This window comes from Sceloporus occidentalis, unplaced genomic scaffold (assembly GCF_023333645.1).
Source record: "Sceloporus occidentalis isolate IW3139 unplaced genomic scaffold, rSceOcc1.0.p SCAF_7, whole genome shotgun sequence".
In the NCBI taxonomy this organism is placed as follows: Eukaryota; Metazoa; Chordata; class Lepidosauria; order Squamata; family Phrynosomatidae; genus Sceloporus; species Sceloporus occidentalis.
The window spans coordinates 82,713,236-83,001,593 of NW_028316987.1; the positions used below are offsets into that span (position 1 = coordinate 82,713,236).

The 288,358-nt window shown below is 41.3% G+C and overlaps 3 protein-coding genes across 7 annotated transcripts; 1 reads left to right on the forward strand and 2 right to left on the reverse strand.

The window, feature by feature from the left end:
- The first annotated feature begins 107,184 nt into the window (after window positions 1-107,184).
- Window positions 107,185-151,974, forward strand: PITRM1 (pitrilysin metallopeptidase 1). Of its 5 annotated transcripts, none has more exons than XM_089533507.1 (27): window positions 107,185-107,341; window positions 110,025-110,136; window positions 112,107-112,213; window positions 113,419-113,570; window positions 114,536-114,650; window positions 114,743-114,839; window positions 117,017-117,177; window positions 118,342-118,468; window positions 119,083-119,171; window positions 119,784-119,912; window positions 120,842-120,955; window positions 122,390-122,486; window positions 123,620-123,754; window positions 126,024-126,162; window positions 126,862-126,978; window positions 127,763-127,895; window positions 130,085-130,205; window positions 134,442-134,518; window positions 135,052-135,217; window positions 136,773-136,873; window positions 139,565-139,685; window positions 140,038-140,109; window positions 143,434-143,546; window positions 145,002-145,127; window positions 146,533-146,678; window positions 147,807-147,909; window positions 149,809-151,974. In XM_089533507.1, exons 1-27 carry the CDS (start codon window positions 107,304-107,306, stop codon window positions 149,900-149,902), a joined length of 3,102 nt encoding a protein of 1,033 aa, XP_089389633.1. In that variant the 5' UTR covers window positions 107,185-107,303; the 3' UTR covers window positions 149,903-151,974. The 5 variants fall into 5 exon arrangements, with proteins under 5 accessions (XP_089389633.1, XP_089389636.1, XP_089389635.1 ...); XM_089533510.1 differs by having other exon boundaries at window positions 127,766-127,895; XM_089533509.1 differs by having other exon boundaries at window positions 110,028-110,136.
- On the reverse strand, window positions 151,379-235,568 carry LOC149310025 (ATP-dependent 6-phosphofructokinase, platelet type-like). Its single transcript, XM_089533513.1, has 24 exons — window positions 235,413-235,568; window positions 226,907-227,290; window positions 208,935-209,008; window positions 198,498-198,575; window positions 196,000-196,189; window positions 194,021-194,186; window positions 192,190-192,234; window positions 191,994-192,102; window positions 191,205-191,300; window positions 185,893-185,985; window positions 184,396-184,521; window positions 183,515-183,579; window positions 183,083-183,152; window positions 181,502-181,519; window positions 174,109-174,255; window positions 171,148-171,218; window positions 169,239-169,326; window positions 167,552-167,704; window positions 159,615-159,779; window positions 158,448-158,509; window positions 156,763-156,874; window positions 154,915-155,014; window positions 152,986-153,091; window positions 151,379-151,974 (listed from the first exon to the last, which is right to left on the reverse strand). The coding sequence occupies exons 1-24, from the start codon at window positions 235,420-235,422 to the stop codon at window positions 151,836-151,838; spliced, it is 2,667 nt and encodes an 888-aa protein (XP_089389639.1). The 5' UTR covers window positions 235,423-235,568; the 3' UTR covers window positions 151,379-151,835.
- A 21,650-nt stretch (window positions 235,569-257,218) lies between these two features.
- On the reverse strand, window positions 257,219-262,849 carry LOC149310026 (interferon upsilon-like). The gene is made up of 5 exons (XM_089531442.1): window positions 262,706-262,849; window positions 261,543-261,620; window positions 260,479-260,619; window positions 258,733-258,810; window positions 257,219-257,314 (listed from the first exon to the last, which is right to left on the reverse strand). The coding sequence occupies exons 1-5, from the start codon at window positions 262,847-262,849 to the stop codon at window positions 257,219-257,221; spliced, it is 537 nt and encodes a 178-aa protein (XP_089387568.1).
- Between the last annotated feature and the right edge of the window lie 25,509 nt (window positions 262,850-288,358).

Consider the following 288,358-nt stretch of genomic DNA (forward strand, 5'->3'; position numbering starts at 1 on the left):
GACAAGAGGTTGATAATTAGAAAAAGCAATGCTGATTTGGATTGTTATGTAGATAGTTCATTTGCTTCGGAATCAGGGGACAAAAAGTCAGTGACTGGAATGATTATAAGATACAGCGAAAGTCCCATTGTGTGGAGAAGTAGAAAACAGACAAACGTAGCATTGAGCACTAGTGAGGCTGAGTTCGCAGCTTTGAATGAAGTCACAAATGAGGTACAGTGGATAGAACAATTATTGATTGATTTGAATGAAAGCTTTAAAATTCCTGTAGAAATTCATGAAGATTCGCAGTCCTGTATAGCAATGGCAGAAACAGAAAGTCTGAAAAACAGAACAAAGTACGTAGGTGTAAGATACCAGAACGTAAGAGAAATGGTCCAGAAAGGAGAAATAGAGTTAAAGTACATAGAGACACAACACAACATAGCAGACATTTTTACAAAGGCTTTGACGGTTGAAAAACACGAGAGATTGTCTCAGTTGATTGGAATGACAATATAATTCACATACAATATTCTATTTCGGAGGGGATTGTCAGGAAAAAGCCACATGGGATATATAGTCACAAGAAATATAATATGTATATGAATGTATTTGAAAGTAACATGACACAGCAAAAGTTATTGAATTGTCACACAGGTGTTGTAAGTAATGTAATTAGAAGGTCCTGAAAGCCAAGGACATATGAGGCAATGACAAAGTGAAAAGGTGCAAATTGATATCACCTGAGAGTCATTGAGTGGACAGTAATGTATGATGCAATGTGAGGTCTAGATTGAGCCAAGTATGGTATGTCAATCATAATGTATGTACACGCCCAGGAGGTGGCAACTGTATAATGAATAGAGAGACAAATGTCTATATAAACAATAATGTATGGCAATACTTTTTGTGGGTATTGAGGAGTATAGTAGTGTGGGTATTGAGGAGTATAGTAGTGAGAGTTTTGTGAGTAGTGAATTGTTTTGTGCATAGTGTATATAGTAGAATAAAAGTAGATCTTTTTAAGAAGACTACTGTGTTGACTGGTGTCTTGAGAGCTGAACAAGAACCAGCAGACTCCAGAGAAGATTGGAAGACATCTTCAGCCAATTCTCAGAGCTACTGGTCAAACTGGTTGTTCTTCCGCTGACCAAGGGGGTGAGAGTGAAAGCCAGGAGAAGAGCTGCAACTCCCATCATCCCTAACAAATTTTAGGGATCCGGAGGGCTGGGCATCTGTAGGCACCCAGTCCTTCTTGTGGAGTCCATGCACCATCTTGCTGGCACCCTGCCCACACAGGGTGCGTGACGATGACGATGACATGTGGGCATCTGTGGGCCCAAACAGAAGTGGCGGTGTCAGTGCACACAAGTACCATTATGGCACTTCTAAGGTGGCTTCTTTTTAGGGCGTGTGTCGATGCCACGCTGAGGGGTTGGTGTGGTGCCAATGAGGGGCAAAAATGGGCACCATGGAGGTGCCCGTCTGTATCGCCCCTTTGACACCATTTTAACTGCCATGGCTCCATCCAATGGAATCCTGGGATTTGTAGTTTGCTGTGGTATCAGAGCTCTCTGACAGAGAAGGCTAAATATCTCACAAAACCCAGAATTCCATAGCACTGAGCTATGAAAGTTAAAGCAATGTCAATCTGCATTTATTCAGCAGTGTAGACGTAGCCGGGAAGGGGAAAGCTGATACAAAATTTGGACCAGTGCCCCAGAAAAGGCCTTGCAACCCTACTGTGCCACACATGTTTTTATCTTTCTCTGCAGGATCAATATTCATCTGTTGTTTATGACATGTCTTGTAAACTGGTAGATTTCAAAGACAATGATAATGAGAGATAAAATGCTGTATTACAAAACGCAAATGATTTTCAGCCATTCTGCCATTACTGCAAGAGAGAGTGGGGCTGAGTCCCAAGAGGGGGAAAGAAAGCCACAGACGAGCAAAAGAGATGCAGGAGCAACAGTAGGTAAAGAAAGGGAATGAGAGGGTCAGGCATGTGGGTGGCACAAGCTAAACATAAGTAATACACAATTACGGTGGCAGTGGAGATGCCTCATCTATACGGTTGCCAGTTAACAACAGCTAAAAACAGCAATCTGGGATATGTTTTTGGATTCATAATTAAGCCTTTCGACCTTGCTACAAATCTGGTTCCTGGGCCACTAGTGGCCTGTGTACCTCATTCTACCACTCGGACAGCTCTTCCACACTGCAGAAATAAATCAGTTTGACACTACTTTAACTGTTAGAGCTCTGTCCTGTGAAATCCTGGGATTTCTGGTTTGATGAAATATCCAGCCTGATCTGTCAGAGAGCTCTGGTGTTTCACAAAACTACAAACCCAGGATTCATTAGGATAGAGTCATAGCAGTTTAAGTGGTGTCAAGCTGCTTTATTTCTGTAGTGTGGATGCACCCTGAGATTTGGCGGGCTGCTAACTTGTATCATGTCTCTTTGATACCCTGGACCAAAATCTCTGCACTACTTTCAAAAATTGTGTACTTATACTGTTAGTCATTTTTGGTCTCAATCTGGGAGATATGTAGGATAAAGGAATATAGTTGGTGGATATGTGAGTCTTTCACATCTTGATTCTTGTATGATTCATTTATGAACTCTAAAAACATCAGAGTTTAAGGTTGCAAGGGTGGAAACTATAGACAACTCATGTACCTTTAATAGTCATATAGAAAGGGAATTTCAGCAGGTGTCACTTCTTGCTTTATTGTACAGCATTTCTACACAACCATTAAAGGTAAAAGAATCCTCTTTTGTTTTCACTCTGGAAGCCCTGCTAGAGATACAATATATTTATTATTGCTAGGAAAATAATATTATGTTTAGTTGGGAAAATACAAAGCTGCTATTTCTGGATCATTTCCAGGGCAAACCACCACTGCCATCCATATTTAATGCAGCATGGATTAGGGATGTGTGTAAATTTCATGCAGCTTGTTGTTTATTAAGAACTTTCCAACATTTTCAAATTTCTTTGTAAACTTGATGGGGGGAATGGGACTAAAAAAATCAAACATGAGAAAAAGTGAAATAGACAGATTTTCCCATCTAGGCAGAGAGGTGGTCCTTGAATGCTTTACTCTTAAAATCTATCTTTGAAGTCATGTGCATTCAGCCACATTTGAGGGATGAATTTGGATTGCCATCTCTTTCTCCTTTTTTTCTGGCAATTTTGTATGGAATAGCTGTACAGAATACTGAATACAAGCTGGTTATTTCCTTGCTGGGCATAGAAGTGTCTACTGAATTTAGCCAGTGCAGGTAGTTCAGAACAGTGGTAGGGGAGATTAAATTTTTTGGACCGTTTCTTCTGGAATCTTACAACTTTTTGTTCAATTGAGGGCTATCAAGTCTTCAAAGTTACATTTAGTTCATTTTTTATATGAAATTTTAATTTTTCTTCGTACAGTGAAGCTCTTGATATCCATGGATGCTTTAGTCCCATTAAATACGATGGTGTAGGAAAATCATTGACTTATAGATATCATAGCATGGGAAGAGACCAGAAGGACCATCCAGTCCAACTCCCTGCCATGCAGGAAATCACAATTAAAGCACCCCCTACAGATGGCCATCTAGCCTTTGTTTAAAGACCTCCATGGTGTCCCTTATATAAAATGGCAAATCCAAGGTTTTGTTTTGGAATTTACAATTTTAAAAAATATTTTCAAGTTGTAGATGGTTGAATCCATGGATAAAGAATCCATGAATACAGAGGACCTTCTGAATAAGGAAGGAGAGAAAGAACTTATGATTAAAAAGAAATTCAAACATGAGGAAAGGCAACACTGAGAGATTCACTATTTGTAGCATGGACACTGCACACTGTACAAGGTTATCTCAACTCATTAGTCTTCAAATGCAGAATTAACCTCTGGTGTTCGTGCAACTACCTATGGCAGTACATATTCTGCCTCAGATGATGCTTTCTAGCTCCAATTCAGTTGCTTCCATAGCCCATTTGAGCTTCAGATGAACATTGAAAGGATGAGAAGAGAAAACATGAGTGGTGTGATGTTATTACACTTCAGCTGTTAGAAGGTAGCATTGTTTCCGTATGGATCCTGGCGCAAGCAGACATAATGGAAGTATTGTGCTCATAATGACCCCATTTTGTCCTCTAGTGGCATGAAACAGTGAATTTTGGCTGGTCCTAATTCATAAAATCATGGCAGGAAATGGCCCTAGTGTCGGCTGAATTGCCATATGTCCTACACGACGGCAGCAACTCCAGCACTCTCAGTCAGCGTTGTAGCAAAGTCATTACTGTAGCTATTGTTTTATGTGTTTCCTTTTGCAGAAGCAGTGCCGCCTTCCTCAGGTGAGGATCTCTCACTCGTCTCTTTTTTTCTCCAAAGAATCTGAGTAGAACAGTGGCAGCAAAGGAGATTTTAAGGTATGTTTCTAAGCCAGACTATTATATTGTCAATGGCTGGGGCTCACTATGGCAGTTAACAAATGTGTAAGCTAGAGTTGCACATTCATTATTACTTCACACTCATCATCTGTACATATTCCCCAGTTTAGGGAATGCATAGGGACCATGAAAGTCCCCGGTCCCAGCTTACTGGGCAGCAACCATGGTGACTGACAAAGTCTGGTCTCCTGTCAATTGGGATGAAGCAGACTAATGTTTCCATCCTGCATCCATAAGTGATCTTTGGTGGGATGGGGAATTGCAACAGGCACCCTGGGGGCAATAATAATAATAATAATAATAATAATAATAATATATTTATTTATATCCTGCTTCTCCCTTTTGAGGATCTAGCTGCTTACTGACTGAAAAGGGAACCTTGTTGTGGTTGCTGCTGGTAAATGGGGCTGGGTTGGGCTGGGAGACACTCCATAGCTACTTAAGGTGGTTACATAGCTGAGTGGAGTATATACAGTTGCAGCCAATATACCTTGCTTGTTTGATGAAGTGAATGTAAAGAGGACTGAATAGAGCTTTTCCAGCCCTAGTTATTGTGGTGTCCTGTGTCGCTGATGTGGAACTGATAAGCTCAAATAATAGCTTATTTTTATTTTTATTGTTTAAAAGGGGTTTTTAATTACTGTACATAACAGTGATTGAACCATAAAGATTAGCAACTCTTTGTCACTAGATAATTAAAGCACTTTGAGCCCACTTTAAATGTCATGGCTCCAGCCTATAGAATCTTGAGATGGATATTTTCATGTGTTGCTTAGCATTTCCCAGCAAAGAACTCAAGTGCTTCACTACACTACAAATCTCAGGATTCCAAAGCAAATTGCCATAGCAGTTGAAGTGGCATCAAAGTGCTATAACTGTGTACATTGGTTGTTGAGAGGGAGCTGCAGGCAATGACCTGGAAGCAGGTCTTTGAAAATGGGGAGAAATGGCATTTGAAAGACCATCAGAATTAGACTCAAGAAACAGCAGGGCTGCTTTTTTTCTTGAAGGTGATGGCTTTCTCCTTTGGCCCCACCACCACTATATCCCTGGGTGTATCCTGACCTTTATGCCAGCTTAACTGACCCTTACTCTTTTGTAAGCTACTGTGTACTGTTGTTGTGAACTGCCCTCGAGTTGGTCCTAACTCATGGCAACCCTGTGGATGAGTCATTGACAAGCCCCCTGTTCTCCACGACTCTGCCTATATCCTGTAGTTTCAGGTCTGGAACCTCCCTGAATGAATCTATCAATCTCACATATGGTTTTCCTCTCTTTCTGCTGCCTTCTACCTTCCTAGTATTATCATCTTTTCTAGTGAGCCATGCTTTCTCACAATGTGGCCAAAGTGCGACAACCTCAATTTCATCATCTTTGCTTCCAGGGAGAGTTCAGGGTTGATCTAGTCAAGGACCCATCTGTTTGTATTTTTGACTGTCCACAGTATCTTCTGCATGCTTCTCCAGTACCACATCTCAAATGTGTGTTTTTTCTTTTTATTCACTTTCTTCACTATCCAGCTCTCACATCCATACAAGGTGATGGGGAATACAATGGTTTGGATGATTCTGGCTTTAGTGTTCAGTTGTATGTCTTTATACTTTAGGATCTTGTCTAGTTCCTTTGTGGCTGCGCTTCCTAGTCCTAGACTTTTTCTGATTTCTTGACAGCAAACTCTGTTCTTATCAATGTTTGATCCATACTCCATACCCTTCAACTGTCCCAGTTTGGCAGGACACTAAGGTCCTCGGGAAGAAATCTACTACTACAGCCAAAAAGATCTAGGCTAACATCAGTTTCCCAGAGGGCCTTTTCTACTTCTGCTCCAAAACTATGGAATGATCTGCCAGACGAGATCCTTCACATTCCCACTCTGACAGCTTTTAAGAAAGCACTGAAGACGGATCTCTTCTGGCAGGCCTTTCCAACTTAGTTACCCTGCCCAGATATAGAGATATTTGTCCACTCATTTGTCTATTCTTTCCCGCCTATGTTTCTGCCCTTTTTTAAATGTCTTTAATGTTTTTAATGTTTTTAATGTTTTTATACTATTATACTGTTTAATTCTGTTTTAGTACTAGGAATGGGGTATAGGTCTAGGGTTTGATTTTATTTTATTTTATTAACTCCATTGTAATGTGATGTATTTTATTGTTGTAACCCGCCCAGATTCTTCATGATTGGACGGGCTAGAAATAAATCTTTATTATTATTATTATTATTATTATTATTAATCCTCTATCATCCTTCTTTTTCAGCTGCTTTTAAAATTTCCTGGTTTCTCTCTCCTCCTCCCATTTTCCCCCTTTGTCTTCACCTTATTTCAATTGCTAAAAAATGAACTCAAAGTGCAAATGTAGTTTGAGCTCAATCATTTGGAAGAGGGAGAAGAGAGGAAGGGGCAGAATCCTTCCTTTCCCAGTAGACTCAGGGAAAAGCAAACTGCTGCAGCTGTTCTTACCTTGTCCACATTTCCTCATCAGTAATTTTGACCTTCTTGACCACACTCCAATATTGCTTGGCTACATATGTCCTGGTTTCCATCTGTGAAATGTTGGAGGGTATGATATGCCAGATACTGAAAAAGAAACAAAGTGTGGAATTCCATTCAAACACACACACACACACACACATGCATCCCACATGAGCTTTCTTGGCTTCTACTTCCTCCCTTGTCCCTAAAATCCCTGTCAAGCTTGACAGCGCTTGAAAACAACTGAAATGTGTAATGCAGCAGGCAGTTCCATATAAGGAATAACCTTCAAAATGCTCAGCCAAATTCTTTAGGTCAAGGCAACCCAGAGGTTCCATTCCATTGCTATGATGTAGCCAAAAAGTGCAGTTTGGCATTTTCTAGGCTGGAATGTACTCAAAGTGTCTGTGTAAGACACACTCCTTTGCAGTTCTACATTCCAAAGAATAAAAGCATGTTCTTCCTGCCATGAGCAATTATGAAAAGTAAAGAGAGTTTGCTTTGAGAGGTTCTCCCCTCCCTCTCCCTCCCTTCCTATCTTCTTTTCTTTTATTTTCTTCCCTTTTCTTGGTTCAAAAAGTCTTTTTGGTTTTGAACAAATTCCTCTCCAAATGGACTTCTTGAGAAGAAGCTGTACCCTAAATTCATCTGTTCATCCCAAATGGAGCAAACGCATTAAATAAATGGAAACTTGATAAGCCAACACTTAATGTGAATTTTACAGCTGCTGTGGGTCTGCTATAATTGGGCACTAACAATCATAGGGCTCGGTAATTACAATGATCCAGGGGCCAATATTGGGCCACCAGGGATTTCCAAATCCAACCAAACCAAACCAGGAGTGGCTGTGAAAGTGGACTTTTCAGCAGGAGGAGACAACAGGCATGTATTAATGTTAATATGGGCACCAAAAGCTATTTAAAATGGGACTGACCTCTCTTGAAGACATCCATGAGAGACAATTCACCTATTTGGGAGGAGAGGAAAAGGAAAAACCTGAGCGTCTGGGAGGGTTTGAGGGCCACATAACCCATCTTGGAGGGCCACATGTGGCCCAGAGTTTCCCTGTGCACATCCGAGAACAATTTAGGGTCGTGTGAATAGAAGTCACTACAGTGAATGCATAAAAACAATTTGATGCACTTTGGATCCAAAGGTAGCTTCAGATACTTCACAAGAACACTATTTCTAATAAGTCTTTGTGCATGTAGATACACACACACACACACACACACACACACTTGTGGTTATTACAAATTGTTCACCAAAAAAAATAGAAAACAATCTATCCTTCTATTATTATTATATTTTTAAAGATATTTAGTCTTTTCTGTCAGAGAGGTCTGGTGCTATACCAAACTACACATTTCATACCAAACTACAAATTCCCTAGCATTGAGTCATGGTAGTTAAAGCGGGATCAAACTGCATTATTTCTGCATTGAAGATGCAGCCTTTGTGATTACCATGTGAAAACCTCTCTGTTGATTATAATTATGATGAAGATTCTTAATTATCTTTATTAATACTCCAGTGTTCCCTCCAATACTTGCATCTCCAACCATTAAAGGATTTCTGTGGATGGGCCTGTGGGTAGAGCCTGTTGCTCAAAAGATGTGTGTCTTTGGACTTCTTAAAAGGCTAAATACTGAAGAAAGACATCTTCAGTTTTCATTTTCTGGCGGAAAAAAATAAAGGACAACCAATAAATCCTGCTGCAAGGTTTATGGGGACTTTGTACTGCTAGCAAAATCAAAGCTAGGGAATAAAATTTGCTTCAGGGATTAAGACTCTAATCTCAGATTCTCATTTGACCAATAAAGTGTCTGATGGATACTGTGCTCATGCTATTAAATCCTGTGTCTCAGTATCGCCTTCTGAATTTCCCTCGAGTCACAAAAAGCAGAACATTTAGCCTGGGTCAAAGGAGCTTTACTAGAAAACACATGTCGACCCAATCGTGACTTCAAAAATTAAGTGCAGTTTTCAAATCCCACTTATTTTGGGCTCTGGGCGGCATATATTCTGTGACTTGCCAGAATATATACTCTCACCAGTTATAAGTTTTATGTGTTGACAGTTTTGATCTGTCTTTTCTTTAACACATACACACACACTATTATTATTATTATTATTATTATTATTATTATTATTATTTATTGGTTGTAGATTTGCACAGTGCTGTACATACAAACAATAAATACATAATAGTAAACCTGCCTATAGTGTACAATCTAGGAAATAATAGGATAATACGTATAAAATACATAGCAATACAAGAAAGGGTTCAATAAAACAGGCAACAAAAAGAACATCAAATAGCAAATGATAATCACACAATGCCTGGGAATGCTTCTCACACAACACACACACTTCACTTTGTGTGTAAAATTATTTCAATGAGATTGAATAGGGCTCAATCCACAAAAGTTTGCGTCAATGAGGGATTCGTTGTTGCTTTGCTCTTGCTCTGTGCCTTCACATTGTCTCCAGTTTATGGCAATCCTATCTTAGGGTTCTCTTGGCAAAATGTATTCAGAGTAGGTTAACCATTGCCTTCCTCTAAAACCCAGAGATGTGACTTCCCCAATTTCACCAAGTGGGTTTCCATGGCTGAGTGGAGTTTTGACCCCTGGTCTTCCAGTGACCTAGTCTGCTATGCCAGTGATACTCAAAGTGGTGGTCCCAGGACTAGGGCTGGTTCCTGAGGCATTGGTTTCTGGTCCCTGGCAAGTTTCAAAGGAAGAAAGAAACGGTTGTAGACAATGAGCACAAATGTGATTTTGGTCCTGGCATACTGAGGGGGGTGGCGGAATAATTGTCGGTCCTGTACATCAGATAGCCTGAGATGCTCTGCACTACACCACTCTGGCTTTCTTGCCATTACCTGAAATATATCAGTATTTAGGTAAGTTTTTAATGATGTTACTACTTCTCAAAATAACATAAAAATTGCCAATTTTTATGTGGCCAGAATCTTGTTGGTTAGTCCAAACTAAACCCATTGAAACAACTGTTGAATAGTAGTTAACACACAGGTAAATCCAATTGATTCACTGGGTCTACTGTTTAAGAACAGGATTTAGGCCATGAGTTTTAGTGTTATAAGTAGCATTCAGTCATGTCTCCTAAAACAATGCTTCCTGAGGGCTGTTGCCATCAATTTTGAAATGTGTTTGATGTGTGTGTATTCGGTATATTTTTGACTAAAAATTAACTACACATACACCTTGGTTAAAGAAGTTGATGTGTTTGTGGGCTTTGCTTCTTTAACAGATACTTTGATACCAGAGGTAAAAATAAAAATCGTACACCAAAAAAAAAAAAAGAAAAGAAAAAGAAAAAGAAAAGAAAAGTAGTTGAACACATTTCAGCAAACTAACATTACGTATGTGGAATGAAACAATCACACCAGGTAAGCCTTGCATAAGTAAACAAAAGTATTTTATTATTATTATTCTTTATTTATATAGTGCTGTAGATTTGCGCAGCGCTGTACATAAAAACAACAAATATAAAAGAGTAAAACTGCCTATGGCGTACAATCTAAGAAATGATAGGATAATACAAATAAAACACATAGCAATACAGGTAATGGTTCAATAAAACAGGCAACAAAAAGAACATCAGATAGCAAGTGACAGTCATGCAATGCCTGGGAACGCTTCTCTGAACAGGATGGTCTTCAACTCCGTTTTGAAACTGGTTAATGAAGTGATGGCCCTTGCTCGAGAGGGAAGAAGGTTCCAGGAGTGAGGGGCAGCAAGTGAAAAGGGGCGAATCCTAGATGGGGCAGAGGAAATCCTGGGCTGAGACAGCCGACTTTGACTACCAGAACGGAGGGCCCGAGTGGGAAGGTGAGGAGAAAGAAGGTCTGATAAATAAGGGGGGGCCAGCCCATGGAGGGCTTTAAACATCAACAGCAGGAGCTTGTACTGAATATGGAAAGGGAGGGGGAGCCAGTGAAGGGATGCCAACAAAGGAGAGATATGGTCAGAGCAGTGGGCGGATGTGATAATGTGTGCAGCTGAATGCTGGACAGAAATTAAAGGGTGGGGGTGAGAAAGAGGAAGCCCAGCCAGGAGGATGTTACAGTAATCAAGTCGTGAGACCACTAGGGCATGGACCAGGATCTTGGCAGTAGAGGCAGAGAGATATGGTCGGATTTTGGCAATATTGTATAAAAAGAATCTACAAGCCTTGACTGTGGTCTGGATCTGAGGGGTACACAACAGAGAAGAGTCAAAGATGAAACCAAGACTGCGGGCTTGTTGGACTGGTTGAATAGAAATGTTGTCCACAGAGACAGAAAAGACAGGGTTGAAGGGTGGGCTTAGGAGGAAAGACAAGAAGCTCCGTCTTGGACATGTTGAGCTTCAAACGCCGATGGCGCATCCACTGCGAGACAGCTGTGAGACAAGACGAGACTTGCTGTTCAAGCCTTGGAGAAAGGTCAGGGGTGGAAAGATACAACTGGGTGTCATCGGCGTACAGATGGTAGGAAAACCAAAAGAGCTAATGAGTTTACCTAAGGACAGTGTGTAGAGAGAAAACAGAAGGGGACCCAGAACAGAGCCCTGGGGAACTCCAACAGATAAGGGAACAGAGGACAAAGTCTGACCACCTGTGACCACTGCAAAAGATCTGTCTGACAAATAAGATCTAAACCAGTCGAGAACAGAGTCTGAGAACCTAAGGTCAGAGAGTATATTAACTAGAAGGCTGTGATTAAGTGTGTCAAAGGCTGCAGACAAATCAAGGAGGATGAGAACAGAGTAAAGGCCATTAGCCTTGGCCCGTAAAAGGTCATTGGAGATCTTAGTGAGAGCTGTCCCTGTAGAATGCCGTGGGTGGAAACCAGACTGAAAGGGATCAAGAATGGAGTTGGCTTCAAGAAACTCAAGACAGTGAGAATAAACAACCCGTTCCAAGACCTTAGAAAGAAAGGGGAGAAGAGAAATCGGACGATAGCTAGACAAAGAAGAGGGGGGTCAAGAGAAGGTTTTTTCAGAATGTTCTAAAGCTACTTAAAGTCTTCTTCCAAAATGCATCCTGGGATGATTTTTTTTCTTTCCACAACCTCTGCTTTTTTATGATTTCCATTGTGGTGGTGGAACATATAAATCCATGTTTTTCAGCGTCAGGGTAGCTTGGTGAGGCAAAGTAGTCTCCTCTACCTTTTATTTCTGTCTTGCTCTTCATACATGCTCAGAAAGTAATTCTGGAGACATCTGTTTAACTTGCCTGTTGATCACAAGCACACAGAGCTACAATAAGATCACCTAGAGTAGAATCCCATTCTTGCCAAGGTCAAGCTTTATTGCACTGTTTACTGCAGGCATACTGCTGCAAGCCAACAATGAAAATCTCTCTTTCTCCAGGCCTCCTTTATCAACCTCTCAATGCCAATGTGGAAAAAAGCTTCCAACTAGGCAGAAGGCAAGAAGGAGAGTACAGCGAACCCTTGATATCTGCTGGGGTTTGGTTTAAGGCCCCCTCATGGATACCAAAATCTGCAGATGCTTAAATATAATGGTCCTGTAAAATGGTGACCCTTATATAAAATGGGGAAATCAAGATTTGCTTTTTAGAATTTATATATTTTTAAAATATTTTCAAGCCATGGATAATTGACTCTGTGGATAAAGAATCTGTGGATATAGAGGGCTAACTATACTTGGCTGTGCTCCTGTAAAAAGACTTTGTAAAAAAGAGCTTTTTTGTCAGAGGTTTTGTTAATGGAGGTATGCCTGTAATAAGTAATGCATAATGGAAACTGTCACTCTTTAGATAGCACTATTAACATGTTGAACTTTTTTGTTTTAGAAGAGTAACAATTAACATCTAACTAATTTCTTTTAAAATTAATTTGCAAGCTCTGGCAGGGGCCTAACAAACTTGTACTTCATACTGATGCTCATCTGCTAACAGTATGGATTTCATTGGCATACTTGTGTCACTGTCTTATTTTAGGAACAGATTTGTGCTTTGCTAAACCAAAAATTGGAAATTACTGGGCTGTTTGCCCTTACCATCGTGTGAAGCAAGTTGATATCTGACTCTTCACCTTTGTTGGTGTGTGCCTTCAGTGTGCCTTCAGTGGTGACTAATGGTGATCCTAAGGTGGACCTATCACAGGGTTTTCTTGGCAAGATTTGTTCAAAGGGGAGTTGCCAATACTTTCCTCTGAGGTGCAGAGATTATGATTTGCCCAAAGTCATCCAGTGGGCTTCCATGGCTGACCTGGGATTCAAACCCAGGCCTCCAGAGTCATAGTCTGGTGCTCAAGCAACTACACCACACTGGTACCACTCCTGAAAAAGTCAAGAAGTTACTTTTTAATGTCTCAGATAACTACAAGTACATCTTGTCTGGAAGTATTATCTCAGTCTGCCAATACATCTCAAAGATCATAAGCATCTCATATTCCCAGGCTGTCTGAGATCCTTTTCCCTGGAAATGCCATAGGTACAGCATGTAAACCATGTGCTCAGCTACACCATTGGGCTATAGTCCCTCAGGATATGTCCTGGCACAAAGAAAGCATTATATTCATTTAACATAGTTCTTGTAAATGGCAGCACATGATAGGATTCTGATGCCTGTTTTGCATCCTGGTCTATCTTATGCTCAGACCAACAATTCTACTGGTCCATCCTACACACTCATGTTGAAAAAAGGCATGAGAGGTCAGAAGCTACATGGGCTACACCTTGTCCCCATAAAGGCAACATGGGCATGACTGAAAGGCATGTCAGCAGTGGGTGGGACAACTTGTTTGACCCCACAATCTACCTCACACAATCTTCCATGCAGGAGACCCAAGTGAACCAGACAAATGTGCATGCACACACAAACACACACACTATTTACAGCTTTCTTCACGTCTGCTGCTGAGCAGCCATCTTCTTGTTGGCATCCAAAGATTTGTTTCAGACAATTCTTCAAAATCTAGCAGCATTTGACACATTCAAACTCTCTGGCTACTGTAGATCTCTGTGTTTTTCCTTCTTGCCCACTGATACCTTTTCTTGCTCTGGCAACATTTTTCAGTGCTCATTAAATGCTCAGGAGTCCACTGCAAAAAGAGGAGTAATTGTGTATTCTAATGGAAGCCTTAATTTACAGTAATTCAGTCAAAAGACAAAATGCATAATGTAAACACTGCAGACCCTTGGGGACTGATGCTAAATATCTGTGGTTTGCCACTTCCCTTCTTTCCATTACTAAGTGAGGCAAGCCATGAGCTTGCCCTTTTTCCTTCAGCAGGGCTATCTTCCATTGCCTTTACAGACATACCAGTGACATATTCAAGTCTTTTACTCCCTGTCTTAAGTCAAGTCTCAAGTCTTTGCAAGATACTTTCAAGTCAAGTCTCGAGTTTGCATGACACAGCGCCAAAGGAGTGTCTTAAAGCTGTGGCGCCACGGCTATTGCGCCCTGGAAAAACCAGATCAGGGCTGTGATGTGTGGTTGTCATGGCCCCGATCCTCTAAGTCTGCTGCCACAGTGCATAAATAAAGCTGTTTGACACCATTTTAACTTCCATGACTCAATGCTGTGAAATTCTGGAATTAGTAGTTTGGTGGGACACCAAAGTTCTTTGATAGGGAAGGCTAACTATCACAACACTACAAATCCAAGAATACATTAGAATTGAATCATGGCAGTTAAAGTGGTATCAAACTGCTTTATTTCTGCAGTGTAAGTGCAAACTACTTTTGCACTTTGGATCTCATTTTGCAACAGTGACAGTCAGCTGCAGTTTTTCCTTCTAAATGAAAAGCAAGCTGCAGTTGCATTGGGTTCTCACTTGAACTGAATCAGTTTCATTTTGATCAAGGCAGCCTGTGCCCTGCTTGCTGTCAGAAGAAACCTAGGGTACAGATTGTCCTTTCCATTCAGGAGGGAAATGTGATGAACCAGCTATACATAAAACTCTGTTGCTACAAATGAGACATACCCACACTGTTGAAGAGAAGACTGTTGGCAGTCTTTTGCATTGTTTATGTTATCCAAGACATTTTATTAATTCCCTCTGAAGTTCAGAACTGCACAGATCTTTTTTCCCAGGATCACACTTAAGAAGCTCTGTTTGATCTGGCCAAACATCCTGTGTTTTTCTTGCTTCTTGCACCTCTTTCTTTTTTAAATCATTCAAATGGTTCAAGGGTTCCCATAGCCTTGAAAGAATATGGATGGGCACTGCTGAGCTTGAAGATGAATTGGTAAACCGGGTGACCAACGATGGCAGTGCTTCCAGTGGCTAGTGGTGTGAAGATCCTAAATGTTTCTCCTTTTAAAAAATGAATTAATTAAAGTATAATTATGAAGGGGAGAAGGAGGAGGGGAGAAAAAATGAAAATGAGGGAAAGGAAGGGGGAGTTGCATAGGACATGGACATGGGATAGTCATATATATTAATATAAGATGACCATATTTCTAAGAATATATTTTCTTGAAGTTAGCTTCGATAAAATACATGTCCATATGTAACTACAGAAATAAAATCTTCTGATCACTGAACAATATATGCTGATCTTTCCAACTTTGGGGTCTTTTGCAACAGGAAAAGCAGAAATCTATAAGCTCATGTTCAGTGAGGTTCTCTGATATCCAGCTCAAAGCTCTGTCTCATTTGTATATCAGTTGTCTACACTCAACATGTACAGATATTAATACAGGTTGATTATTCATTATCTGGAATTCCAAAATCCAAACTACTCCAAAGTGCAGAATGTTTTGAGCTACGTATCTCTACTGTATTTGCAAGGCTTCAGAGAAACATGGTTGGACAGAGATGTGAGGATCTCTGAAGTGGTGGGAGGAATGGATTCATGCCAAACTTTACACTTGGATACCTGCCATATCACAGATCCTCAGTCTCTCTCTGGCCATATTATGTCTCATTACACATAAGAAAATACAGGTATTCCAAAATTCCCCCAATTTTTTTTAAAAAAATGTCAAAATACAGAAACTCATCACAAGCATTTCGGCATCACTAGCTCTTCATCGGGATCAACAGATTTGGTTAACAATGGAGGTCCAGCTGACAAAAGATGCCAACCTAAGGGGATGGGAAGCCACCTGCAGACCCTACTACACCCAAGGGAAGTGGGGTCATAAAGAACAAGCATACACCCTCAACTGGTTGGAATTGAGAGCAATTCTCCTTGCCCTCTGCACCTTCCCAAATCTAGGCAGAAAGAAAACAGTTTTCATCAGAACCGACAACATAACTGCAAAGTCCCATGTCAAGAGACAAGGGGGCCCCAGGTCAAGGTCTCTGATGAAGGAAGCAAGCCTGGTCCTGGGATGGGCAGAAAGACATCTACTTCATCTCCAAGCAGAACACATAAAAGGGGAGATGAACTAAAGGGCCGACTGGCTCAGCTGGGAGTCCAACATTGCTCCTGGACTCCAGCACAGAATGTTTCAATTTCTTGAAAAGGATATCATAGAGATGAGAAATGTGAAAAAGAAGGCAACCAAAAATATCAAGCAGTAGTGTTATCCTGGAGGTGTGAGTATTATCTCCTTCTTCCTGAGTTAAAATCCCATGTCTAGAAAATCTAACATTAAACTTCAGTACAGAAGGTGCTGAACTTTAATAGCTACCACACCACAACATATAACATTGAAAGAGGGTCAACTGTTTTTATGCAGAGTAGTCATTTTCTCTGTTCCCAGCAGCATTCTTAGATCTTCAACAGCTGTGTGACTGGCACAAATTTTTACTTCACATCATCTTGATCTTGGGAAAGGGTTGTTTTTTTCTGATAAATTTCCACCTATCCCATTCAGTTGTTTCACCAAAGGAAAAACAGAGGTGGGCATATTTCTAAAATGGTTTAATCTGGGGTTAAGATGCTGGGGCAGGGGAATGATGAGATGCCCACATAAATTTCTAGTGTTTCTCGTGCTATTTGCCTGTTGTGCATTTTCCATGTGTTTACAGGAGAATGCACACAGAGCTGATTGAGATTTGCTGACATGGATGGGGGAAATGTATTGTGTGAATCTGCCTTGCAGTTCCCTTTAGGGACAAAAGACTGCCGTGTTAAAATGAGACAAATATTGGGTTTTATCACTTAATCTGATCCTATTCTTCTTCTTGTGAGCCTGAAGAATAAATCAATGAGAATTTACCCGAGCCTGAATCCTGAACAAGGAGTTGACAAGAAAATGTGTTTCATTCTTCCTGTTTAAATCACTGTGGTGTATTACAGTAGTATTTTAAACAGTGCCTTTGACTGACCTAGCAGAGCCTTTCAGCTCAATTCCCTTGTCAGATTCTGTCGTAATGAGCTTTTATAGAATCATTTCTCCACTACTACTGCTACTTTTTTTTACTCCTTCTTCTTCCTTTTGTCCCCCCAGCCCCCTGCCAAAGAAGAATCTCTCCCTGGATTGTGGGCATGTTGCTAAGCAACTGCAATACCTTTCTTGCAATCTTATCGAGCTCTTTATACCTTTCCATCGCTTTGGGTCAATTTGACTTCCCACAAAGCAGACCCAGATGCATTATTTATCATGGTGGGAGGAGACACACTCAACTTCGCCAATGTTGGAACAGCTCATGAAGATGGCTAAGCATGGTTGGGGACATCACTGGGGGGATGAACAGTGTCTGTGTTGGGGGGAAGAATTGCACAAGGCAAATTCAGCAAGTTGGATGAGAATGAAAATGGGAGGTGAAGAAGGTCAAGCAAACAATGACAGGCTTTGGGACCCCAAGGAAGCACATGTTCTTCATCACACCTTGCAGACAGAAGTGACTCTAGTTAACTGTTTAAGATTTGGTGGAAGATATGATATGGCAGGTAGAAGGTGACGAAAGCTTGTTAGATGAAGGAAAGATTAAGGCTTACAGAATTGCTTCTTCCAGCTGAAAGCAAAATTATTGGGCTTGGCCATTTTATTTAGTTAAAATGTTTATATCCCACCCTATACCATGAGATCTCAGGGAGGCATGTAGGTAAGATTGATTTGAATAGCTTAAAACAGCAAAAATCGTTTTAACAGACTACAAACATGTTTCACAGGAGTTGAGAAACCCTGATGACAAAAATCCAGGACTGATGAGATTCTTCACAGCTCAAGAGTTGTGCAAATGTGGAGGGTGTGTGTGTGTGTGTGTGTGTGTGTGTGTGTGTGTGTAGAAAGCAGCATTTTTGAACAATATTTTTGCAGTCTATTCCGCATGGAAAATGTAGCCTATTTCTGTACACAAAATTCTGTTTTCTGTACATAAAATGTTGTTTTCTGCACAAAATAACCATGTGGGGTGTGTGTGGGTGTGGGTGTGTGTGTGTGCGTGCAGAATGAGACATGAACTGTGAATAGTATTTGAAAACTGTACAGTTTTGAAGACTTTCTCACAGGGAGAAGAAAATTGCTAAAATTACTCATTGCTTCCTTTGAGAATTTAACAAGTTAAAGAGTTTCAGGTGGTCCTGATAAAAATCACTTAACCCCACCAAAGTTACCATTTTGCATCAGAAGAGAAGCCTTCACTGACACATTCCATATACAATTAGCAGTAGATGGAGGTGATGTTCATCTCCACAAAATAGGAAAAAGATAAAACTCACACACACCCACCTCAGTTGTCTTCTCACTGGCAGGCAGATCTTTGGATTCAGAAGGGCTTTTAGTAACTACTACAGAAGAGGCATTTAATCAGTGGGCATTGCTCTTTTGTATTGTTTTAACATTATCCTTTTTTATTGTTGCATTTGAACACTGTCATGGGGTTTTTCTTTTTTTTTTAACTTATTTTTTGTTATGAGCTGCCTTGAGACCCAGTCTTGGGGGAAACATTGAATGTGCATCAAAGAAAGATAGAAATGAAATTAATGTCCCATCTAGTTTAGCTTCCCTTGTCTGTATGTAATAAGGCAGCTGAAACTATCGCTCCAGCATTCTTGTAACCTGTCCTTTTTCATGCAATGCTACATAACCTTTAAACATAAGTGATGATTGAAGGTAGAAATGAATTGTTCCAATGAATCCAGTAATCCCTATAAACCAGAGATGGGCAAATGCTGCAGTTGGCTACCACATCTCCTCTGCCCCAAGAGACCTTGGATGGGCACATCCCTCCACACTTCTGTGCAAACAAACAAAAACTAGTTTGTGTTCCCAAGTGCCCAATATGAGCCATGGTGGGAATTTTCACCGTGTTTTTGGCCTCCCTGGTCATTTTAGGTCATTTGTTTTTACAACATGAAGTCACTTCCAGTTCAATTCCCGTTTTTCTTTGTCCTTTCTTTTTAAAAAATCCTCTTTAAAAAAGAATTTTGTCCCAGGGGCCTCTGGGTGCAACAAAAATAGCCCCAGCGGGGCACATACAGGTGATGGGCTAGACTTCGCCCACCTTTGTTATAAGCAAAGTTAAATAATGGTTAAGCCCTCACTGGCCCATTACTACAGTACCAAAATTGCTCCAATACAGCTGTCTCATCATTCCAATAAATAAACAAAGATGAAATTCTTCTGTACCACATTGTTCTGTTGTCCTTTTTCAGTGAACACCTCCCATAAATTCAGTGTAACACTTAACAACTAACTGGAGGCATGCAAATATCTGCTCTCTGCTTTCAGCTTGTTACAGCCAAGCATGTGGAGAAGTTAACTATCAGCATACATGGAGACCATATAAGATTCTCTGCATCTGTCCTCCAGGCATCATCCTACCCTTACATGCCAACAAAATATTACAAAGGCAAGAGATGGTTTCTGGAACAATAAAGTTGGCCATTTAATTAAAAACAGAAATGAAATGAAAGAAATGACTTGCTCAAATTATTTCCAAGATCAAACTTTTTTTATTTCATTTGTATTGGTGGAAAGCAGCAGAAAGCAACACTGGCTAAATACTGACTGTTGGAGCAGTGAAATATGAGGAACTATAGAGGAGACAGTAGACCTGGAATCTGTCTTCTGTATTATTATCATTTATCATTCTCACAGTAAACTTCGCCATACAAGGTTCTTGCAACTCATGCATCATTTATCTTGACCAAAAGTCTATAAAGTAGATTAAGCTGATGGCTAAACTAGATGGTCACCAACAGATCAGATTCGGAAAATGCAACTTCAGCTTAACATCCAAAAAAAAACAAAGAAACTTCAACCTACTATTCCCTCCGGCCTCCAACTCTCACCACATTGCCCTGGTAAGAGATTGTTTGAGTTGTAATTCAAAACATCTAGAAGGTCAAAGTTTCCACCCCATGATCAATTTTTCCAGCTCAGACCTTTCCAGTCATGGGGAATGATGGCAGTTGTATTCCAATTTATCTGAGTTGGGGACCACTGATCTAAAAGGTGGTAGAGATGTGTCAATTGGGAGATAAAGAAGAGGATAAGTTGGACTGCTTCTCTCTAAATATTTTCCCTACCTTTGGCTTCACCTCTCATATCTCCCTCATCTCCCTCCACTGAGCAGTTTTTTAAGAAATACTTGGAGCATACTTCCTTAGCCTCAAGGAGAGCCCTTTTGCATATAAGAACATAAAAGGAGATGAGAAGAATTCACAACCAACATTAGAAACTGATATATTGCGACAATGTGTGAGGGAGATTTACCAATATTGAATCAGCTGGATATACTTTTGTGTTGAAACACCCTTCAACAATTAATTGGATTGACTGGACAACTTTCAAGTCAAAATGGGTGGAAAACCTATGACTGAGAACCTTGATAAGGTTAGGTCAACCAAACATTGATACAGAGTCTTCTTCAGATCTTCATGCTCAAAACATGAAGGTCTAACTTGATTCCAGATGCTCAGAAGGATGAAGGAGGGAGCTTACATATGAGCCCATCTGCACACCCCCAGTTTTAATCATATGTGTGTTCAGGTGAACATCTGAACTGGGCTACTAAATAAAGGGAGAAACTGATTTCAAAGCAGGGGAAAGCCAGCTTGTTATTTCCGATCTACATGAATAAAGTAAACTGTGAGGGCATAAAATGGACTTTGTTATGTTGTTTTTGTGTGCTTTCGAGTTGTTTCTGACTTATGGTTACCCTAAGGTGAACCTATCATGGGGGTTTCTGGGTTTGAGAGTGTGTGACTTGCCCAAGGGTTTCCATGGCAGAGCAGGCAATCGAACCCTAGGAGATTATCACACAGTATAATAAAGCTTCTTACCACTGCCAGATTCAGTTTCCATTCGGGCTGCACCCTGGTGTTATCTCATGGCTTTTGTGCTCAAAACCACCATCTGGGTACGGCCCGGCTCCAATGCTGGTCCCTGAACTCGCTTCAGCAATCACTTTTCAAAGTTGGGAACTTTCTGGCTTTCAAAAATGACTGCTGAAGTGAGTTCAGGGACCAGCATTGGAGCCATGCTGTACCTGGATGGTGGTTTTGAGGAGAAAAGCCATGCAATAACACCAGCATGCAACCCGAATGAAGATTTAATTAGGCAGTGGTAAGAAGCTTTATTTAGCTGTGTGACAATCTCCATAATTTTCAGAGTCATAGTCTGATGCTCAAACCACTACACCACATTGACTGTGAGAATTAGAACTTGGTATTTTTGCAGCTTTGAACTCAGTGAGGACACTGCAAAAATTTACAGCCACTTCCATAGGGAAACTTACACACACCTAAAACACTTAACAAGATTCCAATGTTGTTTTTCTCAATTTACCCAGTGGGCATGTTTATGAACTTTATCGCACAGGCCCTAGAACGGGCCCATTGGGTTCCAAAAAGGGGGCGTGATGAGAATGAGATGGGGGTAAGAACGGATCTTACGACACAGAGGAATGCCTCCACTGCTGCCGGAAGTTCCCATCATGTTCTTTTTTTTTAATAAAATTTTTATTAATGCTTTAAACTCACACAAGCAAACATAAACAAACGTACAACATTCTAATATACAATGTACAGCTTAAATACATACAAATCTTCCGCAATACATCAACAACAAATGAGCAACCAGTTCTTCATGAACTTCCTTTACATCCTTCTTATCTACAAAACCTTCCCTTCTTCTCTCTAAATCTTCTAAAATATTCTATTTCTCCTTTCATTATCCTAGTTTCCGTCCTAAATCTCCCTTTCCTACCTTAAACTCACTGGTCCACCCTCCTGCTCCCCTAACTTACTCTGATAAACCTAACTCTCTATCACTCGTCTCCCTCCGTCACTTACTCACACCTTCTTCAACATACTAAGACTTCCTTTCTTCTAACCTTTCACTCAGCTTCCCTCCCTCTTCAATGCTGGTTGCTTTATTCCTCTTATCTGTGACTTTCATATAAAATTTTGTTGCACCTCCACTTGCATTTTTCAAACTTACAACAAAACATGTTAACTTGTGTAAATTGAGTAATCATGGTACTGCAATTCAAAACTTATTTGCTGCTGTCATCTCGATTCAGCTTTAGTATATCGGGATCGATTATATTCAATAGAAAGAGTTCCGGTGAGAAGGGCACATGTTTTTGCATATAATTTGTAATATTCTTAAATATATTTTTCCAAAATTTCCTTACTACCTTGCATTGCCACCACATCTGAAAAAATGAGCCCGGGTTTTTTTTGCATTTCCAACAATTGATATTATTAGATTTTTTAATTTTTGCCAATTGAATGGGTGTTAAATAACTCCTAAAGAACATTTTAAAATAATTTTCCTTTAAATTGTTACACTTTGAAAATTTATGAGTGTTTAACCATGATCTTTCCCAACAATCCATTGATATATTGTTTCCAATATTTTGCATCCACTTCAACATATTAATTTTCACAACTTCATTTTCCATCTCAATCCTTAGGAGAATCTTATAAAATTTGGAAATCATATGTTTTTCCCCTCCTGTCAATATTTTATCTACGATCATAGAATCATAGAATCATAGAATCGTAGAGTTGGAAGAGACCACTAGGGCCATCCAGTCCAACCCCCTGCCATGCAGGAAATCCAGATCAAAGCATCCCTGACAGATGGCCATCCAGCCTCTGTTTAAAGACCTCCAAGGAAGGAGACTCTATCACCTTCCGAGGAAGTGCATTCCACTGCCGAACAGCCCTTACTGTCAGGAAGTTCCTCCTAATGTTCAGGTGGAATCTCTTTTCCTGTAGCTTGCATCCATTGTTCCGGGTCCTGTTCTCTGGAGCAGCAGAAAACAAGCTTGCTCCCTCCTCAATATGACATCCTTTCAAATATTTAAACAGGGCTATCATATCACCTCTTAACCTTCTTTTCTCCAGGCTAAACATCCCCAGCTCCCTAAGTCGTTCCTCATAGGGCATGGTCTCCAGACCCTTCACCATTTTTGTCGCCCTCCTTTGGACACGCTCCAGTTTCTCAATGTCCTTTCTGAATTGTGGCGCCCAGAACTGGACACTATATTCTAGGTGGGGCCTGACCAAAGCAGAATACAGTGGCACTATTACTTCTCTTGATCTAGACACTATACTTCTATTGATGCAGCCTAAAATAGCATTGGCCTTTTTAGCTGCCGCATCACACTGTTCACTCATGTTCAACTTGTGGTCTACTTGGACTCCTAGATCCCTTTCACACGTAGTTTCATTCAGCCAGGTGTCACCCATCCTACGATATTCCCTTCATTTTCAAAACCATAGTTTTTTTTTATCCTTTTTAAATTCCTCTGCAATTTGTTTATAGCTAAACCAGTGAATTGCAATTCCTTCATTCTCTAATTCCTCTCTTGTTTTGATTCTTACCCCTCCTGGTGTTTTAATTAGTACATCGTTATAACAAATCCAATGCTTTCTTTTTATATTCTGGTGTTTGTGAAGTGCTTCTTGGGTGGAGTGCCACCCTGGGAGTTTTGTATAGAAAGCTTATTTATATGATAACGGCAGCTAGAAATGTGTATGCCAAATATTGGAAGAAACCTTACGGTCCCCCAATTAAAGAATAGGAAGCAAAAATACATGAGTATGCAATAATGGACAACCTATCAATGTTATCACTTGGCAGAACAGTGCAACAGTGTAAACGCAAATGGAAATGTCTGTTAGAAAATTAAGAAAAAGTATATATTATTTATTTATTCATTTATTATTATTATTATTATTATTATTATTATTATTTCTCTTTGTAAAATTTAAGATATGTGTGCAAAGGGAAAACATCTCTTTTCTTACTTTTTTTTTATGGAATATTCGAATATGGAAAATATGATTTGCTGGATTATTTCAATGTAATATCAATATTTTCTGCTTTGTATGAACAGAAAACTCAATAAAAATTATATATTTTAAAAAAAACTTATTTGAATCCATTGTCTCTCCCTCGATACCAGTTATTCACTTCAGATAACATACAGATATGAAAGTATAAGTATATGAATTATTAGATCTATCGTATGTCCCAGGCTTTCTCCGAATATAACAGTACTTTTTCCCATGTTTGATCAATCTCGTTCATTGCTTCTCCCCTCAATATACATGTCAGTTTGTCCATCTCCATGGCTTCATACAAACTCAACAACCATTCTCTCCTATCAGGAATTTCATCTGATTTCCATTTTCTGGCTAATGAGATTCTTGCTAAAGTAATTGCATAGTACAAGATTTTACCATACTTCCTCTCAATGTCTCCACTCATCATATTCAATAAATACATCTCTGGTGATTTTTGTAGTGTAATATTTAGTATATCTGATAATGTCTTATTTATCATATCCCAGTACTTCTGAATTTCTTTGCAAGACCACCAGCAATGAAAAAAGGTGCCCTGTTCCTTTTTACACTTCCAACATATAGGAGAGTTACCTTTGTAAATTTTTGAAATGTTGTCAGGTGTTAGATACCAACGGAAATACATTTTATAGAAATTTTCTTTCATCCTTTGTGAAGCCGAGTATTTAGAGGTGTTACGCCATGCTCTCTCCCATTTTGCCAATTCTAAATTATGTCCAATGTTTCTTGCCCAGTTTATCATCATGTCTTTGACCACCTCTGTTTCCATTCTTTCTTGTAGTAGTAATTTATATATTTTCCCAATTGTCCCTTTCGTGTATGATGTAATAATCTTAAAAATTGCATGTTCACTATCTTTTCTGAGAAATCCAATTGTCTTTTTATCCACCCTCCATCTCTCCAAAATTTGTCTGTATGGGAACCAATTAATTTCGTATCCTTCTCTAATTCATTCATCTTGGGATTTTAATTTGACCTCATCTCCATGTGTTTTCAGTAGAGTTTTATATGTGAGCCAATTCTCTTCTTGTATCATTTCCCTTCTTTGAAATGCCTCTTGTGGTGAGATCCAATTTGGTAATTTTGACACAAATCTTTTTTTATATCTTTTCCATACATCCAATAAAGCTTTTCTAATACAGTGATTATTAAAGATTTTATTTATTTTATCTTTTCTGTATGCCAGGTAAGTGTGCCAACTGTAACATAACCCTTCACCTTCTACCGCTAATAACCTACTATCTTTCAACGTAATCCACTCCCTCATCCAGGCTAGGCAACAGGAATCGTAATATAGTTCCAAATTCGGGACCCCTAAACCCCCTCTCTGTTTTAGGTCTTGCAAAAATTTTAAACGAACTCGGGGTCCCCCCCCCCACAAGAAAAGCGTTAACTCTTTATTCCAGTTCTTGAATGTCTTTCTAGATATTGGAATGGGAATCGTTTGAAAATAAAAAATTAATTTGGGGAGCACCGTCATTTTGATTGCCAAATTTTTCCCTAGAAAAGATGTTTAATCTGCTCCACCTCCTTAGGTCTTTTTTTATTTCATCCCAGATGGGTTTATAATTATTGTCAAACAGGTTTATGTTTTTATTGGTTAAACATATTCCCAAATATTTCACTACTTTTTGAGTATTTATTCCAGTGAGTGAGTTCAGTTCTTCCTCCTCTATTTTAGATAAGTTTTTAGTTAAAAATTGAGATTTTTCTTTATTCAATTTGCAGCCTGTTATACAGCCAAATTCCTCTATCTTTTTTGTCAGCAAATCTACACTGGAGATGGGATTATCTAGAATTATTGCAAGGTCATCAGCATAAGCTCTGACCTTATATTTATGATTTTTAATACACAAACCTTTAATATTGGTTTCTCCTTTGATAGTTTTTAACAGTATTTCTATTACTAAAACAAACAATAAAGGGGATGGGGGCAGCCTTGTCCGGTGCCTCTTTCAATTTGAAAATTTTGAGTCCTTGATCCATTTACATATAACCACACTGATTGACTTTTGTAAATTTCTTTTATCCATGTCTCAAATTTATTTCCTAATTTCATTTTATCTAAAATTTCGTATATAATTTCCCAACTTACTGTGTCGAATGCTTTTTCAAAATCTGCAAATAAGATAGCTAGTTTCTTGTCCTCATGTTGCTGATAATATTCCAAGATATCCAATATGATTCTTACATTATCTCCCATAACCCTACCAGGTAAAAAGCCTCTCTGGTCAGCATCTATCCATTCCTGCATACAATTTTTCAGTCTCTTGGCCAAAATATTTGAAAAAAAAATTATAATCTAAATTAAGAAGGGAGATAGGTCTAAAATTTTTAGGGTTCAATAAGTCTTTACCTTCTTTTGGTATCACCACGTTTGTTTCTGTCCATGATGAGGGAATCCCTTCCTTTAATACAGCGTTCATGGTCATTCTCAGGGGATAAACCAGTTCGTCTAAAAAGGTTTTATAAAATTTTGCAGTAAACCCGTCCGGGCCCGGAGCCTTCCCGTCTTTACAGTTTTTAATAGCCTCCACAATCTCTTCATTAGTGATATCTTCATTTAATTTCTTTAATTGATGTTCCATTGGTTTACAAAATTCAATTTTGCTCAAATATTCCCTAATATTTATTAATTGTGTGGGTTGTTTCTTATAAAGCTCTTTGTAATATTCTTGGAAGACCTCCTGAATCTCATCTCCTTGGGCCGTAGTTCCTTCCTTAGTCCTGATTTCCGTTATTGTAGCTTTGTGTTTCTTTTCTTTCAGTTTTGTGGCCAGCCATCTTCCAATTTTATTCAAATGTCCAAATGTATTTTGTCTTACTTTTTTTAAGTTCATTCCTCTTACCCTTTCCCTCCACCACTCCCTTCTCCTTCTGTGTCATGTCTTTTTAGATTTTAAGTCCGAGGGCAGGGAACCGTCTAACTAAAAAGATTGTATGTACAGCGCTGTGTACATTTACAGCGATTCATAAATAAAGGTTAATAATAATAATAATAATAATAATAATAATTTCTGCAGTGTTTTCAAAATCAATTTGTTTTTTGTAATATTTTAATTTCCTCACTTATTTTTTTATTGGCTGGATTCTTTTGCAAGATTTTCTCCTTTTCTTCTAGCTTCTTTGTTAATTGTGACAGATTTTCATATTTTTTTCCCATTCATTCTAGAATTCTGTTGTATTAAGTGGCCCCTGAAGACTGCCTTACCTGCCTCCCATACCATTATAGTTTTCGTTTCATCTTGAATATTTTCCTTAAAATAATGGGAAATAACTTTCTTGATACTGGCAACTATCCCTTTGTCTAGTATTAATTCATCTTTAAGCTTCCAGGTATAACATTTCCCACCACCCTTCAAATCTATGATTACTGTGTTGTGGTCGGAAATTGTCCTTGGTAACATCGCTGTTTTAGATATGTAATTAACCAGAGGTTTTGAAAATAAACACGTCTATTCTGGAGAGTGAGTGGTGTCTCTCAGAGTAAAAGGTATATTCTTGTTTGTTCTTATACAAGTATCTCCAGCCATCAAATAAATTCATATTTTTTACCATATTAAAGAAAGATCTAGGTAATTTCCCTTGATTTTCATCAATTTTTAAACCGATTTCCGATCGATTTTTGGTTCCATCACCCCATTAAAATCTCCCATAACTATCACATTCATATACTCATATGCTGAGATTAGATTATTTAATTTTTTATAAAACCTGCTTTTGTTTGTTTGGGGACCATATATTCCTATAACTAGAATTGTTTCTTTGTTGAAGTCAATGGATATCCCCCATCATGTTCTACATTCATCCCAGGGGGGTGATTTTTGAGAACACTTTTGAACAGTTCTCAAAAATTGCCCCCTCTGGGACGGATGTAGAACGTGATGGGAACGTCTGGCAGCAGCAGCGGCGTTCCTCTGTGCAGTAGCCCCATCCTGTTCTCGTCATGCCCCCTTTTTGGAACACAATGGGCCTGTTCTATGGCCCGTGTGATAAAGTTCTATATGTTACCTTATTTATCCATCCTCCCTAAAGTCAGTTTCTGTGTATTTGTCAATTGTATGCATTTTAGCCATTCACTTTTTAAAATGTGTGCATAGTTTTGTGTGGACTTTATTTCTCTGAAACACCTTTTAACCTTCACAAATGTGTGAGTGCTCAGAGTGAAGTACATTTCTGTTCACAATGCCTCTTGGGACATGCAAAAATGCTATTTTCATCAAAGCTGTCAAATCCAACAAAGTTCTTTTCCTCCTTACCTATAATCCATCTTTACTACTTACAGGAGAACCGAAGAAATATTACACTAAACCTCAAGATTCTTGGGAGTCCTTCAAGCACATCACAGATCTACAGAGAAATGAATGCTTCAGAGAAAAACTACTATAATTAAAGCTATAGAATACCTGCACTATGACATTAGTGTTGAAAGAAATTTATCAAGAAAATGACAGTCTTGGCTTGATGGTGAAAGTCTGTGAAATTTAGATATTCTGTGACATTCAATAATCCGAGTATACTGCAACCAAGCAGAATATTGTTACTGTTGTTATTTTGATGACTGACTTCCCAAAAATTTCACTTGGGATTACAACAAAAGCAGAAAATACAGACTTTCTCCCCTAAAATTATAGACACACAACCCTGACTGTTACTTGGAATCTCATCAAGAGATTAGTGGGAAAAGAAATGTATCACAAAACCCATCTGGATGTTATTTGTCAATGTCTTGAATCCAAGGCTGGTATTCAGTATCATGGTTCAGGATTATAACCTAGAATTATGGATCCGTGACTGCTCCATATTCAGTCAGACTACATAGTCATACTATAAGATTGTGGAAATGCCCTTCAGACCTACTTTAATAGCCAGACACCAGATCAGATAAAGGGAGTCTGTTCAGCTGCTGATCAAGCCAAAGGGGTGGGGGTGACATTTCCAGCCCCATTCAACCAGTGAATGTTATGACTCCTGTCACAATTCCTTCTTGCATAGCAGATCACTGGTGGGAGAGGGTTGAAAACATTCTCCTCCTTGCACACCTATTGACAACTTAAGAGATCTAGCTGCTGGCTGTTAAGGTAGGTTTTGGGGAGTCAGGCCTGAGACATTACATAGTTATGAATACATATATAGGTAGGTGATGTGGAATATCAGTGCAGTTATAAAGTGGTGACCTTGGACTTTATCACAGCGGCTAGAAAAGCATAATTTTAAAAGGATAAAGGTGTCTTTGGCTGCTACTTTTCACACAATGTCATGTCCATCCTGTTGCTGGTTTGCACTCCATTCATTACAATAGTGTACCTTTCCATTAATAGGCAAAACCTGTCAATAAACTCTCAATCTCACTGCTACTCCATTACTGCCTTCTTGTGATAGGTTCCTTCTGCTTCAGTTCCACATCTCATGCTTCTGCTACTCTCTGCCTCTCCCATCTCCCCCTTGCGACAATCATGATATCCAACACCTTCCCAAAGTTGGCTGCTGTGTGCATTCAGCAGGCGTCTTCAGAATGCAGTTAGGATTGCTTTTCTTCCCCTTCCTCCTGAAGCACAAGACTGCTGTGTGAATGGGCACATAACAGCCCCATGCTTTAGGAAGGGGGTAGAGCAACAACTGTGATAGCCAATGCCTTCCCAAATCCAGCTGCTGCATGTACATGCACACAATAGCTGACTACTGGAAGTGGTTGCCCTCCCAAATCATGTGGCTGTTGTGTGAATGTGGACAAAGCAGCCCCACATTTTGGGAGCAGCAACCTTGGTGGCCAACACTTTCCCAAAGCCTGTTCTTGTGTGTCCATTCAAATAGCAGCTGGCTTTAAGAGGCATTTGTCAGCCAGGAAGGTGGCATTTGGCAGTGCAGAAAACAGTTCATACAACCACGGATTCCCAAAGCACTATTGTGAGGGAAAGTGTGATACAAAATGATGCCAAATCAGTATGTTTCCATTCCTAAACTAGTGCAACTGTGGCAGGACAACAGGCTGGTGCGGTGAAGTCCCTTGAATCTTATTCAAATCTTGCCCAACTGTGAATTGGGGGAGCTGAAGTCTCATATTTAAGCAGGTTCTTTAATAAATATGCCAGTCCATCCTGAAACTAGTGCACACTCTCTCTGTTTCCCTCCATGAGACAGGGAGAGAATATCAGTGAATTTAATCCACCTGTTTTAATATTTAGTGAACAGTTTGATTCCAGAAAACTCTTCCTCTAAATCCCCAAGACTAAAGATAAAGACAGAAGGAGTGAAAGAAGATCCACTTCATAAGCCACCTTATGAACAGCCTCAAGGTAGGGGGGAGCTTCTGTTTAGACTTAGCTGTTCTTTTAAAAGAATGATACTTTCACTTGATACCCAGCAGGAGCGAAATATATGCATGCCTGAGGAATGGCTGGTACTTGTGCAGTTATAGGCAGCTTATTTAACTAGAAATGAAAAGGGAGCCACTATAGATTATAATGGTATTGTTACTTGAGTGACTGATTGAAAATCACATTTGAGAAGGAGTATTTGTACCAGAAAAGGAAGATTTTCCAGAACTGCAAATCAAGTGGGGGCCTTTTGTCATGATAGAACTGCAGTGCAGACTTCCACTGATGCTGAGGTAAAGTTTCAAAGCCCAGAAACACTGAAATTCTTTATCCTACCTAAACAGCGAAATTTACATTTATCTCTGTTGAAATCTTTCTGTTCCTTTCGGCCCAGTTCTCTCTTCTGACAAGATCATCTTGAACCTTTTCTTCCTGCTTTATAAAGGAATGGCTGCCCTAATACAGTTTGCTGTCATCTGCAAATTTGATGTGTATATCTTCTACACCATCACCCAAGTCATTTATAAAGATGTTGAACTACTCTGGGACAAAGACAGAAGCCATTTGTCACATTTCTCCACTTTGACAAAGTACCATTGATGATCATTTTCAAGGCATTAACCAGCCACAAATCCAACTAACCAAAGCATCATCTTGCTCTCATTGTATCAGCTTACCAACTAGGATATCATCAGCCAACTTTCCTGCAGTCATATACAGTATTATGTAAATATTATTACTTGATGAAGAGAGCCATAATGATGTTTGAGCATTGAGCTAGGACTCTGAAAACCAGGGTTCATATCCACACTAAGCTATGGAAACCCACTGGGTGACCTTGGGCAAGTCAAGCTCTATCAGCCTCAGAGAAAGGCAAAGGCAAAAACCCTCTGAGTAAATCTTGCCAAGAAACCCCCTGATAGGTTCACCCTAGTCTTATCATAAGTGGGAAAAGACTTGAAGGGACACAACACAACTCTCATCATGGCAGGTTGCCTTTTCATCTTAAAACATTGTGGTCATAAAATGTACATGAATAGGTAAGTATAGAGTTCTTGTAGCATCTTTGAGACTAACTGAAAGAAAGAAATTGGCAGCATGGGACCTTATCACACGTGGGGGGAGGGTTGCAGCTCAGATCCGCAGTCACTCCTGTTCTAGCAATGCAAGCATGATGTTTTTTCACACCAGATCCAGAGTCACTCCTGTCTATCAATGCAAATTAAGGTTAAAACATGATGCTTTACCACACCTGGTTGCCTTTCTGTTGCCTTTCCGAACTGAGGGAGAAGCGAAGTCAGTTCTATTCCAAGCAAGTCACGTGATGTGGATTCAAGCAAAGCAGAGTGAGTGCACATTGTATTACCACACCGGAGGGTTCAACGATTCAAATTGGCACCCTTGCACATGCTCAGTGGGGCTCTGGATTATGTCCTCCTTCCCTGCCCCCTCCTTAGCTGTCATCCTTCATCGGGGTGAAGAAGCAGTCAGGGGATGATGGGATAGGTGGCAGATTGACAGAGAGGAGGAGATGGGGATGCAGGAGCAGCAGGGGATGATGGGATGAATGGCAGGGAGTCACTGGGGCCAAGATTGGGATGCAGGAGAAGGCAGAGGATGATGGGATAGGTCACTGGGGGTCGCTGGGGCGTGGATTGGGATGCAGGAGAAGGCAGGGGATGATGGGATAGGTCGCTGGGAGTCGATGGGGGTCACTGGGGCCAGGATTGGGATGCAGGAGAAGGCAGGGGATGATGGGATGGGTGGCAGGGTGGCAGAGGGGCGTGAATGGGTGAAGGAGGATGGGAATGATGAAGCAGGATGCAGGGGGCCAAGGGGAGTGACATCGGCGTGATTTTCCACACCAGACCAGTTCGAAGTGAAATCGAAGTGATCTTGAATGCGAATTCTGTGAATTCACTTTTTTCCCGATTTCACCAAAATGAGGGGTCACTTTGGAATCACTGTGGAAGTGCCCTGGAAGGAGCGCCCATAGAAAGGAATCTTGTCTGATAACACATTCACGTTATGACATGAATCCGCATCGTTGGAAGCACAGTCACGTCGGAACTGACCTGCAAAAGTTCTAAAAATCTCCCTGTGATAAACCTCATGGACTTCAGTCTACTTCCTCATCTGAGGAAGTAGACTGAAGTGTACGAAAGCTCATGCTGCCAATTTCTTTCTTTCAGTCTCAAAGGTGCTATAAGATCTCTCTACATACTGATTCTACAGACTAACATGGCTATATCTTTAAATTCTATGAATAGGTAGTTTGATTGGGTAGGACCTCTTGAGAAGATCTTAATGGTAGATTCACACAGGACAGAGACAGCCTGGAATTCAAGGGAAGTTACTTTTCTATTGCTAATGGAGATGAAATTATATTACCTGTCTTTTATTGCCCTTTGTACCTAATCTCCACATGGCCAAGAAAGGGAGTGCCTTCTACCTGGATTGAGCTCTCTTTAGACCAGTGGTTCCCAAACTTTGGTCCTCCAGATGTTTTGGAAATCAACTCCGAGAAGCCACAGCCGGCTTGGCCAACTGTTAGGAATTCCGGGAGCTGAAGTCCAAAACATCTGAGTGACCAAAATTTTGGAATCCCTGCTCTAGACCATTTTAATTGACACCAGAAGTAACATATGAAACAAAATGCAGGCCTGTGACTCTCATATAATCACTTTTCTTTTGTGTGATTTTTAACAGCTTTGCCTAATGAAGAAACCAGTGAAGCTCAGCAACTTGCATCATATATTTTGTGCATCACTGTTTTGTTGTATTTTCCATCTATGTGTTAATATTTTATTCTAGTCTGGCCTCTTTCTTTTTATGCCTTCTGAAGAATAACAAGGCTCTGCCACTGACATAGATACTTTGAAATTTTTTGTACTGTACTGTATTCATAAAATCTCACAGCCTACCTCCCCCCCCCCATTTAAATTCTGATTTAATATTTCTGTTTCAATCAGATTGTTATGTTAAAACTTTAGAGAACAGTGGAAGGGTTGGGTTCCGAACACTACAGCCACACTGTCAGGCCTTCTCATTCTTTCCGATCCTTTCCCTGGCTATTCTCAGACAAACAGAACATGAGAAGTTCAAGCCACACAACATGTCATTATGAATCACATCCTGACTCTAAGCTTCTTTCCTCCCTTGAAAGTAAAAAGAAAAAAAGACCACAAATCTTTGTAAATGACATTAATTACAGACTTGCAGCAAACCTATGGAGACATCAGAGGTAGAGAGAGTCAACAGCTAATTCAAAACCAGCTAAGCCAGAATGCTGGCATTTAAGATTGCACAGGGCTGCATGATTGGCAATCCAGTTCAAATGAAAATGTCAGATTTCAGGAAACTGTAGGATGCATCTGTTCTAGACTTCTCCAGTATTTGACCAGGGTTACATGAGGTGCTCGTGGAAAAATCTGACACTTCATCCAGAGCAGGAAGCCAGTTTGCAGATTACATAGCCCTGAAATGGGAGAATGTTTGGCCCTCATATATTGTTGGCCTGCAGATAGCACATTACCTCCTCATGGGCTATGTGTCTAGGTTTGACAGGTGCATTGGTTCAGTACCATCTGGCGAATCATACATTCCCAACTTCAGACGTACCCAGTACTGTTCTTGCATTGTCATCAGCTCCTTGGGAGGAATGGCTGGAATGCTTTGCCATGTATATCCACAGTACTAAGTACGTGGAATATAGTTGGAATAGATTTCAAAGTAATCATTGGTAAGATTTGAATGCTTAATACAAACAGGAATTCAACTTCAACCCAACATCCCCTGTTTTGTTGACTGGTCCAACTCAAAGGTTCTCTAGTATAACAAATGTTGTCAAGATGTGGTAGATCAAGATATTCATACATGTCTTCTGAGCAACAGTTTAATAGTTGTGTGACTTGTAATGGCCTACAAGGAAGACTGTATAACTTTTTGGCCAAGATTAGTGGTCAAGTAACTTTTTGTTCAAGGGTTGGTCCAAACCAACCCCTGCAAATAGGTGGTTTAAAGCAGTGCATTGATGAATTAGAAGTAAAATGAGATTATAAAGTTCTAATAAAATCATCATTGCCATCATCATGGTTGTTGTTGTCATCCATTTCGTGGAAGTCTTTTTCCTAAAAGGACTGGACATCTCACAGATAAAATGCACAAAAAAATGCTGTTAATTACCATCAAGTCAACTTTGGCTTATGGTGACCCAAAGAATAAGAGACCTCAAAGCCTCTTTTTTATCAACAGCCTTGCTCAGATCATGCAAATTTAGGACTGTAGTTTCCTTGATTGGGTCTATTGCTGTTGCCTTTTACTTTCCCAAGTATTATTGACTTTTCTATTTTGTTGTTGTTGTTGTTGTGTGCTTTCAAGTTGCTTCCAACTTATCACAGGGTTCTCTTGGCAAGCTTTGTTCAGAAGAGGATTGCTTTTGCCTCCCTCTGAGGTAGAAATGATAAAAACAATAGGTAATGGCGGATTTGGCCATGATGAGCTATGCCTTAACTACCTCTCAATTAGAATATTGCAGTGTGCTCTATATGGGGCTGCCCTTAAAGAGCATTGCTTGGTGGGTTCTTCACTGGTCCTAAATGAACTGCAGTGGCTTCCAGTTGGTTTCTGAGCTCAATTCAAGATGTTCATTTCAACATGCAAAGCTCTAAACAGCTTGAGACCCAAATATCTAAAAGATCACTGCCCTCTTGAGAAAAGAAAAAGAAATCTGCAGGGGCATGGTTGTGTGTTCCACAACCTCAATGTATTAGTTTGGTGAGTACATGGGGAGGGGCTTCATCTGTAGGAACATCTTGGCTGTGGAACTGTCCCAACCCAATGGACATCAGACTGGCTCCATCCATGTAATTCCAACAGTTGGTCAAATCTGTACTGTTCAATATTGCTTTTGGTTTTTAATTTGTTTGTTTGTTTGCTTGCTTGCTTGCTTGTATTACCTAAGCATTCCTAGGTGTGCATCCAAACTCTTTCTCAAAATAGTCTGGATTTCCCTCCCTTGTGCTTTCCCTCCTTCCTATTCCACTGATCATGTGTCACATCCAGACTCAAGCAACATTTCCGAAATTGATTTTTACCCATTTCCACTGAGCCTCAGGGGGTGTTGTCATAGCACTGAAGTGATTTAACAATATAACTCTAGTTAAGCATTAGGATTATCTTTGTTTTCATAGAATCATAGAGTTGTAAGAGACCACAAGGGCCACCCAGTCCTACCTCCTACAATGCAGAAACTTACAATCAAAGTACCCCTGACAGAAGGCCATCCAGCCTCTGCTTGAAGACAACCATTCTTCTTTCCCCCACTTGATCTGTGTGCTGCAAACAACAGTGATGTTTACTGGTGGTAGACATTTTGGATAGTTCTGGGATGATGATGATGATGATGATGATGATGATCATCATCATCATCATCATCATCATCATCATCCAGTAGAGATACAATTCATTTCAGAAAATACTGGGTTAATTTAAATTCACCTGGGAAGTAGGAATGAAAAGTTATTCGTAATGCTAGGAGTTCCCAGGAAATAGTTTGGGATGAATGTAATGACATGTGAATCTCCAAAATAAAATAAACTTATACAGAAACAAAACCTGGGACTTTTTGAGTTTTGTTTTTTTTTCTCATCTGGAGGGGCTCATACAAGTCAAGGAACACTACCTAAAGACATAACAAAATGAAAGCAGTCTCCATGTATGTTTAGTCAGAGGTACTCCTGGTAATTCATAAGGCAGATCAGGGAATAAGAACTGTGTGCTAGATAGCATGGATTACATTCCCCCTGAAATCTCAGGTGTGCAGCTTTGGTGTTCTCCTGGACTTAGCTCTGAGCATGGATACTGTGGTTTCAGCAGTGGATAGGAGTGCATTTGCACAGCTAAAACTGGTGCACCAGTTCATTGAGATTATTCATGTAGCGATGGTAACACATGACTTGATTACATCCCATTTGGACTACTGTAACACATTCTACATGGAGCTGCATTTGGAACCTGTTGGAAAACGTCAGTGGGCCCAAAATGCTGTGGCCAGAAAACTGACCAGGGCCAGTTATAAAGAGTATATAAAAGCTTCCCTGGCTGCCAATTCATGGCACAATTCAGAATGTTGGTCAAGACCTATAAAGCCCAATATGGCTTAGGCCCAGACTATCTGAAAGACCATATCTCCATATGAACCTACCAGTTTTAATATCTACTAAGAAGCCTTCCTTTCAGTCCCACCCCCATCACAGACTGTCTTGGTGAGGACACAAGGGAAAGTCTTCTCTCTCCCACCTTTTGGAACTCCCTTCTACAGAAAACTAGGCTGCCCTCCTCTCTGCTTTCTTTTCACTGGCAGACAAAGACCTTTTTGTTTAATCAGGCTTTTAATATATAAGCATGGAAGCTTGAATGTTTTATCTATCTTTTAAACTTTGTATGTCCTTTTAATAATTTTACATTTTTGTGTGATGATTTTGTTTAAAAAAAATGTCATTGTTCTAGTTTTCTAGTGATTCTTTCTGGAAGCCAGCTTGGTCTCACTTTGAGAGAAAGGTGGCATACAAATGAAAATAAATAAATAAATGCATTTTGTCTTCAGTTTGATATTTTTAAAGATTGTTTTTTCCTCAAGAGGTCAGAGATTTGTCCCCAGCAATTAATGGTTATTAAAGATTTTCCAGTCACAAAACAATGCATTCTCACAGAAGCTTGCCAACAATTTGAGATTGTTTGTTATAAGAAGCAAGAAATTCCATCTTGGATTTCTGCAGACTGATAGAGATTACATTTATTCTGAGCTTACTTTCTCCCTCAAAGAATCACTGGAAAACAGAAGCATTTTTCAACTCTATTGGGGGGGGAATATGAACAAACATGAGTTGCTTCAGCTGTGTCCTAGATACAATGTGGGTGTATTATTTATTGAATAGAGGTACAATGTTTATATTTCAAGATACTAGATATGGAACATAAAAACAAATTGGGCCATTGCTCTGGAAATAAAGCACCAGAAGTGAAGAATAGCTGAAACGTTTGCTTTCAATGTTCTTAAACCAATACAGTGGACCCTTGTCCTTTTTCCACCTTAATCAAACACAAATCTAAATAAATGAGGCAGAAACTTCTTGCCTGAGATGTCATTTTGTCTAGGACAGACAATGAGTGCATCTTCTACACTGTAGAACAAATGTAGTTTGACATCACTTTAACTGCCATGGCTCCATCCTATAGAATCCTGGAATATGTAGCTTTGTCAGGCACCAGCACTCTTTGGCAGAGAAGGCCAAAGACCTTGTAAAACTGCAAATCCCAGGATTCCATAGGATGAAGTTACAGCTCTTAAACTGGTGTCGAACTGTATTATTTCTACAATGTAAATTTACCCCCAGGCTCTTAACTTGAGGTCAATGGATCCCTAGGAAGTCCATGGATGGACTTCAGAGGGTCTGCAAAGGAGATGCAAAAACATGGGCTGGCAATCTTTTATGGAGTTATGTCTTTGTAAATGGCTTTAGATGCAGAAAAGATAATTGAGCAGTTCTATATCTGTATTCATCTAGGGGCTCCTGTGACAACATCTGAGCATCCACTGTGCAATGGAAGCCAGTGAAGTGACTGATGATACATGGTCCGATGCACAGTGGGCACCAATGTACATCAGAAGTGCCTGACAACCTCAGAAGTGCCTACTGTGCATTGAAACACTCTTGCTGGTGTCCAGATAGGGATCTTTGCAATCCACTAACAGGGTATCACTGGATTTTTGCAACTTAATTACAGGTGCATAGTTATACACAATTGACCTCCATGTAGAATCTTTTCTTTTCCTTTGATTTCCTTCCTGTTACTTTAAAAATTGTCCTCAAAGAAAGGAGGAATCGTTTGTTTGTTTGTTTGTTTGTTTGGTGGGTTTTTCGGGCTATGTGGACATATTCTAGAAGAGTTTATTCCCGACATTTCGCCGGCATCTGTGGCTGGCATCTTCAGAGAATGCTGACCTGGAAGAGAGTGGGTATATATATGTATATATACTGTGTGAACCTCAGTAAGGAGAAGTGATTCCCATGTTAATCTGTGTATTGTTCTGTTGTTGATGGCCAGGCTTCACTTTAGGGGGATATGCAAAAGAGGATTAGTTTCTGCTAATTGGTGATCATTGTTTTCTGGGAAAGCCTCTGACCCTGAGTGGTTTTTTGGTTGCATTTGCTGAGTCCTGGTTTTGGTATCCTTCAGGACTGGTAGCCAAACTTTATTTACTTTAAGTGTTTCTTTTTTCCTGTTGGAGGAGGAGGAATTGTTTTTTAAAAAGTCAAATTGTGTTATTAAGGTATGTTTCACTCTGAATAGGTAGCATGGGATTCCTATTGAACACAGACAGGTACTGTACCATCCTCATCAGTTCCACATCATTGGGAGAGAAGCCATAGTTTACTTTATATTTTCAAAGTGATCTATGAGCCCATCACCCCCCCCCCCAAAAAAAAGTTAAGAATGACTGTTCAAGGGCCAACTCTAGCACTACAGCTACAGTATAGAGAAAGCAGCATGTAAATGCCATGCTGTTGTTGTTTTGTGCCTTCTAGTCATATCCAATTCTAAGGTGAACCTATATATATATATATATATTGGCAAGGGAGGGAGGCTGAGGGAGTATGACTTACCTAAGGTCACCCAGTGATTTTCCATGGACAAGTAGGCATTTGGACCCTGGTTTCAAGAGCCACAATCCAATGCTCAAACCGCTACACCATACTGGCTTTCACTTATAAATTTAACATTTTAAATTTCTAACGAGCCATTCAGGCAGTAAGAATGTGCATAGTTATTTACAATAGGCATGAACAGAACAGGACACAATGGCCCAATTGGTAATGACTTGACACAAACAAACACACTGCATTGGGAGAGTAGAAGACTATCCTGGCCTTTCTGGAGAGGGGATGAGCAACAAACGGCATGTGGGCCACATTCTGTTTTTGCAACCCCCGTTTCCCTCTACCTACCACTCCTTACTACTCACATTGCTGAAAAATAGTTCTGCCAATGCAGAAAACAGAAGGGGAGGTCTTCTTCCTTCCTCTTCCTTCATGAAGGGGACATTCTGTCCTGCGTATGGCACACAACGGTGTCCTGGTGGCAGGAGACAGCCTCTGTGGATTCCAATTCGATAAAGCCACCAAGTAGTATTTTGTTGTTTACTTCACATTACATAAAACTCTGACTGGAGGCCTATTGGTTTCTCCCAAAGAGAATTGCTGTTGTGGTTGTTGTGCACTTTCAAGTTGTGTCCAGTTTATGGTGACCCTATGGTGAACCTATCATGGGTAGATCCATTGGATTAATTGTAGAATAGTGAATCGATCTGTAGGTAAATCTTGTTGTTTCCGTAGCTCTACTCTAATCAGGGCTCACAACAGAGTTAAGATGCACAGTTGCCTCAGTGGTTGAGTCTGACTCTTGCCTGGAGCTTCTTCTCCATTTCTAAGTTGGAGGGGGAGAAATCTCAGGGTGAGAGCACTACACTGAAAGAGGCATGTATATATATTTTCATTTGTTAGACTTGGTGATTTTAAATAGCCTACTACGTGCAACAACGGTTGATGTATCATGCTTAATTGTATCACCAGAACCTGCCCTTTGTAACATCATCTTTGTAACAACACCAGGGCACACTTCTTGTGACAACACAGGAATGACACTAGGGCTCAGGTTTTGGTCCTAAAATCTTATGCTCTACTATGGTCCTGAACTGGCAAATCTATTTAGGTCTCTGTGGCATTGGATAGACGAGCGTTTGACTTACCTTTCTGCCCTGCACTAAAATTTCATGCTATCTGTGTCCCTGTGTATGTAGCATCACCTTCTTGTCTATGCTTAACATAACATATAACATTATAGCATAATATATGTTATGTGTTTTGGTAGTACTACCAGTAGGGTTGACATATTACAGAGTACAAGAGGACAGGTCCATGCCCCAAGGTTATTGCAATCATAAAAGTTCAACATAGGGAAAAGACAGAGAAGGGAAAGAATGAGAGAGCAAACAAAGAAGTCATTAGGACCAAGGAACTGAGACAAAAGCTTTACAGAACAGGGGGGCTTTGACAAGGGATGTGAAGTAGCAAGTGGAGTTCCATCACACAAGTGTGTTATGGAGAAGCAGTTCCACGTGTGTGGGGCTTGTTGTTGTTGTTGTTAACTGCTTTCAAGTCGTCCCTGACTCATGGTGACCCTGTGGATGAAAAATCTCCAACACTCCCTGTCCTCTTCTATTCTGCATAGGTCCTATAAATTCAAACGCATGACCTCCCTAATTGAGTCTATCCATCTAGCATGCGGTTTTCCTGTCTTTCTACTTTCCTCCACCTTTCCTAGCATAATTGTCTTTTCTAATGAGCCATGCCTTCTCATGATCTGACAAATGTATGATAGCCTCAGTTTGATAACCTTGGCTTCCAGGAAGATTTCAGTCTTGGTCTGTTCAAGGATCCATTTGTTTGTTTTTTTCAGCTGTCTGTGGTATTCTCAGCAATCGTCTCCATCATCACATTTCAAATGAATTGATTTTCTTCTTACTTGTCTTCTTTACAGTCCAGCTCTCACATCCATAAATAATAATGAGGCATACAATGGCTTAGACTATTCTAACTATAGTGCTCAGATGTATATCTTTACTTTTTTGGATTTTTTCTAGTTATTTCATAGCAGCCCTTCCCATTCCTAATCTTCTTCTGATTTCTTGATTTCTTGCGTGGGGCAGGAGGGGAGAAATAACATAATATTCTAAGGGACCTTTCAGATGAATAGAATATTTCCCTAAAGTTTTCGAACACCACTTGCCATATATTGCTACATGACATCTGCTAATTACTTTTTTATATACATAATACACTGCCTATTATTAGCCATGTTACCCAGCTGTAGGTGTTCAGATAAATTAATTCACCAGCTGGTGAATCTCTGAATACTGTATTTCTTGGAAACAACCCAAGTTTGGAATAATGTGTGTACGTGTGTCTATAACCACCGCATGGAAAAGTTTCTTTTTGGACTACAACTTCCAGAATGTCCAAACTAGGGGGTTCACTGGCCAGGCTGGCTTGTGTATAGCTAGATGCATACATAGATAAAGTCAGTTTGAATTGCTGTTGAAGAAACCTAAGAAGCCAAGGATTTTGCAAAGAAACAAAGGCCTGTTACAGACTGCCAAAATAAAGCTGCTTCGGGTCTCTTTGGAGGTATGCTGTTTAAATGATGCATGCATCCTAAGAATCCGGAAGCTGCACCAAAGCTGCACTCCAGTGCTTAGGAATGGAGTGTGGCTTTGGTGTGACCTCCGGACTCTTAGGACCCATGCATCATTTAAATAGCATACCTCCAAAGAGACCCGAAGCAGCTTTATTTTGGCAGTCTGTAACAGGCCAAAGAAACTACTGTAGTTCTATAGAAAGAAACTGATCTATCCATTTTCTTGCCATAACCATCTTTTTCAGACTATCACTAAGCACAAAAGTCACAGGAAATACTTTAACATAGAAATATATCCATTCCAAAGTAATGGCAGAACAAATCCTATCACCATCACAGATATAACTTTTATATGCTGTTACCTGCCTTGATCCAACACAGGGAGAGGTGGGTTTTAAATAAATACTATTATTATTATTATTATTATTATTATTGGTGTGGACATGGAACAGAGCCTTTTCAGTGGCTGCCCCCAGAGAACAGAAATCCCTTCCATAGGCAGTTCCCATCTCTCTTTCTTAAAAGCAGAACTTGGATACATGAATCATGTTATAGAAGGACGTTTGAATGTGGTATGCTCTGCTGTTATCTTTGCTCTTTTCTGCTATGCTTGAAATGTGTTTTTAACCTTGTGCTTTTTTAAACACACACACACACACACAATTTGTTTATTTATTTATTTTAGTAAAATAAGATTTTAATTGAATTTTGTTTTAAATCATTGTAAGCCACTTGGGGTTTTGTGCGGGAAGAAAGGCAATGTATAAACTAAATATAAGTTAAAAAGCAAATAAATAAATTTAAACTTTTTGTAAAAGAGTTGTAGCGTAATTTGATTGCCACCAAGTTGTACTTGAAGTTGAGGTCTAACAAAGATAGAATTTGCAAAGGAATCTTGTAGCACCTTCTAGACTGTGCGAAAGATAAGTTTTTGTAGACAAGGGTCTAAACTGCACTGCAGAATTAATGCAGTTTGAGACAGCTTTAAGTACCATGGTTCCATCCTATTGAATCCTGGGATTTGTAGGTCAGGGTGGGAGGATGACCATATGAATCATGGAATTGTTAAATTTTTATTGTATTTTACTACAGTTTTGTATATTTATTATGTTGTAATCCCACTTCGATCCACCTGAGAGAGGAGGGAAGATATAAAATTATTATTATTATTATTATTATTATTATTATTATTATTATTGAATGTGGTGTGTGCAGGCAGGGGTAGACCTAGCCTATGGAAGCTTTTACTACAACTTCTTTCATACAGTCTGAAAGGTGCTACAAGATCCCTTTGCATACTGATATTCCAGACTAACATGGCTATGTCTCTGAAAGATGCAACTTTAACATGACAGTCTCTCCAACATTCTGTTTAAGTGCAAATTGACAACCCCTCCAGATGGCATTGAATTGCAACTCCCAGCATTCCTTCCCATCGGATATGCCCACTAGGGCTTCTGGGAATTGCAGCTGAACAATATCTGGAATGCTGTACAAGCCCCACCTTTGTTATACACTAATAGAAAACTTGTTCTCCAAGTGCCAATTTTCAGACAGCCGAAAGAGCCCCATCTATACATGAGAGAAAGGGGTCAGTAAGCTTCAAGAGATTCTGGAGGTTTGCTGATGTTAACAAAAACCCTAAGGGAAAATTCTAAGGAGGGACCACTACCTATAACCAGACTATTGATCCTGAGCTGCTCAGTGGATGCAAACATTTTAGGGACAGAGATGAAAATCTGGGGGAAAGGAATGCAATAATGCATCTGAGGAAATAGACTGAAATCTACAGAAGATCATCCTGTCAACTTCTTTCTTTCAGTTAGTCTCAGAGGTGCTACAAGATCTCTGTACATACTGATTTTAGAGATTAACATGGCCATATCTTTGAATGCAATAGACTTTCCTTTAAAAGGGCATGACGTGAACCCTGACCATGATCATCTGCATTGTAATCTTTGTTGGTTCCCACAACTTATAGCTTGTTTGTGTGTCTAATATATCTATTTTTGTGACAAACATTTCATTTTGAGAAGGGGAGTTGTTTAGCTTTGACTTTTATACCTGTACTTCTGTTGCTTGTGACCAAATGTTGACAATAACACAAAACAGAGGACTGATGTCCTGATTAGTGATTCTCAAAAACCCCTCATCTGTTAAGGTTGTGGAGAGTTATGCTGTAGCCAAGCTGATTCCTTGCAATGTATTTTTTTAAAGCAATTATTTATGTGAAATGCACAGGCTTCTCTGATGTTAGATTTCTTTGGGATTGTCTGGTGCACCCAAGGCTTGGTATTGTTTCAATTCTGCAGAGAATACAAGTGAACAAATGTCATTAACCAATATATTTTGGTGGCATAACTGGGCAAGAACAAACCAACCCAAATGTATTTGAAGTTGAAATAGTGTGACATCTGTCTTAGGGTTTACATGGAGGTTGCACTAACTCTTACAGAAAGACCTGATGTAATCTATATGATTTTCTATAGGCAATCAAGTCTGGATATATGGTTTCATTGTATCATAGAGACAATGATAATTTTGCCATACAATGCAGACAGTCAGTTTGCTGTTAGTTCAGAACCACTTTTCATTTTACACACACACACACACAGGGGGTGGGGAGAGGAAGATGCTTACAAATGGACAGCTAGGATGCCATCTGTTGGCTGATGTGATGGAGAATAATTGCATTAGTGATGAAAAATGTAATAGCTGGAGAGAAGTGTGTTGCAGCAGAGTAACTGCATCAGGCATTTTTAAAGAGTAGCATTCTACAAAGGTCACAGAGACTCAATGAAAGAAGGCAATGGAGGCACAACTTAGAGGACAATGGATTCAAGCATATGCCCTCAAAATATAGGAATGTGAAGCTTCTGGCTCCATTTCTGCATGTGCCAAACATTCAGTTGAAAAAGCAGAGATATAGTGTTTCCCATGCAAACCCCTGTTAGCATGATGTGTGTGTTGTTATGCATCCTTGGCTTCATGGCATGTAATGTTCCCTGTTAAAGGATGGGAAAATTACCATTTCAACTACAAATCCTATAATTCCCCCATACAGAATGGTCCATGGCTATGTTGGCTGGGTATTCTGGGAGTTGTAGACAAAAGAAAACTTTTCCAAAGTCTGTTAGGTGCCTGAAAACTTGAGTAATGTTCATTTATCTTGTACTATACAACTGGCTTGATTACACATCAGTATGTGCATCCAGTTTCTGTTTTTGTTATGTACCTTCAAACTGATAGCCACTCATGGAGAGAAAACTGAAGCAGTTTTCTTTGCAAGATTTATTCAGCGGAAGTTTGCTATTGCCTTCCTCTAAAGCTGAGAGAAGGTGGTTTGTTCAAGGTCACACAGTGGGTTTCTGTGGCTGAGCAGGGTCTCCTGGCATTCTAGTTCCACATTCAAAACACTACACCATGCTGGATCTTTATCTAATATTGAGACACAGTATCATCCATACATAAATTGCTGTAACAATTTTGGATTGGAGGTGATTTTGGTACAAACTCAATAGAAAGGTGGAGTGTGGGGCACCACCATAATGAGTGACAAACTAGTTGTTAAAAGGTAATATGATTTAATCCTCAGCACAATTGGTGTTGGTGGCTAAATATGAAGTTATGCCTGGCTAATTTCTTTCCGTAGGGCCCTGAACTATCTTGAGCAGATCATCCTGGAGACACAGGGAGTGAAACAATAATCCAGTTTGTCTTCACAAAATAGAAAGATGAAACAGCAAATAAACTGGTGAAAGAAAGAGAGGATTGCAAAGGAACAGCTGACTGAATATTTAATTTTTTGTTTTGGACTCATTTGGAGTTCCTGAGACTTATTTAATAACATACACGGTGGTGGTTAAATTGAAAGCAATGTATATGATTAAACAAGACACTTTATTATGTAAGAGACTAGTAGAAGTTATTTGCCTTTGCCTAGATCCCTTTGATGTAAATCCCACTAGAGAGACTTGCATTCAAATCGGTGGTTTATAATACATTAAAAGCAGCTTGAAAACAGAGCAATTACAACAGCTTTTATCTTTCATGGATCTAGTGACATGATTCTCAAACTTACAGCCTGTTTGGCTGGGCTGGGTCAAAATGTTGTGGTGAACAAATGACAAAATAACCACACACACATACATTTCCAGTTCCACATTAAAAAAAAATCTGATCTCATACGGAATCTCATTTCAATAGAGTTGACAAGTCAATGTCCTCCAGGACACTTGAAGGCCAGCAAACTAACTTGAATGGTGCTGACTAATTCATGTGGCATATACAACTCTACATCTTCTGTATCTGTCAATATCTGCCGCCAGATGCAGTTGCCTCGTTCTGCCTAAAGGTAGGACAAGCCCTGCTATTTGGAACATTTATTTGGAACCACAATAATGCACTTTCTTTTTTATAATGGACATCCATGTAACCATCCCCAATGAAGTTTGTGGTTAATGCCAGAACAGAATGTGATTTCACCTAGTAAAACAAATTGACATAACATGATGTCACCTAATGGTTCCAGTCACAATAGCAAACAAAGATGCTTCATTTCATGATCCTTAACTAGTTGGGGGTGGGGTGGGGTGTAAATCTAAGTTGATTTCATTCTTGCATGGAAGAATTTCAGAAATGTTCTTACAATGGGGAAGATTACTAGAGATTACATTGCATTGTGGGGGTTCTGCACTGCAAAACTTCTTTTTGAAAAAAGAAATTGTGCACAAAGTAGTCCATTTTGCACAAAAGACACAGCTTTATGTGAAAAAAATGATGAAATAAAAAAACCAAGAGGTTTTTGCACAAATAGTTTTTTTCATAAATGTCCTAAAATGTATGGCCGCATTCCCACTTACAGATAAATAGGTGTGCAATCCAAATTGATGGATTGATTCGACATCAGATCGTGGTTTACATGACATTTGCCCTGACTGCATTTTCTGTCATCAAAATAACCCACTTGTTGTTCCCATTCGTGAATGAATTGATTCAAAATGATTCGGTTCCAGCCGGCCAAAGGGGAAATTTGAATCGATTCGGATCTGCTTGTGGTTCATACTTCCACGGAATTTATTTATCAAAGAAGAAGCAGAAAAAAATCAGCATCAAAAAGATGAGGGTTAAATGGGCCTGGAGCATGGCCGCCTTTTCAGCGATTCAGATTAAGTGGAAACCAGGGTCGTTTGAACTGGTTCAAACCAATTTGTGATCCAGTTTAGAAGGTAGTGGGAATGAGGTCTATGAAAATTCTTGTAGTTGTTGATCATTTCCTCAGCAGACTGTCAAGGTACTGTGAAGTCGAAGGCTTTCATCTCTGAAGCTGCCAGCCACAGATGCTGGCGAAACGTCAGGAAGAAACTCTTCTAGAACATGGCCACATAGCCTGAAAAACCCATAAAAAACTATGTCAAGGTACTCTTTCTTATCAAGGTTATACATGTAAACATGCACATGAGATTCCTCAGTCTAATCTAATAAACATAATGGCATGCCTATAGCCCTGTCAAAAAACCCACAATTCCATCAGCCAGTTACACATAAGGAAGGACACAGAGCTGCATTTAGACTCATCCTTCCCTGCTTAATACAGTATCCGATAGGCAAAACTGCAGATTGTTTTATAGAGTTGTAAACACAGTTCTGTGGTTGCACGATTGGATCATGGCCAACCAAATTTCTTATTGGCTAATGCAGCATAAAACTTTTTAAGATTGCCAGAAGAGATATTAGATATTTTTTGCTAGACCAAGAAAATATATTCAGTCTGCAAAACTTGTTCCCCCCCCCCCCCGACTACCCTTTAAAAAAAAAGATGCCTTGAGGAAACAGGATGAAAATGTAACATTCTCTCTTTGAAAATCCACCGCCTGTTGGTGCAGAATGAGGCTATTTTCTTCTTGGATGGACTCCATCTCTGTTGGGTTTTTTGGCCTCCAAACCCTTGAGGTTAACGGTTGAGGTTGGAAAAACTTGGAAATGTCATGAATACAAAAAAATAAAATAAAATAAAGTGCATGTGTGTAAAATCAGGAGGGAGGAAATTGTACATGTGTGCTTTTTTGCTTTTTTTACAGCTCATTAATTATATCTCCCTTACTATCTTTTATATGCTTAACCCTTCCAGGTAGAAACTGCCACACTGAGGTGCAGGCAAAATGCAACATTCGTAATAAGTCCTGTCTAATATTCTAGCCCTGTTAGGTCGCACCAGTAAATTGGGCACTTGCTGAGACCTTGATGCTCCAAGTAACACTGAGGCCGGGCTAACATGACATAATATGGTTGCCATAGAAACAGGGAAGTTCACAAGCAGCATCATGAATGTGGATCATCCATTTGGCACTCTGCAAAACAGAACATAGTCCTTCTTCTTAATTATGCTGTTGGTGGCTGCGATTTGTAAGAAGGTGGTGCCACCTTTAGCTGAAGGCAAATTGGGTGACATTGCAGGAGAAAGAGCCAGTAGTGCCTATTGCAGTCTACAGTACACAAGAAAGAAAGGCTGGAGGAGAAGGGAACATAGGAGAGTATTGCACATCTATTTTCGCCTGGTCAGGACATGGGTAGAGCACAGGCATGAACGGGTGAAAACAGATCTTACTGCATTCCTTTTTGCCCAACTCAGCTGCATCATGTACCTGATCCAGACTCCTGGCATACTTTTCAAACCTACGATACTTTCCCTTCCTTCAAATAGTACACCAGGAGTCTGGATCGGGTATGCGATCCGGCTGAGTTGGGCAGAAAGGCGTGCGATAAGACCCATTTTCACCCATTCAAGCCCATGCCTGGCCCGTGCCCGGATCAGGCAAAAATAGACATGCAATAATCTCCAGAGAGAGAAAGAGAGAGTGTGAGTCCATGGGTTCTCCAGGTTCTTATGATCCTGGCAAGAAAATGGCCAAATGTGGCAAGATATTTTTGTAATGCCTGATTTTCTTGGGAAAAATTCACCCTCCCCTCAAATTTTGCATAGAAAAGAGTGCTTTTCCCACAAATCACAAGCATACAGGCATAACTACATGACTGCATGCCACCTGGTATCACCTGTCTCTAGACCCACCCTGGGCTTTGAAGTAGTAAACACTACCAAACCCCCTGAAATATTTCTTTGGTTTAGAAGTGCTGCTGGATGCTTTGATGAAGCAGACTCAGTGTCAACAGCTATTCCAATGGGCATGCAGACCCAAAGAGAAAGACAGAGAGAGGAGGAGGAAGAAACTGTGCATGACCAGAAACATGGTACTCAAAATGGCTACCTCATGTTGAGTTCACCTTCTCTGGTTCATATAAGTCAGGGGACCATGCACAGCCCTGGGACAGCAGGAGGCCCCAAGTTGTTTCTGTCTAGACTTCAATGGCCTAAATATAAAGGGGGAGGAGAGGTGGAGTGTCTCTCATGGAAACCAAACACAGCTATTTAATGGTCAATGGACAGTGGGGTGTGTGGCAGTAGAGAGGTGTCCAGGCTATGTCCATACAGTTGTTACACAGCAATGACATCTTCCTCCAGAACCTCTGATGGACTCCTGGGAGTTCTGGAAGAAGACTATCACTGTGAGTCTAACTGTATTAGGAACATATAGATGCCTCTCCATTGCCTCCCAAACCATGTTTTCCAATACATGGCCATGTTGTAAGAGGGCTGAGGAAGGTAGGAGGTGGGGTTTTGTGGGGATGTGGTGGAGATGTGTGGCAGTTCTAACTGTACAGAACCTTACAAAACATCTCTCAATGCAAGATTTTGGTCATCATTCTCTTTTTTAAAAACTTTTCAAATAATTTATTTGATTTACTATTTTACGAGCTACAAAAAATAATTATCTGAGAATTCTAACACAAAGGAGCAAACTAGAAATCCACACAAACATATTAGATTTGTCATAGTGATAGGAATTATGCTTCAAGTGTACTATGTACAGTGGACCCTTCAGAACCATGGGCTCCAGATCTGCAATTTCAAGCAATCACAGATCATCACACATTATGTTATTAAATGGCGGTAATGTGATCACACACATGTCAGTATATCCGTGTTCACTTCACTACTATTTAATATTATGGGCACAATCATCTGTGAGGACCACTGGAACAGAATCCCTGTAGATGCAAGGGGCCCACTGTATTTGAAGAGAGATTCTCCCATACTCATTCAAAAATGTGATTTCCATCCTCCTTGGCCTCAGAGATTGATGTAAGACACTCTGTTCTATCATCTTACAGACTTCATTCCTGCTTAGTCCCACTCCCTATGTCAGAGTCAGGCCTTAGAATAACATTGGCTTGTGGACTACCACAACCCTGCTTGATGGAGAAAATCCAATGCTAGGATTCTTCAACAAGTAGCTATCCAACCTCTGTTTCATGAGCTATAATAAAGATGAACTCTTTCATCCACTGCTCCTTTATGTAGGGATATACATACTTGCAATTTTTTCTCATCCTCCCCAAGAAATGGTGTCACAGCACATGGAGACACCAAGTCAATAAAATGGCCAAATGTGGCAAAAAATTTTTTTGTAATGCCTCATTTTCTTGTGAAAAATTCACTCTCCCCTCAAATTTTGAAGAACAGGTATGTTTGCATCGAAAAGGGTGCACTTCCCACAAATCGCACAGCTTTCTGAAGAAAATGGGTTTTGCACAAAAACATGGGCTTTACATGAAGAAATGTTTTGCACAGTTTTCCTGAAGTGTGAAAAATTGTCCAAAAGGAGCAGAAATGATCATATTATAGCCCAGTGGGAAGAAATATTTTGAATTTATTCATTCTTGGGGAAATAAAATACATGAAAATATACACTCCTATTGTTGGGCAATTGGTTGTATTGTCAAGCTGCTATTATTGCCAAGAAGTTTGTGTTAAGATTCTTCTAATGTCTATTCTCTTGTAAAGTATACCTGTGAAATCAAGTCCTGACCTCTGAGGCAGCAGACCACAAATCTTTTGTCCTCTTCCATGTCTTCTTGAGGTATCTGAAAGATGCTAGCATATCATTCCCCAGACTTCCCTTCTCCACACTAAAAACACCAAGTTGCTACAAACCTTTCCGCACAGGACTTGTTTTCCATACTGCTGATCTTGTTTCTTTGTCCTACTCGGAATCCATCCCAGTTTATCTAGTGTGCATTCTCAAAGTCAAAATACACAATGCATCTTTATGCCATTTTTTAAATTTGTTTTTTGGATTATTTTGGCAGAAGTTCTTCCAAAGGCCATGAAAGATATCTCTTTGTCACAGCACAAAATTTTTCTCACTTAAGTATCTTGCACTGAGCATGATTTATTTTGTGATTCATTATGGAAAAGTAAACACAGACTTACGCTGCAGTTCTGATTGCTGAAGGACATCTCTTTGAGGATATTTCCATTGTGAGAGCGTAAATAGCTTAATCATATAGAATTCACATTCGCAATATTCAGTGTGACCTTTAGATTCAAAACAGAATCATTTCCCAAAAAACTAAACACAAGATGTCTATTATTTGTTGGTGCATGCCTCCAAGTCATTTCTGATTTATGATGACCCTAAGGCAAAACTATCCTGGGGTTTTCTTGGCAAGTTTCTTCAGAAAGCATTTTCTATCTTCCATTGCTATCCTCGGAGGCTGAGAGACTGTGACGTGCTTAAGGTCACCCATCAGGATTCAAACCCTGCTCTCCAGGGTCACTGCCCTCTGCTCAAACCACTACTTCAGTTCTATGCCATCTTAAAAATGGATGGATTTTAATATGACACAAAATTTTGTGGACTGTAGCTCATGTCATCAGATGCATAAAGTATTGTGCTCAATTAATAGTATGGTGTAGTGGTTTGGGCATTGGACTAAGGCTCTGGAGACCAGGGTTTGAATTCTGGTTTGGCCATGGAAAACCCACTGGGTGACCTTGAGCAACTCACACTCTCTCAGCCTCACAGGCTGGCAATGGCAATCCCCCTCTGAAGAAACTTGCCAAGAAAACCCTATGATAGGTTTGCCTTGGGGTCACCATAAGTCGGAAACGATGTGAAAGTACAGAACAACAAGTATCTACAAATAGCTGCAAACAGTGAGGTCAACATGAAATAAAACACATTTAATACAGACAATGATAATAATGTTATTAACAGTGGCCAGTCACAAACAGTTGTTGGATAATAACACCAACATTCTGGTGTTTGCCAGAGGTTAATGTTTAAATCATAGAGCATTTTATGTCTAGTTTTCCCCCAGGATTGCCAACGTAATTTGGTATGCATTTTTAAAATGTTCTTTGTAAACTATTATTCTTAGGGACATTATTTCTCTAAAGGGTTATCACAGTCCTAACAAGGTTCAGAGACAAATTTGTTATCTTTTATTTGCTATTGCTTGAATTCCAAAGAATATACTGCCACCTAGTGGACAATGGTGGTATGAAGGTTGCAATGCCTTGCTGTGATCTTTAATTAAAAGGCAGCTGGGTCATTTATTTAATACAAAAAAGGAGAGTTTTCTGGCACCTTTTAGACTAGCAGATTTATTTTAACAACATGTTTCAGGGATTACAATCCACTTCCACAGAATGTATGGAGTGCATTTGAGGCAATGGGTTGTAAACAACAAAAGGTGTGGGTTATTTGTGGATGATAATCCACAAAATCTCATGCAAGAAGTCCATCTGAGAAAGTGGATTATAGCTCACCAGAAATATGGTAAAACATATCTGTCAGTCATCAGATTCCCATAAGATATTTTTCTTGTCCTTGTTGTTGTGTGCTTTCAACTTAGTTCTGAAGTAGGGTGATCCTAAAGCATACCTGTCATGGGGTTTTCTGGGCTGAAAGAGTATGATTTGACCAAGGTTACCCAGTGGGTTTACACGGCTGACCAAGGAACTAAACCCTGGTTTTCAGAGTCATAGTCCAATATTCAAACTAGTATGCCTTGTTGGCTCTCTTTGTTGTCCTACCTGATATAATATCCAACAACACTTTAAATGCCCCCCAAAGTGGGCAATCCAAGGACTGCTCCTCTCTTGGTCATGAGCATGGGGTGATGCGGAGGTCACAGGACGTTCACCAGTGGACACCTCATTCAAATATGAATTTTGTTTGTTGCTAGCTGCTTTTGAGTCAATCTCGACTCAAGGCAACCCTGTGAATGAGACATCTCCAAGCCCCCCACCTCCCTGCTCAGGTCCTGCAGGCTCAGGCCTATGGCCTCTCTGACTAAATCTTCCTTTCTTTCCACTTCCCTCCACCTTCTCCAGCATCATTTTCTTTTCTAATGAGTTATGCCTTCTCATGATGTGGCTGAAGTATAACAGCCGCAATTTTGTCAACTTGGCTTCCAAGTAAAATATGATACAACTGTGAAAGACTTTATTTTAAAAAAAAAAAAAATTGCAGAGCTGCAGATCTCATGGAACACCATTTCCACTGAAGCAGAATATGGGAAGAGTCTGCAAAATCACAGTGGCTAAATTCCTACATCACATTCTAACTACGTTAACATAGCTACAAAGACCAAGGAATCAATGGCTAAGATCCACCATAAACTTTAGGAAAATGCCCCAAGAAATGGAGATCTATGGTGCTTTCAACTGGTAGATGATGTGGACAGCCCCTTCCTTCTATGAGGGATAGGAAGTGGCTGGCCACATCATATTGAACCCCTCCCCCCATTCAGTAGAGCAACATACTGTACCTCTATAGTTCAGTGTAGTTCCCTGGAGTTTAAGATGGGTTTCAGGAGACACTTATAATTGTGTCAATAGTGCAACAATCATTAATATGTAGTAGAGGTAAATATGGAGCAGCTGCAGATTCAAAACTCTAGGTTACAGATCCATGACTGCAATGCAGAATCTTAGCTAGAATCTGAATACAGAATGCACCACCATTATCCTCCAGAATTTCTCATTCAGTGATTCAAGATAGCATGGCTGAGGAAGTTTCATGCATGGGACCTTAGAAGAGAGCTCAAAAAAGTTGCTTTTTTAAATAGGGATTTGAACAAAACTTGCAGTTTCTGAAATTATAGGCCTGGTACAGATGCCCCCAAAAGGGTGGTCTGCTGGTGCCTAGTTTTCCACCGGGGAGAAAACACAGCGGACAAACCATACGGTTTCCCGCTGGTGGAAAAAGAACCCGCAAAAAGCGGGTTCTTTTTCTGCTGCAGTAGCAATGTAACGAGTGCACCAGTGTCATACTCATTATGTAAGTGTCGGGCAGTGCCAGGCAGATGCCATGCGGCACTTACGTAATGATGGTAGTGCCCATCTGTACAGAGCACTGCCATTTTGGTGCCCTCGTCACGTGTGAGGGGCGAAGGGCGTCTCGGAGCGCCACCCCTCACATGTGATGAGGGCGTCCTTTGGGGCCCGTCTGGACCGGGCCATAGTTAGGACCCGTCACCATATAATTGGGATAAGGTCATTTTGAGGATTCTCCACAAGAAATCCCATCACCAGGCCAAGATTAAAATACCAAATGGAAGGGTCACACTTTCTGCAATTTACTCAAAATATATACAGTTGCCCCTCCTTTTTCATGGGATCTGTTCCAGGCCCCTTTGTGAAAACAGATTTTCACTTATATTCAAGCCCCATTGGCTTGGATATCGGTGCGGGGGTGCAGGGGGTGCCACAGGCATGTGCACCATTCATTCCCCCTCCATTCGTCCCTTGTGCATAAGCAAGGGACATGAGTCTGAAGACCGTGAGAAAGGAGGGAGAACTGTGAGGCACAAAAACCCTGTCTTAGCACTCTTTTCCTTTGTGAAGCTAAGCATACATACACAGAGAAAGAATAAATATAATGACAACCTATCCAGTACAGTGTACCCTTGCTTTACGTGGGGGGATGCGTTCCGGACTCCCCCTCATAAAGCAAATTATGTGTATGCTTGAGCCTCATTTAAATGAATGGGGCTCGTGCACGTGGCAGTGTGCGCGCGCCACAGGCACGTAGCCCATTAGCCCCTATGGTACGCACCGCCCCTTCCTCCCTGCGCGGCTTTCAGCATATGCTGAAAGCCGCATATGACACGGGTGCACTGTACTACTAACAAGACAACCATTAGCTTATGTTCCCATCATGGATTTTTTTTTCATAAATGCACAAAAACCACACATGAAATTTGAGTTTTACTTTCTGAGACCAATGGGAGGAAAGTGTTGTCCCACAGCAACTTGCATTTAGGGGAAACATTTTAAAGTTGTGGTTGTTTTATTTTGTTTTTTTATTGTTGACAGTTGAAGAGGAAAGAAGGAAGGTTTTTATGTCCCCATTTTGGATTACATTCCCTAGAATCCCCAAACAGCATGGCTGGTGGGCATCCTGGGTAGTGGATATGGGAGCTAAGCCTTAGAGATCCCAATTGACAGCTAGAATAAGTTATAACTGCATGCTCTGACTTGGAATGAAGGGAGTATGGAAATGATAGAATATAATTTGTGTCCCCCCCCCCCAAAAAAAAAAGCATGTCAGATTTCAGAATGGCCAGCAAAATTTCCTGATCTTTGAAAGCCAAAGGAGCTGTCCTTTCTTGAATATTTTCAGCAACAAACTGAAGCAGAACTGACTGTGGGATACTTTCATGTTGTTCTCCGTGGTTTCTTAATGTATCACCCAGTTGTGGATGCTGACTTTGCATAAATGATTTCCACTCTTTCTATGACACTGAAGCAGCCTGTAGGAAGGCACTGCATCATGCTCCGCTTAATTCCATTTCACGTTTGATTACACCAACTTTTACCATTACTTACATGTAGCAGGTACCTGATTTATCATGTTCCATTGAGAGGCAAGTTCCACCTCCTTTCAGTTTTAAGTAGCACTTACTGCTACAAGTCCCTTGCCTCTTACAGATGGCAGCACCCTGTCAGATCTAAGATTACATGATGGATTTGCCTCGAGTAACCTTTGCCTTAGCAAATCCTTGGCAACCATAAGATACGTGCTGTATTCTAAACCAAATCTTTGCAAGCTGAGTGACACAATCTCATTGAAGCCACTGGAGAAAAGGCAGGTCTACTTTTGCCGAAGACTCAGCGATGGATGGCAAGGACATTATTACTCAAGCTTTTCTCCTGTCTCCTGAGAGCGGGGTAAAAAAAAAAAAGACAGATTAAAAACAGGGCATAGGAAAAGTTACTTTTGTGGATCTGCAATGTAGGGTCCAAAAAAGTAATTCCTTGAAGAAAAACTGATGCAGAAAATATAGAGAGCCAACAATTGTATATATAAGTAAACAATGGCTATTATTGGGTTAATTCATTGCCTGCATTTGCTGCTAAGCTTGAAAGAGGTTAAGTATAGAGAACTTGTAGCACCATTAAGACTAACTGAAAGAAAGAAGTTGGCAGCATGAGCTTTTGTAGACTTCAGTTTACTTCCACAGATGCATTTCCACTCTACCAAATACATTTGAGGAAGTAGATTTATGTTTACAAAAGCTCATGCTGTCAACTTCTTTCTTTCAGTTAGCCTCAAAGGTGCTACAAGATCTCTCTGCATACTGATTCTACAGATTATTGCACACGTTTTTCTCCAGAGCTGGGCACGGGCTGAGTATGGGTGTAAACTGCTTAAAAACAGATGTTTTTACTCACCTCTGTGCCCAGCTCAGAGGCATTGCAAACCCAATCCAGACTTTGCAAAGAATGGGACTTTCCCATTCTTTGCAAAGTTTGGGAAAAGTATGGATTGGGTATATGATGCCTCCAAGCTGGGCATGGAGATGTGCAAAAAGATTCATTTTTCAGTGGTTTATGCCCATACCCAGCCTATGCCCAGCTCGGGAGAAAAGCATGTGCGATAATTTCATAACATGGCTATATCTTCAAATTAGTAAATTATAATTAACTACATAACCTCTCCTGGCCCAACCTGACAGAAACATAATTTACCTTCCAAATGTCAACAGAACAGACCTCTTTCTGTCCATGCAGTTGATGTCTGATAAAGCAGATTGTGGGGAAGTTATGATCTTGGTACTAGTGTCATAATTGTGACTAAGTAGTGACTGTAAATACAGAACAGTTATGGATAAGTAAATATAGATAACTGTTCCATATTCACAATCACTGCTTAGTCATTATTGAGGATCTATTGCCATTCTTATAACTCTTTCCACAGCCTATTTTACTGGGCATCACCTGCATAGGAAGAAGGAGGCCCATTCTGTTGGCAACTGGAGATCAGGTGAAGGATGTTTCCATCAGGTTGCAGAGCAGGGGGAGTTGACCAGGAGAAGTTACATAGAGCTTATACAGACCGTCCTGAAAGGATGGCCTGTGGGCAGAGTCGGGGCATTGACTCTGCCCACAGGGCACCATGATGCTATGCACCACTCCACATGGTGCACGGCATCATGGAGCTCTTCCAGCGCTGTGTCCAAATGACGCAGTGCCAAAGGAGTGCCATATAGACATGCCTCCATGGCTATGGCACCGTTTCGAGGGTGCAAAAAGAAGCCACTTTTTGCAGTTCCTATTTGTGCCCTCAAAAGGCCGGATCTGGGCCGCAGCATGAGGCTGCCATGGCCCCAATCCATCTAGGAAAGGGGTGGCATCCTATCAGCCCTCCGTATCCACAAATTCAGTAACAACAGATTCCACCATCCACTGCTTGAACATATTTTTCAAAAATCCAAAAAGCGAACCTTGATTTTGCCATTTTATTTAAGAGACACCATTTTACTACCACACTGTATATAATGGGACTTGAGCATCCACATACTTTTGTATCCACAGAGGCTCTTGGAACCAAACCCCAAAAGATACCAAGGGCTCACTGTACTTAGCTAAGTAGCTGAAACACAATATTGATCAGTGTTCTTCTATTTGATAGCCCTTCCTTAGTCTGTGCTTTCTACCTTAAGACTTGCACCATAAGGACAATGTCACTTCTTTTTTCTTCACCTGTCAATGCATTTCCAGTTAAAGAGATACTTGTAATTTGTTTTGCATCCAGCAGTCTTTGGCATCAACTCAAGTTTTCTACCAAATTGGCAAAACCCAAACTGTATCAGGAAGCATTTTTTTTTTGTTCTGCCTTTAAAAGCAATATAGTTATATAGAAAGGTCAATCTAATTATAGAAACAAATTCAGTTTAGTCAGCTATCTGTAATATAATAACCTACAGGAAAACATACAGTGAAATCCAGGTAAAACTCTTTCAAGTCGATAGGAAAGTATCAAATGCAGCCTGTTTTAGGAGCAAGAGATTTCCAATCAATCATACAGTGGGAAGCCAGTTCAGTTCAATGAAGCTGGCTGCAAATTAGCAAGTGTGCCTATACCAGTGTAACCAAAGCAAACATGACATCTACACAAATTGTGGAGTTGATCTCAGTTGATGCACAGAAAGCGATGAGAGTCCTTTTACAATATGCACTTCATGGGCCTACAGTTAACTGCCATGGCTGCATCCTACAGAATTCTGGGAAAACACACTGGGAAAGTTGGGAGATTGCAGGGGGGAGGGGCATAGGCCTGTTCACACTACATAAGTGTAGCACTATGATTCCACTTTAACTGTTGATGCAAACATGAGCGCGCAGAGTAAACTTGGAAGCCTTGTGTTGAAGATAAACAACTGATAGCTGCTGGAGCATGCCAGGAAAACAGCTGCTAGAAGAAAGGCAAACCGACGCCTGGCTTATCTCTGTAGAGGCACTTTGTTTATTTGTTGCCAAAGACACACGTGAGAACAATCACCAACACCATCCACCAACTATAAACCCACAAAATGTACAAATGGACATCTGAGCTTATATACACATTTGCCATGATGTGGCAATCTAGCTCAACCCCTTCCTGTACAATTTCCTGTGCATCTTGGAATATCTTCCCCTTGCAAAGATGACACAGTATATTTACATATAGCTACGTGCTTCTGGCACACACTGTGACCTTGGACATCACCTGCTGGTTTGAGTCCCAGCTGCAGCCAATTCCAGGCTTCTGCAAAGTGAATAACCATTTCCAAAATGTTACATCTGAACATTTTCATACACTCTATACATTAACATTAACTGCCATGCTACCTTACTGCATTAAAAACAAATACAGAAGGCAAATGGAGAGAAGCACATTAATCTTTCTGTCTCCACAGGACATTGAAGCACTTTCATTCTCTTCCACTTGTAAAAGTGTGGAAAAGGGTAGTAAAAACATCCCTTTTGCCAAACGGATCTTTCCAACTTGGCAAAAGGGACACTTTTACAACCCTCTGCTGACCACCATCTTGAGGGGGAGAGAAGCAGGCCAGCAACAACAGGCCTTTGCCTACTAAGAAGACAAGCCTCCTCCCGACCACCATCTTGCTTGGCTTTATTGCCTGTTGTTTGATTTTTATTGGTTTTTGTGAGGTTGTTTTTATGGTGTGTAAGTTTTAAATGATTCTGTGAACCGCTTTGATCACCTCGGAAAAGCGGTATAAAAATAAAGCTTATTATCATTATTATTATTATTATTATTATTATTATTATTATTTTACAACTGGAAGAGAATGAAAGTGCTTTGATGTCATGTGGAGACAGAAAGATAAATGGTCTTCTCTCCATTTGTCTCCTGGTTTTGTTTTTAATGCGATAAGGCTCATGGTTTCATGCTATCACATAGGATTCACATTTTAGAGAGGAGCATTTAGAATTCCCAAGCTGAGAGCTTTCATGCCTCACCAAAATATCAAGATTCCACCGGATGCATCCACAGCAGTTAAAATGGAATCCAAGTGTTGGATAGGTTTCAAGTTGTGCAGCATGAGGATGTGGACAGGATCCTTGGAGACATGAGGGCCACCACATGCATACTGGATCTTTGCCCTTCTTGGCTTCTGAAAGCAGCCAGAGAGGGACTGGCCAAGTGGGTAAGGGGGTGACAAATGCCTCACTGCAGCAAGGCAGATTTCCATCTTGTCTAAAGGACGCTGTGGTGGGGCCATTACTCAAAAAGACTACCCTAGATCCCACTATTTTGGATAACTATAGGCCAGTCTCTAAATTCCTTTCTAGGGCAAGGTTCTGGAGCAGCTGGTGACCTCTCAGTTTCAGGGGTTTCTGGACAAAACACATTATCTAGATTCATTTCAATCTGGCTTCAGACATGGCTATGGGATGGAGACAGATTTGGTTGCCTTGGTGGATGACCTACACAGAGAACTGGACAGGGTGAGTGTGTCTCTGTTGGTCCTGCTGAATCTCTTAGCAGTGTTCATTATCATTGAGCATGGTATTCTTCTGGGCTGACTTTCTGGGATGGGACTTGGGTACACTGTTATGCAGTGGTTCTGGTCTTTTTTGGAGGATCGGACTCAGAAGTTGGTGTTGGGGGACTCCTGTTTGACTCCTTGGTCGCTGGCCTGTGGGGTCCCTCAGGGTTCTGTTCTGTCCCTCACATTATTCAACATCTACATGAAACCATTGGGAGAGGTCATCTGGAGTTTTGGAGTGAGGTGTCACCAGTATATAACAGTGAACAGTGACCAAATTATCAATGGGGAATTTAATTAGCTCAAGGTCACAAGAGGAGGCCTGTTACCACACCTCAGGGATTGCCCCTTCGATCTGTATACCAGGAACTAGAAATCCAGAAATGAGGCAGAGGCTCTAAGTACAATCAATGTCTCTTTTATTGGAAACAAGGATTCAAACATACAGGCACATACCCTCACACATTCATACAAGACTCAAGAAGTAACATAGTAAATGTGGGATAGATATTAGGCTTTCTAATGGAGATACTCACCTAACGTAGAAGTTGGTGGGTCCAATTTGTGTGTGTGGGTTTGCAGGTCTGGTTCAGCAGACAAGTCAGAGAGAGAGAGACTGACTAATCAGAATCAAAATCATATTCAATTGCATTTGCATTAGAAGTGGGCAAATTAGCCATTATTTTATGTTACATTTGCTTTTAAATTTCAGGTAAACGCCTTTGGTAAAAGCCTTACCAGAATGAAGTAGGAAAATGTTTGATTTTACTTCCCTTGCTGTCACAGGGCTCCCTGAGCATGGGAGGAAAGAATATCGTAGCATAAATATTTCCAAACTTCATTTCTCATCCACTCCATCAAAAAAAACCTTCTCTTTCATTCCCTTTCTCACTTCCTTATAATCACATTTCCTTGCACTCCATCCTGGTCTTATTTTTAACCTTACAGTTACCCCACAGATCTCAGGAAAAAAATTCAGGGTTAAGAGTCTCAAAATTCGGGTTCATGGGACAGATGAAATGCAGCATCCAATACAAAACACATTCCAAAATGAAATATAACTGTATTTGCCAGTATGCTTTACAGGACATGGATTCAACAGAGTACAAGTGAAGGAAAGGAATGTAAGCAATGAAATGAAATGATCCCAATGCTTAACTAGTGTAATATTGCTAAAGCACTTTATGACTCAGTGGAAAATGGTAGAAATCAGTTTCTGAAATGGTGCATGAGACTGGATGTGGCATGTGATGAGTGAAAAGGAAAAGGAGAAGAAGGAGAAAAAGAGAGAGAAACAAACCTAAGATATTTCGAGAAAGAGACAGAATGCAAAGTCAAGAATATGCAAAATACAATAACATTCAAAGTCCACAAAATAATGATATCTTTATGTGACCAACCAAAATGCACAAAATACAGATGTAAGGTTTCGAAGCTCCACTAGCTTCTTCATCAGGCAAAAGTGTTTAAAAATCATACAGGAGGGAGAAAAATTAAATTATGATGTTAGTGACAGACCTGCATTTTCACAAAGTGTTGCTGTTGTATTGTTCTGTGCTGGAATATCTGTGCAAGTGGATCCCTCACCCTTTCTGGCCATGTGACATGGGAAACAAAGCATTCCAAAGTCCAGGAGATCAAATTTTAATTCTATTAACAATACAAAAATGTACTCCTCCTGAGATCCAAGATGGCTCCATCCTTTGTGAGATCACAGCCCCATTGGTTAGGCAGTGAACACTGAATCGCTCAAGAGAAGCCTCCATGCTTTTTACATTAGGAAAATTTTAGGTGCTGTTTTGATAAAAGATATATGACAAATGTAGTCCCAATTATATATATTGCCTTTGTTGCAGGTAGAAACCTCAAATAGTAAAGTCCCAGTCCATTGGCTCTCTCTTTAAGATTCTCTGTAGTGGCTAAAATATGGTACAGTGCACTCTCGCCTTACAGGGGGGATCTGTTTTGGACCCCCTCCCCTGCATAAGGCAAATCCCGCATGTGAGCAAGTCCCATTCATTTGAATGGTGTGTGCCCCTGCAGCACGCACCATGGGTGCATATCCCATTCATCAGATTAGGGCTCACCATCCATGGGACCTCAAGTCCACTTATTATGGGCACGCTGTATCTTCACATCCAGCATTTTGGTTGGCTGAATAAGATACTACTATTTTGTGGATTTTGTATGTTATCGTACTTTGCTGTATGGCCAACACTGCTACCCATGAATATGTTTTCAAGAATATACAAGTACTAAAAGAATTGGAAACTCTCAATACTTTCTCAGACTTCCCTCCCATCTGAAGGCACCCTAAGTTAACATTAAATTCCAGCTCAAGTCTTCAGGTAAAATAAATAAATAAATAAATTGAAGTTGTTCTTTATTGTTAGAATGCTTGCAACTTAATTTATGATTTAATTGATTTTGACTAGTTATTTGCTATCTCTGGAAAAGGCTACTTTCTTTGGCTCTGTTAAAATCACTGATTCCCCTCCCATTCCTAATAATGACACTGGACCTGGACCAACCTTCTGCTATTTGCAACCCTGAGCGGACAAGAAGACAGGAGATTCTTTTGAGGGCTTAATGGGCCACTTTACCAGGCTGATGTGAGGCATTAATCTTTCTGAGGGGGTCAAGCCTTTCTGCAGGCCTGAACGACCCTGTTTCAATTTTGGACAGCTTCATCTCAATGAATGAGCTGATTTATTTATTTTTAATGTGTTGCACACCTGTCTCATTTTTTTTGCTCAGCCTATGCAGGTGGCAATAATCAATCCACCCCTTTCAGCAAGGATTACCAGAGCCTGATTCCCCAAACAGTTGAGCTAGCATACTTGAACTGAAGATGAATGAGCCCCATTGATGTCAACAGGATTCATTTGTCTTCATTCTAAGCATTCAGTGTTCACTGGCTAATGGATCATAGCCCTGGGTTCTTTTGAAAATACTAGATCACAAGAGAAAACAATACAGAATGATTCCTGTGACCTTAGATAAGGACAAGAAAAGCGTCAAATTTGTAACTTGTTTCAGTCCATCCGCAGCCATTACTTATCTGAAAACTTTGATTGGACATATTCCAAATGATGCAGGTTTGCATCCAAGGTTTTTTCTGGGACCATGCTCATTTCTGAGATTCCTGCTGAGAGACAGGCTGTTCGCAGCATCCAGAGAATTATGTCAACCTGCTCAGATATTTTGCCGGTCCGGGTGTGAACTTGTCTAAAAATGCAACGCTCGATCTTGACTGAAGCTGAGATTTAAATGAAGTAATCCCATCCACCATCCACCTCCAACTGAGAGAAGAGGGGAGGATGGCTTCTGTTTGTTGAACTAAACAAAAGCTTTCTTCTCCCAAGGCATTTTGACAGAGAATGCTTCTATGCTTGAAAGGATCCCATTCCCTTCTCCCAACTGAAGGTGGCCAAACTAGAAGGATATTCAGGGGACAGCTATAGCCAAGGGGCAAATAGGTGGGTCAATGTGGCAGTGATGAAAGCGGCCACATTTATTTCCCCATAGTTCCAGTGGGAAGAATACTGCCCACCACAGAGACAGAAGAGGAAGAAACTGAAAGATTCTACATGAGTGTCGAATCTTTTGTTTCAATTACACACCAAAATAGGACATGCTGAAAGTAATAGGTGACTGGAATTCAAAAACAGGAAACAGAACAGAACCAAATTTTGTAAGAGAATCTGGAGTAGATCAAGAAATGAAGCAGGAGAGCAACTTGCAGAATTTTATGAGGTCAGCAGTTTATTCATTGTAAACACATTATTCAGGCAACCAAAGAGATCACCGTGTATGTGGACTTCACCTGATCGTCATTATAGAAATCTATCTCTCTTACTCTTGTCTCTGTGAGAAAACATATACAGATAGAAAACACAGAGAAAACCTTTTTGGCACCTGCACATAGCAGTCATTTTGTAATGAGCAACTCTACATGCATCAACCATTTTGTGGTTGTACTTCAAACCCTTCTGAAATGTCCATCCCCCCTCATTCTCAGAAGACATCAAGAATTTTTTGTTTGTTTGTTTTTAAAAAATATATTGATATACAGAAGAGTTTAATAGGAAGAAGAGAAGTTAATTTTTACTATTTTCATTCTTCCATGCAAGCATGAGTAATTTCAACAGTATTCTCCCTATGCATGAGAATACAAGGGAGAGATAGGTTGAGGGAGGCTTCTGTTTTAGTCTCTAATAAACTGAAGGTGGGACCCAGTGCATCAATAAAATATTATTGTTCCTTAAAAAGCAGTTAAGTGTCTCCCCTCTGCCAACACATACACACTATTTCAGCTTGTCTTCTTATATTAGAATGGCAGTACAGCAAATGTGATTGACTGAAGACACCTGTAAGATGAGTGTATATTTCAGCTATTTCAAACAAGTTGTAGACTCCAATATACTTGCTAACATTAGACCAGCCAAATCCTTGAGTGAATTACTTTGTTTTCAGTCCAATCACATGTCAGTCTCATTTTATATATAAGCTATCTGTGCAAACAGCAAGCGGCAACCAGGAAATTAGAGGTGACTACTTTTTAATAACATGTCCTTTCTTCCCACCTCCCTGCCACCCCACTGTGAACAGATGGAAGCAAAGCCAGGAGGAGCGAGAACAATAATCCTGTAAACACTAATCTCTGATTCAATTACAATCCAGCAATATATCAGGTGTCAGGAAAAATCTACTGAAATCTCTCAAATTCTTGTTCCCTGGAGCAACAAACCTGCTCACAAGATGAAGACTTCAAGAAAAATGTAATGCTTCTGTGGAAGATCCACTCAAGGGAACCCATCTGTGATTGGTGATGGGAGTAGAGGCCTTGTAGATCCAAGTTAGACCTTTCTATGAAAACCTATTTCAGTCTCTAAGGATTGCTTCGCATTATATAATATTTTCACCTGGAGATAATAGCCGAGGGAATGAATGTTAAAACGGATGTTGCTTATGGCCCATTACAGACCGCCCAAAAGGGGAGGTCTTGGGCCGCTGCCGGTTGCAGCGCGGAGGAGTCGCAGCAGCCAAACCATGCGTGGCGTCACTTCTGGGCTGCAACGTGCAGACGCAGAGCGTCTGCTACGTCAAAAGGGCAGCGGCCGTGTGGAACGGCAGCCGCCATTTGTTACGGACTCTGTCCTTAATAGGGTAAGGGGCATCTGGAAGAGACGCCCCTTTTTCAAAATGGGACGTCCTAAGGATGTCCCTTATGGCCGTGTGTAACGCGCCATTGTTAATTGCTGCTATCAATTTGACTTCAACTTCTGGTGATCCTATGAATGAGTGACCTCTAAGTCTTCCAGTTATCAACAACCTACTAATGTCTTCCTTATTAAGGGTAGTGGCTTCCTTGATTGACTCTATCCACCTGTAATGCTGTCTTCCTCCTTTCCTGCTTCCCATCCTACCAAGTATTGTTGTCTTTTCTAATGTGTCAGGCTTGATTTGCTCTAAGACCCATTGATTTATCTTTTTAGCACTCCATCGTATCCATAGGACTTCAGCACAACATTTCAAATGAGGTGATTCTCATCCTATCAACTTTGGGGCTGTACAGATTGCCCCTAAGGGGCAGCATGCAGCCACCCCTTTCCTGGCCAGATCGTGGCTGTGGCAACCTCATGCCACGGCCCTGATTCAGCCTCTGGAGAGTGCAAAAAGGAGCCACAAAAAGCAGATCCTTTTTACACCCTACAAGGGGCACCATAGCCATGGTCATGTGGCTTTATGATGCCCCTTTGTCCCTGCATCATGTGGATGCAGTGCCGGAGGTGCGTCATGATGGTGCACGCCGTCTGGGCTGGGGGCAGAGTTAGGGCATTCAGCATCAGGGCGCTGCACCCTGACTTTGACAACAGGTTGGTGCTTTCTGCCGGTCTGTATAGGGCCTTTCTTCACTGTTCAGCTTTCACCATCATACACAAAAATCTGAAATCTTATGGCATGGACAATGTTGATGGTATTCAATGATGTATCTTCACATTGTATAAAGTATAATGGTATATATTTACACTGCATAAATACAGATTCCTAATAACGGCTGAGATCCTACATGGTCAAGAACAGCATAAGAGTTCTGAAAGAGGGACTCAGCTACAGCACACCTGTCACACATCCCTCCAGAAATCACCATTTTGCAACAATAGCTCCTCTTCCATGGCCATCTCATTGCTGGTTGAAAGCAGGGATGATCAGAGGAATGTCCCCATAGCCAGACACAGAATGAAAACATCTGTTGAGATCCTCTGCAGTTCTCTTGATGTCTCTGGGCTGAATCTAGCTAAGGGAACATAGCCAAATATTTCTCTGTGCCTTCTGTTCACCACTAGCAACTAAATAGCTGTGGTGATGGTGGGGTATTGCAGCACACTGGTGAGTCAGGAAAGGGCTTTGGCCATTTCAGAGGGTGGATGAGAATACCAACCTCTGCAATGACCCCACCCCCAAAAAGACACATGTAGGTGTCATATAGAATGTCAGCTATGTGAAATAAGGCAGAGGTTTCTTACATGCCATGAGGACAGCAACAAAGCAGCCAAAGTATGGAAAGGCTTCTTGATCTATGTACCAATGACACTCATACAACCAGAGAAAGAAGGAGAGAGAAAATGCAGCACATTATGGTAAATGCATTTTCAAAGAAATTACTTTGATTGGGGGGGGGGGGGGAACCTAGCATGTGAAGTTGAGATATGAAACAGCAAACAAGAGCAGCTTTAGATCCTCAAATGAGATAACAAAAGAAAACACAACTGATTTGTGCTTTCTTTTACCTTTGATTCCTGATCTTCTCTGTAAATGATTGATGAACAGTCTCAGTAAGCAGGTACAAAATAGGTATCATCTGTTGAGAGACAACATACATATCTTTCTCTTGAGAAGAATTGCTCTGAAAAAAATGGGAAAAGGAAGTATGGATTGCTTGCCCTTTCCCTCTTGCCTCTCTTTCTGGTTAATATTCTATATTAACCAAAGAACAGTGCACTTGGAGAACTAACCTTCCTGATTGGGTTTTATTGTGCAATCAGCCTACCTTATTCATATAATTTTATGGTCATACCAGGAATTAATGTCTTCTGCTTTTACCCTTCAACTACTATTTCAAAGTTTTTTCTTAGCTCACAAAAGCCATTAATTAGAAAAATGCACAATGTATTATAATTACTTGTAAAGGAGACCTCCCTCTGGAAGTCCTGAGTCTTCATAGGCATTTCTTACAAACTGTGAAATGAGATCTGGATAGTTCATGTGAAGTACATCACATTTCTTCATCCATAGTGAACCTGAATGCCTCTCAAAATCAACATTTTTTATGAAGGTGCACAAAGGAACTTTACCTCTTTGTTAGACAAGTCAGAAAAAAGGCAGCCATTTTTGAGGGTGGGGGAATTACCCTGTTTGAAAATGCCTCATGGCTATGGTAGGTAAGTTAGTCTTTGCAGGAATGATGTTTGCCATATTTTTATATACCAACCCTGGACTGTAAACCTGTCCTGTTTTTCCCAACTTTTGTGACATTGTGACAGTGGCCACTAAAGTATGAAATAAGTTTTAGTAGAGCCTTTGGCAAGATCCCCCATGAAATTCTTGCAATCAAGCTAGTAAAATATAGGTTAGACAATGCTACTGTTAGTTGGATTTGTAACTGGTTGACCAACCAAACCCAAAGGATGCTGAAGCCATCTTCATCCTGAAAAGAAATGACTAGTGGGGTGTCACAGTCTGGGTTCAATGCTATTCAACATCTTTATGTTGAATAGGACACAGAGCAATGGATTCAAGCTACAGGAAAATAGATTCAACTAAACCTTAGGAAGAGCTTCCTGCTAGTAAGAGCTCTTTAACAGTGGAATATGCTGCCTTGGAGTGTAATGGAGTTTCTTTATTTGGAGGTTTTTAAACAGAAGCTGAATGACCATCTGTGGGGGGTGCTTTGATTGTGTATTCCGGGATGGCAGACCTTTGTGGTCTCTTCCAGCTCCGTGATTCTAAGTTCTTTCCAAAGATACAAATACAAACCAGTTTCCTCTGGTTTCTATGAGCAGATGCAATCAAAATTTTGCTAGGCTGCACTATAATCTTAGAATAACAACATACCATCAACTGTGCCTCCATTTCACATGTTCAGGCTGCTAGGCCATCAGCAATTTAACCAGTTTGATCTGCTAGTGCTAATCACAACACATCCACTGATTTCAAAAAGTTATAATGTAAGACAGCCAGGCATTATCAATTTATGAAAGTTAGGTACCACACTGAATCCCTGGAATCTATCATGAGACATACCTCTGCCATTGTCACTGTACTTTGCCAGCAAGTATACTGGCTCTCTATAGTTAATAACTGTAGGGGGTCTGTGGTGCAGCAGGTGCCAGGCGATCCTCCTGAACCACAGATCCCTGGCATTATTGGGTATAGAACGCTCCCTTGCCTTATGAATGTTGAGTTGTTTCTGTCCTCCTCCGCCCCATGGCAGTGCGACTTGTTTTCAAGAAGCACAATTGTCAACAAAGTCATGCTTTCTAACATTGGACAGAGCTCTGGTAGGTGGCAACTGTATGCACAGAGTGACCATGTAGGGGTTGGATATTTATATCCTGTACCATATCCTTGAGGGATACTTAACTTGCCCCACAAAGAGTCTGATTGCTTTCCCATGGTATAGACAAAGGGGCAATTTCAGTAGTTGGTCTTAACTCTGGATTAATAAAACTGATTGGATATGGGACAATCCCAAGATACATGGATAGAGCACTTGGCTGGTAGGAGATATGGTCTTACTTGCCTTAGTGCAATGGGACCAGCTTTGTCTTCAGTGCAAGGGGATATGCAGAAAGCCTGGGGGAAGGACAGAGTGGTTAGCAACCCATTTTGTGTTTATTATGGTATTATCTAGATCCTCCACACATCTTTGGGTCAATGTGCCTTTCCCATGTGAAACTTCCTAGTGTTTTAAAACATGGCTGGCTCTAGATATCAAAATATTAAAATATGAAACCCTATATACAGTGTGTGGGGTGTTGTGTATATTAAATTAATTAAATTAATTAAAAATTTTATTTATATACCGCCCTTCTTAGAATCAGGGTGGTGTACAACAAATATATAACAATACAACAATGCAACTATACAAAATTAGTTAAAACAATTCAATAAAAATAAAAAAAATCAAATTCATGCCGGCAAAACAGTGCTGACCAAAGGGGGGGGGGGGGAGGAAAGTATTCTGAGGCAGAGATCAGGGGTAAGTCTGCTCGAATAAGTAGGTTTTTAGCCCCTTCTTAAATTGGGCTAGGGAGGTGGCTGAGCAGAGCTCGAAGGGCAGTGAGTTCCAGAGGTTGGGGGCCGAGATGGAGAAGGCCCTCCTAGAAGTGGAAATATATTTCCCCTCTGGAACTCTTAACAATTGCTGCCCTGATGATCTGAGTGTGCGGGACGGATTGTATGGAGAGAGGCGGTCCTCCAGATACCCTAGGCCCAAGCCATTTAGGGCTTTATAGGTAATAACCAACACCTTGTATTGTGCCCGGAAGCGAATAGGCAGCCAATGTAGGTCTTTAAGGACAGGTGTTATATGACTGGCCCTGGCAGTGCCAGTGACCAGTCGGGCTGCCATATTCTGCACAAGTTGCAGCTTCCGGGTATGGTACAAGGGTTGCCCCATGTAGAGTGCATTGCAGAAATCCAAACGAGAGGTTACCAGGACATGTACAACAGTTTCAAGGTCCCTCCGGTCAAGGTAGGGTCGCAGCTGGCGTATCAGCCGAAGCTGATAACAGGTGCTCCTGACCGTCGCGTCCACCTGAGATGTAAGGTGGAGCGACGAGTCCAGGAGCACCCCCAGACTGCGTACAGAGTCCTTCACGGAGAGCGTGATTCCGTTCAGGACGGGTGGAACCACCGCCAACCCCGAACCGGGAGAACCTATCACGAGTACTTCCGTCTTCTCTGGATTCAGGCTGAGTCTGTTTTCCCTCATCCAGCCCATTACCGACTCCAGACAGGCCACAAGAGGAGAGACGCCAACCCCGGTCACTGCATCAGTCGGAGACATAGAGAAGACTATTTGGGTGTCATCAGCGTACTGATAACCCCGCGCCCCATGTCTCCGGATGATCTCTCCCAGCGGTTTCATGTAAATGTTAAAAAGCATGGGAGACAAAATGGCTCCTTGAGGGACCCCAGATGTAAGGGCCCTCTTCTCGGAGCACACGTCTCCCAGCTGCACCATCTGGAACCTCCCAGAGAGGTAGGAACGGAACCACTGGAGCACAGTGCCCCCGATTCCCACCTCCGCCAGGCGCTCCAGAAGGATACCATGGTTTATGGTATTGAAAGCCGCTGAGATGTCTAAGAGCACTAACAGGGACACGCTACCCCTGTCCATGCCCAGACGGAGATCATCGACCAAGGCGACCATGGCAGTCTCAACCCCGTAACCCGCCCGAAAGCCGGTTTGAAATGGGTCTAGATAATCCGTTTCATCCAAGATCGATTGAAGCTGGATTGCAACCGCCCGCTCGATCACCTTCCCCAAAAATGGCAATAGCGAGATTGGCCGATAATTATTATGCAACAGGGGGTCGAGGGAGGGCTTTTTTAATAAAGGTTTTACTATGGCCAATTTCAGGTTAGTTGGAAATTGCCCATCCCTCAGAGATGTATTAATAATCCGATGTAACAAAGAGGTCACAACCGGCCCCCCCTGTGCCGCTAGCCATGAGGGACAGGGATCGAGAGAGCAAGTTGTCTTCCTAACACTTCCAAGGATCTTGTCCACATCCTCGGTACTGACAGACTCAAACTGATCCAGAATAACCAAGTTCACGGAAGCCCTGGATGCCTCTACTCTAGGTTCTGCTCTAAAGCTGGCCTCAAGACCTTCGCTTATCCGAGAGATTTTATCCGCGAAAAAAGTTGTTGAAATGGTCACAGCAGGCCTTAGAAGGTTCAAGGATCTGGATCGGGGCAGGAGGGAGCTGAGTTAGCTCCCTCACTACCCTGAACAACTCTGCCGGACGCGACTCCGCGGACGCGACACGTGCACCATAGAGCGAATTCTTAGCTGCACGTATCGCCTCTCCGTAGTCCTCCAAGAGGTGGTCTAGGAGAGTCTTGTCGGATAAGCGCTGGGGAAAGACAAAGGGGAAAGTGGGGAAAGGAAACTGAAGTCGGGAGATTTTCAAAGCTTCTGGAAAGTGGGATGATGAATTATTTATCTGTCCTTACCAAATTGGCATGAAAATAGCTTGGTGAGCCCAGTTCAGCACATGTACTGCATGTTGCTTACCCCAAGAAACTGTAGTGTTTGATGTTAGATGCCTCTGAGGGACACTTTTCAAAAGTAGATGTTTATTTCTTGTCAAAAGTTTCAAGGGCACAGTTAAGAGGAGAATGGGCCCTATGCTGTGTCCTGTTCCCAGGGTGTCTTGTTTCTGATCAGGGTAGATTGGTAGCCATTAAAGTTCTGACTCTCTGTGATCACTTCAGTCCTTGGTCTCTGTGTCTGTTGATGCAGTCACGAAGTGTCTTTGAGACTCAGAGACAAAAGTGCACCGCAAAGGCATAAACATGTCAAACTAAGCTGCATTAATTCCTGTTTTATTACACTGGTACTTGAAACAGGGATTTGGGAACCAGTGAGCCTGGGGTGTTGTCTCAAAATGGTTGAATGTACATTAATATACAGCCCTCTCATTGTTATTTGTTTCTCACCATGGCCATGGCAAAGGAGGATGTTGACTTCATGTCAGCCTGACCCTGTTTGGCCTTCTTCCAGTGCCCTGTCTCAAAAATTGGTTAACATCATTCTTTCCAAGACAGGTTTTATTACCTCTGTCTGAGCGAAATGGGTGGGGAGATAGTGTGGTGCAATATCAGTTCAGATATAATAATAAAATGTCTGTTTCTCTGATATTAAAAAACAACACACAGTTAAAAACAGAAATAGGAAGAACAAAAATGTACCAAGTGATACATTTGTGCCCCCAACGTACAAGGTACCAATTATTAGGATTTATCGGTGGCAGTTCCTAATAATCATAAATTGTGATAGATTGCTGGTTTGAAGTGAATTTAATAGAGGAAGAACAGCATGAGGCCACCTCCTGCCATGTTACATTTATGTGATATAAGACTGAGCAAGATAGCATAACTGGTTAAAATTAAGCCCTGCAGAGACAGAAGTGAAGAAATCGTCACACCTGCCCCAGAGCTTAGAAGGACTGATTTAAAAGTAGTGCACTCATTGATAACTCTTTACTTTCAAGGGTGAGGAGGATGCAACCAAGTTAAATTTCAAAAGCAATATAAGGAGTGGTGACAAATTTACTCTGGATGTGTAACAAGTAACATTTCCTAGTTCTTATCAAAGGTTACTTTAAAAGGGAGTTTTAAGGCTTTTAAAAAGGCATTTCATGGGAATGTTTCCAGTTGTGTGAGGTACAAGAGGATGCAACCATGGTAGATAAAGTGGGGCCAAAATTCTATAATTTTGCGGTGTGAAAAGGACCATTGTTTCTTTTGACAGAGAACAAATTATGATTGATAACAGGTGGCAAGTCCAAATGGAAAGTTTCAGGTGAGTCAAAGTCAAAAGCAATAGGATCCAAAGAGACAGCATTTAAGCATCTTCCATACTATACAATGATGGCATTTTGATACTACTTAAACTGCCATAGTTGCATCCTGAGGAATGCCGGGATTTGTGGTTTGTAGAGGAAGTACATGGAATTCCCTGTTAAAGAATTCTAGTGCCTTCCCAGATTAAAAAAGCCCAGGATTCCACAGGATGAAGCCATGGCACTTAAAGTGCTATAATTGTGTAGTGTAAAGGGGACCTGCACTGCAGAGTGTAGCACAGGGTTGGACAACTGAGGTAGACTTGGGGACAGTGTTTCTACCCCTGAGACCATCTGAAGCCATATGGACTGCCAAAAAGGGCTAAAGGGGAGGGGGAATCAAATGTGTCTAGAAGTCTACTTCTGATTTTTGAAGGTAATGGTAAATGATGCAAAAAGTTCCTGTGACATCATCATCATCGCCAGCATGGCATAGATGTTTGAGTGTTGAACAATAGCTCCTGTAGACCAGATTTAAATTCTCAGCTTGACCATGAAACCCTGTGGGTGACCATGGGCAAGTCACATGCTCTCAGCCTCAGGGGAAGAAAATGACAGTCCTCCTCTGAACAAATCTTGCCAATAGAACCCTGAGATAGGTTCACCTTAGGGTTGCCATAAGTCAGAAATGACTTGAAGACACAACAACAACAACAACAACGGTGAGCTGCTGCTCCTGAATATTTAGTCTTCTTTTTGACCCAAAAAATGGTAGCCTCAAGAGTCTGGACAGTTCAAAGTCCACAGAAATATTCTTGGGGAGTCATATGTCACGGGGAGTCATATGTGGCCCCACAGCCATCCTTCCTGACCTATCAGGAAGTGGGTCCAAACAGAGCAGTAGTCAATGATTTTACAGACAAGGACTTGAACTGGTAGAGAAACAGCACTTCCAATACTGGAACTGAAAGGGAAGCAGTAGTTCCGGCAGCTGTCCTTGCCCAGAACTGAGGCCTATAACTATGAGGTCCCAGGACTCCACACAGGTCCTAATAGCCTCCCTATGAAGAAAGTCATACTCATAAAGAGGTCCTTTTTTTTTCACATGAGGGCATTCTTTCAAAAGGTCCCAAGCTTTCCTGTATTTTCAGATGTCAGTGGTCTCTTGGGCCCTGCCTGCACTGGCATGGGGCAACCCCAAGTATCCTGGCCCCAGAGCTCCCACATTGCAAAGCCCTCTATTCCCACACTAGCTAGCTGACCACACATGCCTTCTGATCAGCTACTTTGAGCACATGGTTGGGTACCTCATTCTGACCTCAGAGTGAAAGACTGGTGGCAACAGCAGATGCACCGGGTCCGGGTGGCTGAGGAGGAGTGTGCTGTCAGTTGCCTAGCATGGAAATGGAGGGCTCAGCATTTTTCCCAGAAGATCCAGACCTACTGGTGAGTTTTCAAAATGTGGGATAGGAGGGTTCTGGTGCTACTTCTTGTGCCATCTGTTCACAACCAAACCAGGCTTTGGGCCATGCATCATCCAGTCGACTGAGGGGAAGGGGGAGGCTGTTGTATTTGGCCCATGCAGACAGGACCTTGGACTGGAAGATTGCCCTACATTGTCCTATGACACGAGGACAGCTCTTCTCACCATAAGGGGAGGGATCCCTCAACTCTCTCCCTCATGGATCCAAGGTCATCTGGACCCCAAAGTCTATCTGGCTAGAACAAATCTTGCCAAGGAAAACCCATGATAGGTTGGCCTTAGGGTCTCATAAGTTGGAAATGACTTGAGGGCACACAACAACAGGTATGAGCTGATGTATCAGAGCATACCTCAGCCATTTCTTGAGTCTTGATTCATTGTAGGTTACTTCAAGATCACTACAGAATTTTATTAATAGAATAAAATTTATTTATTTATTTACAGTATTTATACCCCGCCCTTCAGCCCTAAAGGCTCTCAGAGCGGCTTACAATTATTATTTTAATTAGATGGTTCCCTGCCCTCAGGCTTACAATCTAAAAGGACATGACCCAAAAGGAGAAGGGACTGGCGGTGGGGAAGGGGATCAGGTCCAGCAGTTCTTCTCTCTCTCTGAGGCCTGGACCAAGGCAGATGGACTGGAGGGAGGGCTCAGCTTCTTAGCTCAGGCCAGGCCTGATGGAGCTGGGCCTGCATCTCTCCTTCCATGGCCGGATGACACCAGATGAACTGGAGGGAGGGCTCTGCTTCTTAGAAGGCACTTGGAAGGCAGAGGTCCAAGTAGCAGTGGAACCAGCAGCTTCTTCCCCCTGGCCCCAGATAGTCACTGTGGTCCTCCCATTCTCTCTGCTGGGGTGTTTTGAATAGAGCTGTCAGGTCCTGGTTTTATAGCCCTAGCAGGCAAATCAGCTGTGAGTGATGGCAAACACAGTGCCTACTGAGTCAGGGCCTCAGTTCTGAAGACAGAGGAATCCATTTGGAAGGCAGAGCTCCAAGTACCAGTAGAGGCAGCAGCTTCTTCCTCCCCCTGGACTCCTGATAGTCACTGTGACCCTTCTTCTCTGCTGTTTTATGCTCTTCTCTCCCTCAGAGCCCACAACAGTGTCAGTTGGAATGGAGGGAGGGTGCCTCACCAGAAGTAGCAGACATTTCACTTGTGATTAGAAGATCTTGCCTACCACATGTAGAAGTGGCACCATGACATTTTTGAAAACTTTGTAATTAGCTGGCTCCCATCTGAACTAAGCAGTTTTGCCTAAACAACACTTCATTTGGAGTACACCTCTCTGTGTCTTTCACTCTTTCTGCCTATTAAAGAGCAAAACAGAACACACCCTTCACATTTGCAAATGATGCTTTTTAACCATGCACACAGAGTAAACAACAACAACAAAGCATCCTTGGTTGTGGTTTTGATTGTTGTTCTTTTCCATCTCCTAAATGAAAATTATATTTTGAATGAAATGAAATATCTCAGAAAGCTTTCAGAAGAAGTTCTAAATAATGTGGGACTTTGAGCAGCAGAAAATCAAAGGACTTCTTTACACAACATGGGGCAGTAAGTCTGGCCATGGACATATGTTTGACATTAAATCTGATGTATCCTCCCAGACGGACTTATTTTTTTGCCAATGGAGACTCATTGAAGCCATGAGGCTAAGACAGCAGTTAGTATTTTAGAATTGCTGAGCTGGCAAATTCTAACTTGCCAAAGGCAGTAGATGCTGCTAGAAAGTCTACATTTGATCATCAGGATACATCAGTTGTGCTCCTGAATGTCTCAACCAATTTCATTTCCTGGTTTTTTTGTGTGTGTATTAAAAAAAAAGACTGCATCTAATAGAGAAATTTAGTGGAGGTGGGCACTATTTAACTGGTATGTCTAGTGTTGCTGATTCATTCCTTTTCTGTTTGGGTGGACAACTATGATAGGTTGTTCCATGCAGGCTATAAGTCATTGATAAATTTGGTCCACCCACATGAGGCACTGCTCAGCACTTACTTTTCTTTTCTTTTTCCACTGAACCTCAGACAAACTCTTTCAGATAATCAACATTCCTGGCAAGTTTTGAAACCAACATGTGTATGTGTGTGTGTGTATTCTTATTTAGCTTCCTGTAAAGAAAGGCTGCTTAACCTTGGTAGCCAGATGTTGTTGGACTTCATTTCCCAGAAGCCAAAAGTAGCATGGCCAAGAGTTGGGGATTTTGAAGTAGTAACTTGATGAGAATGGGACCCATTTATTACACCAGATGTGTAACAAAAGCTGGATAGCCCTCATGTTCAAATAGTGAACAGTGAACCTCTGAGTCTCCAGGTCCATCTATACTGTAGAAATAGGGCAGGTTGGCAGCACTTTGATAGACATGGCTTCAGCAGCATGCCTTGGCAGAGAAGGCTAAAGATCTTTTAAAACTACAAATCCCAGGATTCGATAGAATGGAACTATTGCACTTAAAGTGGTGTCAAGCCACATTATTTCTACAGTGTAGATGCACCTCCTGACTCCCCCTGGACATTTTGGGAATAAGAAATCATTCTACCTAAAGCAGCAAGACAAAGTCACTGGGTTATCAAGTATGGCTTCAGAGCACATCAATGAACTGATATATGTTCTGAGTACAAAAGTTCTTGTAACCTTGGCTAATAGAGCATCTTAGGTAAATTAGAATCAAGAACCCAAAGTCACACAGACCTCACTAATAGGGGAACTTTGTGAAACACACAATCATGTTATAGTAAATAGTTTCATTGAGAAGTAGCAAATGTTGTGGTAGAGCTTCATAAATGGTAAAGAATACAAATTCCAGATGATGGTGCTGGTGATAGCCATTCTGCAAAAAAGGAATTGTTATGTGGCATACCAGAAGGTGCCATTTTATCCTTATTGCTGTTTAATATTTGCATGAAACCACGGGGAGATATCGCCTGGAGGCATGAGGTTTTTCTTAATGTTTAGTTGAAATCTTTGCTTTAATTTGAATCCATTGGTTTGTGTTCTAGTCTCTGGAGCAGCAGAAAACAATCTTGTTTTGACTTCTACATGACAACACTTTGGGTATTTAAAGATAGGTATCATGTTGCTTCTCACTCTTACCTTCTCTAAGCTAAACATACCACCAACCATTCCTCAGATGATCTTTGAGGCTTTCACACACAGCTCTTCCTACCACCACCACATGGCATCATGGCATTGGTGCAACCTGGCACTGTCTCACTGCATACCTGGAGATGAGTAAGCAGCTTCTTCCCTTTCCTGGAGAATGGCTACTGCTGCTTTCCCTTCCCCAAGCAAACAAAGAAATCTAGATAAAATTCAGAGCCATCTTTACGGATTTATCAGTGGCCAGAGCTGTACCTGAGAGTCTCTGGCTGCACTCATGCACTCAGTGCAAAGATGTTGCACAGGAGGTGCAAGACCCCTTTTTCCTCAATGTATTTAAAAGTACAGTACATACACTTACATAACCAGAAGGTAAACCAGTGTAAGTCACTTAACAGATTCTTACCTACATATGACATTAACTTCCATGATTCAATGCTCTGGAATTCTGGGTATTGTAGTTTGTTGTGGCATCAGAGAATCCTGATAGAGAAGGCTAAATGTCTCACAAAGGCGGGTTACATACCGCCATTTAGTACGTATTCTATACGTACTAGGGTTAGGAAGGGGCGGTGCTTCCGCACCCCCCTAACCCTAGTACGTATAGAATACGTACAAGATGGTGGCACCCTGTTCATACGGGCACCACCATCTTTACGTATAGGACGCTGTGCATCCGGACGTCTATGGCGTTGCGAGTCTGCCCCAGGCGCCTCGCGACGTCATAGAGGCGCCACAAAAAGAAGCTCCAAAATGGAGCTTCTTTTTTTGCTCCACGCAGGAGCCGCGCAGTGTGGCTGCTGCGGCTCCCTCACGGAGCAAATGGCGCTGGCGGGAGACCGCCGCTTATAACCCGCCACAATTACAAATCCCAGGCTTCCATAGCATTGAGCCATGACAGTTAAAATGGTATCAACCTGGATCATTTTTGTAGTGTGGATGCGGCCACAATGGAGGGCTCTGTACAGCAAATGGTGCACTGTGTAGAAAACCTTTGTGTGTATGTACGTGCCCCTAGCTAATGTCATATCCAGGCAAGAATAGAATGTGTGACTTTTGCCATGAATATGCAGGTTTGTAATTGAGTGAAGAATCTATCCGCATACCAGAAATGTCAGAAACTGTGCAGTATGCAAAATCAGTCCAAAAAAATATTGGAGGGGGCAGTTCTTTCATCCACAAATGCCCCCACCATTGCACTACACACTTTCTAATGTTCTGGAAAATGTAGAACGAATGAGCATATGAGAGTTGCCTGGCAACTGCTGGATTTATTTCTCATTTGATTTGACTGCTGATGCTTACAGGGAGTCCTTGTCAGGTTATGGTCACCCCCATTTTATGGAAGAAACAAAAATGTCCAGTGCAATTGCTAGCTCAGTGCACATTTCTTGGGTTGGTTGGACTTTTAGCATGCATGTTATGCAAAAGAAACCTGAGTGATCACTTTAAAAAAAAATAGCTCTTTCTGCTCAAAACATGGTATACTGCACCATCATTATCTTTACAAAACACACTTTTAGGTGTCTTTTCTGTTTAATAGTTGCCATGTGCAATTCTTGAAACACCCCCATAATGCACAGTCTTATGGCTTGAAGCCTTGAAGGCAATAATGTGTTTGCTTTTATAGTAACCTCTTTGGCCATAGCATAGTTGTTCCCAGAGCAAGAAGATGGCTGATTCATAGCACTTAGCATCCTCACCCATTACAGATGAACATCATCTGTCCTTCAATGGTTAGAAGAAGGGGGAGAAAAGGTGCTTTCAGGGGTTCTGAGGAGAGAAAAGAGTCAATGGCAAGGAACAGCAGGGAAGAAGTTATTTTTGCAGACTGCTGTAAATTCAGCACTGCTGCTTTTCTCTAAGGGCAAAACACCAGTATGGATCTGAAAGCATGAAAAGCAGAAATATCCAGCTCTGCTCCTGCATTTTGGTTTGCATTCACGATTGTGTCATTGGATCTGACAACACAACCTGTGATCCCCAAATGATGGGTGTTATCGCAAACCTTTTGCATAGTTTCTTTGTGTGTTTGAGGATGGCATGGGGGCTTAATGTACGTCTTCTTTTCAAAAATTCCTGTGTATCGGGAAACAGAGTGAAAGTAGGTCACTGTCACACAGCAAATGAATGAGTCAAATGGTAAAAGAAATCTATACTTTTCACTTCAGGGTAAGACAGAGAAATGATGGAATTGGGGAGGGTGAGATTGAATTAATTCTGCTGATGCGCCATGCTTGGTCATTATTTCTTAAGTGGATCAATAGGGACAGAGCCAGGGAACTGCTCCAAGGCATGTTGTATGTTTCTAGGAGACAAGGAGATATTTGGGTGGTGCAGATTAATTTTCAGAGTTGTGTTAACTTGCAGTAGACCTCTATATACATTTCTTACCTTAATCTGCCTAATGAATCAGTATGCAGAACGATCTTGTAGCACTTTTGAGACTAACTGAAAGGAAGAAGTTGGCAGCATGAGTTTTTATAGACTAAAGTCTACTCCCTCATATGCATTTGGTGGAGTGGAAAGCCAGGGGTAGACCTTTATATACCATTAATGTGTGAGATTGTCAATTAAAATTCAAAATCCTTTGTGTGTGGAAATGAAGTGGCAAGTCTAGTTTTGAACTGACATTCTCACACACTAATGACATATATAATTCTGTCTCTAGCTTTCCACTCCACCAAATGCAGGTTCTACAAGATCTCTCTACATACTGATTCTACAGACTAGGGATATATTCATATGGGCAAAAGAAATGGGAGCGTAGTGTGATGCTCCTGTCAGTGTTGCATGATTTGGTAAAAATTTTCAGATGATGTTGCACAACATCATCTGAAAATCATCACCATATCGCGTGACACTGATGGGAGCATCGCACTATGCTCCCATTTCTTTTACCCATATCTTTGAATCCTGCCTAATAAAGTTATTCATGAAACTCAACAGACTGAATTTTTATTTTCCAACAGAAATTGAGCCCTGTGAGTCTTTTGTGAAGAAACTTATCTCTAGATTCATGTTTTAATATACCTTTTTCAGTGTGCGTGTGCTTGTGTTCTTCAATCTCGCCGATATTGTTTTTCTCCCTAACAAACTCTTTCAACCAACATTACTGTCAAGAAGCACCAAGCCCTGAGATACTCAAATGTTCCTGCTTGCTGAACTCTGACAGAACATCCTCCTGCATCACAGAACCCTATGGGACTTCAGGGTAGAGTGTCTCACAGCAATGGGAATGCTTAGCTCTGGCGGAGGTAAGAGAGCTGGGCTTTTAGTGCTCAAGGGAGAGGTTTGACTGAAAAAAGAAAACAGAAGCAATTTTAGCAAAGCTTTTCGTAAACAGACTTCTTGTTTTGTTGCTGTTGTTGCTGTTGTTGTTTGAAGCAGTTGTGGCATTCACTGAACCTGAACCAATTTTGGCAGTGTAGTTTGTGTTGCTGGCAAATTTAACAGCCAATGCAGTAGTAGCAGATAGGGCAGAAAAAGAGAAGTCAAAGGTTATGTGTAGATTACAGAAGCTGTGCAATGCCCCTTCCCTCTAACATACCCTCCAAATGTTCTGTGTTGACAAGGCAGCCCCAATTAATCTTCTGTCATTCCACTTTTTCAGCAGCTTTAAGAATGTCCCAGTTTTTCTGTATTCCTCTCACTTTCCCCTTTTTTTCCTTAGCATACTCCACTTACTGCAAACTGAATTCAAAGTGCAAAAGTAGCTTGCACTCAGGACATTACTACACATGGTTTTTAAACCATGATTATACCAGAGAAAAAAGCAGCTTCGGCAATACTTATTGCATGACGACGCCTCTGACCCATAGCTGCTGTGACCCTGACCCATCCCTTTTTATTGATGGGGAAAACCTGTCAATGACCTTGCAATTGTGTAAGTCCCCAGATGCAGCCACACAGTTGTGCAATTGGCAGTGACATGGTATCATCCACAGGGTCGCCATGAGTCAGAGTCGACCCAAGGGTAGTTAACAACAACAACAAATGTTCGTATGTGTGGTTTCTGTTTGACCTCATCACAGTGAATGTGACAACAACTGTCTACTAGTTGTGTGAAAACTGCAACATCTGATGGTTTGTTCCAAGTGCTAACATTCAGTTTATATCAAGCTAACAAGTCTATTCCTTGGTATCTTTAATCCTTCCCCAATTATTTTAATTAGCTTCCTGTAACCAGCATCCAGAATATGCTACTTCTAACTGGTCCCAGTTCAAAGTGCCTGTTCTGAGCATTCATGGCTGGGGATCAGCATACCTGTGAGACCACATAGGTCTCCTTACAGCACACAGGGGATTTGGGGTCCTTGTTGTTTAACCTGCAGCAAGGATGTTGTAGGTTAAAACAGTAGGGAAGTGTATTGCAAAAGTTATCCCTCATTTTAGCAGACTTGCTGCATTTAAAGAGCAATTATTTGATCTTGTCCAATTCAAAAGCTTCCTCGTAATGCATATTGTTAAGTGCTTGTTGAAATACATTTTTAATTGCTTGTGAGATTCTTTTAAAATACTTTCAGGAATATTTAGGGGGCATGACAATGAATTAGCACTTCAAAAGAAACCAAGGTGAACCATTGCTGATTCATTTGCTAGCAACTCAACCAGCTTACTGGAGTACCAGTTAGTTATTTGATGATTTTTCTTATTTTTAAAAATAACAATGGGGTTCTCCCTCAGCATAGACGTAGGATTTCTTTAATACATAAGCTAAGAAATACTTTTTCTTTTTTTGCCTTGGACACCACATTCAAATTTTGGAAGGGTCTTGTGGGCTTCATTCCAGCATTGGGAGAGCTAGCAAGTTGAGCCAATACAGAGGGAAGGCCAAAATGGCAAGGGAATGTAAAAGTGTAATCCTTACCAATTTGGATATTTTCTGACCAAGCATAAAAACTGTACACACAGAAATTTCATTCAACAACATGCCAAGTGCACAGTCTAATTCTGTTCCTATAGCTGGATACACAGCACTAACTTTGATGGAAAGGGCATTATAAATAAAAGTTGTTGTTAACTGTACCTTTGGTGTTGTGCATGTAGCTACAGCAGGGATGGACAACTGGAGAAAATGAAAGCTTCACTGTTGTGTTTTTAATGTGCTGGAAGTGATGCCACATCATGCCTGGATGCCATTTTGTCTGATGTTTGATCATTTTTTGGTTTGGGGATTGGGGGATTCTATGGTGTGGGGAAGTACATTGCCACATTTGCAGCAAGCTTTGGGTGCATTTGACCCATTTTTAGGTGTTAAATCCCACTCCCACCCCCAAATTGCTATGATTTTATTTTAATAAAACTGGGAATCTGGGAACTTTTGAAATCTTTTAGGGGGTGTCATGGTCTGCACTTTTGGGCCCCAAAGGAGGCACACTGCTTGCAGGAAGCACTTTTCTCACCCCTTAGCTACAGGAATAGAGCTGAATAATTCTTTGAACCCTTGCTTTGCTTTTTTTCTGGAATCAATTAAGAACTGCTGCAGAAACTAAAAGGTGGATTGTGGGGTCAAGGGAGGAGGCATGCCACACTTCTACCTGATGGAACTTTACAGTACCTTTTCCTGACCCACAAGCTATTAACTTTTAAAGCTATAAGAGCCCCATCCCATGTTCAAGTTAGCAACTACAGATTTGCAACAAACTGCTGTACCTGGAATGGTCTTGTCCATCGTAGCAGTCAGTTAGGCCTGCCTTCCATAAACCTCCATTCCATCTTGTCTCCCGTCCAGTTTTCCGTTTCCCCTTAGTCAGGATTTTGTGCCCTATTTTGCCCTGGTTTGCTAATGGTACCCTCCTCTTCCCCATAGATGCTGGGGATTTGACAAAATAAGCTACAGCACTCACCCCTGAACGTTGGAAATAGCAGGAATGATAACTGCTTCACTTTGCGGCAGTTCCATTTAGAGAATGTAACTAATAGCTGTTGATAGACCTATCCTCCATGAATTTGTGTAATCCATTTTATGTGTCATCCAAGCCTGCAGGCATCACTGCCTTCTTGTGGCGGTGAATTTTAATACATTAATTCTTATGCAGCATGTGTGTGTGAAGAAATGTTACCTTGTGTCTGTCTTGAACCTATTTTGACATGGTGACACAAGAGATCTGGCTAGATAAGCAAGTAATTGTGGAATTTATGCAGGTTTATATGCAGGCATATTTGCTTAGAGTTCCTGATTAGCCAAAGGTTAGCTTCCATAAATTCAGCTGCTGATTTACCAAAGTGAATATTTTATTTACAGGAGATTTTAATGCCTCATGAAGAGTGAAGACGCACAATGTTTAAGCTACTGAAGAGGACTTTTGCTATGGAAGTGCATCTTGTAGCATTTTGTAACTTTATTTCTTCATTTTAGTATTACAGGATACTTGTACCATGTTACACTCTATCATTCGGTGTTCGCACTAGTTAAGTTCTGTGCCCTGACATATCAGTGTATTGATGTTAAAAGGTTTTGCAAATGAGGAGAATTGTTTCATATTTTTGTAATGTTGTAGCATGTGCTGCCCAAAGAGATTCAACAGCTGGATATGATGTGTGACTTTAAAACACCAGTCTCATCAGACAGATCTATCCATAGGATTTTTAAATTATTAATTTTAAAGGATGTATCTATTGTTTTTAACATGTATTTATTTTATATGCTCTTTTAACTGATCTTGTGGGTTTTCAAAACTGGTGTTAGTGGATTTTTAAACTGGTGCTGTTACTGTTCTTGTTTGGATTCATCTTACTCTCAAACCTCTCTCTCCTTCTCCCCTTTTATTGACTAGTATTTTCAGGGGGACAGATGCTTTTTGTGCCTAACTAGCCCTGAAGATTTCATTGAGAATGGAATAATTTTATGAAAGGGGGAAGAGAGTTTATTATTTATAATTATTATTTTAAATGGCATAAACCTCTCTCATGCCCTTCACTCTAGTTATTTTTATTTTAAAACAAAATATTATATTTGATGTCCCCAGTTCTTATAGAGGCAATGCTTCAGTTTCTTCAGTTGGTATGGTTGCCCTTCTCTGCCCCTTTTCTAGTTCCGTAATATCTGCTATTTTATTTTATTTTATTTTTGATGTCATTCTTGTCAGAAATAATTTTCATTAAGCAGTTTGCAACTGTGGGATCAGAAAAGATCCTTGAATAAAATAAAATAGTAAATAAACAGTCCAACGTGAGGACTAATCTGCCATGTGTAATTTAGCCACATGGAATCAGAACTTGATTTTTTCTGCTGTGCATTATACCACCTATATCTACAATCACCAAAATGGGAACCCTCCCACAGTAATGGGTTTAAATTACCGTACTAGCACAAGCATGCATCAGACTGTGATTGTCTGAACTTGGAGGACAACTCATTTATAGAACAAATGCAAAAGATCTGAGTTTTCCAAAGTCTGATAACTTCAGCCAGGGCCTGGTAGGGGCACAGGGGAGCATGTAACTCTGGAGAGCTGTCACCATGCAATGTGAAACAGTCTTCTTCCACCTGGTGTCCCTTGATGTCTGTTGGACTACAAATGCCACCCCACCAACCCAGGCATACTATTTGTGATGAATGGACATTGGTTTTGGGGGAGGCCTATTTTAAAACAGAGTTGGACAGACCAACAACTTGACTCACTGTAAGGCAACATCTGATGTCAATGACTTCAAGCTGATCTGGTTTAAGTGCTTTCTACAATTGCAGAATCATTCAAAATTACAACTGGTGGGCTCTTCTCCATTTGTACAGAGGCCAAGAGAGAAAAAAGCCTGGTCATGTGCATTGGCCTCAGAAGGTTAGCAATTAACATCCTTCCATTCATAGAAAACCCATCTTGAATGCAGCCAGTGGACTGTAGACAATAGCATGCAGTGTTTAAGGATGACTGCATGCAAGTCTTTGAGGTTTTGGGTCCCTTTTTCAATGCAAGAGGCTTCTCTTGCTACTCTCTGCTGCCATCATGCGTTGTTTTTCCTTCTCAGCAGCTTTGTCATGAACATGATTTAAACTGTTTGGAGAACTAGTTGGGGAAATGAGTACAATTAATGAAAAGAACACTGCAGGCTAAGTTGTGAAGATTCATTTTTGGAGAACTGTAGATTTCTGTTATGTGCATGGGGGGATTTCACCACTGTGGTCCATGTGACTCTCACCCTTTAAATAACAGTGATGTTCTTCTGATGTGCACTGGATACTTCTAATGTGCATCAGACATTTCTGTTGCACTCTGGCACTTCCTAGATAAGTGGTCCACAGACTTGGCTATTGCCCCCTTTCATCTTGGCAACAACCCTAGCATGCCTGCGCGCGCGCACACACACACACACACACACGTATTTCTCAATATTAAGTCTACTGTTCTACTGCAAATTCAAAATAACCAATCTCAGTCACTGTTCTCTCTGTTCCCACACACCCTGGAAGAAGCAAACAAGCAGCTGGCTGAGCAGCAACCCAGAAACCTCTCACCCATGCCACACTGCCAGCAAAGGCCAGTGTGGGCAAGAGGCCTCTCAGTCACTGCTCAGCTGGCTGCTCAGTTGCTGCTCCCAAGGTGACCAGGTGCAAAGGGAGAAGCTTTTCCCTGGCAAGGAAAGATTCTTGGTCCTTCCTTGTTGGGGTTGAGATGGGCACGGCCAGTGTGTGTGTAGGAGGTATACAAAGGCCACATGCTCTGGACTGGAGACTGGTGTGTATAGGGAAAGGGAGGTATTTTAACTACAGGAGCCACTTCTTTCCAAGAATCGACCCCAAATACTCCTCCCTCTCTTCCCCCAGAGATATGTCTTCCCCACACAACTTAAAGGGTTTCCCACACACACACACTCACACTCACACACCAACACAAACATTGCTTCTTCTTTTACCTCTTCTCTCAGCCTGTCTGAGGAGAAAAAGCAGGAGCAGCAGAGCGGTTCCAACCTGCCAGCCAAGTCACAGCAAAGCTCACAAAGAAGCTTAATCAGGGTCCCAAATTTGAAAGCCCTTTTTTGCCTCCGCTTCTCCCCCAGTGCCATGTGCTCCAATGCCTTGCCCCAGCCAGTCAGTCTGTCTCAAAATGGTATCACTCTGAGCCATAGAAGCAATGGTCTGCACCCAAGCCTCACAAGAGTTTCCCAACTGCTCCCCACCACCAGTGAAAGATGCAGCTAAGGGAGTGAGCTTGCGCAGGCAGGCAAAGAGCAGGAGACACCACCACATGAAATGATCAGCAAGGACACTGAAAATAAGTTTCATGCAACCCTCATCACCACCACATTCCTGAAAGCTGCTGGTTCCCCTTGTCTTTCTTGCACACCAATACTTTTACTGAAGGTCCCCCTGTCGTGCTGTCCAATTTCCCCCTCACTGACCCCCTCAATCTTTTTCACTGTCCCCTGGAGGGGCATACCACCCACTTTGGGAATTACTGTCCTAGATGGTGTCCAAATGCACATGATGAGTGCCCAGTGTGCAGCAGTGCCTATTCCACATTAGGGTCATAATGCGTCAGTCACTCTACTGGCTATGTCTGTACCTTGTGACATTATGGCAGCCCCTAGGTGATTCTGGGTGATGTGAAACTACTCAGTTATATTTCCTGCACACATATGTCTACTTAGGAAGGCATATGTCCCATGTTGAATTCCATCTGACTTTTTTTTTTTTTTTTTTTAGGTCTGGAGGGCTGCTGCCAGTTAATGAATGGAGCTAAATCAATACACGGGGGTAATTTTCCAAAGGATAGCTATGTTAGTCTGTTGTAGCAAAATGACAAAGAGTCATGTGCAAACTCTAAAACTAACACATTTTTTAAAAAATACAGTCAGCCCTCCTTCTCTACAGATTCCTTTTCCATGGACTGAATCCTTTATTGAATCATTTCCTGTATTGCTACGTATTTTATATGTATTATCCTATTATTTCTTAGATTGTACGCCATAGGCAGGTTTACTCTTTTATGTTTATTGTTTTTATGTTCAGCACTGTGCAAATCTACAGTGCTATATAAAATAATAATAATAATAATAATAATAATAATAATAATAATAATAATATCATCCATGGCTTGAAAATATTCAAAAATATATAAATTCCAAAAAGTGAACCTTGATACAGTCAACCCTCTGTATCCACAGATTCTTATCCATGGATTCAACCATCCACAGCTTGGAAATATTCAAAAAGGAAGGAAAGAAAGAAAAGAAAAGAAAAGTCCACAGAGCAAAGTTTGGTTTGCCTTTTTGTATAAGGGGCACAATTTTACTACAGTTGGCCCTTCTTATACACAGATTTTTTATACACGGATTCAAGCATACATGGTTTGAAAATGTTCCAAAAAATTATAAATTTACCTTGATTTTTCATTTTTGATAAGGGACACCATTTTGCTATGTCATTATATTTAATGGGTCTTGAGCATACACGGATTTTGTTATACACGGGGGATCTTGGAACCAAACCCCAGCGTATAACAAGGGTCCACTGTACACTATTTTATTTAATGGGACTTGAGCATCCACAGATATTGCTATCCATAGGGTTCCTGGAATCAAACACAGCAGATACCACGAAGCCACTCTATAGTCTGAACATGCATAGGCTATAATCCATATCTTCAAATACCTGGAACATAATTGTAACACAGTATACACAGTTGGTGATAGTGGTGGTGGTGTTGATTGTGAAACCAGAGGAAAATTGGATACAGAAAGTACTGACAGTAACAACTGCTGTAATAATGCTGCTCATTAACAAAACTTAGTGATAACACAAGTATCGCTTCAGTAAGTAAAACGGCTAACAGATGTTGTGTGATAAGCATCTGTTATCCAATACAAACTTTGGCTCAGCAGTTCATCACTGTGATTTACTTATTTCCTGTTTCCAAGGACTTTATCACACCAGCTAGAAAAGTGGATTTCAAAAGGATAAAAGTGTATTTGGCTGGTACTTATCAGAGGATCTCATGTTTGTTTTGCTGCCACCCTGCATTCTGTTCATCATTGTTGTGCACCTTTTCACTGGGGGACAAAACCTGTCAATAGGTTCTCAATCTCATCTGCTATTCCATTACTGCCTTCATGCAATAGTCCCTTCTTCAGCAATTCTACTTACTACATTTAGGCAGAAAAAATGAAATGCACAGATATAGGATGGGGGTCACCTCATTGGACAAAAGTACATGTGAAAGGGTTCTAGAAGGCCTAGTAGACCACAAGTTGAATATGGTCAATAGTGTGATGTGGCAGCTTAAAAAGCCAATGAGATTGTAGGCTGCATCAATAGACGTACAGTTGGCCCTCCACATTTGTGGCTTTGACATTTGTGGATTTGATTATTTGCAGTTTTGATTAAGATGTTCTCTGTATGAATCTCTAGATCAGTGGTTCCCAACCTGTACTCCGAGGAGCCCTTAGGGTGCCACGTGCATTTCCCAGGTGCTCCATGCCCTCTCCAGAAAAAAATGAAAGAAATAAAAATTGAATGACATTAAAGAATAGGAATATATTCTTATATGTGCTCCTTAACACCATTAACATGTAAGACATAGAGAAGAACTCTTAGGGGCTCTGCCATAGAAATAAGGGTTCAGTGAGTCAAAAAGGTTAGGAATCCCTGCTCTGGATCTTCCAGAGCAACTCTGCCAGACGTTGACCGTGGAATTGTGCTGGAGAACCTAGAAGTTCCTAGAGAAAACACTTCTCTAGGCATTTGTAAGTCCTCCAACATGATTCTATGATCAGCCTCTGGCAGATGTTTACCAAAGACTTACACTGGAGGACCTGGAGATTCCTAAAGAGGTGTTCTCTTAGATTAAAAAAAAAGTGTTGTTTTTATTTGCAGATTTTCCACATTCACAGGGGTCCTTCACTCCTAACTCCAACGAACATGGAGGGACCAATGTATAGTGCCTAGATCAAGAGAAGTAACAGTATCACTCTAGTCTTCTTTAGTAAGGCCTCACCTGGAATACTGTGTCCAGTTCTGGGCACCACAATCCTTATTACATACCCTGAAACTCTTCACAGGTTAAAACTGGGACAAGTGTGGTCAAGAAACATCAAGATAGCAAATATTATTAATGAGAGGAAAAACACAAAGATAGTAAAGACAGCAGCAGTTTGCTTCTGCCTGAGCCTTCTGAGAAAGGCAAGATTTCATCCCCTCCTCTCCTCTCCCCACTGCTGTATTAACTGGGTGCAAACTACTTTGGCACTTTGAACTCATTTTGCAGCAACTGAAGTAAGCAGAGGAGAAAAGGGGAAATTGGGAGGAGAAGAGTGAAATCAGGACATTTTAAAAGCAGCAGAAAAAGTGGGATGTCAGAAGCTTAATCAGGCTGTCCCTGCCAAATCATGGCAGCTGGAGGTTATGCTAATAGCAAGTAGTTGTGCTAGATTTCACTTTGGGCAAGCACATGAGCAAGAGGTTTGAAAAAGAGGTTGTCTAGCCAGTTGGACAACTGACTGTGTAAGAGGCTGTGCCACTGGTTGTGTAATGGGAGACCACCCTGCCATAATTCTGAAAACATACAACCTTGGGTGCAATGATCCTTGAGCAAGTGTGTAATGATATAATTGGATCTGGAGGTGGGGGGGAATCCCCAAACCAGGAAAAATAATATTTATTGTTATCATCACTTTTCTAACAAATAAATAAACAAACAGCAGAGTTAAAGCCCAGAGAAAAGAAAGTCTTCTTTGCAAGAACACCTTCATAGAAGACATCCTTGGACAACTAAGTTTGGGTGAATTTTTCAAAAACCATGCCACTTCGGGTCTTGGTGAATATCAACTGGTGGCAGATTTCTAAGGATGTGTGTCAGTACTAAAGGGATCTTGCTCCTTATTGCCTCCTGTCAGGTCCTAGGGGCTAAGCAGATGCTCATCCCATGTTATCCTGGCTCCAGGGTTCATCCAAGTCAGTCCCTGGGGCTGGCAAAGGGACAGGCCAGTTTTTTAGACACCCGTCCCTGCACCAACCTGGGACCCACTACCACCATGCACCCCTTACCTCCATCCATCATTGCTGCAAGTGAGTAGATGCCTGCCACAACATCTGATGCAGAAATGGGCCGCCTGGCTGCAATCATGTGGCCAAAATAGGGGTCAAATTACCCCACATTAAGGTCCTGTTGCCCCAGGATCAGGCCAGATTCTCTGGATCTTGGCAGGAGTCATCCAAAAAGGACAAAACGAGGTCAGGGGGGAAACCGGACCTTGTGGCTTGTGCAAACAACCCCAGAGAATGTGAGGAATCCAGGAAAGAGCCTTAGATAATCTACAGGGTATGTCTAGAGAAAACTATGGAAGACAGAGGTTGTGACAACAAACAAGATGCCTTTCTGAAGGAATGCTGTATTTTTAAACAGTATGATTAACCATATCTAGAGAGATGGTGGGATGTAGCTCCAACAAAGAGTTGCCTTTAAGACTCTGTACAATTTGGCAGGGGCAGTCCCAATTAACCAACTGTCATCCCACTTTTGCAGCTGTTTTTAACATGCCCTAGGCGGGTTACACACCGCCATTTAGTACGTATTCTATACGTACTAGGGTTAGGAAGGGGCGGTGCTTCCGCACCCCCCAACCCTAGTACGTATAGAATATGTACAAGACGGCGGCGCCCTGTTCATATGGGCGCCGCCATCTTTACGTATCGGACGCATAGGGTCCAGACGTGTCATGGCGCCTATGACGTCGCGAATGCGCCAGCGGCGCCTCACGACGTCACAGAGGCGCCGCAAGAAGGAGCTCCATTTTGGAGCTCCTTTTTTGCTCCGCGCGGGAGCCGCGCGGTGTGACTGCTACGGCTCCCGCACGGAGCAAGCGGTGGCGGCGGCAGACCTTGCGGTGGTCTGTAACCCGCCCTAGTTTCTCTCTTCTCTATTTTCTCTCTTCATCCTCAGCTTACTTCAGTTGCTGCAAACAACTTTCAAGTGCAGAGATAGTTTGCACTAATCCAGTAGGAGAGAGAAGAGAGGAGGTGGCAGAATCTTGCCCTTCCCAAGAGGCTTAGGCAAAAGCAAACCACTGCATCCTCTTGTAGCTTGTGTGTTCTTCATCATTAATAACCTTTGCCATCTTGCCACCAGACTCTGATGTTGCTTGGTCACATGTGTCCTAGCTTTCAGGTGTAAAATGTTGTAGGCTATGCTGTCTACCTAAGAGTCTAATTGAAAAGTGTTTCCTTCCCCCCTTTCCTTTTTCTTTTTGCCTTTTGCCAACTGCACAAGAATGTCATAAAGAAACATGGAACTTTTTTAATTTAAATTGCTTTAAAATAATTTAAGGATGTGGGTTTTTCGTGCTATGGATGCTGGCCATGGAAGCCTTCGACTTCACAATTTAAGGATGCATGCACACTGCAGAAATAACCCAGTTTGATACTGCTTTAACTGTCACGACTCAATGCTATGAAATTCTTGGATTTGTAGTTTTGTGAGATATGTAGCCTTCACTGTTGGAGAACTCTGCAAATCCCAGGATTCCATACAATGGAATCATGACTGTCAAAGTGGTGTCAAAATACATTAATTCTGTAGTGTAGCAGCAGCCTAAGAATGGGATAAAAATCTATCCACTTGACTGTGGTTTTCTCCTACTCTTACCCCAAGAGAGGAAATATAGCTAGAAAATAATGAGGTTTCTGGAAGTGATTTTGGCCTGCAACAGATAAACTAGTGAGATGTTATTTACAGTAATAATCTTATACACATTCAGATGAACAAAGACTATCTAGGCAGTCATGCCAGCATTTGATACATCTGAGTAACACAGTAATAAAGAAAAGCAAACATTAATGCTATTCAATGGCGGGGCTGGGTGGAAGCTAAGTCTTATTTATTTTGCACATCTTGCATTTTGATGGCTGCAAGAAAATATGCTTTTAATATACAGTTGGCAAACTGAATGACGGGTTAATATAGATGCATGCACACAATCTGCTTATTTAAAGCCCTTTGATTCATATTTACAACTTAATACGGATGATTCATTTTAATGGAAATTTGCAGGCAGCCCAAAGCATAGAGGCTGTGCAGCCCAGATTGAAATATATGAGATCTGCATGAAAGGAGTATTATGAAATTGGTAAACTTAAGTCATTCTCTTTGCTGAAAGAGGGCATTTGTTTAAAAACCCACTGATCTTTTAAGACAGTGTACCATGAGATTGTTTAGGCATGCATGTGCATTCTTTCATTGCTTTATCAATGGGACGTAGAAGTTATTAGCTAGAAATAACTAGTTACTTGTATTTAACTCTTTTTCTGGGAATGATAGTATAACTAGGCTGACCATACATTCTGTTTTAAACAGGGCAGTACTGATTTTTCATACATCCAGACCATCCTGTCATTTTAATATAAATTTTAATCCCCCCCCCCCCCCCCCGTTTTCAAGAAAAATGCCCTGTTCCAAAAATGGTTTGAAGATCCCTGTTTGAAATTGTTGTGAAAATGTTTGAAGATCTCTGATTGAAATTGTGGTTCTCAAAAACAAAAGCCCACAAATTTAGGTCATGGAATGTGAGATGTTTTATGATAAGGTGATGAAACACCCAAAATGTGCTGCGTAGAATTACTTAATTGGAGAAATATTGTATTTTTTATATTGTTTTATTGTGATAATGTTTGTTGCTCAAAGTAAGCGTCTCCATTTGCATCATCCAGGCTTGCTATCGCTTGGACCAAATTATTATAGCCAGTCATTGAACACTGCATATGATATAACTGGGGCTGCTGACACACTGCAGAATTAATCCACTTTGACACTACTTTAACTATCATGGCTCAGTGCTGTGGAATTTTAGGAACTGCAGTTTGTTGTGGCACAGACCTCTCTGACAGAGAAGGCTACATATCTCACAAAACTACAAATTGCAACATTCCATAACATTGAGCCATGGCAGTTAAAATGGTGTCAAAGTACATTAACTCTGTGGTGCAGATGCAACCTAAGAGAGAAAGCTAAATATCTCACAAAACTAGAAACCCCAAAATCCTACATCATTGAGCCATGGCAGTTAAAGCAGTGTCAAGCTGCATTAATTCTGCGGTGTAGATGCAGCCTGAACTTTGCCGCAGGCCATTGTGAGTGGGGAGTGAGGATTAGAAAGCTGGGGCAAAGATAACAAAATGAATTTCAACACAGAGAAATGCAAAGTACTGCACTGGGGGTGTGTGTGTGTGTGTGTGGGTGTGTGACATGCATAGCTATAGGATGGGGGACACTTGGGTTAACAACAGTACACGTGAAAGGGATCACTACGATTCTACACTGCATCAATAGAAGCATAGTGTCTATATCAAGGAAAGTAACAGTGCCACTCTGTTCTGCTTTGGTCATGCCTCACCTGGAATACTGGGTCCAGTTCTGGGCACCACAATTCAAAAAGGATGTTGAGAAACTGAAGGGCCTAGAAACCATGCCTTATGAGAAGAGACTTAGAGAACTGGGTATGTTTAGCCTTGAGAAGAGACGGTTAAGAGGCGATATGATAGCCTTGTTCAAATATTTGAAGGTATGTGATACTGAGGATGGTTCAAGCTTGTTTTCTTCTGCTCCAGAGAATAGGACCCAGAACAATGGATGCAAGTTACAGGAAAAGAGATTCCACCTCAACATTAGGAGGAACTTCCAGACAGTGAAGGCTGTTAGACAGTGGAACACACTCCCTCGGATGTGGTGGAGTCTCCTTCTTTGGAGGGCTTTAAAAAGAGGCTGAATGGCCTTCTGTCAGGTCAGTTACATTACAAAACATGGCAGAATGGGGTTGGACTGGATGGCCCTTGTGGTCTCTTCCAACTCTATGATTCTATGATTTGCATGGAGGCTTGTGTTTTTGAAACAGCCAACTTAAGAAGGAACATCTCCCTCCCACCCCAAAAAAAGGCTTGAGTGCTGCCTCCCAAATAAGAGAAATTCATCCAAACCATCTTTCAAAAGGCCATGCTAATTTAACTAATGAAAACAGCAAGACAAAATCTAAAAGCCACTTGGAGTCAATGGGAGAGGATGACAAAATACAGTGTAACTCAAGCAAAGCCAATGGAAATTCCATGTACCCAATGTGAATCCTGTTGTTCTTTCTTGCTTAAACAGGATTAAGTTGGCTTACACTGTCATGGTGTTTTGCCTTCTGGGCCTCTGGAAAGAAAATGCCTGGGATCCCAGCCGTATGGGGAGATGCACACACTAGTCTTGCTCCGTAGGTTAGCACAGATCAAAACATTTATCCATATTTGCTATCTTTTGAGTGTTCGCGACGGGGCGGGGGGAATGAAGGCTGCAATCAGTATATGTATACGTGAGAAGTAAGCCTCATTGAATGCACTGGGATTTACTTCCCAGCAAACTGGCACAAGGATCACCTTATGTGGCAACAATTCCAAGCAAATAGACTATGGAGTACCAGTGAACACTGTGAGGCTTATTTCTAAGTAAACATGTTTAGCGCCAGGCTGAATGGTTGCAATAATGGATATAAGACTCAGTTAACTGAACAGAATTCACTTAGATGAGGTTGCATTGTATGCATACTTATTAGGAAGTCAGTCTGATTTATTTACCTCCGAGTAAATGTTCTCAGGATTGATTTGACCTATCTGGTGTATTTACTAGTAAATTACTAGTGCCTGGAGGATTGTAGCTGCAACACTGGTCAGATGTATTTGACAGTTAAGTCTTACATGACAGACAGACAAGACCAGAGTTTATCCTTTTCTGGGGCACAGCCAAGCAAAGCCAATGGGATGTTGGGAGAGTTGAAGCTAAAGGGGGAGGAAAAGGCATGGGGACCAGTTTGCCAGTTAAGAACCAATTAGGACTGGAGGTAGCTAAGAAGAGTCAGTGTGGTGTAGTGGTTTGAACATTCATTGGACTACGATTCTGGAGACCAGGGTTTGAATCCTGGCTCAGATGTGTAAACACACTCAGTGATTTTGGGCAAGCTGCATTCTCTCAGCCTCAGAGGATGGCAATGGCAAACCCCCTTTGACGAAATGTGCCAGGAAAACTCCATAGTATGTTCGCCTTAGGGTTGCCATAAGTCAGAAACAACTTGAAAGCACATGACAACAACAGAAAGAGGTTGGTATGGTGACAGGTAGAGCTAAGAGAGTTTAGGGAAATGTTAGGATGTGGTACAAATGTATTGAAGGCTGCATCTACACTGCAGAATTAATGCAGTTTGACACTGTCAAACATCAGTGCTATGGAATCCTTGTATTTGTAGTTTCGTGAGCTATTTAGTCCTCTCTGTCAGAGAGCTCTAGTGCCACAACAAGCTACAAATTTCAAGATTCTATAGCACTGAGCCATAGCAGTTAAAGTGGTGTCAAACTGGATTATTTCTCCAGTGCAGATGCCGCATTAGTTTTCTTCTGATATCTCTCCATTTTAGATAATGACTAAGTGAAGGTATAAATATAGTATATATTTGTCCCCAGGGGCTATCACTTTCCAGGAAACTTTGGCCGTTACAGATGGGAGCAATAGGCGCGTCATTGCGCTGTGATTACGTGCAAGGGGCGGTGCTTCCGGACACGCCTTGCCCCTCGCGCGTAATCGATACGTCAAAATGGTGGCGCCCTATACAGATGGGCGCCGCCATCTTGATGTAGTGGATGCTCTGCGTCCACACATCCCAACCCGAAAGAGACATCGTGAGTGCGCGCTTTGGCACCTGTGACGTTTCTTCCGGGTTGCCGGAAGGAGCGCGATTTCCGCGCTTCTTTTATGTAGCACGGAGGAGTCGTGCGGTTTGGCTGCTGCGGCTCCTCCGCGCTGCAACCGGCAGTGGCCCAAGACCGCCCCTTTTGGGCGGTCTGTAACGGGCCATTGTTTCTTCACTAGAAACTTGTTGCAAACCAGTAGCTGATGGCTTGCAGACTGGCATGGGTCCATGGACCACCATTTTTGGTAGGACTGGTTTAGACGAAGGCTGAGATGGAACAGACTGTTCCAATGTAATAATAATAATGATAATAATAATAATAATAATAATAATAATAATAATAATAATTTATTTATAGCCCGACCAATCACAAGGAATTAGGGCAGGTTACAACAATAAAGAAAGCACAAAGCAAATAAACAATAACAGTAAAATAATGAAGCAATTCACAATAGCAAAAAATAGCAAAAAATACATAGCAATTCACAGCAGCAATAAAATTAACAAAGCAAATTACACAGCAATAAAAGAACAAAACAAGTAAAATAGAAAATGATCCCCATTCTCAATTCCCCTTCCCAATCCTAAAAACGATATAAATGATACACAATATTAAAACATGATAATCTAGGATCATAGGGAGCGGGGGAAGAAAACAGCTGGGCTCCTGTGCCTCCAGTCTCTCTCTACTGGTCCCTGGTGTTTCTGGAAGAGGCAGGTGATGGTGATTGTAAAGAAGAAGTAACATGGGACTCTGTCAGAAGTCCCATTGAAAGAGTGGAAGTTACTTCTGAGGAATTATTTACTCAATCTCTCCTTTCCCTCCTGCTTCTGCAACCAGTACATATGATCTTCATTGTTGTTGTTGTTGTTGTGTATCTTCAAGTCATTTCCAACCCTAAGATGAACCTGTCATGGGGTTTTCTTGTTCAGAGGAGGTTTGCCATTCCCTTCCCCTGAGGCTGAGAGAGTGTCACTTGCCCAAGGTCACCCAGTGGGTTTCATGGCTGAGCTGGAGACCGAATCCTGGTCTCCAGAGTCATCATCCAATACTCAAAACACTACGCTACACTGGCTCATATTTATATTTATGAAAACCATGGTTGATATTTAAGTCTCCATTATTCTCTTGGTTCTATCAAATATTGTTTCCTTCAAATACCTCTTCTATCATTTTACACATCTTTTTCTTGCAGGCTTGCCTGAGTTTGCACTCTAGAATCCCAAGGGCTTTTCCTGATCAGTATAATAGCAGGAATGAAAGACTAAGCAAGTCAACACGGCACCAGATACACACACACACACAGCACTCTCATTCTACTCTTTTGGGATCAGGATGGAAAAAACAGTTGTGACAGAATCAGTTTGCCAAGTCTGACTTCCGATCTCAACCTGCCATTTCAGACTCGCAGGCCAAATTGCTAAGCTTTTGTTTCTTAAAATGCAAAGGCTCAAAGCTGTTAGAAAAATATGAATATTTCAGTGAGTCCTTTGAACTGTGGAGGTGTTTCAAATCTGAATGGAAAAAGAAACATTGAATTTCGTCTGGGCGCTTTATGGACTTTTATCACACAGGGAAAATTGGGGGTTTAAAAAGTCAATATTCCAGGAAAATCATGTGATTGTGTTCAAGATTTTCCCACAATGTCACAACTAAAGAGGACTTATCCCAGGAATATCCAGGGGAAATCCCGTGAATTATTTGTTGCTGGTAATTCCTTGGTTATTCCTGGGATAATTGCTCTTTAATCATGATCTGTATGACAATCTTCACTGTGATCACACTGGATTATTTCTGCAGTGTGTTTTGGGCTTCAGAACAGGAACAAACTGGTTAAAATGAACTAAGTTCTGAGTAAAATTGGAAATGTTCTAACCAAAAGGGGTAACTTAATTATTTTTAAAATAAATTTATAGACTTAAGTTGGAATACCAGCGTGAACTTAATTCCTGAACTAAATTATTAATAAGAGCTAGTAAATGTTATGTTTCGCAGCTTGCTTATCACCCAGACCTTAGTAGTTTGGGATTTTGGCAAAACTATTTCTTGCTTTTTGTTAGTGCCTAACAAGATTTGGAAATTGCAGGGGTTGGGTAACAAGATCTAAAATTCAGTGGTCTTCTGCGTTCAGCATTAGACATATAGGGGTTAGTCAGACAGTGAAAATAATCCAATACGAATCTGAATTGAATCTCTGTTGTTCACATGCATCCCAAATCCATCCGATTAAGGTGGTTTTTTTTTTTTTGGGGGGGGGGGGTTGCCAAAAAAATAAATACTTAACCTGGGATAATCAGTACTGGGGGTTTGCCTAAGTGTTTTAAAATTGCATCATTGGCAGTGTGAATAACCAATGTGGATAGAAAAAATAGACATGGGATAAAACCCTGCATGCTTTGAACAGTTTCAAATACATTTGCATTGTCAACTCCATCTTTATTCGAGCACTAATATGTATGAGCAACCAAACATGCAATGATGCGCAGTGATGCAATTCCATAGTGTGAACAACAAACCAGGAATGCGTGAGTAAAATTATTCACATTGAGCCTCGACAGACTGGCATCAAAGGCTGGCATCGGGGTGGAGCGGGAGTGTAGCATCCACACAACGCATGCCCCAACTCTGCCATCATACCAATGTGACGCCACATGCCCCACCACATGGCAGGCAGCATCCCGGGGCTCCTTTGGCACTGCATCCAGGCAGCGGCAGCTATGGCACACTTTCCACAGCACAAAAAGGCCAGATAGGGGCTGTGGCATATAGTTGCCACAGCCCCAATCCAGCATTAAAAGAGGCGGTCTGATCAGCCCCATAATTTCTCTGCAAAAACCAGCAACTCCATGACATCTGAATGACCCCTGAATAGGAAAGTGAGTATTGAAGTTCTTAAGCCCTGGGCCTTTGCTGGGATCCAAATCAGAACCAGTAAGTGGTGGAGGTGTGAGTTAGAGAAATGCGTTTGTACAGTAGAGCGGAAAAGAAAGTGGGTATTTTCAGTGGGGAGCAGTGTTGCCCATCACCCTCAAAGGAAATTCCCTGATTGGTTTCCCGGAAGGCCACCCAAATTTCCCAGAATGGGGCGGGACTTCCAAGGTTAGGGCACGCGCAAGGCACTATGGGAAATTCCTGAAATTGGCAACACTGGTGGGGAGATGAGAAATGGGAGTTTTCAAAAATTAATGCAACTGTATAATTTGTTTTTTGTTTTGTATCCTTCTCTCCCAAGGTCAAAACAGTGATGAGGATTAGAGGACTGGAGAAAATTATAGATGGCATGTTTTTTCCTCCACTCTTTGATTCAGAAGTGGCTTTTAGTGCAAAAGGTTCCCGCATTTTAAAAAAGTTTATATTATGTGATAGCTTCAGCTTGATTGTTTCAGCGTTGTGATTCTTTTATTAAAAATTAACTCATTCAAGTCAGTCATGACTCCAATATTTTCTTTTCTTGATTTCCAGTTTCTTTTGATTGTGTAATTGTCATCTTCTTAATTCATTAATTTGTGTTAATGTGTCATATATACTTAACTGTAAGTCAACCTCTTGTATAAGTTGAAAGGAGGTTTTGGAGCCAAAATTATAGATTTTGATATAACCCATGTATTAGTCGAGGGTAAATCTTTGGGGCATGTAATAGAGGATATAAAGGACAAGAAAGAAAGAAATGAAAAAGATGCAAATGATCACTCTTTTCATGCCGACATTCAATAAGGGCAGCAGTGATTTTGTCTTTTTACAGCTTTTGTTATATACCCCTAAGATTTACCCTCGACTTATCCATGGCTCCTATCAAAATCTATAATTTTGGCCCTAAAAGCTGCCCTTGACTTGAGTTACAGTTGTGCATCTTTGTTGTTGATGTGTGCCTTGCAGTTGTTTCTGACTTCTGACAACCCTAAGGTGAATTTACCACGGGGTTTTCTTGGCAAGTTTCTTCAGAGGGTGTGTACCATTGCCATCCTCTGAGGCTGAGAAAGTGTGACTTGCCCAAAGTCACCCAGTGGGTTTACTTGGCTGAGCTGGGATTTGAAACCTGGGTCCCATTCATACTGAGGTATTTGCACTGGATGGAACTGGGTAGATCCAAATCTCCTCCCCCCGAATATCTCCGGAAGCAAGTGCCCGCTCTTTACCTCAGGGTAATTTAATCCTGAATGCCATGCAGCTCTGGGGAGAGTTCTCATTTGCTGAACTGGTTTAAAAAAAGGCTCCTTTGCTGTCAATCAAATTCTCTTCCGCTTTCGTCAAGGCGATGTTTCTTACAGCGACTGGGCAACCAGATGGGTGATTTCCCCCCTTTCCCCCCTCCTTTTTAAAAAAAAAAAACAGGTGCCAGTATGCGCATATTTTGTCAAATTTAAAAACCTCCTGTGTGTGTGTGTATGTTGTGGGTATTTGGGTCACTGCAGGTTATGGATCTTCCCTTGGCCCTGTTTTCAACCCCAAAATGCAATCTAATGCCATCTCTGCATCCTCCCTCCTTGCCACCCCAGAATGCCTCATACACATGTAATTATTATTATTATTATTATTATTATTATTATTATTATTATTATTTCCTCACCTCGGAATGCCAGACGCCATGCATCCTTTAGTTTCCCTCAGCTACCCCTGAATTCCTTACAGACAGTAGCAAAAGCATTCTGTATCAATTTGCCAAACTGGAAAGAGAAATGTTTGTAACATTTGCATTGCAGCAAATGCAAAGAGCTGTGCTGCTGGATTCAAGGAAATGAAAGGGGAAATGAACAGGCAGGCAGCCACATTCTATCTATATACAGTTGGCCCTTCTTATACACGGATTTTTTATACACGGATTCAAGCATACATGGTTTGAAAATGTTCAAAAAAAGTATAAATTTCAGATATCAAACCTTGATTTTCCATTTTTTTTATAAGGGACAGCATTTTGATAAGTCATTATATTTAAAGGAACTTGAGCATCCACGTATTTTGTTATACACAGGGGATCTTGGAACCAAACCCCAGCGTATAACAAGGGTCCACTGTACCTATCTACCTGTAGCAAAAAAACATGCACATCGTCTGTCAAAAATAATTCAAAAAAAATAAAAAGATAGAGAAAAAGCTGCCTGGTGCAAGAGTGGAGGCTTGCTCCATTCTGTGCCCTCCCTCTGACCTACCCTGAACTTGACCATACTGCTCCTTCCTTCTCCTCCTGCTCCGTTACCCAGATTGTCCTCCATGGCCCCCTTCTTCCCCCAGGCTCCTTCATCCTCCTCCTCCTCCTCTGTCATTCTTGGCAACCCTTCTCCAGTTCCGCCCTCTGCCCTCCCTCTGACCTAAATCCCTCCCATGAACTTGCCCCGATCATGATCAAGGGCAAGTTCGTATTGACCGAACCCATTTTTTAAAAAAAGATACAGCTTTTACCCTGCTTCAAAATGACCCGCACTAAGGGACATTTGCCTCGAAATGGGTGTGGAAACTTCGTATTCGCTTGTGAGAGATTTGGGGCGAATATGAACTTCACGCGCATAATTCGGTTCCTGATCTGGGGTAAAAGGTAGTCTGAATGGCCCCCAGTCTCCAGAGTCATTGTCCGAAACTCAAACCACATGCACTCACATGCAAACCACAGTAAATTAGATTCTGTAGTTTTACATTTTACAGTTCTCAAAATATGTTAAATATTATTTCTTATGTTGATGGAAAGCCATGTAAATGATAACTGTCATCCTTCAGCCTGTGAGGGAGTGACCAGGCAGGCCCAGCTCCATCAGGGCTAGCCTGAAGAAGAAGAGCCCTCCCTCCAGTCCATCTGCCTTGGTCCAGGCCTCAGAGGGAGAGAATAACCACTGGACCTCATCCCCTTTCCCACCACCATTCCCTTCTCCTTTTGTGTCGTGTCTTTTAGATTGCAAACCTGAGGGCAGGGAACCGTCTAATTAAAAATAATAATTGTAAGCCGCTCTGATAGCCTTTAGGGCTGAAGGGCAGGGTATAAATACCATAAATAAGTAATAAAATAAATAAATAAATAAATAAAAATAAATTCAAGGAAAACACTTCTGCCTTCTTGATCTCCCAGAGATCTTTTGCTATTGGGCAGCTGATTTTTAAAAAAAAATATTTCAATAATATAAGCCAAACATTTCAATAATAAAACAAAACATATTATTAACAGATATTGGAACCTTTGTAATGACTTCCCTTCTAGTTTCACTCTCAGATGGATGAAAAATGCTAATTAGAACTTTCCCTCCCTTTTACCGATTCAGCCAAAAATCTGACAGAATCTCTCTTTAGTAGCCAGTGCCTTTAATAATTAAGCAGCGAGAGGTAGCAGGTCTTCATTAGAAACCGAGATAAAAGAGAATTCTCTGCTTTAATGGAAGAGAGAAAAGGCATGTTGCTGAACATAATGAACCCTGTTCTCTGTGTAGAATATGTGATATATCTTCTTTCATTTGAGTATCTTGGTGGAGATGAAACAAAAAAGTTCATGCATTCTGGATGCATTCATTCAAACCTTCAATCCGTTCACTGTGGTCAGATTTTTGTACCGATCCTTCTTTTCCATAATATGGCAAGGCAAGGGGCTAAATCCCATTGAGACTGATCCATTGAATCTATGGGATTTGCAGAAACAGGGTGTCCCGGGCCCTGGTGTGAATAAATCTTGCCACAAAAATCATATTGATAGGGTTGCAGTTGACCTGAAGGCACATATTATATTATATTATATTATATTATGCCATATAACAACAAGGAATATGTATTTAATTGTGGGAAAGACAGAGGGAAGGAAAGATGAGGAAGGCTAAATAATGCAGCTGGTGAAAAAAAGATAAGAGAACAAGTGATCAGCCTAAAACATACAAGGCTTCAGCAAGTAGGTTCTTAAAGCAGTGTGCTTTGCAAAAAGAACATATTAATTATTAATCTGTACATTATTACATACTAAACAATGCATTTTTAATTTCTATTAAGTAAAACATTATTTATTAAATACTTAACTAAGTATTCCTATGGCACTACGTAAGCAACATTTTCTGGGCAATTTACATTTTTAAAAAATGCTTAAGATGCAGGAAAGATGAGTATAGAAAGATCAGTATAAAACACAGAGCAAAGATTAAGCAATAAAATTGAAAAGACAGATCTTAAAACTGTTAAAAGCCCAAACTTCAGAATCCATTCAAGCTTCTCCTAAAATGTGGTTTCTGTTTTGTTGCATTTTTGAGGAGGGATTCTGCTTGGAAACCCACTGGATAACCTTGGGCAAGTCACATTCTCTTGGCCTCAGAGGATGGCAATGGCAAACCGCAGCTGAAGAAACTTGCTAAGAAAAGCCCATGATAATTTTGCCTTAGGGTAGCTGTAAGTCGGACACAACATGAGTGAATTAAGAGCCTCTGTGCCAAATCATCTGGAATTCTGTGCATTTTAGTGGGAATAAGGCCCAGCTAACACAGCAAGCAAAAAAGCATGTAAAAAGGCAGAAAGATGCATGGAAAGGAGGAAGAGAAGAGAAAGAAAGAGAAAAAAGAGGGAAATCCTGGAAGGGTAAGGAAGAGCAAGTGGTGTGTGTGGATTGCCATATTTGTTAATTTAATAAAGATGATGATGATGATGATGATGATGATGATGATGATGATGATGACAGCCAGCGTGGTGTAGTGGTTTGAATGCTGGACTATGACTCTGGAGATTAGGGTTCAAATCCCAGTTCAGCCATGTATATCCACCGGGTGACCTAGGGCAAGTCACACACTCTCAGCCTCAGAGGATGCCATGGCCACAGGAGAAGCTTGAACCCCATTGGAAGAAACATGACAAGAAAACTCCATGATAGGTTTGCCTTAGGGTCACCATAAATTGGAAATGACTTGAAGGCACACACCACCAACAAAACAACAACAACAACTATTATTATTATTATTATTATTATTTCTTACCCACCTCTCCCCATGCATGGAGGCAGGGAACAACAGAGCAACAAGTATGTGCCAGTTAAAACATGATTTCTTTTAAAACGTATATCAGTTTAAAAGAACAAACAAGATACACATGTATTAAAACAATCTACGTTTGAAATAAATCATTTAAAATTAACAGGTTTAAAATTTGGAGTATTTATACCCCACTCTTCAGCCACAAAGGTTCTCGGAGCAGTTCACAGTTTGCTATTTTAAAACAATACAATTATCACACCAACAAAAAAAAAATACACCAACTACAAGATAAGAGACAAACACATGCCAGATTGCTAATTTTGACAGCTCCCTGCCATCAAGACTTCTCTACTAATTTTTCCACCAAAAGGAGCTTTGGTTTTCTGGGTTTGAGTGACATTAATTATAAATAGCATTAGACCGAGATGGAAGTATTTATTTATTTATTTATTTATTTATTTATATCCTGCTCTTTTCCCAGGACTGGGACTCAGAGCAGCTTCACAGCAATTAAAAAACAAACAAACAAACAAAAAGTACAATTAAAACATTTTAAAAATAAATAGATAAATGACATGCTTTAAACAGAATGATTTAAACTAGTCCAACATTCCTGCCTGTTCTTATAGTGATTCCTTAAATGCCTGTTTGAACAGGTAGGTCTTCACCTGAAAGCCATCAAGGAGGGAGCCGTTCTTATCTCCCTGGGCAGGGAGTTCCAGAGTCTAGGGGCAGCTGCTGAGAAGGCCCTCTCTCATGTCCCCACCAAACGTGTTTGTGAAGGTGTTGGGATGGTGAGAAGGGCTTCTCCAGAGGATCTCAGAGTCCAGGCAGGTTCATACCAGGAGAAACGGTCTGCCAATTAATGTGGACCTGAGCCATGTAGGGCTTTGTAGGATATAACCAGTACCTTGAATTGTGCCCGGAAACGAACTGGCAGCCAATGAAGCTGTTTCAACAGGGGAGTTGTATGGGCTCTGTAATCGGCGCCTGTTAACAGCCTGGCAGCAGCTCTTTGAACCAGTTGAATTTTCCGAACACTTTTCAAAGGCAGTCCTATGTAGAGCCCATTACAGTAGTCCAAACGGGATGTAACCAAGGCATGTACCACCATGGCCAGATCTGGCTTCTCAAGGAACGGGTGCAGTTGGCGCACAAGTTTTAAATGTGTGAAAGCACTCCTGGTCACAGCAGAGACCTGGGGCTCCAAGTTTAAAGCTGAGTCCAAGATTACCCCCAAACTGCAAACCTGTGTCTTCAGGGGGAGTGTGACCCCATCTAACACAGGCTGGATCCCTATTCCCTGATCTGCCTTCCAACTGACCAGGAGCACCTGTCTTGTCTGGATTAAGTTTCAACTTGTTTGCCCTCATCCAGTCCATTACTGAAGACAGGCACTGGTTTAGAACCAGGACTGCCTCCTTGGATTGAGGTGGGAAGGAGTAGTAGAGTTGAGTGTCATCTGCATATTGATGACATCGCACCCCAAAATTCCAGACAACCTCTCCCAGTGGTTTCATGTATATGTTAAACAGCATAGGGGACAACACAGAACCTTGAGGGACCCCACAGGTCAATGGCCAAGGGGTCGAACAGGAGTCCCCCAGTACCACCTTCTGAGTTCGCTCCTCCAGGAAGGAACGGAGCCACTGTAGAACAGTACCTCCAAGCCCCATCCCAGAGAGGCGGTCTAGAAGGATACCATGATCAATGGTATCAAAAGCTGCTGTGAGGTCCAGAAGAACCAACAGGGACACACTCCCTCTGTCCAGTTCCCTGCGTAGGTCATCCACCAAGGTGATCAAGGCTGTCTCTGTTCCATAGCCGGGTCTGAAACCAGATTGAAATGGATCTAGATAATCCGTTTCATCCAGAAACCCGTGGAGTTGGGAAGCCACCACATGTTCCAGAACCTTGCTCAGAAATGGTAGGTTAGACACTGGCCGATAGTTATTCAGTATTGTGGGATCCAATGATGACTTTTTTAAGAGGCCTCACAACAGCCTCCTTTAGGCAGGATGGAATTCTGCCTTGTTGTAGGGAGGCATTGATTACTTCCTTTACCCACTCAGTCAGTCCCCCTCTGGCCTGTTTAATAAGCCAAGAAGGACAAGGGTCCAAGACACATGTGGTGGCTTTTATCTTTCCAAGGATTCTGTCCACATCATCAGGCTGCACAAGTTGAAAAGTATCCATTAGCACTGAACCGGTAGGAGCCAAGGTAACATCCACTGACATTGTATTAATTGTAGCATCCAATTTGGACCGAATATGAGTGATTTTATGCTGAGCAAATTCTTCACAGCGAGCCTTTGAGTGGTCTGCATTTTCTACTTGAGGGTGAGTGTGTAAAAGACCCTTGATCACTCGGAACAGCTCTGCTGACCAGCTCCTTGCAGATGCAATGCTGGTAGCAAAAAATAATTTCTTTGCTGCCCGCATTGCCAAAGAGTAGGCTTTCAAATAGGATCTAGCCCGTATTCGATCAGATTCACTGCGAGTCTTCCGCCAATGTCGCTCTAGTCTCCTTCTCATTTGCTTCATCAACATCAAACCCCTAGAGAACCAGGGGGCTGGTTTGGCTCCACTCCATGAGAGGGGACGCTCAGGAGCGATTGTGTCCACCGCTCTGGCCATTTCCCCATTCCAAAGGCTGGCTAGGGCTTCAACAGAATCGCCTGCCAAGTAACACAGTTATAGGATTCTTCATGACAAGTTTTTTTAAAAATAGTAATAATAATAATAATAATAATAATAATAAATTTAATATTAATAAATATTATTGCTATAAATAATGTTGAGTAATGTAAAAAATAATATGTTTAAAACTAACATATTATAGTCTTCTGTCCTGTACCAGTTTAGAAGCTGAAACAGTTGAAAACCCTGTTCACATGTCTATTTGGGGAGTGAGGAAAGTGAACCAGATCACAAATGTTTTTAATATGTATTATTTGTGCATGCAATAGCTCAATGCTATGGAATTCTGGGAATTGTAGTTCTCTGAGGCATTTAGCCAAATATAGTGAAAGCCTTTTATTTCAATTCCAGACATTTGTGTGGCTGCATCTACACTGCATAATTAATGCAGTTTGACACCACTTTAACTGCCATGGCTCAGTGCTATGGAATTCTGGGAACTGTAGCTTTGTGAGACATTTAGCCTTCTCTCTGTCAAGAGAGCTCTGGTGCCACAACAAACTACAGTTCCCAGAATTCTGTAGCCTTGAGCCATGGGAATTAGAAAGTGGTGTCAAACAGGATTATTTCTGCAGTGTGGATGCAGCCTATGCTGTGGAATTCTGGGAATTGTAATTTTTGTGAGCATTTAGCCTTCTCTGTCAGAGAGCTCTGGTGCCACAACAAACGACAATTCCCAGAATTCTATAGCACTGAACCATGGCAGTTAAAATGGTGTGGAATGCTGCCGCCCAAATGGCAATGTGGGCAGCCCCTCTTTGCTAAGCTTCCCTGGGACCGGGAGGACTTCAACTCCCGGCATGCCTCGCAACGGGCTTTGCTGGCTGGGGCTGCTGGGAGTTGAAGTCCAACATCATCTGGAGCCGGTGGGACAAGATGGCGGGGGCAGGGCTGCGCATGCGCGCTATGAGACCGTCGGTCAAGTGAGGCCCAGCTGCTGCTTCTTTCTTTCCTCCCGTTTCCTCTCTTGTGGCGGCTGAGGAGGCTGGGCTCCGGCATGTGGGGCCGGTGGTTGTCTCTGAGGAGCCTGGGCCGGTAAGGAAGGAGCCTCTTAGCGGGGAATTAAGTCGGGGAGCCTGAGCCACTTCCCAACCTTCGCCTGGAAAAGTGGGAAAGCGCTCTGCCCATGCTCAGAGGCACCCTTGCCCCTCTTTGTCTCTTTCTCCTTGGCTGCCACACTCGCGTCAGTAATGAAGCCTCCTCTTCTGACTGTTGGCGAGGAGAAGGCTCATCTGCTTTTCTGCTGGAGTTTGGGGACAAGGCAAGCGAGCCTCTGAGCATGTGCAGAGAGTTTTCCATACTCCCCCTTGGGTTGAATAATAGTCTGTTGCGTGAGCCCTTCCATCTCTTGTTTTCAGCAACTGCACTGAAGAAATAATGCAGTTTGACCCCGCTTTAGCTGTCATGGCTCCATCCTAGATAATCCTGGGGTTTGTAGTTTGGTGAGGCACAGGGACTCCTGGGCAGGGAAGGCTGAAGGCCCCTGTAAAAACTACAGATCCCAGGATTCCATAGGATGGACCTACAGCATTTAACATTTATGATTATATATATATATATACAGTATATATATATATATATAGTATTTTATTATATAAATTAACTTTTGTATGCATTTAATCTTAATTTTATCCTTTTTTAACTGGGTTATTTTAATTTATTTTATTTTTAAATGCTTTTAAAGTATGTTTAATCTTGTGAGCCACCTTGGGTCCCTTTCTGGGAGAAAGGCGGTGTGGAAATGAAATGAAATACATAAAATGAAATGGTGTCGGACGTCATTCTTTCTAGAGTGTAGTTTTACACTCGTCCATCCACGTTTGCGGCTTTGGCTTTTGCAGGTTTGATTATTCACTGATTTTATTAGTACATTCCCTCTAGGAATCTCTAGGTCCTCCAGTGCAACTCTATGGTCAACTCTATGGTCAATTTTAACCAGAAGTCGCACTGAAGGAGCTAGAGATTCCTAGAGAGGACACTCCACTAGGCATTTGTAACTCCTCCAGCGCAACTCTATGGTCAGTGTCTGGCAGATGTTGACCACAGAGTTGCATTGGAGGACCTAGAGATGCCTAGAGAGGTGTTCTCCCAGGTACATTTCTCTGGTGAAATGTATGATTCTCACCCCTGCTCTATTTAACAGCAGCATTTGAAACACCATTGTCTCCCTGCCCCATTCCCTCATAAATGTTCCACCCAGCCTAGAAACTTATCAGTGTTGTGTCTTTCCTTCACAAATAATCTTTTGGATTTCCCCTCCTTCTGTCCTGATGCATGACACAGGTATTTTCAAAAAACCACAGTGAAAACTTTTCTTTCAGTCTTGCCTATTGTCATTTGCATCGCATGAGGGTATAATCTGATGTTGACTCTTAGTGGTTCTTCTTGTGTCCTTGCAATGAATAATCTTTGCAGAGATAAGGCAGAGTAGTTGTGCAGTGGAAAAATAGGAAGTTTATCATTTGCTGTTTTTCTGGAGATATAAAAACAAGAACAGATTCCTTTTGCTGATAATACTGTATTGTGGCCTTGGCATTCATCAATTTTATTTTTGATTTGTGCAGTTATTTGCGGAGCCTAATTGAGCTCTATGCTTTGACCCCTATTTTGGTTTCTTTACTGTATGTTATTTTCCTTTACAGTATTACTTTCTTTCCCTTGTGGATTTCAGGGTGCCATGTGGCCACTTTTCACCTCCCTGTTACTCTCATAATGACCCTGTGAGGTAGGCTAAGGTTAGGAATGGTGACTTTCTCAAGAATACACAATGAATTTGGCCCAAGAGCCTTAGTAAACCGAGTCCTTGGTAATCTTAGTCCAACTCTTATCCGCTGTGTGACCGCGTGACTCTATTCTCATTTGACTGATGTCTGTCTCCATAGATGGCTGGCATGGGAAACACTGGGCAAGGTTGTTGTTGTTGTGTGCCTTCAAGTCATTTCTGACTTATGGTGACCCTAAGGCAACCCTATCATGGGGTTTTCTTAGCAGGGTTTGTTCGGAGGAGATTTGCCATTGCCTTCCTCTGAGGCTGAGAGCATGTGACTTGCCCAAGGTCACCCAGCAAGCTTACAACCTCTGTTTACAGTTAGAATTTATATAAGTAGGAATGGGTAGACTTGTTTATGGAAGGCTTCCAGTCTTTGTTTTTGTATTACCTCACTGCCACCCCCCCCCCCCCATTAGATTGTTCAAACCATGAGGGTTGCTTTTCCCTTTACATTGTTGCAAAAACACAGCTGGTCATCTTGTTTTTCCCCATGCAGAAAATTGTTCCATGCATGCCCTCATTATCTCTCTAGAGCAGGGTGGGAATTATGTCACTTGCCAAGGTGGTTTTTGCAACCCTGGGGCCCAATCTGGAGTCACCTCATGCCCTGCCAGCCAAAAACAGCATTTTTTCCTGAGCAAAAAGTGAATTACCAATTATGGAATATTCTGAGAGGCAATTTTCCTGTTTAAAGACGTTTCAAAACCCTTCTCCTCAGGCATTTTTCAAGTAACCAGAAGTTGATTCCTGGCTGTTTACTGGTTTGTTTGTTTGTTTTTGTTTTTATTTTTGGTACTTTTGTGGGTTGATGGGGCAGGGACCTATCGTAACCTGCAAAACACTGTGGTGTTGCTGATAATTTAAAAATATATAACCATTTCTGTCTGTCTATTAGATAACAATACTCAATTGATTTTCTCTTTGACACCCCTTTCTTTTCTGTATAAGTAGTTCTAGATTATTTGGTCCACAGTTGTGGAGATGGAAGAGCAGTTCTGCTAATGAAAGAGCATTGCAGTACAAGACTGGTGATTGCATTCATGGATTCACAGTCAACAAGGTAATGTATTTCTTTTGCCAGAGTTTCCATCTCTTACCCTTCTTCAGATCTTAGTAACTCAGTGTTCTCCAATGCTCCTCAGCAAGGAAGTTATAAGTGACTGAAACATACACAACTTGGCAGACTTAGGTGGTTTGTATTTTTCCCCACATTAACCTTGCTGAAGCATAACCACTACATTTTGTCTGAGATGCATCTTAATTGGTAACAGAGTAACATCTTAGACAAAATGTAGGCCTGTGACTCTAATATTATCACCTTTCATCTTCTATGATTCTTGACATTTTTAACTTATGAAGAATCCAACTGAGTCTTGAAATCTTGCATGATGTGTTTTATGCATTGGGTCCAATAAAGGTATCACTGTTGTTTGTGTTTTGGATTTTGTTTATTAAGCCTTTTAAAAGGCTGGCTTTTCATTGTTGTGGTTGTTTCCTTTTTTTTAAACCTTCCGCAGCAGAGTCTGGCTTTCAAACAAAGCTGAGAGACAGGTTTACCTTCCTTGAGAGCCACATAGAAAACAAAACCGAATCTACGCTAAATATCTATAGCAGTTTGGTAGCATAGAATCATAGAGTCATAGAATCGTAGAGTTGGAAGAGACCACAAGGGCCATCCAGTCCAACCCCCTGCCATGCAGGAAATCACAATCAAAGCATCCCCGACAGATGGCCATCCAGCCTCTGCTTGAAGACCTCAAAGGAATGAGACTCCACTACACTCCGGAGGAGTTTGTTCCACTGTCGAACAGCCCTTAGTGTCAAGACGTTCCTCCTAATGTTGAGGTGAAATCTCTTTTCCTGCAGTTTGCATCCATTGCTCCGGGTCCTAGTCTCTGGAGCAGCAGAAAACAAGCTTGCTCTCTCCTCAATGTGACATCCCTTCAAATATTTAAACAGGGCTATCATATCACCTCTTAACCTTCTCTTCTCCAGGCTAAACATCCCCAGCTCCCTAAGTCATTCCTCGTAGGGCATGGTTTCCAGACTTTTCAGCATTTTAGTTACTCTCCTTTGGACACACTCCAGTTTCTCAATGTCCTTTTTGAACTGTGGGCGCCCAGAACTGGACAAAATATTCCAGGTGGGGCCTGACCAGAGCAGAATATAGTGGCACTATGACTTCCCTTGATCTAGACAGTATACTTCTATTGATGGAGCCTAAAATCGCATTGGCCTTGTTAGCTGCCGCATCACATTGTTGATTCATGTTCAACTTATGGTCTACTTGGACTCCTAGATCCCTTTCACATGTAGTTTCATTCAGCCAGGTGTCCCCCATCCTATAACTGTGCTTTTCGTTTTTCCGCCCTAAGTGCAGTACCTTACATTTCTCCGTGTTGAATTTCATTTTGTTAGTTATGGCCCAGTTTTCTAGTCTGTTCAGGTCATTTTGAATCTTGATCCTGTCTTCTGGGGTATTAGCTACTCCCCCTAATTTGGTGTCATCTGCAAATTTGATAAGTATGCCCCCAATTTTGTCCTCCAAGTCATTGATAAAGATGTATCATATTTACAGCTTAATCTTGGGATTTGTAGTTTGATGATATACTTGGAGTGCTTTCCTAAAGCGCTTTAATTTATTCTCCTGAAATGCAGATCATTAGCAAAGAATTCTAAGTAGAACACCTATCTGAGGATTCCTTTGGATGGAACCCTGACACTTGAATTGGTATATACTGTACTCTATAATTGTAATGTTATACTCCCAATGTACAGACAGAGAAACAATTATGAGATCTGCCCCTTTGCCCATTTTCTTGTGTCGGGAAATCCTGGTTGCCTCTGGTGATCTGGCAAATTGTTAAATGTGAAGCTGGAAAAGAGACATAGAGGTTTTCATGTTTCTGCTTTTCAGTGCATCTATGGGGTGGCTAGTGTGTCACAAACAACTAACACAGACATCACAAAAGTGACTGTAGCTTCACTGTTTATGTTTACTGGAAAATGTTTGTGTTTACTTCCTCCCAGGTGACAACTGTACCTGAGTTATTCTTAACTGCTGTTAACCTCAGCCATGATAAGACGGGAGCCAAATATTTGCATGTGGCACGAGAGGATTCCAATAATCTATTCAGGTAGGCAGTGCCACACTGGACCTAACTGTTCCCATAGGGTGGTTGTGAAGAGTAGTTCTTTGTTTGCCACTCTGATCAAATCATGAAAGACAGGGATACATAAGTAATAAATGTTGCTGTGAATTCAAGTAGATTTCAGTGTTGTTTCATTTCTGAGAATCAGAGCTTCAGTTTGGAGCCTCAATTTCCCCCCTTTTAGCTTAGGAGCATATAACTGTTGGGCGTTTAGAGACTGCATTGTCCCTCCAGGCAACCTTGGAGCACTGCACCACTTGCCATACCCACCAAAAATATCTCTGTTTTCTGTGCCTCCAAACTCCTCTACATACTCAAAATCAATGGGGGCAATTCCACCATTCTTTAAGACCTCTCTGGGCCATTTTAGACCCAAGAGAGGCCTTATCTGTCTGTCTGTCTATCATTTCATTTATATGCCACCTTTCTCCCCGAAGGGACCCAAGGCAGCTCACAGATTTAAAAAACATTTCAATAAAATTTAAAACAGTGAAAAATATCTAAACACAATATAAAATTACATTAAAAATATAACGGAAGCTGAATCCTGAGTCACTTGCTCTGGGGGAAAACAGTCCTCTCCTAGGCTTAAAATGAGCCAGGTAACAGAAAACCACTACACAGTTACCCCTATGTCCCCTAAGGGGCATTTTGAGCCAAATTATTTTTTTAAATTAATAGTTTGAGAAGCTGTGGGAAACACAAAATGGCCTGCAGGCTGCACTTTGTGCACCCCTGTTCAACTAATAATTAGTGTCCATGGGTTTATGGATCATCAGTGTGCAGCTGAAGAAAATATTTAAAACACTCACTGCATATTTCACACTCTGTTTTTCAAAAATATATAGTTCTTGATTTGTTTAAGCTTTTACCAGGTGACTTTTCACCCTCCTTTTTCAGAATATAAGTATGATAATGTAAGTGTTATTGGGGAATTTCTTTGTCAAAGTCAAATAAAATACATGCTGGGCTCAGGGTTTGACAGTTCCCAAGGCGTAGGCAGAAAAATCCTCCTGTTGTGGGTTTGTCATGCAGAGTTAAATATAACAACAACGCTCTGCTGAAATGGAAGCCACCATTCACTAGTGATAGTCACTGTGCCATTATAGGAGTAGCACATGGTTTTTATATGTTGGATGATGTTTCACTTCTGCCTGTGACTCCCAAGCTTTTTTCTGTTCCTTCTCCAGCGTTCAATTCCGCACCACCCCCATGGACAGTACAGGTGTTCCTCATATTCTTGAACACACCGTGCTTTGTGGTTCACAAAAATATCCTGTCAGAGATCCCTTCTTTAAAATGCTAAACAGGTCGCTCTCCACCTTTATGAATGCATTTACAGGTGAGCAAATGAGAATTAACAGCTTCTTGAATTCTAACTGAATATTAATAATAATTTTTTATATGATAGAAATCTTTTGAATCTCCTAATTGCGAGCTCCAGTGATGAGTGCCAAGTTTCCAACATGATTGTAGCCATACAAGGCACTTAGAAACAAGACTGGGGAATTAGCAGCATAGTTCAAATGTACAGAAAATTTTAAAAAGAGTTACTATAATGGGTTAGCTTCCCAAGTAGTGCAGGTTGAGCTGAGATATGCTAAGTGGCTGAGGAACATGCAGAGATAAGTGGAAAGAAAACATGGAACATGGTGAAGAGAGGAAAAGTAGAATGCCTTGTTTTGAAAGGGATGGTTTACTGGAGCACTTCCTTTTGGAGATAGGAAATACTGCAGCATTTCTATGGCCTGTTACAGACTGCCAAAATAAAGCTGCTTCGGGTCTCTTTGGAGGTATGCTGTTTAAATGATGCATGCATCCTAAGAATCCGGAAGCTGCACCAAAGCTGCACTCCAATGCTTAGGAATGGAGTGTGGCTTTGGCGTGACCTCCGGACTCTTAGGACCCATGCATCATTTAAATAGCATACCTCCAAAGAGGCCCGAAGCAGCTTTATTTTGGCAGTCTGTAACAGGCCTAAGTTAGTTACTGCTGAATTGAGATGGACACAGCCTTATAGAACTTATTTCAAAGTCTAATACTTTTCTTGTCTTAGAGGTGGAATTTTGTAAGTTAGTTGGGAGATCTTGAGGTTCATTTCTTAAGATAATACTTCTAGAGACTTCCCTCTTGTGAACAAGTGGTACCATTTTGACTAGATAAGCAATGAAGGATATGGGTGAAAATATCAGTCATACAGAAAAGATGACTAACAAGGTAATGTCCATAAATATGTGAAAACTGTAAAATATTTAATTGATATTTAATTAATTGATGTTTTCATATATTCACTTATTTTCCATACAGCTAGTGACTATACACTGTACCCATTTTCTACCCAAAATCCTAAGGATTTTCAGAACCTTCTGTCTGTTTACCTTGATGCTGTGTTCTTTCCTTGTTTGAGACATCTAGATTTCTGGTAAGATTTCACACTTTGGCACCTGTACATAGACATGATGGTGCAACCCAATGGAATATTAACCATTTCATTTGTGTCTTAACACCACACAGGCAGGAAGGCTGGAGGTTAGAACATGAGAATCCTAAAGATCCTCAAACACCATTAACCTTCAAAGGAGTTGTTTTCAATGAAATGAAGGGTGCATTTGTAAGTCCTTTATGATTGTTTTGTTCACTTTATTCATTGCTCCTGCTTGGGGACATTTGGGCTTTAAAATTAACATGTAAATGTTGGAAACAGACCAGATTTCACGCTCAGAAATGTCGAGCTGCTGGTGGATGGAATAAAAATGATTTACGGATAGATTTTTAAAGCTTGATTTGTGGTACATCCTCCCTGAGGCCTAATTCTTTTCACAGTGGTAATCACCATGTCAGTCTGAAGAAAATCTCAAGCATGCAGTTCTGTTACTGATCTTGGACTCTTTAGTATTTTTCTAAATGGTGAGTGAGATTAGGAACTTCTCGAATTTGAGGTATTTCTCAGATTTGCTGATGACATGAAGTTGGGAACAGTACCTAACATTGTAAGGAAAATAAATGAAATTCAGAGTGATCTTGACAAAATGGAGTGCCTGGTGCAAACCAACCAGCGGCATCACTAGGGATGGTGTCACCTGCTGCGGTAACTCATAGTGTCACCCCCATTGACCTCCTCCCATTTCACACTATACAGAATCCTTAGTAATGCTTTTTTGTACTAATGTTACTCGTAAATAATGATTCCCATATACCACTGAATGTAATGCTAATAGTTGTGACATAAACAACTAGCAAAATTAAAATTATACCTTCAAATTACAATATCATACTCACAACCTAAATGGATTTACATATATGTAGTGAAGATTTTGTTAAAATGTGATGTTTTTAAAGAAAAATTTAAAAATAAAAAGTTTTAAAAATTGCATTTTTTTTAAAAAAAATTGAAATTTGAAATTTTAATTTTAAAAAATTATGGGGCCTCTCCTTTCTCCACTCACTGAGCTTCTTCCCACTCCCTGTTCTCTTAAAACATTTTAATTGCAAGCAGATGAATGCCACAGCCCATTTCTGCCAAAAGATAGGTGTTTGAGGAACAGTAGTGTCATCCCCTCAGGTTGTCACCTGGGGTGGTCCGCATCCCTTGCACCCCTAGTGATGCCACTGAAACCAACAAGATGAAATTCAACCCCTGTGTTTAAGTACCTTCACTCCTAAAAAGCAAGGGAGACCTGGTTTTACATCCATATCTATGAAGAGAAGGTAGACATAAATCTAGTAGTTAGTCGCATCTAAAGTAGGTGGGTTGAATCAGTGGTAACTTAGGGAGAAAACAGACAGCGGCTAAGGAGTGGCTTGCTGCCATCTCTTTGCTTGCTGGGTTGGGAGCGCAGCAACTGTATGCCACGCATCCTACCTGGGTGGTTCCCAGCGCAAAAAGGAGCAGCAGAAAGCCACTCCTTTTAGTGCTGGGAAAAGGGCACTCTTGCTGTGGCAGTGGAGGTTTTTTTGTGTTTCTTCGGCACAGTGTGTGCAAATGCTGTCTGCCATGTGGTCAGGCTTTGTGGGTGGAGTTGGGCTGTGGGGTAGGTGGTTGCCACACCCCCATTCCACCCCGATGCTAGCTCATAGTGCTGGTCTGTACAGCTTCTTACTTGATTTTCAGAGATTCAGTGGGTTTATGCACAATGGGACTTAGTGTTAGTTAGAGGCCATATGTGTGCTAGTTGTTTGAAAACTCAACAGGGGCCAGTAGTGGGAAGCAGTTACTAAATGTGTTCATTCTTAGACTATTTTGATAAAAGCATTATGTCGGATTTCATACGTTTCTGCTGTAATCTGCTGTGGTTGGGTCTTACCTGGAGTGCTGTGCTAAATTTTGGGAGCCATAGCAAAACACTAACAAACTTGAGTATGTCAAGAGAGTAGTGACCAGGGCAGTGGGTTATCTGGAATCCAAGTCCTAGGAGGGTTGAAAAAGCTGTCCATGTTTAGCCAAGAGAAAAGAGGGGCATATCTCCTCAAATATCTTAAGACCTGTCATGCTGAAGATGACATAGACTTGTCTGTGGTTCCAGAGGACCTGACCTAGAACCAGTGTGTGGAAATTGCAGAGTAACAGATTTGCACTTTATTAGGGATCTTGGCAGAGCAGTGAAGGAAATGTCCTACCAGTAAGAGCTTTTCAATAGTGGACCCAGTTTTCTTAGGATTTGATGAGCTCCCTAAGATCCCTGGATGTTTTCTAACATTTTCTGGAAAGTATTTTTTATTCAGTTAGTAGAGTCAGTCACACATCATTCCTCCATGTATTTTTATTCTTAATAAAATATTTCCTTTAAGACAGACAATGAGAGGGTATTCTCTCAGCACCTTCAGAACAAACTTCTTCCTGACCACACATACGCAGTTGTGTCTGGTGGCCACCCCTTGAAGATCCCTGATCTTTCCTGGGAACAGCTGAAGGAGTTCCATGCCACACATTATCATCCCAGTAATGCAAGGTATCAGAAGTGTATTCATTAAAGGGATAGGCATTATGCTGTGTAATTTGTCATTGCAGCCACATTGCACGGGAAAGTATTGTGCTTAAGCAGTGATGTTTTGTTTTAGAATGTATTAATAAATTTTAATTTAAAAAAAGCAGTGGTGGGGAATCCCAACATGTTTTGGCCACTGGTGTTTTGACTGGCAGCTATAGGGACTGCCAAAAATGGTAAGAATTTGACGAGGGCTGCAGGGAGAGAAATAAAAAATCCATTTCTGTTTTTGAAAAAAATAGATATTTGTTGCTGAATAGGTCATTGCAAAGGGAAATTGCTACTTCTGGAGACTTGGGTTCCATATGCAGTCATAAAACCACATTTCCCCCACTTCTGCTCTAAAGAAAGGCACACACTCACCATGCTCCTTATTTATAAGCAATACACAATGCTAATGATTTTGTTTATAAACAAGGCACACAGAGATTGTGACTCTTTTCTTAAATTAAGAAGGTGGAAGTGGGGACAGGTGTCTCCACAACAGGCAGTCCCACAGTAGGGTTATATATGATAGCAAAAGGCATATTTTCCAAATGTGTAAATATAGATACAGTGGGTCCTTGGCATCCACTGGGATTTGGTTCCATGACCTCCTGTGAGTACCAAAATCCATGCATTGTCAAGTTCTACTATATACAGTAGTGTAGTAAAATGATGCCTATTATATAAAATGTCAAAATCAAGCTTTGAATTTTTTAAAAAAATATTTTCAGGCAGTGAATGGTTGAATCCATGGAAACAGAATCTGTGGATATGGAGAACTAACTCTAATGAATTTTTATAGCATATTTTACGATGCCACTATAGGAAGTATGTATCCTCCCCCCCAAGTTTATTTTGGCCAAATCCAAAGGTTCATATGTGGTGGTCCAGATGTGCTTGGGCTGTTACAGAACTTTGTCCCTGTCTCCCCACACCTCAGTCTCTTGCTTTGCCAGAAAAAAAGGCTCCTAATGATCAGAAGAACTCTAGATCAGCAGTGGATAAGGTGTAGTCTAAAGGAAAACAAGAGAATACTGTGCTTTGCTCTTCCCTCCCCTGGCTGCAGAGGAGACTTTCTAGATCTAGTCCTTTTATACACACCCTTTTCTTGGCTGATAATAATAGTCTTGCATCCAATTATAGGTTTTTCACATATGGCAACTTTCCACTAGAGCATCACTTGAAACAAATTCATGAGGAAGCTCTGAGTAAATTCCAGAAAATTGAACCAAATACTGCTGTCCCACCGCAGCAACTCTGGGAAAAGCCTGTGAGTATTTGCTTGGTTATGTGAATATCTACTCTTTTTCTTAGAAGTGCTTATGACAGTTTGCAAGTTGTATGATTGGACAGCAAGAGGCATGCAAGGGAGGTTTATGGTCATCAATAGGCAGGGATTGGAGAAAACACTGAGGTTCCTCTATACATTTTCCTACTTGGGAGAATGTATGAAGTGAAGTAGGATCCTGTTATTATCTCTGTCATCAACAATTTCTTCTCCTTCTATTTATATATATCTCACCTGTTCCCCAATTCTGGACTCAAGATGGCTTATGAGAGATTAAGAAACATAGTTTAAAACATAAACGATAAAAACACAATGACAACAAAAATAACAAATAGAAAATCCAGCAACTTTTACAAGGTTCACCCCACCTAAACAATAAAGAATAAAAGGCCTGTCAAACAGAAAGGTCTTCCCCTGTTTGCAATAAGTGCAGACACTACACCAGGGGATTTCTTTGGGGTTTTGGGGGGGGGGGGGGGAGGATTGTGTGTGGAAAGGCACAGTATAAATTAATAAATAATAAAAACAGTATTTTAAGGGTAAGGAGAGCACTGTGTTTTTCCCCCTGAACTTATTCTTTGGATTCTCTTTCACAGAGAGAACACTGTGTGACATGTGGCACGGATGCCTTTGCTACAGACTCTAAGAAGCAGACAATGGTCAGCATCAGCTACCTCCTAGCAGAGTAAGTGGGTTGGACTATAAAATATCTATACCTATATACTCTAGATACACACACACACACACACAGAGGTAAAGTATAATAATATTTTTTATTTCCATTCGGGAGCATCTCCTGTTATGAAGGCCTTTGAAATATGCTGTGCTATGTTATTGTCCTGATTTTCTCTGTGTACAGTGCATCTGTGCACTCTGCATACAGTGCATTAACTCTAGCCTTCAAATGCATAAAAGAGCTAGTTTGGGATTATGTGATGATACTTGAAGTTATCAGGAGTCCTTTTCATCACTTTTAACAAACTTTAGCTAAGGAAGGGAATGGTACATACATCACTTTTAAAAAAATAATTATGTCCTTTTCTGAGCAGTGACTGGTACAAAGTCACCTGGTAAGTCTACTGTTTGAGAAAATAATTAATAAGATTGTGGCATTAGTAGTTCTCTTGGCTTTGTGCTTCATATGAACACTGAGCAGAATGGCAGTAGGATGTTAATCAAAAGCATTGATAACATAGCCAAAGTTTGATTATAATAATCATCAGTGTACTGACTGTGCTATATTCTAAAATAATATTCTAAATTTTTCTTTATATGTCTTTGTCTTTTGTTATTTTAGCATTACAGATACTTTTGAAACTTTCACATTAAACCTGTTGTCTTCTCTCTTGGTTGGTGGTCCTAATTCTCCCTTTTATAAAGCTTTAATCGAAGCTGGACTAGGAACGGATTTTTCACCCGATATTGGGTAAGTGTGCTACCTCCCCATACATGCTATCAGAGTTCCTTCCACAACTTGGGCATTTAAAACAGGAACAAACTTCACTTTGCTCTTCACCTGGGGCCTCCTTCAACCTTAGTGGGCCTGAAATAAATAGAGAATTTTCAGATGGTCAATAGAGATTAAATAAAATAATAAATCGATACCTTGTTTGAAACTTAACTGTGACTGTTAGGAAGATTGTCTTCTTTCCCTTGAACTGTGGTACCAAATGTGTCAAAAATGTTTTCTGGTCAGAACTTGGAATATTTTTTTGGATTACAATCCCACAGTCTCAGTCAGCAAGGATATGCTTTTGGACTATAACTCCCAGTACCGCACGTTGCTGGGGAATTCTGGATGTTGTGATCGGAAAAAAAGACTTTTTCCAAGCTCTGGTTCCTAGCAAACCCATTCCATCCTTGAGAGGGGAGATCTGAAAGGGAAAGGCTCTTCTCTTGAGGAAAAGCTTCTGCATCATTGGGAGCCCTGATAAAGATCAGACCTTTTCTTCAAATGTGAAACTATGGATGTCATGTGTGTGTGGAGCCTGTTAACCCTCATGTGAACAGAGAGGGTCTTCCTTGCCTACATTTTCTGTACTTGCTGTTGGCCTCTGTAGATGCCACTCAGACCTTGTTGTTCTTGTTTAAGTAGAGTGTATCATCAAGTAATTAAGATAAGACTTATGATACACAATTTTCTCTCTTTCCTCTACCTTCATGTCATCGATATTATGTTAAGATCCAGCTTTCCAAGAACTAAAGCTCAGAGCAGAACTTGGAAAAGCTCCTTTTGTGGACTATAATTCCTAGAAATCCACATACATGTATACACTCTGAAATGCCACAAAAGGAACTTTTCAAAACTTACAGTGTAAGCACTTTTATTTGTATTCCTTTCTCTTTTCATTGTAGGTTTAATGGCTCAACGCGAGAAGCTTATTTCAGTGTAGGCCTCCAAGGGATTTCTGAAGAAAACATTGATACTGTGAAGGAAATTATTGCCAGAACTATTGATGAAGTTACTGAGTAAGTAAAATCTGTGATTCCCCCTCCTACCCTCAGTCACAAACTCATTTGTTTGAAACTTTTGGAGAAGGACTTGGCTTGTGTGGTCCTGAAAAAGTGACACTGTGGCTGTGTCCAAATGTTGAATTAATCTGTTACTAATATGGTATTTGAATACAGCTAATAAATCGATTGTCTTGAGGTCATTGTGTTTGTTTTAAAACCTCAAGGCAAATCTGGTACATTTAATAATATATCAGAATTGTGTACAACGATCGACCCCATCATGAGAGATCTCACCCCCCCCCCATGAACGCCCCTGGGAATGCTGATCAACTAATAGCAGAACTACTACTTGAAGTGGGAATGTGTCTTTATCCTGTTTAATGATAAAAGCACCCAGACGTCCCTCCCCTTCCAATATTGAATGTGAACATTCTTTAAATTCAGCCCCCCCAATAGTTACTGAATATTTTTCACATGGACAACCCTCTGCTACCATATCTTGTGGGCTATGTTTGTTCTCCCCGTGTGAGCCAGAATCCTATGGGTGCACACCACTCACAGTCATAAAATAGTCATTTTTCAGATTTGCACAGCAGAAGAAAGAGAAGGTTTCCAACATCAAGCTGCCAATTTCTCAACTCCATGACTTCTGCTGTGTAGGGGAGGGAATCCTTAGAATCAAAGTGGTCTGGAAGAGGTGGCTTGGACAATTGCCTGTGCCACAGGACAGACAATTGCCCAAGCCACTCTATCCTCAGTACTTTCGCTCTGAGGAGGCATCTCTTAGAGACCCCTTCCAGAAACTGAAATGGGAAAATATGTGAGCTTCAGCCTTCTCTCCTGGCACCATCACAGTGCCCACAGACTACTGTATTTTCAGCTTGCCAGTGTGGTTTCCTCCACTGCTAAACACCCCTCCCAATGTGACTGCAGAGGTGTACGATCCTAACCCTTGACATTATTCAGGGTTGAGGATCTCGATAACGAGATATGTATCAACCTCACAAAGGGCCTTTTCTATCTTGGCCCCTGGGGTCTGGAACACCCTTCCTGAGGAACTCCGCTCCGCCACCTCCCTGGATCTCTTTAAAAAGAGACTCAAGACCTTCCTATTTCAGCAAGCCTTCCCCGATGCTCCTTGATGATATATGACTCCCCCCTATATGTACAGCATTATCGAGCACATTTAGCTGACCTGGATTTGATGTATGGTTTTAATCTGTATTCTGAAATGTTTTTATTGAAGTTTTATTTATGTATTGCAATTTTTATGCTGTATTTTGTATTTGATATTGCAGTTTTTACCTGTATACTGCTATGATCAACACGGAATAGCGGTTTATAAATAAAACTTATTATTATTATTATTCAAACAATTTAAGTGGCTTCATTGTTTGCTTTTTTGTGATCTTGGAGCAGAATTAAATGTTTTTATTTTCATTTCTCAAGGGATGGTTTTGAGGAAGAAAGAATTGAAGCGCTGCTGCACAAAATTGAAATCCAGATGAAGCATCAATCAACTAGTTTTGGGCTTGCCTTAACTTCAGTAAGTGTTCTTTCTTCGGAGATTTCTTGTTTGTGATCTTTTTAAAAAAAGACTTATGATCAGCTTTCTCTAACATAATGCTTTTTAGATGCATGCATCATAATTTGACTAAATTCCAAGGTCTGCCTTGTGAGTTGATCTTAACTGCCTACCTAGAGGGAGCGATCAGGCAGACCCAGCAACATCAAGGACTCCCTGAAGGAAGAGGCCCCTCCCTCTTTAACTGTCATCTCAGCCTCAGAGGGAGCGATCAGGCAGACCCAGCAACATCAAGGACTCCCTGAAGGAAGAGGTCCCTCTCTCTTTAACTGTCATCTCGGCCTCAGAGGGAGCGATCAGGCAGACCCAGAAACATCAGGGACTGCCTGAAGGAAGAGGTTCCTCCCTCTTTAACTGTCATCTCGGCCTCAGAGGGAGTGATCAGGCAGACCCAGAAACATCAGGGACTGCCTGAAGGACGAGACGTCTCCCTCTTTAACTGTCATCTCGGCCTCAGAGGGAGCGATCAGGCAGACCCAGAAACATCAAGGACTGCCTGAAGGAAGAGGCCCCTCCCTCTTTAACTGTCATCTCGGCCTCAGAGGGAGTGATCAGGCAGACCCAGCAACATCAGGGACTGCCTGAAGGACGAGACTTCTCCCTCCTTTAACTGTCACCTTATATTTGTTTTGTATTCAATTTTTACTGTACACTGCTATGATCATTGCGGAATAGCGGTCTATAAATAAAACGTATTATTATTATTATTATTATTATTATTATTATTATTATTATTACCTGGGACTAGTTTGATAGTATTTCTTGTACAATGGTGGATACAGATGCAGCATGAGAACATACATTCAGATTGACATCCAGCTAGCTTTTAGAGGTCATCTTACATATTCAGAATCATAATGTGACAAACAACGTCTTAGCTAAAAACATTTACAACTGAATTTATAAGGATGTTTTGTCCACTGTTCTTAGTTTTGTATTGCTTTGGCTATTTTCTGTTCTTTATTCTCGTATTCATATTTTTGTATTGTAAACTGTATTGGTTTTAGGGCAGCAGGATAGAAATATATTAAATACATAAATTATGGTATGTTGGAACTGTTTTTATTCTTCCTTCCTTATTCTCATCCTTCAAGTATATTGCCTCCTGCTGGAACCATGAAGGTGATCCTGTGGACCTTTTGAAGATTGCTGAGAAAGTGACTCAGTTCAGACAGTGCCTCAAGGAGGATCCCCAGTTCCTTCAAAAGAAAGTAAAGCAGTACTTCAAGGTGAGACATAGTTATGGGGTGAACCTCTGGCTGGCTGGCTTTGTGAACACCAGAATTAAAGAACTGTGTGAACAGTTCAGACCAAAGTTCCAAAGGTGCATTTATGGAAGTGATTGCCTCAGGGGCCATGGTGAATCAAGAGACGATAAATAACTGACTTAAATAAAATAAGTAATAGAAGCCATTAGTATCACAGCACTAACACCCTGCTGCTTCCTAACTGGATGGGAAAGATATATGGGTCTGGGCAAGACTTCCTGCCCTAACCATCCAAGATGTGTGCCAAGAGGCATGGGAGAGGGACTTTCACCATTTTGTGCCCTTGGGGAAGCTTGCTGTGGCATGCTGTTGTTTAGCTTTGGCTTTCTCCTTACACTATGCCTGTGGCCCTAGGCCTGCCCATAGCCCTGCTCTTTCCTGTGCTCCAAGATGCAGCTCCTTCTCACGCCTCTGTTACCCCAAGTTCATCAGAGCTGTGCTCTTAGAAAAAAGTGGATTTTGGGCACTTCTTCCATATTTTTGTGTTACTGTACTGGTGGAGAAAGGAGTGCCACTACAGCAGCTCCCTCCAGACAGCATAACTTGAAGCTTCTTCCAGCTGTAAATTATAATCCCAAGCCTGGTCCTGCTGTTGGGAAAATGAGGGGACCTTGTAAAAAAAAAAAAAAAAAACAGGCCAGAAAACTCTTAGCAGTTGCACTTTTTCCAGGGTGAAACAGTGATGGCAAGGAAGTGCAGGCAAATTCTGCCAGCTCTGAGCACTTGTATGTCTAATGCAGGGGTAGGCAACCTTTTTGAGGCGGGGGTCGGGTTGCTGTCCTTCAGACAGCTGGGGGGCCAAAGCCGGGGGGGGGGTGGAGGTTCCACCCTCCGGGGGCGGGGGCGCATGCCGGGGGCAGAGCTTCCACCCTCTGGGGGCCAGGCCTCCTCCTCTTTGCCAGCCCCTGATGGGGCCCCAGGCCCTGTCAGAAGTCGGGAAAGAGCTGGTGGGGGCCGCCAGCACTGGAGGCCTCCTCCTCTTTGCCAGCCCCTGACAGGGCCCCAGGCCCCGTCAGAGGCTGGCAAAAAAGCCATCAGGGGCTGCCGGTGCTGCAGGCCTCCCCCTCTTTGCCGGCCCCTAACGGGGCCCCAGGCCCCGTCAGAGGCTGGCAAAAAAGTCCTAGAGGCCGGCTGCTGCCGCCGGAGCCCTTTTGCAGGACCCCAGCGACGGCAATGGGCCTCCTAGAGGCCGGCTGCCGCCGCCAGAGCCCTGTTGGAGGGCCCCAGCGATGGCAACAGGCCTCCTAGAGGCCCGCTGCCGCTGTCGGAACCCTTTTGCAGGGCCCCAGTGATGGCCTTGGGCCTCCTAGAGGCTGGCTGCCGCCGCCGGAGCCCTGTTGGAGGGCCCCAGCGATGGCAACGGGCCTCCTAGAGGCCCGCTGACGCAGCCAGAGCCCTGTTGGAGGGCCCCAGCAACGGCAACGGGCCTCCTAGAGGCCTGCCGCCATTTTGTTCCTCAAAATGGTGCCCGGAGCGGCGGCAGTCGGCGGCAGGAGTGCGCAGGGGCCAGCCAAAAGGCCTCCGCGGGCCGCATCCGGCCCACGGGCCAGGGGTTGCCGACCCCTGGTCTAATGCCTTACTTCCATCAAGACCTCTGAGCAGCAGTGGAAGCCTTTGTTTTTTCTTAGTTGTTGTGTGCGTTCAAGTAATTTCCGACTTATGTCAACCCTAAGGTGAACCTTTCACAGTGTTTTCTTGGCAAGATTTGTTCATCGGGGGTTGCCTTTACCTTCCTTTGAGGCTGAGAGAGTGTGACGTACCCAAGGTCACCCAGCTCTGATTTCCCCTGCTGCCATTGGATGTAATGGAGATTTCTGTCCCAGTGGCAGTGTTGAAATAACATTTAATTGCGTAGTCCATCCAGCTTCTGTATATGGACTGGAAAGGAGGGTGTCATTTTGTTGACTGTCCCAAAGAGCAAAAATGTGTTGGACTAGGCTGTCCCTGCCTCTCCTTGTTGCATTCTCCTTTGTTTGCCTTTATTTGTTCTCTTGTTGTAACTACACACACAAATACCACTGAACAGGAGACTATTACAGTACTATATAGTTGTTTTCCTGGAAAGAGTAGCATAAATTGTTTCTGCATAAATTGCAGAACTGATTATGTTGCATAAATTGATGTTATTTATGAGGTAACGTGTGCCGATAGTTGAACAAAATTGAGAGGAAAGAGAAATCATCTTCATTTTGATTATCTCGTCCTTCTTTGACATGGTTCTGGGCAAAAGGATAACCCCCATAGACTGACACTGTCAATGAGTCCGGACATGACTTTCTATGATGAACAAAAAGCGATGGAAGAAGCAAAGCTGAAAGAAAAAGTTGAGGCTCTTTCTGAGGCAAAGAAGAAACAAACCTATGAAAAAGGTTAGTATGTCTTGAATACTCCAGCTCTTTTTTTTCACTAGAAAAATGAGCCTTTCTTAATCTGATATTGTCTTGTTGTACAGCGCACCCATGCCATAAACGGACTCAGGGTCATGTGGAGGGTGAGCCTCGGCCCTCTTAATGGCATGTGTGCCTATGTCACATGGTGCACAGGAGCATGCCACCATTAAAATCAATGGGACTTGAGGTCCCACAGTATTTCCTTTATGCAGGGGAGTCTGGAATGGATCCCCCTCATAAAACAAGGGTTCACTGTATTAGATGACAACTCCTGTCATTCTTAGCCAGCAAGATCATGTTGTTAGTGGAAGATGGGAAATATTTTCCACAATAGTCAAATGCTGGATTAGAGAAGAATGGTGGCAGGATTTTCATGGTAGATACTCAGAGGGTCTGTGGCAGACATGATAGTTTGTGGGTAAAAGTTACTGATGGTAAAGTTGGTAGCTCCCCCTCTATTTCTGTTATTTACTTCTGTGTATTTTATGGAGGAATCTAGGAATCAAACCTGGGGTGGGTGGGAGTGCCCATTATCAATAGCTTCATCAAATTATGGGTTGGACAGACCCACCAGAAGGTCTTTGTCTGAAATCTGTTCTACTTTCCCTGCCAAAAGACTTGGCTGATGTTGGCTATTGTCATCAGAACTGCTGAATAACCTTCTGTTTCATCCTTTAGGTTTGGAGCTGCTGGATCTGCAAAGCAAGCAGGAAGACACATCTTGCCTTCCAGCTTTGAAGGTTTCAGACATTGAGCCTAGGATTCCATTTACTGAACTTGAGATGTCACTTACAGGTTGTCTTAACTAAAAATCTTGGGTAGGGTTGGGTGGCAGGAAAACCCCCCTGTAGAGTTCAGTTAAATGGAAATTGAGTAGTAGAGTTCCTCAATGTCATAATCTATAGAAATTGCAGATTTCTATCATTACAAATGCTTGTCATCCACAGACATGCTGATGTAGTACACACAGTAACCCTTGTGTCAAATTACTGGCTTTTTCTTAGGGGTTTGGACAATTGAAACGACATTCAGTTTAAACCACACAGAAGTGACAGTAGATTTCAGCACAATAACAGTGAAAACTGCAACAAAACGTTGAAGAACCTAGGAATTTCAAGTGCCAGCCCTTGTCCTCTTCCAGGGCATTTCGTTCCACTCGCTTTTTTCTCTCCCCCCCCCCCATTTTTCTGCCATCCAACCCAAAAACAGCCCCTTTGCTCTAAGCAGCTTTGAATCCTGAACTGGGAAAAATGCAGGATAGAAATACTATTGTCATTAGTGTATTACACACAAGACTTGTGTGGAAATGACACTTCCCAGTGTGCTTCTGGGGTTCTCTGGCCTAATATAATTAGAGGAAAAATATTTTGCTTTGAAGCCTTCCTTATTGCTGCTGCTCAGTTTGTGGGGAAAGGAAATGGGAAGGAGGGGCTTGGGGTAGGTTTGAACTTGCAAGTGACCCAAAAGGATTTTTTGTATTGTATTAAGTTTGGTATATCTGAATTTGTTAGGGCTTGTTTCTAAAACACCTTCCTGCCCCTTCTGATGTTACAGTGTTTTCTTTCTTGCCTGTTTATAGCAGAAGATGTCCCTGTCCAGTACTGCGCTCAGCCCACGAATGGCATGGTGTATTTCCGAGCTGTTTCAAGCCTAAACACCCTCCCGGAAGAGCTCAGGCCTTACGTTCCACTATTTTGCAGTGTCATTACGAAGTAAGAAACTTCTATGTTTGAGGCTGTTGTTCTGTTGCGGTTGGACTCTTCCCAGAAATTGCTGGTTGTTGTTGTTGTTGTTACCATTGTTCATTTTGGATCTAAATTTGGTCTAGTTAATTTCAGAAAAGAATTGGGTCCACAGTGTCATTTTTCTTTCTTTATATGAAATTCAGTTTTCAGGCTGGGCTGGTAGGGGTGGGAAATTCCAGAAAAATTGAAATCTTGGAGAAATGCAAGGGAAAAAAATTCAGATAAAGTATTTTCTTGATTGGAATGAGCAAAATGCCTTTAAGACAATGTTTTACTCAGAAAATTCCAGGAAATTTGGAGTATAAAGATCTGTATGTAAGAGAGTCTTCAGAATTAGAGAATTATAATTAACTCATAAATAGAAGTATAGTGTCTAGATCAAAGGAAGTAATAGTGCTACTCTATTCTGCTTTGGTCAGACCCCACCTGGAATACTCTGTCCAGTTCTGGGCGCCACAATTCTAAAAGGACATTGAGAAACTGGAGCGTGTCCAAAGGAGGGTGACTAAAATGGTGAAGGGTCTGGAAACCATGCCCTATGAGGAATGCCTTAGGGAGCTGGGGATGTTTAGCCTGGAGAAGAGAAGGTTAACAGGTGATACAATAGCCCTGTTTAAATACTTGAAGGGATGTCATATTGAGGAGAGAGCAAGCTTGTTTTCTGCTGCTCCAAAGACTGGGACCTGGAACAATACATGCAAGCTCCAGGAACAGAGATTCCACCTTAACATTAGGAGGAACTTCCTGACAGTAAGGGCTGTTCGACATTGGAACACACTTTCTCGGAGTGTGGTGGAGTCTCCCTCCTTGGAGGTCTTTAAACAGAGGCTGGATGGCCATCTGTCAGGGGTGATTTGATTTAGATTTCCTGCATGGCAGGGAGTTGGACTGGGAGGCCCAAGTCTGTTCCAACTCTACTGTTCTATGATTCTATGATTCTGTGATCATTAATTCTAATTAATTACTTCCTATGCATACTGTAGACATACATAGTACTCAAATCTATAATGCATTTCTGCATTAGGTGGGTCGTGCCATCTTCATGAGAGGAGAATATAGAGGGGCCTTCATGATTTATGCTGATAATAAACTACAAAAGAGTTAAAAGAGTTAATTATTTTCATCATGGAATTAACCTTTATAATCCAGATCTGCTACTAACCTAGTCCTCAAGGCTAGGTCTGCATTGAGACCACTTTCATATGCTTTGCAATTGTATCTTTAGTATCACATATATTCATAATTCAGATTTTGAAATTTCATGAACAGTATATGTTAATATGCAAAGTCCCAAATGAAGTATTTTATGTTGCTGAAGCTGTAAAATAAATTTAGGTTTGATATGAAAATAAGAACTGAATATATTTCATATTTCCTCTAAATTTCCTAGAAATGTTACATTCCTATTTCCATACAGTGAAGTGCATTCATACACACACAAGCATGTGCATATAGACATATGTGCTGCCCTTGCACTTTAAATAAGGTTGATTCTGCTGTTTCCTTTCTTCTTTCTACTTCTTCAGAGAAGGATGTGCCCAATTTTGGAAATTGTGTCTGCATCTACACTACAGAAATAATTCCATTTGACACTGCTAAAATTGCCATGATTCAATGCTATGGAATTCTGAGATTTGTAGTTTTGTGGGACACCTTCTCTGTCACAATGATCAGGTGCCATAACAAACTACAAATCCCATAATTCCATAGAATTGCATCATGGCAGTTAAAGTTGTGTTAAATTCTGTTATTTCTGCAATGTAGATGCAGCCTGTGATACATGTGGCAACTTTGTTCTTTTAAATGGCTTTGCTATCTGTGATATATGGATGTTCTTAGCAATAACTGATTTGAAAAACCACCTCATCACCATGTTTATTGCTGCCGGTGTCAAAACTGTTGTGCTGCTCAGGGAAGAAAGAGAAAGGCAGCAGTTCACTATATGTGTATGACTATAACACTATGAGTTTCTGAGTGCCAAAGTTACTTTCTGAATTCCAGTTGGCTGTCTGGGTTCAAGAGGAAGTCTGATGGGTTTAGTGTAAAGAGAAGGGACCTGATTTGTGTAGGGGTTTTGCTGGTTTATCAAGCTCCCTTGGAGCCTAAAGAGGAGCCTGACCGCAATCCATCTCTCTCTTTCTCTCTGCTTCTTTCAGGATGGGATGTGGAGCTCTGAGCTATAGAGAACAGGCGCAAGAAATAGATCTGAAGACTGGTGGCCTTTCCGTTGGCCCACACATCACAGCAGATGACTCCCATTTAGACATATATGAACAAGTGAGTTGATCTTTCGGTGCCTGGCTCTGATTTTTCTTTAGCATTGGGAACATATTGACTCTTCCCTTGCTACAGGCTAGATGCAAATTTGCTTACATTGTATTCGTGTGACAACGACTTATATATATTCTTGTAACATGACAGCCATGATGCAGTAAAGTCTCCTTATAATGGTTTTATAGTGAGACTTCTTGTATGAGAGTGATTCAGGCAAGTTGCTTATTGGGACATCTTTTGGTGGAATCTTATTGCCTTGGATTCAGGTAGCTTTTCTCTCTCAGCCTCCCCCTTTTCCACCCATCATCTGTATTAACAGACGTAGAATCATAAAGTTGGAAGAGACCAAAAGAGCCATCCAGTCCAACCCCCTGCCATGCAGGAATGCCCAATCAAAGCATCCCCGACAGCCTCTGTTTAAAGACCTCTAAGGAAGGAGACTCCACCACATTCCGAGGGCGTGTGTTCCACTGTTGAACAGCCCTTACTGTCAGGAGGTTCCTCCTAATGTTGAGGTGGAATCTCTTTTCCTGCAGTTTGCATCCATTGTTCCGAGTTCTAGTCTCTGGAGCAGCAAAAAACAAACTTGCTCCTTCATCAGTATAACATCCCTTCAAATATTTAAACAGGGCTAATAATTGATTGACTTGACAGGGCTGTTGGAGGTAATGTAGGGACATAGTCAGTTTAGAACATAGAAGTGTACTATCCATATCAGTATTACTGTGATGCAGGAGTGGGCAGTTTGTGTCCTAACCAGTATAGCCCTAGCCATCACAATAGCCACCCCTGCTGCCTTGTGACAATTGTTACTGTTAGGACAAAGAGACAAAGCATAGTATCCAATTTTAAATCAGATTTAGAGAGTGATGAAATTCACAGGTTTGAGAACATCCAAAGTGCAGAGGGCATCTTAAGAGACTTGCATGAAGATATTATATAAAAAAACTTGCTTTAAAACAGCCATTCGAGCCCCTTAAATAATTAATCGGATGAAACGTAAAATGCTTGTAACTGTAATGGTGTTTATGGATCTAAAGAGGAAAAACCTGTTATAGCAAATAAGTCTTCATTCACCTTTGAACATCCGACACTTCTAAATCTCTCAAGCCATCTTGAGGCAGGAGCCCATGTGGCAGTCCTAGTATGTGCCAAAATGGTTTTCTCAATCATATTGTAACTATCCATGTGCCAAAGTAATCCCTCTCTCCTGGTTTTATCTTCCATCTCTCAAGTGCAATGGTTAGGAAGCTCAAATAGGTGAAGCATTGTTTTTGGAGGTTCACAGCTTGAGAGGAAGCCCTGCAAGTCATTCCCTCCTTTCCTCAAGCAAAAAGAGAGAGGAAAAACATTTCCTTGCTAAGAAGGCTCACTGATACTTAGGAGAGGCTCTTCTTTACTCTTGAAGGTTCTTGTGTATGATAACAAACTTACCCCATGACTTCTTAGCTTTTTTCAGTGTCATACTGCTTCTTTTAGCTTGGTCAGCAAAAAGTGGCCTGACTCAAAATGGAGTCAGTGTCTTCTCCCAGCTGGATAGAACCTCAGTGGCAGATGAGACCAGTGGAGGAGACAGTAGCCTCAGGACTGACACTTCTAAACCTGAGGCCACCATGCTCATGACAGCCTTGGCACCTTCTGAGCCAGACCATACATTTAGGACAATCCACTCACCTCCAGCAACTCCACAGTTGATTTATTTACAGTGTGGCCGCTTTATGCGCAGGCGCCCTATACGCAGCTTTCAGCTTACACTGAAAGCCACATGACATAAAGGAAATGGCAGTGTGCCCGCAATGCGGCATGCACAACCCCCATTATTTTGAATGAGGCTTGAGCATATGTGGGAACTTGCCTCATGCGGGGAGGGGGGAGTCTAGAACAGATCCCCCATGTAAAGCAAGGGTCTGCTGTATTTCTAGATAGATATTTGTATCCTGTCCAATTTCCAAAGACCTTAGGGCATTTTATTTACAATGAGATCAGTTTAAAACAAAATGTAGCAACAATTTGAAAAGGCTAAAAATGTATTACATCATTTATCAATTTAAAAAAAAAGGCAATTAAAAAATAGTCCCTGTATAAGAGGCCTCATTTCAGCTTCAGCCATTGTTGGAGTATTATGCTTGGTCGCCTTGGTCGATGATCTCCGTCTGGGCATCGACAGGGGAAGCGTGTCCCTGTTGGTGCTCTTGGACATCTCAGCGGCTTTCGATACCATAGACCATGGTATCCTTCTGGAACGCCTGGCAGAGGTGGGAATCGGGGGCACTGCGCTCCAGTGGTTCCGGTCCTACCTCTCTGGGAGGTCCCAGATGGTGCAGCTGGGAGACGAATGCTCCGATAAGAGGGCCCTTACAACTGGGGTCCCTCAAGGAGCTATTCTATCTCCCATGCTTTTTAACATTTACATGAAACCGCTGGGAGAGATCATCCGGAGATATGGGGCGCGGGGTTATCAGTACGCTGATGACACCCAAATAATCTTCTCTATGTCTCCGACTGATGCAGTGACCAAGGATGGCGTCTCTCCTCTCGTGGCCTGTCTGAGGTCAGTAATGGGCTGGATGAGGGAAAACCGACTCAGTCTGAATCCAGAGAAAACGGAGGTACTTGTGATAGGTTCCCCTGGTCCAGGAATGGCGGTGGTTCCACCTGTCCTGAATGGGATCACGCTTCCTGTGAAGGACTCCGTGCGCAGTCTGGGGGTGCTTCTTGACTCGTCGCTCCACCTTACAGCTCAGGTGGACGCGACGGTCAGGAGCACCTGTTATCAGCTTCGGCTTATTCGCCAGCTGCGCCCATACCTGGCCCAGAGAGACCTTGAAACGGTAGTACATGCTCTGGTAACCTCTCGATTGGATTTCTGCAACGCGCTCTACATGGGTCAACCCTTGTACCAAACCCGGAAGCTACAGATGGTACAGAATATGGCAGCCAGACTGGTTACTGGTACCTCCAGGAGCAGTCATATTACACCTGTACTTAAAGATCTACATTGGCTGCCCATCCGCTTCCGGGCACAATACAAGGTGTTGGTGATAACCTATAAAGCCCTACATGGCTTGGGCCCAGGATACCTGGAGGACCGCCTCTCCCCATACAATCCGCCCCGCACCCTCAGAACATCTGGGCAGCAACTTTTGAGGGTCCCAGGGGCTAGACTGGCCTCCACAACAAGGAGGTCATATACCATCGTCGCCCCGACCCTCTGCAATACGCTGCCCTTAGAGCTCCGCTCAGCCACCTCCCTGGCCCAGTTCAGGAGGGAGCTAAAAACCTTCCTGTTCAGGTTGGCGTTCCCTGAAATAAATCCCAGCTAGTCTCCCCCTACCCTTCGACAGCGATGGCAGCTGGCTGTTGGGATTTTAAAGTTGATGATGTGTTCAATGTTTATTTTAATATTGTTATTGATGTATGTATTAGTATTTTTTTGTATTAGCTGTTGTACACCGCCCTGATCATTGGAAGGGCGGTATATAAATAAAACTTTATTATTATTATTATGCTCACTTGGAGCTAACTGATTCTGCCTTGTAGACAGCTCATTTTGAACTAAGCAGTCAGATGTTTTAAGCTTGAAGAATTTGTATGCTGATATTGACCCCTGTTCAAAACCTCTCACCGTCTTTGCTTGTAACCCAGTTGATGCTATACTGAGTACAGGGTTGTGGGAATAATAAATCAGGTTGGCTCAATCCATCTTCTCCCCACCTTTCCAGTTCTGTTTCTGTTTAATAAGGTCTGAAGAATGTGAAGGGTATTGCAGAATATGTTTATGTCCTGACATGAGCTTATGCTGTAGGTACCGTGACATCCTTCTGACATTTCTGCAGAGATGTTTGTTTGAATGGTAGCTGGTGGGGAAGGAATCATTTGTATTGGCAGTTGAACTACTTCCATAAAATGTCACTTAAAACCTTCTGTACTAGATTACATTAAAGTGACCAGGAAGGACAAAAGAGGAAGGGCAGGGCAGGAGATGTTCCCAGTGTAGGACATTGGGTGGTGAAGAATTTATTTTTACAGAAGGATACAAAAATTGCTGCTGGTGGTGCAGTTTTTGTTTTCTGTTTTGTAACTGAAGTTTCTCTTTGGGAATGAAGTTTACAAGATTGCCATTGTCAATTTCTTGGAACAATAATCAGCACACATAATAATAGAAATTATGTCCTTGGACATTTTTTATCAGCTTGCTCAGTAACCTGTTTTGTTTTGGCTTTCCCTGCACCTCATTAGGGTGTGCTCTTCTCTTCTCTCTGCCTGGACAGAAATCTGCCTGACATGATGCACATTTGGAGTGAAATATTCAACAAGTAAGACCCATGTTAAAAAGGAATTCCTTCTTTTGTTGTAGAAATTCACTTTCCTGATGGAGTGTGGCTTGCTTTTTTTTGTAAGAAGGCCAAAACTTGAGGACATTAAAAAGAGAATTGTACTCCTCTGAACACAGACAGAGTCTCCCTTATCTGAAATGCTTTTGACCAGAAGTTGTTTGTTTGTTTATATTTTTGGATTTCTGAATATTTACATGTACATAATGTGATATCTTGTAGATGGGACCCAAATCTAAACATGAAATTCATTTATGTTTTTATACAGCTTATACACATAGCCTGAAGGCAATTTTATACATAATACTTTTAATAATTTTGTGCATGAAACATGGGTTGTGTGCACTGAACCATGAGAAAGTAAAGGTGTCACTATCTCAGTCATCCATGTGGACTGTTTCAAATTTTGGAGTATTTCAGATTTTTGAATTCTGGATAAGGGTGACTTAGCTGTGAATTGTTTATTAACAGGTGGATAATGTTTCTCTTTTCCCCTTCCTACTTTCTTTTTGCAGTCCCCATTTTGAAGATGAGGAGCACTTCAAAGTCTTGGTGAAGATGACAGCTCAAGAGCTGTCAAATGGAATCCCCGATTGTGGACACCTGTATGCTTCAATTAGAGCAAGCAGAACCCTAACACCTGCAGGAGAACTGCATGAAATGTTCAGTGGCATGGAACAGGTAAAAGAAAGGGAAGGGGGCAACAGGATTACCATTCTGATCATGGGCATTCTCATCTGACTTTGGAAGTGAAGCACAGTTGGACTTGGTTAGGAGGCCATCAGAAAATCTTAAGATCTAAGAAGGAGCCCTGGCTGAAGCCCTAGGGTTTGTCTTCACTGGCCAGAATACTTCCTCTGGAGTATACTGGCCCCAAATTCCACATGTAACCTGTGCTGTCTCTGCTACAGTGATGGGCAACTGCCTTTCCACATGATTCTTATTTGTTTCTTGGCACCACCACCTTGGCCTCAATAAAGCGCCCAGCCATATTATTGATGCTGCGTGCCTTGTTCCAACAAAGTGACTTGCAGTGGCGGTAGGTAATGTGTGGGGAGACAGCTGCCCATCATCGCTGCAGAGAGAGTTGAAACCCCAGAGCAACAGGTAAGGTTTTGAAGTTCAAGTTAAGGAGATGAAAGACCTAATCAGGTGTGGATGTTACGAATACAGTCTACTTGATTTGGAATTTTCAGCCTGCATCATGTAAATGGGATACAATGAGACCAGGGGGAATTTGGAGGAAATAACCCATGTAGACAACCCCATAGAGAGCCACTGGCAGTCAGAGCAAACAGTGCTTAAGGTAGGTGAACCACAGGTCTGGCTCAATGTAAAGCAGGTCTCTGTGTGACTATGTAGAGTTTGGGGAAATGACTACTTCTTTAGTACAACTCCCAGAATCCCTCAGCCATCATTGTCACTGACCATGGTAGTTTGAGGATTCTGGGAAATATACTCCAGAACATTCCATACTCTGGACTTGCCAATCCAGTTGTATTTTCCATGCCCTCAGCATTTGCCACTGCTGGAGCTTTCACCATCCTGTTGTTTCACATGAAAAAAAAAAAAAAAACCTTTGTTTCTTGATAGAGCTGCAGTGTGCTCACCAAGGGCTACCTGGAGCACATTTCTGCTGGGAAACAAGGCACACACACCCTGCACAGTCTGGCTGGAATTGTGTTAGGGAAATACATACTGTACGTGGAAGTGTACCTTTCACATTTGGATGTCCTTTCTCAGGCCCTGCAGGGGTTGCAATCCAGAGACACCCTCCCCAGCTGACTTCCTTTAGAGCCATTCCCTGCTTCACAGCAAGTAGTCCGTATCAGAAAAGTGTCTTGGTACCTTAGTTTTTTGGCTATGTTTCGGGCTATGTGGTTATGTCCTAGAAGAGTTTCTTCCTGACGTTTCACCAGCGTCTGTGGCAGGCATCTTCAGAGACTGCTTGCCTGGAAAAAGTTGGGTTTCTTGATACCTCTTCATAGCCAGATGCATACATGAGGATCCTCTGAGGGTCTGTAATCACGTCCCATTTTAGTGGGGTTTCCAGATAAACACAAGCAAAAATTTGCTACCACCAGGAGTTTTATTTGGTTGAATCCAGCCAGATGCATGCATGTATTTATTTATTTATTTATTTATGGGATTTATATCCCATCTTTTTCCCAAAATCATGGCAGTTTTAAAGATATGTTTTACTGTTTCACGCTTCCTCCCTTCTTTATCTATACAGGTGAAACTAATGAAGCGAATTGCAGAAATGTCTGACATCAAGCCTGTGCTCCGCAAATTGCCACGCATCAAGAAACACCTCTTAAATAGCGATAACATGCGGTGAGAATGCATTTGTGTTTGTGTGATGTTCTGGACTTTGAATGAAGTCCAGTGCAACTGGTCCTTCCATAGAGCAGTAGTGGTTCTTGAAACCTTACCAGTAATTTCTGGCCCTATTGTTTTTGTGAGGGTTTGGTGTTATTCTGGGAATTTGAAGACAACGTTAAAAATAATCAGCAACATTTTCAACATTGACTCCTAGGGCAGAGTATTTCCCACTGCTGATACTTCAGAAACAGCAATAACTCAAAATGTTCTCAGTTTTCCACAGACTTCAATGACAGCTGATCAAATAAAGCTAGGTGACTTTTATTGCCATATTTAGCACCATAGAATGAAAGAAAAAGGACTTCTGGCCACTTCTCAGGATTATATTTTAGGCCCCTGTTTTGGCCTTGAAAATTATAGAATTGGGGCCTATAATTTTGACTGTTGTAGAATCAAACTAATGATATCATTAAACAGAGAGTCTGTGAACATCTAGAAGGCAATGCCATAATCACAAAAAGTCAACATGGGTTTCAGAGAAACAAGTCATGCCAGACAAATCTAATCTCTTTCTTTGATAAAATTACCAGCTTGGTAGATGAAGAGAATGCTGTGGATATAGTATATCTTGATTTCAGTAAGGCCTTTGACAGAGTTCCCCATGACATTCTCACAAACAAGCTTGTAAAATGTGGGCTGGACAAGGCAACTGTTAAGTGGATTTGTAATTGGTTGACCGGCCGAACCCAAAGGGTGCTCAACAATGGCACCTTTTCATCCTGGAGAGAAGTAACCAGTGGGGTCCCACAGGGCTCTGTCCTTGGCCCAGTACTGTTCAACATCTTTATCAATGACTTGGAGGAAAAAAATGGGGGAATACTTATCAAATTTGCAGATGACACCAAATTAGGAGGAATAGCTAATACTCCAGAGGACAGGATCAAAATTCAAAATGACCTGAATAGACTAGAAAGCTGGGCCACAGCTAACAGAATGAACTTCAACAGGGAGAAATGTAAGGTACTGCACTTAGGGTGAAAAAATGAAATGCACAGATATAGGATGGGGGACACCTGGCTTAAGGAGACAACATGTGAAAGGGATCTAGGAGTCCAAGTAGACCACAAGCTGAACATGAGTCAACAGTGCGATGCGGCAGCTAACAAGGCCAATGCGATTTTAGGCTGCATCAATAGAAGTATCGTATCTAGATCCAGGGAAGTAATAGTGCCACTATATTCTGCTCTGGTCAGGCCCCACCTGGAATATTGTGTCCAGTTCTGGGCGCCACAATTCAAAAAGGACATTGAGAAACTGGAGTGTGTCTAAAGGAGGGCGACTAAAATGGTGAAAGGTCTGGAAACCTTGCCCTATGAGGAACAACTCAGGGAGCTGGGGATGTTTAGCCTGGAGAAGAGAAGGTTAAGAGGTGATATGATAGCCCTATTTAAATACTTGAAGGGATGTCATATTGAGGAGGAAGCAAGCTTGTTTTCTGCTGCTCCAGAGACTAGGACCCGGAGCAATGGATGCAAGCTGCAGGAAAAGAGATTCCACCTCAACATTAGGAGGAATTTCCTGACAGTAAGGGCTGTTCGACAGTGGAACACACTTCCTCGGAGTGTAGTGGAGTCTCCCTCCTTGGGGGTCTTCAAACGGAGGCTGGATGACCATCTGTCGGCGATGCTTTGATCTGGATTTCCTGCATGGCAGGGGGTTGGACTGGATGGCCCTTGCGGTCTCTTCCAAATCTATGATTCTATGATTCTATGTTTAGCCTGTATTTAGGAGAGTTGCTTCCTAACATGATATCTGATTGCCATAGAACATTTGTTTCCTCACCTCTGTATGTTGTATGTAACATGCTTTTTTTTGTAAATGGTTCTTGAAAGGTAAATATAGCCTTAATTTGCAAGTGGGATTGTGGAGGCTTGCATTTATGAGAGGATATCCTATTATAGGAGGAAAACTGGGTTGGTTAGAGGGTATATGCAACATCTAATTTGACCCAGTAGTTTTTTTGGGGAGGTGCAGGGGGGCAGACCGCACAAGGTGACACCCAGTCACCACCCTCCACACCGTCCGCACGTGCATGTGCCACCCGCATGCACACTACTCCAGGCCACATGTGCACACACTGCTCCACACACCCATGCATACTGCTCTGGCCCACATAAGGGTGGTCCAGTCTGTGTACAAACACCACTCCACACACAGCCCTGTGCTGCTGTGGCCTACCTGCTCACATGCTGCTTTGGCCTGCCCACACACTCTGTCCCACCCACTCCCACCCCTGGAAACCACACTGGAAGTCCTGCCCCAGAAGTCCCACCCCCCAGAGGTCCTGTCCCGACACCTGGTGCTGGAATGCCTCTGATTTGACCCTTTGCTGGCCAGATTAATTAGTGTGCCCCACTTGCTTTTCTTGAAAGAAAATTAAAGAAAGGCCAGCCGGCAGGAGAGCATTATAGTTGTATAAATGTAGTTTGTGAGGAAAAGTGGATTTTTGTTTTTGGCAAGGAAAATAATGTTTTTGGTGAGGGGACATTAGTGGGTGGGGCTCCCGGAGCCCGTCACCTTGACAGATGTTGTAGGGGAGGCACATGCATCCCAAGGCCCATGCTTTCTGATGAGAAGAACAATTTATTACTTGCAGATGTCTCCTTTTAAATGTGCTAACAAACATTTCTTATTTTTACATAGATGTTCAGTGAATGCTACACCTCAGCAGATGCCCAGTGCTGCAAAAGCAGTAGAAAAATTTATAAAGGGCATTGCCAGGAGTAAGAAGGAAAGGAAGCCCATCCGTCCACATGTGATTGAGGTAAAGGGGGAGATTTAATTTTTTTAATACGCTGACAGGCTTTCCTAGCTTGCTTGAGTGCAACTTATAAACACATTGTCAAAGCAATGCCTCTTTCTTCTATATAGGATTAAAACAGCATGTGTGAATGTTTCTGCTGCGCCCCGCATTATGTGACACTCAGACATTTGGAACATAATGTATCTGCTAAGGGGACCCTATGAATGTGCAGCTTGTTGTGGTTAATTTAAATCTCACTGTATTCTGTTGTACCATTTTCATTAGTGAGAGAAGAGGTGGGAAGTCATTCAAATAATTAATCTGAAACCTGTTGATATTCCTGTGGTGTATCAACAAAACCTTGTATTTCTAGAAACCTTCAGATCCCAAAACTGCTGGTGATGAAGCTCTTGCTTGCTTGCAGATCACCAGGAAGCTAATTACGGTGAGTCTGGATTATTTGGGTTAGGCTCTAGTTGTTGGGGTTTCTTCTATTCCTCTTCAGGCATAGGTACCTTGAATTGAGCCTTGTCAGGATGACAGGTAAAATCTTTTTTTAAACAATTGCGATGTGTGTGCATGGAAGGGCTGAGGGGATTATGCCTGGTTCCCTATGGTTCATGAAGCCTTGAATGGTCGCAGAGCCTAAAATATTTATTCTGTTCTATACTGTTCTTTTTTCCAGAAATATTATCTTACACATTAGGTTTTTTTAATTTAATAAATATACAAGGGAAACCCCATTCTTTTTATAATTACTGCCTATAATTACTTTTATTGTTGTCAGTATAAAGCAGTTTCCCCGAACATTGTGCACTCCAGATGTTTCGGACTATATATCCCATCTACACCAACCAGCATAGCTGTTGGTTAGGGAGGATGAAGAGTTGTAGTCCAAGGCATCTGGAGGGGACCACATTGGGAAAGGTTGTTATAAAGTACCTAAAGCCATGAAAATCTGTACAATTTGAAAAACACCCCCCAAACAAGAACAATCTTATAATCTCAAGAGAAGATACAATAATATCAGGAAGGATCAGAAAGGAAAATATGCTGCACGTATTGCGTCCGCGGAGTCGTGTCCGGCAGAGCTGTTCAGGGTGGTGAGGGAGCTTACTCAATTGCCCCCGTCCCCGAACCCTATTTTGGAACCATCTAAAGCCTGCTGTGATGAGTTTAACAACTTCTTCACGGATAAAATCTCTCGGATAAGGGCTGATCTCGACACCAGTATTTCTTCAGAATCCAGAGTAGAGGTTTCCAGAGCTTCCGTGGACTTTGTTAGACTGGATCATTTTGAGTCGGTGAGTACTGAGGAAGTGGACAAGATTATTCGAAGTGTTAGGAAGATGACTTGCTCTCTCGATCCCTATCCCTCATGGCTGGCAGCTCAAGGGGGGACGGTTGTAATCTCTATGTTATGCCGTATAATCATCTTTTGAGAAAGGGCGGTTTCCATCTGGCTTAAAATTGGCCATTTTAAAACCACTACTAAAAAAGCCCTCCCTAGACCCCCTGATTTGTAATAACTATCGGCCTGTTTCGCTGCTGCCTTTTTTGGGGAAGGTGATCGAGAGGGTGGTTGCCTTCCAGCTTCAAGCGATCTTGGATGAAACGGATTTTCTAGACCCATTTCAAACCGGCTTCCGGGCGGGCTATGGAGTTGAGACTGCCATGGTCGCCCTGGTCGATGATCTCTGTCTGAGCATGGACAGGGGTAGCGTGTCCCTGTTAGTGCTTTTGGACATCTCAGCGGCTTTCGATACCATTGACCATGGTATCCTTCTCGATTGCCTGAGGGAGTTGGGAATCAGGGGCACTGCGCTCCAGTGGTTCCGTTCCTACCTCTCGGGCAGATTCCAGATGGTGCAGCTGGGGGACGTTTGCTCCGATAAGAGGGAACTTACATCTGGTGTCCCTCAAGGAGCTATTCTGTCCCCCATGCTATTTGACATTTACATGAAACCGCTGGGAGAGATCATCCGGAGACACGGGGCGCGGTGTTATCAGTACGCTGATGACACCCAAATATGCTTCTCTGTGTCTCCAACTGATGCAGTGACCAGGGATGGCATCTCTCCTCTAAATGCCTGCTTGGAGTCAGTAATGGGCTGGATGAGGGAAAACAGACTCAGTTTGAATCCAGAGAAAACGGAAGTGCTCGTGATAGGTTCCCCGGGCCCGGGGATGGAAATTTGTCCACCTGTCCTGAATGGGGTCACACTTCCAATGAAGGACTCTGTTCGCAGTCTGGGGGTGCTTCTGGATTCGTCGCTCCACTTTACATCTCAGGTGGATGCGACAGTCAGGAGCACTTGTTATCAGCTTCGGCTGATATGCCAGCTGCGACCCTACCTGGGCCGGGGGAACCTTGAAATGGTGGTACATGCTCTGGTAACCTCTCAGTTGGATTTCTGTAATGCGCTCTACATGGGGCAACCCTTGTACCATACCCGGAAGCTTCAATTAGTACAGAATATGGCAGCAAGGTTGGTCACTGGATGCTCCAGGACCAGCCATATAACACCTATCCTGCAAGATCTACATTGGCTGCCTATTCGCTTCCGGGCGCAATACAAGGTGTTGGTTATGACCTATAAAGCCCTAAATGGCTTGGGCCCAGGGTACTTGGAGGACCGCCTCTCCCCATATAATCCGCCCCGCACTCTCAGATCGGTCGGGAAGCATTTGTTAAGGGTTCCTAAGTCAAAATACACCTTGACTGCACAAAGGGCATTTTCCATCTCGGCCCCGCAGCTCTGGAACTCCCTTCCTGTTGAGCTCCGCTCCGTCACCTCTCTTGATCTCTATAGGAAGGAATTAAAGACCTTTCTCTTCCGACAACTTTCCCCCATGTGTCCTGACTCCATGCTGTTCTCCCCTGTTGTACAATGGTTTCATTCAGCTAGTCTGTTTTTTTTCTGGTTTTTTATGCTGCTGTATTTTTTATAGTGTTTTTAAACGTAATGAGCTGTTTTTATGATGTTTATATTGTATGTTTTGTATTTTGTTTTGTATATTTTTGCCTTGTAACCCGCTTTGATCTACCCTGGAAAAGCGGGCTATAAATAAACATTATTATTCTTATTATTATGTTGAGAGTTGGATCAGTGAGGATAAGGTGAAAAATGTTTCAAGAGATTGTTGAAGGGAAAAAATACTGAAGAAGTGAATGTGTCCACTTTCATACATTGGGGGGAATGTGCATAATTTTAGGGGTCTCTTAATCCATTGGATCGAGGCAAATGTGTGCCTATCTTTAGTGGGTACCTGCCTCTGATGCCTTTTTTCATAAGGCTGAATTTCTTTCAGAGTGTAATAGCCTTGCTGCCTTCTAATGATCTCTCACCTCTTTTTCCCCCCTCCTTCGTTATTTCAAAAGTAGAAAAAATGGGGATTCCATTCCTTCACTCTTTTTCTACATCTTTCCTTTCCTACAAGGTATTTTAAGCCTGTCTTTCTCAGCCTAGGCACCCCCTGAACTATAATTTCCATCATCCCTAGCAAACACAGAGGGTGAGGGAGCTTTTATCTATCACATTCAGAAGCTGTTGATTTGGAGGAGGTTATTCTGAACATTTTAGGTGATCCTGTTGAACATATATACTCAGCAGCCTTCTGTTCATATCTTTGTACTCCCTCAAAATTAGCTGGGACATAGATTGAACATATATTGGATAGGTATGGAGAGAGTACTGTTGGAATATAAGAGCCTATGGATTTCTGGCAGATGGGACTTACTCAAAGCATGATGTGTCTCTTCCTCTAGGATCCCACTTTCCAGCCATGTCAGATGAAGACCCATTTCCTGCTTCCCTTTCCCGTTAATTATGTTGGTGCCTGTGTGCGAACTGTTCCCTTCACAGCCCCAGACCATGCAAGGTAAGATAACGAAAAGTGCTGTCACATGGATTCAGAAGTTCTTCACAAATGAAATGGAGATGTAGATGGAAAAGAAAGCACCTAATTGTGACAGTGCTGACAAAAGGTCAGCACCTACATCCATCAGTAGACACAATAGCTATGTTCAGTATCAGAGTATCAGTCAGTCCTGAGCCTTTTCACCTTGGTAGCATCATGTTTTGCACATCCTAAACTAGCTTGCTGCCCTAATATAAAGCACTGTCCTGTCCATGCTGTTGAAGAAAGATTCATGTGCCAATATAGTTCACTTCTGTTTGTGGATTGAGATGGGGGTGGAGGAGCCATCTTTTCCTTTGGTTCAGACAAGAAAACATTTTGGTCTGGTTCTGCCTTTGAAGACTCAAATGGCAAAGATTGGGCTGTTGATGAAGTCAGTGGAGTCACGGGCAGTTCCTACATGTTTTTACCTCCAGTTATCATGAGATCAAGGCCTCACTTAATCAGAGAGTTAGGATCCCCATGCCTGTTCACCTCACATTGTATTATCTGTCAGCTCATTCTTGTAAGTTTAAACCGAGAGCATCTGGAAGAATAGAGATGGTGTTGATTTGGTTGCTCCTATACCTCTCTTAGCACATGTTGGAGACAGATGCCACCTATGAGGCAGCAAAAGTGGGATGGATGCAAGTAGTCTGCTAAACCTCTTCCCATGTGGGCTGCCAGATGGAGTATTTCTGTGGGATGTGTAATATAATTAGAATGAAAGAACTCTGTGGAATTCAGATTCAGCTTCCAAATGTGAAGAAGAGCATTGACCTGTACGTGGATGGTGCTTGTGCATTTAAAAAGATAAAAACCACATTGTATTGAAAAATAAGCCTCCAAGAACCTCATGGCCTCTCAGGAGAAAACTGATTGTTTAAAACAAATTAAATCAACAGTAATAGAAGACACTGGTTTGGGCCATTTAAATTCTAAGTTAAGAAGTATGTCGTGGTAGAATTGTTTTACATAGTTGCTGTTGTTAACCTTCAAGTCAGTTGACTTTTGGTGACCCTGTAATAAGGTTTTCTTCAGCCAGTGTGGTGTAGTAGTTTAAGTGTTAGACTAGGAGATCAGGGGTCGAATCCCTGCTCAGCCATGGAAACTCTGAATCCCCTTGGGCAAATTGTACTCTCTCAGCCTTAGAGGAAGTTAGTGGTCTCCTCCCAACAAGTCTTCAAAAGAATACTCTGTCATAAAGTCAGAGTTGTCTTGAAGTCACATACCAACTGTATAAAACAGTCCTACCATAACTGTACCTCTTTGTATGCTTACTCACTTATAAAACTAATAGAAGAGATGTTGTAATAACAAATCGTAATGCTAATGTAAATTTAAAAATGGAATAATTTAGATAACAAAAGAGACAAGGATGGGAGTATTTTCAGGGCAGACCTCGTTATTCACAGCTGCTTTCTTTCTCCATTTTAGTCTCCGTATCCTTGCCCGGTTAATGACTGCAAAGTTCCTGCATACAGAAATCAGAGAGAAAGGAGGTGCCTATGGTGGTGGTGCACAGCTTGCCCATAATGGCATATTTGGTTTCTACTCCTACAGGTAACTGTTGGGCCAAGTAGGGCTGAGTTGGACATAAACTATAAATTCATATTTGTTAGTTTGCAAACCAGAATTCTCTACCATTGCTGGGGATTGCCAGATGAATTAAAATAAAGTGGCTAAAGAATTTCTAACACAAGAAGAATTTGGGGCCATGCAGAGGGAATGAGGCCACTGTCGATTTGCCATAAGGAGAGGCAGGTACTCCTCCTCCTCAATACTAGTATAGTATAGTTTTGCCCCAAAGTGCAAAATGAGTACTGTAATTAGGCACAAAGCCAGTAATGTCAGTATTAGGTATCATCCACAGAATGCATATGATGGCACAAAACAAACATGGATCGGTAGCATTACCAAAGAATTAGGCATGCGTAAAACAAGTGTCTTTAGAAGATAGGCTAGAAAAATGCACCTATTGATGTGACCCTTTAACACAGTTCCTCATGTTGTGGTGACCCCCAACCGATGGTTTCAGTTCCTAAAACCATCAGAAATATGTAGTTTCCAATGGTCTTAGGTGACCCCTGTGAAAGGGTCATTTGACCCCCCCAAAAAAAGAGGTCACGACCCACAGGTTGAGAACAGCTGCCTTAAGGCAAATAAAAGACTAAATATTGGGAATATAGGTATGATCTGTCTTTTAAAACAACTAGATAAGTTGGGTCCACTGAATCTACCCTAAAATCCACCCTTCTATCACTGTGTACTGCGGGAGGAAGGCTGTGATTTTCCTTATTTGCAGTGAAGATTAGAATCCCACCAGCATGTGACTTTGGAAGTTTTGATATTCATCTGCTGAAAGTATGCAGTCTGGGAGCAGTGGATTTCAAGGGAGCCCTTTGGGACTACTGCTGAGCAACATGTGAGTTGCAGAGGATACTGGGAAGTTTTGGATATACATTCAGCATGGACTAAAGATTTTTAAATGCAACTGCATATTGCATGGCAAGATTGGAGACTGTTGGCAATGATTTCAGTTTGAAAATCATTGCCTCATAAAAATGTTCATGGAGGTGAGGTTTGAGAGATCTGCGTTTCCATGACCCTACATTGCCTGCCTTCCCCCCGCCCCTGGAATTGCAGCAATGGAGAGATGTTGTTTTCAGAAATTATACTTATGACACTTTTAAAGACCAACCAGAGCTTGAAATGTTACTTTTCCAAGTTCTGTAGCATCAACAAGAAACACCTTGGTCACCATTCTTCTCTAGAGGCAGACTTGCCACTTCACACACTCTGATATGCAGAGATTAATAATTTTGGGTTTGATTTCGTTTACCTTATGTCTGTTTGATTACAGAAAGCAGTAAATCTAGAAAGAGTAATCACTAAGCAGGACTTGTACTGGCTTTACTTTAAAAACAACAACATATAAACACTATCTTCCAACTGCCTTGACTTTTAGAGATCCAAACTCACTGAGTACTCTGGATACTTTTGAAAAAGCTACTGAATGGGCCAAGATGGGCAAATTCACTCAGCAGGACATTGATGAAGCCAAGCTTGCCATATTTGCAGCTGTAGATGCTCCTGTTGCTCCATCTGACAAAGGTAGGTAGCCTCTGCTCAGACTGCTGTACCGCAAAGTGCCTCCTCTTAAACAGATCCACCTGTTTCTACACTACTAACAGTCTGCTTATTGGTTGAGTTATCCTTGCTTTGAGTGGATTTAGCTCCTCAGTTCCTTCACAACTTTGCCATGTAGATAGGGAGAATCAAATGGTTAGGGGAGCAATGCTTGGGTGAATCAGTGTTGCATTTCCTTAAAATACTTGGTGTGTTTTAGAGCCTCGTAGAAGGAAGGCACCAGCTACTACTCAAGTAGGAGAATAAGATAAAGTGAAGATAACTTGCATAATTCTTGTAGAGTAATAAATACTGTAGCTGTTTTACAGTTTTATTTATTAAACTGCTGAGATACCGGTTTTGGAACAACCCGTTGTGACACTTAGGCCAAAATGACTGAAATTAATTTGACTTCAGCATTATCCCGGCTGAATGCAGCAAGTGAAAAACATACTGAAAAACCCAACCTGTTGATGAATTTTTACATTTATGCTAGAATTCTGAAAGTTAGTATATTATTTTACACTGATTTCAGTTACATATGATCTTGAATAGGGGCATAATTCTACCTGTTTAAATCACAGCTCCCATATGGTTTTTATTATAGGTTGAGTATCCCGTACCTTAAATCGTTGGTACTAGTTCTGTTTTTTAGATTTTGGAATTCCTATATTTGCATATACATAATGAAACACAATGACGCTGGAGCGAGACTAAGGATCTGTGAAATGGTGGCAATCCAAGTATAGTGCTTCACACAGATCTATTCCTTCCACCATTTCACAGATCCTTGCATCTCTCTACAGCTGTGTCTCTCTATAGCCTTGCAAGTACAATAAGGTACATAGCGCAAAAGGTTTTTGGATTTTGGATTTCAGAATTCTAAGTAAGGGATACTTAACCTGAACCTATAAAGGAATTTACATTTTACTGTTTCAAAAGAAAAGAATGAGTCAGAATTTTTTTGCCTTCTGTTTTTCCCAGAAGGAAGTGTGGTAGGAGATCATTTAGTTTGAATTTACAAATTGAAAAATGGGTGGATGGGTTGGCATCTGTTGCTATTGTTCTTAAGAATCATATAAACAGTTAACATTTTTGAACTCTGCTTTATAGGAATAAATAACTTTTTACATGGAATCTCTGATGAGATGAAGCAGCGGCACAGGGAGCATCTTTTTACAGTCGGCAAGGATAATCTGATAGATGCAGCCAATAAGTAAGTTTGATGCATCTGTCTGAGGGAAGTGTGGGGGTTCCAAAAATCTTTGGGCCATTGAGTAGGCAAAAGGGAAGAATTTGCCATGTTGACTACTGAATCTGTAGAATTAGATTTTAGTCTGGCACACAACCATCATTGAATTCAGTTGCCCTAAATGAGCCTGATATGTGACACACTGGGTTGGATCCAGATTTGGTTCTACTTAGAGTACCAGCACTGAAATCGATGGTGCTCAAGTTAGTTTTGACTAATTTGTCTCATTGATTTTAATAACTCTGGATCCATCTCACAGTGCTGTGAAGCTACTGTCTCTGTCAGAGGAGATGCCTCACTGTCACTCCTGTATTACTGTTTTGGACTTGCACTTTTTCAAGAAGGCTTTTTTGGAAACAAACTCAGTTCTCATGGTGCATCTGCATTCAGTGTGACTGGAACCTTGTCACTGCTCAAACATCTGTTCAACACAGTTGCCTGCTCATTGCATCTCCCTATGAGTCACTGTTCTCAAATGCCTCCTTCCAATCTGGAGGCGTACTTGGGTGAGTGATTCATGTGAAAAGGATGGGCTTTTCCTGGAAGGATTGTTTTTCATTTGGCATCATCTCAAATGGAAACTTCTTGGTCCCAGGAACTATTATATTTGAGGGATAAGTGCTGTAGGGTTTACATTTTCAGCACTAGTAGTGGCAATCTCCTGACCCACTGGCTCTTCTGCCAGGATATGTTCCTCTTCTTAGCCACTGCCCTGCCCCCCACTTGTTTTTGTTACCATTGCAAGTGGCATCAGTCTTTGCCAAGTAATTGGCATTGTTTCCTCAGGTTCACCACTACTGCTTCCTTACCATTCTGTTCAATGTTTGCCAGTTGTAGTTCTTTGAGCAATACTCATCAAACATCAGGTACACAGGCAACATGCATGAAACAGAATGGAGAAGAGCATGAGAGAACTGATCTGAAGTTGATAACTGAGGAAGACTGAAAAGTATTAACACATAGCTAATGGAGAAAGGAAGGTGGAGCAATTGGGATGCCAGTCTAATTGCTGAAATGTTCTATTGCAAAGTCCTTGATAAATATGCACTCAGGCTGCTCCAGAGACTAGGACCCAGAGCAATGGATGCAAGCTCCAGGAAAAGAGATACCACCTCAACATTAGGAGGAACTTGCTGACTGTAAGGGCTGTTCGACAGTGGAACAAACTCCCTCGGAGTGTAGTGGAGTCTCCTTCCTTAGAGGTCTTTAAACAGAGGCTAGATGACCATCTGTTGGGGATGCTTTGATTTAGATTTCCTGCATGGCAGGGGGTTGGACTGGATGGCCCTTGCGGTCTCTTCCAACTCTACGATTCTAGGCTAGGAACATGGACAGGGTAGCCTTGTGATATTGATGCATAGAGAAAAGCTCAGTTCTCAGAAAACATTTTATTAGCAAAGCTCCTTTTTATGAAGTGTGGCTGTGTATATATAAGAAAGGAAAGCCTAAATCCTACTGTTACTCCTGACTACAGTAAACCCACTGAATCATTTGGATTTTCCAGTGTGTTCACTCACTTTTCATCAATTGATTTAGTTTCTCTCCTCTAGTTAGGACTAAACAATAGGATTCCACCTGGAGCAGGGACATAGCCAGGATTTTGGGAAGGGGGAGTCCAGACCAAGTGCCACCATTATAATGGGACTTGGGCGCAGCGGCATGGGCCATTCATTGTATTTAACAGAAGGGGGGTCTGGATCCCCCCACCCCCAGTTACATCACTGCCTGGAGGCAAAGAAAGTGGAAAAAATTACCTATACCTACTCAAAACCCAACTAATGAAGGGGCAAAGCTTCCCCTTTTGAATGCCTGAATGGCATGAATTGAAGATTAGACTAATGATGGCTGTTTTGTTGCTTTTAGATATCTTACTCCTGGGAAGAGCACAAGAGGACTGGCTATTCTTGGGCCAGAAAACCCAGACACTGCCAAAGACCCTTCGTGGGTGATACGATGATATTTACTCTAGTCCTGGTTTAGAGGATATCAAACCAATTAATATGACAAATACCAAAATAACTTTGGAACATCGTCTCCTCTTTGAAAGTGCTTTTAGGACAAGAAGCCATTTCCACTTCACCATTTTAAAGAACTTGGAGCTGCTGTAGTGTTTTTATTGAAGAAAGATTTTTGCAGTGATGTCTCTTTCATGAAACACATGCTTTTTCCTTACAAACTTGAGTTCTAGATTATGGCCATTATCTAGCTAGTTACTTGTAACTGCATTGTGTCAAAGCCACAGTTTGTTCTAACTGGCTATACTTTTAGCTAGATTGTTCCCACCACTGTAAAAATATCCACCTATTTTGTAGAAACAGAATGATGCTTTTCAGTGGCTTATCATCAATCATGTCCAATTCAAGGAATATCATGGTTTTAAACATAACTGTCCAGTGGACTGACATTTTTCTGTACTGTCATTTAAATACTTTATGTCTCAGTTTTGTGCCATTGAATATTTCAACCCCGATGAGTAACTTATCATGGAAGATCTGTTTCACATAAGCTGGAAATCTAAAGGCAGAGAGGAAAGAAGCTGCTGTGTGTCTGTTTTGGTGATGGGATGATACAGAAATTTTAATTGTCACTAATTTCTTGGTGCTGTTGGTAAACATAGGCTGCTGCCACAAAGAACTAATACTGTTTGGCACTGTTTTAACTGCCATGGCACTAGGGCACTCTGATAAGGAAGGCAAAATATCTCACAAAACTACAGATTCCCAGAATTCTATAGCATTGAGCCATGGCAGTTAAAGTAGTGTCAAACTGCATTAATTATACAGTGAAGATGCAGCCACAGAAATGCTTGGAATTGAAATAAAAGGTTTCCCCTACATTTGGGTCCCTTGCTGGAAGAAGGGCAGGATGTAAATAAAATAATACATTTGCAATCTACATATGTGTTTTTTGAAAGCAAGAGAATGCAATATGTGAGTTAATATTAACAAAGTTTCACTCCAAATACTAGTTCCCACCCTCCCTTGTAAGGCATAGTGCAGCCCATCAGCCACTTGGGATCTTGGCTTTCAAGATCTGACTGTGTGTTCTGTATGCAGTCAGTTCTATCACAGCAAACTGACTAGGTAGTGGTTTTATCTTTTCCACTTAGCTAACAGCATTCAGAGCGAAGATGGTAGTGCTGGCAGAAGTATCGTCTTGCATATCAGGACTATTTCTGGCTGTTATCTCTAAAGACCTACTTCAATACAGTTTGTGTACTTAACTAGGACAGGAAAGGGGCAGCTTTTGGCTGTGTGGAGATTGGACTGCAGTTCCCTCAGTCCTAGTCAGCCTTGACAATGGTGAGAGATGATGAGAGTTGCAGTCACAATGCCATGGGAAGGGCTGCAAGGTGCCATCTCTGAGCTAGTAAAAGCAAGGGCAGATGAACCTGGTTCTGGCCTAAGGCTGTATAAAATAAATCACTCCCAACTTTATTTGTAATACAGTATTTTATTTCAGCAGGAGCATATAGAAGTTTCCTTTTTGTATGACACAAAACTAAGCCTCTTGTAATATACTTTTGAGTGTAAACACTATCTGGTAAAAGTGCAAGAGATGAAAAACATCACATGGAGTGCATAGAACCAGTTTTTGGACAGGTTATCAGTAAGGAACACATCGGTAATTGGGGTAGTCTTTGTTAAGTTAGGCGCTAGGGTTTTTCTGTGGTGCATTTTTCTGTTTTTCTTTTTTAGAAGCCTAAGACAGCATCAGGTAGAGAACTTCTGTGACGGCCGCTTGTTTTTTCCCACATAAAGTGCTGGCACAATAACTTAGGATGTTACAAACAGAAGCTGTAACAAGTATTCTAAAGCACTGTTGACACACAATGGAGAGAGCTATTGCAACTTTTTAACAGTAGGACTTCTTGGGAGCAGTAGGACTTCTCAGACTCCTGCTATGCTTGGTCTATGCACATGCTCTAGCTGCCCTGAATCTGAAACATCATAGCTGGTCTTGTATTTGGCCAGAATTTTCATCAGGGGACGTAGCTTTAGCCACCACTGCTTCTTCGGAATTCGGTGTCTGTTGATCAAAAGAAGAATGCCATCAGAAGTTGATATTTAAACTTACAACTGAGTTGTACATAAAAAACATCGAGTCAGTAACTTGTGCACATTCACGATGCAGCTCAGCTATGGGACAGGATCTGCTTATATTATGCTTCTCTACTAGCTGATTTATACTGAGTTCCACATTGCTAACTGAACCACGTGCAAGACACAGCTGGAAGCTCATTTTGCCCTTCTGTGAAAACCAAAGCTGATGGTTTCAGACTGATTGTGCTGTGTGATTGTCCGAGACCATTAGCATCTTTCCTCAGCTATGACCATAACTCTTAAAAGGCTCAAGCTTTTCCAGGTACCGCTATAACAACAGGCTTTCCGGTAATGAAGCTTCATTAGACAAGCTGTATGAGTCAAATAGATGCTTAGGAATTCCAGCTCCCTTAAGGTATAATCCCCTATCTTGGATTCTCTGAGATCTAAACTCAGCGTCTCTTTTCAGATGACAAAATTAATCATTGCCTTAGAACACAGTTCTTCTAGTGGGACATGCAGTCTTGGATGTGTAGGTTTTATTTTATTTTTTGGCTTAAAAATAAATCTCCATTAAGTTTTGCCAGAAGCATTTCATCTGGCCAGAGAACCATCCATGCAAAACTCCTCTGCGTAGAGCTGATTTCACTCATACAATGAAAAATAATAAACATATAAGCTGAAGGCTTCTAAGCAGAGTAACACTTGGACTGGAAGCCCTGCAGAAGTAAATCCCAGCAGCTTTAACAATTCAAGGTGAAATAGTTCAGCACTATGCAGTGGTGGATGATTTAGTGGCTATTCCAGTCTTCCTGCACTTGCTACTCCCAGCATCCCCACACCTGTCTGGCCAGGTTGGCGAAATTAAGAGCCCAGCAAAAACTGAAGGGCCTCAAGTCCCCCATTTTAGCACATTATTCTCAGAGACATTGCTGCTTTTCTCTCCACTATAATGCAATACTATTTTGGTGTGGGTTTTTTGTTTTGTTTTACATACACAAAATCTGTTTCATCCTTCAGTTCTACCACAGGCTGGAATACCAGGTTCCTTCGGCGCATACCCAGAAGACACACAGAATCATCCGTGTTGGCAAATACTCTCCCTTTAAAGGGAAAAAAAAAGAGAGAGGGGAATACAGTTCTGGTTTTACTTATACAAACTGCCACATGGTTAACTGGATCAATAAGGGGATACTCTATCATCAAGGCATGTTTGATTTGGTTATTAAAATGTTACAGTGAAAAACATTAATGTGAATTAGTGAAGAGCGTTAAGGATGTGTTTGATTTGATATTTACAATGGGAAATGACTGATGTTTGAGTAACTGAAAACATGATTATTCCAAATTAGTTTTATTTTTTAAACTTTTCTTAATTAGAGTTTTCAATAAGTGCAACTGGGAGCTGATAAAATGCAAAATAATGTAACACATTACCTTCATCTGTGATCCAGGCAGCCACCAAGAAAAAACAAGAAAGGAAGAACACTTGTAACTACAACATGCTGAATTCCTAGCCATCTACTCATTTTAGTCAGAAACGTTTTTGGTGGGGAGGGGGCCTAGGATTCTGGCATAACAAAATTTAGCAACACTGAAACACCTGTTTTGTGAACACAAGAAACAAGCATTATCAAAGTCCATGACCCAAATCACTAAAAACTATGGCAAGTTGTTTTAAATTATTTTTTGGTAAACATTGTAATTTATTTCTATGAAGATTTACTTAGAAATAAATCCCCGGTAGTTTGGTGGATATTATTCCCATCATCCAAGTAAGCTTGCCTAGGATGGCAGTCTTGGGCCGAAAACAGATGGTCCTAAAAAGGGGTGGTGTGATACCGCCCCTTTGTGTGCTGGATCAGGGTCACGGCAACTGCATGCCATGGCCCCGATCTGGTCTTTTCCTAGCACAAAAAGGAGCTGCAGAAAGCTGCTCCTTTTTGCGCCAGGGAAAGGGCACCCCTTTCACCACTGCTGTGGCCCTTCTCTGATCCTGCAGTGTGTAGCATCTGGCCATTGCGCCGCAGGAGCATTCCCACACTGCCTGCCATTTGGTTGGGCATGTGGTGTGAGACCAGATTGGGGGTGGAGTCGGGGCATACATTGAGCGGTCGCCACACCCCACGCTGGCTCTTATCGCTGGTCTGTTTTGCCTCTTGGTTTGCAGAGGTAATCATGCAGTAGCTAATTGGAAGGACAATTAGGACAGCTAAGAGTTATTTATTTGGAATAACTGAATGAATTTCAGAACCTGGCAGTTACATTTCTGGACTATAACTCCCAGAACATTGGGGAATTGTAAGAAGTATAGTTCAGAAAAATAACTTCCTTGCCTTATAGAATGGTAATATAATGTGCATGGATGACTTGTCAATCTCAAATAGTCTCATCAGTATAAGCCAGGGATGGGACAAATGCAGCATGTAGGCCAGCACTCTAACGATCTTTGAAAAAAGTTGTTTTTTTTAAAAAAAAACTAAAAATGGCTACACAGCCTTGAGGACAACTTTGCCATGCTTTTTTACTGTCCTTCGCATGCTATTTTGGGCTACTCAGCTGTAACCAATACAGCTGTGGTCATTTATTACAGACCTCAATTTATGCGTTGTTACTACACCTTCATCACACCAAACCATTTCATGCTACTGTAACATGTTGTGGGACTATTGAAGAATACAAAACCTATGAGTTTCTGGTTATATTATTGCTAGCAGGATAAAACTAGGGAAAACAACTTTGGTCTGTGCTATGCTTTCCTGTGTAGATGAGACAGTGTTCCAATAAATGAACATCTAAGATGAACTAGCAGCACAATACATGTGCATTTTACTATACAGCAATGTTTCACAAGAATTTCCCACAACAGGCAGCAGTCAGTGCACGGAGCTAGTTATTATGAAAAATGTCAATAATGTTTCCTCACCTCTTCGATAACATTCTTTGAGTTTCTTCGAGAGCCACAGCACAGCTTTTGCTGAAATTTTTGTCCCAAAATTTCTATCAAATGGAGAAGGAGCACCACCCTATGAAATTCAAGAGTGAGCAGACATTCAGATTTTTCAGAACTGAGTCTGGTATTACACATTAGAAAACATGCACAGGATTGACTGTCTATCATCAAGGTACAAACTGAGACACAATCATGTGCAAGCAGTCATGCCAACAACTAGTGGTCTAGCATGAAAAGATATATGATATTGTCTTTATAGGCCATTATGATAGGCCTTTTTACAGAAATCCCTAGACAGGATTCAGGTCTACCTAGGCCAGAGGTTCCCAAGCTGGGGGTTGCAACCCCTTTGGGGGTCGCCAGGTTGAGAATCCCCCCCTGCCTCCCCTTCTTGCTGGCTCAGGCACTGCATGGGGAAAAGGGGACGGGGACATGTCTGCCTCCTCTTTCCCTTCTCCATGTGGGGCTGCCTCCTCCTCCCTTTCTTCCCACGGCTGCCAGGCAACCATGGGAAGAAGGGGACAGGACTGCAAGCCCCAGCAGCCTTTGTGATCAGAAGTCCTGCCCCTTCTCCCTGGCAGCCTCCCTAATTGGTTGGGAGGCCAGGAAGGGGCGGGACTTCCGGCCGCAAAGCCCGCTGAGGCTTGTAGGCAGCCAAAAATCCCGCCCCTTCCTGGCCTCCCAACCAATCAAGGAGGCCGCGGGCGGGACTTTAGTCCCCAATGGGGGTCGCGGCCCAACAAAGGTCAAAGCAAGGATCACAACAGAATCAAAATTATTGATTCATGCAGCTGCAAAACCTTAGTTGACCTTTTCTGCAAAACAAATCTAACAAAATGAATTTCAGCACGGAGAAATGTAAAGTACTGCACTTAGGGTGGAAAAATGAAATGCACAGATATAGGATGGGGGACACCTGGCTGAATGAGACTACATGTGAAAGGGATCTTGGAGTCCAAGTAGACCATAAGCTGAACATGAGTCAACAGTGCAATGTGGCAGCTAACAAGGCTAATGCTGTTTTAGGCTGCATCAATAGAAGTATAGTGTCTAGATCAAGGGAAGTAATAGTGCCACTCTATTCTACTTTGGTCAGGCTCCACCAGGAATACTGTGTCCAGTTCTGGGCACCACAATTCAAAAAGGACATTGTGAAACTGGAGCGTGTCCAAAGGAGGGCGACTAAAATGGTGAAGGGTCTGGAAACCATGCCCTATGAGGAACAACTTAGGGAGCTGGGGATGTTTAACCTGGAGAAGAGAAGGTTAACAGGTGATATGATAGCCCTGTTTAAATACTTGAAGGGACGTCACATTGAGGAGGGAGCTAGCTTGTTTTCTGCTACTCCAGAGACTTGGACCCGGAACAATGGATGAAAGCTACAGGAAAAGCGATTCCACCTCAACATTAGGAGGAACTTCCTGACAGTAAGGGCTGTTCGATAATGGAACACACTCCCTCGGAGTGTGGTGGAGTCTCCTTCCTTGGAAGTCTTTAAACAGAGACTGCATGGTCATCTGTAGGGGATGCTTTGAGATTTCCTGTATGGCAGAGGGTTGGACTGGATGGCCCTTGCGGTCTCTTCCAACTCTATGATTCAGTGCTAACTACTTTAGGCCAAGTTATATTTAATACTAATTCAGCCAAAACAACCAGACATGTAAAATCCTATCTGGCCATAAGAATTATAGTCCTAGGTGGTAGAAGCAGACCCTGAGCACTGGAATCATGGGAGGGATGCTGCATCTCTTGTAGCAGCTTTTGTTCATCAGAATGATCATACAACTGTTTCAATCTGAAGACTTTCCAGCACTTACATACCTGCTGCATGTGACCCAATACATTCTTTCTGCAGTCAAAGACTCCTTTCCCTTCCTCAGAATACAGCTGGTAAATGAAGTCAGTTGTGTAATTCTCACTACTGTTTTCATTCCTATACAATAAAGAATAAAAAGGGGTGGGGTTTTTTGGTCATTTATGTCTAGCTTTTCTTCCATAAGTAACTCAGGTAACATAGCTAGGGGTTTCCAAGTAGTGTCCTACCTAGGAACTGACCAGATCCAGACCTTTCAAAAAACAAAACAGCAAAAGAAACGTATTGTATTGTGGGGAAGAATAAAGGAACCGACAAATGTCCATAACCAACTGCCCTATACCCAGGGTGAGCATCAGCATCAGGCAGCTGCCAGGACTGTGGATTCCAAACCTCTACAGATTCACTGCAGCTTAGTTTTTAACCTTGTTGCTAGTGATGCAATTTGACTGCCATTTTAAAATATCCTAAAGTACACTAGAGATCATAGAAATTTTAAATGGTAGTGCCTCACATTGCCTACTGGAGGGACAATACATAGATACTGGAGCGGGGAATCAACATTATTTTCCTACTGGGCTCTTTGGAGCTGCATCTGTCTATACAGTGCACCCTTGCTATCCGTGGTGGATCCATTTCAGACCCACCCCTCCCGTGGATAGCAAAAAACACGGGACCTTAAGTCCCATTCTTTTCATACTCCTGTATGTGCGCGCGCCCATTGAAAAAGCTGGGGTTTGCCATCCATGAAAGCTCAAACCGTGGATGGCAAGCCCACAGTTGGTGTGGGTGCACTGTATAAGGAGTTGACAACTTGTTTCTGTAGCTGCATCTGCCACATACAGGAAGAGGAGGAGGCAGATCTAGGTTTGAAAAAGCCCATGGGATTAAAACAAACAGTGGTGGACAAAATTGGGCAGAATGCCCTTAGGTTCCTTCCCCTTGGATGGGACAGTTGGCCATGCCCCCTATTGTAGAAATGGCAGGAATGGAGTTCCTCGCTGTAAAACCTTGAGGAAACTTGTCCACAGACTATATTTTTTCCACTATATTAAATCAGTCTGAACTCTCCTTAGAAGACAAGATGACTAAACTGAGGCTGTTGTACTTCGGCTATATTATGAAATGACACTATTGCTTAGTAAGGCAGAAGGCAGTAGGAAATTAGGACTGCATTCCAGTCAAAGAAGCCATGACCCTGAGTCTGTAAGACCTGAGCAGGGTGGTTGATGTTAGGGTGGATTTGGAGATCTCTCATTCATAAGGATGCCATAACTCAAAGTTGACTTAATGGCAATTAACAACAACAAATACTAAATCAGACTTTTCTTCCACCTAGCCCACTACTGTCCCCACAGGGAAAGGATGTGCATTTTGTCACCAAACTATATCCTCTTGCCAGGGACGTAGCCAAGGGGGGGGGGTCTTGGGGTCCAGACTCCCCCTTCCATTAGAAAAATGAATGGTGTGTGCTGCTGCGCCGCCGCGCCCAAGCCCCATTATAATGATGGCACTTAGTCTGGACCCCCCCCCCCTTCCTAAAATCCTGGCTACGTCCCTGCTCTTGCTGAGGAAGATGCCTTCCCTTCTCCAAGATATCTACTGCTATTCATTCTTATCTGCTTGCAAAAATACTATATTCACTACAATATCCCTTGATTTTACAATGCATGTCAGAAAGTTGTCAGCTTACCTTAACACCAAACCTCGCTGAATGTCGGTTTTCATCTTTTCTGTTAGATGTTCTACATTGGCCTGTGGAAAAAGTAAAGCAGTTTTCAAAGCAGGTAAATGGGCTCTAGGTCAAATCAAGCCTGTACTCTCCCAGAAATCAAGATTACTAAACTGAAAGGGTTGTATTTTGGCCATATCATGAGAAGATATCACTCTGTTGAAAAAACAATAATGCTTGGTACGGTACAGGGAAATAGGAAAAGTGGAAGGCTACATTAGATAGAGTCAATCAAGAATGGATCTGAATCTACAAGATCTGAGCAGAGCTGCTCCTGATACTTGGAGGTTTTGCATTCCTAAGGGTGTCAAGGAAGTCAACTTGACATCAGTTAATAACAAATTTAACTATTGCTAACTTTTGTTTCAAAGGGTCCTAAAGTAGTGCCCACTCTGTTACCAATGTTTCATGTGGCAATTTAATTGATTACAGGGACAAGCAGGCTCCTGCTGTCATGTACTGAACCAGGGAAATGTATGAATTGTAATATCCATATTCTTCCCACAAGAATCACACAGGGGACTTTAAACTCCATTCTTGTGTGGTGTAGCTCCTTAAGAGGATGGACTCAAGTAGTTAGTCTCAATGCAAACCCATTCGTTCCAAAGCCTACTAGTTCCAGAAAGTGAGTTTGTAAAATAGCACTATTTTGTAAGCATTACAGAATGGAGCAAGACTGACAAAAGTATAAGCACTCCATCTTGCGAAAATAATGGGAAAATAATATGACCAGACAGGACATAAGAAATATGATCAATGTTTTAAGGATTATACATCTTGCTAAGTTTGATGCTTCATTTTTAATATTGTTAGCAGCAAGGTAATTGCTTTTTATTACTCTTACTCTTATTACAGCAAAATACAGCAGTAAGGGTGCAAGTCAGTTTTTATTTTTTTATCCCATAGGCAGTTCCATACATACATATACATGATTTGGTACCTATAGTATCAAGTGATAGCATACACATGTGAATAAGGTCCAATTAGAACAGATAGTTGTTTCCAAATTACTGTTCATCAACAGGAGAGATCTCAAACATCACAAAATTTAGATGTGTTGGCATGTACATAAATGTCATCTTCAATTGGCATACGAATAAATAAGAAGCAGAGAAAAGATCTGCCTACCTGGAGCTCCCGAATATCAAATGACTCTTCAAAAATGTATGCAGCATCAGCACCAGCAGCGAGTGCCCCCATGTTGGCCAGGTACCCGCAGTATCCGCCCATGGTTTCAATAATGAACACACGGCGCTTTGTTCCACTTGCAGACAGTTTGATTCGATCACAGGTCTAGGAAATAATGGCCTATTAGCAACTTACAAGCCATAGACTCAACCCGTCTGAATGCTGTTTCAGTATTGCCAGTGCTACTACTTTGTCATAGCGATCACTGTAATGCATCATGAAAACTAAAAAGTGTTAAATTAACAATATTATCCTTCTCTTGTTCTTCCAGCTGTCATCTGAAATGTTTCATATCTTACCCATTGTATGACTGATATGAATCTTGGCACATTTTTAAATTGAATTTCTGGTGTTGTGCTAGACACAGAACTCCAAGACATTCCTTGATTCCTAAGTATCCAAGCTCTGGATATTTTTTATGATAGATAAACCCAGCTTGTTTTGCATCAAATGTCAAAAGTGCAAGTCCATTCAACTTCATATAAAACAATGCCACCAGAAGACACAATGAAATATAAATATTAACTAAAAATATTTCAGAGATGGTCTAATCCCAGACTCTTGGAAATCCTATTCAAACAAGAAAGCCTTACAAATGATTTTAGGCAATTCTCAAGGACCAATCTTTGCACTGGAAGGTAATACATTTTACAACTCAATGTGGAGGCCTTGCATTGTGTTGAGGTAAGGAGAGAAACATAATCCTTGCTTTTAATAGTTATTATCACACTTTCACGACAGGATCTAAACATTGGTCATCACTATATGGAAGAGAATTATCTTTATAAGGGTGTAAAGAATACTCACTTGTTTCTTGTCCTCAGTGGTGTTGTTCAACTGCTATTAAATTTTTAACATTTCTGGACTTTTATTATGAAACATTTTTGTTAATGTAAGAAAAACTTTATTGTAGAAAAATACGGCCAAAATAGTATATTTTGTGTTAAAGACCTGCTTTGGTACAGAAAATAATGCTTCTGCAGTAAATGTACTTTGCTGTGCAAAACCATCATCTTGGGGACAAAATTATTTTTAGCAATTACATTCTGAAAAGAAAAAAGTAACTGTAAAATATTCTCATCTAGTGGAGAGGAAAAAATTGAAATTCTTTGTTTTTGCCAGTGAGAACAAAATAAACCAATACAGTAGAGTCTCAATTATCCAACTTAAATGGGTCGGCTGATAGTGGGATAAGTGAAAATGTTAGATAATCTGGAGGGTCCAAAAAATTGTCCTCAATGGCAGCGTGCATGCACCCACACTGCCATTGGGGACAAAAGTCCCTCGCCTCACCTCACCTCCCTCCCTCTCTTCCCTCTTTCCCTGCTTACTTCCTGCGGCGGCTTCTGCCGGCTTTGCTGCGAGGGGGGGGAGTCTGCTGGGTCTGGGAGAGGGCTGAGGTTCCAAGCCACAAAGAAGAGGACCGGGCGCTCGGCCCAGGTGGCTTGGATTTCCTCGGTGGCTTGGATTTCCTCAGCCTGTAGGGAGTGCGCGGACTCCCTTTGGGCTGAAGAAATCCAAGCCGCGGTGGAAAGGACTGGGTGCTTGGCCCAGGCCTCTTCTCAGCAGCTTGGATTTCCTCAGCTCACAGGGGATGTGTGGACTCCCTTCGGGTTGAGGAAAACCAAGACGCCACGCCATTATCCGATGTCACATGCTTTTTTGAGAGCGCGCCATGCGCGTGCTCACGAAGAAGTATGGGACGTCGGATAATCCGGAACGTCGGATGACCAAAGGATGAATGATCGAGACTCTACTGTATCTGCATCCACAATGGGGCAATCTTGCAATTGTTATACAAGTGACTCAAAAATCAAAGGGAGTTGCAGGCGGAGTAGGAGATGGCTTACAAAGTACTCTTTTTATGTGATCAAAGCAGCAAGTTGAAAACTAAGCCATTATGTTACATTGTTATCAACTGACTAGTTTCCAAAGCCCTGAACTCATTTGCAGCTTATGCTAAAGAAACATGACAGCAACAGGTCAGCTTTATCATGAGAGACTAAAATTAACCATTGACCACAGGCAGAAAAAATAACAAACTATTTTTACTAGTGCAGCAGAAACTGCTGAAGAGGGATACTCTTGATCAACTACAAAAGCTACTCGCCTTTTTGGCAGTGGAATGGCTGCTATAAAAAAGCATGTGGAGTGTTCCCCTTTTCCCTTCCTATTTAGCAAGGGAAAAGAGCCTGAAGAAACCCAACCAAACTGATTCAGGAGGACATCAAACACATCTGTATTGATTTCTGTTCATGCCTGCCATTGAGAAGAAAAACTGATGTTAGACTAGCACTCCTGCACGCCAGAATATAGGTAGAAGCGTTTCCCAGGTATCTTCCTGGGATGTCCATCAGGGTCTCCAGCACTATATTAATAAAGCCCCCAAAGTTTTTTTTAAAAAATGCATTCAAGTGTTCACTCTGGCATTTTTAATCCTAGCTATCTTTTCAAGTGATGAAAGGCAAGGCAGCCACATAGACTGAATATTAATCAGGATATAACTTGTTCTTTCCCCAGAGATCAGAAAAAAAAATCCTCTTTCCCCTATTTTTTTCCTCCTGTTTAGTTTGTAATAATTTGCCTGATGAAGCCAATGGGAGCTTCAAAAACTTGCAACAAGTACAGTCAGCCCGCACCATATGCGGGCTTCCCTTACGTGGCTTTCAGCGTATGCTGAAGCCGCGATACAATTTAATGAAAGGTGTGTGGGCCCATGGCGCATGAGCCACACCATGCACATGCACCAGATTTTTTTCAATGGGGCATGAGCATATGCGGTTCCTCCTTAGGTGGGGGGGGGGGTCCAGAACAGATCCCCTGCATATGGCAAGTGCAGACTGCATATTGTGCATTTCAGTTGGCCAATGACACTGTTTGGTGGATTTTTGTTTGAATTTGCTAAATGGCCAACACAGACCCCTGCATATTTCCTTTTTGGACTGCAACTCTCAAAAATGTTCAGGCAGCATGGACAGCAGGAGCGATGCGCCCCAAAAATAACTTTTCCAAGATGTATTTCGTATTATGTGTGGGCCAGACCTGATGTTCTCGGTTTGTTTTAGCCCACTGCAAGTGGTAGCACAGCATTCTAACAAGGAGTCTAACGTGTTAATGAAATCTTCGCCTAATTTCAAGAAATTAAGCGAACTGATCCTCAGAATTGGAGACCACCATTCCAATTCGATCCTAGATTCTTAAATCAATGATGCAAAGCACAAGACTTCTAAAAATGGCCTTTCCCTTTCAAGTTTTCAGATACCCAGTCCAGACCTATATTGAAGTATTTGTTGTCTTACCTCAACAATGGCATTCAGGGAAGTATCAGCACCGATACTGAAGTCAGTGCCAGGCACATTGTTGCTAATAGTAGCAGGCAACATGCAGATAGGAATGCAAAACTCCTCAAAGCGGGACCGGGCTTCAGCTAACTGCAAACAGCTCTCAAAAGCCTAAAGCAGCGGTATAAGGAATGATAAGCAAGATGCTTTGTGCCCCTACTTTGCAAAATTATGAGGCATTCAGCTAGTGGCTCCTTATGTGTGGCAATGGAAAGTCTGGATTTCAGTAGTAAATAAACAAAATCCGTCAAAGCTAAAGATTTCAAGACTGGGTTTTTCTTCATGGAAACCTGCCATGGATTGCTGGATTTGCATTGGTGCAGAAGAAAGGCAACCACAGTTAGTAGAAGGGTGAAACAAGCAAAAATGTGGAAAACAGAAGAGATAAAAGTATCTTAGTAAAATACATTAATGACTGAAGAATTTGTTATTCTCCACAATGGAAGACTGAGGGAGAAAAATAAGTGATGGAAGACAAACTACAGTTTCTCAAACCTCATCCTCTGAAATGGACTTGGAATTGGTCCACAGTTGAAAGAAGATGCCAAGAGCAGACACAGTACAGCAGCCATCAATAATTGGTGATCATCAGTGAACCTAGACCTCCTCACATGTCTTCTGCATGTGTGAGAGAAGCCAGGATGAGGATGAGCCTGACACTTTACATGGGGCTTTGGAGCAAGCATATGCTTGCCAAAACCAAGCATGATATGACTGACCTCTCACATTGGAGGTTGAGATTCCTGTATGAGATTTTCATGAGTGCATAGTAGATGGTAATTCCAACATAGCCCTGCTCCAATACTGCATCGTGTTGTCACACAACCAACATGGCCAACCACTCTCTCATTGTACAACAGTTGGTTCAACTCTCCACCCTTGGTAAGGATTGCTCTTACCAAATATTTCTGGGGGCATTCTTAGATTTGCAAATTGGTTTCTGCTGGTGTTTCAGAGCTGGCACAGTCTGCAACATGATGCCACTCTCGGGCAAACTCAGAGAAAGTGCAACTGCTTCCATAAAGGACTATACAGCAGCATAAAGCAATAACTGGATTCTATCCTCCATTTACTTGAGACTGATGAACTAAACTATACCCAGCTTCACATGAACTAGCACAGCATAAGCACAGTTTTGGTCAATGATGGATAGAAAGTGCCAGGTCCAGAATTATCATTACAAATGAGCTGTGACTACGGCTGGATCTGCACTGCAGATTTAATGCAGTTTGACACCATTTTAACTGCCATAGCTCCATGCTATGGGATCCTAAGATTTGTAATTTGTTGCAGCAGAGCTCTCTGATAGAAAAGGCTAAATATTTCACAAAACTACAAATCCCATAACTCCATAGCATTGAGCCATGACAGTTAACATGGTGTCAAACTGCATTATTTCTGCAGTGCAGATTCAGCCTAAATTTTCTCTTGTCAGAATGAGGGAAATGTTCAGGTACATTTCAGGTGACATTCCACATGGAAGTAGAATTATCTATTTGAGAACAAGAAATATGCCAGTACTTTCAGAATTTCCTTTCCACCCCACCATGCTGCAGAAGATTCTGAGGCAATTCACATATGCTGCAAGCGAGACCTGTTTGCAGGTAAGCATGTGCTCATGCATACACTCCATATCCCTCACAGTTGTACATGGCAATGGAAGGAATAGTGTTGAGTAATCAATCTTTCAGAAATATCTGACTGCCATTAGTAGAACACGATTTGAACACTCCTGGTTGTAGCAAACAAATATGTCACAATGCCCTCCCCACAAGCGCTAAGGCCATAGGAAGCAAATATTCTGTTAGAGAGATCTAATAACTACCAGCTACCTATCTAATCAGACTTTGTAGTATCTGCATTTTAAGCATAGTGCCAAGGAAGAAGAAAGAAAAGAGGAAAGGCAATAAAACCTCTAGATCAGTAAAATGAAACAAGAAAACCCATGAAGCAGAATGAGGACAGCAAGGAACTTGAAGGAAAGCATTTCTCACCTTAGTATGTTGGTAAAAACTGATGGAGATTTTTTTGTACCAGAACTGGAAACCAGAACCACCTAGAGTTTATATCAAGTGAGGAAAGCTGTACCATGCACAGCTCAGTCTTCTCCCTATGCAAGTCTGACATGCCATACCAGAACTAGAAGTAACATGTCACTTTCAGTTTTCATTTTGCCTGATTGCAAGGATAGTAATGGAGGCTAAGAGCCTTATCATACAAGAAAGAGTGGAAACGGTGCCAGGGAGCAGCAGCTTTCTTTGTTGCCTTACTACATGACATCATAACACTTCAGCTTACTTCCCACCTGAGAAGGTTGTAAAAGCACTTCTTTTTTTTCTAGCTAGAAAAATCTGTTTGACAAAATGCATGTTTTTACAACCATCTTCTGTGCAAGAAGAAAACTGAAGCACTATGACATCATGCAGTAAGGTACAGAGACAGCTGCTAATTTCCAGTGCTGTTTCTGCTTTGTTTTCTTGAGCAATAAAGCTTTAAAGGAAGCAAATCCACCATGTCCTAAAGTATTTTTGCATGGTTTTGGACTATTTGGGATGAGAAAAATGCACTAAAAATTTAAACTGGAGAGGGAAGTTTACAAAAATTGGTATCCTGGGAAGAGCAAAAATAAAACTGGCAGTCTAAGGCAGTGTACAGACCATACTTTCCCCTCCTTTGCTTTATGAAAGAAGACTCAAAACTATGGACAATGGTTCAGTTCAGTATCCTATGAAGAATGACTTCCCTAGGATAAAAAGAACTGAAATCTTCTGGAGCTTTCTGTGGTCTCTTTTCACATTTGAACGGTCATGAAAGCAGATGAAGCTTTTAATGTGTGGATGCGTTGTGTTTATTTTATTATGCTTTAAATGATTTTTAAAACTGTTTTTTAACCTGTGCTTTTATATGTTATGCTTTAGATAGAACTGTGGTTTAATTATCTACCGTATTAACTTGGGAATTTTTTTAGGCAAAAGAAATATGTCTAATGTCTAGATCAGTGAAACCACACAAGAAAATCCATGAAGCAGATAGCAAAGAACTATGGTTTAATTCTCATTTAAATTTTGTTAATCATTTGTTCTAAATGATTGCGAGTCACTTTGAATCCTATGCACTTGGAAAAGGCAGAAAATGGATGAATTAATACGTCACAACCTATCTTTAAAATGGTATGTTGCTGTTATGTGTCTTCAAGCCGACTCTAACATACAGCAACACTACCATAGGCTTTTCTATGTAAGATTTATTTAGAGGAGGTTTGCCATTTCCTTCCTCTAAAGGTGACAGAGTATGATTTGCCGAAATGCATCCAGTGAGTTTCTACAGTTGAGCAGGGGTTCAAATCTTGGTGTCGCAGAGTCCTAGTCCAATTAGCACTACACCATTCTGGCTCTTTTCTTTAAAGATAGGCATGTGATTGCACATGTTTTAAAGAGAAGGCTTGAGCTGGAATCTGTGACTAGGGGCATAGAAATGTTTGGGGGAATGTTTTGAAAACTTAAAACATTTAATATCAGATTTCCTGCCTCAAAGCACTCCCATGCCAAATCATGTAATGTTTTTGAGACTCATTAGTTTAAAAAAACAATTCGCCATATGGAGTCGAGAAACATAAGCACAACATCCCCAGGACATGGAGAATTAGCAGTTTTTCCAGTCATCCCTTAATTTATGATTTTTAAAGTCTGTTCTATATGAAACTTTAAAAAAAAAACATGTTGTCTAAACGATAAATATATTTATATGTTTCTCAGTCCTGTCAAGCCTATACCAGTTCTGAGCTAACTAATTAACATCAGATGCACAGATCTCTATAAACGTATTGGAGGCTTGATGAAAATCAAGTAGTTTCTTTCTATCCTTGGAGAAAAGTGGAAACATTTCTAATGTGATGCTTAACTAAAACTTGATTTTGTACCCTTCCTATCTGTGGGGTTTTGGTTACAGAACCCATCACAGATGGCAACAAATGCAGACATTCAAGTCCCATAATATTCAACTGCTGCAATATACAGTTATGTATGCAGCACCACTGAATAATATGTGGTGGGATGATCCACAGGCAGCCAAATCTGTGGATTGCCAGCCTGCTGATATGGAGGGTTCACTGTAATTAGGAACTTGCAGAGACCAAGCTAAGTTGACCCATTCACATGAGCATATAATAATCCTCTGCCATTTCTGCTGATTTTTCAGCTCTAGGCTGTGCAACAGCATCCATAGTTAACACATATTGTTTTTTACTTTGTTTTAATGGTACATGTTGGCCACCATGAACACTAAATTGTTGAGAACATCGGGTATAGAGTTCCTATATAGAGGAATGAAATAAGAATCAGCTTTCACATTTTCTGAAACATACTGGCTTATCAAGTAACCATCTGTGCATGTGTGCACACATGTATTTACGTCTAGTTCCTGCTGCAATCCCATTTCCTGATGTTCTGGTCCAAGAGAATCTCCAGCTCCAGCCATGTTAAAGAGTGACCAGGGAAGCTATGTTAGTGAGCATGCAACAAGAGAAGAGAGACTTACATCAGTGATAGTGTTGAGAGCAGTATCTGCACCAATGCTGAAATCAGAACCTGGTACATTGTTGGATACGGTTGCAGGAACCATAACCATGGGAATACAGAACTCGTCATATTTCTCCCGGGCAGCGGAGAGTTCCAAAAGTCCCAGGTAAGCCTGATGGGTACCCATGGTAACGTATGCAAAATGAGAAGGAGGATAAAAAGAAGTCTGAGTTATAGCAATACGGACTGGGAAGTGGCAGAGGGATTCAGTTACTATAACACAGACACATATGAGACACGTGACAGGTTTTTTATATATATAATTTAAAAGATAGGTTGCTTTAATTAGAGAGGGGGGAGGGGGCAGGAAACCCAAACCAAACCTTTTCCAGGTTTATGTGCTCGTGTATCTGGCAAGTATCTGTTTACATTATTTCAAAATCCTCTTTGACTGGGGAGCATGACAGAACAAAAACTATATACAACTTGGGGAAGAAAGTTTCTCTCAAACCATGTTTGACACTCTTAAAAAACAGTGTCTGTCTCCAGCCACACAGAGACACTAGAGAAGACCTCGTACAGAAAGTAAGAATACACAAAAAAGACACAAGCAAAATATATTGTAACATCAACTATTAGTTTAAGTACTTTTAAACATTATAAGGCAGAACAGTAGAGAGAGAAAAGTCCCACACCTATACATTATTTTCTTTTTCTAAGGTGATTACATTATCCTTAATATTTTTTTCCTATAGGGATCACATTGTTCTTTATTAGTGTTTTTCCTGTGACAAAATAATACATTTATGAAATTTAAAATTCATCCTACTCTAGTAGGATGAATGCTCAAGAGTAATGGTTGCAGATCATATTCACAACCAATACAGCAGATTCTGAGACCAAAGCCAATGTCAGAGTTCTAACTTTCACAAATGTCCGATGCAGTTACACCTTTAGCCACAGAATAGCAGATGCTAAGACTTGGGGAAGTTGCATCTATCTGAAGCAAGCCTTAGTGGGTTAGCACCTCAATTACTTTCACTTATGCGGTTTTCTATTTACACTGCATTTTGAATTAACCCTAGTTTTGCATAAGTCAGCAGACATTGGCTCAAATCCTGTGGGTTAGTCCCAAGTAGAACAGACCCACGAAGTCAACTGCTGAATGGTCAAACAACCAAATCCCATTGGTTCAATGGGTCAATTGTAGTTGAAAGTAGCAGTAGGACTTCAACCATTATCTTCTAATAGTTCTCTTATTTCCACTGGGATTCTAAGTACTATTATCTAGAGGCCATTGGTACATAGGCTGCACAGTACAGAAATGGAATGGAAAGAAGAAATCAGAACTCAGCAGGTCATTTGGTTCCCATTATAAGGTTGTCAATACAATGCTGAGAATCTGATGCCAATTTATAGTTTTAACCATGATCTGTAAGAAAAGGAACTTCCTTTCTACTTGCCTTACACAGAACACGACTCAACAGTCTTCTTGCAGTGCAACAATGACAAACTGCAACTTTACTTTGAGTTATACCTATTTAAAATCTCTAATGACTTCACTGCCAATGAACAACATCAGTCTGAATGAGACATTTAACAGTGGGAACACTTGAGAGATTAGGCTTTGATAACCAAGTCTTAGTACTTTATAGAGCTCATTTAACATCAAGAATTTGCAAGTGAAACAAAACAAGTGATATTACCTCAAAGCCACCTATAACCATAAGGGCATTGATGTTATGACTCCGCATCTGTTCGGCAATCTTCTCCATATGCTTCGCAGGGAGAGTACTATAAAAACATGTATACATATATTAAAGGGCTATGAACAACACATGTAGGATACATTTTGAGTGATACATAACTATATCATGCTTTTCAACATATTAATTTTATAAAAGCATGAGTTGCCTTGCATCTCAGTCTTGGGAGAAAGGAAAGAGAGACATCAAATAAATAAAAAAGAGACGTACATGAAATTATTAATTTAACATACATTACTGTATTTTATAAAATACCTTGCTTCCATGTTGTATGGATGAATTCTCTCACCTCACTATGTACTAATTTAATTTTTACACTATTTTTAATATTTCCCATTTTTCTTCATTACCTTTCTGACAAAGTATGCTTCCACATATGTAGAGATAAAAAAATCAGAATAAACTGATAACGTGTTTTGTAAACATAAATTTTATAAGCTCATACATTTTTATTTTTAAGCAAATTTTCTCTCTTTCTAGTAATGGAAAACACATAAAACTGACTGAAGAATAAATCTTCATTGCTTGCATTGTACCTGAACACGTAAGGTGCATGAAACAAAGGAAAACTATGCTTCCACTAAACCAGGGGTGACTTTATCAATGATTAACATTATAAAGCATTAACTGGGGAGATAGCCCAGGACTGATAAACATTCTGCATTAGGTGGGAAACAAGGGAGCAATAACAAAAGGATAGACATGTCTGGTATTTCTTCCCTTCTTTTTCTTTTCTTTTTCTTAACTTTTAATAAAGTTGTTCAGAAAGACATTACTTATTAAGGGACAAAACAAAAAATGTCATTACTGTTCTGCAAGAGGGAGAAATAAAAATGGACAATTAAGAATAAGAATACACTTAAGAATTACAGTTGCAGTATTATGACCATTTTTAAAGTGTTGCCAGCTTCCATGAACCTGAAGGATTGGGGGGGGGGGGTATCTAAATACAGTATAGCAAGTTGTATCTGGAGTGCCTGGATAAAATATTGCAAGTTGATTATAAAAGACCTTCTTCCATTTGCAGAAGAAACTGACATCTATTAGAGGTGAACATTTTCATGCATTTTCCCACCCCTGAAAATCTCCCTCGCATTCACTCCATGCTAATCTTCATGGTCTCCCAAAGTACAAGGATCTACAAGGGAAACAAGGAAATGGTGACATAAATCTCCTTCTCCTTCCTCTTTCAAGTGGCATTGTCCAAAGGTGTTACAAGATCTCTTTGCAAACTAAAGGGCTAAACAGACAGGCAAAAAGAGGTGCTTTCAGGCTGACTTGAAGGTGTGGTGTTTAGATGACACATGCCTTGAAGCCAGCAGGAAAGTGCCCTCTAGGCGCCTTATGCTGAGAAAAGCTGTTTCAAAAAGAAGCAGGTTTTTTTCTGCTTCTTCCTGGCTTGAAGCTATATCATGTGGTCATGACATGAGCACTCCAGCTGCCTTGGGAGCCGGCGGTGTGGTTGGTGGGGTTTCAATGTGGCTTCAGAAAAGGCAGCTTCAAGCCACTTTTTCCTGCCCATCTGTTTCGCCTCCATGTTTCTGTGTGGCAGCTACCACTGCTCTCTAGTCACTGACTGAAATAAAAATCCATTCATTCACTCAAAGTGTTAAGACACTATATAACTTAGATGTATAGACCTATATCACTATATGAGTGTGCACAAGTCTCAAAATTTACAGGGTAGGATTTCCACTCAGTTCCACAACTATCCCAGGCCCATCTAGTAAGGTCATGTGAGAGACCTTCTCAGTAGCTGTTTCCAGGCTGTTTAATTCTCTTCTACAGAAGGCAAGGCTGTACAGGTTTTAACAACTGAATTTGCTACAAGAAATAATATTTAAATTACCGTTTTGTGCCCAGAATTGAACCTCCTTGGCCAGTCCATCCTCCAACATCTCCCCAGCTGATTTCTTTGATCTATAATTTAAAACAAGTAAAAAAGTTTAAGTAATTTTTGATTTATTATGCCATAAATTAGAATACTGTAGAAGTTATTTAACATTTCTGTAGTATATGTGAAAGCTAACCTCATCAACCACTTAAATATGCTTACACTTCAAACCTGTAAACTTGTGAATGTAATTCCACCACAGTTCTGTCCTTCAATTTCTCAGTGTATAAATCCATATAGACTTCCCCAGAATCATCAACTTACTTTTAAAAAGTCACAATAAAGCCGTACATTTCCAACTAATGACTCCACAAAACTCTAACTCCCTGTTACCTTTAACAAATTGTGGTGGAAAATGAAAAAGATTTGAAAAGATTGTCGGTTATGGCACACATGGATGAAGTATTTGATAAATGTGAGGGGTGGCAGACTTGCACCCACAAGTCTTCTGGACAAGCAAGTGGAATGGCAAAACCATCACAGTCTTTTTGCTGGTCCAAAAGTCCACAACCTTTTATTTCCCACAGTGTATTTTGTGGGGCATAGCATAGGACCATGAGTCCCAGTAGGCTGTGGTCGTCAAACAGAACTCACTCTGGGGAGTGGCATGCCCCACAAGTGCTCCTGCTCAAAGGGACTCCAGCATTCCCACATATGTTGTTACATAAAGAATATACTAGCAAACCAGTGTGAGTTATGAGCAACTCCTTAAAATGCAGAAACTGTGTACGGACATGAAAGAAGAGGACAGGAAAGACTGATTGCTATGAAGAAGATAAACGAAAACATGAATGGTGCATCTACACTGTAGAAATAACACAATTTGACATCAATTTAACTACCCTGGCTCCATCCTACAGAACCCTGAGCTTTGTAGTTTTGTGTGGCAGCACTCTTGGGCAGAGATGGCTAAAGACCTTGTGAAACTACAAATCCCAGGACTCCACAGGATGGAGCTACATCATTATTTCTACAGTGTAGATGCACCGTTATGCTCTCCCCGTTAACTGGCTTCCAGCATTCTCCCATAAGAACTCTCATGTAATATAAAAGGAAGGGCAGTTGAGGAGCAAGTGAGGACAAAATGACCACCACCATGAAGCCATTCTCCATTAAATACTGAAGGTGAAGACTGGATAGGAGACTACCTACCAGGCAGGTATCCAGAAAAAGATTATTCATCAGGGCAAACTGGCTTCCATGTGCCTCACAGCAACAACCTAAGCTCATGCCCTTTCCCTTTCTCCCTTCATGTGAGTGTAAATAAGATGCCTAGATAGGAACCTTGGCTTCCTACCAAAACAGTTACACAGAATCATTATATATCTTTAATCTGGGAAACGATGGGCTGCAAAACATTGAAAGAGAGTGCTACTTCCTTTCCATGGGTCATGAGAAATGCCAGTCTTATTAATATATCATGGCCTCAAACATATCACATGAGAAGCCTCAGGAGTAAGCACATTATAAACAAGGTATTTTATAAACACCTCCTCAAAAACTGTAAACAAATGTGACAACAGATTGTGTGATACAGTTGGCTTTCATCAGCTAGTTATGTTCTTGCCTGTGTCTTCCTCTCCAGATATTTCATACTCCCATGGTTATTCTAAGACATGCAAACTGCCAAGCCTGGCCTCTTGCCAAGGTCGCTTAAAAGCTGACCTCAGAACAAACGTATGGAATTTGATATGGAGGATTTCCCAGGAATTGTTCAGCAAATGTATTTTAAAAAATGGGTAATCACAGCTGTTTATAATCCCATATAATCTGCTCCGTATACTTAGGTCCTCTAGGAGGCATTTACCTAAATTGGCCAAGACTAGATGTAGCCATCACCCAGAGGACTGTGGAATGAACTGCCAGCAGAGATCCAGCAGCTAAATATGCTGCCTGGATTTAAAACAGTATTAAAGACCTATCTTTTCCAGCTGACCTACACAGCTGATTTTGAACTATGCATTTTAAATTGGTATGTTTTAATCTGGATAATGTTAATGTATAATGGTCATCTTAATCCTATGCGTATGTGTTTTAACATGTGTTTAATGGTTGGTTATATACAGTGCTACCTCGGGTTACGAAATTAATTCGTTCCGCGGCGCCGTTCGTAACCCGATAAATTTCGCAACCCGAAAAGGCGCTGGAAAGCCGCTAGCCGCCCGCTAGCCGCGCTTTCAGATTTGAATTTCGCGCCGAAAAAAATTTCGTAACCCGAAAAAATCTTCGTAACCCGGAACAGTTTTTTCCTATCTAACTTTTTCGTACCCCGGAAATTTCGTAACGCGAGCAATTCGTATCCCGGGGTACCACTGTATTGCATTTTAATCTATGCTGTGCCCTTTCTTGAGCCTTGGGGAGAGACAGGTAAGAAATAAAATAGTAGCAGTAAATTGTAGTTACTATTATTTACAAAGACCTTTATGGTATTTAAGGACTATGGAGAAATAAAGTGCAATCTGAGTGAAGATGGAACAAGTTCCAAATGCAGAAAATAGATAAACCTCTGTTGTGAGAGATACCTTATGATGGTACATCTCCAAGTTTCATTAAGGCATTTGTTGAACTCTGTTGTTTTGTACTGCTAGTCACTATTTAACATATCCATAGAACAGTGGTGACTGTTTTCCCCTCCCAAGATACTGTACAAAATGTCTCTCAAAATTTGGCCAATGTTCTGGTCAATGATCACACACACATTCACACACACACACACACACTTTGTATCTGGATTGATATAGTGGAAGCTCTAGCTCTGATCTGTTTCAATGCTATATCTCTATGACATTATATTTCAAAAACCAGATTTTTAAAGCTGTGTCATGGCCCAAAAGCAGAGCTAGAAAGCAGGTTAAAATTATCATTAAATCCTTTTCATAGTATTATGATAAAAGACAGTGTTTGGACCAAACTAACCTGCCCTTTAGAAAAGCCCTCGAACCCATCAGTGACAGCAAACATTTTGTGTCCTTCAGTTATGCCAATTCTGACAGCAGAGCGAACAGCAGCATTCATACCAGCTGCTGGAGCGCCTACATTTAAAACAGCTACATTGAAGTTAGTCTGCAAGAGAAGAAAAGAATGAACTTCCTTAGGTATAGCGCACATATGGAAGGAAACAGTATTATCCATTTTCCTAAAAAGAAAAAGATGGCAAATCATTTACTTGAAGAGATTTGAAACAATGCAGAGAGTAGGCAAGTTATTTTTCAAAAATGCATTTACTCTCAGATTTTAAGGCCCAGTGGTAACTAGCTGAAGTTCTTAAAACAACCATTAATAATAAATAAATAAATAAAATTTTTATTTATATACCGCCCTTCCAACAGATCAGGGCGCTTTACAACAGGTTAAAAACAATACAAGAAACAATAAAACCATACAACAATTCCATAAAAAACAAAGACAAAAAAGCCCCGGGTTAGCCAATCCCTTTGCCAGTGCGGAGGAGGAGGCCTAAGGGACTTTAATCAGGGAATGCAATCCCAAACAGGAAGGTCTTTAGGTCCCGTCTAAATTGGGCCAGGGAGGTAGCTGAGCGGAGCTCTATGGGCAGCGTGTTCCAAAGGGCCGGGGCGGCGATGGAGAATGTCCTCCTAGTAGTGGAGACAAACCTCGCCCCGGGAACCCTAAGTAATTGCTGCCCAGATGTTCTGAGGGTGCGGGGCGGAATGTATGGGGAGAGGCGGTCCTTCAGGTATCCTGGGCCCAAGCCATTTAGGGCTTTATAGGTCATCACCAACACCTTATATTGCGCCCGGAAGCGAATGGGCAGCCAATGGAGATCTTTTAATACCGGTGTTATATGGCTGGCCCTGGAAGTACCAGTGACCAGCCTGGCTGCCATGTTCTGCACCATTGTAGCTTCCGGGTTTGGTATAAGGGTTGCCCCATGTAGAGTACATTGCAGAAGTCCAGTCTCGAGGTTACCAGAGCATGTACCACAGTTTCAAGGTCCCTCTGGGCCAGGTATGGGCGCAGCTGGCGAATAAGCCGAAGCTGATGACAGGTGCTCTTGACCGTCGCATTCACCTGAGTAGTCAGGCGAAGGGACGAGTCAAGAAGCACCCCCAGACTGCGCACGGAGTCCTTCACAGGGAGCGTGACCCCGTTCAGGACAGGTGGAACCACCGCCATTCCTGGACCAGGGGAACCTATCACGAGTACCTCCGTTTTCTCTGGATTCAGCTTGAGTCAGTTTTCCCTCATCCAGCCCATTACTGACTCCAGACAGGCCACGAGAGGAGAGACGCCATCCTCAGTCACTGCATCAGTCGGAGACATAGAGAAGACTATTTGGGTGTCATCAGCGTACTGATAACCCCGCGCCCCATGTCTCCGGATGATCTCTCCCAGCGGTTTCATGTAAATGTTAAATAGCATGGGAGACAGAATGGCTCCTTGAGGGACCCCAGTTTTAAGGGCCCTCTCATCGGAGCACACGTCTCCCAGCTGCACCATCTGGGACCTTCCAGAGAGATAGGAGCGGAACCACTGGAGCGCAGTGCCACCGACTCCTACCTCTGCTAGACGTCCCAGAAGGATACCATGGTCTATGGTATCGAAAGCCGCTGAGATGTCCAAGAGCACCAGCAGGGACACGCTTCCCCTGTCGATGCCCAGACGGAGATCATCGACCAAGGCGACCATGGCCGTCTCAACCCCGTAACCCGCCCAAAAGCCAGTTTGAAATGGGTCCAGATAATCCGTATCATCCAAGACCGCCTGAAGCTGGAGTGCAACCGCCCTCTCGATCACCTTCCCCAAAAATGGCAGCAGTGAAACTGGCCGATAATTATTATGTACCAGGGGGTCGAGGGAGGGCTTTTTTAATAAAGGTTTTACAATGGCCAATTTAAGATCAGATGGAAATTGCCCTTCCCTCAAAGATGTATTAATAATCCAGCGTAACAATGAAGTCACAGCCGGTCCCCCCTGGGCTGCTAGCCACGAGGGACAGGGATCGAGAGAGCAGGTTATCTTCCGAACACTTCCGAGGATCTTGTCCACATCATCGGTACTTACCAACTCAAACCGATCCAGTTTAATAAAGTCCACGGAGGCCCTGGATGCCTCTACCCTAGGTTCTGCCTGAATGTCGGCGTTAAGATCTTCGCTTATCCGAGAAGTTTTATCCGCGAAGAAGTTGTTAAATTGGTCACAGCAGGCCTTAGAAGGTTCAAGGATCTGGTTCAGGGAAGGAGGGAGCTGAGTTAGCTCTCTGACTACCCTGAACAACTCTGCTGGACGCGACTCTGCGGACGCGATGTGAGCACCATAGAACGAGTTCTTTGCTGCTCGTATCGCCTCTCCATAGTCCTCTAACAGTTGGGCTAGGAGAGTCTTGTCGTCTAAGCGAAGGTGTTTCTGCCAACGGTACTCTAGCCGTCGCAGCTCCCGCTTCCTTGCCCGGAGATCTTCCGTATACCAGGGCTTACGTTTGGAAGCGGGTCTGAGAGGGCGCTTGGGAGCGATACTGTGTATAGCCCTCGAGAGACCGGTATTCCAGATACCAGTCAGGGCATCAACAGAATCGCTGTCACTTCCAACCATGTGTCCCTCTAGGGCTTCCTGGAACCTTTTGGGTTCCATTAGCCTTCGAGGGTGGACCATCCTAATAGGTCCACCACCCCCGGGAGGGATCTGGGTAGAGACCTTGATTTTCGCCTCAACCAGGAAGTGATGGCAGGGGGGAAATATTAGTTATTTCCGCCCACGGATTTTCCGCATCAGAACAAAAGACCAAATCGAGAGTATTACCCGCACAATGCGTAGGACCCAGAATCAGCTGGGACAGGCCCATGGCCGCCATGATATCCATGAATTCGCGAGCTGCACCGGGTGGAACATAGCTGGCCGTGAGGGAGATGTTGAAGTCGCCCAGGACAAGTAGCCTGGGCATCTCCAGCATCAGTTCAGCGACCAGCTGTGTCAGCTCGTTAAGGGAGTCCGTTAGCGCACGGGGTGGCCGATACACCAACAGAATCCCTAGACTGTCCCTCGCCTTTAGGGTCAGGTAAATACACTCGATATAGGACATCTGTCGGATGTGGTTCCTGGTGAGGGACACGGTGTTCCTATGTATCAAGGCCACACACACCCCCGCCCACCTAACCTGGGCTGGTCCTTCACTGAGAACCCGGCAGGCAGGGCCTGAGCCCACACAGCATCCCCTTCAGGCCCAAGCCAGGTCTCGGTAATGCAAGCCAGATCGCAACTTCGGTCCTCCAACAAATCGTGGAGGATGTGGGACTTGTTGTTGATCGATCTGGCATTGCACAGGAGCAGCGACAGGGTTTGTGGCATGGTTGGAGTGACCCTCAGGTCCCTTAGGTTGGGAGAGGGACAGGAAGGGGAGATAGATATGAAGCATCGATCTCGCCTTCCCCTGGAACGCAAGTCCCTCCTCCCACTGCCATACCTCCCCCTGCCCCACACCACCTCAATAGGAGCTCCATTCATTTTGATGTGCTGGCTGAAAACAAAATAATTAAATTCTTTACATTCAATCCCCTCTGAATGCTGTGCTCCAAGTATATCTTCCTAGATATTTTAAATCAGTGGACTAACTGGGAACAAAAAATAAAAAAAATAAAATGCAAATACAACACATTTAAAAGCTGAATTTCCTTTCAGTTTACCTACCTATATTTACAAATACACAGAAGTAAATCAAATGAAAGCATGCCACATGAATTACCAGGACTTGGAAGTAACATATTGTATTATTTAGCAACACAACCTAATCTGTAACTTTTTGAGAGAACAAGCATGCAAGGAAGCCATATTTCAAAAGCAACATATAAGGAGTAAGCACAAAATGACTTTATTGCTTTAATGACTGAATGTTTTCCAATTCTTTTCAAAAGATATTTTTAAAGTGTGTATGTCACCACTTTGACCCAAATTTTTCATGGTTTAAGACACTGTATGATGAATCATATGGACTTCACCTCCCCTGCAAAAAGGTAACAGAAAGTAATGGAAAACTAGTGAATACAACAAATTATTTGTTTTGACCACTGTAACAAGTCACAGCAATGGGTTACTTTTTAAATACTGTGATGTTACCTTTTAAACACTGTGATGATTAACATAATGGTTACTTTTTCCAAGTAAATATCAAAGTTCTGCATCTTACCTTCTAAAAGCAGTCACAATATATAAAATGTAATAAATATGCCTTAATGCAAAGTAGCAAGCAGCCCAAACATAGCCAGCTGATCACTGATTGTGTGGGAACCACTTGCACTCACGAAGCTATTTACTCTCAGCAGTGTGTCCAAAGGAAAAGGCCATGCATTGTATGGTTCAGCACAAACGCATATCATATTTCAGTGTAAAAATAAACCCAATCATAAGAAGCACTTTTCAGGGGGGGAAAACAACCTCAGAACAGGACTTGCATAAAGGAAAATTCAAAAAGCATGCAAAGTGGGTTTTGAGCGATGCTGTTTCCTTGGCCACTGCACCAAGCATATGCGATGTCACGTGCCACTTTGTGTTGGCCTATGGAGTAATTCCCCCCCCCCCCTAAAAATACAACCATCATGCCACCTGCCTTAACCTTTATATCACTAGTTGCCTATGTGCTTTCAGAGGTGTTCACCTCAAGAACTTCCAATGAGCATATGAGGCAGGACATGAAGGACAAACCTCAAACCACACAACACATTCTACACAGTTGTTTGGCTCAAGGTAAGACAAGTCTATCATAAAAGACATGTCTGTCATAAATAGCAACAATGCAATTATTTCCATCAATGGAAACAGGAAGGGAGCAGCCATGTACACCCCCCCAAACCCTAATTTTAGAGGTCTAGAAGTCTGCAAACTATTTTTAGCTAGTGTCAAGGGCTGTTCTTGAGCTGCAGCATCAGATCAGCATTGGATTTAGAGCTAACATTTTAAAGGTTTACTTTTCCATACTGATGGTGTTTACTTTTTCAATACACTTTTCTCAAGGCAGCACTACATTTATCTAAAAGTCTACTTTCAAATATAGAGGCCACAGTACTAGTGGCATTCCCATTGAATCAATTTCATTTACATCAGCATTGATCACTACTCAGCTATTCTATAGGATTTCTCTAGTTGAAATTACAAATACGATAAGGTCAGAAAAGGAACTATAATAATAAAATCTCTTTTCTGATACATATTGCTAATTCCATGTGCATTTTATGTTCAAAGTCAAGACTCTGAACACAATCTTGATGGGTAAAAAACAACACACAGTAAACATCTGAATATTTTTTTAAAAGATGTTAAATCCATGTTCCTTGAAGTTCCAAATAAAGGAAGATCATGTCCAAATACATGTCTTAACCTTAGAGTAGTAGTTACTAGACGTAGTTCTGTGGCCCACATAAGCTTCATGTTGGTCAAGTAGATACCCAAATCTGGTCAGCTAAGAAGCAATTTGGGATGGGGGGGCAGTAAAAGGAAAGATGAACACACACAGTGATAAGAGTATGTCCACATTTTTACATGTGATGTAAACATTTTGTGATTCAAATAAACCAGATGAAGATCTCTAGAAATGTCCTGCTCCACCATCAATGATTTCCCACTGCCCTCCTTCTGGAGGGGAACTAAGACCTTCTCCTCCAGTTCCTCAGTAACAATAGATTCACCAAAAGGAATCTCTAAATTTGACTGTCACATAAGCTACACCTACAATGTAAAGTGACACAACCAAGTTTTTCTCCTTAAAATGTGTTTTACAAAACAAAACAAAAGGTTACATGAGAATGAAGCCTTTGACTTCAGCTATGGCTGTTCAATGATCTCCATGCTCTTTTCATTTCATTCTCTTCAGTCCAAGTGTTCTGTTGTTTTATAGCAATGCTCAAACAATATCATGTGTTTTTCAGAAGACTAGCCTATCTTTAACTGAATGACCAGCTTTAAAAGACCAAATCAGCAACTACCAGCCTCACCCAAGAAAGTTTGAGTTGTAAGAAACCTCATGCTTCCTGGCCCCTATCTTGACGTACACTATTTGAAATCTCTTTCTGACATCCACATAGCCCTTCCACAAAAGCTTTCATATGGAGAATGTGTGTATGTGCCTTCAAGCCACCTGCTGACCAAAGGTGATGAAATCACATGAATTTCATAAGGTTTTCTTCTTATGTGCCTTCAAGTTGTTTCAGGCTTATGGTAATACTAAGGCGAACCTATTACAGGGTTTCATTGATATGATTTGTTTGGCGGGGAGGGGGGTGTCATGGCCTTCCTTTAAGAGAGTGGGACTTGCCCAAGGTTGCCTAGTGAGGTTTCCATGATTGAACAGAGATTGAAACCCTGGTCTCCACAGCCATAGTCCAATGCTCAAACCACTACAGCATGCTGGCTTAGGCAAGGAGTACTCAGCTATGGTTATCCCAGTTCTTTCATCTGAAATATATCCTATAGCATCTGGTATTTGTTGGCGGTCTCCCATCCAACTACTAACCAGGGCTGACATTGCTTAGCTTCCAAGAGCAGACAGGATCTGGTGACTTTAGAGTATTTAGGCCCCAAAATGGAGAACACATCATTCTTATTGTGAGCAGCACTGGTGAGTACTCCATTTGTGCACCTGCTGCAAGAATGGCTGGAATTGTTATGAACTTCTCAGCTTCTGTGGTGTGAATTAACAATTAAAAACCATTTCCAAGGCTGCTTTAATGTAAGATCTACCTGTCATGACTCTTGGAAAGGAAAAAAATAAAGCAAAGGAGCACAATCTGCTCATGCTCAATCCACCTTCTTATATCACAATAATGGCAGCCATACCAGGGAGTCTGATGGTAGGTCCAGTTTGACAAGGAGCCCGCATGTAGGCAAAAGGAAGAGGCCACACAGCATAAGCGTATTTTCCGAAGGCCTGCATGTCTATGCTAAATTGTACAAAATACTAGAATTGAAAATGCACATTTGTAAATTTGTTTCATACAATATTACAGTTGATTGCATCACTTATTACATTCTGACTTTTTGCTGTCCATTAAGGACACAATAAATTTTTACATTTTGTACTTTTTTTGGCGGGGGGGGGGTAATAAACTTCAGGTTTATTTGCTAAAACTAATCCATGTTAATAATGCTTTTGTAGAGGCATGATGGATTTTTTTTTAAACCAGGACTATAGCAAAACTGAAAAACAGATCTGAGTGTATGCTGACTAGCTTTAAGCAGAAGAGTGCACAGGTATAAATTGCTCAAGTCTTGACTGTCATGCAAAATAATAATAGCATAGTTTCCAAATCTAGCAAACAAAAGAGCTTGCTAAGGCTGATAAAATTGCTTTTCTTTTACATACACTATATGAGATATCATCCTGTTGAAGAAAACAGAGAGATTTAAAAGCAGCACTGTGGCTGCAGACATTTCCTATAAATCTAGCTATCATATAAAACAATTTATTTCCACACACATTAAACTGAACAAAGGACCAAAACAGATGGCCCTTTTGCCCTGTATTCCAGGCAGCTTGGGAGTGCGCTGTTTACATGCCACAGACTCCCAAATCGCCCAGAAGCCACCTGTCTGTTTACATGGGGGCTGGCTTTCAGGCGCTCCAGCAGCATGGCGTTTGTACACCATATGCAGCTAAAGCTCCTTAAAAGCAGCTTCCAGCCATGGAGGGGCAGAAAAGTCGTTTTTTGCCAGCCCAAAAAAGAGCTCTTGGTTGCTCCTTTTGTGGCCAGAAAAAAAGTTGGATTGGGGTCGTGGCATGTGGCTTCAGAAGGGGCAGCTTGAATCTGTCCCTTTGGGGCAGCCTGTTCTGCCACAAAATCTGATTTTAAAATACTGAGCAGCTGAATAATCAGGATACTACATTTATGTAAGTGTGCTGGAAAGTACTGAAACTAGTCCTATGCCAACCCAGGAAAGTGTAATGTACAGCGCATACGCTGGAAGCCGCGCCAGAAATAAGCTTTGCGTGTCCCAGAAGAAGTAATGGGGCACGTGATCATGGTGCAAACATGGCGCCACATGTGCATGTTTTGCTCCAAACAACCAAAAGGAACCACTCAAACAACAGGATATCCCTGAAGTACCATGGGAAAAGGTGGGGATAGACATTTTTGAACAGGAAAAGTTGTCCATTTCTGTTGATAGTTGATTATTTGTCAAAATATCCAGAAATAATAAGTCTACCTGATAAAACTGCAAAAACGGTAATTTGTAGGCTTAAGTCTGTGTTTGCTCGCCATGGAATACCAAGAATTGTGGTGAGTGATAACATGCCGTTTGCTAGTCAAGAATTTAAAACATTTGCTAAAGAATGGGGGTTTGAACAATGTTTTAGTAGTCCAGGATATGCCCAATCTAATGGTATGGCAGAATGAGCAATTCAGTCTATTAAACAGTTTATGAACAAAGAGTAACCTCATTACTTCCAATGGGGCTCAAGATTACCCATTTTTTCTTTTATGTGGGGGGGGGGGGAAGGGTTCTGGAACGGATCCCCCATGTAATAGAAGGGCCGCCTGTACAATTAGAACTTGGACCTTATTTTGCTAGAGAGATAGATAGGTACGACTTTCATTTGTTTAACAATAAAATATTTAATTCAGGCACATCTTGGAATATCACAGCTAGATTATGTTAGTTTTAGTCACACAGACCAAAGCCTTCATTGAAGGTGTTGAGGTAATGAAAAATAGACAACATATATGCCAAGTCTGTTGTCATATGTTTCCGAAATTTACTGTTCTTTCATCAAGCTATATAGGCCCATGGTCAGTTATATCAAAATTAGGAAGGGATGTTTCAAGGAGACAATGTTTCAAATAATCTGCATTTTTTATGTTGGGCATAATAAATAAAGTAGGCAGTAAATAGGAATGAACTAAACAAGGGAAACCAAATAATTGCAGATAACATTAAGGTGTACCTTAGGAAGCTCAGAAGCTGACTTCTTGGTAGACAATAGCTTGTAGGTATTCAAGTTGTTTTGAAAACTCCTGCAGAAGAAAACAATATTGATTTTCCTGTTGCACAGGGTACTGTTCACTCTGGCTTGGAATGAATGGAAAAACAATTGCTCCTACTTTGAATGTCATCACACAGAATAGAATGGATGCTTAACATAAATGTAATATTGGCCTCAGAACAATCACATAGCTATAGAATTCTTGGTCTTGTTATTAATACACAAGCATTTTATCACAAGCCCTCAGAAGAAAAAAGAACTATAGGAAAATAAATCTCTCTTTTAAAAAAATCATCATTATGAAAAATAATCCCTTTAAACAATTAGCCAATGATGGCTGAAAAGCCAAGACAGTAATCAGTGCCAGAGAAGGAATGAAGAACAACAGAATACCTTCCACGGAGTTGCACAGCATCAGAGAAATTTCTTTCATCCATGGCTTTCTGTACATCTTGAGTCTTTTGAAAAAGGGGGAAAAAAGGAATAGATTGTCATACAATGATATCTTCTAAGGTACCATATATATAATTAAATCATATGAATTCAAATTATTTCAGTGGGATTTCCAGTGCAGTCATACACACTAGTATTAAGAAGCAAGAATAGCAAGTTCAACATAAATTACATCTGTGTATACATGTATTTGATTCCTCTCTTAAGTAGTTCAGTCCTGTGGCAGACTAAAGACAACATTAGATAACTGTTTATGATATTGTTGTCATGTGCCTTCATGTCATTTCCAGCTTACGTCGGCCCTAAAGGTTTCCTTGGCATGTTTTTTCAGAGGGGGTTTGCCATTGCCATCCTCTGACGCTGAGAGTGTGACTTGCCCAAGGTAACCCAGTGGGTTTTATGGCCAAACTGGGATTCAAATCATCATCTCCAGAGTCCTGGTCTGATGCTCAAATCACAATGCCATGCTGGCTCCCCAGTTTATAATATTAGCAGATTACATTTTTGGTATCTGTAAAAAGTGACCAAACTATCACCAAAGAGAGCAGACTATTACAACACTATACACGAGCTGCCTGTAACATAAGGTATCTAGATTTTTAAAAAAAAATCCATGGGGCTGTTTGCTGTTATTTTTCATGTAGCGATTGTTCATTCCAGCAACTGCTACTGAAGGAATGACTAGAACTCATTGTGTCCAGTGTATATAAACATTCTGCTAACATCTTTACATGTGCTCCATATAACAACAGACTACTGACTGATACCAGCAAGATAGCATTTTAATGGATTAATACAATGACTTCCTTTCAGCAGCTCACCATCTGCACACACTCCATCAGAGGCAGGCGGACAGCTTGGTTTCCAGACAAAGATACCACACAAGCAGGGGTTTCAGGTGTAGCTTCTAGAAGAGCAAGTACTGCCTCTACACCCATCCGACTGGCCTGGAAATGATACACACACTTTTAAATGTACAAGTAAGTTTCACAGAGAAAATGATTATTTGATGTGTGTCAACTAGCATCTACAGAGTGCTCTCTTTTCAAGATCTATGTTGTAACACTGCAAAGAGGAAGGCAGAAATTACAATACTATCACCAGAAATATCCACACATTTCTTTCAATTCTGGTGAAGAACTGTAATAAGCTTTTAAAAAATCATATATATTATGCATCTAATTGATCAAGACTCTACTTACTTACATATCTGGCACCTACTTGACTATTATCTTATACAGGCTGAGTCTCCCTTATCCAAAATGCTTGGGACCAGAAGTATTTTGGATTTCAGAATACCTGTGTTTTGCATATACATTTGTTAGTTTTAAGTGCCCTTGAGTTGGCCCAAGTTATGGCAACCCTGTGAATGAGACATCTCCAAGACCTCCTTGTCCTTCCCTGCTCTGCTCTGATTTTGCAAATCCAAAGCCTGAAGGTAATTTTATATAATATTTTTAATAATTTTGTATATGAAACAAAGTTTGTCTCTATTAAACCACCAGAAAGCAATGGTGTGACTCTATCAGCCATCCATGAAACAAGTTTAGGTTTTTTGCAATATTTTTGATTTGGGAATTCCAAATAAGGAAGGCTGCATCTGCACTGCAGAAATAATGCAGTTTGACATCACTTTAACTGCCATGGCTCAATGCTATAGAATTCTGGGATTTGTAGATTTGTTGGACATTTCACCCTATCTGTCTCTGCTGCAACAAACTACAGTTCCCAGGATTCAGACATGGCAGTTAAGGTGGTGTCAAACTGGATTATCTCTGCTCTGTGGATGGAGCCTCCGTTTATATGTTTTCCAAAAGATCTAGCTACTTTATCCTGATCCAGAAATAGATGTACTAGAGGACTAAACCCAGCAAAAGGGAGTTTGAGATAGGACATTTATCCCTAACAATCTGTTGGCAAGTCCCACCCAGAGGATGCTGTTCTGTGACCTTATTTTGATTATGGCAGTCGTGGTGAGAAAGAGAGAAGCACAAAGTAGATGTAGTTTGTAGCACTGTGGGGCTGCATAGTCACCCCATCCTTTCTATATTTCTTGCATGTACATGTGTAACAACTATTAAACACACAAGACAAGATTCCAGTCCAGTTCTAACTAATATGTAACTTTGCTGAACACGAATTTAAAGCTAGGCCTTAGTCCACCAGTTTCCCCCCAAGGATATCATGTAATAGTCTTCAAAATCTCAGCAATTACAGAATGGACCAAATGCAACTTCAAACACAATATCAAACATGACTGAAAACACCTCACAATTTGTCATCTTCTGTTTTTCTGAAACTGGTTGAGTTTCACTTACCAAAATCCTATCAAAAGCAGAGGGAGTGCCTCCTCTTTGAACATGACCCAGGATAGTTACACGAGTGTCATACCCCAGCCGCTGCACCACAAGCTGCCAAAAAAAGAAGTTCCAAATATCAAGTTCAAGAACAGAAAAGCTGTATAGAAACTACTATATCATTTTGTTTGAGCTATGACTAGTAATCTTTAAACTTTTAAGAATGCCTACAAGGCAGAAAGCTTCTAATAAGTTCAGATTCTCTGGTAGGCAAAATTAATCTCTTTTACACAATGAAGGAATGGCTAGAGAACAATGTGAAAGAAATAAAGATGGCATTACTGAGAAATTGAACAGAACAAAGGCAAAAGCAGGGGAAAAGGAAAAAGTATGTGCATGATTGGCAAGGATGGCTCTACTATATCTATGTCAACACTATGGAAAACAGTCATTTGTCTTCAGCTTGAAGGAGTATTCCTGGTAAGAACTGGAATATGATAGTTGGGTAACGGAAATTTAATTGTTGGACAGTTTCACACTACAAAGAAGAGTACTTATTAACCATCACACAAAGCTGAGGAAAATATATATGTATCACTGCATGTACATGTGTGACAACTATTCAATATACAGGGCAAGATTCCAGTCCAGTTCTTGCTACTACCAAGCCAGCTCCAGTTAACAGTTCATTGGTGCAGTTCTTTGGACCAGTTGAAACTTCCTATATGCAACAGCATACAAAGCATACTATATATAGTGGTTTCAATATACAGATCTCTCAATTCAGGAATTCTTGTCTACATCTGAGGAGTAGGGAAAAAAGACAGGAAAAAGTCCTTCTGGTTGGCCCCAACAACAGGTGAGTTAAATTCATTTTTAGAAGGAGAAAAAATGTTGGCAACATAAATTGTTAAGAATTAGGACCAGGGGATAGTTGTGTCTAGCAGAGTATGAATTTCCACCATCCTTGCAAACACATAGAGAAAAATACCACATTGTGCTAATGTAGGTTTATGATCTCCTCATTATTCATGTAGACGTACAATTATCCTACTCATCTTGGAACAATTTTTCAACACAGTCATAACTGATGAGCTTTATCCTTTTATAGCATTTCTGATTCATTGTCTGGCTGAAGTCCACAATTAAGTGTAACAGTTTGTTCTGAAAGGTCTTGTGGCTAGATCATGCTAAAACAGCTAGTTTTGCAGCACTGCTGATAGATAATAAGCTGGGATAGGCTAATCAGACATTCCTTTGGATAGTATAACAATGATTGGAAAAACAATAGATTGGGAAATGTATTCAAGGTGGCAAAAGAAGAGGAAAAATATTTCTTTTCTTTATTTCCTCATCATTTCTATTAACAGTGCTTTCTGATATTTCCCAGGAGGGGGCGGGGAACAAACGCCAAAAAAGAAACACATTGGATCAATAAAAGCTGGACGATGCTAAAGGTAACAATTGAATCAAACTACACATTTCATGAAAACAGGTTCAGTAAAAGCAGCAAGTGGTGTTCCAATCAAGATGGGGGTGTAAAATAGGATGGTGAGAGACATCCGCTTTAGCTAACAAATGTGTGTTCAATTGTAAGAATGTATGGTACAATATGCACTTAAAATATGAGTGGTTTGGTCCAGAAAGTGCAGTAAAAGAATAGATACAGTACATGTAACAGAGCAGTTCCCTTGGTTATTTTGACTGCGATTCCAAGCAAAAGACTTAATGATCATGGGTCCATGAGTCATAGTTCAATGCTCAAACCATTCTGCATACATATATATCTTATAGTCACCTGCCGATTTATGGCAATCCCATGAATTTCATACAGTTTTCTTAGGCAAGGAATATTCAGAGGTGGTTCTGCCAGTTCCTTCCTCTAAAATATAGCCTACAGCACCTGGTATTTACTGGTGGTCTCTCATCCAAGTACTAACAAGGACTGACCCTGCTTAGCTTCCAAGCTCAGATGGGATCTGGTGCACCTTTAGGGTATTTCGGCCTAGTCACAGGGTAGCGAGGTTGAATTCAAAGCGGTAACATACTACAGTGAGCATGTAACCACTCTGCATTATTCTGGCTGTCAATATGGCCCTAGCAGATGGGGAAGAGAATTTTGGTATACTTCCATTGAGATTTTAAAAATCAAATCAAATCTAAGACTTCACTCAATCTATGGGATATTTATTATTAATTTATTATTCACTGACTGATTTTGTGTACTTTATTCCCCCCCCCCCTCCTCTTTTAGGTCCACTGTTTTGTTCTGCCTTGTTAAATAAAATTGAAAAAGAAATCTAGAGGGAGGCAGAGGAGAAAAGAATCTCTTCACAGACAAGCATTTTATCAGATGTTTACAAGCACAGATTAATAAATTGCTACTCACAAACTAAAACTCTCTAAATGGATGATTTTCAATTCCATGTTCTTTGGCGTGTGCTCACTGAGAACTTCCTTGTGTCAAAATATTTCATCAGCTAGTTCTATAAGCTCCTGAACATTGCTCTGGGCAGGTATATAACTCACATGGACTATACAGAAACCACTCAAATAACAGATGGCACTAATCTGCTATAATATTGGCATTTTTCTTTTCTTAAAAACAAAACAAAACAAAATTTGGCAATTTGGTTCTTTACTCCCTCCATCTGAAAAAGAATGGGGAGGATATTCCTTTCCCTGCCATTTATTGGCTCAATCTGGTTAGTCCAAATTGATAACAGCGCTAATGAGTACCATTGCCCTTACAATAATAATCAATGAACTGGAAGAAACCAATGGTTTATGAACGGGCTGCCAGAAACGTCCAAGTATTGGCTTCCTAGATATTAGTTGGATATTGTAATTCTTGCAAAAAATGCTCAGTTAAGTAGATATTGGATTGACAATACAAGGGACTTTTTATGTTCTCTAGGAAGAATATGTACACAGGACAGTTTAACAGTATTCTCTGGCAGCAAGCTAATCTTGATAACAAAGGACCAGCAAAGCCCCTGCAGATGATTAATGGTTAACAGCTAAATTCCAATTTTCCATCAATATAAACTCAGTTAAGGATCTCCACAGTCCTTGTGTCAAATTAATGAGTCATCCTGAAATTGGTGAAAATTGACATTCCAGAATCTGTCACATCTAAACTCCTAGAAGGCTCTGAACAATAAAGTATGAAGGAACATCAGAAGAAATCTTGTCTGACATCCTATGAGAATATTTCAAGATGTAATTCCGAGAATGTGAAATCAATTTAGATCCCATGCCTGTAAGGCTTGGCTTCAAATGAAACTGAGTGACAATGTCATTTAGAGATAAAGACATTATTATAGTGTCTGCAGCGGGAACCTTTGGCCAACTGTTATGAGTAAGATCGAAACTGTTTCCATAGGGTGCATCAAGTATATATTGCTTTTTTATGTATACACTTGCCCACAATTGAGTCTCAACAGTTCCTACAGGCACTATTGAAACGGTATGCTCTAGTTTTATCTTCTCTCTAATATTAATGTCTGTCAGTATAGACTTTGCCTTAGTTTCAGGCAAGTTTTATACAGAATGGCTTGGAGAATCTCTAACAAAAATTTCCTCCCATGTGTACATACATACAAAGAACACATACTTTGTGTTCATGAATAATACAGGAGTTGATAATTTTCAGTATTTGTAGTTAAGGGCTATTCTATTTCCAGACATAACTATGGCCTTGAAGTGTATTATACCCTAAAAATCATTCTGCATCCCAACACATGGTCAGGATCTAAAATGCAGCTGATGCCATCTGCTGATAAGGACTGAAAAGCTAAGCAGAATTGACACCCAGATATTGCTGGGGCATTAACATAGAAAATGTGTACTTCAACACTTACATCCTGTATCTAGATTAAAATTCTGTAGAGAGTCACCATGGGCAGGAAGAACAGCTTTAGCAGCCAGATACAGGCCACAGGCTCCCAAGCAACCATTACACAGACAGATTAGAAAGACCAGAACAACTCTGGAAAGCTACTACTCTGAACATTAATCCATCTCATGACTGAGAGGTTTTGAAAGTTATCTGCCACCTAGCAGTCAAAATTAAACAAAACACTTTCAAGCATTGCTTTGGGCAGTTGAAGAAAGGAAAGGTTTTCAATACTACAAAAATCCCTGGCCAATACAAAACTCCCTTAATGGCAATGCTTGGGCCAGAAGAGTTTTGGATTTTAGAATTTTTTTTTTTTTGAATATTTATGAGATATCGTGAACATGGGACCCAAATATAAACATGAAATTCATTTACTTCTCATACACATAGCCTGAATTTCATTTTATGCACAATATTTCCAATGATATTGTGCATGAAAAAAATTGTGAACAATGAACCATCAAAAAGCAAGGGTGTCAGTGTATCAGCCCCCCATGTAGATGATTTTGGATTTTGAAATATTTTGAATTCTGGATAAGGAAGACTCAACCTATATCCTGAAGTTTCAAGGATACTATCAAAACATGCTACTCGACTGGTACTCGTTGAAGAGCTAGATCCCTAGGAACAAAAGTTAATGAAATCGTTCAATAGACTCTTCTAAAGCAAAGGAAGACAATCTGCCTTTCTTTGCTTTAGGCCCCATGTGGGCCTCAGCCTGTCATCATATGGAGTGCAAACTCCTCTGCAACTGATCCCTTTGGGCCTCTGCAAGACGGATCTGACCCCTTCCTTAGCAACATGTTAGTTAGAAGTAAGAGGGTGATAGAGAAAGGGATGGCAGAGACAGAATCAGAGTTGGATCACCTATCTTTGGCTCTGATCCTACCAAATCTGGCTTTAGCACTACTTGCTTCTGACTTGTGATCCATGACATGTTATTCCTGATGGAGTTCAGCCTTCACCACTGTTTTAAATCTGTCTCTCTTTAGTTAGAGTTGTTTTGTTTTGTGTTTTAAATTACAATCGGCCCTTCTTATACACAGATTTTTTATACACGGATTCAAGCACCCACAGTTTGAAAATGTTCAAAAAAGTATAAATTTACCTTGATTTTCCATTTTTTATAAGGGACGCCATTTTGCTATGTCATATTTAATGGGTCTTGAGCATACACTGATTTTGTTATATAGGGTGGATCTTGGAACCAAACCCCAGCGTATAACATGGGTCCACTGTATGCATTTTTGAAAAGGCAGAAACTAGACTGCAGCCTTACTTACGGGAAGCACATAACTATTCTAAGACAAACATAAAAAAGGAGGGGGACAATGTTCACAGAGGGTATACATGAGCTTTAGACTACATGGAACAATAGCATTCATTTGTTTATAACTTTAGGAGGAGATATGATTGGCAGCTTAATACTTACATCCTTAACTTGTTCTGAAGTAATTGGTTTGTTATGGGAATCAATGGCACCTTCCGCTACAATTATGATATTCAGCCTTTTCTTTCGAGCCCGGTTCTAGAGTAAGAGAAACATAAGACAGACTGAAGCAAACTACTGAAGAATAGACTATGGCTGTATTTAGAAGGTTTTTCAAACTATTTGGTCACAAGCCAATATAATTTTAATAAAGCATAAATAAATGCAAGTGCAGTTACCCTTGATCACTCACTGTGCAACATACATTGCAACAGACACTAAAGCTTTAAACTCACTTGTTGCACACCTTCCAAAAAAACTCTCTACCCATGAAATCAAAAGTGAGGGAGAGGAATGGATGTGTGTGTTTTGTTTCTTTTTTGTTTTTTGGCAAAACTGCCCACTGTAAGGGCAGGACTCGTGTATCATCTTGCACAAACAGTGCAATAATTTGCATGACTATTTTTTCAGTAACCCCAACAGGATTCCAGACTTTAGAACAACCACACCTGTTCGTGAATGAGCAGAAATCACCCTGTGGAGCCCTGTTTCACTGTTTTTTTTAATGTAATTCTCAACATACACAAAAGTGACCAGAACTGCTTTTATACTGGGCTACTTTTAGTCCTTTTTCATGAAACAGCTCCCTCATCTTGGATTGCAAAGTGCCTTTTAATAACCGGAAAGCCTTATTACCATTAGAGATCTTTACACTGATGAAGCTAGGGGAAAAAAACTCTAAGGAAGCCCTGAAGTTTTCACAAAACAGCTTGAAAAACATTTAAAGATTACCTCAGAAAGCCTAGCACACATGTGATCTTCCCATCCTTCCTCTGGTGGATATTCAGGAATAAAGACATAATCTGCACCACAGGCTAAGGCACTAACTAGTGCTAGGTACCTGAGACGGAGTCAGAAAATCTGAATGAGAACATGAACAACACATTTCTTCAATTTTTACTAAAAGGGTGCTTCTAGATGTACATACCCACAGTGTCTTCCCATCACCTCTAGCACAAATGTCCTTTGATGGCTATTTTAAATAAAAATAAAAATAAAAGAAAGATTAACATCAATGCAACAGCAATAAATTATCAAGAAGATATTATTGAAATGTACAAGAAGCACTAGAGAGAGAAAAATAAGTCATTGTTTGGCACTGCAGACATAACACATATGTTTTTATGTTCCCATAAACTCTCCTTTACTCGTTAAATTCTGATCTGCAGCAAACTATTATTTGCCATTATAATCAGAACAAGCAAAGTGTTCTTTGTGTTTCTCTCCAAAATTAGGATTGCAAACCACTATACATTACACTATGGTTTAATGAAGTTATCTTATTTAAGAGAGATAAAAGTAGTAGAAGAAATGGTTGCTGTAGCGCTGTGCCTTCAAGTTAACTCTGACTTTATGGAGACACTATTCTAGGGTTTTCTTGCCAAGATTTATTCAGAGGGGATTTGCCACTACCTTCCTTTGGGGCTGAGGGAGTGAGATTTGCCCAAGGTTACCCAGTGGGTTTCCACGGCTGAACAGGGATTTGAACCTTGGTCTTCCTGGGCCCTAGTCCAAATATTTTTTCCTTCTTTTGTTAATTTGCAGAGCTCAACTTCAGAGAACAAAAGCAACACTGAAACAGTGACCAATAAAGCACCTGATTTATGTGAAGCAACTTCCCTCTACTTCTTTTGTACATCTGAAAGTCATTTTCATACCACTACATATGCCTGGTAAAGTGACAAATACCAGTCAAAGTGATGACAGGGTTCAGCTGCTGTTCCTAGAATCCAGAAATGCCTTCTGGAGCTCCATTTCCATCTGTCCAGACAATGTCAAAGGCAACAAACTCACAAACAAGCTGTTTCCACATCTCATGGATTTCAGTGGCATTTAAGAAAACAAAAACACACTATGGATGACATTCAAAACCCATGGATTTAGAAATCCTAATCAAAAGTTCAAACCTCATTTATTGTTATTAAAATCTATTCTTTTCATATGCAGTGATAAATCAGAATAATTAAAAGAAATAGATGTTAATCTTTTCAATTTCCATGCCAAAACCATAGTTTAATATGAAGTTATTAAACTTCAGACTTGTATGTACTCCCAAGTCTGAAGTTTAATAACTTCATATTAAACTATGGTTTTGGCATTATGTCCAGGTCAGCAATAGTAATAAGTTGCATTAGAGTCATATTTTCATGCTAACTCAGATCATCTGTTGTTATTGTGTGCCTTCAAGTCGTTTCTGACTTACAGTGACCTTAAGGCAAAACTATCACAGGGTTTTCTTGGCCAGAATGTCAGTGAATTATGGAAAAACTTCGATATGTCACTTCTGTGACATGAAATACCACCTGTAGGCTGCATATTCCCACAACAGCAAGCTCAAATACCTTTGTTTTTGCCGCAGTCCCTCTCAAAATGTTTCCTGTAGCCATTTTGAGAGGAACTGCAGAGAAAAGCAGTGGTATTTGGGGATAGTAAAGGTTTCTGAGGTGTGTGTGAGGGTAGAGGTATTTTCATGTGTTCCCATGCTACTGAATGGCTTTACGTGTGATTTGGGGGCAAAGTTTTGGGAGCCTGGGAGAAATTCACAGGTGACAAAACTGGGATCCAAGGGGGATACGTGCCCTTCGGGCTGCACTATTGCCTTCAAGAAAGTCACACTGAGCATCCATAACCTTCACAGCTATACCAAGTCTTCCTTGAAGATACTAACACACCTGAACTGCAGGAGCATTCCTTTAGACAAGTTTAGATGCAACACTGTGCAGAGAGTAGTAAGCAAAAACAACCCCGTGTGAAATTACCTTTGAGCAGTGGTCATGATGGCATCCACAACCTCAATGATTCTGTGCAAGGCTGAGTCAGTGCCAATAGTCATATCGGTACCACAGAAGTCATTGTCAATGGAGCCAACCATGCCCACAATATTGAGGTAAGCATACTTCTTAATAGCCTCTTCATCAATCTCACCTGCAAAGAAAGCAACACAAAAAATACATCCAGAAGTGTCTGACAAACAATCCCATCTACTCTCACATGAAAATAAACAGTTGCAGAAAAAAACATTTCTTACAGCTTTTGTGTCTAAGAGTTGAGTTCACAGTTTAGATAAAGAAAGAAAAAGAAACTTTAAAACACATGAATTTTTTTCATGGAATGCTAACTTACAGATACAGCAGTTAGAAGAGAATGGCAGGTTTAAAAGATCCACTGCTTAGTGGTTGAACACATATGTTTTGCATGTCAAGGGGTTCAAGTAGATGTTCTGGCACTTCTCCTCAGTACCTTGGAGAACTGCTGCCCATTAGACTAGAGAACTGATTTGGTACCAGGTAGCTTCATATGCTCACAACCATCAGACAATGTTATGAGCATTAGCAAAAAGCATGCAGACAAGACAACACATGTACAGACCCACCACACACACACACACACACACACACACACAGGCCCTTAATATTAAAACAGATAAAATTTGCCTCTGGACAACAACAATATTAGCAACTTGATCAACCTGAACTGATTCCACAAACGGAATTAAGATGGGATTTTACAATGGGATTAACAGGGGGTGACAATGAGAATTCGGCACTTAGAATTTACAATTCAATCTACACTGGGCTGAATGAAGGTGCATCCATCCTACAACTTAGACATCCCTTGAACTGGCTGATGAAAGTTAAGGGAAATTTGTCATTACGGGAAATGTAAACAGGGTGAGGTTTTTGCTTGATAGTTAATGGTAGCAGCCTTCCTCCCCTTCACTTCATTCCCGCAAAAAGAGCAACACTTCCATTGGGCACTGTCCAGGTTGAAAGGTTCAGCTCCTCAATGGATAATTGATTTTATGCCAAAATAACTCTTCTAGAACTCGTCTATTCAGTTCTAGCATATTCTGACTGAGAAGACAACATTTTAGACTGTAAAAAGTTAGACTGTACGGCAGGGAGAGGAATCACATGTCTGAATGTTTTTGCATGTAAAACACTGGAATATGAGGGAGAAAGAATAACATACTCTCTCCTGATTATAAGGCAGTTTCATACATACATAGGCCTAAACCCAACTGCCAATCCCTTCTGGAGTACAACCACTGAAATAATGAGATTTACTGATTTGCCATTCAACAGTCAATTAAATGAGCCAAAAGTAGTTGGGATAAAGAATTGGATTTGGGCCATGAACAACACACAAACACACATAAACACATATAGATTGTGAATGAGAGACAGAGAGACAGACAGAAGGATACAATGGGCAATAAGAATATGCTGCCAATTCTCATGGTAGCAAAAATGGCTTAAGGGGTGGAACAACACTTTTTGGGCACAGTGGAAGAGGAAGAAAAGGGAAGAAAAGCTTCTTAGTAGAGTGTTTTTTCCATCCCAAAAGAGAGTACTTTTAGCTCTCTCTTGCCTCATCATGTGCCTCAGATGCCTAAACAATGAGCATGCCTAAGCTCTTAACAAAGAGTACAAAGTTACTAGGGTCTCCTTAAGATTGTGATGGTTGGAACTGCCAACAATCAATAAATTTAAGAGATGCAAGGGGGAAACAGTATCACAGCCTCTCCCTTTTTCTGAATGTCTTCCTTTCTTTGGTCAATATTTAAAACAGAACTTTGAGCTGGTTGTATCACTAGCATGTTCTTATGAGTGAACAATGAACGTTTCTTGGCCAAATCAGATAACAGCTTGTAATATGTGTTCTAGTAACATGAGATTATTTTTCAGTGTGACAGTACTGGTATTCGCACAAGCTTAACAAGGGCAATATAACTTACCCTGCTTTGCCAACTCGTCTAACAGTCCGCTCCATTCCTCACGAAAGAGATTAGCACCTGTTAGGCTGCCATCTCCTCCAATCACACAAAGGTTAGTGATTCCACATTTAACCAAGTTGCAGGCTGCCTTCAAACGACCCTCTCTGGTCCGAAAAGCTTTGCAACGTGCGCTCCCAATAACTGTCCCTCCCTGCAAGAGAGAGACAAAGAATCAGTGTCAAGAAGCTCAATCTTCTGATTTCACTTCAGTGGTTCTGGGCCATGAGCTTGAGCTCAACAAGTTTTACATGGGCAGTCTTTGCTACTTGGAAGTTTTACTACTCCTTTCACCTAAAGAACAATTGTTACCCGTGTGTTTCACCACAAAATGGCAACATATGGCTGTAGAAGCTGCAGAAAAACAAGGAAGTTGGTTATGATCTGTAGATCTTATGCCGCCTAAGCCTGGTGTCCACTGTCAATACTTTTTTGGTAAAAGAAAGAAGAGAGACATACATCACCTTAATCTAGTACACATGTGAGCAATATGCTTTTGACTGTAATATATAGCCTTCAGCTCAGTATACATTATCCCTCTTATTCCACTGAAAAAGTTAATGGTGACATGAATACAATGATAATGACCTAATCCAGGCCAGTAATCATACTGAAAATCAACTTCATGACCAAAAGGAACATAGGATACTGGACAATACTTTCCAGAACCATGGCGTGGTTGCTTTGATAGGATAACCAAAGAAAGACTAAGAGAGAGGAAGAGCAATACAGCAAGTAAAAGGGTATGTATTAGGAAGAACTAGGTTTTAATCCTCAGAGAACTGGGTAAGCCTTTCTTCCTCCTCACTTCATTCTCTTAAGTGCACATGAGTGTTGTGAACATAAAAAAGTTAAGACCCATGCATGCAACCTTGAGCCTCAGAGACAAATTGCATGGTAGGTGTAGCTATACTGCATAATTAAAGCTGTTTGACACCACTTTTTAACTGCTATGACTTATACTACAGAATCCTGGGATTTGTAGTTTGATGAGGTAGTCGTCAAACTACATATCCCAGAATTCTGTAAAATAGAGTCACAGCAGTTAAAGTGGTGTCAAACAGCTTTAATTCTGCAGTATAGCTACACCTACCATACAATTTGTCTCTGAGGCTCAAGTGCATGCATTAATTCTGCAGTATGGTTGCAGCCACAGAAGAACAATACTTAAAACAAAGTTGTGGCTGGGAGGAAAATCAATCATTTATATTGAAGAAACTTTCATCCCATTTACTTGGCTTACATGTAGGGCACAGTATTTACTGTCATGTGCTTGCCTGCAGTGACTAAAATTAGTGTCAGTAGTCAGTTATATATAAACTTTACTTAAAGATAACAGGCTGGATAATAAAGCAATTGCTACTGAAGAGTGAACAACATGAAGGGCAAGCTTCTTGATAAGTAGTACACTTGCTACTCTATAGGACACAGAAGCAATTCTCTCCAGTGGAATTCCCTGATTTGGTTTCACCTTGCAACATTACTGCATCATAGCTTCCTTATTCATTTACTTGGTATTCTCTCCCCTATACTTTTAACACTAATTTTGCTCTTTATACCAAGAGCAGGGGGAGATGAGAAAGTGAGAAAGAACCAGTGTATCAGACGAATCTTATGAAAGAGAAGATCTGCTGTGTTACTGCAATTATGAAAAAAAACCACAAACCCATTTGTTGAACCTTTAATCACATGAATGGCACTGACTAATATGCTGTCACCAATAATAATAATAATAATATATCTATACATATAGCAGAAGTGTGTGTTACTACGTACTGTATAAGAAAAACCTGCCATGGTACTTCCTCTACTGAAATTGTGCCATGTGTTGACTACATAGTACTCCTTTCTCCTTTCTGAGGAAAAAAGAATCAAAGCTGTGCCCTAAATATGCCCCCAGAACAAGTCCTATTTACTAGGGCACTAGTACTCTACTTGTTGAAAGGCATTTCTTGGCACTAGCAATACCATACGTGATGCGAGTCACAGCAGCCTAGGAAAGGCCAAAGAAAGCAGGAGAGAAGCATGAAATTTTCCCACAACCGACGCACAGCTCAAAGCAACATAAAATTAATTATTAACAATCATAAAATGATTCATACTAGGACAGGAAAATTTAAAAAAGGGATAAGGAGACCAAGCTCAAGCTTAACTAACCCCCATATAAATTGCATTTCTCTTTCCTAGCATTCGCCTGGGAACAAAAATATAACACGATAGACCTGCAGGCCATATGTGCACTGGAAATTCTGTGAGGTGACAGAAGGCAAGAATCCTAAATATGCCTAGTTAAGAATTACTTTCAAAGAATGATGCACAGAACTAAGACATAATACTCACGCTGTGCAAGGTATATGATTTAATTGTAATGAACTTAACCTTCAGCCTTGGGGGGGGGTGATTAAAAAGAACATTAATTACTTAAATACTCACAAACACATTATTCTCAATTCAATACATACCACTTGTAGGATGCTTGAAACACTTTCCCAGTTCACTTCGACTATGTTCTCACCTCCATCTACCATGCCTTGGTAGCCCTGTCACAAAAGAAAAACAATTTTGGGGAGCTTAGAAACATGTACAACTAAATGGTATTTAAGATAATACAGTATTTGCATCAAAGTCTGTCACAAAGTACGACAGGCAGGTAGCTATAAGCATGATCTCATGAATTATAAAACAGATGATTTGAAGCAAGATTTCTTTTGCTGAATATTGGTAGGGAACTTATCTTCTACATACAATAGATTCATTTTTATTTTTTTTATAACAGTGAAAAAATATCACTTTTATGTCAGCTCACTTGGGCTAAATATTGCAGAACAACAACACTGTTGTTATTTAACAGTGTTAAAACCTGGATCTTGCATGCTTCTACTTAACACTCCAGCACTGGAAAGATAAACATTCACCATCTATAAGTCAATACTAAGAAGGTCTTACTGCATTAGTTAGATACTAACATGTATTTTATAGAAGTAAATGTCAAGAAAATATATTCTTGGAAAGATGATCAGTTTATATTAATATATATGCTCAACCATGTCCATGTCATATGTACTCCACATAACTTCACATTTCTTTTTCTTTTTTACTGTACATTTATAATCCAGTATATAAAACAAATCTAGACAATGGGCTCTGGATTCAGACACCTTTAGTTCAGAATTTTATGGTGCACTGAAAAAAATAAAATAAAAGATTTAACATTTGCATTGATAACCTGGGAAGAAGACAGCAATACTAACAAAATGAATAGAGAAACAGGGCTAACTTGATCAGATTTTAAAATATTCCAAAAAGATGGATAATTAAATTAAATAAAGGCTTTCAACCTTGGCCTTTCTACAGATCATACAATAATAATAAGGGCTTCTTGCTTGCCAAGAATGACTAGTGGAGATAGATGCCAATTGCCACATATGGCTAAGCATTGGTAAAGGCTTTGATAATTAAGCTGAGACCCAGAGCAAATTAGAAATCATAACCAGTGTGATGGTTAGTATATGACCTGTAGAGCTTTCTATCATGTTATCATAAATATGTAAGGTTTTTCTTTCCACCTATGCATGTTTTTGTCAAACAACAACACTGATTTTTTTTAAAAAAATAATAATAATGTAATACCACCAGGAAGTGCTGTGTGTGACAAATTATTATTATTATTTACCATTGCATTCACATGCTTCACATGGTCCTCCTCTCGACATTTATCTCATCGAAAACCACTTTATAAAGCAGTTTTGGCTAAGAACAAATTTGACTGAGAGCCCCAAAGTAAGTTTCCTAAGTCAGCAAGGATTTGAACTTTATACCAAATCTAACATTCTAACTATTACACCAAACTGGCTCTCAGATCAGTGTTTATGATATCAAGTCAAGGCAGAAGTAGAAAAACAATGCAATGGTAAATATGATTAACTTGAGTAACACAGTCGGCCCTTCTTATACACGGATTTCTTATACACGGATTCAAGCACCCACGGTTTGAAAATGTTCCAAAAAAGTATAAATTTCAAATATCAAACCTTGATTTCCCATTTTTTATAAGGGACACCATGTTGCTATGTCATTATATTTAATGGGACTTGAGCATACATGGATTTTGTTATACACAGGGGATCTTGGAACCAAACCTCAGCGTATAACAAAGGTCCACTGTACAAACATGCATCACACTTACTTTGCATATTACACAAATGAACATAATATGCAAAATATTGGAGGCTACTCCAATTTGGGAACCTGGTATAGCTTACAATGATGTGTTTGCTCTAAGATCATCCATAGTATCTGGAAGAAATGACTCCATTTTTTCCCAACACGGTACCAATCAGTTGAATGTATTTGATGTAATGCTTGAGTAATTACTGTTACCAACATCCTTTTCAATATTTATTTGTTTGTTTTTAAAAGCTTTGTTGTTGTGTGCCTTCAAGTTTTTCCCCCCAATTTATGATGACCCTAAGGCAAACCTATCATGGAATTTTTGGGGGAAGCTACATTGAGAATATTTACTTTTGTTGTTATTTGCTGTCAAATCAGCTTCAATTCATAGCTACCCATAAGCTGAGTGACTTCCATAAGCCCTGGTCATCAACAACCCTGCTCAGGTCTCTAATACCTTTTATACCTGACTATAAGTCTACTTCATGTATAAATCAAGGGCAAGTTTTGTGGCCAAAATGATGGATTTTGATATGACCCTTGGATAAGTCAAGGGTAAAACTTAGGGGCATGTAACAAAAGGATTTAAAGGATGAAGCAAAGGAAAACATGCCAAAGAAAATTCTAGCAGGCATAACTGTTTGTGTTCCCACTAAAGGCTAGATGGCTGATAGTGTAAATTTAACTGGCAATGTAACAAACAGTACTATTGTGTGGCTCTGCAGTTCCTTCTCTTTATTGTTTAGGGAGGACTATTAAGTTCCACAAGATTTTTCTGTGGGCACTTGTTACAAAAACAAAACCCTTAAGCAACTTCAATGAAGTCAAAAAAGCTTCCTCCAGGAACAGTTTAGGAAGAAAAATAATGATTTCAGCATCTCTTTTCTGTTTCAAAAGCTGGAAAAGTACCTCTCACAAAAAGACATTTTAAATAAAGCTTGCAGGAGGAAGAGGGGTGGTGCAGCATATTGGCCAAGTTACAGAACCTCCCCAGTTTAGATCTCATGTTTGTAAAACCAACACACACATATCGCTGCAGGCAGTATGAGGCAAGCTACTCTCAGGCTTAGCCCTTCCGCAGCAATACAAGAATGGTGACTCATCTACTTCAGAGGACTGTTATTTCGTTTGCCTTTAATTATTTCCAGGGGTGGAAGCTTTTTCACACCATACAAGATACAATGCACCAGCTATCATTAGAATCATCTACAGCTTACTTACTTCCACTGCTGTTGGGTTTGGTTTTTTTTGCGGGGGGGGGGGGGGGGCGGGGCTACAGTTGCATTAAATCCAGTGAAAATATCACAAATGCAAAATACATTAAATCACACACACACACAAAGAAATAGCAACCCTTCTTAAAACAATTATCAGAGTTATCTTGGGGAAAGCGTGTTAGTATTCTACTGGATACAACTGTGTCATCTAGATATGTGTGTGCCTGTTGACTTATGGTGACTCCATGAACTTCACAGGGTTTTCTTGGACAAAAGAATACTCAGAGCTGGTTTTGCCAGTCCCCAGCTCTGAAATATAGGCCACGTTCAGACTGGCTGAAAGGCCGGTGTGTGGGCGGAGTCAGGGCATCACATCCAGATGACGCATGCCCCAACTCTGCCCCCAGGGCACCATGATGTGCATGCCACTACCTATGGTGCATGGCATCATGGTGCCCCTCCAGTGAAGGCGCCCCTTCAGGATGCAAAAAGGAGCCACTTTTTTGCGGTTCCTTTTCGTGCCCTGGAAGGGCCGGATCAGGATTGCAGCATGAGGTTGCCACGGCCCTGGCCCAGCTGAAGAAGAGGCGGTAGGAGGCTGCCCCTTCGGGACTGTTTGCACAGCCCCATAGTCTACAACCTCTGGTGGTCTCCCATCCAAGTACTAACCAGGACAGACCCTGCTTAGTTTCCAAGATTAGATAAATCTTGTGTCTTTACGGCCCTTTTTTGTCTTCACATACCTGTTTCTTTATGCACAAACTGCTTTCTACACATGATGCAGGGTCAAATATGGGCAGATATCTACATTGTACATGTCCTCTCTTCTAAAGGAGGAGTCCCAAAGAAATTTATCTTTAGGAATTTTCTCTCAATGTTTTATCTTTTTAGTTATTTTTTGACAATGTAATTCAGCCTCACTTGTTGTGTGGCCTTAAATTTTCTACAAATCCCTTTCCTGGATAATTAAAACTTCCAGTTCTAATAACATAAATCCAGAACTTGGAAAGTTACTTTTGAAATGTAATTAGTTATGGGGTATATAGATTCAAGGCCTTTAAAGTAGTTAACTACCATTATAGCTAAATTTGTAGAGTAATTCCTACCATTATAGCTAAATTTGTAGAGTAATTCCTTTCTTTTTAATCAAAGTATCAAAAATACTTTTTTTACTTTTTAAACAATCAAAAGAATGTTACAAACCACTGACCTACAAAATCAGCTAAGCAATGAAGCCACAAACCCACACGTTCAAAAAAAAAGTTCAGAAATCACAATATCAGGTTCAGGTTGGGTCTCCCTTGGATTGGAATTCCACAATCAAAAATATTTCAAAAATCAAACTTTTTTCCTGGGTGGCTGAGATAGTGACACCTTTGCTTTACAATGGTTCATTGTACACATACTTTGTTTCATGCACAACACTATTAAAATATTGTATAAAATTAACTTCACGCTATGCACATAAGGTATATATGATTTCTGTGTTTAGATTGGGATCCCATGTCCAAGATATTTTGTTATGTATGTATGTATGTATGTATGTGCAAATACAGCGCTGTGTAAATTTACAGTGCTTTATAAATAAAGGTTAATAATAATAATAATAATAATAATATATTTATACTAAAATCCAAACAAATCCAAAATTCCAAACAGTCCCAAGTATTTCACATAAGGGAGACTCAACCTGTATAGGCATGATGTAGTAAAACTCTACTATAAACTTTGACCAATTTCCATCATGCCAAGATTAACAGACGCTACTGTACTCAAGTTGATTTCTGATGTGAAATAGGGAAGTGTTTGTCCTTTTGATCTGTGCTTTCATATTTCCTGGTCTACATGCCACAGCACTGGATTTCTCCGATTATATCCTGGTACCTTCAACAGACACCTCTTTATAACAAGGACATGCATTTTAAAGACATACTAGCTATAGTTTTTCTTCTACTAATGAAGTAGGCACATAATGGAGCCTCCGCCTTTGGAGGTCTTTAAGCAGAGGCTGGATGGCCATCTGTTGGGGATGCTTTGACTGAGATTTCCTGCATGGCAGGGGATTGGACTGGATGGCCCTTGTGGTCTCTTCCAACTTTACGATTCTGATTCTATAATACAAAAGAACAAGACTGTGTCCTAATACTGTATGCTCCCATTGCCCATTTAGCAGTGACAGTCCTGATTTTATCACAGTGTCACTATTTCTCATATTACTGTTCTGTTTTGACATATGGAGGGTTTTTTTTTTACCTAGGGCTCTGATACTGCATATTTCCAAAGATCTGCAGTACTCACTGTTTTAGCTCCCTTTCCAAACTCACCTGAAATAAAATTTCTGATTATGAGTACAGTGTGTCCGCATCATATGTGGGCATGCTTTGCACAGCTTTCAGCATATGCTGAAAGCTATGCTGGGAGAAGGGGCGGCACATCCCATAGGGAATAATGGGGTGTGCACCCTGCTGCACTGCCACATGCATGAGCCCCATTCATTTAAATGGGGCTCGAGCACAGGCAGAATTCGCTTTATGTGGGGGAGTCCGGAACTGATCCCCGCGTAAAGAAAGGGCAGACTGTAGTTGTATTTTGAATGTGTGTAGATGTACCACCCATTTCAAAATTTCCATTTCCTGATATCAGTGGTTGAGGTTCACTTTGTGTTATAAGCACGGTTGCTATATTACCTGCTTGGCCAGATTTTACCTAGATTCTTGCTGTGTGACCTGGTACCAGTTTATACAATTTTCTGGCCCAGATCCCTGGCTTTCTTTATTTTTTATAAAAAGCACATTATTGGGAAATGGCTGGAACAAGACCTTAATTTGGAAAAGATAAATAAATAAAAGAAAAACAAGACCTACATTACAATTTCATAATACACAGGAGAACCATTACTGATACAAACTTACGCTGAGGCAGCCCTTTGGTCCATCTACCGCAGACAATACAGTATACTGTCTACACCAGGTTCATGCAATCTGGTGTACTCCAGGGGTGCTGAATGCAACTCCCATTATATCCAACCAAAATGACTATTAGGGGATGGGAATCACAACCCATCTGGCAACAGGTTGGGAAACCTGGTTACTACTAAGCCACTATACTTTTCGGAATGTCAGAAAACCGTAATATGGACCATTAAAATATTATTGGGGAAGCTAGTGCATAAACATTACTAACAACAACAACAACCCCAAAGAGTTGAAGATGCCAGCCACAGATGCTGGTGAAACATCAGGAAGAAACTCTTATAGAACATGGCCACATAGCCCGAAAAACCCTAAAAAAACTATGGATGCTGGCCATGAAAGCCTTTGACTTCACAACAAATATTACTCATTATAGAAACTTACCACATTCTCCTTAAAAATTTTAAAAGCTACAGTTTTGGTTACTTTTAGCCTGTTACTTCCAAGCTCTGAGGAATATGTTTTTTTTTCCAAATATTGTAAAATAGATATTAAAGATAAATGTTAATAGTTTCTACGATGAAAGAGCTTGGGTACATATTCAAAAGGATATACAGTATAATAAAGAAGTAGCTAAGACCAAAGAAGGGTGAGTTAGGCTCCTTATGTTTTCCCCTAGCAGCCTATCTATCTGGTACAATATTTTTGGCAGGAGCTGTTGTGCTTTCATGTCATTTCTGACTTCTCTATCATGGGGGATTCTTTGCATGATTTGTTCAGAGGCGGTTTGCCACTGCACTTCCTCTGAGGCTGAGAGTATGTGACTTTCCCAAGGTCATCCAGTGGGTTTCACTGCTGAGCTGGGAATCAAACCCTGGTCTCCAAAATGCTTTAGAATGCTATAGAAGGTTATGAAAGAGGCACTACACATGTGCAGGATAGTGTTGCCAATGTGATGACTTTCACACGAAAACAGGGACTTTTCAGAGCTTTTCGTGTGATTTTGGTGCCTGGCTCTATTTCAGTGCATTTTTGGTGACTTTTGCCCATTTCAGCTCCAGCCCTGACTCTGAGAGCGAGGCTGGCTACAGAGCAACGGAAAACGCTCTCTAGTCTCTCAGCCCCCGACTCCCTCTTAAGTCTAGCTTTCCTAGACTTAAGCGTATTTCCTCAGGTGCATGGGAATTGTAGTTCATTGTGGCACCAGAGCTCTTTCTCACAAAACTACAATTACCAGGGTTCCCTAGCAATGAGCCAGGGCAGTTAAAGCGGTCTCAAACTGGATTATTTCTGCAGTATGGATTGGACCTTGAGCATTTTTAATAACTAAGGTCCAAAACACACTGCAGAAATAATCCAGTTTGTGACCGCTTTAACTCTCCTGGCTCAGTGCTAGGGAATCCTGGGAATTGTAGTTTGTTGTAGCACCAGAGCTCTTTCTGATAGAGAAGGCTCAATGTTTCACAAAACTACAATTTCCAGGTTTCCCTAGCACTGAGCCAGGGCAGCTAAAGCAGTCTCAAACTGGATTATTTCTGCAGTGTGTCTTGGACCCAACTCAGGCTGCATCTTCACTCCAGACTCCAGAGACAATCCAGTTTCATACCGTTTTAACTGCCATGGCCCAGTGCTATGAAATCCTGGGAATTGTAGTTTGTTGTCACACCAGAGTTTGCTGAGAGAGAAGGTTAAATGTCTCCAAAAACTAGAATTCCCAGGATTCCCTAGCACTGAGCCATGGCAATTAAAAGGGTGTCAAACTGGATTTATTTCTGCAGTGGGGTTGCAGCCGAACACGTTTTTATTTGGCACAAAGCTTCCTGGACCCCCTTCATGTCAAAATAAACATCTTAAAGGTATTAGAAGGACTGAAGAATTCTTTGGTTGGTTTTAATGGTAATTTTGAGAGTTGAAATAAGTTCCAATTATTTTTATTCAAGTAGGGCTACGTTTTATTGCCATATTAATATTACGGGGACTTTTCGGGGATTTTGACTGAATATTTGGTGAGATATGGGGGGATTTGGTGAGTTTTGGGCCAAACATTTGGGGAATTATCTTCGAGGCTTGTTGGCAACACTGGGATAACCCATTTGTGTGGGTCACGGAGTCTGCAAAGAAAAACCAGTGTCCCTGGCCCATCAGACTTTGCTGAATTCAAAATAAGTAACTATTTTTAAAGAGGAGTCACCCAAGATTGTAGAAAAACAGCACTGGGTATACAGGGCTAATTTAAGGACTAAATCTGAGACATTATTTTACAGCTTTGTACTCTGACAGAGATAAGGAAAGAAAACTGCATCCCTAAAAACATGCTTCATTCAAGCAAGGATAGCAAAATATTTATGAGAAGAGAAACTTAAAATGCTGGCATGAGACACTAAATAAAAAGTCCAGTTGCTGTGGCAATACAACAAAGGGAATGTACAGCACAGTGCATGCTGGTTTGCATATTCATGTGTTTTCCTGCTTTTGATAGATGAATTATACAGCAGAGAGGCATTGGCTAGCAACCAACAAAGAACCAGACAGATTAAAAGATGGTTCTTGCACCACCACAATTACATCCATTCAAATATACCATGATCAAAAGCTAGAAGTTTTCCTCACAAATGCAAAGGAATCTTTGCGTGGCTTGTGAAGTGGACTTTTTTGAGGAATTCACACACGCATTTAACACACTTCATTGCACTTTTCTCCATGAGGGAGTTTATGGCATCATGCAAACAGACTTAACTACAAGTAAATCTTTTCAAATGATGCATATACAGATACCACCCAGCAAATTAGATGTGGATGCAGATGTAAAGCATTAGGATTAGTGCTGGAAGACATACACACACAACAGGCCAGCGTGGTGTAATGGTTTGGGCACTGAACTATGATACTGAGAGACCAGGGTTCGAATCCCAGCTCTGCCATGGAAACCTCCTGGATGACCTTGGCCAAGTCACACTCTCTCAGCCTCAGAGGATGGCAATGGCTAACACCCTCTGAAGAAACTTGCAAAGAAAACACTATGATAGGTTTGCCTTAAGAGTCTCCATGTTGGAAATGACCTGAAGCACACACCTACACACACACACACACACACACACACTATTCTCTAACATTCCTAGTGATTCCACTGGCTTAGAAAACAAAGCCAAACCCAGCTTTCCTCATTACCAGAAATATATCCTGTAAATGGGCACTCCTCAGATGTGCATCCAAATGCAGGACTTGACAAAGATGCTCACTGAAGTACATATCCTACTGAAAGTAATGCAATAAGAGCAGAAAATGCCCAGAATTTGATGGTTATTCAATTTAGGCTTCAAATCCCAGAAGTGGTGTTTATGGAGAACAGTGCTTCCAAATTTTGTTAGTTTCCTCAAATAACACATCAAAGTTATGAGGGAAATGTGCACGCAGGATGTCTTCTTTTTGCCCTAAGTCCCTCTTTCCTCTTTTGGAGAAGAATGTGAGAAAAGAAAGGGTAAGAGCAAAATGAATTAGCTAGAAATATTGTGGGGGACTCTACAGTTCTTTTACTTCTATTTCAAGTCCTAATCAGTATACACAAGGACAAATTAGGGTACAAAATTAAAATTGAAGAAGTACAAGAGAAGTAAAAAGAGAATCCAGGAAAAAGAGGGTTTTTGCTAAAAAGAAATAAAAGCAGAAAAAACAGTCAGAATAACCCACCCACTATGTGTGTGTCTGCTTCAATCATACCTCAGAATCACAGAGTTTGAAGGGACCACAAGGGCTACTCTTTTGCCATGCAGGAATGCAAAACTAAAGCTAAACTGAGAGATGCCTATCTCTGTTTAAAGACCTCCAAAGGAGACCCCACCACACCCTGAAGCAATCTATTGCACTTGTCAAACAGCTCTTACAGAAAATATGGTTTTCCTAACGTTTATGCAGAATCTCCCTTTCTGTATTTTGAATCCACTGGTTCAAATTCTAATCTCTGGAGCAACAGAAAACAAACTTGCTCCATCTTCTACATGGCATACCTTTGGATATATAACACTAACTGTCATGTTACTTTCTCAGTCATCTCCAGGCTTAACATCTCCAGTTCCCTAAGTCACTCCAGATATGGCTTGGTTTCCAGACCTTTGAGCAATTTGATCAAGTGGTTTTTTTCAGGGTGTAATCCACTGATTACTTTGGGATGAGACTGTTCCACATTATTATTAGGAGCCCATCAAGTTAGGTTTGGAGGCCAGAAGGCAGCCTTCTCTCAATGAGCTTTATAGCACAGGTCAACTGAGGTTGGGACAATGAATGGACCAGAGTGAAAGAACATGCCCATTCCATGATGGAGGAGATACTGAGAAAGGGAAAGGGCAAAAGTAAAAAAAAAAAAAAAACTGTCTGGAGGGGATAGGAAAAAAAGTCCCTCCTCTCAAGCCATATTTTGCTGATCGCAAACAGTTTCATTGTACTTTCATTCAAGCATGTAATGCTATGGGACAGATAAAGAATAGGAATTTTTCCTGGTTTATCCCCACATCTTCCGCCAACATTCCACATTTTACTGGGGACAACCGGTGCATAGTATTAAATGTTAGCAGGGAATATACATGCAAGAAATGTAAATACCAACCTCATAGATAAAATACACCTTTGCTTCGACATAGATCCCCATGCGCACTACCGCACGGACAGCTGCATTCATACCTGCAAAAAAGAAGCAAAGAGAAGCAAGGTTACCAGTGTTAACCAATATTAACTTGAAGGATCTAAATAGTTACATTTATTTAATTAAATTACTTAATTCAAAAAGTTGTCATGTCCACTGAAAAGATAATGTGCAATAGAATCATATGCTGGGTTGCTATAATTACATTGATATTAATCAACGATTGAATCAATGCACTCTTTAGTAGACCATAAATTTTAATAGCAGTGTAGACCAATAGTGACTATAGTATTCCCATGTAAGATATCAAGACATGGTTGAACACCTGCTGTGTTTAAAATAAAAAGCCACTGAGGAAGTCCCCAAGTCATTACACAGCAAAAAAGGGAAACAGTCTCACTGCATGGATTCAGCATGGATTTGTCACAGCTATTTAGGTGTTCTACTCATAGATATGTAAGGACTCAACAGCCAGGAACATGAAAGAGAAACACAAAGAGGTTTATTTCCAGTAAGGTAAATGATGCGGCAGAGTGAGCCCACATGAAATTTACATGAAGATAATTACTTTTATAAATTTTACTGAAATAAATTGTTATTCAAAATTATTCAAGTCTACCTGAAGATAACAGTTTTACAAAGTACCCTTCCCAAACACCATCCAAATCCCACTCTAGCCTCACTGCATTAGTGAAAGCTTTCTCGGTCTAAATTCTGCTAGTTCAGAAGAAAAGTCTGAACTACTAGAAATGGGATGCCAGTAACCTTTTTCCTCTGTCACATGCTGTGATACAGCACTCAAAAGGCTTTTGTTTTGCAATGCATGAGCAACAAAGGCCAATCATTTGCAACCTGATTTATAAAAGGATATCTGAAAGTGGAATTGTCTGTACTAGCTATGCACCAGTAAGTATGTGTCCCTGACCCAGATGAGACATCTTTCTGGCCCCTGCTTTATGTTAGCACCATTTTGGCAGCTTGATAGCCCACCCACAGGACTCCACAGCAGCGCTAATGGAACCCAAATCTTCCTTTTGGGATCACATGCACAAACCAGTGACCAGGATGACCCAAATGTTTAATCTCATCAATGGCAATGAACTTGATTATAGCTGGTCCTTCTGAAAGGTAAACTATTGTTACATATTCTCTAGCTGTCCAGATTAACAGGACCATCCTGATTAATCCTCTGCCATTTCCCTTTTTCCAGCTGCCTTTAAAATGTCCCAGTTTGTCTTTCCTCCTCCCACTTTCCCACTCCGTCCTGGCTTAATTTCAGGTGGTGCAAACTAAATTCAAACTGCAAAAGTAGTTTGTACTCAATTAACTCAGTGGTGAGAAAGCAGAAGGGTGGAAAGAGTCTTGCCTTTTCCTTTAGATTTAGGCAAAAACAAATTACTGCAGCCTCTCCTAACTCGTGTGTTCTTCCTCATTAATAACTTTCACCATCTTGACCACTGTCTGTTGTTGCTTGGCCACGTGTGTCCCAATTGTCATCTGCAAAATGTTGGAGGGTATACTCTTAAATAAGAAGGTACAACCAGTCATCCAAGCTGAGATTTCATCTATTCATGAACTCCCAACTTGATTAGAGTGAGCATATTTAAACGCCTGAAGGTTTTATATATCCTGAATCTAATGTATGACTCAAGAGTACAATTTTCTATCAGTACACTCACTTTTAACAAGAAGTGCAGTAGGAGAAAATAAATTCACACCCAGATTACCAAGGACAAGTGTCCCTTGTGGTCTGGCAAGGCAAGTTGTCTAGCAGCATATACATGCCCTCATCCTAACTGACTTAATGTTTTATCATGGTTTTATTGCTAGATTTTTATGGCATTATTTTTACCTTGCTACTCTACACTGCTTTGATAACTGCTTAGGAATGGCACAGGAAATAATGAGCTCGCATGAATTACAGCTAGCTAGAGGAAGGCATGTTAAGTCATGCTTACAAGACTATATATTTTTGCCAATACAGTAAGGAACTGGCACATGCAGAGGACTCTAGAATTGTTCCACATTCAATCCTATGCTCTTCCAGTTGACAAGGGTGCAAAAATACCTGGCTGGATATGAAACAGCTCCATATAGCTATCTGCTAACTGCTCCCTTGTGCCTCACCCCAACAAAGAAAGACAGTTGTCTCACTCTCTGATTCAGCAGACTCATAGCACTTCTGGATTTCTCTGCTGATGATCAGCTTATCTTGTATAAAATCTCTTATGTAAAACTGTTTCAGCCCTTAGACTGATAATTACTCACAAGTCACATTTAAAGTAGCCATGTGTCTCACTTTATACAATAAAGAGCTACAGGGCTGTCCTCTTGTTGAAGCTGAATCAAATCCAAGTCCAGTTAAAAAATAATGGACCATGAAGCGAAACCAGGAGAGGTTGCAGCTAGCTGGACAACAGAGTGAATATGGGCTGTACTAAAAAACACAAAACCCTGAGATCCAGCTACTCTAGAATTGTGAAGGAACAACCCATGGAAACTTTAATTTGTGGATATATTACAATTGCTACAACAAAGCTTTTATTGCTGTGTAACCTGAGATATACTTATGGCCTTAGGGTCACCATTAAGTCAGAAACCACTTGAAGGCAAAGAACAGCAACAAAAGATTCAATGATACCTCTAAGATTAAACATACCAGTAATAAGTCATACTAACATTAAATCTAAGAGAAGTACAGAGAGAGAGAGATCAGAAAAGCAGCAAAAATGTATTGATTGGGCTCTTGTTGGACTACTATTCAGTTCATGGCAACATAAGCATGCGGTTGTGCATTCTCAGCCTTTGTGTATCCTTACATCACATATTCAACACAAGAGTTAAATAGCACAATCCAAATCCAAAATTCTAAGAAAGCGGCAGTAAGCTTCACACGGGACAGGGGCAGTTCGATCTCAAGGGAGTTACTTTTCTTTTACAGATGAAACTGAAATTTTATGGCCTGTCTTTTATTGCCCTTTGTCCCTGGTTTTCACATGGCCAAGAAGGGAACTGGCCCATGCCTACACTGAGATCCCTCAATACCATCTTAACTGACAATAGAGTAACATTTGAAACAGAATGTAGGCTTGTAACTTTAACATCATCACTTTTCTTCTCTTGTATAATTTTAAACATCTTCACTTGAGGAAGAAGCCAGTGAAAGCTTGTATAACACCACACATTTTATGAATTGGAGTTGGTCCAACAAAGGTACTGCTACTTTGTGGATTTTGTTGGATATTCCTGCACGGTCAACAGGGCTAACCCTGAATACAGTATGACCCCAGTAACTGTGCGGAATGTATACCTGGACTTATTCTGGAAACACAAAACCACAGATAATCATAAACCCTATTGAAATGAATGACTTCCAGCTGAAGTTGACCATAGAGTTGCACTGGAGGGCCCAGAGATTCCTAGAAGGAGCACTTCTCTTGGCATTTCTAGGTTCTCCAGTGAAACTGCTTCTGCCAGAAGCATACAAAAGAATCACAATGGAGGACCTAGAAAATGCCTAGAGGGGACATATTTTTACACATATTTTTAGGACCCCTGGTGGCACAGTGGTTAAATGCTGGTATTGGAGCCATTCACAGCCACAAGGTTATGAGTTCAATCCCAGGCAGGACTCCAGGGTCCACTCAGCCTGGCATCCTTCCGTAGGTCACTAAAATGAGCACCCAGCTTGTTGGGGGCGATTAGCTTACATATTGTAAAGCTCTTAGGTAGTGCACTGGTAAGCAGTATAGAAATGTACTTGCTATTGCTATTGCTATTGGGCATGGGTAAGTGAAACCATGAGTACCAGTCCCACAGATACAGGGGTCATATTGTATAGTACAATCAATGCTTGACTCCTCATGCAAGGATTTATACTACATAACCTCAATGTATGATCTCAGCCATTGTTTCCAAACCTGAATGTTGCTCCAGCCACAACTGCTAAAGACAACCTTACCCTCATAGTCTCTAGACACATTCATTAACAACCACCACTGTCTTTAGGAACCTTCAGCAACAACAACATGCAGCAGAAATTAGTTGGGGGGGGGGCTCTCCCCAGGCCAGATGAAAATAGTTCAGAAATGGGGAGAGGGTCTAATTTATATCAGCATGCTCTATGGAAATCTTACAGAGCAGTATCAGTCATTGTGCTGCAGTCATATCCTGTCCGCAAAATGAGAACTATCATTTTATCTATAAAGCAACGTTGAAGCACTTTAGAATGGAAAATTAGCACTGTGTGTACTACTTAAGTCCTTTCAAAAACAAACCATGTGATCTGCAAAATGAGCTAATATTTTTCTCACTGTGTAAATCAGACTGCCTGGATTTGGCAAACTAAAATGTGGCAACACAGAGAAAATGAAATTTCTGGCTGTTTGGAATGGGTGGAGTGGACAGTTAGGGGATGGAAAGGCTGAATGGACATTGATGTAGTGGAAAGGCCAGTGCAAGAGAAAAAGAGTAGGGAAGAGAAGAGAAACAGCAAGGAGGTAGGGGACCAACAAATGGGTTTGCAATCCATGCAAAACTGGTATGGGCTGGATAAATATGGGGGGAGAGAAAGAATTTTTAAAAAGAAAAGTGGGTGGGAGGGAAAAGGGAGCACTGGCTGAGCATGAGACTAAGGGTTTTTAAGCCAGTCAGAGCCTGGTACTTCCACTGGTTCATCAATAATAGATGCATGGCAAAGTGAAAACGAGAGCCATTGCTCCATATTGCATAATACAACAGCATGACTCAAAATTGCGCTGCAGAAACAATTCACCAATAAAAGCACCCAGAACTTACTGATTGAATGTGAACCAAACAATTAAACTACTTGAATCAAAGAAACTGTCTACAGGCCAATAAAATACCATTAGACATCCTGGAGCTATGATAATCCCATAAATCATTATTAAAGCTGCTTAATTTATGTCTTTCAAAACGGAATCCAAAATATGCCTTTCACAGTCATGTCCTCAGCTTATCACATTTGTCTCTCAGTGCTTTTTATAACAAGCTTTAGCCTAAATCATATAAAAAGAGGGGGATTCCTGGTTTTCTGGGATTACTTTTTCTGCAGACCCACTTTGTTAACACATGTTAGCTGCTCCTTGGAATTGCAGTTCACCCTTCCTATCAGCTAAAATAAGTATCTGGTTAGATTCTGAAGTTCTCTCTAGTACTGGTATTGTATTTTAATGTAATTTGTTTGTCTAATGCCTCCAACAATTTTTCTGCTATTGATCACCAAGCTCAGGACTTACCTCCTGTGCTAGTACTCAGCTGAGTACCTACAGAAGAAATAAATCACACCAGGGATGGAGCAGACCAAAGATCCCTTTTGGTCTACCACTCTCTTTCCAACAACAGCCAACCATGTGTCTCTAGTAGCTCACAATTAAGCTGTGAAGGTGATAGCCTTTTCTTACTCTCTTTACTCAATATTCATTCAGAGGTACAAGTGGGATCTGCAACAAAATGGTGCTGTGTATTATCACCTCCTAACAGAAACACTCCTACTGATGTTTCCAGCCACCAATCCATGTCTTCATACAAGATTACTCCACTCATTTCATGTCGCCAATATATTCCTCAGTATTGCTTTCAAACTGATCAAGGGAGGTAATAGTGATACTTTATTCTGCTTTGGTCAGGCCTCACCTGGAATACTGTGTCCAGTTCTGCGCACCACAGTTCAAAAAGGATGTTGATGTGCTGGAGTGTGTCCAGAGGAGGGCAACCAAAATGGTAAAAGGTCTGGAAACCTTGTTTTATGAGGAACACCTTAGGGGGCTGGGAATGTTAAGTCTGGGAAAGAGAAGGTTAAGAGGTGATATATTATCCCTGTTTAACTATTTGAAGGGATGTCATATTGAGGAGGGAGCAGGATTGTTTTCTGATGCTCCAGAGACTAGAACACAGAACAATGGATGCAAGCTACAGGAAAAGAAATCCCACCTCAACATTAGGAGGAACCTCCTGACAGTAAGGGCTGTTTGACAGTGGAACACACTCCCTCGGAATGTAGTGGAGTCTCCCTCCTTGGAAGTCTTTAAACAGATGCTGGATGGCCATCTGTTGCGGATGCTTTGATTGTGAGTTCCTGCATGGCAGGGGGTTAGACTGAATGACCCTTGTGGTGATTCTAAGGAGTCATCACAGCTAAGGCACAAAGGAACAGGTGAGCAGGAAAAAATGCCTCTCCCATAGTGCCTTGGCTTTGAGGATCCCTCAGAACTAACCATTCAAGAAGTAGACAGTGTTATGTCAAGCTAGCAGAGCGGTGTCAATGGTTCCCTCTATGACTAGGGGAGGGAGGTGCGTCCCTTCAACCTTCATGTGAAAGGAATGGGCAAGTGGCTACATCTCAGATGTCAAGAAAGACAAAAAGGGGAATGTGTAACTTAACTTATAAGAGGAGAAGATGACTAATAAAAGTTAGGAGATATATTTGTTGTCTTCCTTCATTTCCAACTTATGGTGACCCTAAGGCAAACCTACCACAGCGCGCACGTGTGTGTATGTGTGATTGTAAAATTGTTACACAATCTGAGCCTGAGGTCAGCCTGAAGCTGTGGTGAGTGAAAGGGAGGTGCTAGTACAGATCTACTATGTATAAATGTATTTTGTTATTGTTGAATTTGAAGAATTTGAGGACAGATTTGCCACTGAAGAAGACTTATGTTGAAATGTGTCTGGTTTGGCTATAAACTGAAGCCATATGTTCCCCCTCCCCATCTTCTGAAGATTCAGCCGAATTTATTTCTTCTGTGATTTATACATTATAGTGACAGATTTTTTTAAATGTAGACTATAATGCTAGTTTTAGATTGTGTAACAATTTTATGAATTTATTACAGTATATATTTCTACATCTCAGATGCCAAACACATAAGAAGTGGAGAGAGTTACTCCACTTTCTGCCTCAGGTTGTGGGAGAGCACTCCATGACTCTGGCGATTGAGCCTGAACACCTTCCTCATCAGGGTTCCTATTCACAGGAACTTTGTAAGTATTTTCAGACTTTCTGCTTAAATGCCAGAGGATCAAAAACAGTGGTTCCCAAACTTCAACTCTAAAGGGTTTTTTTTACTTCAGCTCCTAGATGCCCCAGCCAGCTTAACCAAAAGTCAGGAACTCTGGAAGCTGAAGTCCAAAACACCTGGAGTACCAGAATTTTGAAATCCCAGGTCTAAAGGATTGTTGGGCAAAAAAATTTGGGGGCTGGGCTGGGTCCATATCCCCTCCTCCCCACATGAAGACAAATGGACAGAAAGAGTTTAAAGAGGAATGGGATCTTTGCAATCCGCCCCCCCCCCAACAGGCAAATGAAAAACAATGCAAAGTCAAGATTTATGTCATTTTCTTATTTGCAGTCATAATAGAAATTCAGATTCTATCTACAAAAATGTAATTATGCTCTCATTCCATAAAAAAATGGATGTACTCAGCCCTCAATAGTACTCAGCCACTAAAGCTCTGTGCAGTGAAGCTATGCATAACAAATTGTGGCAACAGCTTTCAAGGAGAAAGCGATCTCTCAATGCTACAAGAATACAGCACAATAATCTAATTTGTTTCAATATTGAATCCTTTTCATCTGCAAATATAACTGGCAACACCTGACAGTTCAGAAGAGGATGGAAGACATACAGCATAACCCCAAAGAGTGAGGCATACCTATATGCCATTAATTTCAATGGTGTTTCAGTACAGATATCTATGCACTCAGATGGGGCCTGCACACTTGAGTTTTACCCATGCTCACCTCAGACAAATGGTGTCATTTTAAAAGGGTGAATTGTTTGCTTTTATTCACCTTCAAAAGTTTCTGTTTTGACAACAAATTCACAGAAAGTTTGTACACAAGCTAGTTACGTGCAGATCAATTTGATTTTGCATTTATGGGTAAAGCACACAGGCAGGAATCAGAAAACTAGTCTCACAATCTACCACTGCGTCATATGAAATCAGGTCCATATGAAAATGGTATTCAAGCTAAAAGACCACATTCACCTACATCTTCTTCTTTCCATTCTAGGCTGTTATCTAAGATAGAGTCCAGGGTTGTATTCCAAGTCATTGTGTGGTGAACTGTAATGCTAACTGTATTAGAATAGGTACAGGGTTTATCTTTGACTCCCTGGATGTTTTAGACTACAAACTTCCTTATTATCAGCTATGCTGCATGGGTTTTCTGGGAGATGGAAGTCCGATACAACTGGGAGACCAGCTTATCATGACTACAGTACTATAGATCCTAGAGAAAAGGTTAACACACCATGGTTGGCATTCTGTTAATGTCATTTATGGGTGTAAGTCCACCTTCTACCTATATGTTTTTCCCAGTTGTTATGAAGGTTGGTATTCTCTTCCTCCTTTCAGTGGCCAAAGCATACCTAGAATTACATCATCCAGTGAAATCCAACAGAGTTCTCCTGAGGTCTCACCAGATGATGTAGCAATTTTGCATCTAGCTACAGGGACACAGTCAGTTGCTTTTACAATTTTCTCCCCCACACACTCTCCACCACGCACTGAATGGTGGGGTGGGCTGCAGCAGCCCAGTGCTATGTCTGGGAGTGTTAAATGGTTAGCTTTAGCACAATTCTGCATGCAGAAACATTCTACACTGTGCCATGTAGGATGTCAGCCAAAGACAGAGCAATACTGAATATTGTATTATTCAGTAGTATTGTGGACAGCACTCCAAAAATCTCCAAGCTGCATGAAACAGCACAGTGGGGAGAAGGAAACAATGAACAGAGATGAAGCAGAAAAAGCACTCCTGTATGCTGAAAATCAACAAAAGTAGGAAAGAATTTGGAAGGGCGGGGATAGGCAACAGTGGCCCTCCACATGTTTTTAGATGGCAACTCTGGTAATCCTTGGCAAGGGCCAACAGGAGCTGCAATTCTAAACATCTAGAGGGCCACATGCTCCACACCATTGTTAGGAATAAAGATGTTTAAATTGGCTGTGTACAGATTAAAAACACCAAAGTTAACGAAAGCAATTTGTTTTCCCACAAAAAAGTCCACCACCAGACTGCTTGGCATTCTAACAAAACATACGAGTTAAAAGTTACGGAGGCTGAGAACTTTAAAGTTTCTATGTAAAATATTCAAGGCCCTCATTGTGAAGATTAGGAAAGCCATAATCACAGGCTCATGACTGCCAGTGAGTCAAGATTAATCTGTCTGTTTCTTGATGCAGATTGAGTATCCCTTATCCAAAACGCTTGGGATCAGATTTCAGATTTTGGAATATTTGCATCTACATGAGATGGGACCAGGTCTAAACAGAAATTCATTTATGTTTCATAACCACCTTATTATGCACATAGCCAGAAGGTAATTTTATGCAATATTTTAAAAATAATTTGGTGCATAAAACAGTTTGTATACACAGAACTAGCAGAAAGCAGATGTGTCAGTATCACAGCCACCCATGTGACAAAGGCCTTTTTAGGATTTTCAACAATATCTTTACACCACATTTTCAACAATATAAAATATTGGAATTAACCAACCACAGACTAAAAATGCACTAATACTTCACAGTGGTGGAGATACAGGAGATCTAGTGTAACCAGCCCAATCGCAAGGCAGCAACAAAGATGGCAGCAAGCCCTTGCTACCAGGCATTCTTTGGACTTCCTCACCTCCAGGGAGCCCGCTAGCAACCTGCTTTTCTGCCTGGCAAATGAACAAGCAGGAATACCACAGCAACTGCCGGGAGTCAGGGGAGTCAAAAGAATACAGGCTTACCACCACCTCTGCTGCTGCCCTATGTCATTTCATATATAAGGGCTTCAACATGTGTCACCATCACATGAGGCCAGGTGTGAAATTTTCCACCTGTTGCATCATGTTGGCACTCAAAGAGTTTTGGATTTTGGAGCATTTCAGATTTATGGATTAGGGATGTACTATTGTTACCAGAATTGCAGATGAGTGGCATAAAAGAGACATTACTGTTGGCTACTCTGCCATAAGCCAGTGGACATATAGTATTAAAGCCAGTGTGGTATAGTGGCTTGCATGTTGGACTACAATTCTGGAGATCAGGGTTGGAATCAACGATGGAAACCACCTGGGTGATCTTAGGCAAATCACTCACTTTCAGCCTCAGAGGAAGGCAAAGACTAGTACTTGCTGAACGCATCATGCCAAGAAAACCCCATGATAGGGCTGTCATAAGTCAGAAACAACTTGCAGATACACAACAACAATACAGTATGAGAATGATCAACGGATATGAGAATATTTTAATGATCTGCAGATTATAAAGAAAATTATGCCTCCTCTGTAATATTTTATTATACAGTCCATAATGATGGACTAACAGGAGTGAGTGAGAACCAGTGTAGTATAGTGGACTGGTGTCAGTCAGTCCATGATCTAATGGCTACTAGTCCATGGCAGGTTTCCAGCACAGAAATAGCCTTAGCTCCAAAATAAAGGAGACTGTTAAGTAATTTTATTTAGGATTGCAACTTTACTCCCTATGGTCTTATAATAATAACAAAAATATAGAGTGTACAACTATCTGTGTATACTGAATTTGGCTAGCTGGAAGATGTGTACATACATACATATGTGTGTGTTGTGTGCCTTCAAGTCGTTTTTGACTTATGGTTGACCCAAAAGTGAACCTATCATGAAGTTTTCTTCATAAATATAAATTTCAAATCCCATTTCCCACATACAAGAGAATAAGGAAAAGCTTAAATAATAAATGTGCAACTGTTATATGTGAAACGAAAACTAGCTGTAACACTTCCTGAACTTGAAACTCCACTAAAATGCCCAGACTAGCTAGAATGTATTGCGCCTATTACTTCCATTTTCTCTCCTCTGTGAATAACACTAAAACAAACCCCAGACCAAATGGCTTTTTAATCTGAACAAAACCAAAGTTGGGGGCAAACGTGAGTAAAGTGTGCAGAAATTCTGGAAAACTGGTGGGTCCAAAAGAGCTGCCTGGTTCACTTCTTTTTCCTCCCCTTGTCTTTGCAACTTCCAGCGCTTGCAACTTGTCCTCCGACTTGCCCCACCTTGTCTCAATGACCTTGAAAGATTATGACTCATGGGCAAAGACACAGCACGCTTATTCCCGCTGCCAGTCTTTAATTCCAAACTTGTTACATATTTCACTTTTATTTATTTATTTATTTTTCTATCAGGGCAGGTTATATGCCTCTCTTTCCCCAGGGAGATCCTCATAATCTCAATGCAGACAAAAGAAACATTCAGGTCTTAAAAGCAAAGTCTTTGGAATGCATCCAGTCTGATGCCTCTTTAACTACCATGTCTGAATGCTATGGAATTCTGGGAAACTGGTGCCACAACAAACTACAGTTCCCAGAATTCCATAGCACTTCACCATGGAAGTCAAAGTGGCGACAACTTCGATTATTTCAGCAGTGCGAATGCAGCCTCTCTCTCCCCCAATCCGTAAGAAAACAAGAGATGGGCTGAAGTCCAAATTCAAGCTCTCACCATGTGTACAGTGCAAACTTCCTCTTTTTTCCTCCTAAGCGATTCACATGCCAGTTGTGGCCTGGCCCTTTCCGTATCTGAGTTTATTTCGAAAGATATTTAAATGGAGGACCCAAAGGGGGGAAAAATTAAAATAAAAGTCCCCCGTTTCCCTCCCCTTCTCGCCTATGGTTCAGATGCTCTTGCTTTGATTATATAAGCCTCAGTCATGCAGAGAGAGGAGTGTGTGTGGGGGGGGGGGCAGGATTCCCACAGTGTTTCTACTTATACAGAAGAAAGTTTTACAGGCTAAGAAGCAGTGTGTGGCATCAGACCAAAGGTCTAAATAGTTTGGCATTCTGTTCACATAGTAGCCAACCAAAGATCAACCGGATGCCTGCAGTATCACCTTCCCACTCATGTTCCCTAGAAACCTGTACACAAAAGCATACGGGCTCCGATGCTGCCGGTGTCTTGTGGCACCTTAAAGATTAATAAATGTATTACTGCAACAGTTTTCATGGACTATGCCCCACTGTCATTCATGAAAAGCCCTGCTATAGATGAAAAAAGTGTTAGCCTTTAAGGTGTCACAGAACAATTTTTTTTATTTTACTGTGACTGAGTAACACTTCTACTTCTATGGAGTGAGTATATCGTCATCAGGACTACTAGTAGTAGTAGTAGTAGTAGTAAATTTTATTAATTTCCCACCTCTAGGGTCAAGGTACAGTGCAGCACATTAAAATACAAAACACAATTAAAAATATGTAAATCCACAGTTGTAATACAATACTATAAAATCAGTAAAATACACTCACAGGAGTTCATAAACAGATTTTAAAAAATCATGATTTAAAATTGACTGGATAGAAAAGATATGGCTCACAGTTCACCACAAATCTGTCTGGCAAACCCCTTTTATGGCTGTGTCCCATTGCCATAAACTGAATTTTAACTATGGTGCGAAGTACTTCTTATTGTCTCCTATTTGCATTTCCTCCCAACACTTAGTTTTAGTATTAGGGTCTAGTATTATGATGGATATCTTCAAGAGCCAGTGTGGTGTTGTGGTTTGAGTGTTGGACTAGGACTCTGGGAGACCTGGGTTCAAATCCCCACTCAACCATGGAAACCCACCAGGTGACTATCTCAGCCACGCATTAAAAAATAAAGTTTTGGATTTTAGAATATTTCTGAATTCTGGATAAGGGAGATTCAACCTGGACTTAGAAAGAAGCTCCAGTGTGTTCAGCTAGAAATACATAACAATTCAGCTTAAAATGCAGGGCCTTTGCACCTTGCCTCAGATCCTAAAATCTCCCAACAGTGAGCTAACGTCAGACTTTGCATACTCTCAGACTTTGCATACTTTTTCTCAGGGGAAGGCAATGGCAAACCTCCTCTGAACAAATCTTGCCAAGACAGCCCTGTGATAGGATTGCCTCCTGTCAAAAATGCCTCTTCAAAAACGACTTGAAGGCACAAAACAACCACAAACTAGAACTTAATACATTATTCCAAATGTATGGAATATTTTGGCTATGGTCTAATCACATTCTCCAATTGACATAGTGATTTATGAAAGGGAGAAGGAAGGGGAAAATGCTTAGCATTTTGAGCTTAAACATACATACACACAGACACACACATATATACACAGAGAGACAGAGACAGATATACTGTATATACTTAGAAGGAAGCTCCAGTAAGCTCAGTATAAATTCAGCATAATATGCAGGGCCTTAACACCTTTCCTCTGCTCCTAAGATTTTACAACAGTGAGTTAATAGCGCTTCACATACTCTCAGAGACCCACTCTTCCTTCGCCTGTACAAAGGACCTACAACCAGGGTTCATCTGCCTGCTCAGCCATGGAAACCTACTGGGTGGCCTTGGGCAAGTCACACTCTCTCAGCCTCAGGAGAAGGCAATGGAAAACCCCTTCTAAACAAATCTTGCCCTTGAGTCACCCTAAGTCGGAAATGACTTGAAGGCACACAATACACACACACACACACACACACACACTGATCCCATCAACTCACGCTGGTGACCTAACAGCACTTGGCACACTCTCTGAGAGCAGGGTCACCAGACATTATAACCACAAAGGAAGACAAGAGACTGCAAACTGGCTATCCTGTATACATATAAATTCATGCTTCTGCTCCAGATAGAGGACCTTTTGGCATTCCTCTTGGACAGAAGCCTGAAAGGGAAGGCGGGTCCTGGAAAAGGAGGACACCTGGCCATGCTGTATAAATATAAAGCCATGCTTCTTGGTCATGCTCAGAATGGAGGACAATCTGAAATTCCTCCTGGGCAGAAGGCTGAAATGGCTTTTGCTCCAAATGGAGGACCTTTAGGCATTCTTCCTGGGCAGAAGGTTGAAAGGGAAGACATGTCCTGCAAAAGGAGGACGTCTGGTCATGTCTCTGCTCAAAAATGGAGGATCTTTTGGCATTCTTCCTGGGCAGAAGGCTGAAATGGGAGGGCAGGTCCTGGAAAAGGAGGACTCCTGGCCACCGTGTCTTGCTTATTAGACCTGCCCAAAATGGAGGACGCTTTTGACATTCCTCTTGGGCAGAAGGTGCCAGGAGGCACCCACACAACCCATGCTGGTGAACAAACAGCCCTTTGCACACTCTCAGAGACCATCTCTGAGGATGAGTCCAACCAGGGGAGGCTGGGAGCCTTCGACACCGGCTGCCAATGAAGCCTTAATCGCGGGAAGGGTGGATGCCTCCCCCTTTCCTTTGCCTCCTCCTCCTCCTCCTCCTCCTCCCTAAAAGGCGCCCAGAGAGGATGCGCTGCGCTGATGCTGCTGCTTCCAAGCATCGTGACGTCGGGAGCCGGAATCCGCAGCGACTCGCCGAGCGTCACGTAGACACGGGAGGAGGAGCCCCGGCCCAGGCTTAGTTACACGGGAGTTACTCCGAGCAGGAGGGGGGGGGGGCACAAGGCACCCCAGGGAAGCATTTCCCAGGAGAAGGGCATCCGATCTGCACCTGGCTCTTTGCATCCACACTGGAGGAACAACTCGGGTTGATTCCGCTTTAAGGGTCGAAGCGCCATGCTCTGGAATTCTGGGCATGGTCGTTTGTTGGGGGACGGTCCCCCAACAAACGACCATGCCCATAATTCCAGAGCATGGCGCCTCGACCCTTAAAGCGGAATCAACCCGAGTTATATCCCCAGTGCGGATGCAGCCTTTGGCAACCCTGCCCCCATTCCCACGCGTCCTCGCTCGACCCCGATTCCCAGGATTCCCTAGCACTGAGCCAGGGCAGTTACTGGATAATTTTTTGCAGTGTGTTTTTGGAGCCAAGACGAAAGAGCGGGGGGAGGATGCTAAATTCCAAAACACACTGCAGAAACAGTGAGGCCACTTTAACTGCCCTGGCTCAGTGCTAGGGAGCCATGGGAATTGTAGTTTATTGTGGCACTAGGGCTCTCTGACAAGAGAAAGCTCAATGGCTCACAAGACTAGTTTCCAGACTTCCTTAGCACTCGTTTGTTGTGGCACCAGAGCTCACTGATAGAGAAGGCTCAGTGTCACAAACAAACTACAGTTCCCAGAATTCCCCAGCACTGAGCCAGGGCAGTTGAAGCGGTCTCAAACTGGATTATTTCTGCAACGTGTTTTGGACCTAAAACACACTGTACAGATAATCCGGTTTGTGACCGCTTTAACTGCCCTGGCTGGATGCTAGGGAATTCTGGGAACTGTAGTTTGTTTGTGACACTGAGCCTTCTCTATCAGTGAGCTCTGGTGCCACAACAAACGAGTGCTAAGGAAGTCTGGAAACTAGTCTTGTGAGCCATTGAGCTTTCTCTTGTCAGAGAGCCCTAGTGCCACAATAAACTACAATTCCCATGGCTCCCTAGCACTGAGCCAGGGCAGTTAAAGTGGCCTCACTGTTTCTGCAGTGTGTTTTTGATCTAGGTGTTTCCACCTTGGATGGTTCAGGGCATCTGTGGGGGCATCTAAAAGGACAGCAAAGCTGAACCAAAAGGAGGTGGTTGATCCAAAAGAACACAAAATGGTTAAACTGTACACAGAAGAACCTTCGCTTTGGCCCAGATCCCCCACCTGCACCTGGGCTGCTTCTCTACGTGAGATGCATCAGGGATATGTAGTTTATGGGTCGCTGCCTCAGGCCACATCAGGGTGCTTTGGAGAGCCCTTGGAGGCCTTTAAATTGGGGTCATAAAATGAAGGGAAAGAGGGCAGGTGAGAGCCAGCGTGGCCGAGTGCTTTGAGGGTTGGCCTAAAAGACTCTGGGGACCTGGGCACAATTCCCAGCCCAGCCATGGAAACCCACAGGACGACCTTGGGCAAGTCACACTCTCTCAGCCTCAGGGGAAGGCCATGGCAAACCTCTCCTGAAGAGGGTGACCAGATGTCCTAACCACAAAGGAGCACCAGGCACCGCAGAACTCAGGGCACTCAAGAAAAATGTAGGACCTTACAAAACTGAAGCTGGAAACGCTCCTATAAATGTACATCCGTGCTTCTTAGGCTGGCTCAAAATGGAGGACCTTTTGGAATTCCTCCTGGACAGAGGGTTAACATGGAGGGCATGTCCTTGAAAAGGAGGACGTCTGGTCACCCTGTATCAATATAAATTCATGCTTCTTAGTCATGCTCTGGATGGAGGACATGTTGACATTCCTCCTGGACAGAAGGTTGAAATGGAGGGCAGGTCCTAGAAATGGAGGATGGCTGGTCACTCTACTCCTGAATAAACAAACAAAAAACCAGGGTCTTTGGCAGGCGGGTGATGATGCTCCATCCTCTCTGGGAGGCCAGTCACAAGATGGGGAATGGAAAGGGAGGAGGAGGAAGGGAGTGGGAGCCTTGCCCGGGCTTCCCGCACGACCAGCACGTTGCCAGGCTCAGCCAGTGGAACCCCAGGCTGGGCACGTTGCTGCTGGCCTCCCTTCCCTCTTGCTCAAGTTGATCTCAGTTTAGTGGTGCCAGCTGAAATCGCCTTAAGCGCCAAATCCGCCTCCCCTCAGAGGTACCCAGGTGGGCACATGGAGCATCCTTCTAGAACAGCCCCTGGCCTCCTTGGCCCATCCATGTTGGGTGCCATCCAAGAGCCACCCACACAACCATCCCATAGGTCTACACTAGTTGCAGCTGCACAGCAGAAATAACCCAGTTTTTGACCCTGCCTGTAATTGCCACGGCTCCACATCTGTGGAATTCCAGGGGAGCTGTGAGCCATTGAGCTATCTCTGGCCTGATCTGGCCTGCAGAAATAACCCAGTTTGACACCACTTGAAATTGCCATGGCTCCACATTCTGGAATTCCAGGAGAGATGTGAGCCATAAAGCTACCTCTGGCCCCATGTGACCTGCAGAAATAACCCAGTTTGACACCAAGGCTGCATGCCATAACCCAGCTTGATGCCACTTTCACTGCCCTGGGCTCCATGCTGTAGGATTCTGGGATTTGTAGTTCAGAGAGCTGTTTAGCCTTCTCTGGCCTCATGTGCCCTGCAGGGATCATCCAGCTTGAGACACTGCCTGCAAGTGTCCCAGCTCCATGCTGCGGAACGCCAAGGTTTGTAGTTTTGGGGACTATTTCTCCTTTTTGGGTCTCACCTGCACTGCAGAAGTAACCCAGTTTGATGCCACTTTCGCTGCCATGGCTATCAATGTTATGGATTTCTGGGACAGAGCTCTTTAGCCTTCTCTGTCAGGTGCCCCATCAAGCTACAAATCCCAAGGTCCCATAGCCTGGAGCTGTGGCAGTTCAAGCGCTGTCAAAGTGGATTATTTCTGCAGTGAAGATGCAGCCAGGGACTTGGCGGGAGAGTCCGGCCCTGTTGCTTCTGAGCCAGGCCTTTTGAGGTCCCTCATCCCATGAGGTGGAAAGATGGTTTCAAAACCCATTTGTCTGTTCCTCTACCTCTAGCGGGGTTTGAGTGGTTTGGACTAGGACTCTGGGTTCGAATCCCAGGTGGGACAGGGAAACCCATTGGGGGTGACCTTGGCTAAGTCACACTGTCTCAGCCCCAAAAGGATGGCAAAGGCACACCACACGTTGCCAAGAAAACCCCACGATAAGTTGGTAAGGAAGGCACACTACAACAAGGGTCAGTGTTGGACTAGGAGACCCTGGGAGGGGAGACCAGGATTCAAATCCCGGCTTGGCCATGGAAAACCAAGTGGGTGACCTTGGCCAAGTCTCACTCTCTCAGCCCCAAGAGGAGGGCAAAGGCACACCCCACGTTGCCAAGAAAACCCCATGATAAGTCAAAAAGGAAGGCACACCATCCTAAGAAAGGTTAGAACTAGGAGGCCCTGGGAGGGGAGACCAGGGTTCGAATCCCGGCCAAGTCACACTCTCTCAGCCCCAGGAGGAGAAACAAAAAAACGTCGAGTCGGAAAAGACTGCAAAGCCCATCATCCTCCCCAGAAGAAGAAGAAGAAGGAGAACCCACCTTGGGCGTCCCCTCCGCTGGTCAAGACCCCGATGGCTTTCCCTCCTCCGGAGAGGTTCTCGAAGAGCTTCTTGTCCGGCATGTTGCTGGAGGAGGAAGAGGGCGAGGAGGAGGTCCTCTGGGCCGGCGAGGAGGCAGCGGGCGCCGAGGCGGAGGAGGCTGGAGCCCTTCCAGCCGGGGCCGAGGGAGAGGAGGAGGAGGAGGAGAAAGGCGCCTGAGGCTGCGGAGGAGGAGGAGGAGGAGACTGAGCCGGGGCCGGGGCTCCTTCCCGAGGCGAAGGCGAGCGCGACGGAGCCCCTTGGACCGCGTCCTCCTGAGCAGGGCCAGGCGAGGTCTGCACGCGGACGCTCTGGATGCGCACCGAGTAGAAGACTTTGCTGGTGTCTGGAGCGAAAGACAAAGGAAGGAAGGAAGGCGCCCGAGAGAGAGAGAGAGAGAGAGAGAGAGAGATGCTGCGCGGGAGGAGGATGCTGCTGCTGCTGCTGCTGCTGCTGCTGCTGCTGCCGCCGCTGTTGCTTCCTCCTCCTCCTCCTCTGCTCCTGACTTGTGACAGCCCTACGCAGAGAAGCCCTGATCCCGCCTCTCCCTTTGATGGGCAGGGAGGGAGGGCCAATGGGAGGACAGGGCCGAGGAGGAGGAGGAGGAGGAGGAGGGCCTCTCCCAAACCTGGGTTAGGCTGTGGGGGGGGGGACACAGGAGGAGGGGAGGAGGAGACGCTTGGCTGAGAGAGGAAGGGCCAAGCCAAGGGTGGCACTAGTACCAGGGCTGGTCTCACCCTCCCCATTGACCTCCTCCTCCTCCTCCTCTTCCCCTTTCCCTCCATGCAAAATACTTAGCCATACCTTTTTGGCCACTAATCCAATGACATCCAAACTGCAATACCTTTATAGGGCCGGCCAAAATGCATAACTGCACGTCGCAAGCTTTCGAACCCGCAACGATGACATGTTGCAAGCTTTCCAAGTCATGCTGGCTTCTTCCTCCTCTGGCCAACAGGAGGGAGGGGAAAATGGAAGATGCTGAAGTCGAAGGCTTTCATAGCCAGCATCCATAGGGGCTTTTGGGTGGGATTTTCGGGCTGTGTGGCCATGTTCTAGAAGAGTTCACTCCTGAGGTTTCCCCAGCAGCTGTGGCTGGTGTCTTCTTTGGCAGCATTGTCCAAGGACTGCTCTGGTGGCCAGCATGACTGCACCAAACACTCTTACCTTCACCCTCAGAAGTGGTATAGCCACAGCCACAGATGCTGGCAAAACGCCAGGAATAAACTTTTCTAGAACACAGCCACACAGTCCAAAAACCTCACCAAAAAACTATTGAAGCTGTTAGTCATAGGCCTGCATTTTCTGTTTCTGGTCTTAGTTCCCATGGTAAGGTAAAGGTAGTCCCTTGACATGAATGTCTAGTCATAACTGACTGTAGGAGACGGTGCTCATCTCCATTTCTAAACCAAGGAGCCAGTGTTGTCCGAGGACTGCTCTGGTGGCCATGTGGCCAGTATGACTGCCCCGAACGCTGTTACCTTCCCACTGAGAAGTGGCACCTATTTATCTACTTGCATTTGCATCCTTTTGAACTGCTAGGTTGGCAGAAGCTGGGTCGAGTCACAGGAGCTCACTCCATCATGCGGCACCTGGGCCTTGAATTGACAACCTTCTGATCTTCCAATCATCAGAATTGGTGTCTTAACCACTAAGCCACCACACCTTCCCCTTTGGCCATGCAGTCACTGGTAGATTTTCAAAGTCAAGGAAATTTAGTGTCCATTTGCAATTCAAATACAAAGGTAACACATTTTCTTTTCCTAATGCTGGGACTTATTGGCATGCTTTACATCTACACCACCTAAAAGTTTTCCTGATGCAAAACATGAAGACTTCTTGAGGAATTCAGTGTCCTCTACCTAAATAGGAGCCTGTGGCTTCACAAAGGAAAGAGACATGCTGGGTTCCAAGGAAACATCTTTGAATTGCAAAGAGACACTACATTTCCTTGACTTTGAAAATCTTCCTGTGACGGCAAGGCCAAAGGGAGAGGCGCCAGCCTGCAGATAGCCCTTCCTACCATCTGAACTAAGACCAGAAACAGAAAATGCAGGCCTATGACTAACATCTTCATTGTTTTTCCCCCTCCTGTTTGCCTGATGTAGAGCCAGTGTGACTTCATAAGCTTGCAACATGTAATTGTGCATTTTGGTTGGCCCAATAAGGGTATCATTGTTTGGATGTTATTGGATTTGCTATATGGCTAACATGGCTATTCTTACATGTTTTTTGCACTAATGTTACTCATAAATCCTAATTCCCATATACCACTGAATATACACTCGTCCCTTCCTTCACATTCACTGGGGTTAAGGGCACTCTGGGCACAGGATCCCTGTGAATATGGAAAAACTGCAAATAACAAAAACACTTTGTTTTTACCTGAGAGAATACCTCCTTAGGAATCACTAGGACCTCCAGTGCAACTCTGTGGTCAACATCTGCCAGTCATTGACCATAGAATTGCCCTGGAGGAGCCACAAATGCCTAGCGGAGTGTTTTCTCTAGGAATCTCTAGGTCCTTCAGTGTGACTCTTGGTTAAAGTTGACCACAGGGCTGCTGCACTGGAGGACCTCGATATTCCTAGAGAGAACATATTAATAAAATCCGTGAATAATCAGATCCGCAAAAGTCAAAGCCACAAATGTGGAAGGACGAGTGTAATGCTAATAGATGTGACACAAACAACCAACAAAATTAAAATTATAACTTCAAATTACAATGTCGTATGCATAAGCTAAATGTATTTATGTATGCATAGTGGAGATTTGGTTAAAATTTGATGTTTTTTAAAATAATTTAAAGAATTTTAAAAAAATTAAATTTGTTTTTTTAAATATTAAAATTCAAAATTTTAATTTTTTTAATTTGAAATTTTAATTTTAATTTTTTTTAAATTCTAGGGCCCCTCCTTTCTGCTCCCACTGAGCTTCACTCCACTCCCACAATCTTTGAAAGCATTTTAAAGGGAAGCAGATGAATGCCACAGCCCATTTCTGCCAAAATGTAGTGTTTGAGGAGCAGTGATATCATCACTCCCTTTTTTTAGGCTGTCACTCATAACCCTTTCAATTTATGCTTCCTAGTCCTGCTCAAAATGAGGGACCTTTTTGACATTCCTCCAGGACCGAAGGCTGAAATGTCAGGACGTGTCCTGGCAAAGGGTGACATCTGGTCACCCTTCATAAATATAAATTCATGCGTCTTAGTCCTGCTCAAAATGGAGGAAATTTTTGGAATAACTCCTGGGCAGAAGGTAGGACAGGTCCTGAAAAGGAGGATGTCTCAACACCTTGTATAAATATAAATATTCCAGCTTATGAAGACCCTAAGGCAAAGCTACCACAGGGTTTTCTTGGCAAATTTCTTCAGAGGTTAGCCATTGCCACTAAGAGAATAAGTTGTCCAACATCACCCAGTGGGTTTAGATGGCCAAGCCATGATTCAAACTCTGGTCTCCAGAGTCAACGCTTATGTAACGAATGCGCCAGTGGCGTACTTGTTACGCCACCGCTGCAGCTTGAGAAGAACCCACTTTTCATGTCTTCTTTTTCCGCCGGCAGGAAGCCGCATGGTTTGGCAGCTGTGGCTTCCCTCTGGTGGAAAAACAGGTGCCGACAGGCCGCCCTTTTTGGGTGGTCTGTCCTGCGCCAAAATATGAGACATTTATTTTGTCACATTGAGCTGCGACAGTTAAAAGAGTCACAAACTGGATTATTTCTGCAGTGTGTTTTGGACCAATGACATCACCAGGGCTCATCTTCTGTAACATAATCACAAGGGGTCACCCCTAGGCCTCAGGGTGTGGCCTTGAAAATTCAGGGTTTAGCATAGTGCTGACCTGGCAGCCCTAACTGAGACTGGATCCAACTCATTGATTTAGAATGGGCTCACATCATGCTGAACTCCAGATGTAACTGGAATGCACCTAGCATTTCACAATATTGCCTGTGCTGGCCAGGACTTGCAGTCTTACAAGGTCTGAAAGGTTGCACGATTACCAGCCCTGGTTTGCAAACAAGGCCATTTGTATTCAGTGACACTTTATGCTTTGGCTAGTTAGTTTCTGAAAGGTTAATCTCACAGTCAATGAAAGAGAGGAGGCAAGTGCATGGCTTGCTCACACACAATATAACTGAAAAAGAAGTATAATGAATGTTTTGGACTTAGGGGCTTGCTTGACAGACCGCCCCTTTGGAGTGGCCTGCAGCTGCCCTTTTCCTCACCAGATCAGGGCCTTGGCAACAACATGCTGCAGCCCCAATCTGGCCTTTCTGTGGCACAAAAAGAAGCCGCAAAAAGTACCTACTTTTTGCACTGTGGAAAGGGAACCCTAGCTGCCACAGCAGTGGTTTTTCACCGCTTCTTCAGTGCAGCATGTGTAAACACTGCACTGACAAGTTGGCATGATGCTGCTCACCGTCTGGTCAAGCAGGCAGTGTGGGGGTGTTGTAGGGGTGGTGTAGGGTGGTGTCAGGGTGACCAGTGTGCGCTTGCCATGCCCCCACTCTGCCTCCATGCCAGCTCTTTATGCTGGCCTGTTGAGCCCCTTTATCTCCCATCAGCCCTAGTCAGCTTGACCAGTGATCAGAAATTCTCCACAAGGTCTGCTGAAATACTTTGGTAGTTGAGCAAATGATTTAATCAGATTGCATCTGGCTATGGGAATATATACATCCCATCACTCTCCAGCAGGCATAGAATAGTCCAAGAGGGCTTTGGTCAATGTGGACAGAAGGCAGATATGTCCTCTGCATTGACCAAGAAAAAGACATACACAGGCACAAGGTTTGCTCAGGCCTATGGATGCCAATAAGAGGATGCCAGCCTAAGCTGGCATCAGAATTATGTTCTAGTACTAGAATGGCTGGCTGCAGAAGGGAACAGAGCTGTGCATTTGCATGACAAGCTACCACAGCTCAAATCTCTTCTACATAACCCTGAAGAGGGTAATAGCATTTATTATCTATTATACTTAACCACCTTAGATCCTTCACACTCCTGTTGTAGCTGTTGTTGTTGTTTGCCTTCAAGTTGTTCCTGACTTTATGGTGACCCTATTATTGGGTTTTCTGGGCAATATTTTTTCAGAGGAGGTTTGCCACTGCCTTTCCCTGAGGCTGAGAGCATGTGACTTGCCCAAGGTCACCCAGGAGGTTTCCATGGGACTTGAACCCTTGTCTCCAGAGCCGTAGCCCAACACTCAAACCACTACACCATGCTGGCTCTACCTCACCCAGAAAAATTAGTCCACTGTCAGATAAAGTAGATCTTTCACCATGTTAATATGCTTCTCTGAGGGTTTGAAAAGCAATAATTGCAGAGACTGTAGAGACTGTAGCAATGAACAGGGATGCTTGCATAGGGTTCAAAAAGGAGCAACCCTAACTCAAAATTGGGACTAATCAGCAGCAAACCAATGTTTCCTATCATTTTGAACAGTTTGATAGTGGCAGTGAGTCTTATTGCAGCTATCAGATGGGTGATGCATAATAGGATTTTAGTTTAGTTAATCTAGTTACAGCCTACCTGGGTCATGGACACACAAAAGCATGAAATACAGCTATCACCCTCTCCCTCCCCTGCTGCCACGCAAATACCAGGTCAGTGAGACCTTTTTTTATTTTTTTTATTTTTTGCAGGGAATGAATTTATATCCTTATTGTTTTATTATCTTTTTGGCTTACAATCCCAATGAACATTTTGGATGTCTTTTTAAATGAACTAGCTGATGGAAAGAATTCCTTTTGAAAGAAGAGCATTTTCTCTGTTGGTTGTTTAGAATAAAGTGATGTCACTAAAGAAGTAACAGTAATTTAATTAAATGAGCTCTAATTAAATCTAGCAATTACCAGAACAAACAGACAACATGATAGAACATCCAGGCAGCATACTAATAGTCCCATTTTATGCATGTTTATAGTAAGTCACAATGTGTTCAGAGAGGCATATTCCCACACAATGATATAGGATGGCAGCTAATGTCCACTGGCTGTGTTGATGGAAACTGATGGAAGTTGCAGTCCATCTATAGAGTTGGTTGTTGTTTTTTGCTGTCAAGTCAGCTTTGACCTATGGCAACCCTTTGCATGAAAGACGTTTATGTGGTTTGGACATGAAAGCCCTACTCGAATTTTATAAACTCATAATTATAACACTAAGCACACTGAAACTCACTGATTTCCATCGGCTGAGACTAGACGTTGTTGTTGTGTTTATTTATATCCCACCTTCCTCCCAGTACAGGGAGTCAAGGCAGCTTAGTTTAGAGTAGATATATGAAAATCAACTGACAATTTGTAAGGCTGCAAGACTACGCTGCAGAATTAATGCAGTTTGAAAACTGCTTTAGCTGCCATTGCTCAGTGCTATGGAATTCTGCAGTTCGTAGTTCTGTGAGATATTTAGCCTTCTCTGCTAGGAAGCTCTGGTGCCAGAACAAACAACAAATCCCAGGCTTCCATAGGATGGAGCCATGACAGTACTTCCCTCTGAGCCAGTGGCTCAAAGACTGGCACCATTCAGAAACCAACACTTTGACTTGCCCTGTTGTAAATGATAATATGCTTGACACTCTGAAGGGATCTTTGTAACATGTGAAGGCCTCTTGCATCCTCAAATAGACAGTGTGCTTGCTTTATTTGTAATTTTTTTTATTTCTGTTCAATGTCCATAAGTTGCATTGCAACTTTTAAATTCTGTTTCCTTATCTTTTCACGGTGCTTGTCTTAAACTTCCTGTCTTCTTTATTATTGGCATTTTGCTTCCTTTTCTATACTTCTGCATAGCAGATATGAACAACCACAATGTCCTGAGTTACCCTTAATTTGTTTTACACTTTCTGTAACTTTTCTGTAAAGTTCTCAGCCTTTACTGCCTATATGCCTATGTGTATACTGTACAACATATAGCATTTTTCCTTTTTGTCTCCATTTAATCTCATTTATTAAGCGTTCACTCCTGATTCCCTCCCCATTACAAAGTTCTGGCATCTTAAAACTGGCTTGATCCACACACACCACCCTCACTGTCACTGTTTTTTGTCCATACTCCCTTTTATGTTGTTTTGAAAATGGTTTTTATAAATTATCAGATTGTGCAGGACTACTTATTGATTTCTCCCACCAGCTTTAATGGCGTATTCATACAATGCTTTCTTCTACTTAACTTCATTATACTTCACTGTACGTTGTACAGCCTTCTACATTGTTACTGGTTCTGTTTGACAGTGTATTTTCAAATATCACTTAAGGCCATAATCCGATTTAAACACTTCCCTAGGCATAAATGTCACTGAATACAAAGGGTATTATTTCTGAGCAAATACACATAAGGTTGCATTGTTCATTTTGGAAACACTTGAGAGGGCTCTTTACCAAAAATATATCAATGTTTAATCATTGAACTTTAAAACTGATTAAAACTGATTATTTGTCTCCTTTCTCCTCACTTTTTAAAGCATTTATTTCTGCCCTTTGTGGAGAATGATATATAAGGGTGTGTGTGTAGTGTTAAATATATTTTCAGGAAAAAATATATAATAACACTCTGAATATCTTTTGAAACAGAATAATGCTCTGCCATGTGCTGTAGCCAAATGCCAAAGAGTAGAGGACTCCTGTACTATTAACAGTTGTGCAAGAGTGAATTTCAACAGAAGTACCTTCAATGCAATAATCATCATCATCATACCTGGTTTAATCTGTAACCTTTCTGCTGAAATTTGCTCACCTATACAAATGTTGTATAGTGTACTGCAGTAGTTTGAAAGCTGTTCTAGGACTCTGGAGACCAGGTTCAAATCCTGGTTTAGCCATGGAAACCTACTGGGTGACCTTGGGCAAGTCAGATTCTCTCAGTCTCGGGGGATGGCAATGGCAAACCCCCTCTGAAGAAACTTGCCAAGAAAACCTCACCATAGCCTCACCTTTAGGATTGCCATAAATCAGAAATGACTTGAAGGCACACAACAACAACAACAACAATAAACAAATGTTAAAATGCATAGCGACTCTTTTGCAGTGGGACTCCCCTGTCTGTAATTTGTCTCTCTTTGCCCTTCCATCCATATCTATTTTCTTTGTGTTGCATAGTTTCTTTTTCAACCTTTGACCAGTTAACAGCCCTGTAACCTTGGCTTAGACCCTGCATCCCTGTTAATCCATGGAAACCCACTGGGTGACCTTGGGCAAGTCACACTCTCTCAGCCTCAGAGGAAAACAAGAACAAAAAAAACCCTCTGCTAAGAAAACTCCACCTTTTGGTCACCATAAGTCAGAAATGACACAACAACAAATCAGGATGCTTTATCAGTGAGTTTCAAACAGAAAGTGCCCTTCTCCTTCTCTTAACATGAGATTTCTTTGGATTTTGCTCTCATTTATTCGTTCATTCATCCTCTCCCCCTCCTCCCTTTCCCTCTCTCATGGTTCATATGATTTTCCCTTCTTCCTCATGGACTTACATTCAGACATCTTTTAGTCTCTATAGTTCCTCCTCGGTCACAATAAAATAAAATAGCATAAAATGTAATGTCGTCTCTAGTTCAATTTGTAAGCTACTCTTTTCTCACAGGAAAAAGACTATAGCAATTCGAAGCAGAGAGCTGCTGGTCTTTTCCAACCAACTGTCATCAACTGCCAAATTCTTCCTTCCTTCCTTCCTTCCCACCCACACATCCATCCCTGTCAGATCTTTTTATTGTTTCTAATGTTCCATTCCAGCTTTGCTCATCCACAGCCTGCGTCAAGATGGACATTTATTGTGTAAGAGGGAAGAGTTATTACTGTTACGTTGTGCCTCCAAGGCACTTTTGACTTATGGCAACCCCGAGGCAAACCTATCCTAGGGTTTTCTTGGCAGGTTTCTTCAGAGGGGGGTTGCCATTGCCATCCTCTGAGGCTGAGAGATTGTGACTTGCCCAAGGTCACCCAGTGGATTTCCATGGCTAGGCCAGGATTCGAACCCTGGTCTCCAGAGTCATCGTCCAACACTCAAGATTCCCAGTTTCTTTCTATATATACCCTCCCGAATAGTATAATGAGTCCAGATTGAGATGTACACACCCACTGGGTTGTCTTGGCAAGTTTCTTCAAAGGGGGATTGCCATTGTTATCCTCTGAGGTTGAGAGAGTGTGACTCAACCAAGGTCACCCAGTGGGCTTTTATGATCAAGTGGAAAATTGAATTTCCAGAGTCATGGTCCAACACATTCATCCCTGTCAGACTTTTTTATTGTCCAACACTCAAGCAAAATAATATTTCCCCCCCTGTAGGCTTAAAAAATAGAATAGGTAAACTGTCATTTTGTATTGTTGGTCTGCTGTTTCACTTCTGTGTCTATGGCTGGCCTTCTTCTTTTCTACTTGCTAGCATGGTGTGGTCTCCAGATTTGCATTAGAACAGAAATGAATCTTCTATGTTCTAAAAACATTAAATCATTATTTTAATTAAGGGCCTTAACGAAGATGCAGCTACACTGTAGAAATAATGCAGTTTGACACTGCTTTAACTGTCATGGTTCCATCCTACAGGACCCCGGGACTTGTAGTTTGGCAAGGCACAAGCACTCTGACAAGGCTAAAGACCTTGTAAAACTACAAATCCCAGGATTTCATGGAGCCGTGACAGTGGCTGATTTCCACAGGCTGAGTTTAGACTTAGCTTACAGTAGCTACACTGAAATCAACTGACAACTTCTAAGGCTGCATCTACACTGCAGAATTAATACAGTTTGACACCACTTTAACTGCCATGACTCAATGCTATGGAATTCTGGGAATCATAATTTTGGGAGATAGGTAGCCTTTTTTCTCAGAAAGCTCTGCTGCCACAGCAAACTACAGTTCCCAAAAATCCATAGCATGGAGCCATGATTGTTAAAGCAGTGAGAAACTGGGTTATTTTTGCAATGCAGATGCAAACTTTGAAAACGTATGCCTGGGGGGTTGTGTGTGTCACAATTTGCATTTCTGCATCCTATTACCTTCTATTAAACTCTCAGAATCATATAACTATATTTTAAAACCTGTGTCTTTAATATCACTCTGTCAAAGCATCTGAGGAAGTGGACTGATATCCGCAGAAACTCATGCTAAAATATAAATCATATTTCCCCTGCTTCTCAATTAGATGTTGTATATTATATATATATATATATATATATATATATATATATATATATATATACCTCAGCAAAATAAAGGCTTTGGAACAGTACAATGCTGACTGTGTAAATCTACAGCGCTATATTAATAATAATAATAATAATAATATAAATTACACATGGGTGAAGGTTGAAGCAGAGAGCAGTTCAAACTGGCACAACAAAAGCATTCTGACATCTAGTTTAAAATAATAACAATAATAACAACAACAATAACAATGATGAGGAACACAATCGGACAGAAAAATAAGGACTTGTGTTAGCTATCTCTCAAAACAATCAGAGGAAAATCTTTGATTCTCTGCAAGTCAAAGAACGTAGTATACAAAACAGTGTTTTATTTTTATAAGATACATGATGCTTCAGAGGAAACAAAATTGGCAGTCAGAACCGGGAGTGGGTGGGAAACACAATGTTGGTGTTGATACAGAAGCAGTCAGCCTAAAACAGCTCTAATGAAAGGAGGGGAGGGGAATCATTGTACTGCATAATATGTTTATTGGACTGGAGAATGTCTTCCTATAAATCAAGGGAGGGAGTTGCATTGCATGGCCTTGCATGGTACCACACTGCAAGTCCCAGCAATCTTAGTCAAGATAGTTAATGATAAGGAGTGCTGGGAGCTGCAATACATCAACATTGGGGGCCTTTATGATTCCCAAATACACCATGTCATACAGTTAGGTAAGACTTAATAACTAGTCCAATATTGCTCTGGAAAAAAAATCCAGTATGTCTCTTCATCAGGCTTCTTGCTATTGGCTAACATCTTTTCTGATTCTGATTTTGTTTTCCTGAATCAACCTCTCTTTAATTCGAATCCTTTGCTCCCAAATTTGTGCATCGTTAATATGGCAAACCATTTCAGACAGATCCACTCTTTGAGTTGACCCCACAGTTCCAAAGTCTTGGGCTCCTGTTGTTGTCCCTTCTCCCCTTAAGATCCCTCTCTGGATCACCTTTCCCCTTTAAGATCCCTCCTTGGATTGGGTACTATAATGCTATTGTTCCATTGCATCTTTTTCAGATCTTTCTGGAGACCAAAAAATATCAAACAAACAAACAAAAACATTCAGTGAAGAAGAAGATAAATAACAGCCTGATAACCATGGCAGACAACAACAAAGAAGATTATGCCTTTAATCACATTTTAAAATAAACATGCATCTTCTTGAAATATCTTTGGCTTACTTTACTGGTGATCTTCCAAAGAAAAGCATTTAGAACTCTTTGGAGATATTTTGATAAACGGACTCCTTGTTTCCATGATTTAAAGGGGAACTAAAATAATAGTAACAATTGGCAACTGAATCCTAAATGAACTGAAATCTCTTACATTAATCAGCTTATATAATAATAATAATAATAATAATAATAATAATAATAATAATTTTTATTTATATGTCCCGCCTCTTCCAAGGATCGAAGAGGAATTACATCATTAAAATAATACAATGCAATTGAACAGTCAGTAAAATACTAATACTGAATTATACATCCCTATTAGTTCCTTAAAATCTCCAAACATCATTTCATATACCATCATACTTAGAGAGGGGGGTCTTAATCATCATCTCTATACCAAATCTGATGGTATATTGATCAGCCAGGCAAATTCATGTCATGTCATATGTTGTTGTTGTTGTCCACCTTGGGTTGATATTGACTCATGCTGACCCTGTAGATGAGACATCTCCAAGACCCTCTATGCTCCACTGCTCTGCTCTGGTCCTGCAAATTCATATCCATGACCTCCTTAATAGAGTCAATCCATCTTACATGTGGCCTTCCTCTCTTTCTGCTTCCTTCTACCTTTCCTAGGATTATCGTTTTTTCCAGTGCCTCCTAATGATGTGACCAAAGTCTAGTCATCTTAGCTTCCTGAGAGATTTCTGGTTTGATCTGCTCTAGGTAGGGTTGCCATAAGTCAGGACCTTCAAACCGGGACAAATGTAGAACAAAATTTTCAAATGGAGGACACTTTTTTAAAATGGAGGACAAGCGGAAAAATTTGCTGATTTTTTAAAAAAATGTTAATATAAATGCATGTTTCTGAGGCTTCTATAGACAATTGCCCCCTCTTGCCCTCCCTTGCCCACCCCTTGCCCCCGCTTGCCCGCCTCCTCCTGACCACGGTGCTGGTGGTGGCCGCAGTGGCGGCCGCATGAGAGGCCCCACGCGAGCGCACGAGAGGCCCCGCGCAAGCGTGCGAGAGGCCACAGGCCCCGCAAGAGGCCCGGCACAGCCATCCCATAGCCTCCCTCACCGGTGCCCAGGGGTGGGGGCCAGGACAAAGGCCAAACTGGGGTGGGACCGTGATGACCGGTCCAAACCCGGGAAAGTCCCCCCCCCAGTGGGATATGGCAACCCTAGCTCTAGGACCCATTTGTTTGACTTCTTGGCTGTCCATAGTAACCACAGCACTCTTCTCCAGCACCAGATCTCAAATGAATTAATTCTCTTCCTATCTGCTTTCTTAACTATCCAGCTCTCACATCCACACATTGTAATAGGGAAAACAATGGCTTGTATGATTCTAACCTTTGTGCTCAGTTATATGTCTTTACATTTTAGGATATTTTCTAGTTCTCTCATAGCTGCCCTCCCCATTCTTAGTCTTCTTATGATTTCTTGACTGCAGTCCCCACTCTAATCAATATTTGATCCCAAGTATGTAAATTCTTTTGCTATTTCTGTTTCCTCATTGTCTAGATTGAATCTGTGCTAATTTTCTGTGGTCATTATTTTTGTTCAACAATAAGCCTGCCTTTGCACTTTCCTCCTTGACCTTCCTTAGTAGTTGCTCCAAGTCTGTGATATTTTCAGCTAGTAGTATAGTGTTGTCTGTGTATCTTAGATAGTTGATATTCCTTGCTCCTATTTTCACTCCTCCTTCTTCTGTGTCCAATCCTGCTTTTCGTAGAATATGTTCTGCATACAAGTTGAACAGATAGGGTGAGAGGATGCAGCCTTCTCTGACCTCTTTGCCAATTGGGAACTATTCTGTTTCTCCATGTTCTGTCCTAACATTGGTCTCCTGTCCTGAGTAAAGATTCCTCATTAGGACTATCAGACGTGTTGGCATTTCCATTTCTTTAAGGGCATTCCATAGTCTTTTGTGATCTATGCAGTCAAAGGCCTTGCTATAGTCTATAAAGCACATGCTGATTTTCTTTTGGAATTCCTTGGTGTGCTCCATTAGCCGCTGTATGTTTGCAATGTGGTCCCTAGTGCCTCTTCCTTTCCTGAATCCTGCTTGCACCTCTGGAAGTTCTCTCTCCATGTATGGTTGGAGTCTATGTTGCAGAATTTTGAGCATAATTTTGCTTGCATGAGAGATTAGAGCTATGGTCCTATGGTTGCTTCAGTCTTTTGTATCTCCGTTTTTGTGGATGGGGATGCATATTGATCATTTTCAATCTGTTGGTCATCGCTTTGTTTTCCATATCTGTTGACTTATGTTGGTTAGCACTGATGTTGATTCTGTTAGTGTGGACTGAAGCAATTCAATTGGAATTTAATCCTTTCCATTAAATCAGTTGGAGCCTAATGTTTTCACCCTAATTTGTATCTATACAGGGTTTCACATTGTTTTAATTTTTAAAATTATTCAGCTTTTAAATTACTCAAATTTTAAATATCTTTAGATTGTTTAAATTATTTTTATTATTTACATTTTAACCTGCTTAAATTGATTTTACTGTTAGCTGTTTAGAGAGCTGATGATAATGGGTGGGATATAAATAATAGAATCACAGAATCATAGAACTGGAAGAGACCACAAGGGCCATCCATTTCATTCCCCTTCCATGCAGGACCTCACAATCAAAGTACCCCTGACAGATGGCCATCCAGCCTCTGTTTAAAAACCTCCAAAGAAGGAGACTCCACCACTCTTCAAGGGAGTATGTTCTATTATTGAACAGCTCTTACTGTCAATAAGTTTTTCCTAATGTTGAGGTAGAGTCTCTTTTCGTGTTGGTTGAATCTATTGCTCTGGGTCCTATTCTCTGAAGCTGCGAAAAACAAGCCTGCTCCATCCTCAGTATGTCACCCCTTCAAGTATTTAAACAGGGCTATCATATCACCTCTTACCCTTCTCTTCTCCAGGCTAAACCTACCCAGCTTCCTACATTTCTCCTCATAGGGCATGGTTTCCAGACCTTTCACCATTTTGGTTGCCCTCCTCTGGACATCCTGTCAACATCCTTCTTGAATTGTGGTGCACTGGGCACAGTATTCCAGGTGAGGGCTGGCCAAAGTATTTTAAAATATTAAATATGTTTTAACAAAACAATGTATGGCGGGAACAAAATAGGATTTAGCCCATTTGATATGCCTTAAATACACCTGCATGAGGGAGATTTATTCTGTGTCCCACCATTATATGTCTCTTGCCACATCCACCTAACTGGTGACACTTGTCTCACTTCAACAGCGTGTTAAAATCTTATTGTGCAGTCAGTCCTTTGTTTCATGTAGCTTTGATGATGAATTGTTTGATTTTATCCCCACACTGAGTTGTGCTGAAAGAAGACAGGTTAGAAACCAGTACATTGATTTTGGGTACATCCAGGAGTGACCAGTTCACACTAATCTTAAAAGCACTCCACTGGCTGCCAACTAGTTTCCAGGCAAAGTACATGTTGGTTATTACCTTTAAAACCCTACATGGTTTGGGTGCAGGTTATCTATAGGACTGCTTTCTCTTGTACAATCCACGCTGTACATTCAGGTCCTCTGGGAAATGTTTGCTCCAACCAGCCAAGACTAGACTGGCAACAGTTTCCCAGAGGACCTTTTCATCTGCTGCCTCAAGACTGTGGAATGACCTTCTGGAACAGATACGACAGCTGAAAATGCTAACTGCATTTAAGGCAACATTAAAGAAACATCTCTTTGGGCAGGCCTACCCAGTCGTTTTTAAATTACGACTTTTTAAGAATGTACTTATACAAGCATATTTCAATAGTTTCAATAGAATTTTACCTGTTGGTTTTATGTCTTTTCTTTTAAATTGTGTTTTGTATTTGAACATGTTGTACCCCACCTTGAGCCTTGAGGAGAGGCAGGAAGGAAATAATAATAATAATAATAATAATAATAATAATTATTATTATTATTATATCATATAGCTCAAACAGTGTGAGCTGTTGCTGCAAGTCTGAAATATGGTGGCTCTATCATAGGTTTCCTTGGCAAGGTATATTCAGAGGAGGTTTGAAACTCTTCCTCTTACAACAGCTTTTAAACTATCATAAAAGTTTGAAAATAACACCTTTGGCAATACCTATTGCATGATGCCATTTCCATCTTGTCACTGCCTTATCCTTGAAGTGTTTTTAAGAGTTTAAGAGTATACCATGCCATTGATGGGGAAAACTAATCAATAAGCTCCCAATCACACTGGTATGGCATTAGTTCTCAGGTGCAATACATTACTCCCATGGCAGTTCTAGGATTGGGAAGCCACATAGTGTTAGTGTCTCCTGCTTTCCTCTTCCCCATGCCCGTCACTATTCCAAAACAACCTGCTTTCCTTATTTACTTTCTTTTATTTATTTTGTTTAATCGCTTTAGCGTAGCTCCAGAATTACATTAAAACACACAAAAGGGACACTGTGTAGGACAGAAGGCAGGGACATAGAGTTAAGAATGATGGTGGAATTGACTGCATGAGACCAGCAACAGCTTGGTTGTGCTATAGAAGAGATGTGTGATAGAGAATACCCCCAAACTGGAATGTATGGATTACCTTTCATTAATGTGGTCATGGAGTGCATGGGGATTGTGTGATAAAGTTCTGAGGCTAAGAGAGTGTAACTTACCTAAGGTCACCCAGCTTACTTCCATAGTTGGATGAGGATTTTTGCTTTGGTCTCCCAGAGTCTAATCCAACACTCAAACCATTAAACCAAACCTCTGTATCATTCTGTATAGTACAATACATTCTAATTTTTGGAGAAAAGTGGGATATAAATCAAATATATCAAATAAATCAAATATATCAATTGTCCAGATTACAATAAAAACACTCCCTTGGTTCTGTATTCAGAATTAGTCAGGGGACTGGTATACTTGTGTCATCAGTAAGCATGGAATTGTCACCATCTTAATTGAAATGTGTTTAAAGGAGTGTTCTGTATGGAAAACCTAAAACACCTTTCTGCTACAGTCAGCCTTCCATAACCACAGATTCTGCATCCATGGATACAACCACCCACAGTTTGAAAATATTTTTTTAAATTCCAAAAAGCAAACTTTGATTTTGCCATTTTATATAAGAGACACCATTTTACTACAGCATTGTACATAATGGGACATATATTCTAGTAGGACTTATGCCAATGGAAGGATCCAGGCATCAGGACTAGATTTCTAACATTTGCCATTAGACATAAACCCATTTGCATCCCCTTCAGGTTTTCATCAATGAGAATATATCCTGAAAGGTGTTCTGTGAAATGCAGCACAGCACATAATGCAGATTTCATGGACAGATTTCAGCCACAAGCAAAGCGGTGTATGTGCTCACCCATGCTTCAGTCGACAATATGTCTCTCCTCATGCTGAGTCACTGAAGATCCTTACTTGAATTGTCATTAGTGACTCGGTGTCTGTGTATGAATTGGTTTTTAGAAGTCTAGCCAAAGACACTTAAAAATCAGTACACAAAGCAACAAATCACTGAACAGTTTTTCTGTGCACCAGTAGAAGAAATGGACAACATTATGAAAGGATAGCTATGATCATGATCATGTGTTGTGGTGAATATATTGAAAGCAAAATTTCTAGCTTGTTAATAATAACATAATAATGGGAATAATGATTAGAGTAATGAAGCATTATAGGAGGATAATACAGTACTAACCATGTGTGTTAATACTGGGCAGGGTATGTATTCAGCATATCCAAGATTGCTTGACTTGGGTTCAGAATCTGAGGCTAGGAGAGATTTCTCATTATATAAAGAATGTCAGTTCTCATTTAGAGAAAAGAACAAGCTTCAAGGCCCTGTGGTTATAAACTTATAAATATGCCAGCTTGCACAGTGCCTGATTAAATCCACAGAAACCAGGAGGAAGCTGAGCAAGGCCTACAAGGATGCACTGCAGAGCCACTAGACTTTCATGATGCATATCTAAAAATGAAAATCTATTGATAAGAAGAGTCAACAAACAAATATGTAATTCAGTCAGATAGCCCAGCATTATATTTGTTGCTCGGCGTTTTGTCAGGTTGATTGGCTGACTGACAGACACATATACACTCATATAGAATGTCATAATGTTATTGTTTTACACAATTCTGGTCCAAACTATTATAATGCATTTGCACAGTGGAACAAACTTCCTTTGAGTGTAGTGGAATCTCCTTCCTTGGAGGTGTTTAAGCAGAGGCTGGATGGCCATCTGTTGGGAATACTTTGATTTAGATTTCCTGCATGGCAGGGAGTTGGACTGGATGGCCGTTGTGGTCTTTTCCAGTTCTATGATTCTATGATTCTAGAACCTAGTGCTTGCTGCCAAATATCTGTTAAATAGTGCCAGGCAATTCCTGCTCACCCTGTTGAACTCTTGCTGCTTGCAGGTCATCAACCAATACTGAACATTAACATTTATCATTCATTCTTAAATTCTGAAGAAGCCAATAAGAGGCATGAGGGCATACTACAAAATACGGATAAATCTCAAGGCCAACTCATTTCCATTACTGTACAGCAGGGCTGGGCAAAGTGTAGACTCCTAGGGCAATTTTTGTGGCTTTCTGAGTCCCCAAGGATTAAAAAAAGGATTGTCTCAGATGCCCTTTGGGGGGTGGGTGGAGCAAATGCATCATATTTTGGGGGCCCATGAACCATTTTAGACCCAAGAGAGATACTTTTTTGTTGTAGCTAAAAACAAACAAACAAAAAACCCATGAAGTGAAATAGAAGTGATTTCCAGTCACTTTCTGTTTTGTAAGGCATCCCTTAGACCTCACATAGCCCAGGGGTGGCCAGAAATTGGCAACAATACCTCCCACATGCCCTAGAAAGCATTGTAGAACATTTGGGGACAAAAGAAAAATATATTTTATTTATTTATTTATTTTGCAGTGATGCTGCAGTGGGTACAGCACTCCAAGGTCTCTTTCAATGCAACGTGCAACTAGGGTTGCCATATCCCGCCGGGGGGCGGGACAATCCTGGTTTGGGAGGGGCCAATCCGGTCCCGGTCCGGTTTGGCGCCCAAACCGGGACGGCCCCACCCACCGCGGCCACCTCAGGCCCCGCGGCGGCTCCAAGGCCTTGCTGAGGCCTGGGAAGGCTCTCCGCGGTTGGAGCTCCAGCCGCGGAGACGCTCCCTCCCGGGCCTCAGTGAGGCCTTCGAGGCGGCTCCGTGGTTGGAGCTCCGACCGCGGGGTCCTCCAAGGCCTCCGCAAGGCCAGGGAGGAGGAGGAGGCCGCTTCCCACCACGGCGATCGCCGCGATGAGGAGCGGCCCCTGCCTCTTTCCCGGCCTGGGAGCCTGCTGAGGCTTCCTCCCATGCCGGGAGGAGGAGCCGGCCGCTTCCCCTTGCGGCGATTGCCGCGATGAGGAGCAGCCTCCGCCTCTTTCCCGGCCTGGGAGCCGGCCTAGGCTTCCTCTCAGGCCGGGAGGAGGAGGAGGAAGCCTGGCACCACGGCGATCGCTGCGATGCCAGGCTTCCCCCCGCCCTTCTCGGCCTGGGAGCCGGCCTAGGCTCCCTCCCAGGCCGGGAGGAGGAGGAGGAGGACAAGGTTTAAAAATCTAGGACTTTTTTTTTTTAATTTCCTAGCCAGGAAATTAAAAAAAAAAGTCCTACATTTTCATACCTTGTCCTACATTTGTCCCAGTTTCGAGGTCCTCCATTATGGCAACCCTACGTGCAACCATTGATAGTTACTGATTTTTACTCTATGTTAAAGGATTAGACTTTTGGCCATATTATCCAGCTAACAAAGTTGTCTCCTCATTTTCTTCTGCACTTGCCACACACCTGCCACTTTTGTGATCTTGTATACATTATATGAATTTATGAAAGTCTTTCAACCATGCCACATCACATTCACTTTGGTCACGTCAACATTTTCTGTCAGACATGTTTCCCTGGGGGAAGAAAGAGCTTGTGCTATTTGAAGGTTATCTTCCCTGCTGCTGAGCAAGCCAGTCCATTCAATGTGCTGAGTTATATTATTTGATTCAAAAAGCATCCTTTGAGAATGGAGTCATTTAAAAAAAAAAAAACCATGCCAAAAGGTATCTAGTCTGTGACATAGACTAGGCCCAATTTCCAAATTATGTTGCATGGAAGCCAAGGTGAAATAGACAGAAATTCAGAGAGGTAATAAGAGAACATGCATTATATTGACCTATTTTAGTGACTCTTATGCTAATTGCATGTGGTTGTTTTTTGGTGGGTCTTCAAGATTATCCTAATTTGTGATGATCTTATCATAGGATTTTCTTGGCAAGATTTATTCAGAAGTTCACCATTGCCTTCTCCTAAAGCTGAGAGAGAAGGGGTTTCCATGGCTGACTGGAGATTTGAACACTCATTTTTTTAGAATCCTATTACAACAATCAAGACACTAAATTATGCTTTTGTATCCTTCTATATTCAGGTAGAGCCTCCGTTATTCAAAATGCTTGGAACCAGAAGTATTTTTCTTTTGGATTTTGGAATACCTGTACTTGCATATGCATACATAATTAATTTATATTTCATATACACCTTATACACATGGCCTAAAGGTAATTTTATACAATAGTTTAATAATTCTGTGCATGAAACAAAAGTTTATGTACACTGAACAATCAAAAAGCAAAGGTGTCACTGTCTCAGCTACCCATGAAAAAGGTTTTGGTTTTTGGAGTATTTCAGATTTCAGAATTCTGGATAAGGGAGATTCAAGCAATAGTAAAATGTTGTTGTTGTTGTTTGCCTTCAAGTCATTTCTGATTTATGACAATCCTAAGGCAAACTTTGGCAAGTTTCTTCAGAGAGGATTTGCCATTACCTTCCTCTGAGACTGAATGTGTGTGACGTGCTCAAGGTTATCTAGTGTCTTTCTAGATTGTAAGCCTGAGGGCAGGGAACCATCTAATTAAAAAGACTGTATGTATAGTGCTGTGTAAATTTACAGCACTTTATAAATAAAGGATAATAATAATAATAATAATAATAATAATAATAATAATAATAATAATAATGATTTCCATGGCTGAGCCAGTATTTGAAGCCTGGTCTCCAGTGTTCACTCAAACCACTACACCATGCTGCCTCTGTGTCTACTCTTTGGAATAGTATATTGAATCCAGCTTGAGATGCACATACCCACTGGGTTCTTTACTTCAAATTAGGCAGATGGATTAGTGTCCTGACATCATCACTAAGTATGGATATAAGTAAACATAGACTGGCCATAATCCTATATGTTTAAAGGAGTAAACAAAGTGTGTTGCAGCAACTAATCACCATTAAGTAACCATGGTCTTGTCTTCTCAAAAGGGTATATTTATTCTAAGGATAGCTGGAGGTGGCTTCCTTGTTAATTCATTCATTTCATTTCATTTTATTAGTTCTTACCTATATTTAACTAAGAAACAATAAACTTTCTTTGAGTGAGTTCAAGGTAGTGTATAGTACTTCCCCCTTCCCATGTTTATCTTCAGAACAAGCCTGTAAATTATGTCAGGCTAAGAGATACCCAGTAGTTCAATGAATCAGTTGGGACTAGATGCTGGACCTCCCAAATTCACTCTAACACGCCAGTGACTAAACTTTATTTGTTCTTGGCATCTCTTGTTGGGTGATGATATGTACTGGAACTGCCTTAGGATCACTTTTCTTCCTTGGGGATTGAGTTTACACTTTGGGAATAAACCAAATAATTTTGGCTCCTTACAGCATTCCCAGTCGAAAGTAATATGTCTTTCAGACCAAAACAAATACTGCCTAACAGGTGCCATAACTGAGACTGACAATACTTGAGTTTATTATGTCTATCAAATCTAGATCTTAGACAATGATGGATCTCAAAATCGTTCATGTTTGAAGCTCTCTTGTTTATGGATTATTAATAGCATAAGAAATAAGAATAAGATGGCCAACAGTAATAGTATTACAGACAAAAATCAATAATACCATAAGCAACAACTCTCAAAAGCAGAACAAATTATCACTAAAACAAAATTTAAAACAAACAAACAAACAAACAAACAAAAAGATAAGTATAAATATTTAAACACAAGCATAGGAGGTTTCAAAAGCATAGGAGGTTTCAAAAACATTAATGGCTTCGTCCACCCTGAAACTGCAACATAATCTAGAATCTGAGCAGAAAGTGGCTCAGCTGTGACATGGTGCATACCCCCTATCTACATATACAATGAAAGGGCCATTATAATAAAGGTGGCCTGTGGGCCCTTGATATCTAAGTTCCAGGAGTCTCTGTGGATACCATGCTCAAGTCCCATTATATACTATGTCATAGCAAATGGTATCCCTTATATAAAATGGCAAAATCAAGGTCTGCTTTTTGTAATTTATACATATTTTAAAACATTTTCAGGCCATGAATGGCTGAATTTGTGGATAAGGAATCCGTGGATATGGAGGGATGACTAGTTGTAATTTCTTGCAATTTCTTAAACCTGTTTGATGTTTTTCTTTCTTTCTCAGCAGAAATCTTCCCCTTCTTTATGAAGCCACTTTTTAAAAAGTCACCTTCATTTAGGTTTCGTAATATGGAACTTAGCTTTTCTCTGATTAATTGGTTTTATGCCAAACAGTAAAAGAAATCCCTTATTGTTGAATATGCCCTAATTCAATTCCTTTTTTAAAAAGGGGGGTTACACACATTGTTAGCTGCTTAGAATGTAAAAGGTACCTTTCATATGAACCATATAGGTACAAAGCCTTTGAGCTTTGTTCAGGCTACTTTCTTTTCATGTAATTCATCCAGATCATTCCTAAATAATTAATGTCAAATATATTTAAGGTTGTTTCTGTCATCACAGCAGCACAATCTGGAGTCACTTTCTCCTTCGTTAAGTGCCCCTTTTACACATGAAAGAAGAACATATTTTCATAATTTATAATTGGCACCATAAATAGTATCTTATATTACCTTGCCAGGACCTATTTGAAACTAGAATGAGAATGTCATGATCAGTATGTTTAGTACACTTGCTAGGAAATCAAAGTAGTAGCTACAAGGGGAGGATGAGAGCACTGACTCCCCAATAAGACAATTGTCCATCCATGAAATTTTCCTTCATTCTCCAAATCTCTCACACTGCAATTGAGCAATACAATGTAGGTATACAAAGAAAGAGGGAAGCAAAGTTACCCAGGGAGAGCAAAAATGAGAGCTCAAAATTAGGATCAGTTTTCAGCGTCTCAAGCCTTGTCTACATGTGTTAATATTCTTATTTACAAAAATATTGATGCATTTAGAGTTGGGATGGAGACACTTATGTATTTTACTCTCTCTCTCTCTCTCTCTCTCTGTGTGTGTGTGTGTGTATGTGTGTGGTGCTTAAAACAAGCCTATGCTTGAAAGCTCATAATCTAAGAATAGACAAGACAGAAGAGGATGGAAGAGCAAGGAAGACCAAAAGATAGACTGGAGTGTAGGAGGCAAGCAATGTATTATTAATAAGGCACATTGCTGTCACAAAAGTGTACAATCACTGGTACAAGTGGATGGAAATTTTCTTTGGTTGATTATTGATATTTCTAAATAAGTGCAAAGACAAAGGGGGAAATAAGTAAAATCTTCCTCAAGGCTTGCTCTATTCTGAGTTGCCCTCCTTGTCTCTTCCCTTGCAGGACCATCTACCATGCATTTCTCCGTAACAACAATCCTTGTGAGTTGCTATAAATTCCATACAGATTGAGTATCCTTTATTCAAAATGCTTGGGACCAGAAGTATTTTTGAATTTGTAGATAACTTTATACCTAATATTTATTTATTATTATTTATTTAAAAATAATTTTGTGTGTGAAACAAAGTTTGTGTACATTGACCCATCAGACAGCAAAGGTGTCACTATCTCTGTCACCTGTGTGGATAATTTTGGATTTTGGAATGTATTGGAATTTGGAATTCTGGATAAGGAACATTCAGCCTGTATTCTTTATTGCATCTTTATTACCTGTGAATTACCTATAAATGTTATCTGTAAATTCACTTTGGCAGCTTGCAGCCTAAAGTTGGGTTTTAAATAATTGTAATCATAGGAAAGAAATCTTTGAGAGAGAAAAAGGTGTGTGTGTGTGTGTGTGTGTGTGTGAATTTAAGTCATTGCAATGAAAAAAGAAGAAGAATAGCTCCTAAAAGGTAGGGGGACATTGGGATCCCTACCAACAGTGCCAGTGTCTCCTTAGAATATTGGAGAAACTCAAAAGGAGGCCTTTGAGAGGAGGGTAACTTTGGGCATCTTTTCACCCATGTATACCAGTACTAACTGCAAAGAAACTCCAGTCTCAGTAAATAGTTTTTTTATTAGAAATATTCAAAGATGCACACAAACATACAAAGCCACTGCAACTTTAAGAATGATACAAGGCTAAAAGAAAGAAAGGCCTGGCAGGTTGGGGAGACTAAGAATTAGAGGGGCAATAATTACTAGTCCTGAAGAAAGTCCATTAAAAATGAAGAGTGGTTCAGACAGCATCTGAAAGTGACATGTGAGTTAGAAACACCCTTTGTGCACACACAAGGCTAGAGTTGGGGCTGATATTTAGATCCTATTTCATACCCTTGACGGGTGCTTGCTGCTAACAAACTGTCTAACATAGTCTTTGATGGTTTTCTCATAGAACTGACAAAAGGTCTCTAGAAGGGTTGGTGGCTTTAGGTCCAGAGTGACAAAACATTGATTGGATTTGAGACAACCCCTGCATAGTTGGACAGGAAGTGTGACTAGGAGCACAGCCTGAGATGAGGTGGAAGGGATGGTCTTTAAAATGCTTTGCAAAAGGACTCACTTAATCTCCATTGTGAGAGCAAATGCGAAGAACTGGAGGGAGGAGGAATGCAGCTGATCAGCAAACTCATTCAGCATTTATTTTAGTCCTATCTATGGAGCTTATCACACAGCTTTTATAACACAATTTACTGCTCCTGAATTGAAGCCTAATTCAGGCTGCATCCTGGTCATATCACATGGCTTTTCTCTCTAAATCTGTCATCTGAATATGGCCCAGCTGCAGCCCGAGTCCCTTAACGTGCTTTGGCAGCCATTTTTCAAAGTCGGGAACTTTCATGCTTTGAAAAATGGCAGCTGAAGCATGTTAAGGGAACTGGGCTGTACTCAGATGGTGGATTTGGAGACAAAAGCCATGTGATAGGACCAGGATGCAGCCCAAATTAGGTGTCAATTTGGGAGTGGTAAATTGTGTTATAAAGCTGTGTGATATGCCCCTATGTCTCTCACATGTTCTTATGTCAGCGTGATCTTTTACCAAGTTACCATAGGTCATTGCGACCTCTCCAAAAAACATGCCCAAACAGATAAGCTAGGCAAGGCTGCAGCACTTTGCATTTGCCTGAACCTACCAGAAAGGGCAAGATTATATCCCTGCTGAGTTAACTGCAAACAACATTTGTTTCTTGAACTCAGTTTGTACCAAATGCAGTAAACTGAGGCTGAAGGGAGAAACTGGGCTGTTTTAAAGGCAGGTGGGAAAAAATAGGGAGGGGGGCAGAAGATTAACCAAGTCTATTCCTGAAAAATTAGGACAGTTGCAGCATATAGGGTAACTCTTTTGATAGCACTGAAAATAAGAAAAAAATATGTCAGGTTGAATCAAATTGAAAGAGAGCAGACAAGGTTCACTGAGATGTCAAAGCTATACCACAAGTGTAAAACTCAGGAATAATCTTGGGACACTTTTAACAGATTTGTTATCAGATGAGCTTTTACATTGTTGACAGTTCATATGAAAACTGTGACATGATCATTTACTGTAGAGACTGGGTTATTTTTGCAGTGGAATTCTTGTCTGGGATCTCACTACTAGCTACCATTTCAGCTGTTTGGATTAATAATTTCCTTTCCAAAACATAGTACAATAACATCCAAAACCCACAAAGCAGTGATACCTTTATTGGGCCAATTAAAATGCATAAAACATGTCACAAACTTTCATAATTCCACTGCCTTCTTCATCAGTCAATGGTGTTAGGAATAATACAGGATGTCTGAAATACAGGAATTTTGTATCAGAGTCTACCTTTCACCATCCTACTGTAGGCAACATTCATATTTTTTTATGCCTGTAGCAGGCTCCCAGGTCTAAATTTTCCCTTTCTGGAAATGTAACATGATATAAAATTTAAAAACCTTGGAAAAATGGTATGCAATAATAAAAGATGAAAACTAAAATCAGAGCAAATAAGGTGTCACCCATTTCCTCCTCTGTGGAAAGATTAATAAATTCTGAGATAAGAATGGTTATATATTTTTAGTAAGGCCAAAAACACTGCCTCATGCAAATTCAATCAATCTTCAGTGCAGGGACGTAGCCAGGATTTTAGGAAGGGGGGGGGGGGGGGTCCAGACTAAGTGCCACCATTATAATAGGGCTTGGGTGCGGCCGCGCAGCAGCACACACCATTTATTTTCCTAATGGAAGGGGGGGGTCTGGACCCCAAGAACCCCCCTCTTTGGCTACGTCCCTGTTCAGTGTGGTGGACAATTTTTAAAGAAGTCTCCAGCCTTTAAATATGGGAACATTCTCCCCTCTTTTTGCACAATTAAAAAACTAATGGTGATTTGGCTGCTCTCAGCAGCCTGGCGACATTTCTGGAACAAAAGAACATAGGGTCAATGTTAGGTTCATTCTTCTGGGGGTGCAGGGAAGGATAATGCTCACATTGAGCACAACAGAACAGTACCACATCATCATGACATAGCATAGTTCCCAGAGACATACAATCCCAGGAACACAGCCAAGCTCTGTTTTTTTTAAATAAGGGAAAGCATGCTAAGCACTTCGTATTTAAAATACTTGGATAATATATTATCTCATCCTGTAGAATGCACCAAGTATACTGCTCCCACTTCACAGAGGCTGATTGAAAGAAGATGAGATGTAAATTTTAAAAACTGCTCAGATTTCTAGTTTCCTATGTTCCAATATATTTCTCCAAAATGGTCTAGAATCTTTTAAAAAAGGATCTACAAGCTCTTGCTTTGCACTGAACAGCAGTTAATAAACTAAATGTTCAATGTTTTTTTTCTTCTTTAGTCTAGCAAAGGATGAATATGAGTTAGGCTGCAAATCCAATGCCAATGAGAAACTGCAGTGATTCCCTAGACTTCAGCAATCAATTCACTTAATGGAATAATATCTAATCATAAAGAAAATATCACATCACATTCAATGTTAATATATTATAACTATAAGGCAGGGAACTTCAAGACTGAGTTTCAGTTTAGGAAGGGTTTCAGGATCACCATGTGGCAGTGGTAGGGTTATGGGTACAATTGGGCTTGGGATGAGGCCAAGGACAGGTTAGGTGGAACAAAAGTAGAATTAATGGGGCCAGATGTGATTTCTTTAGTCAGTGCCCTCACTAGGATTCATGTCACCCCAGTGCAGTAACTTATGCTGTCACCTCCAGGCTGCCCGGCACCCCTCACAGCTGCCCCCTCTGCCAGCCAGAGAGGGGACCAGCAGCCCCACCTGACCAGAAGGGGCTGCTGGGAGGCAGCAGCACCTTTGTCCATCTCACCCTTCTTTTCCTCTCAGTGCCCTGCCCTACCCTTCCATTCCTTCTGGGCAAGGAGCACAGTGCAAGGCAAGACAGTCTGTTGCAGCCGCCAGCAGGAGTAGAGTGCTGCCGACAGTTCCTTGGGCTTAATTTTTTTAAGTTGAGATTTTTTATTTAAAAAATAAAATTTAAAAATTTAAATTGTGTCTTAACTTCTGTATCTTGTCAATTTTTTAACAATTTTAAAAATGTAAGCCATTTTGAGTCCCAATCTGGCGGAAAGTGGGACTATTATTAGTATTATTATTATTATTCCTGGAACAAGAACCAGTATACAAGTAACAGGGATAACGCTGAATGCAAAATAGTAGCAAAGGCAGAGTAATCACTGAATCACTAGGGAAGGAGCTAAACACAAACCAACTGCTGATTCTTTGCCTCTCCTGTGTAATTTCACTGTGATGCTCCTCTGCTTTGTCTCTGTCAGCAGAGGAACCTCAGGAAGCAATGCTAGGCTGCCCTCATGTGGTGGCCATACATTCAAAACTATGGCATTGTTTTCTCTTTCAGATCCTTATCTTGTTCACTACCATGTGATGGCAGCAACAAAGATGAATGGTGCATAGTCAGCAGTTCTATTTCTGGATAGCCAGTGTGATATGGTTAGAATGCTGGACTGGAACTTAGGACACTGCGGTTCAAGTCCCTACTAAGCCATGAAATTCAGAAAATAGTGATCCAGAGAACCAGTAATTTGTTGTAAATGTGGGACTATATTTGTCCCCATGGGCAAGAAGAATCTCTTTGTGTTTGTAAATGTTAGCACCCCTACATATCCCACACTGTATTTTGGAGTCCTCAAATTTTCATATCTCATATGTGTAGGGTTGCCATCCCGGAGGACCTCAAAACCGGGAAAAATGTAGGACAAGGTTTAAAATGTAGGACTTTTTTTTTTTATTTCCCGGCCAGGAAATTAACAAAAAAAAAAAGGTCCTACATTTTTAAACCTTCTCCAAGGCTTCACTGGGCCTGGGAGGCAGCCTCTCCCAAGCCCCAGCGAGGCCTTGGAGGACTCTAGGGGCCCGCTGGGGCCTGGGAGACTCTGTAGGCAAGAGGTGCACCATGTTAAAAACTGCATTAAGCACACTTAGGCTGCTGCCACACTGCTTTCACTCTCATCACTCCAGCCTATGGAATCCTGGGATTTGTAGTTTGTTGTGGTGTCAAGGCTGGGCTTTGAAATCTCAGGCATAAGAGAGGCAAAAGGCTTGGGCTGCATCTACACTGGTGTCGCGGCAATGAGACGCAGAGACAGGAATAGGGGTGCAAAGCTTCTTCGCTGGCCAGGTCTTGGCCAGCCCCTTTTATTGACATCAGGGTTACATTAGGTTTTATTATCTCATAGTACATCAGAAGGCAATTTGCGGAATTAGGGACCAATGTGTGTTCAGGAGAATTCTAATTAGCAAAGGGAACAGGATGTGTACACTGTCTCAGCTGAATCAACATGGGCTTATCCAATTATGGATAAAGCATTGTCATCCAGAAGGTGAGTCATGACCTCGTGGTTTGCCAGCGAGGCTATCACATCCTATTCTCGGTAGACATTGCTATCCTGGGAGGGGGTGCACCCCCTGGGCTTTCCAGGGGATGCCACACACTGGAGAAATAATCTGGTTTGAGACCACTTTAACTGCCTCGGCTGAATGCTATGGAATTCTGGGAATGGTGGTCCCTTTGCAAACTGACTCACACTCACACAGCTAGGACTTTGGATGATGATGATGATAATAATAATAAACGTGGAAGGTCCCTTTGCAAACTCACTCACACTCACACAGCTAGGACTTTGGATAATGATGATGATGATAAACGTGGAAGCCAAAAACACACACACACCGGCCCAGAGAGGCCTACCTTTGGTCCTCTTCTTTCCCTTTTGCTGCTGCTGCTGCTGCTGCTGCTGCTGCTGCCGCTTTTGTTGCAGCTGGGGCTGCCCTCCGCTCCAGTCGTTTGCTGGCCCAGGAAGTAAACAGAGGAGAGCTCATCCTCTTTAACCTGGGCGGCCAATGGGGGCAGAGAGCTGGAACAGCCCCGCCCCTGCCAGCAGTCATAGACTACTGAAGCAGGGGGCGGGCTGTTCTGCTATTGGCCAGCCAGGCCCAGCCTGCCAGCCAATAGTAGGTGGCCCTCCAGCGCGCCCAGGAAGATTAAATGTGAGTGTGGGCGCACGGAGGCGCGGGGCTCAGCACAGGCAGCAGGCCCGGCTTGCGGAGGCAAATTGTGGCGGCGGCGGCAGCAGCAGCCAGAGGAGCAGCCACAGCAGGCCACACAGCGACGGCTGCAATGGTGGTGGCAGCGGTGGCGGCCACAAGAGCGGCCAAAGGTGCCGCCATAGCGGCGCAATAACAAAGCCCGGGGGCGGGGGCAAACCGTACCATGACCGTGCAGACGGTCCAAAAGCGGGAAATTCCCACCCCCCGCCGGGTTATAGCAACCCTACATATGTGGAAATAGCATGTTTTTTAAGAGACCACTGATCTTTCAGGAACACAAGGTCAGGTTCCTAGGGGAAAAGGAATATGTCTCGAGGCAGGTGTACATCCAGGTAACCAAGACCATCAAATCTGAATGTAATCTGCATTTCCTCTCGCAACTTGAGATAAAGAATCCACTCACACCCAAAGCAAAAAGCCAACTTCTCTGCCTTCTCCCTGCCGTGTCCTCAGCCAAACATCCTTGTTCATCCATTTTAGGAATATCCTTATCACTGTTTATGTCACACTAAAATTAAAGACATCAACCAGTCTGGAATCTCACTGTCGATTCTTAGGGAAAGACATTCAGTCTTTGTTACCTGACCAGATAGCCCATTGCTTGGGGCTAGTTTTTAGGTTTAAATATTGGTTCCAAAACCTACCCTCTGTGCACACAGCTGACAAACACCTTGTGTATGTCCTGTGTCAGACAGATGCAAATGGTCCAAGGGTTACCCAAGCCTCTTGCAAAAGCTAATTTCCCTGATATTTGAAATACTGTTGACAGTTGGTGCCCCCCCTTTCCTCCCACTTGTTCTTTGGATAACATAAGCACCTGCCTCCACAGAAACGTATGGCACACTCTGAAGGATACAAGATAACTAACTGCCATTAAGAAAGGTGAAAGGCCATGCTGACTAAGTTCAGCCTTGCTCATTAGGGCCACTGGCTCATACTTTAAGAAGTCTTGTTTAAGTAGAAGAAACTTGTACCCATTGGTATTTTGTTAAAAAGGCATTTATTATAATTAATTTTGTAAACAAACCATAGATACTTTTGAAACCAATCTAGCAGCAATAGTCAGCTCATGGAAATGTAAGATCCTTTAGTTTGGGTCAGTTCAACTGTGAAGCAGCAATGTGATACTCAAGTTGCTGAAGAATCACTAAGGAATCTTGGTGTACAACTTGCCAAGCACAGCGGCTGTCCTCCTGCTTAAAAAAAGATAATATAGAAATGTTCATATATTTATTACACTGAATTGGATGTTATTTGCCATTAAGTTGACTTTGACTTATGGCAACTCTATGAATGAGAGACCTAGGAGTTTATCATATGGGAGGAATTTCTCTTAATTTCGAATGAAAAGAAAGTGGGGCCAGAACGCATTCACGTGAATTCGAATTGTGTTTGAACTGACTTCCCATTGCCCGAAAATAGCTTGCCATTGCCTGAAATTGTGTGTGATCATCTCTCACACAATAACATGAAACCCCATGATTGCATTTGGACTGACTTCCCATTGCCCAAAATTGTGTGTGGTAGTCACACACAATAAGGTTAAACCCCATGATTGTGTTCGGATTGCCATTGGATCATGTGGCTACACGGATGCGCACTCAAAAAGGAGCCGCTCTAGGTGGCTCCTTTTTTGCGCCATCATAAGGGCTGCACACGCACTTGTGACATCATTAGGGCTGGGCATGTCTGGAGCCCAGCCCTATTGAATCCTAATATCGCTACAATGTGCCCATCTGTACCGGGCCACTGTTTTGTGATTTTTGGATGTTATTGTACTTTGCTATATGACCAACACAGCTACCCCTGAATATGTTTTCTAGTTAAATGTGTAACTCTAGCTTACACATTCATATGTCCCCAACCACATTCCATCCATTCCATCCATTATGTTGATTTTAAAGAGTTAGATGTGTGAATATGCACACACATCTTTTAATTTGGTGTGCTGTGTTTTTTATCTTTACTATACTTTAAATGTGTTTTTAGAAACAATTTTGAATAATTTAACTAGTTTGTTTATTTTTCTCTAAAGTATATATTATATATTGTTTTAGATATATTTTGTATTAACTTATATATTTTAAACCATCTTGAGTATCATACTGGGAGAAAGACAGAATATAAATTAAAAATAAATAAGTGGGATGTGTGTGTGGATAGATAGATGGATGAATCCTGGTAAAGGATTGTGGGGTCAAGCAGACGGGCCCAAAGGAGTGGAACAAGGCTGCACCAACACTATTTGTGCTGGGACCGTGGCAACTGCACATGCTTGGTCCCAATCTCGACTGCTGCTGCAGTCCTGAACTGGGCCACTATCAGCTCCTTCTTGGCCCAATTCTGCAATGGCACAGCATCAGCACGGCCTCTGGCCACGTTCAGGCCATGTGTCATCTAAACACCACACCCCAAACACGGTCCAAAGCTGTCACTTTTGGCCCATCTGTTTCAGGCTTGTGAGGAAATACCTGGTTATGGTGATGGAGGGGAATGACAACCTAACAAAGAAACTATGTATCTGGCCAATGTGATCCAATGGAAACTGGGGATAAGTTAGAAGAATTTCCATATGTAAAGATATAGTGAAAGAAATACTTGGTTTACTTACACTGTTCAGAAATGTTTGCATTTTTCCAAAGCATTCTTTTATCACAGTCAGATGATGATGACTGAAGTGGGATTGCAGCTGTAAATGAAACAGATGCCAAATCTGAAGACTAACACAGTTGATGGCTGCTGCCACACTGCAGAAGTAATGCAGTTTAAGTGTCATGGCTCCAGACTATGGATGATGAGATTTGTAATTTGTTGTGGCATGAGAGCTCTCTGAAAGAGAAAGCTAAATATATCACAAAACTCCAAGTCTCAGAATTCCATAGCATTGAACTATGGCAGCTAAAGTAATGTCAAACTGCATTAATTCTGCAGTGCAAATGCAGCATGTGTTGTTATTTTTAAAAGAGAGTGGTGTATTGGGGCTACACATAGCATGGTGTAGCAGTTTGAGTGTAGGACATGGACTGTGGAGATCAGGGCTTGATTCCCTGCTGGGTCATGGAAACCCACTGCGTGATTTTGGACAACTTACTCTCTGTCCCAGAAAACCCCATGATAGGTTCACCTTAGAGTCACCATAAGTTGGAAGTGACTTGAAAGAAAACAACAACAAACAATAAACAACAAACTGAAGTCTCAGATTCAGATTTGTTTTGTGTCACAAACAAAAGTGGATGGACTTAGACAAATCTGACTCTATACCAAATCTGAAGCATTATAAAGCAGCTAGTATGCTGCCAACAATATTGATAGTTGACTACAAAACAACAACAACAACAACAAAACAAAAAACAAAACCTGGTCTGATATATTCAGTTTAAATTGATTAACAGATGATATGCTAATATCTTTTTGAAAATATTTCTGTTATCCATGTATGGGATTTGTCATTCAAAACAATAATAATCCCAAACTCTTCCTAAATTTATTTGTATGAGTCTCTCTCTTTCCTTTATTGCTTCTTGATGGCCAAAGCTACTGTAGAGCTATTTCTTTCTGATGGAAGAAAGGAGATATTGGGGCAATACAGACTGCCCTGAAACTGCAGGCTGGAGTTGCCCATTTTAACTGTGGAGGGATGCTGCAGCGGCCCAACCGCGCAGTGTCCCTCAGCAGTAAAAAGAACGTGGTTCTCCTGGGTTCTTTTTGTGATGCATTGTGTATGTCACGAGTGTGCCATTGGCATACTCGTGATGTACACAACACACAGTGATGTGCAGATGCTGTATAGTGGTGGCATCATCATGGCAGTGCCCGTGTGGATGGGACGTTGCCATGATGCCGCTGCCCGTACAAACTAGGGTTCTGGAGCATGCGGTTGCCGTGCGCTCTGGAACCCTAGTTTTGGTGCCAGCACACTGCTTTTGGCCGGTGTGTCTCGAGCCATAGCCAACTATGACCAATGGAGACTCTAATGGAGAACCTAATGGAGATTCACCTATATACATGTACCTGGACTATGTATATGTTCCACTGCATGCCTGAACAAACTAATGCAAAATGTGATATTTAGTGAAGAACCTTTGCTTTCATGGTTTCATTTCCCTGGAAAGCAAGTTTCTATTCTTTGGTCTAGAATGAAATGCTTGAAAGTCTGTAAAAAAATCTGGATAACACCTGGAAAAGCCAAACAATTTAAGCAAGTTTGTTTGTATATGATCAATGATATATCCATATCTGGATTATTATTATTATTATTTCAAAGCACACAGATTCTGTTATGTATGCAATTTTGCTTCACAAATGATGTTCTATAATTTTTTTGCAGAGCAGGGACTTACATGAATTTAGTACTTACACAAATTTTTAGCTCATCTTGTTTTACATAGTTATACTCCAAAAAATCTCTCACACCAGAGAATGGGATATTTTCCATTTCAAAGAGTGCAGCAGTTTCATGGAGTATTTGAAGAACAATGGGCACATCTTCAGAGATGTTCTGCAAAAACAAAAAACAAAAGCTTCAATTCAATGCATTTACCTAGGAATGTGCCTCACTGAACTAATATTTACATCTGAGTGTCCATGTGTCCAATAAGAAATGTTATGAGGCAAAATTAAAACAATAAATAGAATAAAATAAAATATTGGCTACTATGACTCTGTGATCAAGTTTCACTGCCTTGAAACTATGGCTAAATATGCACTGCACAAATAATCCAGTTTCACACCATTTTAACTGTGTGGCTCAATGCAATGGAATTCTGGGAATTGCAGTTTTGTGAGATACTTAGCTTTCTCTGTCAAAAGGCTCTGGTGCCACAACAAACTACATTTCTCATAATTCCATGGCAGTTAAGTGATGTCAAACTGCATTACTACTGCAGTGTGGATGCATCTTGCAATGTAAAATAATTTGGACATGTCCAATATCTGTTGTTCAGGACATAGTCACCAATGAGTTAAATCACATCTGCACTATCTCTCCAATTTCTTTCAATCACTCCATTTCATTATAAAGCTATTCACTGAACAAACTGAATAAGGAAATTTGAAAATGTTACAAAACATAGTATTTGGTATTTGACATTCATGTGTGTGTGTGTGTGTGTGTGTGTGAGTGAGAGAGAGAGAGAGAGAGAGTACTGACTTCTATTATTTAAAACAGAATCATGTGCTTTCAGGATTGGTACTGCTACTTCTACTGGCAAATTCAAACATGACTACAAATGTTTTAACAGGGGTCAATAATTGTCTTTGTCCGAATGTGGACACAGATCTCCGGTGATTGGGAAAAATGATATATCTGGGCTCCTAATGACACAAGAACGCTGTAACCATAGTCAGCTGCACACAGCTATGAAGTCCTCTTTAGACCTGAAAAGGACTCAGTTATAAGTAAATTATTGCTTAATGTCTTACCGTTATTGTCATCTGGGCTGGATCACACAAACTGCTTTTGTCCATAAGTGAACACTCCTGAGGCATGCCTCCCTCGTTCTTAGTTTAGGAAAAGAAGATTTATGAAATGAAAAAGAACACCATAACAGCATATTGGTTCAGAAAACCTGAACACACACATACAAAAATGCTAATAATGGATAATTTGAATGCCAGATCGTTGAAAAATTGACTGACTGACTGAATGGTCATACTAAGCTCTCATCTTTCCTTGCGGTTTCTCTTTCTCCCAACTTTCTCCTAAGACAACAACCTTGTGAGGCTGAGTTATCTCTTTAAATTACGATATCATACACACAGTCTAAATGTATTTACATGTACATTGTTTCATGTGGTTAAAGTGAAAATTTGGTAATATGTGATGTTATTTTAAAAAATTAAAATGGATCAAATTATATGTTTTTATTTAACATTTTAAAATTAAAAAATTAAAACCTTGAGGCCACTCATTTGCCCTTCCACTGAGGCTCACCCCACTCACACCATCTCTTCCACTGAGATCCAGCATTTTAAAGGGACATAAATCTGCAGCACTATATAAATAAAGTATAATAATAATAATAATAATAATAATAATAACAACAACAACAATAGGTGAATGCCACAGTTTGTTTCTGTCAAAAGGCAGATGTTTCAGAAGCAGTGGGGTCACCCCGTTTAGGGTATAACCTGGTGCAGCCTATACCCATTGCATTCCCCTGGTGACATCCTTAGTTAATGGGATAATTCAGTTAGTCTATTGTAACATCACCCTTGTACATCATAAGGGTTCCCCCTGCTGTGAAATCTCAAGGGGCTGTAACTACATCTCAAGATATTCCTGATCAGACAACTCTTGATATTAGCCATTAGAGTTTCAATAGCCACAATGAGGGACTAAGATGAACATTCTGTCACTGTTTCTATGGCTAGCTTAGTGTTCTGCCTCTTTATATATGGTAGACAAAGGAAAAAATGGAGTAAGAATGTAGTCCACAGAAGACAACAAATGTATGTTCTCAATGATTTTTAAAGCATTCCTTAATTCTCAGAGTTGCAAATCCCATTTGTTTTAAAGATGGTTCTATTTCCATGAAATAACAGGGATACACTCCCCAAATAAGAAGCATAATAATGCCACTTACCAATCTGTCAATTTTTTTCCAAAGTTTGCGCCAGTTAATCTTTGAGAGGCAGATATCCTCTTTAGTTCTAAGTCTGACATTCGGAAATGCATGACTGAAGAAGCACCCAGCAGTCAGAAACACGATACTTTGGAACCAATGCATTTTCTGAGCAATAGAAAATTGGTTTCAGTGTTACTCTGATCAAATTCAAAGCCTTGCACAATGTATAAGTGATTTACAAAGAGCATCACAAACCAGGAACTCACCTAGGCTGCATCCACACTGCAGAAATAATCCAAGCTGACACCGCTTTAACTGCCATGGCTGAATGCTATCAAATTCTAGGAACTTTAGTTTTGTGAGACATTTAACCTTCTTTGTCAGATGCCACAAGAAACTACAATTCCCAGAATCCCATAGCATTGAGCAATGGCAGTTAAAGTGGTGTCAACCTGGATTATTTCTAAAGTGTGGATGCAGCCCTGGTTTTCTGGTCTGTCCATACATATGATTAATTCTATTCTGTACAAAGTACAGGATATTTGCCTGTGCTGAAAGCGGAACTTTCATGGGTTCTGGAAATAAGAATGAAAAGAATATTTGGTGGGTGTTTGTTTCTTGGCGAAAAAATAGGATTCGCTGCATTCGGGAAATCTTCTTGGGAAAAATAACAAAGTGACAAGAAGTCTGTGCAGTTTTCACCCAGTATTTGCACATCCTAAAATATTTAGTGAAATCATTCTGTGCGGTATTACATGTGGGTTTTTTAAACATGAAAATTGTGTCTGTATGTGTAAAACACACATTTTTCACAAGACAAAAATTGTTTCTTAATATCCACATGATCTTTTTTTTAGTGGAAAATTTGTGAGGTTTGTGTAAACACAGTAATTTTACATGGACAAAACCTTATGTGGCTAACTGGCAAGTGGTGTTTTTTTTAATGTATACTTAAAATGTATTTTTGTGTGAAAGACAGTCTTTTTCCACACAAAAGTACACTTTCCAGAAACCATTCAAAAAATTAAGCAAAATTTTGTACCAAAAACCTCATATGACTGAAAACACTGATTTCATTTGAAAAATGTTTTTCCCTATAAATTCCTAATGTTTTCATTTTTTAAAAAACCCCCACAATGTATCTCTGTGCAGAATAATTTCCCCCAAACACTGCAGGATGTGTAAATACCAGATGAGAACTGCACAGAGATATTTATAATTCCTTTGACAGGGAGAAAACTGTAGAAATTAGTCATCTTCATTTGCAAGGATAAAACGATCAAATATTTACATCTCAGTATGAGAATCTGGATTTCTTCTAATTCCAGATTCCAGTACCACTCTCATGATTGCTCAGGTCCTCTATAGAGACCATAAAAAATCTCTAGCCTCATATTAGTGAAACAGAGCAAAGACACACAACATTTTCAGCCCTGAGGACCATATATATAGGGCATCTGTGGTGTTTCACTGGCATTGCACAAAATTTTTCTCTCTTTCACACACAGAGACAGATTGAGAGAAAGATTTATATTTTCTCTTCCAGTTTAGGGATTCCTCTCAAACTCTCTCTTTTCATCTCTCTCTGTGAAAGCCTCTTCTATCCCTCCTTCAGCAATGCCTACTCAGATTGCAATTTTCCCACTTGTCAAGTAATCTCAAAAGATAAGGAATAGTGTTTTCTTGTCCCACAGTCCAGGTGAACAGTTGGGATCAGGAGAAAATCAGATGGGTTCCCACAAGCTCAAATGGTTGTACAAGCATCCAAGGGCTATATGTTACCCTAAGGCCACAAGTTATGCACCCCTGGAATATGTGGACAAAAATGGTTCTCGTGTTGACCAAAAACACACACTTAAGAGTATTGACATTCAGTTTCCCAGTAGATATCAAAAGCTTTTACGTAGTGTCTAATACAGAAGACAGGAAACTGCTATTAGGAATTTTAAAACTAAAATCAATCACGTCATGATTCAAGTAAGAAATTTGGATTCCAGAGGCAATAAAGACCACTCTCTTCCAAATTGTCTGTAGTACTTGTAACCTAAACTTTATAATTCTCCAATCTGGATGGACTTCTAAAAAGCAAAAAGTAATTTTGCAAAAATCAAAGAAGCCTTTGCTGAGTAGAACTTTTTGGATAGTTTCTTTAAAATTCACAGAACCACTGCCATCTCAGTCATCAGCTGCTATTGGTACACCACCATCTCCCACCCAATGAGACTGTAAGTTACTGTTCCTCAAAACAACTACCAAGGCCTGCAGAAATTGGTAATAGACAGAACAAAGGAGGAGAGAGATACACTGTGAAAATGTAGCTCAGTGACAGTAGCTGAAGAAATCTCCTTGCAACAACAAGACTTTCCACATTATCGCACTATACTCTTATAGTGCTGCTGTTCCACTGTAACTGCTCTGGCTTCCTCCTGTTGCATTCTGAGGCTTGTAGTTCAATGAGGCCTAAGCGCTCTCTGGCTGAGAATTTTAAATGCCGTTCCTTCAACTGCAAATCCTAGAATGCAACAGGAGGCAGCCAGAGCAGTTAAAGTGGAATAGCAGCATTATAAGAGTATAGTGCAGTGGGTTTGCTCACCCTGAGGCTTTACAGGTGCCTGACAGGTGAATGCTGAGTTATCAAAAATGTGGGAAAGAGTGAAAATCCAGGGGTACTGATAAACATTATATGTGAAATCTGCAGTGCCAAAACTGTCATTGTGTGTAGGGGTGCATTTTCAGTCTCTGTACTTTTGAATAGTTGATCTAAGGCCCGAACAAACAGACTAAAATAAAGCTGCTTTGGATCACGTTGGAGGTATGCTGTTTAAATGCTTCATGTGTCCTAAGAGGCTGGAAGCCACGCCAAAGCCACACATACCTCCAAAGTGATCCAAAGCAGCTTTATTTTGGTCTGTTTGTTTAGGCCCCTAGACAGCAATCAGAAACTTAAAAAAAAAAAGGCAAAAGGATAAGGGATAAGAATGATGACTTAAGTACTTTAAACACACCAGATTTTAAACAATCTCGGATGTTAAGCAGGTTAGAACAGGTTGAGCCTTCCTTATCCGGAATGCCAAAATCCAAAATACTCCCAAACCTGAAAATTTTTTCATGGGTGCATGTGCTAGTGACAGTTTTGCTTTTTGATAGTTCAGTGTACACAAATTTTGTTTCATGCACAAAACTATTAAAATATTGTATAATATTGTATAAAATTACCTTCAGGATGTGTGTGTGTGTGTGTGTGTGTGTGTGTGTGTGTGTGTGTATAAGAAAGAAATGAATGTTGTGTTTAGATTTAGGTCCTATCTCGAAGATATCTCATTATGCATTTATATGTAAATACAGATATTCCAAACAAACAAACATACAAACAAACAAAAAACAAAATCCAAAACACTTCCTATAAGGGAGGCTTGACCTGTACTTGGATGGGAGACTCCCAATGAACACCAGGTGCTGGCAAAACTGGCAAAACCACCTATGTGTATTCCTTGCCTATAAAATTCATGGGGTCACAATAAGTCAACAGGTGACTTGAAGTCTCTCACACACACATGGTATGAGAATATAAGGGAGAGAGTAGAGGAAAGCACAATAAGGGTTTCCAGTGTGGTATGTTAGAAATGGGATTTTCAACAAATCATGTAGCTGTTTCCTTTTCTCCAAAGATCAAAAAAATACAATAATGGATGGGATTTTCCACCGCTCTTTGGGTCAGGATTTTAGTGTCATAATATAATGTAAACTTGAAACCTAACTTCAAATTAACGTTGTGTAGAGAGATCTTGTAGCACCTTTGAGACTAACTGAAATAAAGAAGTTGGCAGTATGAGCTTTCGTAGCATGAGATTTCATGTTGCCAACATCTTTATTTCAGTTAGTCTCAAAGGTGCTACAAGATCTCTCTCTAAATACTGATTCTATAGACTAACCCAGCTATATCTTTGAATTAAAATTAACATAATAGTGAAAAAAAGTTCCCATTTCCATGTAAATGAAATCAAACTAGATTTTTTAAAAGCTTATTAATGAGTAACTTAACATACTAAAAGTTTCCCACTAAATGACCTCTGGAGGTAGATTAGATTGACAGGGACTGATTGGCTTGGAATCACTCAAACTTGGAACCCAAATCTACCATTTTTAAGAGGAACATCATATGCAGATCTCTGGCTTTCTCTACATCATGCTAATGATTGGTAGTGACTGAAGAATTATTAGCTATGCAATAGTTAGGCAAAAGAAGTGTAGAGACTCTTACCTTGGTGCGAAAATTCACGTCTTGACAAACTATTTGGGAAGAATATTGGAGACCCCATCCTGAAGGCTACCTTCAGTGCCTTATAAATACCCTTCTCTTCCTCTGTTACTGTCCTGCCCATTTCTCAAAAGAGCCATGAAACACTTCCTCCTTTCAGTATTCTACCTGTTCAGGTAAATTTAATTCCAGGCAATAGAAAAATGTTATGTGTGGGTGGCAGGTTTAGGGAGGAAAGTTTCCAAAATCTTAAGACTCCAGCATCAAACCAAATATTAAATCTGGAGGTAACCACAGGGGTAATAGTAACAGTAGCACTAATAATTTACACATAGTAAAGCAGCATACATCATAGTATAACATTACTCATGAAAATATGGATTTGTTTCAACAACAGGCGAGGACAACAAGGGAAGAAAAGATAAAGGATGGATATTATGACTGTTAACACTACAACTTTCTTGTCTGTAAAATAATGTCCTATGTCACCAAAAGTGGAAACTAGGTTGCTTCTTAGATTTAAGGGTTTATCCATGACACTCACCAAAATTCTCTCTTCCAACTTGATACTTTCTTGAAATTTTGAACAACAACATCCATAACACTCCACCAGTTTGGCCAATAGTCCTAAGAAGTCCTCTCTCGGTATAGTGGAAAGAGACAAAAGCAATATATGAAAATCCTCAGTGGCACTTTCTCAATCAAATGGACAAAGCCTTGCTTCACAAAATAGTTTTATGACATTTGCAGATATTTCTATCCCAAGAGCAAAAACACCATTAGTGAATTGTTGAGGTTGGTTCCCCCTGCCTCCGGCATTCAAAATATTTCAGACCAAAGAAGTAACAATAATGGAGCTTCTCTATCTGTGGGAATTTGGTTCTGGGCACCTTCATGGATGGCAAAAAATGTGGGCAGTTATGTCCCATATTATCCAACACCAATATGGTACACATGGATGCATTAGTGCATTTCGTGCATGCACTGCCATTAAATAATATGGGAATGGAGAACAGTTGGGCAGTCAAATCTGTGGCATGCCAGCCCACTAGTACAAAGGGCCCACTGTAGATCTGTTCAGCAAACGTTTGAAATTTGGATAGTTGTGGAGTGATTTTGGAGTTGTGATTCTTTGTGGCATCTATTTGAAACTCAGTTATCAATTAATCTGGATTATTGGAAATTTAATCATAGAGGTTAGAACCTCTTTAAAGATTAGAAACTCTCATCTATTTAAGAAGTTATGAAAAAACAGGAAGGCCATTGCAGGAGGGGGGGGGGTGAATCTGCCATAAATTTAAGGCTAAACTCTGTCCAAAATGCTGAACCTATTGCTAGGGAGTAGGTGGTATTGATTTATATGCCTGAGTTATAGTTGTTAACTGCCTTGGACTTTGACTTATGATGACCCTATGAATGAGAGACCTCCAAATCACTTGATCATCAACATCCTTGCTCAGGTCTTGCAAACTTGGGGGGGGGGGGAGAAAGTTTCAGGGTGTTTTGACCTAGTAATATTTAATGGCCTTCTTCAGGAGATGATAAAAGAAAGAAAAGCGAGAGCACACGAAGAACAAAAATTATTAACATGAAACAAGTTACAGTTGGTAATATCAATTTTGAGTACATATATCTTGCATCACGATGCATGTAAAGTGCCTCAATTTTAAAAATGCCTTTTGGTATAAATAAACATATACAAGTACAAAATATTACTTACGCACTTGAAAACAGCCAACAGGGATTCCAAAAAGAGTGTTTCTAGAACATATGCCTGGCAACTGATAGTTTGAGAAGTAGGAGGCAAAGCATTATACTGTTCCATTTTTTTCGGTGTGTACCAAGGACATCCTTATCATAGCAATTCTAGAGCAGACTGGAAAATGAGGAGATATATGAAAACCCACATTTTAAAACAGATGCATGTCCTCTAAGTCCACATTTAGACCATGGGGGACTAATATGTCATGTCTCTTTATCTAATCCATTCTTCAAAAGAAGGGTCCTCTCTTTTTAAGAGAAAAGTTTCTTAAGTACACAAACATGCAGATCCTTAAAGATCATATTCCAGAAAATAGCTAACGAAAGGGGCATCTGATTGTCTGTTCCTGATATTGCTAAGGAGTTCACATATATAGATTTTTTAAAGGCTCTAGATGATTTTCCTATATACAGTATAATTCATTGCATGGACACCTGATGGCATAAATTACATATGTACATTTTTTCATCATGATTCACAAACTCTGTTATCTTGAATGTGTACTTACAATAAGTACAATATCCACATGGTCTTTTGGGGCTGTGGATCTCATTAAACTGATAGTAAGTATCAAACTGAATATTGTTATTAATAGAACTGACCCACCCAAAAATTATTTCAAAACCTCTTGACTTCCTGTTTAGATAAGGAACACATCATTGATAAATCTGTGCCAGCTCCTTATATTCTTTTTTATAAGCGCTTATAGGGAAAACAATAGCTCTCTCAAAACTTTCCATATATATACGAGTGTGTGTGTGTGTGTGTGTGTGTGTATAGGTTGGTACCAACCCTGGAAATGTAACCCAAAATTAAAACAGCCGAAACAATAAATCACTTCAGGTTTGGTTTCAGCAGGTTTGGATGTCAACTCTTTGCTTCTGGAGGCTACCTGAAGGCTACCAGGAATGGAAATTGACCCTTTTTTGTCAATATGGGATGGGGGTCAGTATGGCATTGGGGGTAGAAGGTAGGAGGGTCCCATGGGCAGCAAAAAAAAAAATAAAAAAATGACTGGGGGGCTACATGGTGCTCAATTGCTACATTTTGCTCCCTGCCATGTAGGCAATCCTTTGCTTTGTGGACCAAGCAAAGTATTGATTCAGTAACAGAAGGTGATTTCTGACATGATACATCATTTTAGTATTGCAGCATCCAGGGAGAGAATGACAAGGACAAGACATTTTTGGGGGGGAAAGGGGAAGCTCTTGAAACAATAACAGTTCTCTTCTTCCCGTTACACACCAAAAGTGATGGAAATAATGGAATTATTATACCCTTGACGACCTTTATGAATGCCTTTATTCCTGCCCATCTGCTTAACTTAAACACAGTACTTGCTCCCTTTTCCCAGAGGAAGCAACAGCCATCACTAGAAGGCTGACTTCTGAAAGCCATGCATTTCATATGAAATGGAAGCTTAGAGTACAGCAGTGAACAGAATGCAAGAGGTCAAAGAGTGAACCAAGAGTGAATTCAGCCACCCACCTATATTCTTGGCATCTGTTCTGTGTTTTCCCACAAAGCAATTTTTAATTTTTTTTTTACTTGAATTGGAACTATGGAGTTTATTTCATGCTAGAAAAATCCAGCTTACCTTTCCTGGTTTGAATCTTAATTTGGGATGCAGCTGGATATTATCATATGCCAAATGCTGCAGATGCTACTGGCTGAATGCAGCCCGGGTAACTTCTGGCTAGAAGCTGTGCTCAGCCAGCTTCTTTTCAAAACGAGGAAGCTCTTGGCTTTGCAAATTGGCCAACTGAGCATGACATCTTGCCGGAAGATACCCGGGTTGCACTCAGCTGGCAGCATTGGCAGCATTTGGCATATGATAATATCCGGCTGCATCCTGAATTAAGATTCAAACCAGGAATGGTAAGCCGGGGTTTTTTTTAAGCAATGAAATAACCTTTTTAGTTTTAAACTTTTCTACACAACAGCCAAAGAAAGGCCAATTGACTGGATTTTATTCTTAGCCATTCCAAAAACGTTAAACCCACTCCTTTTAGTACTATAACCAGTCTTTTTGGTTTTGACCATGATGTAGGGGTAGGCAACTGTAGTGGCTTAAGTGGTCACTATTTCCCCCCCCCCAAAAATGTTTTGCACTAGGATAACCCCAATGCTCCCTAGGGTGATTTGGGGTACGTTGGATATATTTTGTTCCTCTTTGTTCTCACTAGGCTGTTTTAGACCCATGAGTAGTCTTTCTTCAACAGGAAGTGATCCGGAGGTCAATTTCCAGATATGTTCCTGTTGAATAGAAGGCCTTTTTTGGGCCTGAAAAGTCCCGAAACATAGTGAGAATGCTGGGGCAGGAGTGGGAGGAAAAAAAAATGTTCTTAGGGATCACTTGGGACCCACAAGACATTATTTCCATAATGGAATTTTATACGTGTAACTTAAAACTCATCCAATATAATTTCATTCATTTACTGTACTACCTTTATATGCTAACCAATCATATTTTCCAAACAGCTAACCACTTAGTAGTTATTCCCATAATACATCATTTGCAGAAACTGATTCAGAGTCATATATGGGTATGCACATGGTGTGTGAAGTAAGAATGACTGTGTCGTATTCCCCATCTCCCCCCACACACCACATCTTGGTCAGATATGAATTAAGAGAAGAGTGGAGAACTTTTGACCCACTAGATCAGTAGTTCCCAAACTTTGGTCTTCCAGATGGTTTTGATTGCAGTTCTCAGAATTCCTGTTGTCCAAGCTGGCTAGTGCTGCTAGAAGCTGAAGTTCAAAACACCTGGAAGATCAAAGTTTGGGGACCATTTCTTTGGATATTGTTGTACTTTCACTCATGCCAACTCCAGTTGCCAGGTATGATGGAAGGGGTGGTCCAACAACCTCAAGAAAGCTACTGTTTTCCTACTCCAGCATTTTTTTAAAAATGGACCCATTCCTATCTTTTGTTAAGTCCTTTTGACCATCTTCCCACAATGAATTCTTCTAATCAGATGGGCCAGGTTCATTCTCGGAGGCAACAAATTCCACTTGAGATCAAGCACTTGGAGAGAGCTCTTCAAATGATTCTTTGTCCACAGAAAGATCTGGGAAGGTTTTCTTCCCAAGTCAACATCACAATGAAGCATTGTGAAACCACCTCAGTGGTTTCAGCTTTAGGTGAAGTGGAAAGTGACAGTAAGAGATTGAGAGGATAGAACAGTGTGTATCAGGTAGCTTACCTTGCATTGACCTCTCAGCTTCAGGTGTGGTGGGGGATGCTTTCCTATCACCATTGCTGAGATAAGTTTCAAGTTTTGTCAGCTGTGTACATGGTTGTCCTTCTCCCCAGCAGGTAGCAAAATATCTTTACCAAGCCCTGTCTGAAAATGTAATGTGAAAATCTACCCAGTGTCAACAGTATTCCAGAATCTGAAAGGAAGGAAATAGAACATGTTCACTAGCAAAAGGCAAGTGGAGTCTGCAACAAAACTATGCAGCACAGAGTGTCCTGTGCAACGTAACCAATATTTGGCAGCAATGCAGAAACCCCTCCTGCTACAGCCTTTTGGGTTCCACACTTCTTAAAAGGAGACAGACGCTCTTCTCTGCAAGCAGACAGGTCTCTATAGAACAGGAACATGTTCTGGCCCCTTCCTGAACCACAAAGAATGCCTGCAGTTATCTCCAAAGGCAGGCAGCAGCAACTGGTGGTAGAAGCCATGGAGCACCCCTCATTTTTTTTTTTATGACAGTGACACAGGCATCAATGTGGTTATGATTTCCAGTGTGCCCATTCAGTCCTTTGAGACATTGCCCAACCCTGCCCTAACTACAAAGATTTTCAAAGCAGTCTAGGGGTGTATCTACACTGTAGAAATAAAACAGTTTGACATCAGTAAGCTGCTGTTGTGCCATCCTATGGATTCCTGCTTTCCAAAGTCCTTAGGCTTCTCTCCCAAATGGTGCTGGTGCCTCACAAAATTACAAATCTCAGGAATCAGGACCATGGCACCTAAAGTGGGGTCAAATTACATTATTTCTACAGTGTAGATGAACCTCAAGTGTAAAGCTTGGGCCTTATAAGAGATGTAGAATCTAGCAGCATTACTTTTAAAAAAAACAACCTTTATCCTTGATATGTGAGATTCTCTTTCCTGCCAGAAGATTGATTCTGGTTAAGTAAACAGAAATCAAACATAGATACTGGCAGGAAAATGCAACTTAAAAGTATTGTATGAGATGACATCATTTCCTCTGAACACGTCTTGAAGAAAGCTGAGAATGGATAGGAAAGCACCACCTGCTTGATAGTGTATTATATAAGCAAGTATAAACTCAAGTAAATGAAAGTGAAGCTATTCCAAGGGCTTAGAGGAGGCTCATCTGAGAGGAAGGAAAGTACATAAGCTTGACCTTGAATTTATTTGATAAATGAAACTTAAAATCATTTGATCCTCTCTAGATCTTGAAGAACATTGCAGGAACAGGGTTTGCATTGGTTGCCCAAATCAGTTATCACAGTGTAATAAGGCAACATTGATCTGAATTTTATGGCTATTTAATTAGAGTAGATCTATTGGATCTATGAAGTTTACCTTTGTGTTAACATCATTGCTGTTATGTACCTTCAGACTGGCTCTCACTTATGGCAATCCAGTTTATAGACTTTACTTGGCTAGATTTATTTGTCTGCTCCCAGTGCCCTCTCTGCTGACATATGCCAAAGAACCTGGATTAAACAGAGGAGATGACAGCCAGAACCCAAAGCACTTAGTTTGTGTCAAAACCAGCTGACTATGGCACAGACTTTTCTAAAGACCACAGTTTTAATGGTGCTAAACATTTCACCTCAGAGCTTAACTGTTTTTTACTGTGGAGAATTGCTTCAGCTGTGGGAGACTTGTGCATTAAAGAAAATGAAATAAAATATATACATAATACAAAAAAATAAAAAATAAATAAAAACGCACATTCTTAAAACACTGGCCAGGCCACTGAATCACTTCAGAAGACATGCTGGAACACACCCAACACTCTTCTGTACCCTCATATGATGGATGGACAAAGACATGTTGCTGTCTTAGGTGAACGTGAAGATGGTGCTTTGGTGCAGTGGCATTACTGGGGTGGTGGTGCAAGGAGTGTGGACCACACCAGATGACACCTCAGAGGAGAGGTGACACCCAGTCGGGCCTTCCTCCTGCTCCAGGGGATATGTGAACGCCAGTACTCCTGCACTCACCAATGGCCCCTTCATGGCTGGCCTTCTCCCAAGGATGAAACCACTCAGTGGAGGAAGAGGAGGGGTGAATGCTCACCCTTCAAGGCTTCTCCACTGCCTGACTTTTCCCCAAACAGGATGTTGGGGTGCGGTGGAGGAGAAGGGGTGAGTGTGCCCCTTCCATTCTCCTCACACTGTCTCACTAGCCTGGCTGTTTCTTAGCTGCCCTGGGTCTACAACTAGGCAAGCAAGAGAGCTAGTGAGCCAACAGGAGTGGAGGAGAGGCAGGGGAATCTGCCAAAACTGCTTCTAGGCAGCCCTTAATATAGCAATACCAATAGCAAGTACATTTCTATACCATTTATCGGTGCACTGAAGCACTTCCTAAGTGGTTTACAATTTGTAAGCTAATTGCCGCCAACAAGCTGGGTACTCATTTTAGTGACTTATGGAAGGATGTCAGGCTGAGTCAACCCTGGAGCCCTGGGATCGAACTCACAACTTTGTGGCTGTAGCCCTTCCACAATGGGTGATACCAAGTTTAGTTATGCCACTATTTCACTGTATATGACGATGGTATAATTGAAATATCAGGCTAGCATAGGTTGTGTGCCAACTGCAGCTCTGTCCTCCAATGGAAAGGAACACTCTGAGGGATGAGGAACTACTAGGAGGACACCACAGTTGTCCCCAACCCCACATTTGTGCCAGGTGTGATTGCTTTACTGAGCCTAATGATAGGGGCAGACCTATGTGTACTATAGAATATGTTCATTGGAAACAACCTGGCTGTAAAACCTGACGGTAAGTTGTTTGACAGTGTGCAGACTGCCCTTCGTTGCAGGTTTTACAATAGAGGTTGGATAGCAATCTGCCAGGGATGCTTTAGCTGTGGTTATGTCTTTGAGCCTGTCTGTTCTTGACAAGTGTTTGAGGAACCTAGGGCTTTCCTGGAAAACCCACAGGTCTATTCAATGGCCTTCTAGATCATGGTAAGCCTTGGAAGTTCAGAGTATGCCAACACATTTTCGATTTAAGTCCCTGCTGTTCAGTTTGACTGGAAGGAATATGAGCAAGTCAGATTTATATTATTTGTAAACACCACTATGAGGGATAGAAAGAGCACTCACAAACTTACTAGCAAATGTTCTCATCCTTCACCTTCTCCTGAAAAAAATAGGGAAACAGCTGAGATTTTTTTCCCCATCTGAAGAAATATTTCACATTTTAATAAAAGTTTCATTTATGCAAAACCCACTATTTGCTACAAAAAACCAACCATGCCTTTTAAACTGCAAATAAAAAAATCATTTAAAGAATAGGAAATGAGAAAAATCATTGACAAAAGTGCAAAAAATTGTGCTATGTTTCCAGTGGGGAGAATTTTTTTTATCCTTTGTTCTTGATTGCAAGAAAGAAGTGAAGGTTTACATCAGAAGTACTGTATACATCTTTGCATTAAATGAAGAAACCACAAGAGGGAGCCAAAACACTGAACAATACAGTCCCCTTTGTAGGTTTATTCCAACTGGCAAACCTGTTTGTTCTCAGGTAAAACTAAGGGCCCATTCAGACTACGAAAAAAAGCGGTTTTCAAAGCGAATCTTGCACGTGAAGTTCCTACTCACCCCGAATCTCACACAAGCGAATCCGAGGCTTGCACACCCGTTTCGTGGTAAATGGCCCCTAGCGCGGGTCTTTTGAAATCGGCGCAAATGCCGTTTCTTTTGAAAAACCCCGGGTCCTGGGAATGAGAACTTTGGCCTCGATCACAATCGAGGCAAATTGAGGGAGGGATTTAGGTCAGAGGGTGGGCAAAGGGCAAGGCATTTCCTCCCCTCATCGGAGGGGAGGGGGAGGAGGAAAGAGCCCTGGGAAGAAGGGAGCAAGGGAAGGCATTCTTTAGGAGCCTCTTTTCCCTGCATCCTCTGCCCAAAGCCCTCTGTCACTGGGCATTCCTTCCCTTGCAGGAGGAAAAAATTCAGGTCACTAACGGAGCTCACGTCAGGCAACCCCCCCCCCCTTTTCAAATTCAAACCATTTTTTTGAGCAACTATGCGCATTGTTTATATTCCAGAAGCAGATGGAGCCAGGCTTGCACTTTATATCCTTGGATCTCCTTGCCTTCTGCAGAGGGGGAAGCTACAAATGTTGCAAACAATCAATGTTACATTTTTAACAATTTTTTTTTGAGCAACTATGCGAATGATTTGTCTTCTTGAGCAGATACAGCAAGGGAAGCAAAGGGAAAGCTAATGTTGCTTTTAAAAGCATAAAAAAAAATGCATGGCAATCCCATCCTTTGCCTGGGACAGGGGCAGATCTGACCCAAAAGCCCACAGGTTTATAAAAAAAGAGAGAGAGAGAGAGAGGCATCTCTCTCCCTGCTTCAGCCGCTGAAACCCCTGTGCCTGGCTCTTTAAAAAGGGAGGACACTTCCCCCCCATGCCCTGCAAACGTCACCATGACGATAGCTTGATTGGCAGCAGCCACCTCCAGAATGCATTCGATTTCTGTCAAAATGCATTCGATTTCAAATTTGTAGTGGGCACTTGCTAACGGAGCGATTCGGGGGAGGGGCATCCGGATCAGCCCAGTTCCTTCCAGGTCTTTTAGACCAGTATGAATGGGGCCAAAGATTTATTGCATGCTGCTTCTGCCGCTGCACAGGTAGCTGTAGTATAAGACCGAATGAATCCCTGAGCAGCCCTTTCCATGCAACTAGTTCTAACTAAAACATTAGTCTTCCCTGGAGCAGACCCACTAAAATCAATGGGACTTAAAGTCATTTGTGATTCATAAGTCCCATACCTTTAACTGGCTCTTCTCTACTGGCATTAATGTTGGATTTAACCCAGGGAAAGAAGTAAAAAGAACAAGAAAGTGAGAAATGACATGACAGAAGCTAGAGGAAGAGAGGAAGGAAAAGAGAAATAAAAAGATAGGAATGGAAGAGTGGAAGTTCTTTGCAAGGAAGGAAGAAGCAAGAGAATGCTTGTCTGATAAATGCTTTCAAAACCTTGGTTATGGAACTCTACAACTAAAGTCAGGCTGGTCAAATCCTTGTTGAACTTTTGGTAGGTATCCTGCCTTGGGTCCTGCCCTGGGACAAAGGTGAGATATTAAATACATAAATATATATATAGTGGAATCTCGCCTTATGTGGGGGATCCGTTCCGGACCCCCCCACGTAAGGCAAATTCCGCCTATGCTTGAGCCCCTTTCAAGTGAATGGGACTTAAGCGTGTGGCGACATGGTGGCGCAGCGGTGTGCACCACAGGTGCCATGGGCACATACCCCATCCATCTGAATGGGATGCGCCGCCCCTTGCACCCCATGAGCTCCTGTGCAGCTTTACTGCATATCCTTAAATCCACGTATAGTGCACCCACATATAACGCAGGTGCACTGTACATACATACAGCCTATGGTGTTTACATTGTTAAAATTCAGTTTTAATGGTGGCTGGCATTCTGTACAGTCATTCCTCCATATTCATGGATTCCTTATCCATGGATTCAAGCATCCACAGCTTGAAAATATTAAATATATATATATATATAAATTCCAAAAAACAATCCTTGATTTTGCCATTTTATGTAAGGGGCACCATTATACTATGCCATTGTGTTTAATGAGAGTTGAACATCCACGGATTTTGGTATCCATGGTGGGAAAGGGGCTGCTGGAACCAAACCCCAGCACATTCCAAGGGCCCACTGTATTGCAGTTAGGGATTCATAAACTAGAGATATGGATCCATAACTGGTCTGTGTTCAGTAAGACTGTGCAATCTTATTATAAGATTACACAAATGCCCCAGAGCCCACCTTTATAGCCAGCAGTTACATTGGGTAAAAGAGGGTCAATTCTTTTGCACGATTAAGGTGCAAAGAGGAAGATGTTTCCAGCCTCCTCCCATTATTGAGTGAGGCAGCAACAATCAGAAGCAGGACTTCTGTCAAAAGTCCTCATCACAGCCTCATTCACTGGCAGGAGGAGGCTGGAAACATGATACTCCATGTGCTCTGATCAATAGCTGAACAAACCTCATTCATTCAATGCAGCTGTTGGCTGAAAAGCTGCATAATTCCCACCCCTTCCTTAGGCCTAGATTCCAGTTTCCGGCCCCAAGTAGAGTAGATTTATTGAATTAACTACTGAATAGTACATCAATGGGTATGCAAAGTTCACTGATTTCATTGGTTAACTAGTTAGGACCAGCAATTGTCTTTGGGCCTTAGTTCCTATTGTGCATCCTCTGCCTCCTGCTCAAACTGTGTCCAGCTATTCTCACAATAAATCCTAAATTAAACTTCTGTGCATAGTGTAAATTTTCTAAGGACCATGAATGCCTGTTGTTGAGTGTTGACAAAGGAAGGAGACAGATTTGCAGAATTTACCTAACAGGTAGCCCATGCATGTCAACTGTATTGCCTCCAACTGTCCAGAGTCATCAGGGATGGTCCTGATTAATTCCCTGTTGTTCCACTTTTCTAGTTGCTTTTGCATCTGCTTGCATATGTCACCAACAGCATATAGGCCTGTAAGATTTATGGTGTTAACAGAAATTATCAGGCATAATTTGATGATACTGTATGGACTCATGCAGTTTCCCATAGACTGATAAGAGTCTTTAAAGAAAGAAAAAAAGAACAAAGCCTAAGCCTGTATGCTCATAGACTGTTTGATCAAACAAGCCTGTATGCACATGTGTTCCCTGATTATTTGTGGCAGATAGCCACCTGCAGGTTTTTGTGCTGTGTGTGTTTATGTTCAGTACACATTCAGTTTATAGGAACACAAGAGATAACCAAGATAGATGTCTCTGTGTTAGTCCCTGTAGTACGCTGGTTGCACATTTAGAAATAACCAGTCCATCTTACTGGCGTGGGTCATAGTTAACTGGCTCCTCAAAGGTTTATTTCCAGTGTATTATCAGTGTTACAACTGTTCCTCCCTTCTCCCCGTATTCTGTTGTGTATCTTCAAGTTGTTTTTGAATTAAGGTGACTCTAAGGTAAACGTACCATGAGGTTTTCTTGGCAATACGTATTTGTTCAGAGGAGGTTTGCTATTGCCTTCCCCTGAGACTGAGAGCATATGCCTTGCCCAAGATCGCCCAATGGTTTTCATGGCCAAGCAGGGAATCAAACTCTGGTTTCCAGTCGCAGTCCAACACTCAAACCAAAATGCTACTTTTGGCCTGTTACAGACTGCCAAAATAAAGCTGCTTCAGGTCTCTTTGGAGGTATGCTATTTAAATGATGCATGGGTCCTAAGAGTCTGGAGGTCGCGCCAAAGCCACACTCCATTCCTAAACACTGGAGTGCAGCTTCCAGATTCTTAGGATACATGCATCATTTAAACAGCATACCTCCAAAGAGACCCAAAGCAGCTTTATTTTGGCAGTCTGTAACAAGCCATTGTATTCTATTTCACTTAAATCTTTTAGCTGTAGTTATGTCACTATGCATATCTATATAAAGCCTGATTATTGTACTCCATCAGAAGTTTATGCTTTAATAGATAGCTTAATCTTAAAAAGTGTTTAAAGACTCCTTTTTTCCCCATCCATTCTGTACCAGATTCACTGGTTTATCAATTTTGGTTTTTTTATTACGCTTTGCTTGCATTTGGTTGCAAACACTGTATTTTTATGATTTTTATGGTTTCACCCAGCTGAAATAATTCAGAAAAAATACTTAATATTACTAATATCACAAAGATAGGAAATGTCTTTACATTTATGTCATTTGCACATAGCTCCATTTCAGTTAATTGGTGCAGAAATTAACATTATTATATATTGCCACTAGAGGGAAGCAACCTTCTGTTCTATAAATTTTGATAGCTTTAAAAGAAGTTAGGCAGGGAGGACACAAAATCCTAATACAATCTAGTTTTTTCTTCTCATTTAAATGGCAGTGTTGGGAGAAAAAAAAATCAGGAGAAAACAAGCAGACTGAGGAAATGAATGCATGTCCTCACGGCTGTTCTTTTCGTAATGGAGAGAAAGAAATGATTTTCAGAAGCCGGTTACTGATCATGGCCAACCAAGCAAATGACATATTAAAATAATCACAGGTAATGCTTACATATCATGTGCTTGCCTTCTCTCTGTCTTTTTGCAATTTAAATAATTTCTTCAGACATTTCCAGCCCAATATATAAAGGAGATTGCATTGCATAGGCCTTCTGTCTATGAGGTTATGGTGAACAGCAAGTGAGGTCACGCAAGCAGCTTTCTTACTTAAGGCTTAAAGTAATGAATGTGAGACAATCCTGCAGAATTCATTAAATGTTACTTTAGATTTTGTGTGGAAGCACCACCTGGGTCAAATGGTTCATCTGTCCCCCTCAATAGTGAGAAAAGGGCTTTTCAGAAACAGTTAAGAAGAGCAAAGTGGGAACATAAGGCAGACAAGGTATCTGTGTTCCTGTCTGGATGCAGCCAAAGTAATTGAAAAGTCCCACATTTTGTTCCTATTTTTTCCAATTTTATACTGAGTTAAAATAAACCGATCCGGAGAGCTGGTATAAAAAGTCTGTGATATACAGTGAGGTGACAGAAGATATTTTGGAATAAACAAAATGTGTATTGATCTCCAAAATAAAATAGTAAAGAATAGGAAGAAAATCTGGGATATGCTGGTCTTTTTAACCAGTCTAGATGCCTGTTTTATTATTGAAACCGTACAAGAAAATCCATTGGCACCTCTCCTAGAGAGTCCTCATTTAAAGGTAAATGAGAAATGCACAAGAATGGTGGAGGAAAGATGGTGTGTATGTATTATATCCATGGCTGTAGTTCATAAGGAAAAATATAGTGTTAATGTGAAAATTTCAATATACAGTGTTAAGATTTTTTAAAAAAAAACAGATACAAAACAAGAGTCTGGCTGAGGATGTAAAACCACAGGGTAGGCGAACACCTTGAGGACCTCAAGATCAAGCATTACGATTTTTGGGAATTTCTATCCAAGGGGCTATGACAACCACTTTAATTACCACCACTTACGGTAGTTTCTTTGAGGCTTTCTTGAACAACAAAAATTTTATTTAAACAGCGGTTTGACAGTATTTCACTTGTTGAGGTGTTTTATACACTTGTTACTTCACGTCTTATTTTCTTGGTTTCACTTTGTTATAATTACAGTTTACTTTAGCACTCTCTCCCGAGAACAATAATTACTTCTGTCCAGGACCCACTCAGTCCTTATGTTAGGTTACATTCTTAAACTTAGCTCTGTGCAGCCACCAAGGATAATGAAATCCTGCAGGATATTACACTACAGCAGCTTCCTTTTCCAGAGTTCCGTATGTGCCTCAAGTCCCTCCCTTCTGGACTCTAATTATAACTGTCCCTCTCTGAATGTAGCAGAACTTTCTCGGTCTGGAACCAAATCCCTATCTGGACTTAACTCAAACCCTGGAGTTTATTGATGGGGCTGCAGGAACGCAAATGGCATGGAACGAAAGGGGGTGTGATGGGAACAGAATGGGGAAAGGGTGCATTTTATAGCATGCCAGAACGCTGCCGCTGCCGCTGCCACCGCCAGAAATCCCCATTCCATTCCAAATCCATCCCCCAGAGGTCAATTTTCAGGAACTGTTCTGAACAGTTCCTGAAAATCAGCCTCTCTGGTACAGATTTGGTATGGAATGGGGACTTCCAGAGGTATCAGGAGTGTTCCAGCATGCAATAAAATGCTTCCTTTCCCTGTTCCATTCCCATTATGCCCCCTTTCATTCCGTGCCATTTGCGTTCCTGGAGCCCCGTGCGATAAGCTCCATGATCTGACTCTTTCTCTCAGGAACAGCCCTGTTTATCTTCTCCAGCCTTCACTGTGATTGACTGGCACCCACTCTCTTCCTATTGGTTGTTACTAGGCTGGCACATCTCTATCACAGGGTCTATCACAGGTAGGCCATGATATACTTTCCCCGTGTCTCTATTTGGCAGGGACAGTCTCAATAAATCCTCTGTCATCCCACTCTTTCTACTGCTTTTAAAATGTCCTAGTTCTTCTCCTCTCCTCCACCCAATTTCTCCCTTTGTTTACTTCCATTGCTGCTAACTGAGATTAAAGTGAACAAGTAATTTGTGCTCAACTTAGCAGGGGCGAGAGGCAAGGAGGGGGGAAGAATCTTGCTCTTCTCAGTAGGCTCAGGCAAAAGGAAACTGCTGCAGCATCTTGCTGTTGTCTGGTTTTCCTCATTAATAATTTTCACCATCTTGACCACATTCTCATGTCTCTTGGCCACCCATGTCCCAATTTTCATTTGTGAAATATTGCAAGGTATGCCATGGATCAGGCCCTGCAAGGCCCTGTTCCTCAGATAAGATCTTTTGTGGCCTTGGGTAATTTTTTTAAAAAATGATCTCTACAATTTTATGATCTATCATCATCTAGGCTGGAACTCTGAGCTGCTACCCAGTTGTTACAGAATAAGGCTGCGTCCTGTGTTTATTTGTTTACTGCTACATCCTATTTTCCCTCCAGTCAGCAAAAGGCAGTGTTTATGGCTTTTATCCTCCCCAGTGCATTTTCACAATAGCCCTATGAGATAGGACAGGCCAAGAGAGAGAGACTGGACAAAGGTCAGTTTAATGGATCAGCAGGGACTTTGTCCTGGATCTTCTGAGTCCAACACTGAGTTCCAGTTGGGTGGTAGAAAAGTTGGCAAACATGTTAAGCTAGGCAACTTGTGGCCCACCACAAGCCATTAAACGTCATCTGCCTTCATCCCCAAACAACTTAGCCAATAATAACAGAAGCTGTTGCTGCACAACAGCAATATTTAGAGGGCCACAGGTTGCCCCAGGGCATGGAGGAGGAATACTCATCCAGACATTGCTTGACTCTAACTTCCATGCAGCACGGCCATGGTCAAGACTGACAGACACTGAAGTGCAACATCTGGAAGGCCAGAGGATACACATCCAGATCTTGGGATCTGACAAGGCCATTTGTAAACATTTCTATCTAGAGTGAACAATGGTTTTCAAAACCTTTATTGTCTCCAAAGTCTTCCTGCAGCATAGGGTTCTACTGTGCTAAATTTTTGGGCCCACTGGGCCATTTTAATCCAAGGAGAAGTCATGAAATTAACCAGAATGGGACAGGAAGGCTGCATAGATGTGTGTGCAGATCTCCAAGGTCTCCTGGTGAGCCAGTGTGCCCCCCTAACAGTTGTCCATCCCTGATCTACAGCAACACAATTGAGACAACCTCCAAATAAACATGTAAAGGGTTAAAGACTACCAGTATAGTTTTTAAGTCCCAGTAGTGCCTGAAAAAAGCATCAGATCCTTTCTGATGTTGAAAGATAAGCAGGATCAAGTTAGTGCTCCAATGAATTCCACGTGCTGTGGGCTATATTTCAGAGGAAGGAACTGGCAAAACCTTGCCTAGGAAAACCCTATGTAATCCATTGGATCCCTGTAAATTGAAAAGTGACTCAAAGAGACTTGCACACACACAAGGGCAAGATGTCAGCCACCAATCTGCTCTATAGACCTGAATTTAAACACTTTCCCCCAAAGGCTGAAAGGATGCAGCACTCTCTCTCTCTCTCTCTCTCTCACACACACACACACATTTTACTTAATTTGATACAGCCAGTATTCAGTTTAATCCATTTTCTAGTAATTTATTTGTGCAATATTTTAAATTCAGCTTCTTTTTACATGCTGACCCTATTTTGTTCTCTAAATAGATCAGTCTGCAGCAAATAATTTTTTTTCATGCACAATAATTTGCTTTGTCAAATAAATTTAAGGCACTGATCTGATTTTGTCATGTAGCTTCTGTTTCAAGAGGATAAAGTGAGAGGATGATACCTTGGAAAAATACATTGCAGTGATCTATTGTTTGATATTAAACTGATACCAAAGGACAACAAATTTCAGACAAACAGCCATGTTCATTGAAACACAGGATCTTAAAGACTAATAAAATGATTAGTTTTTGAGATGTCAGGAGATGTTTGTCTTCATTATCAAATCTTATCAGTTCTTCGGCTGCTGCCCCAATGCAGAATTAATGCAGTTTGATGCAGCCATGGCAATTAATGTGGTGTCCAACTGCAAATTAATTCTTCAGTGTGGCAGCAGCCCATTTGCATTATTTAGGGCTCTGTAGCTGTGCTGGGCTACAAAATCCAACCCCCCCCCCCCGGACATCATAGTCCTTGCTGTATGGGGTAATAGGAGCTATACGGCAATTTATCTGGAAGGGGCCAGCCTGAGGTCGAGTCTTCATGGGCCAAAATACTGGGGACCAGCCTGGTGCCCCAATGTCTCCTCCCATTACCTGGGCACTCTGTTGTGATGCCAGGCGAGTGTTTACATGCACATCCTGCTATCCCAGCTGCCAACACTGGTGTGAGTCATTCACTCTGGGGACAGAATTAGGTGCCCACCTTCAATCATATCACTAAGCATCAATGCTGGCAAGTGACTCACACAAGCAGCAATTGTACCAGGCAGCACAGCAGGACACATTGTAACAGCTGCTCAGCATCGCAATAGAGGGCCCTGGATCTTTCAGGAAGATCTGGAGAAAAAGATGACTTTTTGGTGCTAAACTGGCCCATTTGCACCAGAACCAGGGATTAGGCCCTGTGTCACCTGGACTACTCCCTGGGAGGAAAGTGAGAGGATGTTTCATTTGACTTGTAAGCACAACCCTAGAAGAATGCTAGTGTTCCAACACTCCACCTTTCTTCATTGCCAGGTTGTTCATTCACTTACACCACAATCTTGGGCAACAGGTATGGAGACTCTGCGACGCCTGGGTCTGATCCTCCATCCAGTTCTCCAACCTGCCCCAAGTCCTCCCTTTCTTTCTACTTCCCCATGCTATGCTGTTTCAGTGGCCTCTAGTGGTCAGAGTTTATAGGCTTTGCAAGCAAGAAAGGGTCTCCTGTTGTTGCTGGCCAGCTCTTGAAGCCATCTAATGAGCTGGGGAGTAAATGTTACTTATTATAATCGCAGCCAGAAACCTTGGGCTGCACAAGGACAGTGGTTACTCCTTTTCCAGGCTGCAACAGTAGTGGTAACTGAGATCTTGTATCACAGACCATAGTGTAAACATTCCACAGGCAGAATTATGCTACATCCCTCCTTTCAGCCCCCTCAGGACTTTGTGTTTCTGCAGTTCTTCCATGACCATAAGTGAATGGTGGAAAGTAAGAGAAATTGGAGAATCATCTAGCTATGCCCTGTATGTAGACAGATTACATCACCCATAGCCTTCTCCAGCCCTTCCACTCTCCACCTTTATTTATTTATTTAGCACTGTAGATTTGCACAGCGCTGTACATAAAAACAATAAATATATAAGAGTAAACCTGCCTATGGTGTACAATCTAAGAAATAATAGGATAATACATATAAAATACATAGCAATACAGAAAATGGTTCAATAAAACAGGCAACAAAAAGAACACCAAATAGCAAATGATAATCATGCAATGCCTGGGAACGCTGTGAAAGATGAATTATTGCAGCAAAATGGTGGGTCAAGGTGGCCATTGTAGAAGAAGGAAGAGGCCATTGTAGAAGGAGGAAGAGAATTTGTTGTGTGCCTTGAGGTCATTTCCAACTCACGGCAAACCTAAGGCCAACTTATCATAGGGTTGTCTTGGCAGGATCCTTTAGAGGGGGTTTGCCATTGCCATCCTCTGAAGCTGAGAGAGTGTGACTTGCCTAAGGTCACCCAATGCATTTCATGGCTGAGTCGGGATTTGGACCCTGGTTTCCTAGTGCCCTAGTCAAGTGCTCAAACCATTACACCACACTGACTCCATGGGAGAGAATACAATTACCTCAACAAAATATACACAGGCATATACTGGACCTTCGCTTGCATATGTCACTAAAAGGATGCTAGTCGGCTTTGGCACCCATTTTCTCTGATGTCTTAGTACCTTCTCAACTATTGGGCTTGCCACCTTTTTTCCTGTTGGGGTAGTTATGCTGCCTTGCTAGTACAGTTACATTGCCTCGTTAGTGTAGTTACTTTGGTGTAGTAACTGAGAGGATTCTGACCTAAAAAGGAAATATTATTCATTTGCTACTTTATTTCTCCAAGCCAATTTCGCCATGCATTTACTACTGCAAAATGCAACTCTTTTCAGGCAGTGCCAGTATTGTGTTCTTTCCAAGTTCAGGCTAAATGCTTTCCAAACCTTAAGTTCGGAGGATCATACCAGGTTGATTCACTTTGCAATCAGTGAAGCCTCAGTAATGCTACTTGTTACATTGATTTCAACAAGACCAATGGGAGTAGCATTTTCTAACACAGGACCACTTGGAATAAATCTCGGTCAAACCAATGAGATTTACTTGCAAGTAAGCATTGTTAGGATCAAGCCAGGAAATCTTGTTATCCATTCTGTGCCTTGCTATATTGAAAACTCTTTGTCTGTTTCTCATTCTTCACAGGACTTCGCACCTCAGGAGTTCTCCAACAGGGATTAGTTGATCCTTTAATCACAATTACAATTGCTTTGATTCAGTCTTTGTTTAGGCATCAGAGAAATTAAAATATAACCCATTTACATCTTAATTCTATTGGTATGCTCACGTGAAATGAGATTCAATAACTCTTTCTTTGTTCCATATTTACATTTATTGATTTTAGACTGATGTCTTGAGAATAATAATTAATATCAGATTCTTTTTGGTAGCCCTTCTCCAATAGTAAATATTTGAAAAGAAATTATTCATTTCTTTTCATTTCTCAGGCTTTTTAAAAAAATGCAAAAAGCTATTCTGCAAATAAAATACTGTTTGCAGTAGTGACAGGCAATTAGCAAACGATTTAGATTTACTTTGCATTTTCTTGCAGTGATTTTCTGCTCTTGAGTTAAACAGAACATAATTATACACTGGATTTTCTTTCTTTAGACTTCTCCTTTTTCCAGATATCTGGAGAATGGAAGTTATTTAAGACAACTGGGGCTTAAAGGAACAACTACTTCAGAGCTTGGAAAAGTTACTGTTTGAACTACAACTCCTGTTAGTTCCCAGTGAGTTTAGCCAAGGTAATCTCCTATTATCTTGTCTTAACCTTCTGGGCAGTGATGCAGACTGAGCCAAGAGAGAACACAATATTGACTGTGGCCTTAAGATGGCCCCATTCATTGAATGTAGTATAGTGAAGGCCTTCCTGAAAGTTGGATCCAACCTTGCTTTTGGATTAGGCATGGAGAATTGTCAGTCCACAGATCAGTTACAACCCACTGGGATCCTTCCTTAGACCACCAGCTGCTTCTTCAAGATCTCCTCCATGCCTCCTTGCCACAGACTTTTCAGCACTGAGCAAGGAAAAGATCTTATCTCCAAGTAGCTGTTGATCAGAGGTAAGAGTTCTTCCCCTTTCAATATTTAGAAAAGCAACTAAAATACACTTGTGAGCTGTTAGTGATTTAGACTACATCTGCACTGCAGAAATAATGTGGGTTGACATTGCTTTAATTGTCATGGCTCCATGCGATGGACTCCTAGCACCTGTAGTTTGTTGTGACACCAGAGCTCTTTACAGAGAAAGCTAAATGTCTTACAAAACTAGAAATTCCAGAATTTCATAACATTGAGCCATTTCAGTTAAAGCGGTGTCAAACTGCATTATTTCTGTAGTGGTGATTTAGCCAGAATGAGATGGCTACAGTCACATTAAGCATTGGCTAGGCTTGATTCTGTTAACTGCCTCCTAGACAGGGATAGAATGAATATTCCAAAATACTAAAAAAAAAAAAAAAAAAAAAGATCAAAAGTGTGTTCCTTGAGTTTCTGGAAACCCTGATCAAGAGTATCCTGGAGTGACAAGAATCCTCACCATTTGGGACTTGTTCTTCACAAAATCAACACACTTCTTCTGTGTATGTGTAGAGTAGCATATCCCAATCAGCAAATAGAAAATGCAGCTTCTTTGGCAGAAAATACTATTTTCTGCACAGCATCTGTGAATTTTGTGCAGAAGATTCCCAAACTACAATACAGTGGGACCTCGGTATCAGCAGACTTGCCATCCATGGATTTGAGCATCCGTGGATGGCAAGCAGCCACACTGCCACTGGGGACAATGGAACTGAAGTCCTCCTTCTCTCCCTTCTGCCTACCCACCTTCCTTCCTTCCTCCCTCCCTGCTTTCCTTTCCTCTCCCTCTCAGGCTTCTGACCTGTGCTTGACTTTGGGGATGGAGGCTGGAACCCATCGGCTGGAGGGAGCCAGCACTGGGGCCAGGGCTTGGGTTTTGGAGCCCACCACCCACAGAACCTCCAGGTTCCAAGACCCAAGCCACAGCACCAGCTCTGGCTCCTTCCAGCCGATGGGGCTCTTTCCTCTGCTGCTGAAGCCAAGCCTGGGGCAGAAGCCTTGGAGGCAAAGAGAGGGGGAAGGAAGGTAGGAAGGAAGACCTCAGTCCCATTGTTCCCAGTGGTGGCACAG

What these genes read in the sequence shown, in the direction of transcription:
- PITRM1 (XM_089533507.1), top strand. Translation starts at nt 107,304, where the DNA reads ATGTGGGGCCGGTGGTTGTCTCTGAGGAGCCTGGGCCG. An exon ending in GATTTTTCACCCGATATTGG is followed by an intron (nt 119,913 to 120,841) that starts GTAAGTGTGCTA and finishes TTTTCATTGTAG; the next exon opens with GTTTAATGGCTCAACGCGAG. An exon ending in GAAACAAACCTATGAAAAAG is followed by an intron (nt 126,163 to 126,861) that starts GTTAGTATGTCT and finishes TTCATCCTTTAG; the next exon opens with GTTTGGAGCTGCTGGATCTG.
- LOC149310025 (XM_089533513.1), bottom strand. An exon ending in AGGTGTATTTTATCTATGAG is followed by an intron (nt 198,576 to 208,934) that starts GTTGGTATTTAC and finishes CTTTTGTGACAG; the next exon opens with GGCTACCAAGGCATGGTAGA. An exon ending in TGATGGAGTGTGTGCAGATG is followed by an intron (nt 183,580 to 184,395) that starts GTGAGCTGCTGA and finishes CTTTTTCAAAAG; the next exon opens with ACTCAAGATGTACAGAAAGC.
- LOC149310026 (XM_089531442.1), bottom strand. Translation starts at nt 262,849, where the DNA reads ATGCATTGGTTCCAAAGTATCGTGTTTCTGACTGCTGGGTGCTTCTTC. An exon ending in GGAAAAAAATTGACAGATTG is followed by an intron (nt 261,621 to 262,705) that starts GTAAGTGGCATT and finishes TCCTAAACTAAG; the next exon opens with AACGAGGGAGGCATGCCTCA. An exon ending in CAGCCCAGATGACAATAACG is followed by an intron (nt 260,620 to 261,542) that starts GTAAGACATTAA and finishes TTGTTTTTGCAG; the next exon opens with AACATCTCTGAAGATGTGCC.